At 37.9% G+C, this 228,097-nt stretch overlaps 15 protein-coding genes and 4 long non-coding RNA genes across 36 annotated transcripts; 10 read left to right on the top strand and 9 right to left on the bottom strand.

Annotated features, from left to right (window-relative positions):
• Positions 1-284: 284 nt before the first annotated feature.
• Positions 285-5,695, top strand: LOC122416549 (uncharacterized). The gene is made up of 2 exons (XR_006262128.1): positions 285-645; positions 4,742-5,695. It is a non-coding gene; the product is annotated as an uncharacterized lncRNA (long non-coding RNA).
• A 3,129-nt stretch (positions 5,696-8,824) lies between these two features.
• LOC122416458 (uncharacterized) lies at positions 8,825-17,068 on the bottom strand. Of its 6 annotated transcripts, none has more exons than XM_043429474.1 (8): positions 16,694-17,068; positions 14,978-15,543; positions 13,577-14,598; positions 12,592-13,459; positions 11,714-12,063; positions 10,373-10,745; positions 10,223-10,308; positions 8,825-9,788 (listed from the first exon to the last, which is right to left on the bottom strand). In XM_043429474.1, the coding sequence occupies exons 2-8, from the start codon at positions 15,434-15,436 to the stop codon at positions 8,867-8,869; spliced, it is 4,080 nt and encodes a 1,359-aa protein (XP_043285409.1). In that variant the 5' UTR covers positions 15,437-15,543; positions 16,694-17,068; the 3' UTR covers positions 8,825-8,866. The 6 variants fall into 6 exon arrangements, with proteins under 6 accessions (XP_043285409.1, XP_043285402.1, XP_043285385.1 ...); XM_043429467.1 differs by having other exon boundaries at positions 16,675-17,068; XM_043429450.1 differs by having other exon boundaries at positions 16,402-17,068.
• Positions 17,069-19,176: 2,108 nt separating this feature from the next.
• On the bottom strand, positions 19,177-27,735 carry aux (cyclin-G-associated kinase). The gene is made up of 7 exons (XM_043429493.1): positions 27,474-27,735; positions 26,164-26,225; positions 25,094-25,682; positions 23,889-24,721; positions 22,291-23,335; positions 21,017-21,849; positions 19,177-20,638 (listed from the first exon to the last, which is right to left on the bottom strand). Exons 1-7 carry the CDS (start codon positions 27,595-27,597, stop codon positions 20,531-20,533), a joined length of 3,594 nt encoding a protein of 1,197 aa, XP_043285428.1. The 5' UTR covers positions 27,598-27,735; the 3' UTR covers positions 19,177-20,530.
• Positions 27,736-27,851: 116 nt separating this feature from the next.
• On the top strand, positions 27,852-32,522 carry Atg7 (Autophagy-related 7). Of its 4 annotated transcripts, none has more exons than XM_043429515.1 (8): positions 27,852-27,988; positions 28,838-29,059; positions 29,394-29,844; positions 29,958-30,274; positions 30,488-30,788; positions 30,923-31,386; positions 31,538-31,835; positions 31,914-32,522. In XM_043429515.1, exons 2-8 carry the CDS (start codon positions 28,860-28,862, stop codon positions 31,980-31,982), a joined length of 2,100 nt encoding a protein of 699 aa, XP_043285450.1. In that variant the 5' UTR covers positions 27,852-27,988; positions 28,838-28,859; the 3' UTR covers positions 31,983-32,522. The 4 variants fall into 4 exon arrangements, with proteins under 4 accessions (XP_043285450.1, XP_043285441.1, XP_043285457.1 ...); XM_043429506.1 differs by lacking the exon at positions 27,852-27,988 and adding an exon at positions 28,105-28,330; XM_043429522.1 differs by lacking the exon at positions 27,852-27,988 and adding an exon at positions 28,324-28,453.
• A 1,841-nt stretch (positions 32,523-34,363) lies between these two features.
• LOC122416537 (transcription cofactor vestigial-like protein 4) lies at positions 34,364-55,716 on the top strand. Of its 2 annotated transcripts, XM_043429597.1 has the most exons (5): positions 34,364-34,603; positions 37,528-37,782; positions 53,141-53,302; positions 54,336-54,542; positions 55,028-55,716. In XM_043429597.1, exons 2-5 carry the CDS (start codon positions 37,725-37,727, stop codon positions 55,105-55,107), a joined length of 507 nt encoding a protein of 168 aa, XP_043285532.1. In that variant the 5' UTR covers positions 34,364-34,603; positions 37,528-37,724; the 3' UTR covers positions 55,108-55,716. The 2 variants fall into 2 exon arrangements, with proteins under 2 accessions (XP_043285532.1, XP_043285523.1); XM_043429588.1 differs by lacking the exons at positions 34,364-34,603; positions 37,528-37,782 and adding an exon at positions 50,728-50,864.
• Positions 40,612-41,735, top strand: LOC122416555 (uncharacterized). Of its 2 annotated transcripts, none has more exons than XR_006262130.1 (2): positions 40,612-41,105; positions 41,369-41,735. It is a non-coding gene; the product is annotated as an uncharacterized lncRNA (long non-coding RNA). The 2 variants fall into 2 exon arrangements; XR_006262129.1 differs by having other exon boundaries at positions 40,612-41,044.
• LOC122416563 (uncharacterized) lies at positions 52,664-55,073 on the bottom strand. Its single transcript, XR_006262131.1, has 2 exons — positions 54,966-55,073; positions 52,664-54,575 (listed from the first exon to the last, which is right to left on the bottom strand). It is a non-coding gene; the product is annotated as an uncharacterized lncRNA (long non-coding RNA).
• An 8,390-nt stretch (positions 55,717-64,106) lies between the features above and the next one.
• LOC122405598 (sorting nexin-13-like) lies at positions 64,107-73,958 on the bottom strand. Its single transcript, XM_043410497.1, has 11 exons — positions 73,129-73,958; positions 71,561-71,673; positions 71,157-71,256; positions 71,000-71,086; positions 70,691-70,815; positions 69,749-70,313; positions 68,645-69,565; positions 67,630-68,346; positions 67,197-67,385; positions 66,840-67,054; positions 64,107-66,723 (listed from the first exon to the last, which is right to left on the bottom strand). Exons 2-11 carry the CDS (start codon positions 71,671-71,673, stop codon positions 66,393-66,395), a joined length of 3,363 nt encoding a protein of 1,120 aa, XP_043266432.1. The 5' UTR covers positions 73,129-73,958; the 3' UTR covers positions 64,107-66,392.
• Positions 73,959-74,412: 454 nt separating this feature from the next.
• LOC122405602 (ras-related protein Rab-30-like) lies at positions 74,413-80,259 on the top strand. The gene is made up of 5 exons (XM_043410503.1): positions 74,413-75,171; positions 75,856-75,939; positions 76,138-76,321; positions 76,546-76,697; positions 76,931-80,259. Exons 1-5 carry the CDS (start codon positions 75,085-75,087, stop codon positions 77,039-77,041), a joined length of 618 nt encoding a protein of 205 aa, XP_043266438.1. The 5' UTR covers positions 74,413-75,084; the 3' UTR covers positions 77,042-80,259.
• Positions 80,260-80,439: 180 nt separating this feature from the next.
• LOC122405599 (dehydrogenase/reductase SDR family member on chromosome X) lies at positions 80,440-84,791 on the bottom strand. Of its 3 annotated transcripts, XM_043410500.1 has the most exons (7): positions 83,032-83,293; positions 82,819-82,888; positions 82,137-82,244; positions 81,843-82,016; positions 81,372-81,579; positions 80,955-81,153; positions 80,440-80,796 (listed from the first exon to the last, which is right to left on the bottom strand). In XM_043410500.1, exons 2-7 carry the CDS (start codon positions 82,859-82,861, stop codon positions 80,602-80,604), a joined length of 927 nt encoding a protein of 308 aa, XP_043266435.1. In that variant the 5' UTR covers positions 82,862-82,888; positions 83,032-83,293; the 3' UTR covers positions 80,440-80,601. The 3 variants fall into 3 exon arrangements, with proteins under 3 accessions (XP_043266435.1, XP_043266433.1, XP_043266434.1); XM_043410498.1 differs by lacking the exons at positions 82,819-82,888; positions 83,032-83,293 and adding an exon at positions 83,901-84,791; XM_043410499.1 differs by lacking the exon at positions 82,819-82,888.
• A 334-nt stretch (positions 84,792-85,125) lies between these two features.
• Kr-h2 (Krueppel homolog 2) lies at positions 85,126-89,900 on the top strand. Of its 2 annotated transcripts, none has more exons than XM_043410501.1 (6): positions 85,126-85,323; positions 85,981-86,157; positions 86,342-86,523; positions 86,877-86,944; positions 87,064-87,197; positions 87,795-89,900. In XM_043410501.1, the coding sequence occupies exons 2-6, from the start codon at positions 85,991-85,993 to the stop codon at positions 88,018-88,020; spliced, it is 777 nt and encodes a 258-aa protein (XP_043266436.1). In that variant the 5' UTR covers positions 85,126-85,323; positions 85,981-85,990; the 3' UTR covers positions 88,021-89,900. The 2 variants fall into 2 exon arrangements, with proteins under 2 accessions (XP_043266436.1, XP_043266437.1); XM_043410502.1 differs by lacking the exon at positions 85,126-85,323 and adding an exon at positions 85,782-85,881.
• Positions 89,901-90,478: 578 nt separating this feature from the next.
• Positions 90,479-94,475, top strand: LOC122419468 (cathepsin O-like). Its single transcript, XM_043434045.1, has 6 exons — positions 90,479-90,761; positions 91,737-92,114; positions 92,391-92,539; positions 92,721-92,765; positions 93,498-93,766; positions 94,054-94,475. Exons 1-6 carry the CDS (start codon positions 90,576-90,578, stop codon positions 94,095-94,097), a joined length of 1,071 nt encoding a protein of 356 aa, XP_043289980.1. The 5' UTR covers positions 90,479-90,575; the 3' UTR covers positions 94,098-94,475.
• vermilion (Tryptophan 2,3-dioxygenase vermilion) lies at positions 94,401-127,096 on the bottom strand. 3 transcript variants are annotated; one of them, XM_043434044.1, is made up of 8 exons: positions 126,718-127,096; positions 103,577-103,766; positions 101,395-101,561; positions 101,044-101,249; positions 95,819-96,178; positions 95,423-95,672; positions 94,869-94,962; positions 94,401-94,747 (listed from the first exon to the last, which is right to left on the bottom strand). In XM_043434044.1, the coding sequence occupies exons 2-8, from the start codon at positions 103,600-103,602 to the stop codon at positions 94,564-94,566; spliced, it is 1,287 nt and encodes a 428-aa protein (XP_043289979.1). In that variant the 5' UTR covers positions 103,603-103,766; positions 126,718-127,096; the 3' UTR covers positions 94,401-94,563. The 3 variants fall into 3 exon arrangements, 2 of the variants coding, with proteins under 2 accessions (XP_043289979.1, XP_043289978.1); XM_043434043.1 differs by lacking the exon at positions 126,718-127,096 and adding an exon at positions 104,210-104,334; XR_006262899.1 differs by lacking the exon at positions 126,718-127,096 and having other exon boundaries at positions 94,700-94,747; positions 95,425-95,672.
• Positions 122,438-169,463, top strand: ldd (lipid droplet defective). Of its 2 annotated transcripts, XM_043434041.1 has the most exons (33): positions 122,438-122,758; positions 129,757-129,847; positions 130,632-130,855; positions 131,673-131,815; positions 131,947-132,077; positions 132,556-132,941; positions 133,648-133,965; positions 134,839-135,094; positions 135,181-135,378; positions 135,613-135,827; positions 136,037-136,247; positions 136,427-136,821; positions 137,751-143,066; positions 143,148-143,459; positions 143,615-143,753; positions 143,958-144,165; positions 145,650-145,790; positions 146,167-146,356; positions 146,549-146,746; positions 146,899-147,411; positions 149,687-149,865; positions 150,194-150,461; positions 150,666-150,765; positions 151,023-151,165; positions 151,425-151,625; positions 153,571-153,751; positions 155,097-155,209; positions 155,589-155,999; positions 158,332-158,746; positions 159,242-159,390; positions 159,509-159,691; positions 163,152-163,395; positions 168,868-169,463. In XM_043434041.1, the coding sequence occupies exons 2-33, from the start codon at positions 129,785-129,787 to the stop codon at positions 168,991-168,993; spliced, it is 12,270 nt and encodes a 4,089-aa protein (XP_043289976.1). In that variant the 5' UTR covers positions 122,438-122,758; positions 129,757-129,784; the 3' UTR covers positions 168,994-169,463. The 2 variants fall into 2 exon arrangements, with proteins under 2 accessions (XP_043289976.1, XP_043289977.1); XM_043434042.1 differs by lacking the exon at positions 145,650-145,790.
• On the top strand, positions 169,176-177,349 carry LOC122418896 (neprilysin-2-like). Its single transcript, XM_043432995.1, has 11 exons — positions 169,176-169,180; positions 171,140-171,300; positions 171,810-171,986; positions 172,765-172,809; positions 173,776-174,021; positions 174,094-174,305; positions 174,396-174,572; positions 174,744-175,190; positions 176,145-176,436; positions 176,531-176,781; positions 176,938-177,349. The coding sequence occupies exons 1-11, from the start codon at positions 169,176-169,178 to the stop codon at positions 177,274-177,276; spliced, it is 2,352 nt and encodes a 783-aa protein (XP_043288930.1). The 3' UTR covers positions 177,277-177,349.
• Positions 177,350-181,170: 3,821 nt separating this feature from the next.
• Positions 181,171-188,977, top strand: LOC122408129 (neprilysin-2-like). The gene is made up of 8 exons (XM_043414749.1): positions 181,171-181,293; positions 181,804-182,049; positions 183,217-183,428; positions 183,519-183,689; positions 183,908-184,372; positions 185,290-185,581; positions 185,671-185,921; positions 188,523-188,977. Exons 1-8 carry the CDS (start codon positions 181,185-181,187, stop codon positions 188,859-188,861), a joined length of 2,085 nt encoding a protein of 694 aa, XP_043270684.1. The 5' UTR covers positions 181,171-181,184; the 3' UTR covers positions 188,862-188,977.
• A 956-nt stretch (positions 188,978-189,933) lies between these two features.
• On the bottom strand, positions 189,934-194,239 carry LOC122407439 (uncharacterized). Its single transcript, XM_043413646.1, has 2 exons — positions 193,911-194,239; positions 189,934-192,322 (listed from the first exon to the last, which is right to left on the bottom strand). Exons 1-2 carry the CDS (start codon positions 194,025-194,027, stop codon positions 191,504-191,506), a joined length of 936 nt encoding a protein of 311 aa, XP_043269581.1. The 5' UTR covers positions 194,028-194,239; the 3' UTR covers positions 189,934-191,503.
• Positions 194,240-216,738: 22,499 nt separating this feature from the next.
• Positions 216,739-219,132, bottom strand: LOC122415776 (uncharacterized). Its single transcript, XM_043428218.1, has 4 exons — positions 218,064-219,132; positions 217,714-217,866; positions 217,195-217,344; positions 216,739-217,044 (listed from the first exon to the last, which is right to left on the bottom strand). Exons 1-4 carry the CDS (start codon positions 218,130-218,132, stop codon positions 216,871-216,873), a joined length of 546 nt encoding a protein of 181 aa, XP_043284153.1. The 5' UTR covers positions 218,133-219,132; the 3' UTR covers positions 216,739-216,870.
• A 1,072-nt stretch (positions 219,133-220,204) lies between these two features.
• LOC122415358 (uncharacterized) lies at positions 220,205-225,914 on the bottom strand. 2 transcript variants are annotated; one of them, XR_006261908.1, is made up of 4 exons: positions 223,803-225,914; positions 221,798-223,708; positions 220,552-220,825; positions 220,205-220,468 (listed from the first exon to the last, which is right to left on the bottom strand). It is a non-coding gene; the product is annotated as an uncharacterized lncRNA (long non-coding RNA). The 2 variants fall into 2 exon arrangements; XR_006261907.1 differs by having other exon boundaries at positions 221,798-225,914.
• Positions 225,915-228,097: the final 2,183 nt, after the last annotated feature.

The raw sequence follows: 228,097 nt of genomic DNA on the forward strand, positions 1-228,097 counted from the left end.
TAATCATTTGAAGTAGAAAGAAACCTTGTTTTTCCAGAATCTCTTGAATTCAACTGAATGTGCAAATTTTTTAGTAACATGCTCCGCAACAAAATGTGTTTTGGAAAAGAATAAGAAATTGGAAATTCATCATTCTATGCGAAATTAGATATTCGACTTTGCCCCACTCTCCTGTCCATATGGAAATTCAATACGAGGCATTGAAAGAGTCTGCGCTGTCCTACACCCCTTTTGCAGAGCTCAATTATCCTGCACTTTTGAAATATCACGCGACATCATTCTGAGGTTTCAGGTCAAACGTGCTACGAACAGAAATGATAGTTTCCAATTAAGGGAAAATTAATAATTAGTAAACGCGAGTCTATTTTACAATAACGCCAATAAATAAATAATTTTGTCTTTTCAACAGTCCGTTTGTTTATTCATCAAAATATACTGTAGAAATGTCAAAACTTTTGGTATTATCTTCTTCAAAAAAATATCAAAAGTTTTGCATCTCATTACCGATGAGGATTGGACCGCACGCAGTTCTCGTCTGTTGCTACGCGCGGCGAAGGGATTAGCTGCAAATGTTTAAACTGAAATGTGTCGAGGTCGTTGGAGGTGGTTTCGAGAAGGTTGGAATTCGATAAAAATGAACGAATGGTATTTGAGACAATATATTTATTTCTTAATAGTGTGAAGTTTGTTTGTTTGTTTTATTTATTTATTTCTTTTTCTTTTTTTTGGTTTTATTTTCATTCAACAATAACAGTGTAATCAGTAGGCGTAACAAGAGAGACGAGGGTAGGTTACGAGAAACCTATCATACTTAATTAACGTACGCCAACAAGTTTACTATGGCAACGGGATCCCAGAGTAGCTTCATTTGTTTCTCCTTCTCACATCGTTTTGTCTTTTATTTTTGAGTCTTCTTCGTTTTTTCGTTTTTTTTTTCTAATTCCTTAAATACGTCGCGTCGACTTGAATCATCTCTCTTCGTCCCCCCCACCCACTTTTCGGCTCTTAATAATAATAACAACAATAATGATAATAATAATGCAAATAATTAGAAAAAACACAATGATAATCGACAGTGATTCGAATCACGAGCTTTGCCCGATCCGTGTGTAATGTCGTGTGTTTCGCATTTTCTTAACTAGCTGTGAAAATTCTCGATGGTGGGTACAAAGATTGAAAATCATTTCCAATTTTTTTTTTTTCTTGATGGAGATCTCATTTTACTTGTACACGAAGAAATATTCGTTCCTCATGCCGATTGGAATCCTCGTATGGGAATGAGCGCGAAATATGATTTAAAAAAATGTTCTGTTCCTTAAAATTAAAACTTCGCTCGACCACGGAGAACCGCGCGTTTTATTATTAACATTTTGTCTCTTTCTCCTTTGCCTTCTCGTTACATACAGTCGTGATATGAAATAATCATTGATGCGATAACGAACTTCTCGTAATGAAAACCGCGGAAGATAGTCCAAACGAAAATTTACGACAACTACAATATTCTCGAATTCTCATGGCAGTGCTTCGTAGTGAGTAGAATTAATCCTTATTGCCATTAGTGTACGAGTGTTGTTTGTTAGTTTATTTTTTTAGTTTCGAGTGTTTCGCGCTACGTTAGAGTTTTATCGCGAAAAGAAAGAAAAACGATGGTCGTAATGACGCGATTGTGGAAAATTATAATTTGATCAATGATAATAATTACAAGCACTAAACCTTACACGAGTTACGAGAACAATAGAACAATAAAGTCTTGTTTGTCAAATCTTAGCATTATGTAGTTTTCTTTATCTTTTTTCGTATAATTACACGTTACAGGTAAAGATCGGAGCGCCGATTTTCGACGCTGCGCCTATACGAGAATACACCGAGAAAGATTGATGCATTTTTATTCGTTTTTGGAGTTTCGATAGAATTTTTATCGCTTTGATCGAGGCTCGATTGAAGGGTAGTCGATATTGCAATTTTCTCGAATTCTGGACCGTTAGAATTTGCTGTAATGGCGTCAAAAGTCAAATTGTACCGATGCGATGATTTTTTTCTTTGTTGCATTTAGAGGCACTCGAATAAATCGCTTTTTCTTGGTGTATCGGAAAGAAAATCGCGAGATCAGTCGAATCAGTTCTGCGTGTAGAAATATAAGTGCTGAAAGGTTTCGTGGGTTCTCTTAGCACGAGTATCGTTCCGGCAAGCGTGCACACGTTTTTTCTTTTTTCTGGCACTGCAGACGAGAGTTTTGGGACGTTCGGTTTTAATAGGCCATGATTATATAGAGTTATCGATAAAGAGTCCTGAGGTTGAAACTTTACACATGAGTGATGACGTCTCTTCGGACGATCGATGAAGAAATGACGATAATGCGCAGCATTTTTCTTCTTTAAGCTACTCTACTTTTCTCCCTATCGTTGAAGAATAAATTTTGACGAAAATTCCAATTTACTCGTCGCCCGAAACGCTCTTAGTTTCTCCGTGCGAAAAAATGTGCAAAAAATCGGATCATCGATTCGGAATCGGAGTTTTCTGTAGCTCATCGTAACTCACGTTTCGCTGAACCGATTTAGGTGCAACAGAAAGCAATCGGAAGATGGAGATCGAAAGAAAAGTCCGTAAATAAAATTAAGCTTCTCGGTCCAGCCATTTTTTCGTGATAACGATTTGAAATGGCGACGTCATGAAACCGGCAGATTCGCGTATCGTAGCGTGCGACAGGCCTCGCACTGGCTGTTTCTTTTCTTTTAATTAATACTTGGCGTCGAGGCGCTGCCGCGTGCCTCGATCGAGAGCGTTTCGGGTCGCGCAGTTCATTTGGAATAATCGAAATATTTATTCTCCTTACAATTAGCTTGAATATTGATTTTGAATTTCGCTGGAAATGCTTCGATATAAATGCATCGAAAAAGACTGGCGAATCTCGAGTACACTCGCCCTCGTTTTAATCGAATGGGCGAGGTATTAGTGCGACTGAGAAACCTCGAATTCCCAATGAAACGAGAAAAAGACCTGAATATTGAGCTCGATAAAACTGAAGGATTTTCCGTGCAACGCTCTCACTAAACACGGATTCAAAATCACCATTCGTTGGTACCAACACAACGAAATGAGAGTCGTACGAATGGTTCATCACTATAATTAATATTATTTCTCTCCCTCTCTCGCTTTTACTCTTTCTCGCGTCTCGTTGGCTCTAAACAGGCTCTTGTTGGCGCACAAAACAAGTGGGCAATCGATCTCTGATTCAGCAAACGTGGTTTTAGTGGCACACTCACGAGACTGTGGAGGATTTTGGGAAGAAGGTGCAATTCTTTTACTCCGCTCATCGATTTTTTCGCTTTTGTGTCATTTAGCTATGTACAATATTTTTCTTTAACTTGTGTATTACGGGGCTAACGCTATGGGGGTTTTTCGGACAGGGAGGATATTCCGCATCGTCGATTTTCATTTCCCTTCACTCATTCGAACTCTCCCTACTGTTGTTCTTCTCGTTTCTTTCATCCGGTCACGTTTTTGTTGACGAAAAGTGCGCACTTTTGTCGACCTGGGGGACGAGGATCGAATTAACGACACGGGTGACGTTTCTCGTTCACTTTCTTAACTAACGTACGTCCCAAGCTCCTGCTCAACTTTGATCGAATCACAGATGGATCTCTCCCGTCCGAGGATATTTGCGTACAAGTACAGGGCGCCCAATTGTGAAGGAATTCCATTTTCACTGCATTTTCACTCAACGTCAAATCTAATTGTCCAAGCAATTTATCCAAATTATATTTTTCCATTATTTTCGCTAAATCTAAATAATCGAGTATTCGGATTTGCGAAGAAAATCGAGCACAGCTACTCCATCCCGTCGTTATAATCACAAAAATTACTGGAGTACGCGAGGAGACACATTTTTATGCACAATCCAATAATTACTGCTCGAAATATTATATTTTTGAGACCTCGCAATGTGGACACCCTGTAGAAAAATACGCGCAAACGCTCACGTACATATGCATCGGTATGCATATGAACATTCGCACACGAAGATCCCTAAAAAGTTATTTTGTATTCCGGTAAGTCTATCTTTGATTTTCTTAGGCTCGGGCGACGCTAGACTGGCCCCCTATAAAATTTGTAGTTTTGATCACTCATCCATCCTAATTTTAATCGCAAATATCCGATTTATCTAAGTTTCTCTCGTCTATTAGGAGATTTTCATAATTTTCGTGTTTATTATTATTATTTATTTATTTTTTCAATTTTTTTGTTTTTAATTTTTTTATTTCAATTTCGTAATATATATATATATATATATACCATAATTTTTGTTACTTTAGACGTTTGGTACGCGATAAACTATTGTACAGAGCTTTTTATCAGATTCCCCCACTTTCTGTTCTCCCTTTCGTAACTTCTTTTCCTCTCTCCCTCTCTGTAATAAGCAGAATCATCAAACAGAGAGAGAAAATATATATACACATATTTAGAATTTTCGTATGCACTGATTCAGCCGGAATTAGGGCTTGAAATGTTCGGACTCGATGAGCCACGAAATTCCGAAGAGAAAAGTCTTCGGTCGCTTTTTTCGTGGGTCCCTCGTCGTTTGGGAGATGACGTCGATGACGAAACGGCGATCGGCCACTTCGTTCGAGAGCGCGCTTCATTCCCATTGATCGACGAAGACCGAGGACTTTTCTTTCCGGAATTCGGGTCTCTGTCGACCTCTGTAACTAGTTTTTCTTATTTCTAAAAATTCTGTTCATAGCAACGAATATGTAATGGAAGGAAATCCAAGTCTTCGCATCTCTCGAAGGGGACGGGGCAAGGGAGAGGGAGGCAGCCCTTGAAGACACACCTAAGAGTAAATTGGAGTCAGTTACGGGGAATAATTGCACGAAATCGTCGTAAGCTTTCGTGCTTTTTTACATAATTGAAAGTTGGCTAATTCACTAGTTATAATATATCAATTAAATCCTACAAAGACTCATAGAAATGTGAAGGAGAGTATCGTTCAGATATTCAATCTAAATACACTTTTTCCAAGGACCCTCCAAATTCCTCTTCTTCCTTTCTCATCAACAACGAATATAAAACACATTGTAAAATATTCAAACCAACAAATTATGCAATCGATAGAAATAGAGTTTTTTCATAAATTATAGCAATAACTATCACTTCATCAACAACCATATAATAATAATAATAATAATAATCATCGTCTAAATTTCTAATACTGTTATTGGCAATAATACTTTTCTTCGTAATAATGATAATAATCATGATGCACTCCACCTCATATATATTCCAATCACGATGGTATTCTCGTCATCAATCAAAAATGGTGTTATTCTATTCGCAAGTTCAATTTTTTCCATCAAATTTCTTCCTCGAATGGGCGGATACGACTACTGCTAAGGCCTCGCTTATATGAATTATCCAAAATTAATGATAGAATTTAGTCCCATACATTCAATCACTAACAGCCTAAGTAAGGTATATGAGCAAATGAATAAATAAGTGAATAAGCAAATATTCATTTATCTATTCATTTATCTGTATCTATGTATGTGTGTGTTTGTGTGTGCGTGTATATACATATGTATATAGTCGTTAGAATTCGAAAGAAGCTGTTTCCTCGCGATTTTCTTCGCGATTAGAAATGGAAATAATAAGAATTTTTACAATTTTTTTCAGTATCGAATAAAATAGTGGAAAATAATTTGAGTATTTTTCTTTTCGAGATATACTTAAATTCCAAATACTCTCGGAACATATTACTCGTATATTTCATGTGCATTTGCTGCTCGATGCGAACTCACTCAGTCGAAATCAGCTCGAGATAAAGTTTTTTGAATATCCAATAACTGTTATTACATTTTTTCCTCTCTCTCTCGATCTCCCTCGTGTGAGAATATCAGTCCCAATTCTTCAAGGGTTCACTGTGATATTGAAAAAAATGTGCGCGTGCCCTGACTCATCGAGTTTTTCTGATTCATGCATTTTATAATGGGAATCTTTTGAGTTTTGACTCAAGCGAAATTTGGAATATTTTTCTGTCCTCGATCAATGAAATCACTCGGAAGGACGACATTCTCGAGCATCGCGAGTTCCTAATTTTACAGATTTAAAAATTTTTTTATTCTTTATTCTTTTTTTCCCCCAATAGGCGCAGGAAATTTAAGGTTAAGGTGTATCTTTAGTAGTGGTCATTCTACGCCGAAAGCCCACGGTTCGAGCCTCTCCTTCTGGGTCACCACTTTTCAACTTTATATAATTTTCGTACTTTTTCAATTTTTATTCTCTTTTTCTCGTTTTTCACGTCTCTTCGTACAGTGGCAGTGTGTGGTCCGAATAAACAGAAGAAAAAACAGAGTCTTTTCGGGACGAAACTTTCGTAAAATTCGTTTCAGAAATATCCGTACTTTTTGAGAAGAGCGAAAGGATTACGATTTTCGGCGAATTCTATGATTCAAGATGTTTTTTCGTTTTCATTTTGGCACATGGGTTTCGAAAAATCGATGAGATTTTAGAGACGGAAGTGTAGACAGACTTTCGGTAATTGGCACGTAAAACATCACAGTGTTACTCACAAATTATTTCGAAAGTAAAATCAATGATTTTCCTTTGTTTAGTTTTGTTTTTTCTAAGTGAAATCCTAGCAAAGAATTACTTTCGATCGAAATTCAGTCGACGACGATACAAGAGAAATCTGACAATCTCTTTCCAGCTCCTGTGACGACGAAAGCATTCGTTTTTCATAATCATTTTAATGGTAAATTATTTATTAACGTTAATACCACTCAGTTTATTGTATTTTTTGCGACTGAGCAATTCTATGGTTTTTTGAACACTCGAAAGTATTTGGATTCTGTTCTTTATTCTTCGAAATTCGTCCGTAAATTCTTCATTTTCAATGAATTTTTGTAAAAAAGTTCGAAATTTCACTTGGTAAATTGTCGTAATTGCGAGTTGGTACAATACTTTTGAAAAACGATCGAACATTTGATTCTTTTTCATGGTGGTCGCGAATTACAGTGTTCCAAATAACCATCAATGTATCAATTATTGCGAAAACTTTCGATACGTTGTTACGTAATTTTGAGACCTTATCATTCCTAAAAATGAATTGCTTTTTGGAGGCTCTCCACAAAAGTGACTTTTTCAGACTTCATGATATCGCGAAGGGTTCCAAGTTCTCATCGAAAGTAATTCTTTGCTCGGATCAAATTGAACGATAAATGATAACTCGAACAAATGGAGCAGTTCGTAGAAACGAAGTTTGGATGCTGGTTGTCCGATCTGAGATCAATTTTTCGTTGAACATCCGCTTGGCGAGTTGTGGTAATTCTTATGTCTCAATTCGTCATTTTTCCTCAATCACAATCGAAAGAGAGACTCGACCGGGCCAACAGTTTAATGTAGAGTTTAAAATGCCAACAAGAAAATATCTTAATATTTTGCATACGTTCTACATCACTCAGTTAAGATTCTGTTGTTCTCTACTAAAAAGTGTATAGCACTTTACTTTTTTTTTGGTTTTCCTCATTTTTTTTTTTTCATTTTTCCTTTTTAATCATGTATCCTAATGTTATTAATGTATATAACAATATATATCAACGAACTGAGATTGCCGTCTGACGGTTTTTTTGTCTTTGTATTTCTGTTTACGTGGGTTTGTATGAGCTGTGTATGCGTGTGTGTTTAAAATCTTCATTCATCGGCTTCAGAGTCCAAGCTTTCGTACATTTTTTCCTCGTATTATGATTTTTTTCATAATTATCAGATTTTATTATTTGGCTGTTGCAATTAGCGAACGTTAGTCATTTCGTTGTCCTGAAATACTTCGATTCCGCCAAATATTCATATAATCACAAATTGAAATATATTCGGCAACGAGACGGTGAGGTTATCTAATTTTTTCACAAGCAAAATCTGCGGTTTGGGATCGAAAAAATACGGAAGATTTAAATACTCGAAAAAGCTCGTAATTCATTTTGAAAACGATTGGAAGTAGCGGAAATTACTGCAATTGCAATGTACGGAAATTCGATTCGATTAATTTTACGAAATCACACGATCTTTTTGGGCACTATTTTTTGGACGAAGAGGCTTTTTTTTGGGGAAATTAGAGGTAAGAAGGGAACGTTTATCCAAAATGTTAGTTAATGTCGCGTTTCGATGATGAGCCGATCGCATTATTCGCAAATCATCATTTCCGCGCAAAAACTATTTCCGGAGGGCACTTATCTTAGTAAAAACTTGATCGATTTCGTATTTTTCTTCCAAATCTTATTTCCGCACTATTGCAATTCTATAAATAATGAAGGATTGTTTGAAAATCGAAAATAGCAAAATAATCTACAGAATAGAAAATGAGTTTACCAATTCTTTAGTCCCAATCCGTTTCGTCAAAGATTCTGTTGTTTTTCAAACCAGAAAAAAATGTGCTAAGCTTTTCGCGATTTTTATAAAAGCATTGAAAGAGCCGAATTTTGTTGGGAACTACTCTGAAGCCAATAAATCTGAATTGTACGTTGAAGTCAGAAAGATTTTGGAGAAGTTTTCTGAGAAAATTCCACTGAAGAATTCTACAGTATTGTTGAGGAAAAAAATATTTCGTCTACTAACTCACCACTTGTAAATGTAAATGTATATAAGTGTAATGTTTAAAACTGCGTCAGATTTATCTACAAATTGACCTAAAATCTGATATTGCTTTAAAACAATGAGATGCCGTTGAGCGGCAGAGGCGACAATGGGTAATCGTAAATATCGCAGTGCCTCGGTGAGGCAAATACCGAAAATCGGCAAATATTTCTTCGGCCACATATCCGGTGAAAGAACCGTCTGAATTTCGTGACGTTTAAGGTGAATCATTTTGACGTTTGAATCAAGGTGGATGGAGATCCCGATGATGAGCTCTCGCGGTGAGAATAGCTTTGAGTTCGGACTCGAGTTGTTTTTTGGTTCTCTCGCTGACGGATCGTCCGCCGACGGAGGGTTGTGCGGTTAATCTCGGTGTGGTGGAAGAAGAATCGCTGGATTTTGAAGTGTCTCTGTTTTCGTGGCTGCGAGCGCGTCTGACTGGTTTTTTTGTCGGTACGACGAAGATTTCATCTTGACGCAATTCCGGAGGGGGTTCCGGAAGGTCGAGATGAGTTTCTGGGCCGGCGAGGGTGTAAGTTGAAAAACTACCGATCGCTTCGGAAGAGCGGCTGAGATCGATGGTGCCGGAGCCCCATTCACGGGACAATTTTCTCCCGATTACCGAAGTAAGTTCGGCGCTTGGAGACAAAAGCGGACTTTTCGTCGCTGCTGTGTGACTGGTCGAATGAGGCGGTGGTCGCAAAGTCGCGAAAACCGGAAATGACTGTCCCCTTTTGGCAGGACTCCGGGAATACCGCGGGGTCGGCGCCCCGCCGCTCACCGAGTCCGATTTCACCGGCGCCAGAGGTCGGAGCGTCGCGCTCCCGCCGAAATGTGAACCCAAACGCGGCGGCGGCGAACCTCCGTCCCCGTGACTCAATCTACGACCGACCGTTTCCAACGGACTCCGCGCACGCAAATTCGTACTGCTCAACGTAAACTCACGCGGTTTTGGCGCGTCCAAACTCATCGGCGCCAGACCCAAACGCGAACTTGACAAATTCGTCGAACTTCGACACTTCTCCGAACCCTTCGGACTTCGCGGCATCAACGGACTCTTACTCCTGCTACGCTCTCGACCCTTTGGCGGCTTGTTGTCCCGCTTTGCCACTCGCGATGTTTCCACCTCTTTTGCTGGCGCCTCCACTTTTTCTTCTTGCTGTACTCTGTTGAATTTTAATAATCTTTTACTTTTTACGAAATATTCATTATTTCTTCTCAACTTTTGTCTTGACTTTATTTCCAAACGTCATTCGAGGCGAGCATCCGTTAATTATAGACATTTTTACGTCGATTAAGGCGGTCGAACGAATTTCTCGATCTCTCACAATACTTTCGATTTTTTGAAATTTTTCTTTGCCTCCTCCAATCTACTTAGGAATGTTCCCCAAAACTTTATGTCCAAGATTTTTTTTTAAGCAACGGGCAAAACGGACTGTTTGATAGTATTAAAAATGGCTGATCGTCGGGAGTTTTCAATTCAATAACAAAGTTTCGAAATTCAAGTCCAAAACAATTTTTCTGACGGGTCCTGTGGTTCATACTCGACATTTCATTTCCTCACGGAAAGCCTTAGCGTGAAAATCTATGAAATCGATACCTTCTAATTTCCTGAATCATTTCGAAGAACTGTGCTTTGCTCTTGCGACGTCGACGCTGTTCGTGCTCCTTCTGAAACATGGGGACCTTGTAGAGGATTAAATGAAACCGATGTTTGCGGACATTGGTTAATGAAAGCTGAGCAACCAACCCTTTTGACGCTTTTTTGAAAGAGGGAAGTTATTTGTCCTTGTCTAACCGTGTGGACCAATTCTCTCGCGGCGTGATGGGGCGAAACGAGTTCCACGCAATTGATGAACCGGTACAGTTTTTGCGAGAAAAACATAACGTTCCGGCTCCGCCATATCGAGGTTTTTGGCCGGTGACGTAGGCGAGGCAGAGTGTACTTGTAGAAGAGCAGTTCACCGACGAGAATCAAAGTTCCAACGATCAATCCCGTTCCCAAGAGACAAAAAACCCCGGCGACAGAAGCGACGCCCAGAGGTCGAGGTTGGCCGCTCGTGTGCATTCCTAGACCTGGATTTAGCCGGTCTTGGGCTCTCATGCAAGGCAACCCACCGTACCTGACAAAATTAGCAAAAATAATTATTTATTTGCGAACAAACTAGCGTTGCCAGAAATCTTACATCGTTCCTCCCTGTTGTGGGTTATCAAAATTTCATACGATTTCGAAAGTAAATTTTCAATAAAAAAAAATTATGCATTGATACCAGCTTTTTGAATTTCGGATGGATAAAAAGTTTCGTTGACCATTAGCCCTTACTAGTCACACCTCAAGTTTCTGGCGTAATAGTCACACGGGATCCAAAGTACCCCACTCACTTTGGGGGACGATAAATAATTGAAAAACTGTAAAAAAAAAATAAAAAAAAAATACTGCAATGTATTTTGAACCTTTAAGAAACGACCATAACGATTTCATTCTATTCGTGTTATTTTCAATATTAAAAAAAATGTCAAAGAAAAGAATGCAGAAAAAATGACTTTTTTCGCAAAAATTTATGTAGAAATCGTGATTTTTAATTCAAAAAAAAAATCAACTCGTTCTATAAACCTGAGAAATCACGCTTTCAGGTAGTATTAGTTAAATTTGTCACGCTGGGGTGGATTGGACCCCAGATATTCGCACGGTCTGACTTGATCGACTACCAAAACTGAACTAACGAGCCCTTTCAAATAATAACGATGAGGCTCTCTTCCCAAAGGTTCGAACTATCGACCAAGGGCACCACAAGTCCCATTTTCTCGAAATTTCTATTTGGTATCGTCGGTCGAAAAGCGGCTGGGGTCCAATATACCCCGTGTGACTATTAAGGGTTAAAATTTAATTTCTACTCGATTTTTTCCCCCTGGAAATAAAAGTCAAATCGTCAATGAAAATTATTCCTACTCAAAATACGATGTAGTGATGAATAAACGTTCAATCCATCTATCATTGTATTTCGTGAAAGGTAGTGATTTTATTCTGCAAAAAGGTATAATGCACCGCAAGGAATAGAGAATAAAAATGGAATTTTTGAATAATTGTTACCATTTTTCCTTGAGAATGTCGAGCATTCCGTTGCTCGTATAATTCGCAATGACCTTGGAAATGGTTTCCTTAAGGGGGTGACCTTTCGTAAGCGCAACAGCGTAAGTGTCCTCTTTAATCGTGTCTCCGATCGTCCGCAAGCGACATCCATTGTCCGTCGCCCGATAGTAATCGAGTATGGGCGTGTCGGCTATGAGAATATCGAGGCTCCCGTTCCGGAGACGTTCAACGCCTTCGGCTACGTCGGACAACGAGAAACGAGCCATGTGCGACCACAGCACGTGATCTGCCGATTGGACGTAATATTCAGCCGCTGATGCCCGCGGCGTACCGACTCTTTGTTGCAAAAGCTTTTGGGATGAAAAAAAAATGAAATCAATCAATACAAAGTTAGCCTCAACTGCTTTTTGCCAATTACTTTTTGTAATTACTAGTTTTATAGATAAAAATGAAGAGAAGATAGCTTCAATGATTTTCTGTGCGACGGACCAGAAAAAGGAAGCAATAGTTTGATATTTTTGTGCCTTCCTCGTCAAAATTTGATCCCTCTAATGACAAACGACCAACTTGCTCGAAGTTTTCCCAAGAAAATTAAACGAGACTTCAAATTCAATGAATTTCTATACTAAAAAAATGCACGAGTTTTTTATTTCGTAGTTTTTCTCCCGAGAATCCAGCCCCATGATTTCGAGTCTACCGTTGGCTAAGCTCGCCATAAAACAAAGGATTAGTTCGAAAAATAGCTCCAATTGTCATCCATCCGACAGGTCAACAGAATCGTCGTTTTTTTTCAATTTCCCTCGAAATTCTTTATTCAAATTTTCCAAAACTCGACGATGCTTCATCGTGATTTTGATATCGGAAAACTGGCTACTCACACTTCGATCCCGATAATCGCTGACCGCCGAGTTGAAGATGAGTCCGGCAATAAGAGCGGCGATGTTTGCGGTATAGGAAGCGACGAAAATAACGCAAAACCCGCCCCAGATATTAATGAGAAATTTGTTAGGCCATGATTTAGGTGCTTTGAAAGCAACTAAATGTCCGCATAGTAATCCCCACATAACCCAAAGAGCAGAGGCGATGGAGAAGTTTTTGCTGCGCTGACGACCCCAAGGATTCAGGCCGAAGGGACTGAACCATTCGTAAACAGCGACGGCCATCGCGGTGACGTTGAGAAAGGTGAAAACAGCGATCCAGAGCTCGGTGCTAAAGGGCATTAAAAATGCCAGCAGCGGAATTTCTGATTTGGGTTTCGGGGCCGTCAGGAAACTGACACCGCTGAAGAAATATGGTGTTGTGAAGTCGATCACTTCCGCTCTTCTCGACAATACACTCATCGGTGCGAACGCCAATTGTGCGTTTCCGTGTAACAATTCACCGACTACTCCGTTCCACGTGCCATTCTGCCCATTCCTCTTTCCAAAGAGTCCGTCACGTGAGACGTACAGATCGAACCTGAAGCCCAGCTCGTGGGACACCAGGCTCAAAAGATCCATCGTCAAACCGTAACAACATTTAGTTTCTTCACCCTGCCGACACGTCAAACCCCGGAGACAAAGACCTTCCTGTAGATTCGTCATCATCGAAAATGGAGGCGCCAATGCTGTCACTATTCGATATAGTGGCATCCCCACTTTTTCACCACCTTGTTCCAAGTATGCCGGCACTATTCCACCGCCCGGCCACGTTATCGTATCCAAACGAACCTCTTTTCCACCCCGTATAGTTCCTACTTTCGTCCATCTGTGAAAGATCATTTGAAGCTATTATTTATTCATTTAATGTGGAGAGTAGAACATTTTTAATTTAAAAAAAAATCAATCAGAGAAATCAATTTTGTGCGGAAAGAAAGACTAATACCTTAATTGTGTTTTGTTGCCGGGGAATTGAACAGCCTGCAAATTAAGCAACTGAAATTCGGCCTTGTCCCTGGACAATTGCCTCATTGAATCACGTAACTTGTTTGTCAGAGTTCTAGAAACGTTGTTTTTAATTTCGTTAAACGGTAATTTGGCATTGGCTTCGGGGAAGCAATTTGGCACGAATTGTTCCTTCAGTTGTGGCTCACGTAATCCGTTGAGGGGGGTTTTTAATTCGTGAAAAGTGTTGTCAAGTGCCTGAGAGGTGGCTCGCAACATTCTTGTCAAAATAGTGTCACCTCCGGAAATCTTGAGACTGGAAGGTCTCAAGGCCAGCATTCCAACGGGCATAAAAGTTTTGGAGTTCATACTTTTGTCGGTCATTCGGATTTCTTCATCGTCGTCGAAGGTGTATCTGTCCTCGCGTTTTTTCACGTTCTTTTTTTCATGCTGCCATCGATATTCCTGAAGATGATTTACGTCGTTGGCCAGATTTGAAAGCGAATGAAGATGCGCCCTATTTTCTACAACAAGACTCGCGCTGTGCTCGAGAATCTTCTCCAGTGGTGAATTTTGTTTCTCATTTCTTGCCACAGGCGCCAAAGAATTGTACAACAAATGCGACGTTATAAGCCCTGGCTCGTTTGGCCTGAGCTCTGCTTTCAGATCCAACCACAGCCACAAAAATCTTCCAGCCATCATGTCGAACTTGGAAGCCGCTGCAAGAATTCTTCGAGCGTTATTCAAATCACAGGCCATCACTAGAACACCGCCGCTTCCACCCTCCTCCGAGATTCTCCTCATCCTCAGTCTCAGACTTTTATCATTCGCAGGTAAGTGAATTATTTTCCTCGGTGTGAGGACATAACGATTACGCTGTAGGAGATGGTGCATCGGCAACAGGGTTGTGTCAATGAGGAGAGTGAACGCATGCCAGTTTGCTTTGTGCATCAGAGCTGCTGCTGCTGCCCCTGCTTCTTCTGAACTGGAACCCAATCGAGTTTCGAATCGTCCACTTTTTCCCTGCGTGCCAAAAAATACCCACTCACTTTACAGTTTATTCACTAGACTTTGACTGTCACAGCGGTTCGCTTAGCTTCATGACAACTTTGCAAATCAACTAAAATCCAATCAGCAAAATATGAGCAACTCTGCATTCCGTAACCACTTAAAAAAAAAAACACAAATCATATGCCACAATTTAGTGAATTAAAAATTATTATTCACGGCGCAGCAAAAGAAAAAAATTAAATAATTTTTTCATTTATATTGTGGAGAGAAGAAATCTAACCTGCCTTGAAACACAAAAATAAATTGCATCCTGATCAAATCATTAAAGAACGAAATTGACTCAGCTGATTGGAAAAAAGTTACAAAAAGAGAAGTAGAATATTTTGTTAACCTGTCGCAGAAAATCTCTGTGCGTCATTGGCAACCACAAAGAAGGTAGATTCAGGGAAGCTGCGGCAGTAATTAAAAATCTTGCAGCAGAGCCCCCTCCGATGACCAGACTCAAAACAGTTTTTCCGTGTTCTATGTCCGAACAGAATTTCGTTATCAGCGATAGAGGATAAGAGAGCGAATCGGTCATCGGTGTCATTCTTGCTTCGACATAAGAGACTTCGATTTCGCTCTGCGAAGCTTCCATTCTCACTTCTTCCCAAGCCCGCTGTACATCCATTCTCGACGGTGTCTGAGGCTGCGATAAACACACTACCAAACGCCATGGCGAATGTGCCGTTCGTTGTCTACTTTTTGTTGCTCTTGCAGCTTTATCAGCTTCTGCTTCGCAGCTTGCTTGCAGATTAAACAAAATTGCCAACCAAAGAATAACTGATCTACAAGACGAGCTGACTCGCATCTTCTCTCTCTCTCGCTCTCTCTCTACGCTCTCCCTCAAACTCTCTTCCCTCAACTCCTTAAAACATTTATCTTTGCTCTGTTAACTCATCTCTGCACGAGTCCAATCTGAAAAGAAATATTTTTCCATTTTATTCTGCCATTTTAGACATTTTTTTATTACTCGAAACCTTATGAAACTGATAATTATGGCACTTCCAAGGTATTGTAATCTAAACTTTCTTCACAAAAGTATCATATAGCTTCAATTTTTTCAAAATAATCCCAAGTTCTGCAAGCACTAAAACTTTTATTAAAATCACTATCTCCCCATTTAAATGCAAATCAATTTTCAAACTTTCTTATGACTCACAGTGGGAGATCTAGAAAACATGTTAAAGAGGTAAACTTCCCATCAAATTAGCTTCGACACTTCCTGTCAGCTACATATCTTCTTGTAGCTTCCATTTCAATTGATGTGATATTTGAAATATCAAAATTATTATCATTATCATTTCACGCAGTACTGACAAGTTCAAGGGAATAATGATCAAATTAGAAAACTTGCAAAAATTTATTCGTACTTTGTGATCTTTTTACTGTTTGTTCGAATCCAAAATCGAAGGTGTTAGAATTTTGGTATCATTTTGACGGAAAGTCGACGAGATAAGAATTATCAAATCTTGAAACTGAGTCTCCACTGTATTTGAATAATACGCGCACTCGCACGGTGACTGTCATCGGCTTTTTTTTCAAAATTGCAACTTACAATTAGCTGTCTCAAAAATCGTAGGAAGAAGTAAAAAAAACACAAGTTTCGTAAAACATGAATACGTTCACTGGGAGTGTTAATACGTAAACACAGAAAATCGGAATGGCAACCATCAAAAAAAAGAGGGAAATGATGGTGTGTGCGGCGGTAAGGTGTGTTTATCCGGTGAGATTTATCGGTCAACTGCTCTTCGTGACGCACGAAGTTTCACTGACCTCACACAGAGAATGATGTAAATACTCGAAGATTTCATCCCCGCGAGAGAATGACCATAACTGAGAGAACGCGGTGAAAAAAATATCGGAAGAAAAAGAGATCGTAGCACGGTTGAACGGTTTGATTATTGTTGTTTTTTCGAAGTGTCGTAGAAAAACTTGAATATATCGCTTCGTTTTTTGTTCACATTTGAGCACAGACCGTGAAGGTGTTGGGATCCGGAGGTTGTTTAAAAAGAGTGCGGATATTGGCTCTTGACCGAAGCATAATACCTATCGATTGGGCTCTAACCGGTCTCGCTCAATTGTTGTAAAACAATGTCAATTGGTCAGTGTTGAGATGCGGCGGTGATTGGAAGACGCGAGGGGACGAGACTACGAGAAGAAAAAAATTCGTCACTCGCCCACCTCCGGACGATCTGCCCCGTGGGTGACAGCCATTTTCGGGCAGCCCCTCCCTTTAAATTTCATCCCCTTCCTCTTTCCCTTCCGCGCCGTTCTCCTCCTCTTCTTCTGCTTCTCCTTCCCTCCTCGCTCCTTTCCCTTGCCCGTCCTGCCTTCACATCGCGCGAAACATACACGTCTCGAAGAGTCGAAGCGACCAACAAAAAATCACACACAGCTACGCAAGCTCGACATCGCGATACGTGCGAGAGACACAAGACGTTTCTATAACCTCGATTCGCGCGTGTGCATCATTCCTCCCTCCTTCTTTTCTACCCTCTCCTATAGCGCGCGCTCAACGGCTCAACGGCTCAACGTCTCATTCCTCCGCTATCTTCGAACACACTCGAACCGCGCTGGAATTTTCATCCCTCTCCTCAACCTCCCCTCTCATGCTATCTTCTCCACCCCTTGACTCGAGTTCCAACAAGACTACTTCGGATTGCGGTGGAAATCCTCTACTTTATGCGAACAATGTAACGTCAATTGGACCACGATCAGCCACGTCGATGAGAACACGGAAAAATAAAAGAGACGTCTTGCTCTCTCCCTCTGACTTCTCAGCCTCAATCGCGTACACCTTTCTTGTACTTGAAATTCTTCCTTCCAAGGCGGGGCACTGTTTCACGTAACCTAACATTTTCATCAATTTTTTTCCTCGTCAAATGAACAATACAATTTTCATTTCTTTAATTCCATTTGCATTTTCATCCTGGTATTTTCTTCGCTCTTATCAAATTGCAATTGTTGACAAAAAAAAAAGTTCGTTTTTTCAAATTTGCAAAAGTTGAAACGGCACCGTTGCACGCAAATCCTCTAACGGCCGTTTTTTCCGACGTGATTCAAGTGCAATTTTTTAAATTTTGTTTCGACATAGAATGAACCGAATTTAAACTTGGATTAATGTTCTATAATCAGTTCATTTATTATTTAGCGTCGATTTAATTTTGACCATTTTTCCAAGATTCTTACTCTCTTTGTACGGAGACTTGGACCGTTGAAAAACAAAGTCCCTGGATGAATGTTTTCACCACGAGCAAATTTGTTTTGACTCGTACTCGATATTTCAATCAAAAAATACACTTTTAGTCCAAAAATTGATAATTTCAATTGCATTTTTAATTTCGACTAAATTTATCAGTCCAAATTATAAATCACTTTTACCCTTTTATTTTGATCTCCGGCTCGCTAGAAAATATGCAGAAAATATAAAATTTTTCTCGGACATTTTTGACAGTACACAGCTCATAAATGCTTGCAAACAGTAATTTCTTAAGGATCGAGGATAACACGTTTTTTTGCACTTGAATCCGAAAAAAGTATTGAACGAAAAAATTTCGTGAAACTGTGTTCCGCAACGGAAGATGTAAATACGAATTTTCGTGCGGTTACGAAAGAGATGTTCGTGCAGATTTAAGAGTGGTTGAGGTTTTTTTTTACATAACTCGTCAGTTGTCCTAATCCGGGTGTGCTATAGAGTCGATAAGGCTTCTATAGAGGATTGATTTTTCTCTTAAACTTTTCGTTTCTAAAAATAAGAGAAGACCTTTCTCGAATGAAGACATAAAAATAGGAGGAATCGTTCGAAGGGATTTTCTCTCGACCCTCGCGCTGGCTGCCGTGTTCCCCCCCTGCGGAGTGTTGTGTGAGTGCGCGTGTGTGTGCGTCCTTTCGTCCTCCGAGCCGATAACATATCTTTTGATGATCGTTTTTCATCGGATACGAAACGGAACTACGCAGCAAAATGAAAAAGAAGGAAGGAATAAAAAAAACTGTGCAATAAAAAGAGGCAATAAGAAAGCAAGAGTTTTTTGTGGGTTTTTTTTCTATCCTTTATTGCCTAGACGATCGATTAATCGGACGCAAATTGAAATTATGCTGGCAAATGAGAAAAAGGCTGGCTCGAGTGGGAGAAAATATTGTTGCTTTTGCATATTTCGTCTCATCGAAAAAGTCATAAAATCTTGACTTCCGAGAGCAAAAGAAACAGCAATCAAAAATATCCCTGTTTTTGTATTTTTTCATTATTACGTCGTCAGACGCGAAAGAACAAAAAAGGAGAAAATTTCCCCCCATGAAATTCTGCAAGTTTCGAATCGTTCGACGGGGAAGGAGAATCCGAAAGGACAAAAAATCGCGTTCCATTTCCCACCCTCGCGTCTGTAAGCTGGTCAATCTCCGTTAAGTCCTCCCAAGAGCCAAATCTCGCAAATTGCGTTTGCCGAAAATAAATCCCTCACACATAAGACGAGGGATTCGCGCGAGAAGAGGCGACAGAAGAGGAGTCACGGAAAAACGAAAGGAAAAATTAATCATACGAGAAAAAAGTGATTTCTTTTCTTCCGCCCGAAAAATATTATTTTCATATATTTGGGATTTGTTTTTAATTTACACTGCGTTATATACATATAATAATCGTACATTAGATCTCCGAGATTTCTTTCCTTTCTTTCGATACGCAACTTTTTTGTTCCTCGATTTCATCGTGTTTTTTTCTTCAATCGAAATTAAGGATTTTAGCGTACATCTGCATCGAAAAGTTTGGAAAAGTTCGTACTTCCAATATTTTTCATATGTTTTTTATGCTGTTCTATTGAAATCCATTACGAAAAATTCGCTCATTTGTTTTCTAGGCTCCCCTTCGTTCTGTAGAACGTGTACGAATGAAAATTGTAAAAAATAGAAAAGTTCTGAACAAAAAACTGGAAAGGCGTCCCCTTGTTCGATGAACGAATTCCAGAGTGGACTAGATTTCCAAAAATTTCACTCCAACTGCATTTTTTTTCCAAACTCGATATTCCTGTCTGTCACGCAAATTCCATTAGCCAGAGAAAACTGTAGGCGTTTATTCAAAAAAGTGACGAATATATCGAAGTTTCTTTAATCATTTTTCTACGAAGTTTTTAAACTCATGACGAACAATTCGAATGCTTTCTAATGGAGCTTCACGAACTTCCGGCATCACCGATTCTAATTTTGACTATTTATTTATTTATTTTTTAGTATCCACTTATCGAGTGAAAAATCGAAGATTTTTGTTCCAATTTGCCGATCGAAGAATCGCGTTATCACCGACATCTAAGTTTTTGAATAATCTTTCGTTCGAGTTCGAGGTGATGAATTTTTGGAAAAAATTATCGCAACGGCTACTAATTCAACGAATGAAAACCATCAAGATTTCCACCATAATCACCCTACCAATGTTCGACAATTTTTCTAACACGAAGAAAATTTGGATTAACAACAACAACAACAACGGAAATGTAATTTTTCCAGACTTTGCGACGATACGGTGTACGCAAAATCACAGTTGTAATGTAATCTCATCCGCCCACGCTGGCCTCGTCATAATGCATTTCTAATCCTCTCGTTTGATAGCAATTGCAGCTGCATTTTCTCGACTATAGCTAATAGTAACGTTTTTCTTTTCGCATCATATTTTTGTCTCGTTCGGAATGCTTTGAAGAGAAAGAAGGCGAGAGAGAGAGAGAGAGAAATAGAGAGAGAATGAAAGTGTTCGCTTTTTCATCTCACAGGTAATAGAACATGGTTTTTAGCACATTCTACCAGCCACGATCGATTCAGCAACGATAGGTCGTGCAAGTAACTTTCGAACAGTAGATTCCTCATTTTTGTCCTCTTCCTTTCCTTTATCCGTAACTCAAATTTCTTCTTAGCTACAGTTTTAACTAAATAAATTTTGCTGCGAAGCGTCACTCTCGAACGCGCTCCAGGCGTTGTTCAGTTCCATAAATATCAGCTTTGCTATGTTCTCATTCGCCGTGCCCGCTTGCTGAAAACAAACATGGTTTATTATTCATTTATTTTCAAATATGGCTGTTTAGTACTTTGAAGAGAAAACCGCGATGGAAAAATCGTTTTTCTGACTGTCTTGAGTTTTTTCTACGTTTTTCTGTTGTCGATGTAAAAAAAATACCGAATTTCCAATGATCTCCCGTAGGATTTAATACTTTTAAATATTCAATAATCTCATTAAAAGAAAACTAAAACGCTCCGAATTTTTGAGCTGGATGAAAAATTATTGCTGAAATTCGTATGAAAAGAAAGGTTGGAAAGCCTAAAAGAATCCTCAAGGTTCGGACAAATCGTTGGTCAATTTCGGATTACGGATCCTGAAGAAAGGCAAAAAACTTGGGAAAAAAAACGGCACCTTGTCAGGGTGGACAGCGAGACAAGCTTTCCTGTATGCTTTTTTGACATCAGCGGGGGTAACGAGTTGATGCATTTCGTATCGTTGCCATCGATCGGCTTCCGGCCAGAGAACGGTATGAAGCGTGCAGAGTAGAGCTCGAAGATTTCCTTTTTTGCCTTCGGTCCATTCTCTGACTTTGAGGAGATCAGGATCCATGGTTTTAGCCGCTTCGACTTTTCTCATTTGATTGATAGTTTTGGGGCTATCTTTTTCAGATTTTCGTGAACTGAAAAAGTTGTAGCCTTGGCTACCGAGGAGATCTTCGAAGGCGTCACCAGGTTTGCTGGCAGATTTGTTATTGAGATCAGGATTTCCGGTCGAGGAGGCTCCGAGGCCACCGGTCGTGTCGCTCGAAGTGTTGGACTTGTGGATTCGTGGGCTGGAATGAATGGGAGTCCCGGAGGGCGCCGGACTCGCCGATTGGGGTGTATTCGAATCACGTGGCGTTCCGTTCCAACTCGAATTTAAACCAGCGCCGAGAGAGCTCGCCAAATTAGCAAACGGATCTTTTTGCTGCTGCTGCTGTTGCTGCGCCGCGAAATTCGGGACGCTTGAATTTCGCGGAAAATTTTCTTCACCTCCTCCGGCACTCGCGGCTTTAGACCAATTTCCCATGAGGTCGTTCGTCCCACTCGGCGCCCCGCTCAATGGATCGAACAGCAAATTCCCTCGTGGCTTTTCTCCCCCGCCAAACAACAAATCGCTCATGTTCGAATTACTGTTTCTCGCTTCTTGACCTCTGACCTCACCGTTACCGAATATTAAATCGTTCCCGCTCGCGTTCGTTGCACCTGTGGGCAAAAGTGAGAAATTCATCATTGTTGACGCCCCTCGAAAAGGTTCATTAAATAACTAAATAATCCTCCTGAGGGATCAGAGTTGTTCTAATACTAAAATCAAATAAAATGAATGAAATTGAAACTTTTGGAGTCACAGCAATGAAAATTCGTATTCAATCGTAAATGGAACAGCTATAAAATTTGTTTTCGCGATAAAATAGTCGAAAATATAAAATTGATAATTCAACGTCGAATCGTCGTAGTATTTTCAAGAGAAAAATCGTGAACGAACCGAATCAAGTCGCATGACGGATAAAATCAAAGTTATATGAGAAACAACAGTTCGTTGCGAATCCCTTGAGCTTAAATTGTTCGTCACAATGAATAGAAATTGGAAATTTAATTGAAAACAGAATCCCACATCGACAGAAATGTCGAAGCACTAAGAATTACCTGAGGAATTTTGTTTGGACGTTTCCTGATTGAAGTTAGCAAATCCTCCGAACAGATCATTGTCACTGGTGGCGGATGACGAGAAAATGTCGAGACCAGGAGTGAGGGAAGGCGAGGGTTTATGAGTCGATTGATTCGTATCGTGAGGTCCGGAGGTGCCGAGATTGAGTAGATCCGCTTCCGCGAATTCATTTTTCTCCACAAGTGTTTCCTCCGGTGGATTATCTTGTATTTCCTCTTCGTCCTTAAATTCAGTAGTCGGAATTTGTGGCTCGGGAGCCTGAGCAGAAGGGGGAGGTGGAGGAGGTTTATTCTCTGTGGGGCTAGTTCGAGGGACGGTACGAAAATTGTCGAGAGTTTCTTCCATTTCAAGGGTAGAAGCGAATAGGGGATCGGGGAGAAGAGTGTGATTCGCTTCGACCTCCCAAGGCGCTGGAATCCTCGAGATCTTTGGATTTTCCTCGGCGATCATGACGTTGAGAATCACTCGGAAATTGCCTCCAATCTCCGGCGTGTCGTCGAGGTCGTTCTTGTCGAAGGACAATGTGCTTTCCGACAAAGGCACGTAGCCGGTGTGGAAATGAAGAGACGCTATTTTTATTCCTATCACTCGACCCAATTGCTGTCTCGCGTGGGAAACGACGATCGTAACGTCGCCCCGAACCGTCGCATCTCCGAGCACCAAACAAGCTTTCCCTTCCATCATATCAAACAGTCTCATTTCCTCGTAGTCCGGACGCTTCGTCGAAAATACTAACGCCCCGTTACTGTAAATGTCCACGTACGGGCGACACCCGTCCTTCGCCCTCGTGAACAATGGCACCGGCTGCAGCACCAGCGAGCGCAACACCAGGGGCTTCGTGTGCGGATGCACACCCGAATTAATCACGCTCATGTAATTTATACACCGCAACTCCGACGGCTGCAACTGCGCTGGCTGACAACGACGCGTCGCAAACAACGCCATCGCCTCTTCCGGAGTCGTCAGTGCTCCCGAGTACAACAACAACGCGCACGCCACCGTTCCACTCGAATGACAACCGTCCTGCAAATCAATTTTTGGCACAATGTCAAATATTTCATCTTATACACGACTAAAAGTGCTTGTGCAATATTTTCATCCTCATCGTCCTGTATCCGTTATGCAGTATACGAATATCAATGATTAAATCCTCATTAACGTCACATAAATTGTTGTTCATTTGCACAAGAAGTTCGTGAAGATTTGAATTAATTTCTTGCTCATTTGGTCAAAGAATCAATGTAGTTTGCCAGCTATAAATACCAATAAACTTGAAGGACGCATGTCAAATAAATGTTTTTTTAAATTTTCCTAAATTTCCATGGAATTGAAACTTTTTTGGTGTTTTGATTTTGGATCGAAGTTGAGTTGAGTTTGAGACTGAAAATTTTCCTTCATTGCGAATCTACTGACAATCTTCATCGAAATCGAAATCTACTTCAGTGATTATCTTCGAAAATTGATTTCACAATATCAAATCATTTCAGTACAATTTTTGCTGTAGTTTTAAAGAAAAGCTTACTCAAAAGTGTATCTGTCGGCACAGAAAGCGTATTAAAAAATCGAATGAACTAACCGTGCAATAAAGTACAACGATGTGATTGAAATCGGCGTCCAAGTACCGGTAGATATCCTGGCAAATTTGATAAAGAGCGGAAAGGAGTGGAGCGTTAGAATCGGGAGATGCGTAAGCGAAGGTGCAGTCGATGTGTTTGCCAGGAAGCCTCGAGACGTTTGGTCGACCACGTGACAAGTTGTAAAGCTGAATTTTGGCCGGGGGTGGATGTCTGGTTTGCAGATAAGCTCGAACATCTTCGACGTGGTTGGAGCGATAGGCCGATTCGATGCCGTCCGCGGGATAGGGCATCACCAGGATTCGCGAAGTTAAATAGCTCGCGTCGAGTTCGGTCCTCGCCATGCTCTGTTGAACGGTGTGCATAACTTTGCTCGAGGTGTCTTTGATGTTACGAAAAATGCTCCCGGCCCCTCCTTTTAAAGAGCTGAAAAGTCCGGAGCTGTGGGCAGTTCCGGTTTTTCCTGGGGCGATCGTTGCTGGCACGCTCTGAATCGGCGCTGGTCGAGGCGGCGCCACGTTCACAGGTGGCGAAGGTCGCGGCGGTGGAACTGCCGTTGCTGGAGCGGAATTCGTCGAGGAATTTGCGCTCGGTATCGGCGGCGCTGGCCTCGGTGGTGGATTCACTTTTGCCGCGATCTCAATCTTCGCCGGCTCACGAGGATCGAAATTGTTCGATTCTGCGATCGCTGCTAAACGTTCCAATAATGCCGATGTCGTCAATCGCTTCACCGGGGATGCCTCCAAACAACCTTTTATCAAATCGTGGATACACGAGAGCCGCGGGTTCGCCAGGAGCGGCGGGTATCGCGCGTTCGTTATCGCCAATTTGTTCCCTGTCAGTCAGTTGAATATTTCAAATGAATGAATGAAATGAAATTAATCATTTTCTACATTTCTTCCAACTTTGATCACATAATATTTTCTACATTTACTGCAATTTATCTTTATTTTTCGAGCGTTTCTATAAAGTTTTTCATCAATTAAAGAAAGATCAATTGTTAACTCTCTCGATCAATAATTCGGAATTGATTTACATGATCAATCTTGCTTTTACAACTTTTAAAACTGTCTGCAGCAACAGGAACATTTCTTTCCACTCAAATAAATTTAAATCGAGGAATAGTTTGAATAAAATTTGCTCCGATGTGCTCTGAAAATTTTGATAAACTTCAGTTGAATGGAGAATCATCAGGAAAATTATTTACCCTCTGGAAAAGGATGTCGAAGACTAACAAGAGCATAAAAAATGCATCCGAGAGCCCAACAATCGACCGGTGGTCCGATGGGCTCGTTGTTCCAAGTGTCCATCATTTCGGGAGATCTGTACATTGGCGTTGTGTAACGTGACATTTGGTCCTCGAGGGTAGAACGTTTTTGAGCGTTCCACGAAGGATCAGGTAAAATCTGTTGTGTCGAGGCGCTCCCAAAATCACATAATTTGATAAGGCCGTCGGCGCCAATCAAAAAATTCTCCAATTTTATGTCCCAGTGAATTATCGGCTGAGGCTGTTGGCTGTGCATGTGATGCACCGCTTTCGTAACTTGATAAGCAACGCGACATATTTGGGCGAGACTCAGCGAAGCCACGCTGCTCGTTCCTCTCAACAAATCTGCCAACGTTCCTCCGGGACACAATTCCGTAACTAACAAATATTCGCATCCTTTACGATCCTCCTTCTCTATCCTCTGAGCACAAAGATATTGGATGACGTTCGGATGACCGGAGAGCTTTTTCAAAGTCTCAATCTCTTGAATTATACATCTGTTGGATTCTTCGTCCACTGCGATCAGTCTCTGAAAAAATATTCAAAACTCAATATTCACAGCTGGCTCAGCTTCATTTTTTAATTTAATTATCGTCGACTTTCAAACTGACCTCTCAAGCTAATTTCATTTTTTAACATTTGAGAAAAATAATCGTACTCAAGAGAAATACGTGAATCATTTATCTCAATTTTCTGCATCGTACACTCTGATTCAGTAGTTTTTTTCGTACCTCGAAACTAAGTCTCAATTATGCCATTTTTTTTCTCATTTACATCCATTCCCTTTTTTCCCAAGAATGACTGTTCAAAATTTCTCTGACAAAACCTTTGACTTCCTTTTACGAAACCCAGATGCCGAAAGTCTAGCTTTTCGAACCAGTGAATTCAGAGTTCAATATCTTTATGCGCGACGATTGAATCTTATCATCTTTCGAGAAAATACTGTTAACAGAAAACAACTATTGGCATGCAAAAAAATATGTTTTATTCATTTTTCTAAAGTGCGTTACCTTTAAGGCATATTCTTTCCCAGTCGCAATGTCCTCGACGGCAAAAACCAGAGCCCATCCACCTGTTTTTTAGAGAAATTTTAAGAAAAGCATGAATGGTGTATTTTTCTAAACAAAACAAAAAACAGTTTCTACTGAAAAACAGCAGAAGTATATACTCTTAAAATCATGATTGAAATAGAAATTCTCTCTAATCTCATAAGCTCAGCAAAAATTCTTGAAAAAATACAAAAAAATTCAAAACCAATGAGCTTTTCTTGAAGAGCAATTTTTTTCTATTCCAGCATGATTGACATATTTTTCAGCCCATTATTTAATTTGATAAAAAATTCAAATTTGAGTAGCCAAAAATAAAGAAGAATCCGAGCATCTTCAAGACTTTGTGAACCTTCCATAAATAACAATAAACTTTCATGAAATAATGGATAAATAAAGAAAAACCAAAATGATAACAATGAAAAATTGTATATTCAACAATCATAAGCCTTTAATGTGGGTACTTTATAATAATTTTGTTTTAAATTTCACATACATTTTTTATCTAGATCTTTCATTGATATTTGGAAAAATAAATTCTGTAAAAAAAATGATACAATAAAAAAAATCCTCATGATTCTATGAACATTATTATTTTGAAACCAGCTCACCAAAGTTTCTTTATCAAGATTATAAAAAAGGAGCATTCAAGACGGTTATCTTCCAATCTTCATGCACAAAAGCACAAGGAGAGCGTGTCAGAGATTGTACTTTTGAAATAATTTTAATTATACATAGCATGTTCCATATGTGTATTTACAGCTATACATATAGATTTAAAATGGTGGCAGAGTTTCAAATCTCCAGGTTTATCTTTGTGCATGGCAAGATAAAAGGATAAAGTTACTCGCTCAAGTTGAACAAAAAAGATATCAAAGACCGTTTGAAAAATTCTATTCAAATCGATCAATTGTCAGAAAAAAAAACGGTATTTTCAAATTTCGTAAGAACTATGAACCGATAAAACTCGGTAGAAAAAGTCCCAAGTGAAAAAAAATAAATAAATAAAACGTATGAACGGAGGAATGTTAAGTAGAGAATGTTAGATAAAAATATAGCGGCGTTCGTTCTAACACATGTGACGAAGAAATACTTGGGCAAAGTGACAGAACTCGGCTACGAGCTTCACGTGGACAGGGGAGAAAAAATTTTGACAGTTGTAAAAATTGAGAAGGCTATGAAATAATGACAAAAAAATTATGATGAAATTGATAAAATTGAAAAACAATCGCACAAACGCGGGAAGGAAAAGTGGGTGGCTTTTTGACACTCACCCTCAGCAATGAGTCTTGTCACACGAAGCTTCACGTTGTTGATTTCCAACACTTGTCCCACGTACTCGTTCGAATTGACATTCCCATTAAAATAACCGAGAGCGGATCTCAAATAATCAGACATGATTTATTTATTTATTCTTTTTTTCAAACGACTCTGCGTCGTCTGAATTTTCGACAACACGCGTCAAAAAACGAGGCAGCCTTTATGTTTTTTTTTTCCTCTACGAAAGATCAAACTGAGCCACCCGATGCCGATCATCCATATTGGATCTGTGACGTACACGCGAAGTTCTTCAGAGGGGATGCAGCAGTAGCGTAACATCCGCCGGTGGCGCCACTCCCACACACTCCTGTTTATTGAATTTTTCACTCACACCCACGTAAATATGTCTGAGGAATAAAAATAAATCAAAGGGAACAAGTGTCAGTCTCCTTTTTATTATTTTTTAGCCAAAAATTCATTTTTTCCTAATTTGTATTTTCTCCTGAAATATTTGGTCCTGAAAAAGCAGGTAAATTTCTTTTCTTTTTTGTTTCATTGTTTTTCAATTTTTAATTCTTCGCTGACTGCTTCGTTTTGACATATATATATAGTTGTCAGATAAATATTTTTACTGTTATGAACAATCTTCTATTCTATGAATTTTATACTAAGAGCCTATCGAGCCTATTCATATTTTCGTTATAATATATCGGTTGCGATTATTTTGAAATTGTACACATTACCCGCTCCTTTAGAGCCAAAAATAACTGAACGCGTAGGCGAATAATGGGCGTTTTCAATGAATTTGAAAAAAAAAATGCGAGCTGTCAACGACATAATACATATAATCTCAGTCATTTATGTATGAACGGTATGAACCGCGTGATGTGATCATGCTCCTTTGGCCTGTTTTATAATTCTATGAACTTCGGAATGCGATGAAGTGTCAAAAGTGATCGTTGTTTTTAGTTTTGGACTTTGTATTTATAATTAAGTGGGTACATTCGTTTTTTTAGAATTTTTTTCAGGTTATCTTTGTTATTGCGAGAGTTTAAGGTTATGTTTACATAAAATATTCAGGATTCATATGTATGTTTACTTATGAATGAAGGTTTGAAGCTAGGGATTCCTGTAATGTATCGGTTATATTTGTGATCGCCGAATTTTATTATGGTGTAGATTCTAATAAATCTAAAAAATAAGCGGAAATGTATTCTACGTCAATATTTTTCGTTCAGATACGCAAAAAAGAATTCCAGGCTACACCTATCGCTAATCATTAGGCTGACTTTTTTTATGAATATTCATACATGACATATTTTTATATACGTACTATTGACCGAATTTAAATTGGTTTTACATTATTTTCGAATCAAAGGTTATCGAACAAATTCGCAAAAATGACGTCCGAAATGGTAAAATTTACAAAACTGAGAACAGCTGTCGATCCAAGTTTTTGGGCAAAACTTGCAGAGCTGAAGCTTGACAAGTACAAACTGGAAGATAAAGTTCGCATTTATCTTTGGGGTAGTTATAATGTCTCAAATACTCAAGAGCCGAGAACGAATCCTATGGTTTTGGACTGTACATCTTTCAATGAGTAAGCTTATGAAAAATTATTTTATTATTAAATTTAATGAATAATCTTCAGCCGCCATCGATCATAAAATTACTAAGATGTTTTCGTATCTGATAATATGTTCGATTATTTAAATTATTATTTAGTTGAAAATACCAGTACATTAAAAATATTTTTAAATACCAAAGTATTCAATCTATTTTGCTTGAAATTAACATCTCAACAGAAGCAGAACATTGGATAAAATATTACCAAACTTTTCTACTCGAAAGTAGGCCTGAACTTCTATTCAATCACAACACATTCACGAATGAAGCATTTTGCAAAATTCAACAACATCTTGTCACTGTTGCAGATCAATAGAAACAACCTCTCACGACTCATCAATCTCATGTACCGGTTACTTAATCAATACAAATACTTATGAGTCCTTCAGGCAGACAAATCCTGAAGAATTTATAGACTCGATGGGCCAAAACGTTGTGTGTTCGATATCAGATGGCAGAGCACTACGTGAGCCATGGAGATTGACTTTTTTCACCATTTTGTCTTACGCTGATTTGAAAAAGTACAGATTCCATTATTGGGCTGCTTATCCAACACCTTTCAGTCTGCCGGAGCTGAATCATGTCGAAAAGTCACGATTCGCTGCAACCGAATTCAGTGCAAAACAGATGGAACAATTCAAAGAATCTTTCGATTTACTGAACGGTAGATCAAAAAGTTTCTTTACCGTTGTTGTCAACGACCAAAGTTTGAAAATTGTTGATATAAAAACAGGAGTTGAACACGTAAACTCACCAAACGTAAGGAAACTCCCAACACATTAAACCATTAAAATCCCTGTATCATTCCAATTCTCATTTTTTTTTCTTCGGTTCTATATCTTTCACCGTATTGCTTTGAATTTTTTTTTCAGGAAAAGGAAACTGTCTATTTCGCTTTTTGGGATCCGTGTAGGAATTCCGAGCCCGGATGGCCTCTAAGAAATTTGCTCTGTCTACTCTTTTTGCATGCGACTAAATACGCCTTTGAAAAAACCATTAAAATTATTTCCGTACGTGGAAGTAATCTAGAGAGAGCGATCGTTTTTACTATTAAAACCAATGAATCCGGGGATAGAGATATCGCATTGAAATCTATAGTTACCGGGCGTTTCGTTGGGTGGGAAACCAATTCGAATGGAAAGATGGGTCCAAACATAGCAGATTTGTCGGACACCATGGATCCGTTGAAGTCAGTATTTTTCTTCGTATGCTCTCATTTTCATTGCTTTTAAATTTTATTTCATAAAATCAATGTTTTTTTGTGGTTTTTCATGAAAACGAAGTTCTTCGTTGGTTTGCTGCAGCAAATGTTTGGAAATTGATTGACAAAAATTTGCAATGAGTGAAAAAAAGAGTATTTTTATAACGAATAATCGATCGATTTTTTTGATAAATTTCGTAGGTTGGCCGAACGCGCAGTTTACTTCAATCTAAAATTAATGAAATGGCGTTTGGTGCCGGAATTGAATTTAGAAAAAATTAGTAGTCTTCGCTGTTTGTTACTCGGGGCTGGAACCTTGGGTTGTTCAGCGGCACGTGCTTTGATCGGATGGGGTATAAAGTCATTGACTTTGGTCGACAATGGTACGGTTTCTCACAGCAATACAGTAAGACAAAGTTTGTACGAGCACGAAGACGCTGTCAAACGTCGTCCGAAAGCTGAAGCTGCTGCTCAAGCTCTTCGGCGAATTTGTCCAACTTTGGTAAGACACGTTTTTCTTACATAAACCAATTCGAAGCTATGGAAAATCACCTTTTTTCAAGAGTACGTGAAAAATATCGTTCTGAAGGAAGAAGATAAATTCTAATATTCGAACTTGTGTCTTTTTTTCAACAGAACGTGCAGAGTTCAGTTTTTCAAATACCGATGCCGGGTCACGTGGTCGGAGAATGTATGATGAAATCGACGATAAGGGCGATCGAGGCTCTGGAGGAATTAATAAAAAAGCACGACGTTGTATTTTTGTTGCTCGATTCGAGGGAAGCGAGGTGGCTGCCAACTTTGATGTGCGCGAGTTACAACAAAATAGCGATAAACGCGGCTCTCGGTTTCGATTCCTATACCGTTCAGAGACACGGAACACGCGACAGCAGCGCAGCCGCGTCGCCCGATCTCGCCCTTCGCAATCCTTCCGGTCGCGATCTCGGATGTTATTTCTGCAACGACGTAACTCAACCTGGAAATTCGCAAATCGATCGAACCCTCGATCAGCAGTGTACCGTCAGTCGTCCCGGGCTGTCGCAAATCGCTGCCGGTCTTGCCGTCGAATTATTGATTTCACTAACCCAACATTCCGAAGGGTGAGCAAACTAATTTTCCTGTTTTATCGTCCGTTTTTTTTCTTCTAGTTTTCCAGTTAATTTCGTCTGAAAATCTTGGTTTTTCAGCATCTGGCACGTCGTCGAGATTTTTTTATCAATCAGCCGAATACTCGTCTCATTATGTTTTTAGGATCGAGGCGCCGGCGTTTATGGACGACAATCGAGAGCGCTATCATGCGAGCGAGAAGGAAAATTGTATTGGCCTTTTGGGTGGCGTTCCACACACGATTCGAGGTTCTCTGTGGAGTCACGAAATGCGTCTAACTATAACTCACAGGTTTCCATCGTGTACAGCCTGTTCAGTGCCTTTGATCGGTGAATATCGGAAAAGAGGATTTTCTTTTATTCTCGACGCTTGCAACGAGCCGAATTATCTCGAGAAGCTTGCCGGGCTCGAGGATTTGTTAAAAAGGCCTGATCTCGACGAAGTGAGCTTTTTTAAATGAGCTTTAATTCCTTTAAGGACGGCGCTTACGATTTTTCACGCTTTCCTCGTTATTTTTCAGCTCTGTTACGCACTAAGCAGCAGTTCTTCGGACGAAGAGACCGAAGCTCCCGGGGCTCCGAAGTCCTGAGAGCTCGGTATCCCCGACCTGGCCTCTTCTGTCCTCGCTCTAAATGTGCAAACACGCGAATTATTGTTCGCTCTCACCAATTCAAGAATTGCATCGCGTTCACAACACTTGGCTATTGCTATAAAGAGGAAAGATTTTTTTTAAATTGACGTAATTTTATAAATAGGAATCTGAGAAGTCGTAATGCCACGAGAAAATTAATGACGCGAGAAATCACAGTACAAAATGTTGAAAAACTAAGGATTTTAAATATGTTGCGATAAAGTGTATTGCACTTTCCACGAGAAATGTCAGACGTGTGTAAAGAAAAATGTCCGTTTCCTCGGCTCGTGGAAATTTAGTCTAACGAACTTTGAAATTTACTTCTCTGACAATCCACAGCCGGGAAAATTGATGAACTTTGGTTTTCGTATTCAAGCATCATTCGAGAAATTTTAGCTTTTTATTAAGAAAACAATTTGATCGACGATACCATCGATTGGCACAGCATCGCTGGCTTTTCCCGTGCTCAAAATGAGGCTAGCCAAAAATTCGATTAAACAAAATCAAGCGAATGGTGATATTTTTTAAGCAGATCAGCGACGTCTAGTATGTAAGAGTCTTTCTATAATCGAACGAATGTATTTCCGTCTGAATTATTAAAAATATTTAAAAAAAACATGAAAAATATCGCATGAAAAAATTTCAGTTTTTTCCCAAATATACAAAATCGAGAAAAAAAAAATGGTCGTTGGAAAAAAAGTGAGGAAAATTAATAAAATCACTGGTTTTCGACAGCGGTTTACGATTAATGGAGAAAACAAAAAGCCGAGACACCGGAGAAGCTAATAAAAATATATGCTCGCGATCGTGACAGCGTCGAAAAACACTCGGGGCTTGGCCTTGCGCGATCAAATTCCGACCTGCTGACCCCACTCACGATAATCGGTGTAATCGGTCCCGAGTCAGCGTCGGACTTACAACGCTCTTTTTTTCCGTTTTCTTCCTTTTTTTTCCTCGCATGGAGCCACCTATATATGTGCATGGGTACACAAATATACAAACATCGAGTCGCGAAAGCTGGCGTGCGTGGCCTCGTGCAAGCAACACGTGCGTGCATCGTATACGAATATCTTATATGCCATAAAGTGTCTACTAATATAGTCGAGAATTCTATTTTACGATAGCTTTGCCCCCCTCGCCTCTATGTCGCAAGGAAAGTGATAGTAACAACGAATAATCACATTAACAATAAACATTTTCACAAATAACAATGGGAATTTGATTGTCGCTAGTTTCATTGTTTGTGAAAAATGTAAAATTGACGGAAATGACACTTTCAATATATTTACAAATCGACAGAATCCCAACGTCATAAAATTTTTCTCATCAAAAGGTTTGAATAACCGAATTTTAGGGAGTGTGTTTTTGAAATATTTGCTGACCAGTGAAAACACGTAAAAAAGTTCGCACATAACCAAAGATATAAATAATTAAAATGAAAGTGCATGCACGGGTGAAAAAATACACGTCGATGGCCATGAAAAAATAGGCTTTATGAAAATATGAATATATATATACATTCTCGCAAATCAACGAGTAACTAAAAATACCGGCATGCATATTCAAATACGAGAGTTTGTAAAAATCAACATGGTTTTACTCAGCGATCGTATCGTATTTTTGTACATGTGTATATATAAATACGCGTAAGGATATCAAAATATACACATGTATAGTCAGGTTCAAAACAAACGATACAAAAGTAGCCTTGTCGCAACGGAATCCCTACCTATAGGAAAATGTGCTTCTTCTCACATACGTTGAAATAGCAGCCAAAAAGCAGTTCGGGAGGCTACGAGTCTCGTGCAAATATGACTGATTAGATGGCGTGGTCGGTTTAGCTAAATGCTGTGATGCAGTCGAAATAAAAAGTAATGAACTTGTTTATTATTTGTCCGGTCCGTGTAACTCCTCGACGTTCATATTATATTGCTCACGAGACAAAATAGATATTTCGTACACTATATACCGATATTCGTATTTCAAAATGTATACCGAGATAAGTTTAGATGTACGGAAAAGTAAAAATACGAAAGAATATTCATGGAGTATGTTTTTTCACTTACGAATATGGCAAAATGGATCAAGGTATATCTATATGCCGATACTCGCGAGTAAAAAGATGTATATTTATATGTACAAGCGGTCCGGCTTATAGAGGCGGTTGGGAGTTTTGCCTGCAGAGCGCGCCTAGCTGGCCGAATACCGCGCATTCCACTGTACAGCGTACAGCAATGATGTTAAAATTGTGATGGTGGGGGGTGTGGAGAACCGTCGCGCGCTCGCGCGTGTTTGTGCGCGCCTCTACCTCTCTCTCATGTCAGAGACGACGTGCCCCGTGCGACTCTCTGGCTTCGTGTGTCCGCCCGCATACCATTAGATTTTCGTCCTTTTTAATGGAAACAACACCGCCACCAGAGAGAAAGATAAATACAGAAATAAAAAGAGACACTAGTGCGACGAGAAATAATTCGCGGTTTACGAGATAATACGCTCAAACATATATTTGTAAATAAATGACGTGACAGTGTTTTGGATTTTCGTTGTAAAAACTAAAACAACAGGAAAACAAACTCGCGGTAAGTTTTTCGTTTTCTTTGTGTTAATCACACGTTTTTTTCGCTAAATTGACAACGATTTACACTCGTAAAACTCGACGATGTCGCGTACTTATTCTCTTAACGCTACGCCGCATTCCTATATCGATTTTTACGCGAAGACCTTGTCACTGAACGTGTGTCCTCCTCGAAAAAAGAAAAATCCTCAAATCCTCGTCTCCCTCAAATCTGACATATTCCCCGTGAATTATATTTTCAAAATATTTTCCCCTCGCTGCGTCTTCGTTTTCTGCAAATATAAATCGATTTATTTTCGAATGATTTCACATAAAGGAGCCACTTTTTCGAACTTCTCAACGATCCTCGATTCGTTCACGTGTTTGTTTGTTTGTTTTTTCCAATCGACGTGTTCCGAAAGATTTCAAATGCTTCTACGGAATTTCTGTGCTCACTCGCTCCCTCACAAATTCCTCAACACTCTCTCCCTCCCGCTCGCGCTCGCTTTTGTATCTTTTTTGTACACACGATAATACGAAAGTGTAACGCCATCTCGACACTTCCGTTTTGCCCTCTCTTTATTCACTCTCTTTCGTCTTCGATAAAGAAAATGAAAAAATAACAAATTGAAGAAAAAGTCTCCGTGCATTGCATCGGAAGATGTACGTCATCGAATTTGTGACATTTCCGGTCGATCGTCCCGGCCGAGGGGGTGGACAGAGAAAGCACGTGCATTTCCTCCCTCCTCCCTCGCCGCCTCTCTCTTCCTCCTCCCTCCTCCCCCCCACGTATAGTATTTGGAGGTTTTAAGTGCGACGTCGACGTTTTACAACCTCTCGCACGAGCGCGCTCGCGAGAAACTCTCCACTACTGCGCCAAGAAATTCCTCAACATTTCGTTTCGAACGATATTACACGTGTATTTGTGCATTTTTTGAATATCTTTTTTTCTGCACTATTTCTTCACTCCTTCGACTCTTCCGTACTAATTTTATCAATCGAGTAGCGAACCGTATTTCTTCATTGTTTATAATTTCCTTCGAATTCTCACGTTGAAAAAAGTTGTGATCGCCGATGCCTCGTACGTGAACTACGCTGGAATTTCAGAAGCAAAATTCTTTCGCGCGTAGATTCGGATCAATTTTCGGGTTACTTCAATTTTTCACGTCGTTTTTTCTATGCTTCGAAATTGTTTCGACGAATTCGATCGCACCCCGCGATAATTTTTTCCTGGGTTTAATGAAATTTTGGAATTTCGATTCTCGGTCGTAATTTATTTCTCATTTTTAAAAAAAATTATTTCGACTTTATTCGTCCCTGTCTTTTTTCTCTCCTTCGATTTTTAACCATTTTTTAGTACTTTCACATTTTTTGCTCGCCATATCAATGCTTAGACAAACTGCGTTACGAATCAAGTTTATTTCTCTCCACCGCGCGCATATGCACGAAGAATTCGAGGAATATATACGGTCGAACTTGGCGTTTCTTTCTCGTTCGCTGGATCCTCGCTCTTATCGCGCTCAAACACAGTTCGACAAACTCGATGGTCCTTGTTTTTTTCCCCTCGTTCGCGCCGCGGACCGTTTTCCCTATCTGCACACTCGCATCATCCTTCCGAGCTTGTATTTTTCTTTCCCCCCTTTTTTTACGGCCCCAAAGATCGCAACGATCTTTGCATGCATAGTTATTTCATTGTGTCGGAGGTGAGAATTCGTTCCAGAATTCTCGAACGCGCTTGACGCGTGACAGAACACGCAGAAAATTTGGCTCTTCCGCGCCGGATATCCGCCGCCGTTAACGCCTCGAGGGCGACACCGCGACACCGTTGTGTGTTCATTTTTTTCTTTTTCAATTTTTTATTCTTCTTTTTCTTAATTTTATCTCGGTTCTCTTAATTCGATTTTGATCGTTAATCCGTAGGACACCGTCAATAATATTTGCGGTGATCCTTAAATTAACGTTTATTCAAAATTCACCGAAACGCCGACTTTCGATCAGTCGATTTGTGTTAAACTCGAAATATTCGTCGTAAATTAACTGTCAATTTCAAACGACATTGTCGAAACGCTCGGATCTCCAGTGTTCCTACAAGTTCCCACTTCCGACGCCAGGTGTCGGAAATCTCATTTTCAAAATGCATTCCGAGCGCCTTAGAAACAAGTCTGTACACCAGTTCTCTCGGACGTCGAGGACACCGATAAAAAGCATAAAGAAAAACAAAGAAGCGTCTTTCATACGATCGGGACATGCTGACCTCGTGAACAGTGGGATTTGCGCCTTGTCATTTCTTCGTTTAAAACGTGGCCAGCCGCGAATCATCGAGAGAAAAAAAAGTGCGTTCGAGTCGTAGGTGCGCGTGTATTGTTGAGCCGAGAGGGGCGAGGACACGGAGAGAGATCATAGTACAAATTTCGGAACGTAGACGAGCAAAAAAGCGGGTGCGTCCGTCTCTCTCTCGTTCCCTTTCGTGCGAGAAGATATTCCAAGTGGCAGGATCGAGTTGTTTATATTGTTGTGATGAAATTGCGACGTCGAGATCGTGGCGAAGGAAGCGAGAGCGAGAGAGCGAGTGGGGGGTGGGCGAAAGGGAGAAACGAAACATCCAAGTTGGTGCAAACAGTGGAAGAGTGGGGGCGTTAGCGTTCGTGGGTTTCTCGAGGCGTCCGCAGGATGGCGCGAAGAAGGGGCAGGGGGGGGGGGGGGGTGGAAAGAAGGCTGGCAGTGCTCTGGTGAGGGGTCCGCATTCCACAGACAATGTCACGTTTTTTAATCCCCGTTTTACTTTATTTGCGCTACGTCCGAGAAGAGAGTCCAACATCTCTCTCGGATGCTCTTTTTTTCGAGGTTTTTGTACTCTCAATATTTGCCGTGCTCCCCGTTTCCGAGCAATTCGGACACTTCGCTGCTCATATTGATCGCTGCTTCTCACGCGTTTTGTTCGCTCCACAGAGAATCTCGGAGAACCCGCTCCGAACTTGGAACCATCGAAACAATATTTTTCCTTTTGACAACAATATCGGGGCAGCAACGAGATTACGAGTTTTGGAAAATTTCACTCCTCGCGACATTTACCGACGGTCGGTAAAACTCGGAAAGCTTCACTTACGCCCTCCAACCAGCGAGGAAGGACCTCGGAGCCGACGAGGATGTCAGCGGTCGAAAGCGCTTTGGAAGTTCTCTCTAGAGCTGCCACCATGGTTCAAGGTCAGTTCAACGTTCATGTTTGTTATTTACCGCGGAATTTTCACTCTGCCCGTTCCATCGATACTTCGAACTTCGAACAAAACCAAAAACAACGAGAACCCCGGAACGATGCTCGAGAATTTAATAAATTACGTTCAAACCCCAAAAAAAAATAAGGAAATCGCTTTCAAAAGTGTTTTCCTCTCAATATTCCGCTCGTGTTCATAAGTCCGAAAGCCCCGTCGCAGGATTGAGTTCATCAAAGCCGTGGCATCGTTCCGGTCGCGATGTGCGAAGCGAGGTGGTTTCCGATGCAATTATTATTCCGGTAAACGTCGGTATCGAAGTTTCTCGAGACGAGAGAAAATGTTCTCGCTCTGCTCCAGTTTCACCGAAGCGTAGGTATTTAGTGTGCATTATCTCGAGTCCGGAGCGCGAACGTTCACGGAAATCAGCGTGGCCGATCGCCTCCGAGACTTTGTTCGCTGCTCGTAACGCGCACATGTAAAAAAACTGAAAAAAAAAAAAAAAAGGGAACAGAGGTCGAGCTGCGCTGTGCCCCTCCACTTCGTTCAACGCGATTTAGTGACTCGAATTTCGTCCGCGGCACGTGTCCTCGCGTACTCTGTGGAAAGGGAATCGAGAGCATTACGATTCGAGCATGCTGGAATTTCAAGTTGTGCTGAGAAATTTTTTCTCTCGCCTCTCTCGCTTCTTCCTTTTTCTATTTCTTTTTCTCCCTCTTCGTCGCGGGGTCAAAACCTCCTCAAGAATTCCGACGGTTCCTTCTATTGTGTCTTTTCACTTTGTACGTTCACGCATTAATAATATAACTATATATGTACTTTTATACACACGAAGATCGCAGTGAGAACACATTCTTCCTCCCCCCCCCCCCCCCGCCCCCCGCCGGCCCTCGCGCCTCGCATTTTCTTCGAGCCTCAAATATTTGCTGTCGAGCAGCAACGCGAGCAATAAAAAAGCCATTTTTTCGTCTCCTCAGAGATTGATCAACACGAATTCTCGGTCGGGATTTTCTCGATGTTTTCAACTTTTGCTATCCAAAAATATTTTCAGCTGAATTGAGGCGTTTTCGGGCATGTATGAAAACACTCGTCGACATCGAAGCGATCGGTGATGCTCGCGACGATTAGATAAACCAAAACATTGCCGAGCGAGAGGGAAGGGGAAGGGGGAGGGGGGGGGTGGAACAAAACGGTTTGGAATGTGTGTTTATCGCTCCTCCTCAAGCTCCTTTGCCTCGATTCCCTGACACGCACTACGCCTCGATAAATCAACCGAAGTTTATTTCTATTTAATCGAAAAAAAATGTGTCGATTGAAAAACTCGCTAGAATTTCCACGTCTCAATAAATATTGTGGGAATATAAAAAATGAAGGACGCATGCTTTTGAAAGATTGTTCGAGTCTACCTCGGGATCCGAGGTTGAAAATATCGTTCGTAAATAAAAGGAATTTTGAAAGTTCTCGCGTGTCTCGCCTTATTTTACCAGCGGGGCGACGTCACTTCGTACGCATCATAAACACGCACGAGCATAAATTGAGTATTGAAAATTGACGAAATAGTTATGCCCCCGAAGGAATCTTGTCGTTTGGACGTGTTTTCAAAGCTCGTTAACAATTTTCACCTCGTCGTTAAACGATTGCGAGAGGCTTTATATACTCGCACGACTCGTGCGCGCGCACATATAAACTGAAAGAGGATTTACGATCGCGTTGACGTATTTACGGTCATACGTGTTATTCACACGATTTATGGCGTGTCGCGCTTCTCCATAATTAGCGCCATTTTCATTTTTGGCACAACGGTGAAAATCCTCATTCTGCGACCCGCGGAAAAACTCTTGGAAGTTCATCAATTTTTTTGTCAGTTCTCTTCGTAGAGAAATCACGCTGAAATGTCATTTTTTGTCGTATTTTAGGTTATGTTTTTGCACATTCTTGTTCGAACGTTAAAAGCGATTCTGATTTTCAACGTCACTTTCGAAGTGATCGTAGTAATTGTGGATTATTATTTCATTAAATTTAAAAATACTGTCGGGAATAAGCTAACGCGAAGGAATGAGGGCCAAAAGCAGCAAAAGGCTCGTTCGATCCCAATTCCCACGTTGGTCAAACAGAAATAGAGAGCTTCGAACACGTTAGACATTCCGCAGGTTTGTACTCGTGCCCAATTCGAAGAGAGCATCGCGCTTATAAACCTATATTTTCGTACAAGTATCGAAGGATGCTTCGCGAGATTTTCTTGTGTGCTCGGCCGACAATATTTGGTCGAATTCCTCTCCGCTCGAGTCCGATAATCTCCGAAAATTCGAACATTTTGGATTTCAAGAAACGCGAAGTGACTGCGGAAAATCGTGGTCGCCTTTCTTCATTACAGATCGATATTTTTTCAAACAGAATTTCAATTCTTCAGGATAAATGACGAAAAGAGTTTTCAATTATTTTGCAAAGCGTTTTGAAAAGTTCGAATTTTAAGGGTTATGAGTTCCTCGGTGAAAAAAAAAGCAATTTGATTTTCTTCCACTGATAATGAAATTTAAAACTCTATTCCGTGCTGAAATAAACGGTCTCGTGCTTCAATTGGTTTATTTCGTTTGCGATAAGAAGGATTTGGGAACATAATTATTTATTATCGATTTATACGAATATATTGCGAAAGTCTCGGCGAATGTCTTTATCTCTCTGTTCTGAATACCTGACGCGTTTCGCCTCGCTGTCGCGCGATGGCGCCAGCTGTCAGAGGCAAAAGATTTCTTCCTTTTCCGTCGCCAGTCAAGCGCAATCGGAAATTAATTATTGGGCCCAGTTTATTTCTGAGCGTACTTGGGAATGTATTTCTTTTTCCATCACTTCTCGCACATTGAATATTTTTTAAAATGGACAAAAACTTGGACCGATTCGATAGTGCGGCTCAGGCAGTTATCGAAACATTCGAATTCGAAACATTTTATCCAAGTCTTCGCCAAGCTGTCGAGAGGTCCGAGGACGTGAAATTCCATCGGGAGAGGTTATGTCGCGAATGGAAATAAAGTGACAGCGGGTGGAACGACCACCGATCAGTGAAACTTATTCCACATAAAATGGAAGATTCCGTGCACACGTTAAGATCACGAGAATCTAACGGAAATCGAAAATTCCAACTTTGAGAGTTTAAATATGGAAATATGCTTGAAATATACAGCTTGCATCTGTTCCCCGAATTGTTACAGGATCTACTTTGTCGAGCGAACAATTAACGAAATTTTTTTTAAGGAGTTTCGGTACAAAAGTCAAAATATTAAAAAATTGATCAAATTTGGTGATAATGTTCTTCAACATCAAGTGCGAAAACACAAATTTTTTCAACATTTTCTTCTACTTAGTTATCGAGTAATTACGCATTAAAGCAGATTTCTTATGCCCGGAATGTATATCTATATATATGGAAACGCTATGCTTATACACGTAAACTTTAGTGATCAATTACTCGATAACTGTGTAGAGGAAAAATCTTAAAAAAATTGTATTGTCAAATTCGGCACTAAAGAATATGTTCACCAAATTTTATAAAATTCTAAACTTTTTGAAATTTTTTATGTTTTTAGCATGGTTTAGCATGGCAACATTGTATCGCCTGTACCGAAACTCCTTAAAGGTTATACACAGCCTCTTGTGACAGGCACACTCCCTGTGCTTTTTATAAACCAATGATGTCTCGAGGAAGCCTTGTTACCGGTGAAAATCACTTGGGAATGGAAAAAGAAAAACACTTATTTGAGGCTAACGAGTAATAACGACAAACGGTGGAAGCTTGACAACCCTGTGCCAGCTGGTTTAAAACATGGACACGCACATAAATAGAAAATGGCTGTTGTTACATTTTGCTTGACAATTTTACCACGAAAGTATTCAAACCGCTATCATTGTATAAAAAATTGATCAATCTCAACAATAAAAAAATAATTTTAATAATTGCGAGAATAAATTTTAATCGTTTCTTTGATCATCAGATGAGCAAGAAAGTTCAGTTGCTTTTTTCAATCACAAGTAACGAATGATCTTAACATTTTGTGTAATGCAATTATTTGCCTGTTATCAGAACTAAAATAAATGACGTTTACACATGAATTTTTCAACTTCCGTACACATTTAACGTCCACATAATTCAGTCGGTAAAAACACGTGGTACTTGGATAGTCTCATTTTCAAGGATGTCATTTTTCAGAGCGTTATTCATATATCCGACTGCGCAGCATGCTCGAGCTTTTTTACTCGTACAACTCTGGCATCTCGTGTCGGATTTTTCTCTGCTCATTGACAACGTTACACACATGTATATTCGAGTGTAACTAAACAGCTGTTGTGACGTTGTATTTACATGACTCGCCTCTTCGAGCTCGGAATATTTGAATGACTTCCTCGTGGTAGTTCGAGTCACGGGAACTAGCGTTGTCTCTTTCGCTCGTGCACTCTGCATTATGCATTTATACTGACATCGTACATGGGGCTTTCCCTTCAGGATCGCCCAAAGTTTTTCAGCACGAAAAATCGAGGCGCTGAAAATCGCGAATTTTCTTGATAATTCCGTTTATTTTTCACATTTTTTCTCCATCAATTTCTGCCAGAGTCAACGACGATTTTAGATTGTTACAAAAATTGATCAAAATATAATTGTCCCGTAGAAGGGGTTGCAAAAATACACACTGTCAAAAATAAGATAATATTTTTTATATATATATTAAAAAAAAAAAAAAAACAATAGAAGCTCTTGTTTTAGGAACGAGAAAAAAAATATATAAGAGTCAGTTCGCTTCGAGATGTCATTCATTGCACACGCAACGTTTTTAAGATGATGGATCAGTCGGTAATCACAACCGTGAGTGCGAGAGAGATAGCTGCAAATTTCGAAATCAAAATTCTTTGACACAGTTTGACCGATTAAAAAAAGGCTCTGTCAGTCGATTTTTGCCATCGTGCTACGTACGATGACATTTTTATTATTTTAATCGGACGAACGATGTCAAAGAGTTTCAATTTCATAAATTCGAGGTGTGATTACCGACTGATCCATCATCTTAAGGTAAGAAAAAGTTGGAAGGTTCTTATTAAGAGTATGGATCAGTCGACTAACCTCACTTGGAATTTTTGAAATTGAAATTCTCCGACACGGTTTGACCGATTAAAAAAAGGCTCTGTCAGCCTACGCAGAACGATGGCAAAAATCGACTGACAGAGCCTTTTTTTAATCGGTCAAACTGTGTCAAAGAATTTTGATTTCGAAATTTGCAGCTATCTCTCTCGCACTCACGGTTGCGATATGCCGACTGATCCATCCTCTTAAGGAGGAACATGAGCTCGAGAGAAATGGCGATAGCCGAATAAAATTCTTAGAATACAATTTCGGATATATTTTCTAGAGTCTCTCTCCAATTTTTAATCCATTTCTTGCAGCCATTTTTTATTAAGTAATTTTCAAACTTTGAGTATTTAAAATCTACGCACAGGATATGACTCCACAGGCCCCATCTTTCTGTACTCAAAAACAAATAAAAAATGTTGATAGGATAGAACAAAAGTACTATTCCGTAGTTTGAACTCCAAAGAACATGTGTGCAAAATTGGAGGTCCTTTAATTCTCGCATTCTTTTATGTTTCACATAAATTTCACCCAAAAACGATGCATTTTGGGGGGTTCCCGGACAAACAAAGCAATCGGGGTTTACATAACCCAGATAACTTGGATAAAAACATTTTCAACTGAAATTTTATTCAAAGACGGCAGTGATCGGTCTGACCAGCCGGTCCGAGGTGCGACCCTCGATAAAAGCGACTTGAAAAGTCGAAAGGATTCGAGAACCCCATCTCCTCCTCATAATCACTAAAGGAGTCGATAAAAATTCCCTCCTAATCTACGTCGAATATCCAACACATTATTATTCACACTTGTACTTTTAAATTTGTTCGTTTCTTCTTACATTTCAACTGGTTTAAATAAATTGGGGTTTTTATGCATTTTAGAGGCCATTTCCCAAAACCTTGTCATTATTATTTCATTCAATTTAACCAGTTAACTGGTAAGGACGCATAATATGCGTTTTTTGCAAATTTGGTAGATGAATTTCGATGAAACTTGGTATCCGAAGGTTTTCTGGGCCGCTGAATCCGAATCTAAAGTCTAATTTTGAAAATTCGGAATGGTGGATCCAAGAAGGCGGACTGACATGTAAATGATTATTTAATTTTGATGATATATTTTCAACAAAATTCCCCCGCTATTAGCTGGTGACTGTAAGTCACGACCCCAGAGTGTGCCACGTGGAGGCTGCGATAGGATTTTGCACTCCCTTTTTTCAATGTTTTTTTTTTGTTTTTCTTTTGAATATTGATTTTCTTTTTTGCAATTTGAATCACTTTTTTGCATTTTGATTTTCTTCTTTGCATTTTGATGCGTTCTTTTTTGCGTTTTGATTTTATTTTCTGCATTTTGATTTACTTTTTGGCATTTCGATTTGACTGAAGCGTTGAGCATTGAAAATCAGAAATATCAAGAACAGTTATGACGGTTTTCGTTGCGTACTCGATCGTACCAGCTTTGGCACGGGCATGGATTCACTCGCTTACCAGTTAAGGTGATCCATCACTTGCGTGGTGCTTGCGTGAGTGCGAGAGAGATAGCTGCAAAATGGTTACACGCTTTACTCGGACATCCTTGATTTTTTGAGAAAAATAAAAGTTACACCTTGTTCTCGACCAAAAATTATATTTGATTGGAATTTCCGTACTTCGTGATGCAATAAAAAACTGAAAAAATTCAACAACATTTGTAAAGCTATTAAAAAAAATTATCAATAATAATATTGCCCAAAAGTTAATAACAAATTGTTTAAACAATTAATTATTCAATAATTTTGCGGTGATCTATTGTTTTATTTACGAATCAAATGTGTGCATTTTTCCGAATGCTCATGAATTTTTTCAGAATTTTCGTGGATTTTTGAAATTTCTTGAAAAAATTTTGAAAAAAATTTTTAAAAATTTGAATTTAGGATATGTTTTAGAAGACGTATTTACCATCAGTTTTGAAAAGTCTCAAGGTTATCGGATCAAAAATATACACATAGAGCCACTTAAAAAATTTAAAAAAGGGAATTTCAAAAATCCACGAAAATTTTGAAAAAAATCATGAGCATTCAGAAAAACGCGCACATTCGATTCGTAAGAAAAAAAACAACGGTTTACTGTAAAATTGTTAAAAAATTAGTTATTTAAACAATTTATTAATAACTTTTGGGCAATACTATTATTGATAATTGTAGTGCATAACTTTCCAAATGTTGCTGAATTTTTTCAGATTTTTATTGCATCACGAAGTACGGAAATTCCGATCAGGTACAATTTATCGGCTGGGCTATCCCATCCAGTAATACCTTAAGTGGTGTTAAGGTAACTCCTGTACTGCATGCTAGTCAAATGAGTGCTAAATTTTCAAAACGCTTTTAGACCAAGTTTATCGTATCGATTAAATTTACTGTTGATATGCATTCAAGCATATTTTATTAACGTGAAAAAATATTAAAAATGATAGTTTTGCAAAACTGTCAACCGATAAATGCAAATTTCCATGATAACCCAGGTATTTTTCAAAGAATTATCTCTATTTATTAACCGATTTTATTGCACCAAGTCTCATTTTGTACCATAGCTGATCCTCTACGAATTCACCACGTAGATTTTTCTTTAAATTCATTCCTTCAGAAAATTATAAATGAAAAGTTTCTTCGCTTAATGAACAATTAGCTGCAACATTGAAAAGATTAAGTTAAAAAAAAAGTACATGGCGAATTCGTGGAAAATCAGTTGAGGAATAAAATGAGACTTGTTGCAATAAAATGAGTCGGAAAACGCAGATAATTCTTTGAAAAATACCAGTGAAAATGCGTCATCGTCCAAGTTTGCATTTATCAGTTGATCGTTTGGTAAAACTATATCGTTTTTCATATTTTTACATGTTAATAAGATATGCTGTAATACAAATCCACTAACAATGCGTTTAACCGGTATGTTAAATTTGGTTTAAAAGCGTATTGAAAATTTAGCACTCATTTGACTAGCACGCAGTACAGCAGTTGTCTTAATTTACAAAAGCTGTCTTCGCGAAGCAAACAATAATAATGAAAAAATACAGACAGGACTTTTCAGAACTTCAGAATCTATCGATCCCTTCGATCACACGACGCTCAAGTTTGCAGCGTTGGAGTCCAACGAAATAATTTGAAAAAAGCCTTCAACGATTTCCGTAATTCTCCAATTTCGTTTCCCCGCGAATAAACAATTTGCAGTTTTTCAACCTGCCCCAATGCTTCGCGAGACGAATAATCGTTCAATCACAAATGTTTTTTCCTCCATTTCGTTGGACTCCGACCTCCCAAACTTCAGCGTCGTTTCGATAATCTCGCACGACTTTTCGGACACCCTGTAAATCGAAGTTTTTTTGCCGATTGAAGAGCCTCCGAGTCAGGTCATGCACACAGGGACGCGTCTTCGTATTTTCCGCCTCGCCATTCTAGAGCGCAGTCTGTCGATTTTATCAGAAAATCCACAAACTCCCAAGAGTCTTGCCCGTCCCGAGCCCACTTCCGGTCGCATAATCGATCGATCGATTTCTCACGAAGCGTGCCTCTGAGCGAAAAACTCCCGAGGACTTTTCTCTCCAGAATTTCGAGAGCTCCTCGAGTCCGTCGACACCTCGAGTGACTTTTCGGACACCCCGTAGAGATCGGTTTCCTCGAGAGCCTTAGAATTCCTATTTGTATGGCTGCAAACGTACACGTGTATAGAAACGGTGAATATCATGGGGTGAGTAGGTGTTGGCAATGACTATCGAGAAAGGAATGAATTCAATGTCCCCCACGAACACATTCAGGGTCATTTACACTAAGGCACAGCTGGCTTTAACGTGAAAATCTGCCTGTCAAGTTCTCACTGTTCGTTTGTATGGTCACACGTGTTTTTTTCCTTCTTCTGTTCGTTCGTTTAATTCTCCCTTTCTCGGGCTCGTTCCCTTTTCTTCGTTTTCTTCGACAAATATTTATCTGCACACTCCGTGTGATCACACGTGATTGCAATTATACAAACGATCCCGATTTTTATTTAGCCAGAGCCGCGTGCTCTTTCTGTCGGCGTCGGTAACTCGCCGTTTGAGCCAAGCCCGCCGCTCCGAACGGGTTTGACGAAGCCTCGTAGTCGCTTTTTTCGCCCTTTATGAACAAGGATCTCCTCGAATTTTTTAGTTTGCGAAATCGTTGAACGAAGCTATTCCGAGGAGTTTCTCGCTCTTTTAAAACATTTAGAATTTCATTTCAGCCCCCCCATTTTATTCTCGCAACTCGATCGGTTATTGTCCACTTTTCGAAGTAATTCCTCTCGATTATTTATTGTTTCATTTCTATTTATTCTTACACCGATTCTCTTCCTCGAAGCGAAGTGTACTCGTCGCGACTTGCTTCAATGTTTGTTCTCCCGGTACGCCCCGGAGACAATAGTTTTCTCGGTAGCCAACGCTTCGAATTATTTTCATCAATACATCTATTTTAACATACAGTTTTGTCGGCTCCCTTCCTCCATCTCGTCCCATACTTTCATCAACATTTTTCTCCGTATTCACGTTCATTTATCATTCCAACTAATTTCCGTTTCATTGGCCAATCCATTATGAAGAATTGCCTTTCTGACACCTCACTTTTCGTCGGGTCACTTTTTTCCTCACGAAAAACCCAGATTTCTTGTGCTCTAAGACACTTTTTACAGCGTGTGAGAAAAAATATGAAAATTCATGTTTACTTGGTTAAAAGTGAACGAGAAAGGTCAATATTTATTCATTCAAATGCAATGTAAATTTGATAACTCAATTTTTTGAATCGTCCTTTTTTCGTCTCTTTAAACAATCTAGATTTTGATCGTGCGCTTTCGCCTTATTTTTATATTTTACAAGTTATTGTCACGTTTGTGTACTTTTGACGTTTATTTTATTAAAATTTAAGCACAAGACACGAATGATGTGAATTAGTGAAAATTCAAAACGATAAATGAGGAATAGTTTTTAAGGCACTTTTCGGTATAGTAAAATCATAAATCGACATATTCGCGTATATAAGAGTGCGGCAGGGCTCGCGCTTATTTTTCTTTTACACTCTCGTTTTTTTTTTAATACTTGGCGTCGAGCCGCTACCGCGTCTCTTGATGAGAACGAAAATTCCCCAGGTTCATTGCGATCTCAGGACCCGTTGAAAAGAGTTTTCAAAAAGTTGTGATTTATATTCCCACTTCCGCAAAGCACGCGGAAAAAGCACGTTTATCCAGTTTTCCAGACGAATTTAAGGAGAACGAATGGACGTTCAATTGGGCCGAATCACCGCAGCAGAACGCGAATCGAGCGCAACTCTTTCTTCGTCATTATACAATTCGTCTAAACAATGAATTGCCAGTGATCAAATCGTTGAAAAAATCGAGGTGGAGCGAGAATAAAAACAGTTTAAATGCACCGGAGTCATTAATTCTCTTGTGAAAATCAATGGCTTAATGACTTCCAGGTAATAATGTTACCGCCTTATTTCAACGTTCCGAGTATGTATATAGAAGAATGAGGGGAAACTGCATCAATCATAGATATTGCACACGCGAGTCCATCTGCCGATTCCATCGCTTTTCCTCTCCTCAAGTCCCCCCTTGCCGCACTTCGCCCTCTTATTTCTCTGCATTTTTGCTCCTCCTGATTTTTTCAACGAGATCACTGATCTCCGCTGTGGAATAAATGCTGGTGAATCGCAAGAGTTCTCGTCCAATTTTCTTCCGAGGGAACGATCTGCCGGAAATTCCTCGAAGATCGAGCACAGATTTAAGGAAGTTGAGGCTGTACAGTCATTTTTTTTACCCAAAAGTGATGACCTGTACCTTTCAAAAGTTAGGCCAGTTTACAGTTTGGCAATGTTGCATACACTTTAAAGAAAAGTTGGGGATAAAAAGACGAAAAACTGGTGAAAGCTCAGTCGAAAAAACGAACAGTGACGATCCTAGCCTCAAAAAACTGCAGGGAAAACAGATTATTATTAATATAATCTCAGCAAATCTAATAAATCTGAAAAAAATTGACATTATTCGGCAAGCCTTGCTCATGTTGCCCAAAAAATTTCATATTTTTAGCATCATTTTTAACGGAGATATCACCGAATGTGTCTTGACTTCCATAAGATTACATGTTATTTGGCCCAAATTGTTATTGATTTTTCTCAGCAGCGACGCTCCTAAACTGTCTGAAAATTTAACTGATTTTTTTTTACACTTCACTTTATAAGATGCAATCGGTTTAAAAGCGGTGACATCATTTTCATTCTAATGCCTCAACTTCCTTAATGGTTCAAGCTAGATGAACAAAATGTTGATTTTTTTAAAATTAAATATTTCATGTTGACAAATTTTTGTAAACGGTAAATTGAAAATATTGATTTATCTACAATTAAATATCGAGAGTTACAAAATTTGCCTCAACTTCCTTAACGCCTTTTCTAGCAACGCAACAACGCTGAATTAATAGCGATTATTATTTTTCAACGATTCAGTCCATTTTGAGGAGCAAAAGAGAGTGGAAAGAAGGCGTCAGAGTCCCTGTTCAAACATGACGATCTAAGGAAGCGAGGAAATCATTTTGTTCGTCGAATAAAAACTTCGTGGACGAACAATTCCTTTCCAGTTCCAAAAAACACTCGCAAAATCGAATTTCTCCAACTCGATAGTGAGCCATTTTTTCGTGTTAAATAAATCGAACCATTCGTTGGAATATTTCGAGCAAAATGTAGTTCGAGGTTGATTTTTCAAGCGTTGCGTCACCGCCGTTGTTGCCCCGCGAAACGACCCGAGTACTGACCACGCAGGGAAAGCCTCGAACCGCCAAAAAACTGGATGCTCCATCCAACTGTTTCGCGCGATGAAAAATAGTGTGGGAGTTGGATGACTTTGCTCCAAGCAAAGTCAGTTCACCCCGGTGGATGCTGGGCTCGGTCCACAGGCGAGATGATTGCCATGGAACGAGTACACGCTCCTACTCACAGGTTGATACATACTTGGGAAGGTTTTACATGGATCTGTACGCGAAGAGCAGCGCGAAGGGCCCCGTTCGAGTCGAATCGAATGTTCGTACGTGTCTACGGCATCGAGAATCTGGCCGATTGCTCTCCCGCCGCGGAAGAGGGGCGAGGAGAAGGAGAGGAAGAGCGGAAGAGGAGAAAAAGAGAGAGAGAGAGAGCCGGCGGAGTGAGCTTCGCGAGATGTATGAATGAACGTTTAAGACAGTCGTAAGAAGTCTCGCATTGACGAAACCACACGCGCTTTATTCCTCCTCCTCCCCCCTCTTCGGTGCTGTTGCTCAGTGTTTTGTGTCCGTGGAATGGAAAAAAGATAAATACGTAGCTTCTCTCTGGTCGACGGGTTTTGCTGACCAGTCTTCTTTTTTCCTCGGGCTTTTCATTCCGCTTTTGTTGTGATTCCATAACCGAATCTTTTCTCAGAGAGGATCGACCCTCGAGTTATTTCTCTTGGTGTCCCACGGCGAAATTGCACGCGAAAATACCCGGCTTCGCTCGCTCTTCACACGTGTTCGTAGAGAGCCCCCTCCCCGTGGACGTGTCCGCATATAAAGCACTCCCAAATCGTTTTGTGGCTTTCTTTCAACTCGGAAAGTCACGAGAACCGCTTCCAAGTTAATGCACTCGCGTCCCGATCGATTTTTCGGGCTTTCCTACTCTCCCGAGCTCGGCTCGCCTCTCGGACCGGAAATAACTAGTTCGAGTTTCACTCCCACCGGTATCGAGAGCCTCGCGGACGGCGCGACTCGCAGGAGCCTCCGGACCTCGGCTTTCCGATTTTCTGACACTCTCCACCCACACGGACGCTGCGCTCCTTCGAACTCTCTCGAACCATCGGTCCTCGACGCTCGTTGATGACGGGCGGGAACCTCACACATGGAAGTCTCTTCCAGAAGACGATGCCTCTGGCAACCCTGGCTCACTATCGGCTTCGCAAACATTCGCTCCATCTCCAAGTCGAGAGGTACGTCCAAAATACTCAAATCTCGACTCCCGAGCCAGCGGCTCCGTGCTCGGTCGCTTCTGCCGCCGCATTCGCCTGGTTTTTTTCACCGTTTTCGAAAAGATGGAATATTTCTTGACAGGAGGAGACTTATCGACGAAATTTTCAAGTGACTTTCCCTTCGCCACAATTTAGTGACACCTTCGTGAAAAAGAGGCTCGACAGCTCCGCCATGGAGCCATAAAAACGAGTTTTCCTTCCTCGCTTTCCACCGAAAATACAAAAGTCTCAGCCTCCAAAAAAAAGCGCGATAAACTGCCAATTTTTTCAACGACCCTCGACTCTCCTCGCGCCCCCTTGACCAGGACGAAAAGTAAGAACGTGCTGGCTTTTACCGGGGAGTCAAAAAGTTAATTGAGACCGAGGGAATCTCGCACACGCGAGCATCCACATTATTTCTGTATTCACGATTTTCTATATAAAGCGAGGAGAGCACGTTGCCTCTCCTTCGTCCCCCCTCCCTCTCCTTCCGCGCTTCTCCTTTCATTCATCTTTCCAGCTTCCAGCGAGATATCGTCCCTTTCGAAAACCTGTTCCAAGCCACGTTGGTCCCTCGTTCCCTCCTTCTCTTTCCTCCTCGTTTTACCGAACGCAACACCGTGCATCCTCTCACGGCTATTAGGCACTTCCTGTGTGCCCCGTCCTGGGAACCGAGCTCGCCTCATCCTTGATACACCCCGCCGAGTCGCCTCACTCTGCTCGCACGCAAACTCGGGGTTGATTTTTCCTCGGATCCTTCCAAATCACTTTGATTCATTCATCGCTTTTTTACCGACTCTATAAAAAAATGTAACAAAATGTGAAGAACTCGAAAGAAAAAAAAGGCAGAGAAGAAACGAGAGTTCAATTGAGGCGATAAAATGAGTTATTCGCGCTTCACTCCTCGAAGATTGGGAGATTTGAAATTTCGTGGAATAACAAAAATTCGATGGGAAATTTATATTTTTCACTCAGACTCGAAGAATTTGTTCTCAAATTTGATTTTTTACTTCGGAACTATGGATTTTAATGAATTTCAATAAATATTGCGCTCGAAATGGATTGCGGGTTCAGGAAACAGCTTCGTCCCAATTTTTTCGTCTCCGATTTTCAACTGCAGCTTCCTCAAAAATCGTACAACTTTTCCGTCGCACAATGTTTTTTGAGTTTTCATTTTTCCTCAGTTTTTTCATTCCCATTTTCTCGAGGTTCTATTTTACCACTAAATTTAACTAGAATGATATAATTGAATTTGTCGGAAAATGTCTGCGAGTGTCTCGACCAGAAGTCGATGAATTCGCTTTTTCGACTTCATCCAAACTCGATGTTTCAGCCCCAATACCGTGATGGATGAATAATTCAAAAAAATAAATGATTCAGGATCGATCAAAACATTATGATAAAATTTTAGCGAATCCGTGTCCCGGTAAATTTGGATTGAACCATAAAATTCAGTTTTGACTGGACACACCCAGCACGATTCGTTTGGCAAAATCCTGTTTCCTTAATTTTTGACGTGGCGTTGTCGTTTTATCTCGTAAGCATCGATCGTTTGATTTTCGATGAGAACGATCGATGATTCAATTAAGATGGTTATCGAATGGCACTGGATAAGCGGAGCACTGGAAATTTAGCCGGCTTGAGTATACCGAAAAGTTTCGTATCCGCGTTATGAAACTTTGAGTCTCTCTTTTCCACAATTTTGAAAACTGCCAAATTTATCAAAACTCGTGTAAAAGGCGACGAAAAATTTCATCGAATTCGCCGATTGGTCGTAGAAAAAAACTTACAAAAATCTTTACTAAAGTCTCTTACTGAAATCGTTTACAAAAATTCATGAATATTGAATCGTCAAAACTCCGAGGAGCCACGACCGTCGAAGCGAAAACGAAAAAAGGATAAAATAAACAGAAAATTAGTTTTTCTTAACCTCCAGATTTTTTGCAGACAACAGAACGCAGCATGCTTAATCGTAACTCATAAACGAGCTGTTTAATAAAAGCACATAAAGGAAGTGGGCAGAGATGACCGCGGAAGCGAGCGCGGGCCCTTTCTCTTTTTCTTTTCACGCGTCCTCTTCCGCGTTGTCCGCACTCCGCGCTCAATTTATATTGATTGTAGGAAAATAAATATCGAGAAACAATAATAAATATGAAAACGAATATACAAAGCCCGAGATTAAACAGGCGGAAGTTATCGATATTATTGTACACCGAGGATGAATACGTGGCTACACATATGCTCGTTTTCCTTTGCAGAAGAACGACCAAAGTCAACGAGTCTTCATAGAAAACCAAGCAGCGCGTGGCGCAGGGAGCGTAGGAGGGACCCGATTCAGAGCGAGGCACTGGATATGTCAGCGGCGAGGGTGCATCATCACAACAGGCCAAGTGTTATCGTGCCAGCCGCACCTCAACCCGGTATGTCCTACAAAATCCTCCTAATAACAATCACAGTAACGATTAAAATATTAATTATCAAAACGAATGTGAAGGGAATCATTGAAATATTGACGATGCTAAAAGCCTTGAAGTTGCAATAGTTTTCTTCGATTCTCTTTTTTATATGACTTTTGGATGGGAAGAAATTCGGAAGTTTGTTATTTCGTTCGGGAGTATTGCTCAGGGAATCATTTTTAGGGAAACGTATGAATTTTAGTGTGAAAAAGCTAATATTTCGAGAGTATTTTATGAGTTTAATCGCAGCTGTGCTTTTTGGAGGGAATCATTGAAATATTGACGATGCTAAAAGCCTTGAAGTTGCAATAGTTTTCTTCGATTCTCTTTTTTATATGACTTTTGGATGGGAAGAAATTTGGAAGTTTGTTATTTCGTTCGGGAGTCTTGCTCAGGGAAACATTTTTAGGGAAACGTATGAATTTTAGTGTGAAAAAGCTAATATTTCGAGAGTATTTTATGAGTTTAATCGCAGCTGTGCTTTTTGGAGGAAAAAATAAAAAATCTTGACAAAGGACTGAGGTTGGCCAAGTAAAATGGTTGAAAATTCAAAATTAGTGTCTAAATTTCCTCTCGCTGAAAATCCATCAGCAAACGATTAATGGGACAGTTGAAGAAGCAAAATGGGTCGAAAAATACTGAAAATAGTAATGAGGAAACTGAAAATTTCCACAAAACGATTAAAAATCTATCAGGAAACTATGGACGAAACAGTTTAAAAGTCTGATCAGTTAATTATACTGAAAGTGATAAGAAAGCTGGAAGTTCCCACTGAACGATTGGAAAGCAATCAGTCAGCTGTGAATGAAATAGTTTGAAATTCGAAATTGTTTACTCATCGATAAAAAAAATGTTTTCCAAATATTGTTTCGAGCCTCTGAGAATGGAATAGAAGAATATTATTCCAAAGTCATTTTGGATTCAGCGAAAAAATGAATATTAAAAGGGGTGGAATAAAACGGGATGAAAGAGTTTGAATGAATTGTTTGTTGTGCAGGCACGACGATCGAGGATACAGCAGTGACGCCCACGCCATCGGCTACGCCTTCGGCGGCGATAGGCGGCCAGAGAACTGGTATTCGAAGCCCAGGAGTCGTCAGTGACCCTGCAATAGACGAACACTTCAAAAGGTCCCTCGGCCTTAAAGACTACGCAGCTGTTTTCAACGCATCCTCGACCACCGACAAGGAAACTGGCCTCAGTGGTGAGCCTATTTTCATCACCGATTCGTCCGAATCTGCAAAACAAAACAATTGTTTAACGTAACGAATAATTTGGTGTCGAGAAAATATTCCAAATGGAAAAATAAACTTTTCAAAATTAAGTTGAAATCATTGGTCCGACTGCAATTTTTATTTCTATCGGCCATTCGTAGATGAATGAGAAAATCTTTTGATGCAAAAAATGGATATAATTATTTGGGGAACTTGACTTCATTGTTATTTTCCATCCCTCCATATGTTAAAATTGAAATCATTTGAAAAAAAGTATGAAAATTGAAATGCTTTCCTTTGCATCGAAAAATCGTATGGAATATTTAAACTCACTTGCTTTTCTACGTTGATTTTACAGAAGAGTAATTATTTTGCATGTTCGAGTGATCGATTGAATTTTTTGAGAGGATCACCTCGATATGACGTAGTAACGAAAATGAATTGATTGATTGGCACATGAATTTGTTCGTTGCAGTGGACGATCATTTCGCGAAAGCTCTGGGCGAGACGTGGACGAGGCTGCAGGCGACGGGACGTAGCAAGGAATCGACATAACCCGCGTCGACCTCGGAGCATCGTGACAACCGTAAATTCGCTCCGAGTTCTTACAACACGAGGAGCAAAAAAAATCACAAATTCGATGCTTCGCTCATGAGACTAGAAAAAGAGACATAAGGTCCTGTTAATTTTTGATTTGCCTGTTTTTTTCGTCAATCACACTCGCTAATTAATTCATCGAAGTGAATAATTCTGTTTCTTTAACGTGTCTGGAGGGTTTTAAAGTTTAAAAATGCTACCAAATGGTTCGGAGATCGTGTAAATAGTCGTAAGTCCAAGAAGATATCCCATCGATAAGATTTCTTCGTCTCTCTTCTTCCTCTAGTTTACTTTTCCTTTCGTTTGTCGCTCGTTGAATTTCATCCTTTCGAATAATTCGAACGTGGTGGATAACAGACTCGATTATTTATTACATTATATACGTAAAACGACTAATTCCTCGCAAATGAATGAAATATCAATAAATACGTCGAATCAATTTATCATTATATTTAAATAATAATTCAAGCTTCGTGATAAACAACTCTGCGCAACGTTACGCAACTCTATCCAATAAGCATATGTTATAAATATATATTAGATATTAAACGAACTATTATTCACGAAGTATGCTTTTCGTTCATTCATCCAACCAGTCATTTTACTCGAATATCGACATTCCTTTCGTTAACGATGTATAGTACAAAAGTCTAAATCATTAGAAACTGATCAAATTTGGTGATAATGTTCTTCAACATCAAGTGCGAAAACACAATCTTTTTCAAAATTATCTTCTGCTTAGTTATCGAGTAATTACGCATTAAAGCAGATTTCTTATGCTCGGAATATAAATGCTCGGACCTATAAATATGGAAATGCTGTGCTTATACACGTGAACTTTAGTGATCAATTACTCGATAAACGTACAGAAGAAAAATCTTAAAAAATTTGTATTGTCAAATTTGGCACTAAAGAATATGTTCACCAAATTTTATAAAATTCTGATCATTTTGAAATTTTTTATGTATTTAGCATGGTTTAGCGTAGCTACATTGTAAGCCTGTACAAAATATCCTTAAGGAGTTTCGGTACAGGCGATACAATGTTGCCATGCTAATCCATGCTAAAAAAATTAAAAAATTCAAAAAGTTCAGAATTTTATAAAATTTGGTGAACATATTCTTTAGTGCCAAATTTGACGACACAAATTTTTAAAGATTTTTCTTCTACACAGTTATCGAGTAATTGATCACTAAAGTTTACGTGTATAAGCATAGCGTTTCCATATATATAGGTATACATTCCGGGCATGAGAAATCTGCTTTAATGCGTAATTCCTCGATAACTAAGTAGAAGAAAATTTTGAAAAAATTTGAGTTTTCGCACTTGATGTTAAAGAACATTATCACCAAATTTGATCAATTTCTTAATATTTTGACTTCTGTACCGAAACTCCTTAATCCTCGATAGTCGCGCTATGAGACTTCCTCTCACACTTTTTTTCAAGGTTTAGGGACCCTTGAAAAATGGATGAATAATCTACATTCTTTTCTACTCGTCAAACAATTAATATACTTTAGAATAGCGCTCCGAAAATGGGAAAAAAAATTCTGGTAAAATATTGCTTTCTTGCGTACGACTGCGGCCGCTGCCCGGTAGTGTTTGCAGTTTTCGGTCCGGTTGGAGCCAATCGAAGGGTCGAAAGAGAAAAATAGTGAATAAATTCCCAATTTGTACTCAACCTGTGTTGTCGCTCCTTCTGTCGTTGGTATCTCCTCGTTGTTTTTCAACTCACTACTGCGAGCTCTTTCCAGGTGATTCGATGAAGGAGCAGTACTGATTTCAAATGGTGCTAGGAAGTGGATTCATGAACCCCAGCACTCACAGAAGTCAGTACCTCTGCCTTCTGAACTGCTCGCTACACTTTTTGGGGCTTGCCACGAATCCGGGGACTTTTCACCCTCTATTTCCATACTTTTATACTTTTATTTATATTTCGAATTGAAGTTTTCGTTTCTTCGCGAATTCGCGATTTTTGTGCCTGCAGGAAATTTTTCGGGCTTCGAGCCCTGAACGAAAATAATTCGAAAAAGGTCGTAAACGGTTTTCAGTATTTTTGTTCCTCTTTCCACGATTTCGCTCTTTTGCCAAAATTTTTTTTCAACAAGCGTTTGAATGACGTTCGTGGTTTGCTTCCTGTCCAATTTTTGGAATGAAAATTCAATTGATTTGGCCAAAGTCCATGCGATTCGTTTTTCTCTTTCCGGACAAGCCAATTTTGTGATTTAAAGACGAAAATTCAGTGGATTTTATAAAAAAAACTGCTTCATGCTCGGTTCGTTAAAACTCCCGATCGCTACTGCGTCAACCAATAATTCTTTGCAGTCTCGATCGATGGTCTCGCTTCCACTCGCTTTGTGCAGGAAAAATATGAGTGTACTTCTACGAATAGTCACGCAACTTCGAGATATCGCCACGAGCATATTTTTCTGACCGCAACTTCGACGGAAAGGAAGGAAAGAACAGCTTCGGGAGAACTCTGCTAAGTAGAAGTTTGCGGTTGACTATTGAGAAGTGAGCTCGTTCGAAGCACCGCAACATCGAAGAACACTCGCGAGAAAACATACACGAGTTTTAATATCATCGAATTATCATGTTTTTAGCGCAGCCAATATTTCCGAAGGATAAAAAATTCATTTTTTCAACTGCGATCGAAAATATCGAGTTTTTCCTGCGTCCCGATTGATTATTTTTATTTCAGTCTTCGTCAGTGTCAGAAAAGCAAAATTGAGTCTGCAGTTTGCTCGATTAGTAAAAAGTTACGCTTACTTTTCCAAAAGTACGATTTTCAACGAAAATCTAAAAATCGAGAGGAACAGAAAAAAAGTATTTTCCTCGACGCTGAGAATTCTCACCCTCGTCGCGGGGCGTATCCACGGCGAAAAACCGTTGATTTTCGGCACACGGTCAAAGCAACAGTCTCCGTGTGACGTCGAAGGTCGAACCGGAGCTTTCTCGTCCGAGGAATGGCGGGGCCGGAAGAAAAAAAGTTTCGTCACAACGGAAGGATTCACGAGAGGAAAGAAAAACCGGAGGAAGCCAGCGAGTAAATGGTATAAAATGAAATCACAAGAAAATACGAATAAATTCACTCGTTCAGAGCTCAAAAAAACCGAAACACACGAGAGCAGCATGAGGTAAAAACGGTTGTTGAGAATCCCGAAAACACACGATTGCTCCCGGACTTTTCGGAGGTTATGAAACCCGAATGTCACATTGAAGAATCCCAAAACTAATAGCCGAGCGGACGAGCGCGAAAAACGAAGAAAAAAAGAAGTTTGGATCGAAAAAAACCGGGGCAGACTGTTTGGAATCGAAGACGAACAAGGGACGCGAAATTTTTGCGGATAAACGTAGGTGGGCCCCCCGGACGTGTGGACGATGTGGAGAGAGACTGTCCCCAGGAGCGCTCGGGTGGCTTCCTATATGCTGGCAGCCTGTTCACTTGCCGTAAAGCAAAATGGTAACTTAATATTAGACTTGAATATAAGTACGGGGTAATCCCACACCACGCAGTCCAAAGTAAGTCTACACCCTACCCTGCCCCCAGCAGCCCCCTTCTCGCCCCCACCCCACTTTTCAAACCTTTTTAACGCTCTTGTTATATTTTTTTTGCACGCGTACACTCTCGTCCCCGCTCTCTTTTTATCTTGTAAATAACGAACGTGAGGGACTCATCGAAGTTCGTGATGCGTAAATAATGCAGGGATACTAGATCTCCTCTCCTAGGTGCAAATTGCGACGAGTTTTTCTTCTTTTTTTTCGACATAACCTTATTTTTTCTACTTCTCTCGCTCCGTCTCCCAGTTGTTTTCCTTTTGTTCTCTCATCTTTGTTTCTCCTTCCGTTTCAATACTTAACACTGCGCTTTTGTCGTCGTTTTCGTAAAATTATACTTCCGTTGAGACGATCAACAGAGAGAAAAAAGGAATGGGAGGATCGGAAAAATTTGGAGGTTAGAAAAACTGTCAAACCGCGTTACAGATTTGATATTCAATTCAGACATCAATTTTATCATCCTGATTTCCGTGGATGTTAGGTTTCAGTGTTTCTTTTGTCAATTGAATGGATTAGAAGAGTCGATCGGAAAAACAGATCGCCCGAATGATGAAATTATTATTCAAAATGAATAAACGAATATGCAACGAAGAAATGAGCTCGACTCAACATTGTTTATTTGTTTCAAGTCCCAGGCGTATCTTATTTCGGTACCAGAGCGAGCTGCTGACCGCAGCCGGAGGCTTCGTTTTCTCGTTTTATCGTCCTCGAGGACAACGTCGACGACGACGATGACAACAAAACTAGCAGCGTTACGCTGCTCGCTCTGTTGCACTTTGCTTTTCGCACAACCCTATGTAAATTAATATTATTCTCTATTATGAAAAAAAAAATTGAAAAAAAGAATAGAAACTCGTGGATATGTTGCAATAGCCGACAAGCGGCGCGATGTTTCTCGTCGAAATCACGCTGCATCGAATTTGCGTCGCGTCGCGACGCTGCTTACCCTGCATCGAAATCCCCGAACTAAAATCACCCCCTTTTCGCCTCTTCTCTCTCTCTCTCTCTCTCTCTGCCAACTGTTGGCTCCGTACGAAAATATAGGTTAAGTTTTAATTTTGCATTTGCAATCTGTTTACCGGTCTTTCGAACTTTTCGATCATCTTCATTATTATTTCCTATCTTTCAATAAACATTAACTGTCGCTTCAATTATCGAATGAAAATTCGTCGAACGACGCGATTTCATTTTCGAAAGAATGTCGCCATTTTTGTGTCGTTTCAAATTTTTTTTACCACCTTCGTTTTTAGGTTTCTTTGCAAATAAAAATTTGTAATATTTTCTTCCACTTTTCAAACAAGCTACTTTTTTAATAAAAAAATAATTAGAAATAAAAAAAAGTTTAGTCTGAAACATGTAAAAGTGAAAAAGCCAAGGATATCGTTGACAATCCAAATTATTTGTTTTTTCTATTTTTCCCGTCTTTTTGGCTTTAGGCAACTGGTTTCAAGCCGAAATAAGAACCCCTCGAAAGCAATAGAATTTGAAATATTTCGTAATGACATTTTCGGGCAATAGAATTTGAAATATTTCGTAATGACATTTTCGGGAAGTGAATTTAGTTAAAATTTTTGCTTTCATTTGAATTACGTAAGCGTAAACGGGAATACGCATATGTGTGGATTATGTAACAACACGAATTTAGGTATATAATAGAGAGCGAAAAACTCCCCGTTTACAATGGGAACGAGGACGCGCGTGGATCGTTCCCCATCCTCGAGCCCCTTTTTTCGGAGCCACAGAGTCAGTGAGCGAGCGAAAGAGGACGAGGACGCGAAGAGAGGGAGAAAAAGAATGGGGCACCATCTGCCACGAAGAACGGAAGCGCCCTGGCGATTTCATCGATTAGAATTTTTCCCCATTAACAAAAGTCATCGTGTACACACAATTTTGTTCGTTCCCTCTTCGAATAATAACCCTTCGACAACACAGCATGGCCTTTTGTGCATTCAATTAAAAAAATAGAAAGAGAAAAAGGAGATTATTATAAAAATAATAACAGCCTCTCTCCGTGCGTTGTATTATTAAAACATTTCAAGCGTCGCATGCTAATCGATATTCTTCAGTCACGACGCTCTTCTTTCATATTACCATTATTAAATAGTTCGTGTTTTCTATCCGAGATTTTTTTCTCGAAGATTCCGAAATGCGGTTGCTTTATACTTACACATTTGAAATATTAAAAAAACGTGTTTTTACGAAAGAAAAGCCCACCGCGATTCTGATTGGAATTTATCTACTTCAGCCTTTCGTGAAATGTCAATCGATTTCTGACAGCCACTAATTTTATTTCCGATTCTGTTGAGATCGAGGCGTCCGATGATCTTTCCTACCGATTGACAAGTTTCTGCTTTTCCTCCTTAATGAGCTTTCGTTTCGAAAACTGTTTTTTCCTGATCCCGAATTTTGTCGCACTTTTTCAGTATATTTGTCCTCCTAATTTCATAAGTTTCTCATATCCGCGGTGAACTTTAAGGCCCGGAAGCCGAGAGTTACGCGAAATTTCATTGCAAGTGTAACAATACCCTGCGGATATTCGGTGACTTGCGGAAGCGTTGGAGGCGTCTTTCCGCTTGGCAAAAATCGCCGGAAACTCATCTTTCTGAAGGGTTTATGTTTTGCGTAGGAAAACCGCGAGGCGGCGCGCGGGTATTTAGCTAAAAAATGTTCTGCGCAGGGAGAAAGAGAAGAGACAGGAGCGCGCCACGGCGGACGGCGTATGCGGACGCCGGTTCGAGCCACACGCGCGCGTGTTTCTACGATAAACAAAATTTCTTGACACCCGGTGCGATTGCGTATTTAACCTAAAACACTGAAAAACCCGAATTCCGTTTTTTTAAGTGGAAAAAAAGCGAATGAAATCCCGAGCCCGTTGTTTCTTTTCCACTGAAAGTTCTGCGCGAAAATTTTACCTTCAAGATCGTCAACTCGCGTATTGTTTACTTCGTCGTACGTTTAGCGATATGTCCGCGTTTACGCGGATGCCCGACGTTTCACGACTGTTTGCCTCTCGGGACACGACTGATCGAGTGACCGAGGGGGTAGCATCGCGAGTTTATACCCCTCCTGTTTTCTCTCTGCTGTGCTGCTGCTGCTGCTGCTCCTGCCGGCTTGTATAGAATTACGCGTGTGCTCTCTTTTCTCTTCCTCCCTCTCTGTCTCTCTCTCTCTCTCTCTCTCGCTCCCTTTTGCTTCGTTTCTCTTGTAAGTTTAGCACACACGCTTCATCGTTCCCCTTTTTCGTTTGACGAGAGTGCGAGTGAGAAGCCTTAGTCACATGGATACATATATATGTGAATATACTTGAGATCGAAAAGGGGAATATACAACGAAGGGTAAGGGGGTCCATCCTGAACGAGGGGAGAAGTCGACCATGTCCCCTCGACCCCTCCGATTTTCTTTCTCTCTCTCTCCCCTCTGTTCTGTATACACACAAGCTCGCGTGAATCATGCATATCGATTTTTCTCTTTCGTTAGTGCCGGCCATTTGCTTCTCTCACCGTGTACCCCGTTTTCCTCCCCTTCGCCCTCAACCCCGGCTGCAAAATATACTATCGTCATCCTCTCTTTCTCTCTCTCTCTCTCTCCCGCTTTGTACTTCGTTCCTACTTTTTCAAATCCTCTTTGTCACCGTCTCGACACCGAACACGCGTGGAATAAATTGCGCGAAACGCATCAGAGGACTGCCAGGGGGCACTTTTCCCAAACTTTGTTTCCCGATTCTCTCAATCGATTTTCGTTGACTATACATATAAGTAATAAACTTGGTCGAACTTAATATGTGTTTACCTTTGTTTGTTTACTACCCTCGTGCGTATGTAAGGAAAATATTAAGGAGGTGCGAAGCCAAATTGAGCAAGGGCGAAGGTAACGCTTCTTTTTGTCGTACCTCGTTTTTGAATATTCATTCTATCGCGATAACAAGCAAATTATTTATGTCCTTGAGGCTCGATTCGGGTTTTTGTGGTCAGCGATAATTCAACAGTGAATTGCGATGACAATTTAACAGTTTTAGATACTTCGGAGCAGCAAGCATCGTGTCAAAAAATCTAAATATTCTGCATCTCTCGCAAGGCTGCATGATTTGAAATTGGAAGTAAGGATTTTTCCGTTTATTTGATATTTTTGAAAATTTGTGATCGATCATTGATTTCTATATCCTAGTCAACCGAATAAATAGCTCGGATCACATTAATCTTACATCGTCAAGCGATGCACGCGCAAAAACTCGGTGTGTGCCCAATTCTCGTTTTTTTTGGCTCAATGGCACTTCTCTCGTTCTTGTGATGGTCGAGCGCTCTGCCGCACCAACCTCCTCCCCTTTTCTCATCGCCTCCTACCCCTCTTTAGACTCACTTCCTGGCCACCCCCTTCGCGCTAGTCACGTGGTGACGCTTTAGAGGTACCCCCGCGAGCAAAAAAAATCGGTACTGAATGATCTCGTGCACGCACAGGACCGTCATCTCTTGTGTCCTGAGATTCTACGCGAGCAGTATATAGGGTGTCCTTAAAGTTGTGCTTCAAATGAATAAAATATATGGCTCGTGGAGCTTTTGTGCATAAGACTGCATTTTTTCTCGTCGTGGCGCTGTAGGCTGTAGGAGCGCGTTCTGAGAAAAAAAAATCGAGAGGATGATGAGAACTCTTTCGAATGGCAGAAATGCTGAATGCGAGCTCAGTCTCGTTGCTTCACGTTTAAGGTGCCAAGACTGATTTAAAAATATTTCATGAAGGATATGCGTCGGAGCGAAGAATGATCAAAAACTTTTTTTTCCAAATTTCTCAATTTATCTGACTCCGCAAAAGTTTAGTGCGACTTTTCGGACACCTCATATAAACACGTTCAACTTATATATGTATTATATCGTGTGATGCTGTAAGGCCTGTAAGGGAGTGGACTGAGGGGATATATATGTGTACATGTATGAAATACGTTGTGCCCTCTCTATCTCCGGTGTTTTAACCCCATGAAATATTGCCCGCTCTTTCTCCTCTTTTTATGTAATTTTTTTTTTTTTTTATATTTCGTCAACCCCTCTCGTCGTCGAGCTACTTGTCTGGGACGTCTCGGAGAGCTCCATGCTCTTGGCACTAACCCCCTTCCCTCGATAATAAACTTCTTTTGTCCTTCGCGCCACTACGCCTAAGTATGCTTGTTGCCCACCGTCCGAATTGTCGCCGTTGCAACGTTTCCTTTTTTTATCCTGTAGCTCCACCCCTTTGTGTCCCTTCCTCCTCTTAACGATTCTTCAAACGATATTTTAATAACGTAATTTTTGTGGTGTGATTTTGGGTTTGCTTTATTATCGATGCATCTCAATTGGAGAGGTTAAGGCTGATAATGGAGAGGTACGTTCAAGGAAAATGGAATAAAAAAATAAAATAAAAAAACATCGAAATTTGATAAAGATTTTTTTTTTAATAAGTAAACATAATAATAGCAACTATGTCCTTTTAACACGATAGAAATAACTCTTTATACAGGCTCACGACATCAATATACAATTCAATTTTTTTTTATACACTATTTTTATTATCATTATATGTATATTTATGTTTATATGTATTTTCAAGTTTAATCAATTTAGAGAAACAGCTGAATATTGTAAATGTTATTTTATCATTGCTATCGCCAACTCTGAATAAATAAATAAAAAGATCCCAATTATAGTACAAGACAGTGGCTCGATCTCTTATTAACACACGCACAGTTACGCGAAAGTTGTCCTTAAACATTCACATACTTGTCCCGGACTCTACTGAGCTTTCGACACACTTCCAAGTGTGTGTGTGCATTTTAACTACTTTAGAATATTTGCAGTTTATTATGTTCAATCGATTCTAAGCCATATCCCGCACCTACTTTATCTCGTAACAAGTATTTAAGTGGATGCTGCATCATCTGCGTTATATAGTTGCTTAGAGAATGTATATCAATATACATGGTGCTCGAAAAGTGATTTTAGATCATTCGCAGGAACAATAATTCAGGCAATCTCAGAGAGAAACGTTTCAAGTCATTTTTTTCATCGGACAAACCAATTTATCATCTTTTGAGAGCGATTCAATATGCCATAAACGGTGCGTCAAAGCAAAAATTGACTGAGAACTTTTCTCTTGGGAATTAGGATAGCTACCAAGCCTGAGCAAATGCAACTTTATGGACACCCCATATATTCGTGCACGTGTGTTCCCACTAAAGAATACAAATATTTGCGATAGATCGGTGTCCGAGGGGTCTCAAAATGCGAATGGAATGATTGTATTATTCGATCAATGCGCAGATCGTTTTCGTTTGTTTTTTTTCATCGGTTTTTTCTCTCTTTATGGGTAATCACAAGAAAGTTCCTTACTTCTTTCTACAATAATACCGATGAGGCCCGCGAGAGGGCGTGGTTAGACAATGTTATTTCATATAATATAATTTTTGGCCTCTATTTCACTTTTCACCAGCTTTTTCATTTGTTCCATATTATTCTCCACTTTTAGTCGGTTCGACGATTGTACATGATTTTTTGTTCCTTTTAGAATTCTCGTGCTCGACGAGAGTCCGCGAAAACTCACGTGGTTTTAGTTTTTGTTCCCTGTCATTTTTTTTTCTTATGTATATAATTATGGGCTCAATGAATTCGAAGACATTTCACTGTTTCTCGATTCACTCTCCCAACACTCATTGTCCTACCTCGATTTTGCTTCTGCTCATGCGAGAAATTCAGCGAACAATTTTTTCGATTATCTTATCTTCTAGGCGAGATTGATTTTCCTATGTCATAATAAGTAAATAAGTCACAATTTTTCGTGGTAAACACCGAGATTTTTGAACGTGGTGTTTTTCTACACTCGTGAACCCCCGTGAGAAAATATCAATGACTATTTGGCCGATTTCATTTGACAGCTAATGTCATACATAAATGAAAAAATCTTGCCCTCGAACAAATATGGTCTTCGATGGCGCTTAAACACGAATAAATAATAATAAAAATATTCGTTTTATACAATGCGCGCGTTTTACTATTTCGACTAATCGTCACCACGGACAAAATTCGGCGAAGAAGCCTGTGATGATTCCTTTCCCTTCCTTCAAGACTCAAACACTTTTTCACGATCGTAGAATATTTCAAGACACTTCATCTTCGAAATTCTTTTATATTGGTTGTTTTGAGAACTCTAATCAACGACAGAACCGAAGACTCTCTCAAAAAAGTATTTGGTTTATGCTGCGAATAAGATCAATTTCGAAAATATTGAACATTTTGAGCAGATACCCTCTGAAAAAATATTCTAAGAGCGGTTCTTGAACTGTAAATTTCAAACTGACGTGGAAAAAGTGTGTCGCCTTTCGGAGTTCGCCTCATCCATATATTTATATACTTATGTATTCATAATAATTATTACAATCGAGAGAAATTCGTTAGTTATTCCTAGCATGACAGAAAGATTATGCCAAAATTTGTAATTTTTATGGCAATGCAACGAAAAAGTAGTTTTTCGTATGAGAAAAAAAAACGCCAAGCTACGAAAACTGTTGAGAATTTTGACGTTTCCTTCTTCTTCATGATTCAACGATTGAGAAATCAATAGCGAGCGAATTCACCGAAATAACTGAGAAACTCTATGAAAGCAGTAAAAAAAAGTCTCGCCCTTCGCAGCAACAATTTAATCTCATAAACGAGTGACGTCGTACATCAAAAATTGGTCTTTGACTTGTTTTTTATTCTGGGCGAGACCGAGTACAGTTTTCGTAAGATCGTAACTAAATCTGTCTGTGGAAAGAGATTTTCTATGATTCCTTCCAGCAGTACGTATAACAGTCTTCTATTCAGTACGGGTCGTTGGAAGAGCTCGAATACTCTCAACAGACCCCGCCTCGTCGTTTCACTACCTATGATATGTTTCAGCTCGTCCGACAAACACGAGAGAAGAGCGACTTTCGCAGCGACACGAGTTCGATCCTTCGTCTCCTGATCTCGTGGCGGTTTCGCCTCTGCTTTCACACCGTTTGGCCATTGACTTTGCCTGGGGGAAACAAAAACATTGTTATTATTATTAATTAGAGAAATAGTTCGTATCCATACTGTTCCTGTTTCCAATGGAAAAAACGAGAATAAAGGAATAGAGAGAAAAATGCTCACTTGAAAAGACGCAAATACGTTGCGACGTTGGTCGGACTGGTCAAAAGTGAGACGTATTCAACGATTCGACGATTGACGATGTCACCGAACATCGTGCGAATAATTTGTCTCAGAAGTGTCACTATTCTCCGTCTCAGCCATTGGTTTCTCACTTTGAGGTCGAACACCTCGTCCATCAGCAAAAGTATTATCCTCAGTGGGATATTGTCGTCCGTCTGAAAGACAGCGAAATCCGTAAAGTGCGCTCCGGACAATTCAAACAACAACGTATAACTTCGTAGAGTCCAAAATTACTCGATAACCCCGATGATTCAATTGCTGCTAAGGAATCGTCGTCCAAACCTCGTTACGACTCACCTCTGTGTCCAAACTTGCGCCAACCTTCACGCTCTCATAGAACATTGCATTTTTTCTCGGATTTCCAAAAAATTTACTTATGTTGTCCATCACACCGTCGACCGTGCTCAACATATTGTCCGGCATAGTTTTAACTGCCTGAGTCACGCTCTTCATCGACGTTTTCAACGGATTCACAAGCGTGTCGATCTGAAATATTAAACAAAATTGATTATTAAATTCTTCCAACTGTCACGTGTTATTCATTTTAAATATTCGAATAAAAAGTTCTTTTTGACAGATTTGTTGCCAAATCATGGAACCTCGACCAGCGAATAGTCCAAGATTTATGAAAAAGCCACGCTTTAACATTCCAGATAAATTTTCAACTTTCAAAATAATTTCATGATCGTGGTTGAAAGTCGATCCTAGTAAATGTAAAGTGACGATTCACCGTTCTTGAAATTTGGCCGCCGGTGACGCCTTTGTCGTAATCGCCTTGTTCGAGAAAAGTGAGCAACATGTTTTGTAGGCCCATATGACCGTCGACGATCGCAGGTTTCGTCAGTTGTTGTAGCCAGGCGTTGAGCATTATCATTCTTTTTTCAAGAACGGCGCGCTCCATATTGTGAAAAGCTTTTTTCGCCGGGAAAGGTATTTTTGCGAGATCGTAATATTTTTCTTTGATTTTCTGATGTAAATCATGAAAATCGGAATATCTTCGATAAATATGCCATTTTTCGTGGTAACCGGAGTCGTAACTTTTTTTAACAGCAACGGCATAAATTCCATAAGTTTTTCCGCGGTCGTTTACCACCCCGGTTTCAATGATCTCGGCTGTTATCTCAAATCTGCCTTGTTGCAATTTTCTTATTGCATTTTGGTCGCAGGTCGCCTCTTCTAATTTCACGTACTGCTGCTGCTGCTGCTGCTGCTGCTGCTGCTGTTCGGGACTTGACTCCAGATAAAAATGAGCGTCTTTTCCTTCGCTTATCCGATCGGAATCGATGCTCGACGCACTCCTCATACGCTTTATATTCTTCCGGGGCATACTCAGAAAATCAGTCTCGTCGTAAGTCGACTCTTTGTCATTCATGCTCGTTAGACTCGCCGACGAATTTGCTTTCAATCTCAGCCCCTCTTTCACTGAATTCCTCCTTTGTTCTTGGTTCTAGAATCACGTAACATGAATTTTATCTTTATCGGAATAATAAAGGCAATCATTAGTATAAAATTATAAAATTTCTTCCTTAATATCGATAAAAACGATCGTAAAGGGCAGGAAAAATGTAATAAAATGATTTTTTGATCCATAAAATTTATAATATCCATTATAAATTTGCTAGAAAATCAAATTCTCTCGGCTAATGACGCAATTAAATGCATTTTTTCGTGATAACGTTTTCCATGCTTGGAATATGGTAAATTTTTCAACTTATTATCCGTCTTAGTGTCTTAAAAAAACTCACTTGTGGAGATTCGTCGTTACTTTGGTAACTAGTTGCTTTTTTGTCAATAGTAAATTCGATAGATTCCTCGAGTGTATCGAGTTCGTTATTCATGCTGGAGACGCTGATGCCATCGAGAGATTTTCCGTCGTCTTCGGAAGGAGGATCTTTGAGTAAATCCAATTCAGCCAACAGTTTGACGTAAGAGAAAGATCGTTTGAAAGAGGGCAGAAATCGGTCTTCGGTTTGTAGTTTTTCATAGCAGCAAGCTTGCAGTTCGTCGAACCAAGTTTCCCGGACGACTTCACATTTTATTCTGGTGAGTAAATTTTTCACGAGAGAATCGTCGAGAGACAACTTCATGGCCGCTTTTTCGCTCAAATATTGTTGATAAATTTTCAAAGCAGCGTCTTTAAGATTTTCCAGATTAGCGTTGCGACGCTTCGTTCCTGAATGTTGACTCTGATTTCCCAATTTCTGCAATTCGATGTCAGATATCTGCTGCTCTGCCGATACTTTCCAACCGTAAATGTTCAAGTAGAAAAATAAATAAGCCTCGGCGTTTATGCAAGTCATGTAATCTATAAAGTAACTCAGTGCAATGTTGTTCTTCAACAATTCGTCCAATGGCAAATTAACCAACTTGCAACCAGGCATCATAAACCTGTTCCAATCAGGCTGGGTCTCTATTCCATCTACTTCCGCTTTCAACAATCCTTTCTGCATTGCCAATATTCTTTGCTCAAGATTCTCTTTTACGTACAACAAACTCTTCAATTGTTGTTTCACCACCAAATCGTCCTCGCCTCCCGAATCCTTCGAACGTAAATGAGCTATTTCTCGACAAACGATGTTCTTCGTTGCCGTTAATTCGTCCAAGCTGTCCGTTATTCGTATCACCGTCAAAAAAACCTCGCTCGGTAAGCCCGCCTCTTTTGTACACTGGAAAAGAAGGAAAAATAAATTTGAAACGGAGTTTAATGTTGTCCAGTTTCTTGAATTTTACACTAGGAGGAATACCAAAATCGCGAGAGCTTTTTTCTTACGATTTGGCACGAAACTAACAATGACAAAATCGAAGAAGAACGATAAAAAACGTTTGAAGAAATGAAAGAACAAACCCACCAGCCAAATACAGGCTTGATTAATATAATCAGGATCGGAGAAAAGATTGAGTAGAGGTGTGATGATTACGTTGACCAAAAGTTCTCGAAGAATGAAGCGTACAGTGAGGCAATCGAAGTCTCCTTTGGGGAGCAGTAAATACAGAAGGATTTCAGCAATTTCTCCAAGAAAATTAAGTTCTTGTTCTTCGTTGGTGCAAACGAGATCTCGACATATCAAATTATTTTCCATTTGAACTTCGAGATCGAAGAATATTTTCTCGAGACTCGATTCCTCGTCTTTTTCACGATCTCCGTTGTATTCGACCGGCTCCGGGATATTCGGAACATAAAATTTCGACTGCGAATACCAAGAAATGTCGGTTTCACTTTTGTTCCTACGATGCGTCGGCGTCCTCTTTGGCGTTCCTCCCGATGTACTTGAACTACTGCTACTTCCTTTGTGCATTTTGTTGCTTTGCAATTGTTTCATCTTTGCTCGAGCCTGACGATACAGTCTCATGTGGGAAGCCGCATCGTCCACGAGGCGAGTTGTCAGATAAGGAATCCAATCCACATCCTTTACTCTACCGCAAAAAAAAAAAAAAATTCATTTCCTTCAGTCATTTTATCATTTTACTGGGGGCTCAACGACATTATTTAAAACAAACCAAAATTAGAGGAAAAATTTCATAAAGGAAAATATCGAAATAAAAATCGAAAATTTGGTACTTCGCATTTGGACGAAAATCCACGATCATTGGAATGCTGTGAGACTATTAATTTTCAAGAACAGCATTGGAAAAACGATTGTGAGTAGATGTTTAAATAACGAGATTCTTCAATGAATATTCGGACTATTTTTGTTTTTCCTATGTGCACCGCTGGTTGATTGATTATTTGTAAAATTTGTCTTTTTTGCTCCGTAATTTTTGTTCAATTTTACTCTTCCATCGAACACTACCTGTTCGCTATATTGATAGCAATCTTTTGAGCAGTGTCTCTGACGGATTTGGTGAACTCTTCGTCATCCGTTAGCACGTTGTACCAAGGCTCGACGTAATCACGTAGTACAAAGTCCAATATTTCCTAAAAACAGACAATCAAAAGCAATTATACTCGATTCAATCAGATATTTGAAGCGTTGAACAGAAAACAGAAAAGTTTCAGAAGATCGATTTTCAGAGATTTTTTCATTCTAAGATACGGTAAGTTTGGCTGTAAGTTGATTTTTTATCTCTATACTTGTTCGTAGGATTTTTGGACCACTCACTTGTAGAGATTCGTCAATAATGTGGCTACCTGTGACTCTTCTATCCAGAGTAAAGGTCATCTTTTTCTTCGATAACTCTTCCATATACTGAAAAAAAAGAGATGTAAATGATGCAGTGACGGAAGAAAGTGGTAAAGATAAAAGTCAAATTTCTTACCAGTCGCAGTTTTTCAGTCTTCTTGTGTAAGTTTTGTTTGCCAGAATCAATTTCATTTTGGAGATTCGGCGCATACTTTCTATATATACAAGTTATAATTCTGAAATGAAAACAAACACTAATAATTTCCAATAAATTGAAGTAACGACAAAGTATTTTCAAAAAACTGTATGGATTAGTTATTAATGCAATCAGTTGTGGAAATATTCCATGCTTTTGCGAATCTTCCTCACTCCTTGGAATAAATGATATAATGTATCTGACTCGAACCCTTGAAAAACTTCATTTCATCATTATTACAAGTGCTTATCATGTTTCCATGAAGCGGAATAATTTTTCAGTCCCAAGGCTCTTGTTCCTTCAAATCAAAGTTCATTTATTAATTAATTTTATCATATTCTTACCCTAAAATTAATACGAGCAGACAAACAAAGATTTTTAAAAGAGTTCCCAGGCCAAAGAGGGCAACGAGTAGAATGACACAGGCCCCGATACCTCCATACAGTGGAACACTCATCTGCAAAAAGTCAAATCACTTAATCAATGAAATAAAAAACTTTAAATTTTGAATTCGATTATTTATTTTATTTGCATTCTTAAATTATTTTGCAGGTGAAGCAGTTCAATAAACATAATCTTCTACAGTACTCAAAGATTCCATTGTTCACCGCTTGTGTTTAAATATAGAAAGTTGAGTAACAAGAGAAATCAATAGTAGCTATACATCTTTTGTTTATTCATTGTATAGATGTGCAGAGAGTTATTGAGAAGTGCCAAGTCAGAACTCACAAGTTATCTCATTTCATGAGCTGTCAGTGTTTTTTTGCTCTACACAGGCTTTCAAAAGTCCTCCAAACGTTACCAATGATTTTTTGCATCTTTTCATACTTTTATTCTTTTGTTTCTACAGCTTTTTCATTTTCTTTCATGATTAAAATGTTAGACGTCCCATGATATCAAAACTACTTTGTAATGGAATAGGTATCTCAATAGCAATCAGTTCTTTAGGAATTGCGTAAAAAAGACAGCAATATATTATAGTCAATTGATAATCATTGAATAAATGATGCAAGTTTGACAGTTTCAACAATTTTAAAAAGAAATACAAAAAATAGTGAAAATATTTTTGTTTCATGTGAAAATATGAATTTTCCCATGAGTTTTTTCCCCACGATATCTTTTTTCAGCAATTTATGCCACACTTTAATTAGGGGCTGTCGACTTTTTTGCTAATCATTTTGTCTGTTACGCAATTCATGTATAATTAATTTGTTAAATGGTTCTCAATGATACCCTTACCAAAAGAAATCTGAGATTTTCTCTTATCTCATATGTATGTACAAATATTTGGATTTGAAGCCTGTGCTAATTTCAACTGTGCTCTATTTGATAATATCGCTCAATGATTTGATAACAAACGATTGTCAACGGTAAAAAGTTGCTGAATAACTGAAATTCAATTGGCTGTAATTTTTAAAATCATTTCAAATGAAATTAGAAAAATTGTTGTAGATTCAACAGCTGTTAGGTTGATATTTTGTAAAATTGTGAAATAATTTCGATATTAATTATTTTTATACTTTAGGAAATCATAAAGAACAAATGACCCAATTTCAATATGAAAATCATTTTTGATCAAATCTTGTTTGAATGTTATTTTTTCATGCTTCGAATATTCGTTTCATTTTCAATAAATAATAATAGATTTTCGAGGTCGAAATTGAGGGTTCTTCGTTTTCGCTTGCGAATAAAGTTGCCGCGACAACTATACTGTCAGATTTTGACAGGTGAAAAAAAATTACGTTTACGATCACTTTTCATCTTTTCCCCGTGTAGTTTGACAGTTTGATGGGAAACGTATGTCAGGAACCAAAACTCAATACAATGTCGTGAGCTAGTTGATTCGGATGGATACGCCAGTTTTTTTAGAATGCATTGAAGAAAAAAAAAGTCACGTGTGTAATTAGCGTACCTTTGGATTCTCGTGCAAGCCTTGCCGCGCATATTGCAAAACTTCGGTCTAATCCTTTCTTCGTTTTATTATGATTTTTCTTCTTTATTTTAAAAAACAATTATCTAAGCACTATTTTTTATTAAATTTCATTGCGTTTTAGTCAGCTAATAGAGATTTTATTTACAATATTGTTATTATTGATAAAAGTGAGATGTAAAAGAGCGGACAAGTTCGCCGACATTTCCCCGGATTCTGCGTGCAAGAAGTGTTGAAAAATCTGAAACACTCGAAACTCCTCGCGAATTTTGACATGCGTCCGATTACAACAGCGAGGACGGACGTCCAATTTTTGACGGAGCATCAGTAAAGTCTTGTGGTAAAAAAACCACGGATCTCGCACCTATTTCCACTTTTTTTTTATTAAAATTTTTTTTTGTCGTCGACGTGTCACGCACATCGGCTGAGGGGACCGAAAACACTTGTTACGTTCATGCTCATCATTTTTTTTTGTTTATTGGCACACGACATGATAAGTCATTGTTTTCAGAAGCGATTTGAAACTCTATGTTTATTCTTTTTATTATCACTTTTATTAACCACGAGAACACGCGAAGATAAACACAGGAAATGTGTTTTCTAATAGCGACTGCGCCAATGAAACTGCTAATTAAAACGCGCCTTCGCCATTTGGAAAATCATTCACACTTGAATTTTTTTTAATACTTTTTTTTTCTTTCTATTTCCAGTGTACATTTCCATTTCCACGGGTGATTTAATACACGAGCGAAATATCTTTGATATCTCGTACTGACGTTATGTGTGGTGGACCGTGGAAAAAATATGCGATGAAAACGTCAGTGATGAAGCTTACGAGTATTAACCACAGACGGCGCTGACCCGTATTTACAGTAGACGCTCCATTAATTTTACCCTTGTTAGGGCAACGTCTCCCCTCTTTGATTTTGATTTAATTACTTGTGAGAGAGAAAAGAGGTGAAGAAAAACATAAATGTATTTGTTTTTTGACGCCTAGAACATCCATGAACAAGCGTGTATATGTTTAAAGACTAACTAAGCAATTTGCTTTTTTTATGGGAAAATTCTATAATTTTTTGATCATTTTGGAGTGATTATCACGTCACCATGCACGTTTACAGATAATACGGGTAAATACGGGTAACGTACCGACGATCCGTAAAACAAATTTCGTCAGTTATTATCCATCACCGGTATCGCCTATCGTCTTTCACACAAAAAACAAACTGTTGCCTTGTGTGTATGTGTATTTTTTACTTTACGAGATCCCGTGCGCTGTCTGCGTCGTTCTCATCGGCGAATCGATGCTCCTTTCGTCATACCGTTCAATTTTACACTCCAGCGTGTTTTTTAAAACAATTATAAACATACACATATATATGTATAAAAATAAATAGTATAACACAGTTATATACGAGTGTGCGCGAAAGGCAATGGTTCTTAAAATTCCTAATTCGCGAAGATTGTGTCATCGACGAAATCGGTGAATTCGTACTTCAGTTTTTCCTTCGCATCGAAAAGAAAAACACACGTTATCAAACGTCATTGTGACAGGCACAGAGCAGGATGAGCGTTTCAACGAATTTATAAATTTTTTTCGTTTTTATTGTTGAGTGTTAATGTCTGAAATAGGGGTAAAGTGAAAATTGTGTGCAAAATTGACGATTTTCTTTTGTATTTCAAAATCGTAATAATACGATTTCGAAAGGTGCACGAAAGTTTCGTAATTCGTCTCCTTTTTTCTCTCTCTGATAATCGCCGTCAAGGTGAGCGATCGAGAAAGTCCCTCGTGCCTCGTATACGTGTGTGTTCTTGTGTTATTCGACTGTTACAAATGAAATGGAGCACTGAAATACGACGTACATAATTCTTTTGTTAAGTTAATATTTTTGTTGTTCGTTTGCATTATCATTGTTAATGCTCCTGTGAACTGATGCGATGGAGGATTACAAATTTCTCTTCAAAGTCGTCGTCGTCGGCAATGCCGGGGTCGGCAAAACTTGCCTCGTTCGAAGATTCACTCAGGTACGCGTTTATAACTAATACTCTTGACGATATTTTCTGTTGATTAATTACTTCTCCTCGCTCCCCTCCCTTTCGTTTTTGGTAAACTCAAAAAGTGATAATTCGTAACATTTTATTTATTTTTATTCCATTATGAAAATATATATAATAATTATTCATTTCAATTTCACTTTAATAAGGAAATTTTGACAACCGATCAAATATAGCTGATTGTTTTTCATCTTTTCTGCATACTAAATTATTAAATTTAAATGTAAAAAAAATTGAATAAATATATACAATAATGATTTAGATGTTCATGAATATAGGTATTCTGTTTTTGTGTGTAATTTATTCAATCTCTATTTTCTTAACTCATGCAAAATGCTGTTTTGTGTGCAACTCAATGTAGGCACTGTGTGTACCTGTGTGGTACAAATTTTTTATGACACTCTTGGTAAAAATGACATTAATATAGTTACAACTATGTTCTGCACCTTGCAAATATTCGAACCATTATGAGACATTGTAAAATTTGTATCATTAACAATTGTATGTAATGTCAAATATCAAAATTTTATTTTTTTTCAAATGGAAAGTCCAAAAAAATGTAAGATGGTTATTATAAAATTTGCAATTCAATCTACCATCATTTTCATTTCCACTATTAGCATAAAATAATTGCATTTTGGTGGGAAATTTCAGGGCCTTTATCCACCCGGACAAGGAGCGACTATAGGTGTTGATTTCATGATTAAGACTGTTGAAATTGAGAATGAAAAAATAAAGGTAAGTCAATCTGTGCTCACAGCTCAACCGAAACAACAAGAAAATATGCAAATATTTAATGAAATTGAAGAAAATAAAAAATGTGTCATAAGATAAAAGTGGAACAAAATATTGAAGACGCACAGAATGGTTATAAGTAATTCATGGATGAAAAATTAATTTTTATAAACATAGTGGAAATTATCATTTTGCTTTTAGCTTCAAATTTGGGACACAGCCGGCCAAGAACGGTTCCGGTCCATAACCCAAAGTTACTACAGGTCAGCTCATGCCTTGATATTAGTTTACGACATATCTTCTCAGCCGACCTTCGATTGCCTCCCAGACTGGTTAAGAGAGATAGAGGAATACGCTAGCAACAATGTACTCAGGATATTAGTCGGTGAGTTTCTATGTCAGATGTACGAATAACACAAAAATTTAACAATACGAATACACAGTAATTAAAACAGTGAAAGCAATGAAACCACATTTCTGGAAATGGAACCGAAACTATTCTCAATGGCCGTCGATGAAATAATCATCACAATTTTTCTAGTTTCTAATTTTTATCTTTCGACTAGTTTGTTGCTCAGACGAAGTTGCTAATTTTATATTTTTGTTCAGGCAATAAAATCGATCGTGAAGATCGTGAAATTCCAACTCACGTAGGTTCGAACTTTGCTCAACAACATGGGATGTACTTTTTGGAAACGTCTGCTAAAGAGGCGGAAAATGTCGAGAGGCTGTTTATGGAAATAGCAGCGGAGCTTATGGAGGTCAGCAAAGTCGAAAAAATCTTATTTTCATTTCAATTTATTTCTTTGGTCATGAGGAAATGGAATAGGATTTCAATTCTCTGCGCACTTTCACTGAACTTTTGAGGAGAAGATGCTCAATCAATTTGAATGAAATGAATTCACTTCTTTTCTGCTGTGTGTTTTATTCCTTCGCAACGAAGAGAAAACATCCTCGTTGAGTGAGTAAAAATTTGTTTTTTTTCCGAGTTTAGCAAGCACGAAGCCAAGAATTGCCAAGGTACGAAACGAACGCAACAACGATAAATGGAAAAACGACTTCAATCGGCGATAGTAGCAATTGCGGTTGCAGTCGATTGTCCTAATTTTATCGTATAATAATCAGGAGGAGGATTCACCAATTGAAACAACAAAACCACAAAAATTCGTCGTCACATTCGGAGGAGATATGAAAAAAAGATAATTTTTACGAGATCTTTCAGTCACAAAATCTTCGAGAGTATACGGCGTTAACGTTATATAATTTTAATTACTATTATTATTATTATTATTATTTAGGTTCTTCCTAATTAATCGTAGATTATTTGCACACCTCACTCGACACATGTGATTCATCTGTTATTTATCGTAGTATTTAAAACACAAAGTTACCTTGGAGAGAACGAAAGAAAAACAAATCGCGAAATTTCTACGAAGTATGGTTTTTTCTTTTTTGGAAATAACACGAGAGAAAAAAATCGCAGTTTCAATTTCGCCACATTCGTTCGAATCGTTCGAAAGACAAACGTTTCTCGTTACTTTGAAAAAAGTGTCTGTTTAAACTACTTCTCCATTCTGTTCTCGATCTTCGAAATTTTACTTCTACAAATAACCAGAATGAAGCAAATGATCTTGTCTCTCCACTAGCCAAAGCAGAATTCGTTCTCTCATAGTTTATGAGCAAAAACTCAAAAAACGAATTTGTAACATTTTTTGAAATTCATTGATTGTAGAAACAGTGAAAAGTACTAGAATTGAAAAACTACCACGTAAGAATAGAAAAGTCAGATGAAAGCGTTCGGAATTTTCATAGTTTTTTACCAATCGACAATTTTTTTTTAACCATGCCAAACCAAATTCCGTTGAATGTAGTCTGGTTGAGTAAACGAATAGAAGCATTCCAGAAGCTCGTTGTAATTGAATCAATGAAGATGGAAAGCAGAATGGAGAAAAACAATGTTTCAAGGTAACGAGAAAACTTCATTTCGAATATAGTTCGTTTATAAACGTCAATCATTTGACGGTATGTAAAAAAATGGACCAGCAACAATTGTTGTCATTCTTTGTTTTCCTCTGGCTTTAGCTACTAGTTCGATCGTTATCGCATTTTTGCGCATCACATTCTCAATTAATTAGAAAAAATTGAAGAAAAAACCAGAAGAGTTATTTTTCTTCATAGCATTTATTAAAATACGATAACTGCATTGAAAAAAACGAAATCTCAAGAAATTTCGTTCATAAACGACTGAGCAAGCTGAGAAAACAATCGGGTGCAATCTTATTGAACACCTGATCACACCGAAATAACGTGTCTGAAAGCCAGACATTATAAAATTCACAAAGCTTTCGCATAAAAGCGGCTAGAAAATAAAAAATGACGAACCAATTTCAGTTCAATTGGAACGACCCCAAAAAGGCTATCGCGTATCGGATTATTCTGTCATAATAAAACGTCAACGTCAGGAACGAATGATTTTTCAAATAATTCATGAAATTTTTAACGCTTCGTATGTGCGCGTTAGAAATAAAATTGTTTTATATTCAAACGGCGATTGCATCGACTCATTATTAAAATAATAGTTATAACAACTATTGAATATATATTATTATAAAAACTATTATTATTATTAATATTATCATTATTATGATTAATATTATTGCTGCGTAGATAATTATTTAACATTGGTGTATCGTTCAACGTTGTATTATATTGAGATAATTTATTCCGTTCACGTTTTGTATTTTAAAATCGGAACGGTTGATTGGGACTGAGACATTTGAAAATGTTGAGTCCTTTTTAGTACGCCACACTCTAGTCTTCGAGTGCATTTCGATGAAATGTATAAAACGTTATTGATTATTCCGAAAAAAAACGAAGCCAATCAAAATGAACGGGCTTATTTTCGAATCCACGCGTTCGAAATTTTACTTGTTCATTGCCTCGTAGCCTTAAATCGCGTTAACTTTTGGATAATTTTTATTCTTCTTTTTTACCGTGCAGACGTGTGTTGCGCATTTGGTTTGCAACGTTACAATGCATTTGTTGTTTGTAATCAAAATTCGTAAAAAAACGTCTCCGTGCTTCAATCGAATTTTCAAATTTTTTCGATTTTTCGACTGTTAATTTTATTCGATTTCAATTAAGGTTGTTGCGTACCTAGGTTTGATATTTTTATGCATAAAAATTGAATTTTTTTACCCAACTCTTTGACCGATTCGGGATGTTTAATTCAAAATTTAGTGATACCGTTGATACTCTAATAAAGTAGGCACGAAATTAACGATGCTGTGCGCGATTTAGCGAAAAAAATGTTTGCAATGGATTTTGTGATGCGATGTCTTCGGAGTTTCACGCCTTCTGTAAATGCTTCGTCGTTGTTCGATACTCGGTGCTGGCACCTCGTGCATAGCAGTCAATTTTTTACCACGGCTATTACTCGTTTCGTAATCAAAGAAAATAATAAAGCAACAAAATAATGAAGCACGAAGAAGTTGAACTTTCAAAGAAACACGAAGGAAACCGCTACTAAAAGTGCGAAATCTCGGAAACATATCAATTCGTCGTGTTACCTGGGTCTAATCAATTTTTTTAACATCACATTTACTACAACGAAACCAAAAACGGACACGTTGAATTATTTACCAAATTTTGGCGTTGGTCAAGACTAAATTTTTTATTTTTCTTCAAAAAAATTCAAAATTGTGTTATTTCGAGCATGACATTTTTTCAAATACATTTTCGCAAACGGAAATGCCAAAGTTGACAATAGAATGATGCGAATAAATCAACATTTTTCCATTGAATTTACTCAATTTGCAGACGTAAACGAAAAAACAAAAATCATTGAAAATACTACTAGAGAAATTGACAAGAATACGAGAAACGAAGAAAGCTGTAGAGTTCGGAAAATAATTTAATGTGTCCGTTTCTCAATAGAAACATTTCCGCTACGACAATGGTTGCCGATACGAAAAAGAGAAAACTAATACCGAAGGGAACGAGGAACAAAATTGCTTTGACAAATGAGCGTTAATTACACATGATAAGCTGATCGTCGTGCTAAGTGAAGTTTTTTGAATTAGCATACAATGGGCCACGCGCTACGCGACAAGGACGCACGATGCTCATTACAATTTTACATTGTATATTCATTGTAAGAATGAAAGAAAAAAGAAGTAAAAAAAAATATCAACAAAAAAAGCACAAGATCAGATAGTATTTGGACATTTGTTATTCCTTCGTCACAAGTGTCTAATGACATTACGTTCAATGTTCAAAGATATCACTTTACGTTGAAATACATTCAAAATTCATGTTTTTTCAGTCTGCACTTTTTATCAGTGTTAGTAAGAATTTTTCGCTCATAAGATAAACTGCAATTGCATTTTTATAATTTCAATTTTTTGTTCTGTTTGCCTCATCAACATCACGGGAATTAGCATTTGAAATTTTCGTGACGTTTGGTAATTTGCTGAAAATTTGAAAAACGTTTATTACATTTGATTGTTGAAAAGACAATTTTCTGTATAATTTCGCCTCCCATTTTTCCATACAAACATATTTAATTTTCCGTCATGAATACAAGTCTTTGTAAATTTACAAAATTTGTTCGATTGTCTTTACACTCGTAGAAGTTTGACCTAAAGTTGGAGCTCATTTTCAAGTTCATAAATTCTGAAAAAAGTCTTTGAGCTTGACTTGCTGGAGACTCAACTCGAAGAGACGATTACACGCATTTTCGTCTTTTGCCAAACGATTAATCGAACTGCTTCGACAGTTGCTCAGGTAAATTCCACCCTCGTGCTCGATTCTCGGACTCACTGCTGCGTAAACTGTCGTCGTCGCCCCTTTTTCTGGACTCTGGAAATGTGTGTTCCCGAAATAATTAGAATTTAGGCGATATTATTCCGTTCGCAATTTCGTTGGACTTGCATGCCAAAATCTTGAATCTTTGTGAATATTTATCAATCAATGCGAATATAAAATGAATGAAATTGCGCAAAAAAAAGAGCCACTACCTTGAAAAATAATCGTGTGAATATTTTAACTTTGCTGAATATCGTATTTTCGAATAAATCGGTATTAACGATTCCTGGGTGCACGGCGAAAGTTTGTATCGGAAGATTCCTTTCTTGGAGATGTCTTTGAAGAGTCGTCGTGAACATGACCGAAGCCAATTTGCTCTGGGCATAAGCTGCAGACGTGATAAACCTTTTTCTGGAAAAAAATCAACGAGAAGAAGAATAAGTTGAGAGGAAAAATCAAAAATAAATCAACGAATGATTGAATTTATGAAAAAATTATAAATTCCATTTAGTTATTATAAAAATAATAAAAATTAAAAATAAAGAAAAATTTTTTTAAAAATTGAAATTAAAAACTAAAGACAAAAAAGTAAAAAATGGACGAATATCTTAATCGATTCTTCTGTTTACTTGTAATTAATGTCTTCGAAGTTGATCGTCCCGAGGAGATGAGCACACGAAGAGACGTTTATTATTCGAGCTCGGGTTTCCTCATTTCCGGCGTTTCTTAGAAGCGGCACAAGCAAAGCGGTGAGTAAAAAGTGTGACAAGTAGTTGACGCCCCATTGTTGCTCGAAGCCGTCTTTCGTTTCGACATACGGTGGGAACATTACTCCAGCTGCAACACAGCGAGAAACGAGTCGAGTGAGAACTTTGGAAAATAATATTTTCTAATAAAAAAAATATTTTCGTGAGTGGGAGTGGTCGGGAATGTTTGTTTTCGAAAGCCAGGCTTGTGGGTACTCAAACTCCAGGGCTTGGCGAGCAGAACGCGGAGCTGACTTTCGATTTCGATTTCGACCAATTTCAAAATGGCATTTTCAAAATTTATCGAAATTTAGTCTCGTAAATTTTTAAGTCTTTCAATTTTTCATTTCTTACCGTTATTTATGAGGATGTCAATTTTTTTGTACTCATTTTTCATCATCTCAGAAAACTTTCTCACTGACTCGAGGCTCGAATTGTCCAATTCGTAGACTTTTGCTTTCCCGTCCATCACTCCGGATTCTCGGATGTTTTTAACGACTTTTTCTCCCGCCGCTGTATTCCTGCAGGCTGAAAATGAAATATTTTCTAATCAGCTCGAAATTTGTCTACGAGAATTCTGGATTTTGAGGAAAATTCGTTAAAAAATCGAAATAAGAAAGTTTCCATGTCATTTCTCGCCACCGTTACCGAGAACAATATCCATGTCGCATTTCATCAGCATTCTGACCACCTCAACCCCGATCCCTCTGGAACCACCTGTTATAACGGCCACGCATCCCGTTTTCTTCGGCAAATCTATCAACAGAGAAAAAACATATTTTTGGTCATCAAAAAATTTCATCTGAACGTCATTGGTTTATTTTTAATTAATTCTTTTATAAGATTTTTTAAATAAAATATATATATTTTTTTTTTCAATTGAAAATAAAAAACAAATGAAAAATGCACAAAGGAACGCGAAGGAGTGAAATAAGCAGGAAAGATTGTTCTTCCACGCTTGCATTCCACGTAACCAGGAAATTTAATTTTTACGAATTCCAAATAAAGATTTACATAAAATGAAGTTCCGAGACCATCGGAGTTGGGTAACTATTTGAGGATTTTGAATCAGCGATTCGATATTACGAATTCATTTATTAGTTGCTAAAATTCTGTGTGAAATTAATTATTTTTCAAAAATACCGAATTATCGATTTTTTAAACAGTCACTTTCCAATTTGTTGAATTCACAGTCAACGTTAGAGCCGGAAAATACAATTAGTTGGCTCAAAGAACTTTCCGAAGTCGATGATCATTTTTACAATGTCATAAATAATGCAAAAAAAATCGGAAAAGTTTATCGAATTAAAAAACGAAATAGTAATCGTACAACGAAGTAACCCGTCGTTGACGAGGGAGCGCATTTTTCGCATCTGGGCCGACGAGCAATTTCTAGAAAACTGAATGCAGGTAAAATGAAAAAAAAAGTATCGTCCTTTACACTCACGGACTAGGAAAATTTTTAGAAATGTTAATAATTTTAACTTCAACGCTTTTCGAGATGATTTTTTATTTCTTCAAAATTTTTTTCCCCATGCCATACCAGTTCTGTTGCTATTAGCGTATTTCATGTCACGTGCTATTTCTCGAATCACTAATTTCTGGTACCTCATACTACCGCGAGAAAAACAAAATTTCCAAATTTTTGGCACCATAAGGAGAATGACAATAATCACGAGAAGCAAAACGTGAAAAAAGTCGTAACTCGTCATCGTAAATATACCGCGAATTCCACTTTTCACGACACAATTATAAGAAGCTTCGGAGTATATCTCGGAACAATTCTTGGAATGTGACTGAACGTTCGGCGTTTCGAGGAATTAAATACACGCCATCGAGTGAACGTTGCACCCATAAGTTTTGTTATTTAAGTATAACAACGCGATAAAACTCTGATTTTTCATATATATAATTCTTCAATGTTGATGAAATCTTCACACTTTCGTATTTTGTAAATTCGCTCATTAATGAAACAAAGAAAGTTGCAAGCCATCACGAACCTCTTGTATATGAATAACAGCGGCCGTAAGGTTTAGATATCGAGAGATAAAAAACAAACAGGCTTTCAACGCGACGATCGAATCGTTCATTCTGTCAACGAGTTTCGTACTTCATCGATCATTTTTTTACAATCTATTTCGTCATTTTCGAAAAAAATGAGCGTGATAATAAATTTCCAGTGTTATGATTACTTACAAATGATTGTAAAATTTCTTTGTATTCGGTTGTTGAGAAGATCGTTCGATCTCGGAAAATGTTCGATTTGTGTGAACCGATATTTGAAAGTTGGGAAGCGCACTGTACTATTCGTATTGTTTTCTCAATTTGGCCCGGGAGCATGAATAATTTGAATCGTTTAGATAAAATGTGTAATGAGATTTCTCAGAATATCGTTAGCTTTTTTAAACTCACCAGTTTTGTTGTACCTCGCGTCGCGCAAGTCACAAAGCACTTCTCTGACACCCAAAAGTTGATACCTCAATTCGAGTACTATCCTAGTGGTGACGAGGGAAAAAAATTTGCGTCCTTTTGGCCAAGCGCAAAAACTACCGATCAACGCGATCGTAGAGCCGAAAAGTATCATCATAGATTTGTACTTTTTTTGTACAACCTGATTCCGTTCGAAAGGTTGCATCCGGTAGGATTTCGAAGTACACGCGAGAAACGAACCAACAAGGAAAGCGAGGGAGGGAGAGATAAATGATTCTTAGACTTTGAAGTGATTGCAAAACGATCTTTCGTCACGAATGTATGTATTTTTTGTAATAACAAGGTTTTCTGCGAATGAATCTACCGCTTCACGATTAACAATTGCCACATAAAAAAAACGAAACAGAATAAAAGTCGTAAATTAACTTGTAAATAAATATATACGAGAAAAAACCGCGACACGAAATTCCGTACGTCGTCCACTAGGTCTGACTATTAAATTAATATTTTCCCTCGGTTGTGATCGATCCGAGTTTTCACTCGTACTAAACTCTGAAAGTATACGCGTAGAAAGTAACTTGGGAATGACTGTAGTGCTGTCATAGTGACAGGAGTCGCGTCTCGTGGTTGTACTCGAATTGGAAAATCAGTAGACTCTGACAAAAAGAATGTATGCCACGTGAGTAGCTGAGGGAGTTTGTCAGAATTATGGATCAGGAGTGAAAGAAAAAACCAAGAATCCTTTTCCTTTTACATATTAGGAAGTAGGTTACGGGGTCAAAGTTGCGCGAACTCGCGAACGAAAAAAATACGAAACACGAGGAATGACGATTAATAGAAAGTAAACACCGGCTCAAAGTGGTTAAATTTCACCTGTGTCGTGTTAAAAAAAAAGCAAGAATTGACTTGCACTGGCAACTCGCGTCGAATTTTCGCACTGTATATTGGAGCGCATGGTTTTACCGACTGTTGATAAACTTGGAACAATGCGAATGAAAATTTTTTAATCTTTTGCACTACGAAAATGGAAACTTAACTTCTTGCAACTGTATTTCTGTATTGTAAATCAGTGCCCGCACACACGGGTTTACCAAGCGTAGATAACTCAAAAGTATATGTTGGGGATAAGTGATGAAGTTCGGTCACTGAATGACTGAATTCATATCTTTTCCACACAGACACGGGAGCGCGGCTGTCCATCTCCCGGAGAAATTACAAGCGCCTCCGCTAAATTACACGTATATAATAAGAGTATACGTATATATTTATATACAACACGAAACTTGAATACGTGTATTGTATTCGTTTTTTTTTCTTGGGCTCGGCCACACACCACACACGAGTTTCACTATTAACTCAGCAAATATCGAGTGTGGTTAGAATCGGTCCAAATTAAAGACTTGGCGTAAGTTAATTGTTTTTTTTCGTTTTTATTAGTGAATATTTACGTTCGTGTGTGTTGGTATTTGTGTGTTTTATTTATTTTCTCAGAGTATTTTGTACGGTTAAGCGTCGCTTACAAATAAGTAGGGCTAAGAACGATTTCTCTGTAACTGTAAATTGGAAATCGCCTTCTCAATCGTTCTTAATTGCTTCTGATATTGTTTGTCTTTTATTTTTTCATTTATTTGTGAACGAAACCTTGAAGATCACCCTCTATTTTGCTTTGTTTATTTTTGTTGAACTTAAATGATGTTTTCATGTGTTTTAATGACTTTTTGATTATATCTATTAAATTTTGTGTTGTGATTTAACTGCAAAAATCAGTGTCCTGGCTTGTATTTCCTTTCTTTTTTTCAATTATTCACTTACCTCATTTGAAATTTATTAGACGTCACTGTATTTTTTTCATCAAGCCATTATACTTTGGACTTTGCTTTACAAATTCATCTCCACCACTTTTTTTTCCACAAAATCAAAATGTCATGCCGTCTCCTCATGTCTTTGAATTGATAAAAATTTGGTAAAAATTTATTCTGTTACATTTTTGTTTCAATATTACTTGTCGGATGTGATTTGAAAATGATCTTTTCCATAATCAAGGATCTTGGATTTTTTCTAGTTGAAAAAGAATGGCGGACGGTCCAAGAACAGGATCTGGCGAATCTTCGCCCCAAGTGGAAAGAGGATGGGGTGCTCTGAAACAGCATGTTATTGACAATAAAGTACAAGTAGGATTATGGGTCACTAGAATCTTCAGTATTTTGTTTACGATAGGATATATTATTCCATTATTTGGGTAAGTAAATTCAAACACAAATCATATAATAGAATAATAAGCAAAATATAATCGGGATTGGAAAAAAAAAAACATTTCAGAGAATAAAAAACAGCAAAAATAGACTGATAATGAGAATTTCACGTAGTGTGAATCGTATCTTTTCAAGGGAGATTTAAGACTAATGAATTCTTCCATTTTACAGAAATCGTTACAATGCCTATTATAAAGTGCTCATGAGCAGTGCAGCGACGAGTGCTTTGAGGCTCCATCAGAGAGTACCGAGAGTCCAATTCAATATGCAATTTGTGGAACAGTTACTTCTAGAGGATTCGTGTCACTATTTGCTATACTCTCTTATATTCCTTTACGTGTCGCCGGTGTTGTGTATCCTTTTTGATTAGAAAATCAGTTATTCTACAAGTTCTCATTACTTTTTGTCGAATTCTGCATTTTTCTAAACTCCAATGCACCATGCTTCCAGCAAATTCGGAATTTTCTCAACAACTTTTCCACTAACCAGTTTCACAAAATTGGAATTAGATTGGAAATGCATACGATTTTCTAAATTTGTCCAAATCATAATCTTTGCAAATGAAAACTTTTTCAATCGCTCTTTCAGTATGATCGACAAATGTTCTAGTGACCTGCAGTATTTGTGGTAAAAAAATTTGGCAAAAAATGGAAAAAATGTTTCTCCTTGAAAAATGGCTATGAAATTCTTAACTAATATTGTACAGTGGTTTTGGCGCCTGTAGTCCTCTTTGCAATTATGCATTCTGCAAGTTATTCTCTTACATTGTTGGACGTAAGTACTCCTGTGGAAAAAAAACGAATGAAAGTTGAAAAAAAATCGTGCGAAGGTTTTTGAGACATCATGCAAATTAATTATAGATAACAATAATAACTGGTTTCTCTCCGCAAAAGTGTCTAGGTCAAAACAGCTGGTGGGGAGCCAGACTTTCGATATCTCTCGTCGAATTCCAGTCACGGAATATTTTGCGTTTCTGCGCGTTATGCGAAATCATGGTGCTGCCTCTTACCATTATTCTCGTATTTTCGTAAGTAGTTTTTTTTCTATTTTATTATTTCTTGTTTATTAATGGTCCAATGAATAAGTAAATGAAATTCTTATATTTTGTTTACTGTAATTCATCATTAAAACTATCGATGATGATTCACTGCAAATTTATCGATGCCCTCCGAATAAAATTTTGGTGATTCATAGATTTTTGCACAAACAAAAATGAAAGATAAATTTATTGGGAAATTAAACTTTTATATGATTTATTTATTTACTTCATCATATCATCAATTCTTCGTTACATTTTTTGTACAATAATAATAATTATTTGCCAACAATTATGAAAGAATCTTCAATTCAATTTATTTTCAAAATTTATTTTCTTTATGAATCGTCAAAAGAGTTTTGGCTTCCCATGTCACCTCTGCTTCTGGGCTATTTAAGTTGGGGCTCCTGGCTCGCAGATCACGTTCCTTATTTTATCACTCTTTTATTTATACCTTTTCAATACAAAGAGATTCATTATTTTTGCACGGTAGGCTAGAAATAAAAATGTAAAAATGTTCTTTTCTCATGAATCTTCGTCTCATTTTTAGCATCTGATGATAACGATTGTGTGTTTATCTCTTTTCAGAGGACAAGCTGGCTTATTCACACCATTCATTTACTATCAATTCTTGAAGATGCGTTTGTCATCAAGAAGAAATCCGTTCACTCGTAATCTTTTTTACGAGATGAGAAGTGCGTTGACGGCGGTATCGGCGAAGCCTGCGATGCCTGGCATCCTAAGATGGCTGACAAATCTCTTGTTGACTGTGACTCAGCAGATGGTGCCGCAATACGTTCAACAGCAGCAGTAATATCGTCGAAAATAGAAGGAACGAAGAGTAAAAAAATACGCCAATCCGTCGTATCCGTCGCGAGGAATAGCGACAAGTTTTCCTTTTTTCTCCTTTTTTTACAAGTTTGAAACGAGTTTTCGCGGACTCGACTGATTTTCATCACCTGAAACCTATGCTCGAAATTAACAAGGAAAACAAAATGCGAGTCGATCAATTGTTGACAAATTGATAGAAATTAATCGTCAATCAATTTTCTTCAATTAATTGATAAATTTTGCGGCAAAGGATCAGAAAATGGAAAATTCTGCAATCATTCCTGATCCCTGAATCAATGAAGAACGAAAATAAAAATTGAACGGCGGAAAAAAACGAGCGATCAATTTTTTAAATATTCATATACAATTTTCACCAAATATCTCGCGTCTGATCTATCAAACTTCTACACTCTTTAGCTATCGTAGATTTCTTACGAATTTGTAGCAGGCAGTACCAACAAGTTCGTCCCGCTAATGAAAAATTTTCAAAATTTTTCAAAATAACTCGATTCCACATGTTTTTCGAGCCAAAAATTCTATTCGAACGGACAGAGATGGAACCGACCAACCTGACATAGTACCGACGTCAAAAATTTGAAATTTTTTTGGCTAAAAACTTGCTTTAATAAGTGAGTACACAATTTCATATCACCGAACTTTATCGCGTTCATTTTCTGAAGATGCAGCAATATCCTCCGCATTTTTTTCGTCTGATTTTTCCAATGGCAAAGTTTCAACGTAATTGTCAGATGAATATTTTGAAAAAGCAACCGACTAATTGGAGAGATTTGCAGAACCGATGATGCGATAATTATTTGAACGATTTGGATTTTCAATATTTGAGAATGATCTTTGGATATAATTCACGGCAATGTTACACAAAATCTGACGAACTTCGTTGGAATCGTCCGGATAGAATTTTCAGCTAGAAAATTACGTGCGAAACGCCCATAAAAAATAAATGAAGAAAGAAGGAAAAAGAGGGAGAAAGTACGAAAAAGACAGTACGCGAATTGAAGAAAAGAATGTAAACACGATCGATTTGAAATCGCAAACGTATTTTTTAGGTAATGGTGCCGGTTTGAGGTGCAATTTTTTCTGGTTGTTGTGCCTACTTCGAATTAATGGTACTCGTATAAATATTAGTCATTTAAATTTCATCGCCATGAATCATTTGTAACTTGTAATTCTGTTTTTATTTCCTGTTCCGCGTTTGTTAATATTATTATTAATTTGAAATTCATGGTCATAGGCACAGTCCTCATCTTTTAAGTGTGAAATTTTCGTTTATACAAGAAATTTTATGTCTTGCAATTTCGCTTATGTACAATTTACGATATCTTTTTCATTGTTTCGCAGTTTTCAAACAGTTGAACATTCGATCGATCCATATTGAAAACAGTATTCGAAATGAATGTTAAAAATGAAATATTGTCAGTTTACAGTTGGTTTTTAGTTGGAATCAGTCGATCTGGACTGAAAATTCATTAATTTTGTTTAAAACAATACCTGAACGAAAAGTATTTTCTGCACAGCGACTATCTGGTGCTGCGATTGAGAAATTCGTTAATTATGCATTAAAAGCAGCATTGCATGGTTGAAAAAATGTCGAGCTGATCTTTTGGCGAGAATGTTTTTTTTCCATTTTTTTTAATCGAACAAATTCCAAAATTCTCGAAAAAGTTCAACAAAAAAACGCCAACTTCGTTATTATTCCATCTCTTGTACGTTAATTATTAAAATTGAATGTATTACTTTATTTATGACTTTACACAATTTAGTAACTGATTTATCGTAGCAAATGGTTTTGCGTCATGGTCCGTGGATGTTTCAGTAATAAAAAAACGAGATGAAAACAACAAAGTGCGTTCCGATTATTCATATTTATTCCTAAAGCGCGCCATGATTCGAATCAGTATGAAACACTAGCGTCTCGCGGCTGAAAATGGAACTCGAACCGGAACTGATGGATATACACGACGAATTAATAAACCATAAAAAGTTTGAATTTTTTTCAAATTGAAATTTTCACACCGTGAAATGACAGTGGGAAAAAATAGAATAAAAAACTGATGGATCGGTGACAAAACTTGATGAAGATGTCAAAATTTGAGAATTTTCGATCGATGATTGATTTTTGATCTTTTGTGCCACCACTTCCGCTAATTTGAAAATTGTCTCCTTTTTACAAATTCGATATTACAGTCGAATGTCATCGGAGACGAAAAACTGATCTCCGATCATTGGAATTAACGAGAAACGATTTCCTTTTATCGACTGATCGTCGATTAAAGGAAATTTATAAATTGATTACTTCGGTTGGAGATCCAAGACTCTGTGCAAGGATCATGGGTAATTATTGGCGCGCATATCTCGAGCGAAACACCTGATAGAGCGAGAATTCAGTGAATTCACAACTGAGTCGTGTAGTGTTGTTTCATTAGCGTAGTACGAGTGTGCGACACTCGTGAGAGGCTTTGGCTGAGTAGAGTCCCCCGGGCGACTGTCGCATCGTCGATAACATGCAGTCTTCCCACAATGGAGTGGAGGACCGTGATCGTTACGGTGTTGGGAATAAGTCTGTGTTTTTTGGTTATACCTATCAGAGTCGGGCCGTCTACGAACGTCGAAGATGTCAAGTTATTCGAGTCTTATATCGTGCGTTATAACAAATCCTACAGACACAAACCGAGCGAGTATGACAAGAGATTCGAGAGATTTCAGGTGAGTCAGTGATTAGAACGCACTCGTGTGTTATCAAACAAATGGAACGACCGGTTTTCCACTGCTTCGATCGGACGATAATTCGATTGTTTTGTCGCTTTGTTGACTCGAATTCCAAAATGGAACAAAAAGTTAGCATTGAATGCAAACCAATCGGTTTCTTTGTTCACTGGCATAGAAATTATTGCAATTAGAAAAAAATTATGAATTTTTGTTAATTGATCAATAAATCGAAAAAATCTATCGAAAATCAAGATGGCCGTAAAATAATAGTTTAAATAGTAAATACGAAAGGGAAAGGCTGATCGAATCGTGGAAGTCTGGGTTTGAATTTTTCATTTTTATTCCCACATTCCATTCATCCACTGGAATTATCTCTTTATTTATTTTTCCGTCATTCACATACCTATCAATAGTTCCATCGTTACATTGTCTTTCTCTTACCCATAATTTCGCTAACTTGCATAACGATTAATTTACATTCAATTTGAATACTAGCCGATTATTTAAAAATTACTCGATGCCAATTGACACCAATGACTCATTCGGTACAATCAGAGCAGTAATTATTTTTCAGAAAATGAACAATTCGTAACAAAATATAAGCAAATGCATTGAAAGGAAGATTCATAACCAACATAGAATTTCGCGTGAGCCGAAATTCAACGATTTTCTTCCTGATTACATTAGTTTCTGATCGACCAATAAAAATGATCGATTCCTTAGGAAAAAGTGAAAAAAAGTACTTTGAAAATTCGTAGAGAACGCAACCTCACGAAAACTGAAAAAATCAAAACCTCGGCAGCTAAATATTGAAAATACTTTACAACTGCACAAAAAAATACAAAACTCCAAACTGTCTCGAATGAGCATTGACTGCGTCGTAAATTGGTATAATTCAATTACTTCATTCAATTATGCAAATGAACGAACTCGCCCTTCATCCTCGCGCTTCGGGCCATTTTTTTACCTCAGAGGTCCCTGAGGTACATAGAAAAGATGAACGAACTGCGGGATAGCGAAGACAGTGCGCTTTACGGACAAACGGAATTTTCCGATATGTCCGAAGACGAGTTCCTCACGGAAGCTCTGCGCCCGGACCTCTCGGTTCGTGGACAGCGACACTTGCGCTCTTCTTATCACAAAGAGCATCGCTGTAACGATGTAAACAAAAACCTCGTCAAGAGGGCGACGCCGATTCCCCTGAAATTCGACTGGAGAATCAGGGGGGCCGTGACACCCGTTCGCAGTCAAGGCACTTGCGGTGCTTGCTGGGCCTTCAGTACCGTTGAATGTATCGAATCAATGATCGCCATTAAAAATGGAACTCTCCGCTCCTACAGCGTTCAAGAGGTATTGGAAAAAATTTAATTTCAGCCTCAAAAGTCTACGATTCCACGAAAGTGCAATCGCAAAAAAACCTTGAAAAAAAGTAAAAGTACCAAAAAAAATTGCCAACGTTTAAAAAGTTGAAAATTTTTATTTTTCCTGAAAAAAGTTCCCTCTTTTTTAAGCACTCGAAACAAGTGAAAAGATTTTTTACTTGAACGTTCACAACTTCAAAAATTACCCGCATTCTTTTTTTTTTCAATGACCTTGAATATTTTTTTGATTTATTAATCTCTGCAGATGATCGATTGCGCAGGTAACAGCAATTTCGGTTGCGAGGGTGGTGACATTTGCAGTCTTTTGAATTGGCTTCTACTCAACAAAGTTCCCATTTTACCGGAAAAAATTTATCCTGTTACCGGGAAATCCGACGCCTGCAAGCTAGACAAGTGAGCCAACAAATTTATCCTTCATTTTCATAAAATTATTCGAATTTTATTCCGAAATTATTCATTATGAAAAACGTTTGCGAATTTTTAAGAACACGAGAACAATGACAAAATAAGCATTATAAAATCATCAACACAATTATTAGACATTTTTAAAAATAATATCTTTTTCTATTTCCAGGTCCAAAATCTCGACTGTCCGAGTCACCGATTTCACTTGCGACAGGTAAATTTTCCAGGCCACCATTTTTCCTGGTGCACGATTCACACGCCTGGACCAGTGAAAGTAGAAAATCTGCAGTTTTTTAAAAAACATTTTGAAAAAACGTTTTTATCATGATTTCAAATTTCATCTATTTTCAATTTCCGAAGTGGCAACTATCGACGAATCGTGAGCGATTTCCATCGATGGAGTATCTAGAAATTTTTTGAAATTTTGAATTTTCGTTATTTCTCTACTTTTTTGAACCGAGTTTATTTATTCAAAATGATTTTCATGAATGCGAATATAATTAATGGACGCGTATGCATAGAATCGTTGGATAAGCATACGTAATCATATTTATCCGTGCAGCAGCAGCAGCACAGTCAAGGAATTTGATCAGAATCGCATATCGTCTTTCCCCTCGCATGAAAGATACGTTACGTAAACAGTTGCCTTGTAGAATCTTTTACTTCGTGAGTTTTGGCCTCGAGACTCCTTTTCACTCGTAATACATTAGAACAATTTATATTATTCGTCTTTTTTCGAACGATAAATTGTGAACGGAGGATCCAGTAAATGGAAACAAGACGAAAAATGATTAGAAAACTGATGAATGTTCGTTGAGAGTTTTTTATTTACGGTTTTCGAATATTCAATGCAGCCTCTTGTATTTTTGCGATAAATAAAATACGATCGAAAACAAATTGAATGGTAGGAAATGAAAAATATAAAAAATCAGTGAAATCATTTCAGTTACGTCGGAGCTGAGGACGATCTTTTATCTTCGCTGGTGAATCATGGACCTGTGGCAGCAGCGGTGAACGCCCTTGCTTGGCAGAATTATCTCGGTGGGATAATAAAGTTCCACTGTGACGGAGCTTTTACGAGCTTAAACCACGCTGTACAAATCGTCGGTTACGACAAAACGGGCCCGACCCCATATTACATCGTGAGAAACTCCTGGGGCACGTTGTTCGGCAACAAAGGCTACTTGTACATTGCTATCGGGAGTAACATGTGTGGTGAGTTTTGAAAAACAATCGATCCGGTGGTGAAGGATTCGCTGACGAAAAATTCGGATAAGGAAACATTCTGTAAGAATTTTTTCATCAAAGAATCGAGAACTATTTCGACCAGAACACTTGATCGAATTTTTTATTTTCACTTGAAAGTTTAATTTTCTTTGGAGTTTTTTTTTGTTTCAAAACGAAATTGAAATTGAAACATTTTCCATTTCGAAATTCTTCATTGTAAACTACGTGTCTTAAAATGATTCCACTGACGACTGAGGCTTTGCTGAAACTTTCAGGTATAGCGAATCAAGTATCGTCGGTCGACGTCACCTGGAAATAAGAGCTTGAGGGACGAAGATGGAAAAATGGGAGAAATAAAGAAAGTATGAATTTCCAAAAAGTTGGAAGCAGTTTGAGCACGTTTCGAGTGCCCTCAAGATCAAAGTCTTTTCTAAGAGGATTTTTTCTATGACAAAATATAACTGAATCGAACAAAAGGAAGAACAAATACATATTTATATAATATATTTATATTTGTAATAACAGAAATTACGATATTAATTCATAAATGTATATATTTTTACATGTGCCACGTGCGAAAGTCACAGTTAGGAGGCCGAAAAGGGCAAACGAAACAAAAAGCTTTTCCAGAAAAAAAAAGTGTAAGTGTATATATTTTTAATAATAAGAAAAAATAAAATACAAGAATTTTATCGAACGATTCGTTCTCATGAAATTCCGAATTATAAAGAGTTTCGTGCATTTTTGGTGGAAAAAAAAACAACTGGAAATTGGGCTTCCGAACCCTATAGGGATCCCTCGACTGAACTCCCAGAATTGGTCAACTCCATAGCCTCGTCCTCCGGTGCCCAGCACCCCCAGAACCGGGATAATTTCATTTTCATTTGCTTTGTCAATGGAGGGATGAGCGGACGAGGGATGAGAAACGTTGAAAGATTGAAAAGATCGAGAAAAACTTTGTAACGATCGCTGAAATGGAAAAAAACACTTTCAAAGAACAGAATTTCAAAATTGTTATAAAATTTTGGATAAATCAATAACTTTATAAGATTCGTTGGTAATAACGTGAGATAAAAATGCTGCGTTTTACCTGAGAGTCGATTTGAGGTACTGATAACCGGAAGAACCCCCGGTACCGAGTCGCTGCGAGCCAATCATTCTCTGTACCATTATAACGTGATTATCTGAAGCACACAATGTTCGGCTTCAAAATTAGCAGCTCGTGATGAATTATTGAAAAAAGTGATCGGATGAGGATAAAAAAGATGAGAAATTAGTTTTTAATCGTTTTTTTTAAAGGGAAATTCAAAATCTAAGCAAGAAAACTAGCGCTTGAATTCTAAGCTAATAAAACCTTGTTACAGTAAGAATAACAATAATTTTAGGAGCTTGAGAAGTCGCTGATGAAAAAAGAGCCACAGTAAAATAGATTTTGGATTTTAAAAATCGTTCAAAATACGAACTTTAAAGAAAATGACGAGTGGAATTTGAAAAACTGAAATATGGAATAAAATCATATGGAGCTGAAATAGATTTGTGAAATTTAATGTTGGGCAATCGAGTTTAAAAGCTCAGAGATGAAAAAGATGAATGAAGGTGAAATAGGGGCGAAGCCAAAGATCGTAAAGGTCGAATGTTTCTTACACCTCCATTTAGTGATGAGGGAGTCAATGTCCATAAGGGCCGTGAGGATTTGATGAGGTTGACTGAACCTTGGCTCGTCGCGATAAAGCGTTATCATAACTGCTCCTTGAAACGCTGAATGAGTGAATCTCCTTTCGCCCCTTGCGACGAGGGCTTTGTGGTGGGACTCGTTGAAAATAGTGTCGAAAACTGCTCGACGAGATTCCACATTCGCCAGCATGTAATTTCGCACCTCTACCTTCGTCGTTTTCTGTAATGTTTTATTCACTTTTCTTGTTAAGTTTTTCTTCCTTTTATTTTACATTTTTTTCAACTTTTCAGCAAACGTATCGAAATTGAGATAAAAATTGTAAAAATATTGAAATATGAAGGAACTTTGGCCTAAGGAAATCTTACCCTGGCAGCTTCTTCCTGTTCGGCGAGCATGGCATCGACGGATCTCCGGTATTTATCCCAAAAGTCGAAACAGCTTTCCTCCAGGCCAGGAGTCCTGGAGAGCCACGCTTGTACCAGCGAACTCAGACTCGGTTCCTCCTCCGATCGCCTTATCGCTTCCATCGCTTTTGGATCGCGACCAAAAACCTTCGTGTAACATTGATTGTACCGAACGCGGTGTTCCTGCTTGACTCCGAGCTTGTTCTCCAGGAGACGAAACTGTAAAGACTGGAATCCCGAGGCTGGACAGAGATAGTCCCTGAATGCCATGAAATCCAGCGGTGTCATCGTCTCCAGAATGTCGACTTGGTCGACCAGTAGCTGCGGAGGCGAAAAAACATTTTTAATTCCATTTGTAGTTAGTCGATCGAAAGCGAAGTTTATTTTTCTGGGAAAACTAAAAATTCATTCCATTTTTTTTTCAATTTCTTTTTCTGGGAATAAAAATAATCGGCGCGAATATTCTCCTTGAGACGTGGGATTAAACATTCAACGTCGGCTTACGAGCAGCTTCAAAACTCCGTCTCTAAACAATTCAAATAAATTTATTCAACGCGCTTAACTCCCAGCAAATCAATAATTGAGGGTGTAAAAAAATGGGGGAGACGACAACCCCAAACCTTTGTATTTCTATGGATGCCCTATTGGCTTCAGTCAACTGGCAGAAAAAAAACACCTGCCAAAGTATGCGAATACATTAGTTGTTACGAAAAAAAACGACGTGTCCTCTGAGTGGAATCTCTGAATTGATTGTCTTTTCATTAAGCACAAAGATTGGTGTACGACTAGCGATTAGAAATTCGACAATAATTTATTCGCTCGATGACACTTGATAAACTCTCAAAGTTTATCGAATTTATGTGTTCGGAATTATTAACTTTTTATTTCATTTACAGAGAATTTTTTTCCATTCGTAAAGTGAGGGATTAATGTCCAAAAAAACAAAGCACAAAGAATTGAAGCTGAATGAAAAACATGCACGAATCATTACGAATAATAAAAAACTGAATTAAAAGACAGAAAAAAAACAATTTTTCATTAAAAAAGAAAAAAAAATGTTCCAGCAAGATGGATTGTTGAAAATCGTCATTTTCATTGGGAAGCTTTTTTGTTTTAAGGCCACCAATCGATGAGAATATTAAGGGGGAAACCACATTAGGAGATTCAGAAAATCAGATTATTTTTTATTGCATAAATCGTTAGCTCGACTACCCAAAAATACGTTATCAAAATTTCAAAGCGAAATTCGCAGTCGTTTAGATTTTATGAGTGCACATCGGGTACAGGCTCGAGCGGAGATAGGGCGAAGCAATGCTTGAGGTAGTCTTGCGCAAAACGAAGTCTGTGAGGAAGAAAAAGGATTACTGCATGGTGCTGGATCCGCAGATTAATCGTTGAGAATTGTTAATTATTGTTAACTTCCTTGAGTTTCTATTTTCCGAGAATTTATTTTTCAAACGCGTTTATCTCGAAATGACTTTTTTCAAAATTGCGTGCAGCCTAAATCAAAAAGTATGATTCTTTATAAAATTACGAATTGTATGAACCAACTTGTGAGACGATTATCATGATTTTAAGGGCAATTTTCTTTGCATAATTAGAGAAGAAATCGTGAAAATCGAAGTAAATTGTTCCAACGCCTGAAAAATTATTTATTTTCATGATATTTCCACCTGAGATCAAAATCTTTGTGATTTCAAATGAAAATCGGAATGGCTACACTGCACGCAATTGTGGAGATCTGTACTCTCAACCTTCAGCAAACATTACAGCGTAACTTTGTCATATTTGGTCGGAATTATTCAAAAAAATTCCCAAAAACTGTTGGCAACATGAATGAAATGATGTCAAAATTTGATTAAATTCTAATTAATTCTTCCCAGTGAAAGAAAATCTCGAAAAATCAGTGTCAAACAGTCTCCTAATGTGGTTTTCTTCCTTAACATATAAAAAATTAATATTTTTCATTAAAAAATGAAAAAAAAAAAAACAAAAAAACAAAATGAGCCGTGAATCTAGAATAAAATATTGAATTTGAGATGACAATGAATATTTCGATTTTTTCATTGAAATGAATAACTGAAAGCTCGTAGGTCGTGAAAAAGTGGCATAAAATACGGAGCTTTTACAATGAATTTTTGATGGCGATCGTAATATTGGTAAAGTTGTAATACTGCGCGTGGGAATAAAATAATATAATGAATGGTGTATTTTTGAAGGAAGTTGATACTTGGATGAGAGAGGAAGGTTGAGAGAGCTCTAGAAAGAGAGGTGATCTCGTTCGTCGACCGCACCTGTGGATTCTTTGGAACGATGCATTGCGGTATAACAAGGGCGTCAATTGGAGTTCACCCAACTTTTACGGACACATAAGACGAGAGGTACTTTGTACGTTGCGTATGTCACTGTGGCTTGTGCGTTCGCCAAATCGTATCGCATATCGTATCGTGATATTAATTTACACACATCGTCTCCTTCAATTTTCACATATCCGTTGCTGCTGTTTTACATGTTGTAATGTTATTTGTTATCCTGCTCGTTCCCACAATGCCTGTTTCCCATTGATTTCCAAAACTTGGCAGCCCACGTACGAAAACCGACTGGAGTCTCAATAATGAAAAAAAATCATTTTAATTCCAAAATCGTATAAAATTTAGAAATTTATAATCGTTCGATGTTCCTCGAAATAAAAAAATAAAAAATTTCAAAACATTGAGAAAATTTTGATTCTGTTTTTTTTTGTACAATTGTTACTAGTTGTACTAGTTGTACAATTGTCGTACTAGTAATAAAGATACAGCACTCGTAACCTCGCATTTCCTTATTTCAGCATTTTGTTTCTTTTTGGCTTGGACCATTCTTGTCTTTCTCCTGTCTTTTCTTGCCTTCTGTCTTTTTGTTAATACCTTTTTCTTGATCCATTTCCCATTGTGTTTTCCCTTTGCACTGATAGATCCTCGTTCAATTAATGAACAAGTTAAAAAATAAGTTGACAAAATTTTTTTTACTATTTTGAATTAATAACTCTGACATTAATTTGAAGTGATAATATCTTTAATTAGGTAGTAAAAATCGAACCAATTTAGACACCCATAAAGTACGATTCTACGGGCATGATGTACCTTAAATATAAATCATGAAGGACTTGGGGAAAATGAATCACAAGAAGATATGGGAAAACAACAGAAAATGTGATTTCTCTCAGCATTTTATAATTTAATAGACGTGTATTCAATAGAAAATAAAATTCTCTTCTACAAAGCAATAATCAAACCAACATGGACGTATGCTATGGGGAACTTCCAGCAAATCTACATAGAAATATTACAGGGATTCCAATCGAAAACTCTAAGAATTAATCGCAAATACGTCGTGTACCATGTGAACAATAAAACTCTACAGGATGACCTGAAAACAACACATGTCAAATCCACACAGCAGGAGATGCACACAAAGACTCGAAAAACATTCAAATTGCACTGGCTCACAAACTTCTCGATCGAACCAATGAAACAAGAAGACTGAAACGTATAAACCCTTTCGACCTGATTTATTAAGCAAACCAAATGCAATCATCGCTAAATGGAATACCAGTGAGTCATCCATCCCAAACCATAAAATAAAATCGACAAATTTAATTGCACACCACAATTATTGAATGTTCTACACGAAACAGATTCTAATTTATATTAAAAAAAAAACGTGTATCAAAATTTTTGGAAGATTTGAAAAATTCTGGAAAAACTTGAAAAGAATTTAAGAATTTTGGAAATTTTAAAAACTTTTTGTAATTTGATTTACATTACGTAAAAAAAAGACACTTTCTGATTTGATCTGTTCACGGAGTTTCAATTCATTGCCATTTGATTGAAAAATATCATTTTTTGAATTAAAATGTAAAAGAAATGTGATCTCGCTCGTCGAGTTTCATTTCTGTGGTTCGTTGTTTGGATAGTTTTCATGATTTCTATTTCCATTTGAATTTTATTAATTTGATTTCCAGTGATTTTTTTAAGGCTCTAACTATATTTGATTTGCTGTTAGGAAACCATGGTAATTCCTTTGTCATTGAATTTTTGGATTTTCACATTTAAGCTATTGTTTATTTTTGTTCGTCTCTCTGTTTGCTTCCTCCGGTTTGGTTGGGGCGTTATTGGAGAAACCGGAGTCGTAACAAATCGAATTACGACCCCGACGGTAATGCAACACTCCCGTAGGTTTAACAGGGAGAGTCGCAACCCTTTGGCCGAGCGTAAGCTTTGTACACCCCTAAACAAATTCTGTGCAATGGATTTCTGTCTCGATCTGTCTTTTGAGCTCTTTTTTTTTTATTTTCCCTTTCTCTTTTCGCTGCTTCCCCTTTGGCACATTCTGCTCCCTCGACTTTTTATTTTTGTTTCTTTGCCTTTTCTCCCCAGCTTTTTCGGCTCCCAAATTATTTCGACGGTTCGATTTTTTCGCGAGTTTGATCTTTGCTTTTTCTTCCTTCTTTTTTCTTCGCTAATTGGCTTGTTGTAATCGTAGGGTTCGTTCAACCCTTCAGCACTCCATCACTGTCATTGTCATTCGCATTCGAACGTCTCGTCGAAATCTATCAAGCTGCTTCGATTCTCGTTTCTTGGGCGAGGGGGACCGATTTTTTACCTCGTCTTTCTCGTCACGGATCATTTTTATTCTAATCTTAATCATCGGCTCGAAGTGGAATTCAGATTAGAAAGATAAACATTTATTTCTCAAATTTATTGTTTATGTCGTGAAAAAAATTGTTAACTTTCAAATTAAAAAATCATTTTTTTCCTATCATCAATTATAAATAAAACTGATCATCGCTCAGTGACGAAGCAGGTGGCTCAACGCCAAAAAAATAGCGCGAGTTGCCATGTGCATTTCTTATCTGAACGATTGATAACCCTTATCGGGAGAAAAAACATTGCAAAGTTGTTATCTCGAGAGGATCGAAGTGGTCAATGTTGACGCCTTCGATTTTTGTGACCCATGAGTTAAACGGATTTAAAATTTTGCGGTCATCCGACTCGACGTGAGTTATCATCGATGAATCCATTTCTTCATTTCTCGTGTGCGTCACTTTATTATTGATACGACTGAGAAAAATGTTTGTAATTTTTTCGCATCCACAGCTTGCCACTCGTTCATAAAATGACAGTTTTTAAGTCGTATTCACTTACTTTCAGTATGAGAACAATGCGGTTTAGCCTCTTGAGGATTTCCAGAGTTCTCGTCTCGTCGAGACGCGGATGGGCCCCAGTTCCCTTCGAGCTCGACGAGCTCCCATCGCAAGAATCCGATCTGCTGTAATCCTCCACTTCCGTGTCGAACAAACGTCTCACAGAGTCGAGCTCGTAAATGATTTGCTTGAACCACAGCTCGTACGCTTTTGACAAGTTTTCATTAATATTCAATCATTTTTCTGCACCTTCGAATTTCTCAAAGATCAAATAATTCACCAAAAGAAAAATGAATATGAGCAAATTTTATTGAGCCACTTGCACAAAGAATTTCTTGACATTTGTACAAACCTTGATGAGTCACGATGAAAAGATGCTCGTCGTGAACTTCTTTATCATATTCCGCACTGACCAGCGTTTGTGCTGATAGAATTTTGTCGAGTTTCAGATATTCGCCGTACAAGAGTCCACGGCCTGGACCTTCGGTCAGCTGATCACCCGCCTGCGCAAGTTCCTCTCTAAAAATGAATAAAAGAAGCTGTCAACTATTTTTTGCAACGTCCAAAACAGGCAGCTTTTCGCACACGAAATGCCGTTTCATTTTCTCATTTGCTCCTGCAAATGGTGGGGGAAACACTAGCCAGCTGGTCAGCTGGCAGGGTTTGTTTGGTGGGGCAGGCGAGCTTCGAGTCTTAACGAAGCACGTTAAGCACTGGCCTACTGTAGCCCCGGAACAGGGAATTTCGTGTGACAAGACACCGAGAATAAAAGTTTGTTGGAGCAACAAAATTATGGTTGGATGAAAAACTCGCGGGAATTTTAATAAAATTCGTTAGTGCAACAAAAATTGGGACTCGAATGAGTTCTGATCACTGCGACACAAAAAACGTCGTTGCATCGACAAAAGTTTTGTTGAATCAACGAATTAAATTGCGCTGTCAACGAGTCGTTGATCCAACAAAAGTTAGTTAAATTGAGTGTATTTGTAAAATCAGTTCGCTCGGGTCGAGAGAGGTAGCGAGAGATTATCGTTTTTGAACTCCATCGACGCCTTCAACCTCGGTCATACGTAGATTAGACGCTTCTCCAAGCTCGTTAAATTCTTACAAAAAAAAGATCTTTTCATTGACTCATTTTTTTTTCTTTACTCATTGCCCCCTGCGTCATCTGCTTCCAACGGACCGAGACTTCCGAAATAGTGAAGGGAGAAAACTGACAGAAAGTGTGATGAAATTTCCATTCAAGGAGACACAAATTTCGTTAAATTTCATCAGATTTAGTCAAAGTCGATCAAATCTCGAGCTGAACAGTTTTCCTTCTCACAATTCGTTAATTCGTTAAGGAGGGTGGATCGCGACGATACAATGTTGCCATGCTAAACCATGTTAAAAATATTAAGAATTTCAAAATGATAAGAATTTAATAAAATTTGGTAAATGTATTCTTTAAAAATACATAAGACAATATGAATATTTTTAGATTTTTCTACCACATAGCTCTCGAGTGATTGAACATTAAAGCTCACGTGTACAAGCATAGAGTTTACACATATACAGTTATACATCTCGCGCATAAGAACTTCGATTTAATGCTCAATTATTCGATAACCACGTGGTAAAAAAAAAATTGAAAAAAATTGTATTTGTATACTCGATTCCAAAGAATGTTATCACCAAATTTTATCAAATTTTGATTATTTTCATTTCGTGATCCACCCTCCTTAAGGCGTTTCTTTCACGAACTCGAATATTCTACGAATAACTGGTTTTAAATAACAGTAAACTAAAAGTGCATGCGTATAGATTGGCCAAGTTTCAGGTCGGGTTATCGAACATTTAATAAAGAATTAAAACTTCAAGAGCCATCACTAAATTTCTATCAATAATTTATATACTAAATAATTGTAAATTCCTGACAAAAACTTTTTCTGTACAATCGCGACTTCTCAGAGGTTAGCAATAAGTACAAATTAATATCGAGTGCTCGAATTAGCGCTACCAAAAAATACGCTCATGCGAAAAGAATACCTTAATTGGAATCAACTTTACTGAATAATAGGCCAGAGTTGCCAAGATCCCTGAAACGAACCCTTTTAATTCCTCGTTCTTACAACGATCGTAGACTGATCCAGGCTATCACGTATTTAGGGCATGCAAGATTTGTTTTTATCTCCTTAAAAATTTAGAATACTGCCAATTCGTTTCACAATCGAGTTACAGACGCTGATTACATTATTTTTGTTCAGCTGTTTTCGAGTTCAAGTTGATAAGAAAGCATGGCAATGATCGGCTCTTTTTTTTGTACGAATTTGTAAAAAATACCGATTACCATTCAATATTCGTTGTGCGAAATCTCTTAGACGCGTTTTTCCGAAATTTCCGGCGAAAAAAATTTCTCCAAGAAGGTAAAAAAATTGTGGATTACAGTCGAGAAAGAAAAATTTTTGAATGCGAAAATATTGTCGAAAATATAATAAACTGGCTTGAATGTATTCGAATGCATTTAGGGTAATGATTATAAATAATTTACTTACGTTCCATTTCCCACGGGACAAGCCATTCCGTATTTTTGACTCTGCTCACAAATTAGCCCGAGCAACGAATCGGATTTAATTTTTCACAAGTATCGTGTGAAAAAATACACAAATTTTCGGGTGTGAAATTCAAATATGTTTTTTTCTTAGTCACGAGGTTTGTGTACTGAAAACACGCTCACATTTCCACCTGAAATTCGATCATTTTTTCAATCAATATAGTCGTTGGAGAGAAGAATAAACATTTTAACAGGTTTAGCTCAATCAACGCAACGATTGGCGATTTGAGTGGAGAGTGTCGAGTTCAACAGAGAAGTCTTAAAAGAGGAAATAAAAATGACGCCGAAAGCTGCGATTATCTCGTCGATGTAAACACGATTTTTAAAAGTACAGTAAAAACGATAAAAAATACTATTTTCTAGTGCCATTCGCATCGAAGTCGAACTTCACAGCGTCGAAACGATTAACTCATTCGAACTTGCTCGAAAATTAATAAACGATCGAATTATTCGAACTGTTCGAACTCGATGATTGTGTATAGTTTCTTGGCAGAAATCAAACTCCCGAAAATATTGATCACGAAAAAAAAATAAGGAAAATTATTCAAAAATTAATCAAACGAAACTTTTTTACCCGGAGCAGAATTGTTTTTTTTTTGAGGATATAAAGATGGGACAAAATATGGTGTGGACTGGTGAAAGGCGCGCTATTAACTGACGTATTATTCCCGGCTACATCCGCCCCTCTCGTGCTCAGAGTCTCCGAGATACTTGAATTACCCAATGGCGGCCAAGTTCTCAAGTATGAGAGCCATTAAAAAAACGTTAACAGCCTCGTGTCCGTCGAATAGTTTAAGTCGACGATAATCTCACTATCAACAGTCATTACTGCCCTTGATATATATCTTATAACTGAAAAATCATTCAACGAAAATAAGCAATTTCGTGCTTACATTCGATAGAAACGCCAAGGACGCCCAATTGGCTTTTGTTTATCGTGAAGTAATATTTCTAAGTTGGAAAACAATTATTGGACTTTGTTTCTTACATGAGAACGATTTTTCTGGGTCTCTATTCATTCGAGTTTCTCTTTTTCATTTCCATCAAATTATAATTATATTTTATTCTTATAGTTATTTTAGATTATAGGTAATTATGTCGAATCCAGGCTGCAGCTCGAAACTGCACCAAATTTTTTTTGAGCATTCGTTATCAATAAACAATAGTGTAACATGTAATTTTAATGAGGAGGAAGACCTCTGACGTCATAAAAAACATATTCATAACGATATTCAAAACGTATATATCAAAACACGATAATACACAAAATTCTGCACGATGTACGAGTGGAATGATAGAGCATGTTGGAATAGTCGAAATGTAGAAACGTAAACATTGGAAAAAAAATGCTGTCTTGTCCAATGTAGACACTGGAAGCAGGCAAGTAAATTTGTTATGACAGTATCTACGAGACGATGAATTGTGACGAGTGTATCGTTTCACTTACCGATGCTATAATACGATTTCAAATTTGAAATGAAAGTATTATATTTTTACAAAATCATGGTGTAAAAAAAAGCGAAGTAAATTGTACAACTTGTTATATAAATTGAAGTTATACAGATTTAAGTAAAAGTAGATACTGTTATAACAAATTTACTTGCTTGCTTCCAGTGTTTACATTGGACAAGACAGCATTTTTTTTCCAATGTTTACGTTTCTACATTTCGACTATTCCAACATGCTCTATCATTCCACTCGTACATCGTGCAGAATTTTGTGTATTATCGTATTTTGATGTATACGTTTTGAATATTGTTATGAATATGTTTTTTATGTCGTTAGTGGTCTTTCTCCTCATTAAAATTACATGTTACACTATTGTTTATTGATAACGAATGCTCAAAAAAAATTTGGTGCAGTTTTGAGCTGCAGCCCGGATTCGATATATTTACCTTAAAATATTTACTTGATTAATCAATTCAATTAATAATAATGATAATAATAATAGTAAAATATTTATTTTATATTATTTTATATTATAGTTAAATTATAACAATACAAATGATTTTTAAAGATTATCATTTTTCGACAATTTCAATTCAACGATCAATGTCGAATATATTCCGAATTTTTTTGAGTCTTCGTTGCAATCAGTTGGTGAATTATTATCAATAATTTATCGAAATACCAAAAATGTAACGTTTCTCTTTGAGTTTATTTGAAACATTTAAAAATTTTTTATTTTAATTTTATTGCAATGTTCATAAAATTTCAAACTTTTATTCAATTCCAAACATTCACAAGATTTCGAACGTATTTTTCATTTCAACTCCTCCTTTCGTTTACTTTAATTTTATATTTTGGTTGTTAATGTCGATGGTTATCAGGGTCTTGCTCGTTCCGCTACCGGAACTAGAGCTGATCTCTGTCCATTTGACTATCAGTATATTTTTTGATTTAAGATTCGAGAGACTACGAATGCGAACTTAAGGGGGTCCTCTAGTTTCTCGGCTGTTTTTTTACGGCTTTTTCAATAATGTTTTACAAGCAAACCATCGAAATAATCAATCTCATTGTTTTTGCATAATCTTCATTAACACTTAAATAAGCTATACAAATTTTTTGAAATCTCAGAATTAGTGGAAAATCCGTTACTGGCGTGTTCGGGACGCAATTTTAAGAAAAACTGCAAACGCGCTTTTTTGTCGGTGCAATAGTTTTTAAATGAGAAGCAATAGAATTTTAACAGTTTAAAATTCTATTGCTCAGCGAATCAGAGGGTTGCTTGCCGCCATGATGTGCGACGCCTCAGTAGCGTAGAGTTCGAATGCGAACGTTTTAAGGGGACCCGGTGGTCTAGAAATTTCAAAAAATCATTTTTTTTTCGATATTTCGAAAGTACAGTATCTTAAGAATATACTGTGAAATTTTCATGCGGAAATTCACAATATTATTGCTTCCACAGGCCATTAACCAGGTAGAGAGCGGTCCGCGCGCTCCTTATCTCAAACTTTAATCTCATTTATCTCGAAACGACTTTTTTCGGCACGGCGGGGGTGAAAACAAAAAAACTATTCAACCGAATCACTTGAAATTTGGATATGTTGTTCACAACATGAACGGCTATCGTTGGAACTAGAATCATAATTTTATTTAAATAATTTCCTATCTAAAGACGCGGCAGCGTCTTGACGCCAAGTATTTAAAAGAAATTTAGTAGGCAGAGCGAGTCAAGACGGCCGTGTATCTTTACTCGAGATTGGTCGATTTCCCCTGACTCGTGAAGCTGAAGTGGCCGCCATTTTTTGGAAATTAGTCGGATGAAAAAAATAACAGTGAGACATGATAATGTGATGTATGGCGCTTGGTATGATGAAAAAATTAGTTTGGTATAACATTGGGAAAAGGGTTGAAATGCAGTTGTGAAAATTAGAGGGTGCAATTTCAGGATCGAAAATTTTCTTCAACAATATATATATTTTGAATAAACTTTCCGTTCCCTTTCCATGGGTGAAAATTTGCTTATCGGGATAAATTCTTGGAATTGGAGCTCGAATCCTCCTGAGTAGTAATCTTGGAGCTTAGATAAACAAACTCATTTATACGATAGGCATATAGAATGCCAACACGGGCAACGGGGGTGGAGGGGGCGGAGCCCCCCGAATAAAGGCGAATAAAATTTTAATTTGACTATCCCAAATAATCCGTCTACTACATTGTCACCCCGCGAAAAAATGCGAAAAACTGCGAATACATAAAAACGCGTATACAGAACGACTCCACAGGTTCCGAAGGTTTATAACACGAGAAATCGGTCTCATCTTAAACTCCGCATCACCGCGTGCCATGACCCAGCAGAACCACGAAAAATCACGAATACAGAACGGGTAGGGTTCAATATATCAACAAATCAAATTGTAGAACGGTCGATATTTCGATATTTTATTAGTTGTATTATTATATAAGTTGTAATATCAGTTTGGAGATAAAAAATGGAAATTAATTCAAAATTCTTATTTCCGATCGACTATTCAGCAGACTACGTGTTTAACCGAAACCGAGAGAGAGAGAGCGAGAACGAGAGAGAGACTTCTTGCTCATCGGAATTAATATACATTTGATGAGGTAGTGGATATTTTATTTTGTTAATACGACGCAAATTATGATCGCTAAACACGATTGTAGACACGATGAGGGCAACGCATTCTCCCGCGGAGGAGGGGTAGCAGAAAGTAAAAATGGAGGTATAGTGAAAAAAATTTGTGATCGTGAAATTATGGTTCCTAATTTTTAATCGGTTGACTGGTGAGCTTTTTTCCAGTTTTTGTGCCAAAACTGGTACGAGCCAATATGTTACCGAAAATCACGATATTTTATTTCCGAGGGTTTTCGAGGTTGCTGATTCCATTTTCATGTGATAAAGCATAAAATTTTCGCAGTGAAAAATTAACAAATTTCACCCTGAACCCTTGTTTTTCACATTTTTGGGACTAGCGAATTTTGTTTGATTTCGATGAAAGAGTCCAGTGTGATAAAAAACTAAAAATTTTCATGTCATATAGCATGAAAATTCATTGAAAAAACGAAAAATTTCATCCTCAACCTTCGATTTTCCCCATTTCCAAGGGTAGTGAGGTAAAAATTAAGTACAAAAATCGACTCAGCGACCCAAAAAACCATTGTATACCAATTTTTGTCCAAATCGGTTGAAAATTGATAAAGTTATTTCAATATGTACACATATGATACAAAACCAGAATGGGCCCGACTTTTTTTTGTACATATATGATCCAATACCAGTCAACCGGTTAAAACTGCTAAACCAAATCCTATCATCTCATAATGTAGTTGGACTTCCGTTTTTTTTTCACCGGATCAATCTTCTACCAACGGTGACCACTTCAACTTTACAAGTTAGGGGAAATTAACTAATCTCGAGTACAGATACGCTGTTTGTATTATCTAGCCTAGACAAGCCTATCAAGAGACGCGGTAGCGGCTTGACGCCAAGTATTAAAAGGAAAAACTGCAGCGCAAAAGAAAAGCTAGCGCGAACCCTCCGACTATTCTTATATACGCGAATATGCCGGTTTTATGACGTCACAGAATTTTCAAACGGCTCTCACAAACAAACCATTTCATGAAAAAACTTGAAAATTGGTGACGATTTTTTTTTAATTTTTCCCTTTCCATTGGTCTTTGTTGCAAGTAAATGCGTCCAGTTGATCCTGAGATATGTAACGTTAGTGATTTAAAATCCATCGTTTCGGGAACTTTAATATCTTAGAGACAGACGGGCGTAAGTTCAGCATGTTTACAATTTAAATGAACGTATCTGAAATAACCGAGGACATAAGTAAGGTTCTGTCTGATGGTTATTTATCAGTACTATTAAGAATGTTTCTGAAGCCATGTCAATATCAACTTTATATATAATATGAGTGTTCATAACTTTCTTTTTAATTCTTCCACCAATTTTATAATATATGATTTTTTCAATATGGTTTTTATTTCGCTCTAGATTCCACTGAAGCATAATTTATTTGATCGATTATGATCAAATTCATCATTCCATCATGACTTTCCCCATTGACCATCCTCATTAACCTATTGAGTCATGAACTTGATTGAATTAATGACAATGGTCTAGTATTATACAACTTGATGTTTGTTAAATATGTTTATGTTTGTATTGCCCAATTCAAAAAGAAATGATATCCCCATAAAAATTATTATTTGGATTACAAATTTAGAAAAAAAACTCAAGCTTTTGAACAAAAACTTGACGTGCATGGTTTTTCAAACTAATAAGTGTTCAAAATAATTTCTATAAATAAACTCTTCATAGGCCTGTGCTAGCAGCGATTTTATTAAGCTTTCTATTTTATTTAAATGAACGTTAAATTCAGAAAAATGAAAGTTAAATTCAAAATATAGTATAGTAAAAACGAAAGTAACCAAATATTATATGATAAAAAAAAACTCCCTTCAAATATAAGCAGAAGTTTGAATATCCAAAAAAAACTAATAAACTTGTTTTAATCGGCGAATTAAAGTTTCTTTCAATTTGCCTCCGATACAGGGTAATGGAAAGCATCCTTACCGAACTTATTTGGATTGGAAGGAGCAAGAGCAATAAGAAGAATGTAAAATAGCCAAATTCGAGAAATCAGTGTACATGGTTTACTTGGGTGTATACTTCGGTCTATTTTGAACAATGAGAGGATTGGGAGAAGCTAGAAAAACAAGAACGTAAAATAGCAAAAATTTGAATACTGGTGCGCACGCCAAATTTTTGTTCAAAAGCTTGAGTTTTTTTTTCTAAATTTGTAATCCAAATAATAAAAAACAAATATCACTAGTACTTGGCTTGATTAAATTGATATGATTTTATATTTTTCCAAAGAAACAGAATAAATAATTAGAGGGAAAAATATAATAAATATTATTAAAAACAAGGTTGCACTTTTTAATACTTGGCGTCATTTTTTTACTATTAAAAAGTTTTTTATGGGGATTGTTTACACTAAAAAACTAGTGAAAAAGACCCGATTTTACGAACTTTTTTTTTTCAAGATCGCGCCATTTTGTCAATTTTTAATTTTTTCGATTTGTTCTAGTTCCAACCATAACTGTATTCTTTCTGATTAAGAATCTTCTTGAATTTTGTATTTGAGATGAGTAGAAGTGTCGAAATCACCTACGCCGTCCGGGTCCGGTTTTTCGAGAGGGTTATCTTCAGCGGCATTTTTATAATAATAAATATTGCTTTTAAAATAAAAATTTTTTTTTTTGTATGCTCAATAAACATAGTAATAAGCTCGAAAAGTTGAAACATCGTTTTTAAATTTTTAATGGCAAAAAAGTCGTGAAAATAGATGAAATTTTCGTGCTCTAGACCACTGGGTTCCCTAAGGTTGTTGCTTAAAATTTTTGAGATGAATAGATATTGATGAAAATTTTCCCATTTGTTGATACATATTTCCTGAATACACCGTTTCAAGGAAAACTGAGGTTACCGAACTAATTTCGGAGAGATTAAACGTTGAAGTTGAGCAAAAATGTAATTTCATTACATCTGTCGAATGGGACAGAGTCGTTGCCTTCACACTTTTTTGCTTATATCACTCGTATTAATGAAGAAATTCATTTGAAAAACGACAGTTCAGATGAGGACGATATATAGAATGATTTTATTGAAAAGAATAGATAGTTTACCGACTAAAATAACAAAAAATCGCCGAAAATATGTGACTGCATCACGATCATATCGGGTTAACTGAGACTGCCGTGTAGAAATGCGGCAACATTGCAACTACGACACTAACGGGAGCAATTCTGTGACAGATTCATGATTCACACTTTTACAATGCGACGGCCCTCGACATCAATTGATTCGAAACTTTTGACATTCTCGTCACAAATCACTTTTCGTTTTTTTCCAGCTTTAATGAGCATAGTGCGATGCTTATAAACGCGAGAACTGACAAATCGACCATTCCATCGATGAGTTTGAGGTTTTTTTGAATTTGTTCTCCATCATTTTCGTTTACCGCAGTCGTTGACATGATAACCTCCAAAAACGCCGAACGAAAAAAAATGACACGAAAACACTGAGGCATATAGGTCTCACTGCATCCAATCCAACAGCTGAATATGAAGAAATCACACAACGTTGCCAAACTTTATTGGTATTTCAACGCAATTTTCAATCATCGAGAATAAATTTTCTATCAACTTTGGGTGATTAAAATGAACGTATTTCTGAATTATAATCAATATTATCATTCACAGAGTTGAAAATTTTCGCATTGTTCATCTGAATTAAAAGTAATCATTTATTATCTATAAGTTGGCATTGCTGACGTCACTCAATGCATAAGCATAGGAGTTCCGTCCCTTACCCCCACCCTCTCAAAAGATTTAGCAACAACCTTTACGTGCGCGCGAAGGACTGTTTCGTTTCGAATGACAGTTAGCTGTCAGCACTGTCCTCGGCACTGTCAGCAGTAGGCTCAGTCAATGACATTCTCAGTCGATGATCGAATCCATACAGTCGAATACGAAAACTGCTCAGCTTCAACCAACGATTTCAAAATGAGTCAAGAGTCGTGCAGGAGCTCAGCGAGTGAAATCTCAGGTTGGATGATGAGCTCGTAACCCTGCCAAGTACGATAACTCAACGAGAAACTATTCATTTCGGTCAACGACAGAGAGAGGTCATTGATGACGACTGGACTCGTGAAATTTGCAGGGATCAAATGTACACGTCGGATAAGCTGCAGAATTGGTATGTTATACGAAATGATTTGGGCACAGCAGTCGGAATCTAACAAATTACTCCTTATTACTCCAAATACTCCAAATTGCTCCTTATCCTCAACGTATTGAAAGTATTGATAAAAATAGCTTTATTGTTTTATGAATTTTAGACATTTATCTAATTGATTCGGTCAATTGATGTAATTGAGTGTGCGTCAAATGGCTTTTTCAATGTCCCCTCCGACCGAGGACCACGCGAATTCGTTCACGTCGAAGATTAAGAGAGTTCCGAGTCAGATGAATCCTCGGATTGTTATCTGCGTCATACCCAATAATCGTGCTGATTGATGTAATTTTTAAATCGAATAAAAAAAATATTAATCAATAACTTTGTTTTCTTATTAAATATTTTGATTCAATTCTATTCTCCATTTCCATCGTCGAGAACGAAGACAAGGACTAATACGAAAACGAGGATGAAGATGAGAACGAGTACGACGACGAGAACGAGTACGAAGACGAGAATGACGACGGGGACGAGAACGAACGACGAGGCCGGGGACGAAAACGAACGACAAATAAGACGACGAGAACGGGGACGAAAACGAACGACGGATTTGACGACGAGGATGGGGACGAAAATGAACAACGAGGACAAGTACACAGCCGACAACGAGTACGAAGATGAGAACGAGTAGGACGACGAGGTACTCGTTCTCGTCGTCTTCCCACAATTTTTGTAGAATATCTATAGAATCTCTGAAGAATTTTTATAGAATTTGCATAGAATCTCTGTAGAGTCTTTACATTAATCTCCACAAAAAATACATTTCGGAATAAAAATTGAATTTTTATATAATTTCTATCGAATATGCATAGAATTGTTTTTCGCTCGTGCAAAAAAAACTATCGAAGCAATCATGATAATCCTAGTTCAATCGCTGGTTTATAACATATTAAAGATGCTGTATAAATTTGAACAAGATCGGTGCGGTAGTTTCTGAAATATCGTGGTCACCGTTTCGAAAAATGGTGTTTCGAGAAAAACGCGTTTGAAAGTTCGCGCATGTGATTTATACTAAAAATTTAAACTCACCGTCAATCTGCTATGCCTGGACCATAAAATAGGCCTTTGGCACACATTTTCTACACATGTTGTAGATGTGATTTATGAAAAAAAAAAAAAATCGATTTTTTCGACCCGAGAAACTAGAGGACCCCCTTAAGTTCTTAACCTATGGCTGTATGTGATTCAAAAACGTATAATTCTAGAAATACGAATAAAAAAAACGATGAAGCAATTCTCGAGATAGTTTGATAATCAAGAGTCACTTTCAATACTTTTTTTCATTCATTTCGAGTTAGCTAAACGCGTTATCGCAGTTTGGGTATTTTTGTTTCAAACTTATTTATCGTATTCGGATAAAAAGTAATTGGAATTTTTTCCAATCTTGCTCCCATCGGTTTCCTGCAAAGCGGCGAAATTTTAAACTCCCAGAGACATCTCATGGCGGATTGGGAAAAAACACTTTCTTCCTCACCGCCGTAGGTTATGCAGGCTATCGTAAATTCGTTGTTTATTAATAATGAATAAAGTAGAAATACGAATAAAATTATGCGAACAACCCCAGTCAAGGTAAGTGTGTCAGACCATGACTAACTTAAATGTCGATCTCCAATTTTTTTTCATCGCTCGTTATCAATAAAGTATGTGTTTACTAAAGAAGTTTAATGTGTGATTTTATAGAAGACGGAGGTCCCTAATCTCATAAAAAACATAAAAAATTCGAAGCAAAAACGCCTATCACGATTAAAAATACGTATTAAAAGACGCTATAGAACACACACATACGAAACTCGAACATTTTAAAAAAATCCCAACTAAAAACAAACGAGAATCTTTTTCCTTTTTAAAATTTTTAATTTATTTCACTATTTAATTGAGAAATTTTTATACCGGACATTTGAATCTGATGTTTTTGAAAAGTTTTTTTTTTTTTTTTTTTTTTAATTTTGAATTTATTTCGTTATTTGATTGAGAAATTTTTATTCAGGGCACTTGAATCTGATGTTTTTAAAAATTTTCTTCAATGACTGAATTGAATGAAAATTAATTTAGTAGAGCCTCGACTAGAGCCGCTGGTCCGTTTGTTTGCTCGTTCGTGTCTATGGAGAAGTACTTAAAATCGTAATATCAATTTGTTCAAATTTTGCTTTTGATTTTTTGGCAAAGAAGATTGTTGAATTGAATTTTTTTCGTTGACGATTCGTTCCGAATGAGGTTATAATTATCAATTTGGATGAGATTTTTTTTTTTCGGGTATGCGAATGTTATTGCGATAAAAATGAAGATTGTCAGGTTCAACATGACGTCGATTCATTGAGCAGGGAATTGCGTATGTTTAATTGCCGGATACTTCGTTTCCCGGAAGAAGTGATAGTATGGTTCTCTCTGAGAGATTATTCCGAAGAACGATGCCAGAAACGCATATCGTTTCAATTAGGATATTAATAGGATTTTAATCAAATAGGGGAACGTGGGGCAAAGTGGACAGCATAAGCAATTAAGCTAGATGTGTCGGTTTACATACGTGCTGTATTGATTTTTTTTTTATTTTTCATTCAATCAAAAAATTGATTTTTCACACTTATTTTGCATATCCTTTAAAAAAAAAATTACGGGGTTTTCACCTCGAAAAAAAACTGCTTTACCGACGATTTCGACTAATTTTCTCGAATTTACGATGAAATTGAATAAAATTTGAATTCTACGAAAAAAAATGGGGCAAAGTGGACTTTTCTTTTTGAAAAAAAAATTTTTGTGTTCACTTTGCCCCATTTTTTTTTTCGTAGAATTCAGATTTTATTCAATTTCATCGTAAATTCGAGAAAATTAGTCGAAATCGTCAGTAGAGCAGTTTTTTAATATTGTCCACTTTGCCCCATTTGAAAATTTATTTTGAATATCGTGAAAAGTTAGAAAGTCGTCTCAGCCCACATTATTGTTGTAATATTCCAACACGCGAGGGCGTATACGGAAACAAAGCTTATTCCGAAAACTGTTAAGGGTTACATTCGAATTTTGGCCATCGTGTCAGGTCGAATTGCCTGACGAAAAGGAAAAAGCTGCAAAGGTCACTAAATTTTATTTATCAGATGTTTCTCGTATTTTTTGCGAGATACTCTATTCGAAATCGATTGAAAACTGGATCCATTGCACGTCACGTCATAAATACAAAGTAAATGAGTGTCACGTCAAAATAACTCGAAGACAAAATATAACCAGACAAAAATAACATTCGTCAAAATAACATGAAGACAAAATAATGTACGATAAAAATAACACAAATAAAAAAAAAAACTATAACGCTCAAAAAAACAAGTTCAGAGCGCACTCACATCGAAAGATGTTCCGGACACACACTCGCGATGTGTGTGCGAAATCGTCAGGTGGGTTTGGAACACTTTCGATGTGTGCAAGGTTATCATTAGGTCATTTTGTCCTATATTATTTTGTCATATGTTGTATTCTGTCTTTGTGGTATTTCGTCGTGTTATTCAGTCTTCGTATTATTTTGACATGTAACATAAAAATAGGCTCTCATCTCATGCACAGTTATCGATGATGATGGTGTTGGTTATCAATGCGATTAGTATAAAATTCATATGAATTTGTTGTTCAATGACACGTCAATACTAAGAAAAGTGTTAAAGAAAACATATGCTGAGTTTGAAAAAAAATTTTGAAATAGTATATTACACCACAAGGGCAGAAAGTTTGATATTCCTGCACTGCGCGTCACAATGCCCGAGGCGAAGCCGAGGGCATTTGACGCGCAGTTCAGGGCTATCAAACTTCTGCCCGTGTGGTGTATACTATTTTTCTTCATAGCCGGTCGAAAGTACGTTTCTTCCGAAATACGCAACTATCGATAGAAGATGTTTTGATGCCTGCCCCCGACATTTGCTGCACGAGCGAAGCGAGTGCTGCTGGTCGGGGGGGCAGGCATCAAAAAAACAAGATATTAGCAAAGATAATTAATATGAATATTTGCATTCCTATGAACCTGAAAATAGATCATTATTCCGAACGACTATATTCATTTTATCAGCCTGGTCACTTTATTTTTGGCTTTCACATTGATTTTATCTGGAAGGATAAATGTATGTTATTCGTTCGGATTTGTACTGTTTTGATAATAGTGCTTGGAAATAATATGGCATTTCCATAACATATTTCCGAATGAATAACATAACCTTATTCGTACGGTTTGCAGATGACTAGACACAACCTTTCAAAAAACACGTAAGCAATACGCAGAAATGTTATCTTTCGACTGAGGTGTGCAGAGAAAAATTTTTGCGCCCGCTGTCACAGCGAGCATGTTTTTTTTTACCAATGCAGGAATGTTGAACTTCGGCCCTGAAATCGGGGCTGAAAGTGCGTACTTTCGACCGAGATATGAAGAAAAATTATTTTATCATCAATTTTTAGAGAGTACACTTTGCCCCAAAATTTACAATTTTAGAAAAATCCTCTTTGCCCCCAGTGGCCATTTTGGCCCATGTTCCTCTATAGTTACGTCCGTAACGTGGCGATTTTTTTTTGATTGAAGAATAAACCATCGTGGGTTATAAATTCTAATGGAATTGGAATGACGGAATTTTGAAATTTTCTAAGGTAGTTCATACACGAAATCATTTCTTGAGAATGTCTTGAAATTTACATACAGAGTTTCAATGGGTAGTCGACGGACACGCATGCCAAATTTTAAAGGGTTCGTCTTATTGGTTATATAGATAAACGTCTTTGAATATGAAGAAAAATACACAGGGTTATAGGGATCATGCGTAAAAAGTCGTTTATCTGTCCATGCAACGAATGAACGCTTCTTACGAAGTTTATGTAAAAGTATGCGGAGAAAACGGATTCGTTTTGTATAGTGAGGAATATATTATTTTTCAAGAATTTTCAAAGTATTTAGCCACCGATTACAAACAGCATTGTATTTTTTGGATTCTGCAATTTTTCTCCTTTGAATTCTAAACAACTTCATGTGGATAGCAAAAAGTGATGCACGTAAGAACTATATTTCGTTTTGTTTTCGAGTGTTATTCATCACGTCAGACTAGTACTTACTGATAAGTGGAAATGCATTTTAAATCACTAATTTTGACTATCGAGATAGTAAATTCTATAATAAATATACGAGTATACACCGAATACGTGTGACATTTTCCCATACACACAGTTTTTTTTTTCAAGGTTGCCCGAGCAAACTTAACAATATAAACATTTGAAATGATTGATTTTTTTTAGTATGCTTATGGAGAAAAAGACTCTTGAGCTTTTTAAATTAAAGGTATGGGTATTGGTCTTTTTACTCTGGTGGATAAAATAATTCTTGTTACTACTCTTCGAATTAATAGAGATACTGTATATTACCGGTACTTTCCTTTAGATTTTTCAGCCTCGTTTTCTCCGTGTACGCAATAACAATGAAGTATATAATGGAGGTTTAGGAAAAAATTTGAGACGATTGTTTTACTAGTAATGAAGATACATTACGTTAAAGATTGAACGAAATTGGTAAAATGAGCACTCGTAACTTCACATTTGCTTATTTCAGCATTTTGTTTCTTCTTGGCTTGGGTCATTCTTGTCTTGGGCCTTCTGTCTTTTTTATTAACACTTTTTTTTAAATCCATTTCCCTTTGTGTTTTCTCTTTGCACTCTCTAAGGCGATTTTTTACATGAAAACTTTAGTATTTTCGCCAGGGACGAATGAAATTTCGGTTTCAGTCCCCTACAGATCCTCGTTCAGTTAATGGCTTGTCATTTCATTCGCCAAATAATAAGTTGACAAAATTTTTTTTACTATTTTGAATTAATTACTCTGACATTAATTTGGAAGTAAAGATCGAGCCAATTTAGATACCCATAAAATACGATCTTACGGGCGTGATCTACCTTAATAAATCCTGAAAAAATAGAGGCGTTTTGTTATTTTTATTAGACCTCATTAGATTATTTATTATTCAGAAACGTTTATTACACGAAATTACATCGAATAATTTATCACAGAAGTTCCAATTTTACAAATAATCCTGAAATTTAAAATAATTCATTATTAATACCGTAAAAATTCAATCTTATTTTCTCAAACAGTTTTACGTTATCCAAAGCTACTAAAACCGAGACTTATAAATTGTTTTTTTGCAAAATAATTTGGAAGTGAACAAAACAGTTGAACAAAAAAAATTTTTTTGAAAAAATTCAATAAAAATGTTTTATAATCATCAATTGATTGGCGTTTTCAATCAGTTAATCGAATTAAACAAAATTAATTAATCGTTTCCAAGCAGTTTATGTACGCTGGAAAATATTAAATAGAAAAAATCATCACGCCACGAGTTTCGTAAGAATTTGTAGAGAAAAAAAAATAAGACGTCAGTGGAATTCGTAAAAGGTTCATTGCCGCGAATGGAAGGAATAATCTGGTATCGGAGCCAAGCGGAAACAACGACGCTCTTTGACTCTTTTTCCTCAATAATTATCGTTGATTATGGGCCAAAGATTGAGGTTTGTCTCGTGCCTTGATCGACGTGCCTTACTGCGTATGTACTCGAACGAATGCAGCAATACAATTTCCGATATCGAGGTCTCGTACAAGTTCATGGCATTGTTCCCATAATTATCGGTTTTGACACAACTCTTCGTTCAGACTCTATGATTTTTCCTCATTTTTAATCTGTTTTTTTTTCGTTTTTTTTTTATCGAGACTTTTTGCTAATTCACGTCGACTGTTCTGAATTGTTTTCATCCGTTTTCTGGTTTTCTCAACTTTGAAAAATCGCTTCCAAGTTTCTCTCGAATTTATTTTTACTGCAGAGCCACTCAAATTTGTGGCATTTTTCTCAAAATTTCTTCATTTCATTTTCGATTTTAAAATTTTGACATAAATAACATCGAAATTGGTTTCGATGTTAACTATCTTTTCAAGAAGATTTGAAAAGTTGAAAACGTTTCGTTGCCGCTTCAAATGTACGCGTGCTTTTTGAATTTTTCAGGTTCAACCTTCGAATTTCTCCCTTGAAATTCTTCTGTCACTGAAACATGAAGAACACAAGAAACCTTTTTCGATTATTGTTTCTTCTTTTTTTACGCATGTATCCGAAGCAGACCCGGGCCCTTTCTGCAATGCGTCTATCAGAATTAGACACAGGGCACCCGGAGCGAAACAGCAGGAATTTATGTTCGCGCTGAATGGAATATATTTTATATCACGAAATTGTTGATGGTTCTTCCACGAATTTCGTCTCGTTCGCACGTTTTTTTCCTCGCGCATATTAAATGTATTGCTATTTTAAAAAAACGTTTCGCAGAAATTCCTCGTTCGTTTATTCATTTTTTCGCTGCTCTTTTCCACTTTTTTTCATGCACTTTGAAGTTTTTCCTTTTTCAATTTCGGTTATCCTCAACTTTCACTCAAGCAACATAAATCAATTGACCCCCCAGATAAGATGAAGGAAATATTTAGCGCTGAAATACAATGCTTTGCTAAAAAAATGATCACGAACAAAATGCCAAAGTTTTTGAGCTCCGTGGCGAGGTGGGGGAGTGGCGAATGATCAAGTTCCATTGTTCGTTTAATCTCTTCTCCTCGCGGGGTGTCCGTGTCTAATACGATAAGTCTTGATAAAGTTCCATGACGCGTGCAGTTTGTCTCGAGAAGGGTTCACCTTCTGTGTCACAATTTTGTATTCTTACGTTTATACGGGGTGCCAAAGTTACGAAGTTCGATCAGCATGAAAGATTGAGAGAATATGAAATATTTTGGAAAGTGAGAAATCCACAATATTTGCTCAAGAGACCTCGCGCGTACAAAAATTTATCGAATTTTATCGAACTAATGATTCGTCAATTTGAAAATGATAGGAGGAACGTATAGATTTTTGAAGTTTTTTTTCGAAATCTATCTAATCTAATTTGTTACCCAGACACGTTGGCATGCAAAAATTTCGAAGAAAATCAATGGATTTCGTAAAATTGGCTCACCCTTTCGAACTGAAATAAAAACAGAAAGGTAGATTGAAAAAAGGGGGGAAGATCGACGTTCCGAAGGTTCGTTGCAAACGAAAAACCGTCAGAAAGGTTTTTTTGTCGATTAAAATAAATTAAAAAATCTCCAATTCACTTTTCATCTCTAATGAAAATCCAAATTGATAATGAAATAAATGTAAATTGCTGAGAAAACAAATGAAAAACTTTGCGATCTGGAAAATATTAATTTGAAACACGAAATTTTGGATGAAATTTATTCGATTTGAATTGAGCGAGGATCTCGACACTATCAGAGCGGACAGAAATAAAAAATTGAGGCCGGCTCACCTGCCTCACACTCCGGACACCCTGTGAATATTTGGAAACTTAAAAAATCGAAATAACTCATAGATTGAGACAAAATCTCGAGATCTACATTCCGGACACCTGGTAAACGGAGGTACCGAAGGTGCGTGAGTGCGACTCGGACTCGATTCTAAGCTTGCTGGACGGGTTCCCGACTTTTTGGCGCGTCATTTCTTTTGTTTTTTTCACTTTCCACTCGACTCATCTTTTTCTCTCGTTTAAATCGTTTCTTTCTGTTCTTCTCTTTCGTGCTCTTCTATCCTGTGCAGCCTCGGAGAGCGTATTTTTAGATCCGGTCTGCTGCGTTTCGCGGTAATGGAAAGAAGGATCGCCAATGCTCTTCAGGCCTCGAGGGAACGAGTTGCATCGCACGGGGAAGATCAGCTCTGTCCAGCTGCGAGCAACATCATCACTGGGATCTCATAATCGCATTTTTGTGAATTCGATTATGAAGTTTTGCTTATTCTCAAAAAGGCTATATTTCATAAAATTCGAAAAATTCTTTCCGGACATTTGGACGCAAAATTCGGCTGAAAATCGTGACGAAAGTTTCAAAAATATTTATTATTTTAGTCAAATTTTCTTCTTTTTCAAACATCTTTTTTTGGGGCACAATGAAAATTGTGTTGATTTGAAAATCCGACGATTTTGCTTGGCTCAAAAACTTCGGAGGAAGAAGCTTGTTAAAAAAGACATTTTGCCTCGTTTTTTGCAAATTAAAGAAAAAAATCGTCTCGTATTTTTGTTCCTGAGTGAAAAAAAAACGTTAATTCGTAATTTCAACTGGATGAGGTTCGAATAAACTGATTTGATCGTTACGTGTGAGCTGGACGATCGAGAACATGATTTTGGCACGTTCCGCAGACCACCGAGGAAAAAACACACGATAATAATTTCATGCGGATTCGGAGAGACGATTGTAGCTGCGAATGAGACCGGGGGCCTCGAAATACAATGGTCAGAGGCTCGTTTTAAAGTGAAATCACCGTTCAATACGTTTTAATGAGTCAACCAAAGGTTCGGTGTAGTAAGTCAATGTTTTCCTCGAAACGCAACGATTGAGTTTAAAAAATTTGTAGGAATCTGTGAATTTTCAGTAGTCTAAGATTCATGAATAAATAAGAGACAAAGAAATAAATTTATAATATTGAAAATCGTCCCTAAAAGGTTTTTTAGTTTCACAAATGATCCAATCTCGGAGTTGTATAAAAATTCTCATATTTGTAGAAAGTTTGCGTGAAAATAAATCAATTGAATTATTCAGGAATCGATTAGTAAATTCAGTGCCAAAATTAAGGGGTCTACGCTAATTAGAATTTTCAAAAAATCGATTTTTTTACTGCTTTTTTCGAAAGTATACATATTTAAAAGTATCATAGTAAAATTTTATAAATTTCTGAGCAGTCCAAGTGTACTTTTGAGCGACGTTTACTCGGCTGTCTGAGCGCGCTAATACGCACCGCCCAGTGCGCTACCGCGTACCTGCCTTTGTTTAAACATGTTTTTCTCAAAATCACGTTTTTGCACGGCTGATCGAATCCCCAAAAATATTAAACCGATCCTTACCAAAATTTTACCACGTGTTCTTTACTAATTTGAAATTTTGAGTGGAAGTATTTGTTTTTTGCAAAAAACGATGAAAAAACGTGCTTTTTCGTAGTTTTTGTAAAAATGGCCGCCATTTTGTCATTTTTGAAAAAAATAAAAAATCGTATGATGTGTGCTATAGCCTATTGACTCTAAAACCATTTTTATTTTTTTTCTCCCATTTCACCCATTTTTATTTCGGACCCGTCTTCTCCCCCATTTTTCTGCACGAAAACTGAGTAGAATAAAAATAAAGAAAACTTTTTTGTCTATTTTACGGGTGTATTTTTAAGGCCTAACACTTTTTATATTCATATTTATAATTTATACCGGTCAAAAAAAATCGTGAAAATAGTCTTTTTTTTGGGCGTCTAATTAGGGTGGACCCCTTAACAGATTATTATATGAATCGACATTCGAATGTTTTGGTCGCACGAAAAATTGAGGAAAATTACTGAATCAGAATAAAAGGGACGAAACAGTTAGATTTCATTCTTTCTACGTTGGAGGAACGGGAGAAACAAATACATATTTACAAGTCTCGAGTGTCGAGAGAGTGAGGAAGGTCCACGTGGTGTTTCAGTTGCGTTGCGACTACAGTCTCACACGGTCGGTTGTCCAAGTGTGTTGAGAACCGTGTACGATCGATCGAGAGTGAAAGAGAAAGATCGAAAGGTCTGAAAGCGAGTTTTGACAGTGTGTGATTTTGTGGTTGGTGAGCAAAAAGAAACAATCCAAATGTACATTTGCACTCGTGTGTAAATCCTTAATGAGCAAAGCGATTAATTAGAAAGTGGATGAAACTAAATTTCGAATAACGAACATTTGCACGAACAAAGGGTTAAACAAGAGCGAGGCCTGTTCACTGGAATAATTGTTTGGTGACGATTATAATTTTTCTCACATGAGTGCCGAATAAAAGTGAGTTTTTATAAATCGATATCGATCTGCCTTCGAATGATCCAAAAAATACGACAAAAACTCACGTTTCATTATCAACAATTCGAAATCGATATTGATCTGCCTTCGAATGATCCAAAAAATACGACGAAAGCTCACTTTTCATTATCAACAATTCGAAATTTGTTTTCGAACGATTGAAATCCCTGCTGTTCCTGCCCTTTATTTTCTTTTCTTTTCAACGAATGAAATTTTCGTTATGACTTCTCCAATGGGATTCCTTTCCTTCGAGTTCAATCACAACTCGCTAATTTCTCTCCCCTCAATGATGGATCGATAATCCTCAAACTGGAGCCAATTGTTTTGTCAACAGTCTCGTCACTTCCAACTTCTACGTACCGAGAAATATTACGACCGATCATCAGATGTTTATTGCGCACTGTATCCATTACGCGTTACAATCGATGCTGCAATCGACCCCTTGCACATTTTATTTAATGCACTTTTCACGTTTTCGTCGATAATTTGCTTGATATTACGACCGTCACACACAAGATTATACCAATGCCTTTTTCACGACGATTGAGAATTTTCATCACGGTTTTCCTCCTCCGAACACAATAATCGAGGTTCGATCAGCGAGGCCAAAGAAATTTAGAAAATTGCGATTAAGGTAACTCCTGTACTGCATGCTAGTTAAATGAGCGCTAAATTTTCAAAACGCTTTTAGACCAAGTTTAACGTACCGATTAAATGTATTGTTAGTGCATTTGTATTTGAGCATATTTTATTAAGATGTAAAAATATTAAAAACGCTAGTTTTACAAAACCGTCAACTGATAAATGCAAATTTCCACGCTGACACATTTTCACTGGTATTTTTCAAAGAATTATTTGCGTTTTTCCATCGATTTTATTGCAACAAGTCTCATTTTGTTCGTCAACTGGTCCTCTACGAATTCACCATGTAGTTGTTTTTTTAACTTGATCGTTTCACTGTTGCAGCTAATTGTTCATTGAGTGAAAAAACTTTTTCATTCATAATTTCTGAAGGAATGAGTTTAAAGGAAAATCTACGTGGTGAATTCGCAGAGGATCAGTTGAGGAACAAAATGAGACTTGGTGCAATAAAATCGGTTAAAAAATACAGATGATTCTTTGAAAAATAGCTGTGAAAATGTGTCATCATGGAAATTTGCATCTGTCAGTTGAAAGTTTTGCAAAACTATCATTTTAAATATTTTTTCACGTTAATTAAATATGCTTGAATACATATCTACTAACAATAAGTTTAATCGGTACGTTGAACTTGGTCTAAAAGAGCTTTGAAAATTTAGCACTCATTTGACTAGCATGCAGTACCTTAAATGTTACCTTAAACGATGTGCTCAAATATTCAAATTCGAAGATTCACGAATCTGTCATTATACTAAATATTAATGACAAATAATAAATAACAACAAATTAATAAAAATAAATAAATAAAAAATAATAAAAAAATTTTAATAAATCATTTAAATTGATTTATGTTCGAATTCTAGTAAAAATATGTGGTCCTCGATCGATTTTCGCGTATCAGAACCATTTTTTCGGCGAGTTAACGATTTTTTTCTGTCGTCAAGTTTCGTCTGAGGAGCAAAAAAAATGAGGTCGATATTTGCAGGAAGTTGCGAGTGATTGGGACCAGCGTAAGAGTCGTCGGAGCAGATGAGATACCTGGAAAAATGATTAAGTGGGGAAACAGGTTTTGTCGTAAACAAGAAAAACAACGTTCGAACGTGGCATAGACGATCGATCATATCGACCGGGGGAGGACAATGCAGACGCTTTTACTAGATCCAACCAACACCACGAACGCCATTGCTCTTGAACCCTGAACTCAGTTTTTCCCCCACCAAGCCTATGGAAAGCTTAATTATATGCGTTTCACGATCCGCTCGACGATAAATGAGCATCGTCGTTATTCCTCCTACTCAACAGATTCATTTTTATTCGATCAATCAACCGGAATTTCTCTTTCTACGTTGTCGAAAAAACTCGACGAATTCTTTGGAGGAACGTTTCGTTTTGGGCTACATTTTCTCATGATTTTTCGCTGTTCTATACAAATTTGAGATATTTTTCATATTCGTTATTCGCCCAGAGCGATGTGGATTATAAACGATCCTCAAGTTCATAAAAAATCGTGTGAATTTTTCTTTAGATTTATATAAATTGAAAAAAACGATGTTTGCAACTGACAAAGAAATTTGAATAGAAAATTCGATAATCGACGGTGGTGCACTATCCGAAAAGTTTGCTAAATCCTAATTCAGGTATTTAAAAAAACTATTCAAACTTTCCACGCACGATCACAGAAAAATCACGAAAAGAGACGCTCCCTTTCGGTCGTTCTGTATACGAATGGAAAGGAGCAAAAAAAAAGAACAAAATTGAGCTCAATTTCGGATTTGGACGTTAAATTCGTCGGAATTGGCCACCGATCGTCAATCGACTGTCTGCAATTGCGATAACACGTTCGCACCAACGATTATGAGGCTTTGATATACAATAGAGAGTTAAAGCTTTTCGTAACGATTACGTGATACGATTACATAGAAATTAAATTGATGTCACGCATTTTTCGATCGACGAGTATTCGCGTGATACGATTACATAGAAAATTAAATTGATGTCACGCATTTTTCGATCGACGAGTATTCGCGACAGACGCACACGTCGATCAAAATACACACAAGTGTGGGGCGTTCCAGGCTGAATCGACGACTTTTGGACCCGGTCCCTTTCAATTGGGGGGAAACTTTTTTACTTTTTTCTGCTGTACCAGAGAAATTTTTAACAATTTTTTTTTCCCACCTAAAAATATAGTTGTGAATTTTTTTTTAAATGGGGATATTTTGTTCAGTGGGACACAACGTTTTCGAAAATTGACTTATTGGGACGTTTTTTTAAATACTGTTTTAATATTGGCTTGCAGTCCTTAAAATCTTTTGTATTTTTCTACACTACATTTGGAAAGAGAAAATGGAATAGAACTTATGATTTGGATAATTTTTGGTCAAATTATTCAAAAAATTCAGAAGCAGGTTAATCGGAATAAAATTCATTTGGGTTTTTCCCTTTTACACTCTACGCTTTTTTCTTTCATGTACTTATAGATTCTGTAGTTAAAATTATTAAATAAAGTGTGTTTTTTGGGTATCAAAAAAATAATCGAAAATAATGAAAAAATATTTAGTCTTTAATTTATTCTGATATTATGGAAAAAATAGAAATTTTTCCAACGACTATCGATTTTCATATTTATAATTATCATTGTTTTTCAACTTTTAAGGTTCTCGGTACCTCCTCGAAGATTTTCAAAGTGGTGTCATTAAAGATGAGCCGAATTGAAAAAAAAATTTTGTTTTGTAATGGAAAAAAAGAATACAAAGCGACGAGATCCCACTTTGAAAATTTCGGAGAATTTGTAGAAAATGTCAAAATTTCTTACGCAGAAAAGAAAAAACAATTAAAAATCGCAATCATCCCAAAACTTTCGTTTTTTATCTAAATTTCAAAAAAAAAAACGTTGAAGATCGACTTGCATGACTTTCCAATATTTTTTTTTGAAAAGTACATTCGAAGACAAAACTTTGAACAAAAACCTCCCAATAAGTCGATTTTCGAAAGCGTCACGTCACCTTCAACAAAAATAATTCCATTTTTTTTTAAATTCACAACTACTTTTTGGTAGGGAAAAAAAGTGTGAAAAAATTCTTCAAAATTTCTTTGGTACAGTAGAAAAAGACAAAAAGTTTCCGTCAAATCAAAAGGCCTCGAATGCCCCATATATAGCCTCTATTTTCAATGAAAATCCACTCGATCTATTTCGAAATACATTGAATTCACATGAAGTAAATATGTACAGTAAAAACGTCGTGGACTAAAATCCGATTTGCACTAGTCCGAGGTGAAAGTATTCTTCACACGGCGGTCACCTTCGTCGTTTTTATTCCAGAGCTCTCCTCGCTTGTTATCACAAACTTTTCTTTTTTCATTCACCAAGAATTTCGTTCATTCTTCCTCGCACCAAGCTCGTTCTCGTTACAAACGTTCCCCGAACCTTTTAGACACTAATTAGAGCTGGTGAAATCAGGTGCAAATTTCTTTCTTCTGTTTAGACGATCTCGGTGGCTCGAAAGAAACAGCAGTTCAGCCCAAATTCACGGTTTTTTAATCGCGTTTGATCGATTCTAATGGTTTGGATTGAACTACATTTTGGGGCTCGAAAATCAACGATTTTTCCATTTTTTTCTACTCGGAATCTTCGAAAGAGGGAAATTCGTGAAAATTTCATTGAAGAATCACGTCAGAGTTTTACTGGCTCTGTCAAAGTTTTATTTGGATTTGACGCCTCGCCTTCTTCTCGTAATCTACGAACTCGGCTCTATAGACCTCTTCAAGTGCTGAAGTTAATGCGACTGTTCTCAGGTTCGATAAGGCACGTTCAAGTTCGTGCGTTCTCGCGCTGAAATTTCGGTCGAACGTGAGACTCGTACTTCCGCTGACATGAATTACTGAATATATACTTTTCCGTATACGCTCGGAAAACTTATTTGCTGCTCATTTTTTATTTATTACGATTATGTCGAGATTATTGTGAAACGTCGCCATCGATTTTTCATAAGACGCAAATTTCAAGAATTTTGTATATATTTTATCACTAATTTTACATCAATTTTTCATTGCTTTTCAATTTTTCATTCATTTTTCGAAAAAAAATATTCAATTCAAGGCATAAAAGTGGAAGAGAAAATGTTTTTTCCGGATAAAATTCATTTTAAAACGTAATATTAAATAAATATGAAAATTTGACAAGTGAAAAATCGTACGAATAGTTTCACCGTTTTAATTTTTCAAACTAATCAAGTTGTAAACAAAATTTGTTTCATTCTGTCGGTTAATAAATAGCTCAATATCGAATTACGTCTCGCTGTGGTTTCGGTAATTTAAACCAAACTTGTTATTTAATATCTCAAAACGATTCAGGCGAAAAATGATTTTTTTATCTCCTTAAGAGGCCTATTCGTGAATAAATATAGCGATCAACATGAAGGACTCGATTCATGACTGTCCCATCACCCTCTCGAGATTGCTCTCGTAGATCTCGAGCTGAGAGCTGAGAACTCTCCGGTTCACTTCACTCTCATAAACATCTTCATACCCATCGCAGCCAGTCTGTGCTCGGGCTCGGAATCGATGGGAATCGAAACAAACATGACATTTAGCATTTTCAACGGTCTCCTGAAAAAAAAAACCATCAACACTCGTAAAACGATTCTTTATTCGTTCGTATAATTTTGTCCTTCGGAGAGAATGTTTAATTAAGGAGTTATCGAGACAAAGTGGAGAAGCCGGGACTCGCAATTGCTCCAAATATCCATTCGAAATGCGAAGAAATTCCAAATTTTTGGAAGCTTCGTGGAATAAATTTCGTCCATTCGTTTGGCTTTCGATAAAATCAAAATCTGACACGCAGCAATCACCTGTTTTTCGTCAACTTTTTTCAATATTAATTTTTTTTTTAAAGAGGAATTTGTGCTATATAAATAAAGTCTTGATCAATTGGTTGATCTTGATTGAATTGGTGATACCCGAAGAGAATCGTTAGATCAAAAAATCTTTAAATGCTTCGTCGTTTTTGACGAGGAAAAGTGGAAATATGAAAAACGTTGGTACGAGTGAAAAAGGGTCAGGGTTTTGGAACGTAAAAATGACACGAATTTATGCCAGCTCAAAGTGCTCGAGGCTCGAAAATTGTAGTGTACTTGCTGCTGAAGCAGTAGAGATGTAACAACTATTCATACTCAAAAGCACAGGAATGAGAAGACAAGAGAAACACGATAGTTCAAACCTTCACTCTCTACGTCGAAGGAATTCCTTGGACGAGTATTCTCCTCGGTTCTCTGGCTCTCTCTCTCTCTCTCTCGTCCGCTCCTTTTCTCTCTCTCTTGAACTCTCTCTTTCCTCCTTGAGTTATTCCTCTTTCCCTTTTCCACTGTTTCTTTGTTTTTTTTCCATCTCCCAAGTCTTCTCTCGAGCTCGATCATGCATCGTCTCATCTCATTCTGCATACTCTCAACGTTCCATGTGAATTTTTATCAATTCATTTTTTTCGATGAAATAAATTTTCAAATTTCTTCAAATTAAACATTCCATTTTTTTATTAATACTTGGCGCGATTATAAAAAATCAGTGCATTGATGTTTTTATTAAAAAAAAATGGGTAGACAAAAAATTTGTTATTTCGATGTATTCTTTCGTTGATTTGAAAGAAAATATTTTTTGGGTCTTTAGAAACACGACGAAAACATAAAACAAACCTTTAAATTTTGCTTAAAGGTCTTATTTATTTAAAGGGCAAATTATTTAATTATTTAACTAATTGCTAATTATTATTTAATTAATTATTTTAACATTTTTTTATTTACTTATTTAATAATTTTCATTTTTATTCCACTTTTTTTATTACTCGTTATTTAATTAATTAAAAAAAATGAAATAATAAATATATCAACAAAGTTGCTGCAGAGAATGGAAGGATTATCGTAACAGAGTGAAACGGAGAGTGGTTCAATTAGCAATCCTTGGGGGCCCACGAACTGTTTCCGGGTTCTCAATTTTGCGATCCCCAAGAGGAAAGATTTATTGAGGGGGAAAAAAATCTCGAAAATGTCGAGCCGCTGCATAAATTTATTCCAGACGAGTTGAATGGTTTTTTCATCAATTCATACGTCAAATGCACGAGAATTTTTCGGAATTCGAAAATAAAAATTCTACTGGCGTTCCAATTTGGAACGACGATTTTGAAGGTCGAAAAAATATCGTCGATTACACAACGAAAACGAAACGATTTCATTCACCAAACTTGACTTTCCTAATGACTTTTTTTCATCGACGCGCCAAAAGTTTTTTTGAACTCGTTGCGAATTGTGACACGAACTTCCGGTTTCCTTATCGATCGTTCCATATTTCAGGTGGTGAGAAACCTCTGTCTAGAGGAAGATGAGAGGCGGCCAACTCGGGCTCCTCCTCTGGAAAAATTATGTAGTCCGAAAACGCCGTCCGGTGAGTCAATCGAGAAGCGAGTTTTCTTGGTTATTGAAAATTTGTATTTTTCTACAATTAACTTGAATTTTTCTTTCATTTAACTTAATTATCCGTCCAGGTAATTCCTCCTTCAAGTGACCTTCGATAATCGCGTTGAGCAACCGAGCAAAGAATAAACACAGTTATTCCGATATCCTATAAAGAGAGAAAACCGCATTGACATTTTTATTGATGGCGTGTTATCGTGTTGAGGGACATCTGGTGAAGATTGTAATTGCTCGCGTTGTTAGTCGCTGAGACGATGCATCATTTTTTTCATAGCTTCAGAATCTCGTCTTGATCCTTGAAATCGTAATAATAATTTTTTCAATCTTAGCGCCTCGTTTCAGTAGCTTGAAATTCGCCAAATTATACTGTTTTTGTGGACTCTGATTTATCGTCGTGACGTTTCATCGAAAATAAATTCGGTTTAGAATCATTGAAAAAAAAATTTTCTTTTTCTACCGGAAATGAGTAGCTTTTTTTCAAGAAGTTTCACTCGTTTTGAGCTCCCAAAATTGACGTAAACATATTTTGAATAAAATATTATTTTCCGATCGAAAAGGAGTAACTGGATAAACAAATTTTTATGAATTTTTTAGATTTTCGGTGGAAGAAAATTCAAAATTGAATGGACACAAAATTGTAATTTCATTATTTCTAATGTTTTTTTATTTTATCGTCGATTTTCACAGTTTGTTGTCCCATTTTTATAATCGTTTTTCATATTTTAAATTGTGCGAAATTTCATGATTTTTCTCAGGCCATACTTGGCTTGGTGTTCCTTTGGCCGATCGCGGTATTTCTGCTGCTGTACACCGTCCGAGATAATGTCGATCCGGAGTACAATCCAACCTGCCAATTTCCTTCGAGGCTCATGCCTCACGATGGACTCCTGCCTTTCGTACAGAGCTATATATGCAGCCTCGGAAACGCTTGCGAGTCCCTCGACGAGTACGAAGAATTGCCGACTTACAAAAACTCCACGTGAGTCTCACCTTTGAGTTTATTATCTGGGAATGGGAGTGAACACGCAACTGAGATCCTCACCTGTCACGGTCGCGAAACTTTTATCACGTTCCTTTTATTTTCAGTTTTGAAATAAAGAACTGTATTTTCGTTTTTTTTACATTAAACCTGATTTTTGTAATCTTTTTTGTCCAATCTGGATGAATTGAAGATTTCGAAGTCAAAATATTTCGATTACTGAGTCAATCAATCGATAAACTAAACATTTTATGGAGCCAACTGTTCAAGTTTTGTTCTGTTGCAAATGAGAGAAATTTTGGAAAAATATTATTGCGTCGTTCATTGAAATTCGATCGTATAAAATAAAATTCATGAAAAACGAAAAAAGACTATTAAAAATGAAAATAATCAAAGATTTGAAAAATCATTGATAATAAAAATCAATCGAAAATTGAAAAACAAACTAACAGTTATTTGGGTTTGTTTGGGCTCGAAAAGTAAGAATAGCCTCCAGTATGTCCATTTTCATAAATTTATATCGAAACTTCAGCCCTTTAAATAATTGTTTAAGGGATTTTAAGGGGTCAAGATCTTTATTTGGGTTTTTTGGGCTCGTTTAGGCTTATTTGGGATTGAAAAGTGAGTTCACACACTGTTGTGTAAGTTGTATCATTTCATTCGAATCCACAAAATGCATTCAACTAATAAGTACGAGTTTTCAATGACGAAGTGTTCGCGAGCCAAGTAATCAGCTTTTCAAGAAGAATTTAATTCCTCTGCAGATTACAATTTCCATTAATTTCGTTTCAATTTTTTTTGTCACGTTGAAACACAGTCTTGGGCCGCTTATGAAAGAGCTTCAACCGGTGTTGGGAAACGAGACGATAATCACGGCTGTAAAAACGTTACCGAAAAGTATTCAGCTACTGAAATCCATGGCTCAAATTCTCACGAAACCGGAGATCAAAAAGTTGTTCGGTAATGATTTTTTCTTTCCACATTCATCTGGTTCAAAGCCTCCGAGAAGTTGATGAGTAGTCACTCGAAGAATTGCATTTCCATCATGAATTATCACTCGTGTTTTTTTTTCATTGCATAAAAATTGATAGAGAGAGGAATTCGCCTTGGAGATTTGTTCAACAATCACGAAATCATAAAAAACGTTCTGAGGCTTCATTTACCAAAAGCAGAGGACAATTTGATTGACGGTTTGATGAACGCGTCGATAAAGCTGTATTATGTGAGTCGATGTTCCAAAATTCTCACCCAAACATATAAACCATTTGAAATTAATATTAAAATAAATTATTTGTGCAACAATATAACTATTTTGATTAAAAAAACAAAAAAAGAATTCGTTCTCATACTTATATCAATTTTTATTTATTTATATGGGTTTATAAATATAATTATCTGGAAAAAAATTAAATTTTCAAATAATAATAAGAATTATAAAAATTTTATTAAATATATTTAATTAATTAATATATTGTAAATAATGGAAATAGTTAATAAAAAAAATTAACATTAAAATATGAGAAGAGAAAAATATATAAATTTAAATAAATAAATATTTACATAAATTTATATTAACATTAAATATATTTATATTATTGATTTATAAATAAGTTATTGGTAATTGTTTTGAAATAATCATTTTTATTTATTGTCATATCATCATTGTTATTGAGTACTAAAATTGAAATTGTCTTTTGTAGTTAATAGAGACATTCGGTTCGTCGAATCTGGATGGAGTGATATGTTCACCGGAGAGTTTGAAGAAGTATCTGCTCCTCGAGAACGACGAGGATCTTTTGGAAATATCAAAAATTTTGTGCAACATAGACTCAAAAAAAATACCCGACATTCTTGAGCATCTGACGAGGCATCTCGACTTTTCTGGGCTCTTGGAAATGGTCGGTCGGGCAACGGCGAAATTTCATGATTATGACTTCATCGATGATCTCGTTAGAGCTCTCAATACCGTTCTGGATTTAAAAACCGTCAAGAAATACGTTCCCACGGAATTGAAACTCCAAGAATGGCTGCCGAAGATCGTTGCGCTCTTCAGAAACGTCAGCCTCGATAGAATCGATCTGACCTTGTGAGTTTTCCTCCTGAGACAAGTCTAGAGATTCTTGTAAAAAAAAAAAAAATAATAATTTCATCGTCTTTGTTTGAAAAAAAAAATCGATAAAGTTATCAATTCATTCGAGCATTTTTCATTTTATTCTACTTTTTCCCATTATACAAATATTGAAAAAAAAAAATTTGGATTCGATCCAATTTCACCCAGAATTGCCCATAGAAACGGACGTATTTTCTTGCGTCATGGAATAATTTCTCATTGACGACTAGAATTGCTGCTAACGGTCTCTCAAAGCGATCTTAGCGAACGCGTAGAATTTTCGCACGTCTCCTCGTAGACAATGCAGATTTATCTTGATTTTCAGAACAATAATTCCAGAACACTCAAGTTGTTAATGTAGCTTAAAATAATATTTTTTTTATTATTATTGAAAACTTATAAATCAACTCTACTCCTGGAAAGTGTTGATCAGATATCAATGCATAATTTGAGGTACTTTCGAATAAAAAACTGGTTGATTTAATATAAAAATGTCAAATATAAAAAAATAGTGGTTAAAAAACATGCAGTCGTGACTCGGTCGTGACGTTGTATTTACGATGAAAAAAATGGGTTCATTGGTTATTAATCGTTCGAACAAGCAGCCAAAAAATGCTAATTGTTTTCATTTCGAAGTTCAAGTCGTAAAACTCAACGAAATGTTACAATTTTTTTTGTCTAGGATCAATAAAACGATAGATGAGCTCGAGCCGATTTTTTCAACGAACCAGGACTGGCCACTGGTTCGTCATGGCCTTGTGAAATTCAATTCCTTGCTGGAGATGATCGACGATGTTGTGCTGAAAAAAAAGTCGCATGAATCGAGTCCTCGCATCGTGGATTTGAGTGAAAAAGTTGGCCACGACATGAGCAATATTTCAACTCGGTTGCAAGGATACGATGACGTCACGCGAATTTTAGATTCGACTTATGCCGTTTTGCATGACGCTGTCAAACTTACGAACAGGATCATCGATCGTAACGAGGATCAGCTGAAAATGTGTGATTCAACATTATTTTTTGTGCAAGATTTTTGACTTTGCTTCTATCATCGTTATTTTTGTGTTCTTAAATTTTATGAAATTATTAAAAGTAAACTTTCTAAAAATTATTAAGGCCTTTATACACTTGCAGCAGGCGAAAAAACGTCATTTGCGATTTTTTTTCGACAAGAAAATTGGAGACGATATTCATTAGTACATATGTTCATGTACTTGTACAATTTTTTTCATCAAAAAATTTCTCAAAATGGCGCAATTCCAGCTGCATTCCAGTAGGACCTTTTTTTGAGCATCAGTGGACATGATAACTGAATAACTATTAATTCGATCCATACAAAATTTATACCACTTATTTATTATAGTAATAGCTTGGGCTTGGACGAAGGATCTGTACAAATTTTGATTTAATAAAAGGCGACAGTTTTAACAACAAGTTCATTTTTTAGGTGCTAAATTTTCGGTTTTTTGTTACCATTTTTCTTTCCAAGGAAATACGAAATCCTTCGTCCAGTCCCTCACTATTTTTATAATAAATAAATGGTATAAATTTGGTATGGATCGGATTAATAGTTTTTCAGTAATCGTGTCCCCCGCAAAGGTATTTTTCAAAAAATACGATTCTGAGATAATCGCGTTTAAAGATTCAAGTATTGACAACCACGCGCACCGGGCGGTCGGTTCAAATACCCACAGCTACGAATCTAATGCTCCGATCTTTATGAAATTGGGTGAGAATATTCTTCAGACGTTGAAGAATATCTGATAAAAAAATGTTCGATTTTTCCGCCCACCACAAGTGTATAATAAGGCCTTAAAAGCAAATGAGGTTCAAAATGTGCAAACCATTCTTCAATTTCAATCAATTTTTTCAGAGCCACTGAGGTTTTGGATGGCCTGAGAGACTTTTTTCCCCAGAACATCATGAACGTGCTCACCTACGTTGTCTCGATGAGCGAAAATGTCATTCGCATTATTCATCACGTGGCCATCATCCACGAGGAAATAGCTGAAAGACTCTACAACGTCTCTCTCAACAATAGAGCGACAGTTAACAATATTTTGACGACCGTTAATCCTGAGGCTTTTCGAACCATCGTACAATCGATTTCTCGACTAGATTTCACTGAAGTAAGATTTGACAAGCAAGTTCAAAAGGCAACGAAAACCAAAATGAATAAACAATAATAATTTCGAAACGATTTTTCTCTTTTCAGCGATTGGTGGATGGTTTGCGAACAAAGAAACCACAAGAGTTGTTCTGTCAGGAGGCCATTCTCGATGAAATGTTTCAACGATTCAAAGATTTTGGAGGCAATTCGTCAATCATCAAACAAGCGTTTTGCAGCGATTCCGGAAAATCATTTGTTGCTGACGTCTATGGAACCTTCGAATTTGATAATTTCAGACAAAACGTGAGAAGATTCTGACAAAAACTATGGTTTTTAGTTCGATAAAACTAAAATCGGAGATTCATCCTTTTCAGTGAAACTCCACAAATTCGATCATCGGTCCACTTTTCGTTGGTTGACAGTTTTTCATTTTAAAACGTTGCACAGACAAGAACACTAGAAAATCAACGATATTTCATTCTCGTTGGAACCGATCAATTTATCTGCAAACTGAATTTAATGACTTCTCACCGACAGGTGGACGATACACTATCGACATTCATCAGCATGGCACTGGGTCAGCCGGTCAGGATCAACAAATCAAACTTGACGTCTCTTGTTACGAGTGTCAAAAATTTCGTCATTTATCTGGAAAAAGTTTCCCCGAAATGGCCGGACTGGAGTGTTTTTGGAACGTTCGAAGAGTGGAACGAAGTTTTCTTGGATACACGAATTCAGAGCAGAATTGACGTGTGAGACGAAAAATCTTATGCAATTTTTTCACAGGCATTTTAAACTCGAAAAAAAAGAGAAAACTTGAAAAATCGTTGATTCTTTGTAATTATGTACAGAACAATTTTTCATAAATTTACAGTTGAATCGTTGATCCAAGATTTGATGATTGAAAATTCAATTCATCGACGATGTCAAACTCGATCGCATTTTTTGTGTCTTCTTCCAGACTCGGAATTCATCTCAGTATGGCTAGAGCTGCGGGTATGAGAAGTATTTCTTACATTACTATCAAACCGGATCTGCAACACATGGATATGATAGCAGACATGATACTCCTCGACCTTCGCGAACATCCTACGAGTTGGATTGGAAAAGTTCGCGAACACGAGTCTGAGCTCATCGAATCGTTCTACATGACAGTAGCTGATCGAAAGAAGGTTTCGATTATTTTTAATTACTTTCGCCGAGGAGGAATTCTTTCAAGAATGATTTTACCAGATGAATTGATTTTTCAATTTTTTTTCCTACTCTAATTACCGTTAGGGAGATGAAAAATGCTCGTTTAGGGTTTCATTGGTTGATGGGTTTTTTGAATGGGGATTTTATTTTTTTTCAGACACTGAAAATTCTAGAATATTCCAATTTCACTGCTTCCTACTGCACTAATGATAATCCCCCTGATCTCCTCAACTTTCCGGAACGATCGAACGCAACCTTGCTGAAAGATCTCATCTGTCGCCTGGCCAAATCAGTGCAGACAGATTTGCAATTTAACGTAACGGAATTCGAGGCTAATGAAACCGGGGCGGGCATCCACCACGCTATGAGAGATAGAGGGGCTTTCAATTGGACCAGTTTCAACAAAAAAACTTTGGAGATTTACGAATACATTGAAACACTTTTGCCCCAAATTGACGAACATTATGACGAGGAACGTTTGGTCGAATTGAAAAAGAAATTCGTTCGATCGTGGACCAAAGACCTTAGCATACGCGACGCTTGGGAAATCAGGTAAATAACTCTTCCTCGTCCATTGAATATCTTAAGGTAGATCATGCCTGAACGATCGTATTTTATAGGTGTCTAAATTGGACCGATTTTCACTTCCTAATTAAAGATATTATCACTCTAAATTTAATTAAAAATGGTAAATACATTTTTTCAACTTATCTTTTGGCGAATGAAATCCCGAGCCATTAATTAATCGGGGATCCGTCGCTGACTGAACCCAAGATTTCATTCGTTTCTGCCTAAAAACATACAGGGAAATGGATAAAGAAAAAAAGTGTTAATGAAAAGACAGAAGGCTATGACAGGAATGGGCCAAGTCAAGAAGAAAAAAAATGCCGAAATGGGCAAATGTGAGGTTTCACGAGTGCTCATTACCGATTTCGTTCAATCATAAACGTAATATATTTTTATTACTAGTGAGACAATCGTCTCGAATTTTGTCCCAGACCTTCATTATATACTTCATTGTTATTGTGTGCTTTTTCATGAACTTTGTAAGAAGCGTTCATTCGTTATATGGAAAGAAGAACGATTTTTTACGCATAGCCCCTGAAGCCCTGTGAATTTTTTTTCATACTTAAACACGTTTATCTGAATAACTAAAAGACGAATCCTTTGAAATTTGATACGCGTGTCAGTCGACTATCCATTTAAACTCTGTGTAAATTTCAAGACTTTCTTAAGAAAATCGTTTCGTGCATGAGCTACCTTAAAGAAAAAAGAAATCTCATTAGAAACATTCATCAAAATCCCGACTACGCAGACCAGTTTTTAATCCAGAATTAGATTATTTTTGCTTACTCTGCTTTTGGTATCGATTGTATGTGTAAAAAAAGTTGAATTCAACAGTGCATTATGATTTCCTCTTAAAAAAATGAGCTTGAAAGGTTTCATAGAAATTACAACCGATATCTCGATCTTTTTAACAGCGTAGGATTCATATGCAAGATTTTGGACATAGCGGAAAGTCCGATATTCGACGTGAGGGAGAGAACGAGTTGGGAGGTGTTGTATCCATTGGGCAGAGCAGCATCGTTAGTAGCAGGAACGATTGAACGTGTGGTGGATCAGATCCGGGCGGGCAATCATTCGACGAAGTTATCAGAAGTTTTACACGATTTGCCCCAGACGGAAATATTGCTGGACGTTTTGTTAAGAAATCTGGCACCCTTGACTTCTGATTTGATCGACTTCATGACTTCGAAGTCCCCGATGAGTTACGTGGCCTTGCTCAAGGATTATCCATCGCAGGAAGTCAATTGGCCGTGCATTGAGAAACAGAGTGTCGGCGCCGTTCTGAATCTCCGTGCGGGGAGTCAGGCCGTGATCCGGGAGATCGAAAGGGTCACCTGCAACCCCGGTGCATTCGTCAGAGAGTGGAGGAACCACGAACTTTTCAGCACGGTCCGAAGTGCTTTTGATAAAAATAACAAAAACCTCACTCCCATACCAGTTTTCAACTGGACACGCGGTTACGAAAGATTCCGGATGCTGGTCGATAAGATCGAGAAGTTGATCAATGATTCCAAGAACGTTACCGTCACCGATGACCAAGGTGCGCTTTTATACAGCGGAGATTTGTTGCCAGGTATTAAAAAAATGATGGAAAATGGTGCTTCCAAAGTAGAGGATCGATCGGCCATTTTTTTCGATTTTATCGACACGGAAATCGAAGCGAATGTGGAAGTGCTGAAGAGCGATCGGAGCGCAGCGGATGCCTGGAGCTCTTTAGGCAGAAAACGTAACATCGACGACTTCCTGGTGATCGGTAAATTCTTCACCAGGATGGTTCACGACACCGCGAAGATTTTTCTCGACACTGTTGGACCGGATGCGACGAGTGTGAGCCTCTTCGGATTGTTGGGTTTCACGGACAAGAGTGTCGTCCGCGTGGTTTACGAGAAAGGGCCCTTCATCTTGGCCACGATTCTCAACGGCATGTCTGATCCGAGCTTGGACAGTCGAATCTACAACGAGACGAGGAATCAGCAGCGACCGATCGCTTGTTCAGATATTTTTTCCTGGTTCCAGGACTACAGGTACGGTCTTTCCGGCGAGGATTATCTGAAGCTGAAGAACACGACTTGCGATGGTGACCCGGAGAATTTCAACGCTTTTACCGATCTTTACCTGAGGCTGACGACCGTTTGGCGTCAGCCGGTTTCCCAGTATCGAACTTACTTCGCTACTCTCGTCTCGGAAGTTTGGCAACTTGCCGATCGTTTCAACCACGTTGCGATTACCGACGGAGTCATCGATTTGCCATCACTCGAGCGTTACTTCGATCGGGGCTTGATCCTCTTGAAAGATGCTCTTACCGGTCAGACTACGAAAGTCATTTCCAACCACTATGCAAACACGACTCTGTGGACGTACAGACTGGCGATCGAAGGCATCGCCGAAGTCCTCGACCACGCGGTCGATGCCTTGAATGACCTTGACCCTGGAGCCAGTGTGGTGCACACTTGGGACTTGGTCCCAAGCGGCGATGTCAAACAATTGCTCAAAATCCTGGAATCACATCCTGTCGAAACAATCGCACTCGCGTCTAGCTTGACCACTTACAATACCACAACAGATTCCATCCCCAGTTTCAAAGAACTCCGACATTTTATGTGCGTCGATCGTTTCCGCTCGAGTTACTGGAGACGAGAAAACAGGAGCCATTTTCTCGACACTCTCTGCACTTTTGATGCCAATCAGTTGCTCAGGCGAGCTACCAGCGACCAGTTTTACGAACCAGTGATCAACGCCTCACCGATTTTCCGCCAGGTGGAGCCACTCTCGAAAACTCTAACGAAGTTCATCAACGCTCTCGAAAATCGTCGAACTTCCTCCGGTAAACGAATCCAGCTAGTTTCCAACGTTCTCAACTCCACCACGTGGCTTTCACTGGCCGAAGACATTCGTGATGCTGAGAAATCATGGGCTCATAAATTAGCTACAACTTACAGTAGAAAAGATGGCAGTTTTCAGGTCGGTCGAGCCATTTCATCGGATGCTCTTCTGACCCTGATGCAAGCTCAAGAAATCGCTGCTTTCCTCTTCGACATTTTTGCAGGTGGAGACGTTTGGTCAAAGATGAAAATCAATCACGAGACTCCGAGATCAAAAGCGGTTTACTCGCTGATAGAAGACACTCCCAATTTGGTGGTTACGTTCATCGACACTTTTGCTAACTCTGAGAGACTTAATGATTTTTTCAAGAGGTTCCTTCAAGGAAGTGTCAATGGATGTGACATCGACAAATATCTCATTCCACCTGGTTACATTAGACGGAAAGGTTATCTCTCGAGCATCGGCAATTTCTGTCAGAAATTCATCTACGATAATGCGAGTGTGAGCTACGATGACCTTCTACCAATCACATTTTGGATCAGAAGTTTGCATTCGTCCAATTCGAAAATGTATGGGGAGAATTCTGACATGCCAAATGAGACCGAAATCTTCCAACTCATGCTCAAGCTCCAGAAGAATGTGTTACGTCTTCTGCACAATGGGACCCAACCCGCCAGAGTGCCATCCTGGTGGACATCGTTCGAGGCTGGAACTTGGACTGATTTTACGAATCAATATCAGAACAAAAATCCTAAGCCGATGATCCACTCGATCATCGATCGAATTGCCATTGTATTCAAGGACATAATCAAGAATACTTTCCATGATCAACCATGCACCTGGTGCAACAGCTTCATCGTGCAGATCTTGAATTCCCAGCTTTCTCGTCATGAGATCTATTCGAATTTGTTGTGCGATATAAGTCGATTGGAATACTCAAAGATTCGGCAGATCGTTGATGGAGATTTGTACTGGAACAAGACGATCAACATGGTTAAGGGTTATCAGTACTTCAGCAAAAGAAATGACCCTGAGCCGTTCGTGTCCTCTGTCAAAGACGCTGTTCAATACGTTGCTGACATAATCGTTGATTACAAGATGCCAAGAAATGCCAAGAATCTTACAGACTGTTTCTTCAAAGCGGTGGGAGCCTCCGAGTCATCCGGCACTGGTTTTTACATCAAGGCTCTCATTGGGATCGTTGATTCGTTGCAGCAAAACATCCACGTTTTCGACACGGCGACGAGTCACGAGAAGCTGTCGAATCTCACGCGAGTGGCTGAAAAGTTTGTCCCGATATGGCGGCCGGTTCGGGAGGTAGTGAAGTTAACCCAAGTCGAGAAAATCGACAGAAGCCTTCCCAACTCGTCGATTAACGTGAATTTGTTGCTCACTCAGATTTCTGGACCGGCGTGCCCCGCTAACAAAATCTGCCTCGATAAAGAACTCCTCCGAGATTTTTTGAGTTCTAAAAGGTCGAATAAATTGCTGCAGTATGATCCAAAAACTGCGAAGTATCCTTCGATTCCCACCGTCACGGATCTCCTCGCTGAGAGCCTCGACCTTGAAGCGATCGACAACAAAATTGGAAAGTGGCGTCGAAGCGCGTCATGGAATTTCGACTGGTTACGAGAAACTCTCAAACACCTCGCTGCCTTCCTTGAGGAAGGGGGAAATTTGGTGAACGTGGCAAGTAAAGTTGACTTCAATGACGTTTCCTCCGCACTTGGTGTTCCTGACATAGCCGACGGTGTCATCAACCTGTTGAAGGATAAAACGATCGACAAACTGTTCGAAGCGCTGAAAGAAATCGTCGATGACGTTACGCCGTTCATCGAAGAGGAAGATGCGAGAGAAGACCTTCGTAAGATCGTGGAAACGTTCGAGAGCATGGAAATCTTCAAGAATCTTGGCCTCCTCGATCTCAATTACGTAGTTTCCGAGATGTTCGTCGATTGGAATGACCTCCGAAGATTTCTCGTTGAAGATATTGGCATCCCTGATGCAGTCGCGAACACAATCAGCAAAGGGAAAATCGACATGCTTTCAGTGTTCATGAAAGAGCGTCGCGCTATCAGCCTCAAGGACACCGTGTGTTCTTCAGAGCGTTTGCAGGATATGCTGAGTTTCGATTCTGCGGAAACAAGTGCTGAGCAAGTTAGCAGCGCTCTCTGCGACCTCAATGACTCCGCGACTCAGAACGTTACCATAGAACTCATTAAAAATCTCAACTTCGAATACATCTTCAGCAACCTCATGAGTGCCAACGTAAAGAACATCCTGAAGAACGCGAACCTCACGGAAATCGAGGGGCAGGAAGTCTTCGATAGCATCGGGGTCGCGGCTGAGCTGGTTCCATTTTTCAAGGACAAGCTCTCATCAGGATTTTCAGCAGATGGATTTTCTCAGGGAAACGAAGAGACGATTTCCACAGGAAGGTTCCTCCAGGATGCGAGTAAGATGTTGTGTGGCCAGGCACTGTTGAGTGACAGTGGAGAATTCTACAAGGTCATCAGCAGCATCGAGGACAACAAAAAGTCGTACGACCCAAGAGAGCTGGCCTCGTTGCCAACGGAGTTCTGCAAGGACACCTACAAGAACTTTTTAGCGACAAGCGGAGGGAAGATCATTTGGTCCTATGTGAAACCTCTGCTCAGAGGTCGAATTCTGTACGCTCCTAAGACGAGCGTCGTCAACAGAATAATGTCTTTCGCCAACGAGACTTTCAGCCAGATTGATACGTTCGGTGTCCTGATGGATGGCCTTGAGAAGACTCTGCGGTCGTTGGCCAGCCTTTCGGAAATGGGACAAAGCTTGAAGGACCTGAAGGACGTCATGGCATCAAAGGTCATGAGAATTGCCATCAAGTCTATGAGTAACGGTCGCATGGAGGCAGATTTCGGCAACTTTGATCTCGGCGACATCGCATGGAAGCTTTCCAAGTCTACTCGACTAACGGACATGATCGGGATGTTGAATGACTTTTTAAAATGTGTTCTCGTCAATAGAATCCAGGGCTTCGCCACCGAAGAAGCCCTTGAAATCGAAGCTAGGAATCTCATCGACACCAAAGAGTTTCTGGCTGGTGTCGTTTTCGTCGAGACACCTTACGATGAATCAAGGTCAAAGAGGTCGTCGGGCGACGATCCGGAAGACGAACTGCACGACGACGTCGTGTACAAAATTCGTATGGATGTCGATTATGTCCCATCCACTAAAAGACTCAAAACCCAGTTTTGGCTTCCTGGTCCCGAAGCCAGCTTCATCGAAGATCTCCGCTACCTTCGAGGCTTCGTACAACTTCAAGACTCCATCGATCGCGCTGTCATCCGAGAGAAATCTGGAAGAGTACAAAACTGGAAAACTGTCACACAGCAGATGCCTTACCCCTGCTGGAAACGCACTCCGTAAGATCCTGCGAAACTTTTTTTTCCCACGCTTCAATATGGCACATGCAGGTCATCAAGGTCACTTTATTTTTTCCGCAGATTCATTACGACTCTCTACGAGTCTCAGGGTGTCATAGTCTGCTTTTTCTTCGCGCTGATGATGTGCGTTGGCTCCGCTGTTCGTTACATCGTCTGGGAACGCGAATCCCATAATTCCATGGTGATGAGTGTCATGGGCCTTAAACCTTGGCGCAACACTCTCGCCTGGTTCGCTACGACTTACATGGAGTTGACGATTGTCATGATTTTCATTTGCATCATTCTTGTCGCCGGGAAAATCTTGCCCCATACCGACCCTCTTCTTCTTTTGCTTCTGCTCCTCGATTATGTTTTCTCCATCGTCAGCTTTTGGTGAGTTGATTTTTGCTGTAGCTGACTTGAGAAAAGTGAGTGACCTCTCTTGCCAACGAGGATCTTATCGCATATTTTTTCAAACGAATTTCCAACACTATTCTCAATCAGGAAAAACAATCAGCGTATCTACATTGTCATTTGTTTTTTTACAGTTATATGATCTCAACGATATTCAGTTCGGCCAGTTTGGCCGCTGTAACAACAGTCGTAATGTTTCTTCTCACTTACATGCCTTACGTCATAGTCATTGCGATGGAGGCGAGCATGAGTTTGGGCTGGAAATTTTTTATCGTAAGTCTGCGAAATTAAGATATTTCTTAACATTAAAACACATTGCGCAAAAATCGTGTGTTTTACAATGGAAACTTTCAATTATTTCGTTCCATCAATTGAAAAGTTTTGAGAATATACAAGATTCGCGAATGCTTTAAATTTCTAAGAAAATATTCAGTTCAAAGTATCCTGCGTGAATATTTCACATTTTTTCTGATACAGAGTTTGAGCATGTCGACAAGCTTTTCGTACGGTTGTTTGTACATCGTGAGACGCGAAGTTCAAGGCACAGGAATGACCTGGGACTTGCTGTGGGAAGAGTCGACTCCTGGGGATTCGATGTCCCTTGGTTTTGTGCTCCTCATGATTGCTCTGGATGGTATTATTTACGCTTTCATCGGTTATTTTGTTGCCCGCTACACGAACTCAGGTACGATGGACAAGAAACATTGTTTCACTTATTCTCCAATTCTGATTGTCAATTGATAACTAACGTTTTTCTTCTATCATGTTTCTCAATGCTCTCAAGCGTGGTGAAGGTTTTTCTCGTGTTTATTTCAAAAACATTGGTGATGGTGATTGCAATGAAAATTAGACTTCATGTTCGTTGAAATAACAACTTAATTTTCAGGATTTTATATAAATTCAGAATAACGATGATGATAAGATAGATGAAAAAAAATGATATTGCAACGACCTTAATTATCGATGAAAGTCGCCTGAGAATTTTAAATACATTTTTATTATTTTGAATTGTGCGTCAGTATCTGCGCCTAGATTTTGCAGATTGATTAATCGCGCGATTTTGAAGAGAAAAGTTCTCAGCCATTTTCCTTAAGGCCTTGTATACACTTGTGATGGGCGGAAAAATCCAACATTTTTTAATCAAATATTCTTCAAGTACAATGTCTGAAAAATATTCTCACCAAATTTCATAAAGATCGGAGCATTAGATTCGTAGCTATTGGTATTTCGACCGACCGCCCCGCGATTATCTCAGACTCGTCTTTTTTGAAAAATACCTTTGCGGTGGACACGATTACTAAAAAACTATTAATCCGATCCATATCAAATTTATACCATTTGTTTATTATAAAAATAGCTTGGGCCTGGACGAAGGATTTCGTATTTCGTTGGAAAAAAAATTTTAAGAAAAAAACCGAAAATTTAGCAACACAAATGAGTTTTTTGTTAAAACTGTCGGCATTTTTTTTTAAATCAAAATTTTTGCAGATCCTTCGTCCAGGCCCAAGCTATTATTATAATAAATAAGTGGTATAAATTTCCTGTGGATCGAATTAATTGTTTTTTAGTTATCATGTCCACTGTAACTGATGCTCAACAAAAGGTCCTACTGGAATGCAGCTGGAGTTGTGCCATTTTGAGAAATTTTTTGATGAAAACAATTGTACAAGTACATGAACATATGTACTAATGAATATCGTTCACAATGTTTCAATAAACATTTATTTTCTTGTCGAAAAAAAAATCAAGAAAACGACGTTTTTTCGTCCGCTGCAAGTGTGTATAATGCCTTCATCATAATGTACCATTGACGAGATATTAAATATTTACTAAAGGCGTGTCTAACTCACCGGTGATGTGGGACTTGGTGGGGGATACGGCGCCGCCGGCGACGGGCTCCAGTCGCGGTACGTCTTCCCCCACCCCTAGCGCGGGCCTCTTATGACGGACACGTCTCATTGGCTAACACTGTTCGATGAATATCTCGCCAATGCTAGATCAGACAGGAAAACGACCAAGAACGAATTTTTTTTAGAATTTCATGATCTTACGATTCTGTAAACTACAAGCACGGATTTTTAGTAATTTCTCTAGATTTAGCGTTAAATCGAAGATGAAGAGTTTTCGAGCGTTTGTATGAGGTCAAAGGAAAGAAAGACATTTTTGCAGGCCGAGATTTTCGGGGTCTGAGATCACGTAGCTTGTGGTGGGCCGAGACCCGTTCTCTCTACGGACGGCCCAGCTACCTAGCCTTCGTCAACAGCCTCTATTACACTAATGACGTACTGCACCCTTCGGCCACTTACCAAGGTATCATGAGGTCTTGCATGATTTTCCATGTCTCTTTTTTTCTCTGTGTCTTGAGATCATTTAAATCATTCGCTTTTGTCTGTCATCTCGCAGGAATGTGTCATGATAAATCACAAAGAACATAGCACAAAATAATTCAGGAATCGTTGATGCGAACCTTTATCTATGCGTTTGTAACGTCAATTTATTCATTCCTTTAAACATCATACTCGCAAAATTCTTTCTCACAAAATTCATTGAAAATCATCCGCAATTCATTTAATCGTGTTTTCTTAATTAAATTATTTCGAAACCTGAATCTCACGATGAATACATGAAAAATGAATCGATTTGGCCGATTTTTTAACACGATTTCCCACAACCAATCCGAGGACAGACGAAGACAGTGATCCCGGCAGCATGATCGTCAGTGAAAAACAGGTCGGTGTCAGATTCGAAGCTGTTCGCAAGGTTTTTCAAACCGAAAAAGGCGATTTTGTCGCTGTCGATGACTTCACTCTCAAACTCTGCGAAGGCGAAGTTACCAGTTTGCTGGGCAGGAACGGCGCCGGCAAAACAACGATAATGTAGGCAATCGCCATTTTTTTGCTACCCGAAATGACTAATTTGAACTTGCATTTTTCCACGAGTTTCATGAAATATCATTTTCTATCGCCATCAGCAAAGATCAGACCTCCATGGCTACTTAATTCCCCTTGAATAACCAAGCTTTTTTCCTCTCTTTCACATTTTGACTGAATAATATTCAAAAATAACAGTAAAATGCTCACTGGGATGATGGCGCCAACGAGCGGAGAAATTTATTTGAACGGTGACGAGGATACGAAACCGGACATTGGAGTTTGTCCCCAGGAGAATGTTCTCATCGACACTTTGACCCCTCGGGAGCACATGACCTTCTACGCGAGGCTCAAGAGACCGAGTGACGAGGAGGCCATGCTCAAAGACGTCAATTCGTAAGTTTCGTTATATAATTATGGCAAGAGAAATAACGGGATCTGTGGGAGAAAAGATTTTTGCAGTTTTTCTCCCAAAAAAGTTGGAAAAAACTGAAAGTTCCAATTTCTATAGAAATGATAAAGTTCATTGAGAAAAACGAATGCTTCAGGATGCTCGTATCTTTAGAGCTCGGAAGACAAGAGCACGAGCCAGTGCATCGTTTGTCCGGAGGAACGAAGCGTCGTCTCTGCGTCGCATTGGCCTTTCTTGGGTCGCCAAAACTCGTGATTTTAGACGAGCCCGGTGCCGGCGTTGATCCAGCAGCACGACGAAGAATTTGGCGTCTCATTGATCAGCACCGTGTGAACCGAACTGTTTTATTGTCGACTCATCACCTCGACGAGGCGGACATGTTGAGTGACACCGTCGTCGTCATGCACCGTGGAAAAATCTTGTGCACAGGCTCTCCCTTGAGTCTCAAAGTTACTTATGGCCACGGCTATTGGCTGCACGTCGAATTCCCAATTGGACATTATCCGGAATCATCGATCGATCCGAAAAGTTTGGAAAAGATACGATCCATGGTCGAAAATTCTGTACCGAATTCAACCATCGATGAAAAATCCTCGACCGATCTCGTTATCACTATGCCATTCAATGGGAAACACGGAGAAGCCAATGAGTGAGATTACTATTTTGTTTTTTCGACTAATCATTTCATTTTCGTTATCATTTATTCAGTGATTTCATTTTTCTTGCTACTAACGAATTTTTAGTGCATTTTCACTATATTTTTCAACTTTTTAAATGCTTTTTTTCGTACACCGAGAGAAAATTCCGTTTTCAAAACTCGATGAAAATTGTACAAGCGCGAATGAAATTCTACTGTGTACTGTACATTTCTAAACACTCTGGCGGGTCATCAATGCTTGTGTTCGAGCTTGTCAAATTTGACTATGTTCAACTGTAAATTTCGATTGTGAAAACTAACCATAGTGTTAGATACCTGGTTCAGTAAAAATACAGAATTAAATAGAATAATGATACGATAGAATAAGATTAGAATAAAGTGGTTAAGAAATTCATTATAATTGTAGGTCAATTAAATGTTTACACAAGCAAATAAACGCTCTGAAAAGGCTTGTGTAAAGCAATTTTCATATGAGTTCGTTGACTTATTTGGTTGACTCAATTTTGGTCACTCAAGTAGTCGGCTCATAAATGAAACAAAGTTTCGGTATAGATTTATGAGCGAAAATTACCCAGACTACTTGAATAACGCGGAATTGCACTATGAAAAGATGTGAAAGCACAAAGAATCAATAAGTCCATTAGCGAACAAAATTCTCAGACTGTTCTTTGATGAAAATATTGGGTTGGCTAAAATATTGAATATTAAGAAAAATGTCTGACGAGCGAAATCAAGTCTCCTCAAGGCTCGACAGACAATTCTCAAGCCAGAATATGTTCACGTCAGTAGCTGTATTAATGTGTGATTTAGTAAACAAGGTTACCTGTGTTATTCAGGAGGAGGTTGATGAGTTATGTGAATCAGTCCGAATGATTATTTTCTGATTTTGGTATTATTAAATCAATGGTAATGCCGACACTTGAACAGGAACCAATCGTTAATTTATTTCTTTACTGAACAGGAGACAACGAATATAGAAAAGTTTTCTTCTCATTCTCAGAGAGTCACGAACGAAGCGAGAAAAAAAAACACACCCGCAATCAACAGAAAAAAAAGAACATCACCCCCAAAAAACCACATTTATTTTATAAATAATCCCTGACTACATTCATCTTATTTGAACACATAGAAAAACGGTATTAATAATTCTACTTTACAGTTCGTTATCGAGTCAACATAAATTTTACAATGTTTCCTCGGTGAAGTATGCAGGAAATAAAAATAGCACGATTTAAGGTATAACTGGATGGATAGCTCGTTCAAAAATTATATCTGATTGGAATTTCCGTACTTCGTGACGCAATAAAAATCTGAAAAAATTCAACAACATTTGGAAAGCTATGAACAACAATTATCAATAATAGTATTGCCCAAAAGTTAATAACAAATTGTTTAAATAATTAATTATTCAATCATTTTGCGGTGACCTATTGTTTTTTTTTACGAATCAAATGTGTGTATTTTTCCGAATGCTCATGAATTTTTTCAGAATTTTCGTGGATTTTTGAAATTTCTTGAAAAAATTTTGAAAAAAATTTAAAAAAAATTGAATTTTGGATATGTTTTAGAAGACATATTTACCATCAGTTTTGAAAAGTCTCAAGGTTACTGGATCAAAAATGTACAAATAGAGCCGCTTAAAAAATTTAAAAAAGGGAATTTCAAAAATCCACGAAAATTCTGAAAAAAATCATGAGCATTCAGAAAAATGCGCACATTCGATTCGTAAAAAAAACAAGGGTTTACTGTAAAATTGTTAAAAAATTATTTATTTAAACAATTTATTAATAACTTTTGAGCAATATTATTATTGATAATTGTAGTTCATAACTTTCCAATGTTGCTGAATTTTTTCAGATTTTTATTGCATCACGAAGTACAGAAATTCCGATCAGGTACAATTTATCGACTGGGCCAGTAATACCTTAAACCTTTGGGAGAGCAAAGTACGCAATTTAAAAGTTTTTATTCAGAATTTACTTGGAAATTATAATGTTTTTGGTAAAAACCTTCAAAATGGGCGATGTAGAAATTTAACACTGTGGCGACAGTAATTCTTACTATTTTTTCTTTTCGTGTAATGTTCTCATTTTCTTAAAACGATCGTCCACCGAAAATCTTTCAGGGTTTTTTTAATTCAACGTTTGAATCATTCAAACAAAAACAATCAAACACTTTTTGACTGCTTCCCGAAAGCAAATTGAAAAAATAAACAACGGTGAAATTGGCTTAAAGTTAATAATTTAGCCGATACATCATTTCGCAGTATCGCCGCTGTTGTTAAACTTCTCGAAGACAATAAAAAGACCCTCGGCTTTGCTCACATTTCCCTGGAGTGCGACTCGCTCGAGAGAGTTTTCCTCGATCTTTGCTCACGAGCTGACACCGGCTATTCCGCACCCATGAGACTCAGCATGGACAGTGTCGCCAGTGTTGGCTCCATAGGTAAGAATCTTCATAGCTGTCGGATGTGTTTGCTTTATTTTGAAATTTTTGGGGATTCTCCACTATTTTTCCTTCGATATTTCACAGTTTTTTTTTTTTTTTTTTTTTTTTTACTTTGAAATTCCATTTTTCAAGCCAGAATTCGTGTTCTGTTTTCGCATTCTAATTTTCTGTTTTTCGATAGTAATTTTTAATTTTTATGGGAATTTATTGTTTTAAATAAATTTACTTTTTAGAAGATTATCTTTAATTTTTATCAATGAAATTCATCATCCCTTACTGCTCACGTATCGTTACAGGACTAATTTTGATATTTTCATATATTCAGGATTAACGGTACCAACGGATGACGTGGATTTGATGATTGGTGAGTCAGCACCGAATCCGAAGCCTCTGAGACAGGCGAGAGCTTTGTTGAAAAAAAGATTATGGCATTTCGCGAGAGATTGGAGATCACCTCTGGCCACTCTGATCCTTCCAACGATATTCGTCGCAGTAGCCATGGGTTTCTCGCTCATAAGACCACCCTCAGGAGACGAGCCTCCTCTCGATCTCAATCCAAAACTTTATGACACTCATCCAACCTACTTTTACAGGTAATAAAAATCAACACGAGAAATAAAATAATGCGAAATAATAATGACCTTGGAGAATCCATTTTTTTTATTACTTTGTTCCAAAACATTTTTTAGTCTCAATTTAAAAACAATTCTTGATACTATTATTCATCGTTTATGCAGAAACTTGAGCTCTGATTTCGGTTAACAAAGAGAAAAAAAAACAACATTTTTGTGTCTTAGTATTGACAATGGAAGCGATCCTTTCCTACAACACGTATCTCTCCAGCTGCACAATCGTTTCGGTGGAGATTACGCTGGTGCTTGGCAGACTCATCCGAATGTGAGTGAGCAAAAAAAAAATTTCAACGAAATACGAAAAAGCAGGTCAATCAATTGTCAAAACGCTGATTAATTGTGCCCAACTATAAAGTTGCTTTAGCAACATTTTTTATTTGTGATTAAAAAAGTAAAGTAATTGTTTTTATTGTATCGTACTCGACTGCAGCATCAGCTCGAAAATTAATGATTGGAAAAAAGCACTGGAAAGAGTGCCGTCAGGATCGTGTTACAAGTTTTATTTTCTTTTGAATTCTTTAGGATACGGGAATTTGCGAGTGTACAGAAGGTCAACAAGTTTGTCACGGAGTGTCAAAGGGCGTCGAGGGTCTGTACCAAACTCTGCCAGGGCGACCAACCCTCGATTGGATCGTCTCGACCTTCCAGGAGTACATAGAAAAAAGGTGCGACAAACTCTCTCGTTCGTTGATACACTTGTTGGAAATTTATTTACCAAAATAATAATAAATGGAAAAATTAAAATTAAAAAAAAAAAAAAATAGTCACGCGAGTACAATTTTTCTTAAAATTTATTCGCTCGACTTTTCAGATTAAACTTTTTCAAATTAAAAATATAATTTATGCAAAATTATTCCCTGAAATTTCTTGTAATTCTTTCGGCCCCTTAACTCCATTTTTCCTATGGAAATTTCCCGTTTTCAGATACGGTGGCTGGTCGTTATCTCACGCTGGTGAAGATCCATTATTCGTAGTCTGGTACAACAACAAGGGACATCACGCCTTGCCCGCTTATCTCAACGCCCTTAACGAGGCTATATTACAAGCATCCGGTTCATCTGGTCATTTAACCACCCTCAATCATCCCCTTAAGCTATCAAGTGATCAACTCAATCGCACGACTTTGTGAGTATTCCAAGCATTTCACAATAATCAATCATCTTTTATTAAAACGATGAAAAAAGCTAGTAAATTAAATTGTTAAAATAGTTGATAAATTTGTAAAAAAAAAAAAAAATATGAGGCATCGGATGAAAGTTTGATTGAAATAATTATTCATTCGATTGACAAATTTTCGTCATTTTTTCCAATTTCCCTACATAAATTTGGAAAAGCTTCTCGAATTTTTTCAAGCTCATGATTAATTTAATTGATTTTTCGAAAAAGATTCGAAAGTTAACGAAGTCGAATGAAACGTCCAAACGACCGTCATATCCTTCAAGTGCAGTGAAATTTCAAGTGACTTTCTTATTTCATTGAATGAAATAAAAATAAAGTCTGGAGAGCGATGATTCTCGGTGGAGTACCGTTCAAGATGGCGCCACACGAAGGAACGACTTTTCTCTTAGTTCTAATGAATCCCGTGGGTGTCATCGCGAGTGGTCGGTTGGAAAGAAATCGAGAAAAAAAAAACAGGAAGAAGACGAAATGCAAAAAATAGAAAAAAAACACAAACGACTGAAAAATATACGTAGCGGAAAGAAAGATCGTCGACTGCACGTTTGTGCAGCAGCCTACGAGTCTCTTGTTCCATTTATTCTCCCCAGAATTCTCTCATCTAAAGCCGCGACTTTTTTTTCCGTGGGACTCTTTTCATTGGTCTCTTACTCTCTTCCTTGTATCACGATTCGTTAAACTTCTGTTTGCCTCGAGACTTTTCTCTCTCGAACTAGTTCAGCGATATTTTCAAGTCCCGATATATTTATATGTATTTATATATGACTATTTATATATATATATATTGGTATAGTAGCGAAACTCTCGTAATTGCTTTTCGAAGTTGTTTCACGAGAGGAAAGTCTCTGCATCCCCCAGACGAGCAACGAAAGAAGAGAATAATAAATTGACTCCATATATATACGGATGTGAAACTGAATAACAGTCCCACACATCGGCTGGCCCAAAAATCTAATTCAATATCAAGGAAATCGACGAATCGTAAAATTCTCAAGAAAAAAGTCCTCAACAATTTTTTTCTGTGATGCTCCGTTGACGAGCTGTTCATCGATCATTCGCAACGAATCCGGTGCGCCGTGAGAATGGCGCGGGGAGTGGGGGAAGGGCGTTGCTTCCACTGAGCCATTGGGGACCGACAGGCCTCGGTGCGCTGCGCGCTGGACCCGCCCATGTCTCTCGCCCTGCGATGCGGATTGGGTGTCGACTAATGAATTAATATTTCGTCACTGGTCCATCACAGTGAAAAACTGCCAAGGACTTTTCTCTTCAGAATCGATTTTGCTATTTGATCGTAATTTTTTTGGGATGATTTTCACGACAGCCTGTATACCGTTGTATATAGAATATGAACGTCGCTTTTTGTCCTTTATTTTACGGTGTTCATCGCAGCTCCGGGACACGGTTCCACTGTTTGATTTAATTACGAAAATTGATTGTGTCTATGGATGTCTGTGTGTTGGAAAAGGGCAGCAGAAAATACTACAACCTCGGAATATCGGGAATTAATTAAAGGAGGTTTAGGTTTCTTTGGGAAAAAAATATTCTTGACAACAAACATCTCGGAATTCCGGATCTTCGAGCTCTTTTCGAGCCTTTACTGCTACCCTTTCTTTTTAAGTGAACAGAGAAAAAATCTCACTAAAATTCAGTTTTCATAAACAGGTGCAGTTTGGATAGAAATCACTCAACAGCTTTGTCGTAATTGGGCATTTTTTTTTACTCTTTCGCGTTACTATAATTTATTTAGTTACTGCATTCAAATCTCATTTCAACTTTTCATTCATTTGTACAGCAATAATTTTGTTTCCATGTTCGTGAGATTGAAAACTCCGATAATACTATTCGAATGGCCAATAACATTTCCCGGAAATCTTTGTCTCTTGGATTGTCACAGAGTACAGCATGTCGCTGACGTGGGTGTAGCCCTCGTTCTTTTGATAGCGTTCAGTCTAGTAGCCGCACAGGGAGCCAAGGAATTGGTGAGGGAGAGATTGTCAGAGGAGAAAAGGATTCTCTATCTCGCGGGAGTACATCCGGTAACGTACTGGACTACAGCTTTAATCTGGGATTTCTTGGTAAGCTGATGCTCCCGAGTTTGTTAAAAATATATTACAAAATTTGACGAAACTCTGTACCGAAAATGTTATTTGATTTGTAACATTTTTTAAATTTCATATTCATTTTTTTATGTTTTGCTGTCCTTTTCATCCCAGGTTTTTTTTTTATGAATTTAATTATTGTTGAAGCCAAATGGGTGGGTCGAATCTTCTGAAATTTGTGATTCACTAAAATCAAAAGTAAATATTTGAATGTAAACGGAAATTGTCATTGGAATAGTTTCGAATTGCGCTAAATGCAATCATTCAATATGGACAGTTACATTTTAAGGGTATTCGTCTGATGAGCCTCTGTTGGAACTTTGCCCATAGAGTGAACTTCGAGAAAAGCTTTTTTTTCAATCTCTCAATTACGAGAAACTCGTGAATCGTTAATGCCTTTCCTCTTTACATGCTGCTGTCTCAGTTTTGATTTGCTCGAACCGGTAACTTCCGGTTGTGGTAAAAGGTCGTCGAAACTGGTGAAAACCGTTTTTAACCGAGATCCACTCGAGAGAGGAGGCTAATTCGAGTGTGCCAAATTGGATCTTAACTCTCTGTCTTTTTCCCTCTCTCTCTTTCTCGCTCTCTTGAACAAGGAACAAAACGTTTTTCTCGTCATTGGCTTTTGAATTGACCTTGACGATTATCTTCTGGCATGATCTGGGTCTGTTAATCGATCATCATCGAGTTTAAACACGTTCTACATTGACTACTTTGACCATTCATTTCTTGATTACTTTGATATTGACCTGAGGGAAGACGCTTCGGATTTTGGACTCTTGGAATGAGCTTTTTTGAGTGTTTTTTTTTCTAATTTCGTGACCATTAATTTCGTTATTCTTATTTTTTTCTGCTGTTTTTTTTGAAGGATTTTGTATTTTTTTTTAGATTTCTGATTTTTTGATTCACTCTCAATCTTAGCATTGCGGAAGTTTTTGAATCCAAGTTCTTCATTTTTATTTTCCTCACTTTTTCGTGATTTCAGATTCTTTCCCTTCGCTTTTTACTTCCCGATTTTCATTTTTTCCTCGTGTCTCATTTTCTTCTTTTACGTTTTCGTGGTTTTCTTCAGACTTTTTCCTTTGGTTCTGGTCTTCGTCTTAACTTTTTTCTATCGTATTCTCCTTGTTGAAAAAAGATCGATGGCAAGACGCCAGAAGTGACAATCCGGGCGTACCAAAGATCAAGCTGTGTGCAAGTCTTGCAGGACAAAGTTCAATGTAGGAAAACGAAAGATTGAGGTTTCCGGAAAGATGTCACAAAACTGATAATCCTCTAGCTTATTTAAAATTCATATGCATTTTTTTTCATCTCTCTTCAGGTCTTCTTGGGATCCATACTCCTCGCTGTGATCGTCTTTAAAATATTTGGACTCTCGTCTTACGTCGCACGGGATAATCTCGCTGGAGTTTGTCTCATTCTCTTTTTGTTCGCGTGAGTCAACCTTTCATTTTTTTCCTCAATGAAATTATTTTTATTTTCAAATATTTAGCAATCAAATTTCATCTCACCAATTTTTTTGCAAATTTTTTATCTTCGTGTTCCAATTTGCACGATTTTCATGGCAAAAACCACGAAAATAGTGAACTATTTGGATGAAAATATTTTTCGAATTCCATCAATCTGACGATTCATATTTCTTAAATTTTAAACAACTTTGAAATTGAGATCATTCGATTCACGATTTGGACTGCGAATGACAGTTAATCGGAACTATTTTCAAAAATTCTTCCAATTTTTCTGTGATCCACTGCAAAGTTCGTCACTCAAATTTGTCACCTCCTATTATTTGTTTTTTTTTTCCTTTTTTTAGTTGGGCAGCGATTCCATTTACTCATCTAGTTGAGAAAGCTTTCGACGATTCGTCGTTATCGAATATGGTACTTTTTTGTTTAAACACATTCGTGGGTGTGGCGAGTCTCGCGACGATCCTCGTCATTGACATTCTCGGCAAAAGTCAAACGGCCAGAGACACAAGAAATTTTTTGCATCACACACTCCTCCTGTTCCCTCAATACGCACTTGGGGATGCTCTCGTTGAAATAACGAAAAATGACATAACCGCTGAACTGCTAGGCAAATTTCAAATGGACACGTACAAGTCACCACTCGGCTGGGAACTCCTGGGACTTCATTACACGATCCTCTTCATCGTTGGGATCCTCTTGTACGCTGCTAATTTGGTCGTGGAGTGCGGCTATCTTCCAGACTGGCCGAGAGGGAGGTATAAAAACATTTTTTTTCCGGATTAAAATTTGATTTTTTTTAAATTTTACGCTCCACTTGTCAGGAGGTTGGAAAGAAAAGAGTACAGTAGAAAAAAATCGTTCTCCATAACAGCCCTTAAGGTAGTTCATACACGAAATGATTTTCTTAAGAAAGTCTTGAAATTTACAGAGAGTTTCAATGGGTGGTCGACTGACACGCATATCAAATTTCAAAGGGTTCGTCTTATTAGTTATTTAGATAAACGTGTTTAAGTATGAAGAAAAATATACGAAAGAACGAAATATACACATAACGAAAGAACGCTTCTTGCGAAGTTTATGAAAAAGTACACAATAGCAATGAAGTATATAACGAAGATCTTGGAAAAAATTTGAGACGATGGCCTTACTACTAATAAATATATGTTACCTTAAAGATTGAATGAAATTGGTCAAATAAGCACTCGTATAACCTCACATTTGCTTATTTCGGGATTTTGTTTCTTCTTGGCTTGGCCCATTTCTTATAAAAGGAATTGGCCAAGCCAAGAAGAAAATATTAATAAAAATTCAGAAGGCTGTAGCCGTCTATTTAAATTTTTTTTAATTAATATTTATTTCTTGATCCATTTTCCGTTGTGTTTACCCTTTACGGTCAAAGCGATTTTTTACGTAAGAAACTACAGTATTTTAGCCGGGGACGAATAAAGTTTTGTGTTCAGTCAGTGATGGATTCCCGTTCAATTAATGGTTTGGAATTTCATTCGCCTAAAAAATAAGTTGAAAAAATTTATTCACAATTTCGAATCCTGCTTTGACCCAAACAAACCCAAACAGTCGGTCATAAAGATAACCGTTTTAACCCAAACAGTCAGTAATAAAAAATGCGCGCTTTAACCCAAACACGACATCGAAAACGATTCAAAACCCGCGCGCTTCGTGTGGATACTTCGTACAAGTCCCGAGCGATGGAGATTCGAGTAGTGGAGATCCCGAGTAGTGGGGATCTCGAGTGGAGGGGATCTTGGGTATATAAGACGGTGAGCGATGCTTGGATGTTAGAGAATTCTGGGAGCTCTACGATGGTGAGTATTTCCCTGAATCTATCTCTCACATACATTTTTGTAACCCTTTATCTTTTTGCATATGTACAACATTTGCAAATGCGGTACGGAAGACACGCAGTCGACCCCCGCTTCCAGCGCAGGGTCTGGGACCTCCCGGTACCGCCCTTCGAGAAGCCGGTAGCCGTGGTGGAGGCGGTGGCTGGAGTAAAGATAAAGGGTTACAACCTTTATCTTTACAATCTTTATCTTTAGATAAAGGTTTATCAAAAAGATGAAGGGTTACAAAAAGGTATATGAGAGATAGATTCAGGGAAATACTCACCATCGTAGAGCTCCCAGAGTTCTCTAACATCCAAGCGTCGCTCACCGCCTTATATACCCAAGATCCCCTCCACTCGAGATCCCCACTACTCGAGATCTCCACCACTCGGGACTTGTACGAAGTATCCACACGAAGCGCGGGGGCTTTGAATCGTTTTCTGTGTGTGTTTGGGCCAAAGCGGGGAATATACTTTACCGACGGACGGTAAGGTAGATTGTTACGTGGGTGAGGAACCAGCGTAGCTCTATTACTGGTTGAAAAAACCCATATTTGATCAACAATCTCATTTCCATATGACGGAATTATCGTGATTTTTTTTCTCCTGAAAAATCACTGTTTGAAAAAAAAAAACATGAGTTTTTTTTTGGATCCTTAATTAGAGGTTGACATTTTTTTATAATTATTTGGAAACCCCGCTTTGGAAACTATCCTGGTTTGTGGCAAAGGAATTTAGCGCTCGGAACAAATCTATATGCTACCATAATTCTTAATTAAGGATTGAAAAAAACTCCTTTGAATGTTTTCATGCAAGGAAAAATCTTTGAGAAATTTACGCCAATTTTTATCCTTTTTTTGTACTACCAACGAAGGAATAGTAGAGAATTCATTTTTAAAGCAACATCAACGAAGTTTCATAAGAAAAGATGGAAAATATTTAAAAAAGTGAATCCAAAAAGAATTTCAGGCAATTTCTCATTTTTTTTTTTTTTCTAACGAAAAAACGATAAGCAACACTAAAGAAATAAATAACGCAAAAAAAAAATAGAAAATGAATTTTTCAGTCAGAATTTTTCCTCTCCGAAAAAGATATTGAAAAACATCTTCAATAGAGTTTTTTTCGATTCCGAAGCTTTTTTTTCGTCAAAACAAGAATTGCAAAGAGATTCAATTTTCGATCAAGTTTCTTGATGGGATTGTCGATTCTTGAGAGAATTTATGCGAAAATAATTGGTTCGCCAGGCCCTCATACGAGAACGTAGAAGAGGATGAGGACGTTGTGAGGGAGCGGATAAGAGCGGAGAACGGAGGCAACAACGACGTGATTAAGACTGTTCGTTTGCGAAAGGAATACCGAAGCGTTTACGGTACGAACGTGGCGGTGCAAAATTTGAGCTTTGGCGTCGCGCCGGGTACTTGTTTCGGGCTTTTGGGCGTCAACGGGGCTGGAAAAAGTTCGACCTTCCGTATGCTCACCACGGAAACTCGTCCGACCTCTGGCGAGATTATACTTCATGGACGGTCCGTTGGCAAGAGACCGTTGTGCGACGGTCAGATCGGTTATTGCCCTCAGAGCGATGCACTCGATGCTTTTCTCTCGCCCCATCAGTGTCTCACTGTTCATGGCGAAATATGCGGCCTCGACGATGTTCCGAGGGTCAGTATTTGCAAAAAAACTTGCAAAACATAAAACAATTATTTTTCCAGCTGTTTTTACCAGCTTCACTTTGAACCCACTTTTCTCTCGAGTCCACTCCCTGTTCTTGCGACGTACAGTCAGCTCAGAAAAACCTCAGAGATTTACGAGCGGGTATCCGACTGGGCGGACGGTCACCCATCCATGTACTGCTCTTGCTTCGGGCTCCTTTACTCCGGAGATTTCTGAGGTCATTGGTTTAAAAAATTTAGTGATTTTTCATAAAAACCCAAAATAGAAGTAATGACAATGGTAGGAATGGAAGGAAACAAAGTATGAAGGAATTTTTATTATTTCTTGAATTATTCATTCATTTTGAAATCCTTCGTATCATATCATTTTCAATGATTCATTCTTTTTTCTTATTTTTTGGTGCTACAAGGTTGACGTGTGATGAATTATAAAAAACAATTTATCTACTCCTCGTTCACATAATTGTTTTTGTTTATTTTTCAGTCTGTAGAAACGATGCTTAAACGCTTCGATCTCATAAAATATGCTCATCAGAGGGTGAGCAGCTTGAGTGGGGGAAACAAGCGAAAATTATGCGCTGCTATTAGCGTCATGTCCCCAGTTTCCGTTGTTCTCATGGACGAGCCAACGAGGTATTTCTTTTTCCCACAATTTTCGATCTTTCGTAAATTTATTTATTCGTTAACTTGGAATAATTGAGAAAATGGATAATAAAAAAGTTGAATTTCTTTATTTTTAATGCTACCACAGCGGGATGGATCCGGCATCGAAAGAACTGGTGGCAAATGCCGTTCGGTTAGTGACCAGAAGTCGAGGCTGCGTCATCATGACTTCGCACAGCGTCACCGAGTGCGAAAACCTTTGCAATCGCGTCGGAATTCTCGCGAGAGCTGGACTACGTTGCATCGGTTCGGTTCAGCACCTCAAACACAAGTATGTCATCATTTATTGTTTTTGTAATCGAATGAGCGGAAAAAAATAATTTTTTCATTTGTTTCCAGTTTATTTTCATTATTGAAAGAGATATTACGAAGCAAAGTTGAAGGTTTGACTATCAAAGAAGAAAAAAGTTTTGTTTATTGTGATCCAATGAGTTGAGTCGAGCTCACATTGTGCTCAATTTTTAAAAATTATTTTCAAATTTTCTTCATACAGTCAGAATACGACAATAGTGTTTAGCAAAGTTTCTACCAATTTCAAAACGAAAATGCAATCAAAATGTAACCTGTGATAGAGGGAAAAAAAGAAAAAAGAACGCAAACCGGAATCATGATATCGTGAAGTTTTTGATTCCATATTTATCCAAAGCCCAGTTATCTGAGAGTGGATGTACCTCGAGACTTTGTGCATCTTCCACGAGGCAATTAAAATTCACGAGATGGAATTAAGGAGGGTGGATCGCGACGACACAATGTTGCCATGCTAAACCATACGTTAAAAATTTCAAAATGATAAGAATTTAATAAAATTTGGTAAATGTATTCTTCAAAAGGATATAAAAAAATATAAATTTTTCAAGTTTTTCTACCACATAGCTCTCGAGTAATTGAACACTAAAGTTCACGTGTATAAGCATAGAGTTTCTACATATATACAGTTATACATATCGTGCATAAGAACTTCGATTCAACGCTCAATTATTCGATGACCATGTGGTAAAAAATTAAAAAAAAATAGTATTCGTATGCTTGATGCCAAAGAATGTTATCACCAAATTTTATCAATTTCTGATAATATTGATTTCCTGATCCACCCTCTTTAATCCGTGCTACGTTCACGCGCACTTTTTTGATCTCATAATTACTACGTTCGTCGTAACTATTAATCGACCATTAATATTCCAGTGGAAAAATAACTTTGCTTCCCTGTACGTTGAGTGTCGTCGAGAAAACCGTAATATAAAAAATGGTGTTCCAGGGCAGCAATTTATCGTCGATGTTTCCTACGTTTTTAAATCCGTTTTGAAAACCGAAATATCACCCTCAAGTAGGCTATTTTTCTGGCCTCTTAAACTCTTCTGTCCCATCTCAAGCGTTTCATGCTTCGATTAAAAAAAAAAGGCATTTTTCTGGATTTTTGTTCTGAGACAACGCGAATCCTGATACGAGTGATTCATGGAGCAAAAAGTATCCCGCTGTTTCTTTTTTCTTTTTTTCTTTTTTTTTAGAGAAAATCGTATTATCGTTTTTTTAGGGGTTGTCGGATAAAATTCTCAGTAAAGAATCCTTTTACACACTTTTCGGAAGAGGCTCGAGATCCGCTCGGTATTCCCTGTTCAAAATTCATTCCCATCGTAGTTTAACCACTTTTGGCGATGAAATGGTTTCGCTCAACTTTTCAGGCTCCCGGAAATAAATTCCTCGTGGGATATAAAACCTCTCGATCGCTGATAGAGCTGCTCGTACGTGTTCGGAAGATCAACCGAACATCGTAAAAACAAAATCCACCGTCGGGCCAAATGGAATGAAAGAAGATATAAGAACAGTAGTACGGAATTATTTTGGTCAGGCGGTATCGATAGCTTACGATAAAATATCGTAAATAACACATTTCGAATAACAATTTGGGAAAAAGCTTTGAAACATGCCTTAAGAAAAGTTTTGAATACCGTTTCTCAAGTGACAGCAATATCAGAGTCGTGGAAAATGATTATTTACATCATCATCGAAACTTTATTTCATGCAATTCACTCCAAAGCTCATTGGTGTCCGGCCTGAACAACCTCGCTCAAAATAACCAGGTAAAATAACCATGAAAAAATAACCGATGAACAATATAATCTATGGACAGAATAACTACGACAATAATAATCATCATTTGAAATGACCTTTAAGTTTGTAATCAATGGAACATGGAGAATAATTGGAATATTCATTTGAAACGTTGTTTGCGGATAAATATGGAAACCCTGTGCGGGATTTTCATTACTAGATTCGAAATGCTTCATTATAAATTTATTGTTTATTGTTTTTAACGTGTTTAACATCTCGAGATGTCTGCAATTTTTCTTCCCTCGCATCGGTACGTTCGTATCTGTGTGTGTGTGTGTGTTTTTGTTTGTTTAGGTTTGTGGGTGTGTCTGTTTTTGTTTGTTTTGGGATGTTAGGTTATTTTGAGCGAGGTTACTTAAGATGGGAACCAAGCTCATCATTCAATGAAAATATCGGCCATTGCATTACTTGCATCCGGTAAAAATGAGAAAATTCCATTTACTTTATGAGTCAATACCTCTGCGATGAAACTTGAAATTTGATAAATTATCGTCATTCGTCCATGAAGCAGCGGAGAACATTTACCCAGTTGATTGTTCGACCAAGTCGTAAAAAGTTTTTCCCGAGACAGGCGAAAGATACGGAGGAGATTATACGTAAAATACCGAGGGAAGATACGTGCGAATTTGCTTTCGTTATTTGCAACGATGGGGCAAAAGAAAAGGGTGGAAAGGAAAGGGAAAGGGAAAGGGATGGAAAAGAGGAAAGCTCGGAGGCCAATGAAGAGAAAGGTGGCGAGAATAAGCCAAAACAGAGAGACCACTTATACACCTGCTATTTAGTATAATTGTGATACATTACACGTTCCTACCCCACGAAATATAACACCCTCCACATTTCTCGCTTTCTCATCTTCCCCATTGCAAAACAGGCGTGCCTGCGCCGCCGAGACACACGAGCAGCTGAAATAACATACGACACCATTAATACTTGAGTTCCTCTCACGTGCTTTATATCTATGATCATAAAAGAGCGAGATATGCTTTTTACAAAGGGTGTCGGAAAAGTCACCCTTCGAAATCTCAGGGCTTATAAGTTGATGAAAATCCGGAGAGAAAATTCTCTCTCTTTGTCAGACGTACCACGATGGGATGTGAATCGATTAAGGCATTTCTCTCACGAATTAAAACGATTTACTGAACTGATTTCTATTCGAATTCGAGTGAAAGTGCTTGAGAATGAACTGGAAAAATTTAAAGCCACTTTCCAAACACTTACCAGATCGTTACAAGTTCAAAAATGTTGTTCAAACTACGTGGGAAACCCAGAAAGACTTCGTGATCACGATCCTTTTTATATGTTCAATAGTTTATGGATTCAATGTCCTATTGAAATTGTCCGAGGCACGAATGATATTGTAAAGAATCTGAGAAGATTACAAAAGTTCGGGGTAACCCAGGGTTCGATAAGTTCATGCTTCACCGCGCCATTTTGGACACTCGGTACATCGGCGTATGAGGTGCAGCCGAACTTTCAAAGCAAAATAGACTGAGAATTAGAAAAGCGAGATAATTTTGTGGCTAGGGCGGTAGAAAATGAATTCGCCCAAGTGGGAATTTCGGCTCAGGGAAACTGCAGGAAGCGTCTTATCAACGAATCTTTTTCCGGTTGTTTGATTCCAGATTTGGAGAAGGATATGTGGCGTTCCTGCGATTTGGGCTGCCGATATCTCCGAAGGATCTCAAAGAAGCGATCGCCAGGCATCTTCCAACGGGCCTGATCTCATCGAGACAAGCAATGGCGGCACGACTCCTGATACCGCGGTCAAATGAGGTGACCTTGAGCTCAACCTTCTTACGGGTTAAGCAGTTAGCTGAGGAGCTCAAAGCGACGGATTATACTTTGACACAGAGCTCCTTGGATCAGGTGAGTTGAGACTTTTCGTATTATTCACTTTGCCACGGACTATCCGGTTCCGAAACGTTCTTCAGTGACAAGATCGTCTCCTAAAGAGCAGCGTCGTCAGTCTCGAAAAGCTACAAAACTGCGAAAAGAGGTAGAAAGCTCCGAACTTCGATCAGCCCTGCAAGAAATGTTTTCCAGACGGCTCTAAATCAGGGTGGGGAGAAAATGTTAGAATTACTAAAATTTCGAACAGCTAAAATCTCGAGTTTATAAACTTCGAATGATCATATGGAGACAGATGAAGTCGACTAGAGCTTTGAATGTCGAAAATATATAAAGTAGAAGCTTCAAGGTTCGAAGCACGTTTACATCGAAAATAGAATGTAACATAGAATGACGACTAAAATAACGTTTTTTTTTAAATTCGACTATCATTCTTTCGATTAATAAATTACTACAATCAGCAATAGTGGGAATATTCACAATTTCGAAAATATAATAAAGAAAGACTAAATATTACTGAGATTGAAGTACTGAAATGAAAATAAAGAAACGTGTCTCACTCACTCACTTACTCAGACTGGTGATCTCCGATGTCAAACATCGCCATTTTGACTTTCGCCTTTTCATCCCTATTCTGCGTATCTAAGTTTTAGAGGCTCGTAAAATTCACTTTAGATTTTTTGCTATTCTATATTTTGGTCTGTGTATAAAATAACTACTCTCCATTCAAAAATATGAGTTTTCGACATTCGTATGCGCTCTTTAAATTGCATTCGAAATGAAAACTATCGAAATGTATATTTTCTAGTAAATACGAATTCAAAGAAGAAATATTCGATTGAGCACGTAATGACTCACAAGAATTTCGAATACCTGATTTTTCTCCAATCTGATACTACAACTTTGAAAATTTCGAAATATCGACCGTTCTACAATTTGGTTATTTGACACGTTGAACCCTACCCCTAAATCGTTCGAGAAATGAGCCAGCTCCATCTTCGATTCGCCTCGTAGCACGAAATGCTCGGAGCTTTCTTTACTCCTCTCGAAACAAGATAAATAATGGCATCTTTTGCCATATTTTGCAAGTCCTCGACCAAGGCCGCATCACTGCGTGTATTTTCAGAGGCCTTAAAACATCTGATCGTGGAGTCCATACGTCACGTTTCGAAAGGCTTATTCATCTGATGATTGAGGTATAGAAGCTTAACGGCGTTGAAGGTTGGTGTGTACGTGTCCATGTGTGATAGAGGGTACCTAGAATGGAGCTTTCCCTCTTCGGCTGGTTGCTCCTATCCCATGGGCAAGGGCTGCTCGGATATATAACTGCCATTTCTAAGGTCGTGTCTCGTGCAGATGATGTACTACAGCGGCACATAGCGAGGATATTGGGGACTTTAGGGGTGGGAGCAGAGTGCATTGGGTTTGTGCTCGAATCTGGAGGAGAAAAGCTTTGGGTTTCCGTTGTCTTGTTCTTTCCTTTCGGTGAGCATTTTCCAAGCGGTCGCAAGAGCTCAAGCTCTTCGGAGCAGTTAGAGCGTTGAATCTTGAAGAGAAAAGTCCTCAGCGGTTTCTCTCTCCGATGCACCGTTCAAGAGTTATTTGCGTAGATAGAAAGGCACCAATCAGCCGTGCGCAAGAGGGCGTGGCCTTTTCCCCCACTCCGTGTCTTCTTCCCGACGCATGGGATTGGTCGGCCACTGTTTCAATCGATATCTCACGAATGGTGAGTCCTAGAAAAAAATGATAAAGGACTTTTCTTTTGAGAATTGCACGACCCAAACACCCAGCGAGTCGTAAGTATGAATTTTTAGACCCTTTGTATAATATCCTCTGAGATATTAACGGATGCGTCTCCATCCTCGCTGAGACCACGGAGATCTCACACAGCTCGGTTTACACCGGAGTGGGATGAAATACACACTGGAGGATCAACGTCCTGGCCAACAGAAACCACGTCATCGACATCCTCCCCTTCCCCCTGGCTCGTCCCGCCCGACTAAATCCATGAGTGCGCAAACAGCTGCACCACGGTGAAACTGACCCCAAGACGAAACTTCACCTCCGGAGCTCCGAGATTCCGTGGTCAATTTTACCGTGCACATCCCTCCATATCAACGTCCTTCTGAGCACACTCGAGCCTTCAAGGTGTCCGATGGACTCGTGACGCTCTCGGTTGCTACATAACTACATAGCCTCCGGTTTATCGCACGTATTAGTTGCTCTCGTATGCACTTCTCTCTAACTCCCTTAAATGCCATCCCTTTCATCCCCTCAGCACTCTCCTTTGATCCTTCCCTTGAATCTTGTGTTTACTCTTCGTCAAGTAGCGCCACCTGCTCTCCGAAAAGCTCTTCCCTGCACCAATGCTCAGCCATTTCTCACTCTCGAGCTTAAATGGTCCATTTTTTTTTCTCTTAATTATTGCACAGGCGGATGGAGAAGGGGGAATTTATCACCGAAATGAAACTGATAAACGAGATGCTGGAATTGCTCTTCGTTTTCTTTCACAGTATCTTCGATCTTTTATTATTGTCTCGGGTTAGATCGTTCATAATTACCCGGAATTCATGGCTGCCCTAAAAATTAATCTCTAATCTAATTAAAGTAATAAATTATGTTCTCGTGGGTGCGGCCCCTCCCATTTTAGCAATACTCTCTCCCGATCTCATCATCTTCGAGAATATTGTTCATTATTTTTTCTAAAAACGACCTTCGATCGTTTACTGACTCGTATTCGTCGTACGTCGATTTTGCGATTCCGGCTAAATGGAACCGATCATGCGGGTCATTTGTCACCACCACCCTGGGGGAAAGGGAAAAATACTTTTTTCGCTCGGTTATTTGTCTTGAAGAGTGACCTGATATGTAATCACGGAAGGATAACGATTCCTCACCTATTTTTCGCCCTCAGATAAACAATGATAAACCTTTCCCTAAAAATGTTCGCTTTACTCCAACTTCCCTTCACTCTGCCTTACATTTTTTCTTCCATTCACCGACCGAAAATAATACGTTTATAAAAACAAATAATACCTTTTACTTTCCAATTGAAGTCTGAATAATGTTTATTATATTCAATAATTAAAATCTCAGGAATATTTTTCTTAACGATAATAAATAATGTCGAATGCATATAAAACATCGATCGAACCTCTTCAATTGGTCCAGCCAGAGAATAAAGAGAAAAACGTGCCCACGCGAAGATCGATCGATCGTCGAGTGTGCTCAGGGAGAGAAAAAGGAAGGGGGAGAAGTAATATTGCTCACGTCCTTCTCCCGACGGGTTATATGCTGAGCGATTCCACTATATACGTGTATATACTCGCGTGTACCTACATATAAAACAACGGGGAAGCTGGGGCGAGACAGAAGAGGCGCACGAACTCTTATCGCAATTACCTCGTCGCTCTCGGCACTTTACTTCGTCTTTACTCTTGGCTCCCTCACCCTCTCGATTACCCCGCTGACGTTCCTTTTTTTCGTGACTGCACACACCCACGCAGCTTAACCGGACCAAATCGATCTGATGCTAGTCAGGCCAGACGGAGTGAGAGCTCATACACGTGACGCAAATTTCCTCTTTTTCCATTTTTCTTCCCTGCTCAATTCACTTTCTTTTCTTTTTCGTTGCACATGCGCTTGACATTCGAGTTTTCGAGTCTTTGTTTTTTTTTTTGGGTGCTGCTTCTCTCTTTTTTTCTCCATCTTTCTTTTTATTTTTCTTTCAATCTTCCTCTCTTTCTGATATTTTTTTCGTCGCTTTTCGTGCGTTTCAACTTTTTCTTATTTTTGTCAGCACTCTCTTGTAACGTAACTCGTCAGAGTTTTTATCGCTTTCACATTTTTCTAAATTTATTATTTATTTATATCTCTCACGTGTTTTCCCTTTTACGATCCTTCGCTCAGTATTTTTTTCACCTGTTTCGTCGTTTTTTATCGCATTCCCCCACTCGGCTCTCTGTTTCCCGGTGACTTTCAGCCTCTCTCATCCCCATTCGCAAAAACATACATAAAATTTTTCTCCTCTATACGCGCTGGCCGGTCGTTAAGAAACTTCTGAGATTTTTATGGCTCCTCTTTATCTCAACATTCCTCGCACTTTCGCCCTCTACTGCTCCGCGAGGGTGCTAAAGAAGGGGAAGAAAAACCACATACAACGAGGCCCGTCTCACGTGCACGAGCTTCCCACGTCTCGTTGCTGGCCAAGAACAAGAAAATTTGTGTATCAAGTTTTTTTTCTTCATTTTGCTCCCCCCCTCCCGCCCTCTCCCTCCTCGTGCTCGCCGTCTTTTTTTTCTGTTTCCTAATTTATTACTCGCACCATATAATTGCTCGATGTTTATCAAAAGTGCTGCGAACCGAGTTCTTCTCAACTTTACCCAATTTTTCTCCCAAGTTATTTGTGCGCCGTGGAAGAAACTCGGCTCCCACGTGCTTCACGATTTATTGAACACTTTGCTCCCACCCTTTTTCAATTTACATTTTTTTGACTTTTAAGTTCGTGAGTTATTTAACATTGTTTCAAGAATAAAGTCGAAACTTCCCTCGCCTTTTTTATCCGAGCTCGTTAACGATCGTTTCATTACAGCGATCAACACGATTTCTTGCTTTTTCTTAGTGGCTTGGCCTCAATAATGATTCTGCCTAAAAAAGTTCTCGGGATTGGGAATCCTGTTTCCGTGATTCGCGAATATTAGGCCTCGTTACGTGGACTCTTATAACGACAGTGAAAATCGATCACGTCTTGCTACGACTCGGCAGACGATCATGAGAAAGTGGCATTGCCAGTGGGGCGTTTTCGTAAACGCAAATTCTGATTTTAACGATGTACAATATTGTTACTTCATTTTTACTGCTACTTGGGGGAAGCGAATGGGTACTTGAAGTCTTGAAAAATGACAGAAATTCGATAATTCAGTCACGAAAACATGAAACAGTAGGATTTCAGAAATATTTTCATCTCAGAAATGTAAACAAATAGTTTGTTTATTATTTTTTTTTATTTGTTTGTTGCTGTTTTTTAAATTCACCAATAAAAAGATCTGTCAATGGATTTTTGGATGTTCGAGCATAGTAAAGAGAAAATTGTCGAAGACAATGTGACATTTTTTAAATATAAATCAGATGAAAATGATGGAAAGATCATGAATGGAAAATCAGACGATTCAAAAAGTCTAAGTTTTTCTATAGATGAGCATTATTAAAAGACAACCAACAATTATTCAATTTTATTTATTTTTTGTTGAATTAATTAAATTGAATTATTTAATTATTCAATATTCTAAATGAATAATTAATTTAATAAATTATTGAAGATTAATTAAATGAAACTAAAACAAATTAATAATTAAAAATGTACTAAATTTATTAAATAATACATTGCATTATTTAAAAGGCGTAAAACGACGTTCGGACTATTATTATGGGTGTGAGAAGTCGAATAGAAATCAAGAAAAATGACTGAAACATATTTATTTTTCCAAACAGGTGCTCGTCAATTTTTCGGAAGAAATGGAAGACGAAACGCTCGATTCCCGATACGGACAGAGAAGTCGAGTCATTCCGAATGTCTACACGAACGTCCAGGACGCGATACACATGGAAACGTTTTGATAAAATTGGTCAAAGCATTTATCACCGCTTCTGAGAAAAGTGGCGACAAAAGAATGTCTCCAAAATAATTGATCGCGGTGAAACGCACAACTCCGGTCTCTCTGGCCTGCGGGTAATCGCCCATTGAAAATGAAATGAAGCTATTTAATGAAAAGGCGATTAATACGAATGTGTAAATGACAATGACGTGAGTACGTACGAACGCTTCTTGAATTTTAAACGATAGGAACCACTGAAACTTCCTCGCAACTGTGACGTCATTCTATTAATACAAGAAATTTCATTTGTGTGTCAAATTTTGTAAGATTTACTTTAATTTTAGACTCTTAAGAATAATCTGCGTGTCAATCGGTGTTTTATTAGATAACTGTGCAATTTTAATTCTTTGTAAATTACTGGAACATTTTACGAACTCTGCGAGGAAATAATTTTTATTCCAAACGCATGATAATAAAAGTTCGTCAACAAAATATCCCCTCGTTCCTCATTTCTGCTGTTGCTTCCATTGAGCTGCTATTATTGATAGATTAAAAGTAACGTCGATTTCATGGTTCATTCATTCGTATCGTTGCAACCTCTCCCAAATTGAAATTTCACGATGCAACGCAATTCTCGAGCAGAAAAAAAGAAACGCAGCTACAGTTTTCTTCTCCTATTAAAAACGAAGGCGAGGAAATGTATTTCTACAGTAAAGAAAGATCCAATGTGAAATAAACAGAAAGAAAATTCCTTCCACATTCACATTCGTCATTTCTGGGCACGTGAGTTATTCGCACGAACACAAAAATATGGATTTCCCAACGCAAAGCATGAACATACATCATCGTTTCGTGAAAATTTATGATTATTAACTGCCCCAGGAAACAGTTTGAAATCGTTTGAGTTCCATGTTATTGTGATACTTGGCCTTATGGCAGCGGGCGAAAAAATGTGATTTTCTTGATTTTTTCCCGACAAGAAAATAAATGTTTATTGAAAGACTGTGAACGATGTTCATTGGTACATATTTTCATGTACCTGTACAATTTTTTTCATCAAAAAATTTCTTAAAATGGCGCTACTCCCTGGCACCTTTTTTCAGCATCAACTGCGGTGGACATGATAACTAAAAAAACATTAATACGATCCATATCGAACTTATACCACTCATTTATAATAACAGTTTGGACCTGGACGAAGGATTTAAAAAAATTTTGATTAAAAAAAAGGCGACAGTATTAACAAAAAATTCATTTTTTGAGGTGCTAAATTTGCGGTTTTTGTTACGATTTTTTTTCCAACAAAATACGAAATCCTTCGTCCAGGCCTTCGTTATTATTATAATAAATAAGTGGTATGAATTTGGTGTGGATCGGATTAATAGGTTTTTTAGTAATCGTCTCCACCGCAAAGGTATTTTTAAAAAAAGATGATTCTGAGATAATCACGTTTGGAGATTCAAGTAATTTTATGAAACCTTTATGAAATTTCGTGAGAACATTCTTCAGACATTATTGTACTTGAATATCTAATAAACAAATGTTTGATTTTTCCGCCCATCACAAGTGTATATAAGCCCTTAAATACACGTTTTTACAATGTTAACTAGTGCATATGAAACAGAGAAATCATGTTGATCTGACAGGTCGTGATCGCGAAACGTGAGATCAATCGACGTGATCATTCGTGGTATTTTTTGAAAATCGTGTTCAAAACCCCGAAGAAGATATGAAGATTTTTGGCGTGAGTTTGAGCTTCGAGAAAATTAGCAAGATTTTTCCAACCAATGGAATGTGCCAACCGACTAATTTTATAGGTAAAAAAAAATTCGACACGATATTTCGAAAATCGAATATTAATAGACTCGATCGATTTTCCATATCAGATTAATAGATTTCCAGGCGTGACAGGCACGAAGCTTCTTTCGGAGTTTTGTCGTAAAAGGGAATCGATCACACTCGCAAATTGCAGCAACGTTATAAATTTTCGAGCTCAAAACGACTGTCGTCGAGATCGTTTGTCTTCGAAAAAAAATGTAGAATGTACTTTTTCGAAAGCCGATGTCCCCACTTCTTTCAATAAATTCATGTACGCACTGCGATTTTCGACGGTTTAAGTACCGTGCTAGAAGTCTACTCACTTGCTTTTTCGGGCATTTTCGATAAAGGCAGAGCATCGTCGTTCATGACTTACTTGAACTATTTAGCCGTCGCTCGACCATTCTCATAGATCGGTGCTGCTCGAAAATATCAAAAAGTTCCAAAAGTCTGGACACGGAACAAACGCGAAGAATTGATCGAATTGTGGTAGCACGGAAATCAGCATGCAGTAAGTTTTTCTGCCATCTCAATTTGTCGCCAGATATTTGAATATTTTCCAACTCGCATTTTGAACTTGCAAAGTGTTTTTTATTTTCTGGTAAAAGTAGCGAATCAAATTTTATCGCACAGCATGATCCAGATTGTCGAAATAACTGTTTCGAAAATTCAGATCGTGTACGATTAAAATGATTTGTGTTGTGTTAAAATACCTTAAATGTTTCTATGAGCACTTTTCCTTGGATGTGTCGAAGGCCCATCTTACAGTGCCAAGTCCAGTAGCAACGATGTCAATGAAGAATCTTTGTAAATTTTCATTAAAGAAATTTCATTCGACTTGTGAAAAGCAAGAAATCTAGAATTCCTGACTGTCAATAGTTTTTGCATTTCAATAGATTCCAAAGAAAATTTGCTCGAATGAGTTGAAAAAAATTTTTAAATTTGATCGTGGGTATTGCGCCAGTTCTTAAATTTTCGTCCAAAACCATCTACAGACTTGAAAATAATTGATGTTTTGAGCCCTCCTTAATTACCAATTCAGGAAGCCCCTGAGCTCGAGAAAGAGGAAATGCTGGAAACCATCAGCTCTGGCCTCTTGGTTGACTCTTGTGGAGGTATCCACACTCCTCCTGTGCAGTATTTCATCCCCCATAGCAGGGAGATCGACGCGAGATATTCCCAGTTCGAACGTTTCGGGTGTGTATGACTCCAAAATTTTGTTCCATCCAAAACCATTGATCGAACATATGAAATGTTGGGTACAATCGAGAGTGTTTGTGACGAGATGTAGACTTTTTCTAAAACCGTGGGAACATCCCTTGCCCAAAACTTTAGTGAAAAATTATTGATTCAATGCAAAAAAAAATGAAATTAAGGAGTTTCGGTACAGAAGTCTAAATATTAAGAAATTGATCAAATTTGGTGATAATGTTCTTCAACATCAAGTGTGAAAACACAAATTTTTTCAAAATTTTCTTCTACCTAGTTATCGAGTAATTACGCATTAAAGCAGATTTCTTATGCCCGGAATGTATACTTATATATATGGAAACGCTATGCTTATACACGTGAACTTTAGTGATCCAATTACTCGATAACTGTGTAGAAGAAAAATCTTAAAAAATTTGTATAGTCAAATTTGGCACTAAAGAATATGTTCACCAAATTTTATAAAATTCTAAACTTTTTGAAATTTTTTATGTTTTTAGCATGGTTTAGCATGGCAACATTGTATCGCCTGTACCGAAACTCCTTAAATCATCGATGGAGTGCTTGAGACACAGTGTCATTTTTTTTTGTTGAAATGTCATTGTATTGTCTGCTCTCGTAAAAAAAACTAAAAATCTTTACTATGCTTATAGTGCCAGTATCGAATGTTTTATGTAGTGCAAGAACGGATGGTTTCCATGTTGTGTAGAGGGAATGGAATTAGAGAGAAATATAAATGGTAAAGCACGAATTTTTCTTATTTCAGATAATTCGGATAGTTTGTGCTCAACTGAAGATTGTCTCCGTAGCGGTATGTCATATAAATTGTAGATTAAAAAGGGAAATTAATGTCCATTCATTTCGTATGAGAGTTAGGATAAAAAAGGAATGTTTAGATAATGAAATAGTTCTGAATCATTATTAAGTTTCATGGTTACCAATTGCGGTTTAAGGGGTCTACCTTAATTAGAATTTTCAGAAAATCGATTTTTTTTATCGCGTTTTTCGACAGTGCACATATTTAAAAGTATCATACTAAAATTTTATAAAGATCTGAGCAGTCCAAGGGTGCTTTTGAGCGACGTTTACTCGGCTGTCTGAGCGCGCTAATACGCATCGCCCAGTGCAAAGCGTTATTCTCAAAATCACATTTTCCGACGGCTCGTTGATAAAATCTCCGAAACTATTCAACCGATCCTTACCAAAATTTTACCACGTGTTCTTAATGACTATAGCTGCGGCTCATATCGTACGAAATTTGAAACTTTGAGTGCAACTATTTTTTTTTTTTTTTCAGAAAACGATGAAAAAAACGTGCTTTTTCGTATTTTTTGGAAAAATGGCTGCCATTTTTTCACTTTTAAAAAAATCAAAAATCGCATGACACGCGCTATAGCCATTTGCCTATTTTTATTTTTTATTTATATAATAACTATTTTTATTTTTTTTTCTCCGATCGTCCATTCCAGAGATTTTATCAACGGCGCACACCCTTTTTTTGTTGGACCTATCTTCTCTTCCATTTTTCTGTACGAAAAATGAGTAAAATAAAAACAAATTTTTTTTTGTGTATTTGAGGGGTGTATTTTTAAGGCTCTACACTTTTCTTATCCATAATTATAATTTATACCGGTCAAAAAAATTCGTGAAAATAGTATTTTGTTGGCCGTCTAATTAGGGTGGGCTCCTTAACGAAAATAACAATTATCGTAACTTTTGAGGGAAACCCTCGTTATAGGGATTTTCGAGAATCGTTGATGAAAATTCCAATTTTCAGCTTCCACGATCCTAGAAAATTTAGACCCGAGTGTCGAACCCTGCGACGATTTTTATCGATATGCGTGTGGTGGCTTCATCAACAAGACGATTTTACCTGAAAACCAGGAGAAGCTGAACAGTTTGTTAATTGGAGGACTGAAAGTGCGGGAACAGGTGAAATCAATGATCGAGGAAGACATCGAACCCGATGCACCAAGGCACTTCAAACTCATGAAGGATCTGTACAACATTTGCATGAATGAAAGTGAGTATTCACAAAATCCAATTATCCAGTTGCTCAGAGCTGACTTCAGGTACATGAAAAATATCTTTGTAGCCGCATTCAAGGCCGCAGGCTTCAAGCCTCTTCTCCAGCAACTGGAAAAATTCGGTGGATGGCCAGTCCTCCTTGGCGATGCCTGGAACGAGAATGAGTTCAATTGGGTGGAAACGATTTACAAACTTCGCAATTCTGGAAATCCTTTCTTCCAACTCATTGCTTCAGGAGTTGTACTCGATGTTAAGAATAACTCAAGATACGTCATTGCTGTAAGTGTCTGTTGCACGGGGACAAATGCACATGGTTCCAAACGACTCAAATGATGTCCCATCGTACTACACGTTTCTTGATATTTCTAGATAGACCAAGCGACCCTGGGAATTCCTCGAGACTTCCTATTGAATGGCACGGATGATCCCGAAGTGCAAAGGCATTACGAAAAAATGGTTAAGACAGCCGTGCAGCTCGGTGCTCAGAGGGCTCGTGCTGAGAAAGAAATGATGGAAGCGTTGGTTTTTGAAATGAAGTTAGCAAACGTATGGACTCTTTGTTGTCTGACCTTTTTACTTGCACTTCGATCATTTGATCAATTGTAGTTTCTCTGAAATAGGCTTGTCATACTATGAAATCAGAGTTTCTAGAAGTTCGAGCCTGTGTGTTTGAAAGATAAAGCAAAATCGCAGCAATCTCATTATTTAATCGCACAGATCACAGATCCAGAAGAGGTTCGTCGGAACATAACTCTGATCTACAATCCAATGTCGATCAGAGCGTTGTCAGAAGCATATCCAAGCGTAAGGTGGATCGAGTTTTTCAACAGAATGGTACCATCGCCAACTACTGTAGAAGAAGACGAAATCATTATCGTTAAGAGCCCGAAGTTCTTCACCGAATTGGAAAAACTATTGGCCGAAACGCCGAAACGGACTGTAGCGAACTATCTTCTGTGGGCACCGGTTTGGGGTTCCTTAGATTATTTGGGACTTCCTCCGAACACGCCAAATCCCGAGGTCTGCGCACGAGATGTCATCACAAAATTTCAAATTCTCACCTCTGCTATGTACGTGAGACGGTACTTTAGCAAGGAAGCCAAGCGAAATGCGATCGAAATGGTCGAGGACCTCATGAGGCAGGCCATCGATATGTTGGAAAAGGTACAATCTTAATCCTAACAATCCTAATAATAATATAATAATAATAGTAATAATAATAGTAATAATAATAATAACTAGAATTATAAATGCGGAAGTGTGTTTGTCCCTTCTTCACGCCCTAACTAAGCAAACAATGTACTTGATTTTTGGGATAGATTTAGTCGAAAGGACGAGGAGTAACATAGGCTACTTTTGGTAATGGAAAAAAATCAAATTCCTAACAGAGATTTGCCCAGGAATATTCGTATTTTTACGCGAAAAATTGTTCTTCATTCACGTTCTAACAAAACAACGAATCGACTTGATTTTTGGCATAGAGTTAGTCGACAGGACGGAGAGTGACATATAGGCTACTTTCAGTCCTGGTCGGTGTCTTATTCCTTCTCGCAAAGTTTTTCAAATTACCTTCTGAAGAGACTGACACGGTTTTATAACCTTAGTTGATGAGTTCCATACACTGAAAAAAAGGATTGGTAAATTCAACTCACCAAATGCGATCAACGAAAATGGGTTAAAATTCGTCAAATTTAGTTAAACTTGAACACGTAATAGTTGATCTAATAAAACCGATTCGGTTAATGTAACTTAATGTAAAATATGAATAACTTCATATTTTTTCAATCCAATCACATTTCGATTGTTACAATCATTTTATAAAATAATGTCAACTCTCATGCATATTGCAAAATGGCTTTAAGGAAGTTTTCTGCACACATCGGTGTATTTCAGAAACCTCCGAAAGCAGGTGGTTTGAATACAAGTTTTTATTTGGATTTTTCAACATTCTTACGTCCTTTTGTGTGATTCATAATTCATTTTTCTATTTCTGTAAAGAAACTCAAGAGTTGAAGTAAATTCTGTACGGAAATATGCACAGAGTCATTTTACTGGGACCTCGTAATATTTTTGTCTCGAAACGAATGAAAGGGTGGAAATAACTTTCGAATTGATTAGAATGACTGGATGGATAACACGACAAAAGCGAGAGCCCTGGAAAAAGCCAGGACGATGACCAGCTACGTGGGCTACCCTGACGAATTGTTGGACGACCACGAGCTTGAAAAGTATTACGAAAAATTGGATATTTCTGGAGACAGTTACCTCGATAGTATCTTGAAAATAGTTCATTTCGATGAGGACCTCTCATGGAGTAAATTGCATCAACCTGTGAACAGATCGGAATGGACGGGTCATGCCGATTCCGCTACCGTTGATGCATATGCTATGTACGACCAGAATAGCTTTGGTAAGAATAGCAATTTGTGGGTTTTTTATTGATAGATTTTTAGAGAATCGGAATCGATGAATTATTCGTTTGAAAAATTTTCTATTCTGCACAGTAATTCCTGCCGGTATACTACAAGGCTTTTTTTTCAACATCAACCGGCCAAATTACATGAACTATGGTGCCATTGGATATGCCATTGGCCATGAAATAACGCACAACTTTGACGACGTTGGCAGATATTTCGACAAAAATGGCAAGTTTGCTGATTGGTGGGTGCCTTCAACCGAAGTACGTTATCAACAACGCGCGCAATGTCTGCTCGATCAGTACGGAAATTACACCGTTCCGGAGATTGGCGTAAAAGTTCGTATTTTTGAGTTACACTTGAAAAATTTTTCGACTTGCTAAATAATTGTTAATTTATCCGAATTGACTTGGATAAAGGTTTCAAAGTTTGTCGAATGCTCTCAAAGACTGAATCAAATTGATGCCATTGTTTCCCATTGTTTTTCGGAGCAGTTAAACGCCCAGAGAACGCAGGGTGAAAATATTGGCGACAATGGGGGTATAAAAATTGCATATATGGCCTACAAAAGTTGGGTCGCCAGGAATAAACCGGAGGCTCGGTTGCCCCAAATTGATCGAACTCCGGAGCAAATGTTTTGGCTAAGCGCCGCCAGCGTCTGGTGCGCCAAATCGACGCTCGACTCTCTCCGGAATGAAGTAGCCACCGATCCACACAGTCCAGAAAGATTCCGGGTGCTTGGAGCGTTTTCGAACATGCCTGAATTCGCTGCTGATTACCATTGTCCGGTGGGGTCAAATATGAATCCTGAGAAAAAATGTTCGGTTTGGTGATCCAATTGTCAGACCTCGATCCCGTTGATTGTAAAAAATATTTATTAATAGAAAACTTGAAAAGCTTTCCATATTTTCGTGTTATTTTAAGTTAGTTTATGCACGAAACGATTTTCTTAGAAAGCCTTGAAATTTACACAGAGTTTAAATGGATAGTCGACTGACAATCATATCAAATTTTAAAGGGTTCATTTTATTGGTTATTGAGATAAACGTATTTAAATATGAAGAAAAATACACAGGGTTATAGGGAATATGCGTGAAAAATCGTTTATCCTTCCATATAACGAATGAACGCTTCTTACGAAATTTATGAAAAAGTACACAATAACAATGAAGTATATAACGAAGGTTTGGGAAAAAATTGTCTTACTAGTGATAAAGATATATTACCTTAAAGATTGAACGAAATTGGTCAAAAAAGCACTTGTAACCTTGCATTTGCTTATTTCGGCATTTTGTTTCTTCATGGCTCGGCCCATTCCTCTCATAGCCTTCTGTCTTTTTATTAACCCTAGAACGCATGACTGGGGTGTGAGCACACCCCACGCGAACTTCAAACTACGCTCCCGTCCTAACAAGCGACATTATCGACTGATTATCGACGGATTTTTTTATATATAAATTCAATTGAAATTAGTTTTATCGTACATCATTCTTTTCGTTATAAAAAAACGAAGAAAATGGTGTAGGATAAAGTCAGTTTAGCATCGTAGGACCGGATTTATAAGCAGAAAAAGAGTGGGGTGCGTTCAAACCCCGGTCATGAGGTTGAGGGTATGAAAAAAAGGCACATGAGGTGTATTTTTTTCTTGATCGATTTTTCGTTGTGTTCTTTTGCGCTCTCTAATGCAATTTTTTATATAAAAAACTATAGTATTTTCGCTAGGGACGAATGAAGTTTTGGGTTCAGCCAGTGATGGATCCCCGATTAATTAATGGCTTTTAATTTCTTTCGCCATGAGGTAAGTTGAAAAAATGTATTTACGATTTCGAATTAATAACTCTGACATTAATTTAAAGTGATATCTTTCATTAGGAAGTAAAAGTCGGTTCAATTTAGACACCCATAAAATACGATTCTTCGGGCATGATCACCTTTAAGGATATTTGGTACAGGCGATATAATGTTGCCATGCTAAACCATTCTAAAAACAAAAAATTTCAAAATGATCAGAATTTTATAAAATTTTCTGAACATATTCTTTAGTGCCAAATTTGACAATACAAATTTTTTAAGATTTTTCTTCTGTGCAGTTATCGAGTAATTGATCACTAAAGTTCATGTGTATAAGCATAGCGTTTTCATGTTATAGATATACATTCCGAGCATGAGAAATCTGCTTTAATGCGTAATTACTCGATAACTCAGCAGAAGAAAATTTTGAAAAAAATTGTGTTTTCGCACTTGATGTTGAAGAACATTATCACCAAATTTGATCAATTTCTAATTACTTAGACTTTTGTACTAAATATCCTTAACGTAAACTGCGAAAAAAAATCTTTTCTCACAATCGTTTTTCTTTGACTGAACCTGAAACTAGAACTTAGAACTTTGACAAGATCTGACGTTTCCTGTGCAAATCCTCATTCATGAAAACTCTCCTGAATTCACAATATTTTGAAGTCAGACGAAACCATAAAAGAACAAGAATATTCGAAGCTGTTTAATTTGAAAGAAATTTAAAGAAGCGTTTTTTCGCGAAAACCGTGTGAGTCTTCCAATCGTTATAGTTCTAGTGTCACGAAGGGGATCACAAAAATAGGTGCGATAGTGTAGCAACGTCAGCATAAATCATTCATACGAATCGTCGTTCGATGGAAATTTACGGTTATTCACTACTTCGGAAGACCGAAACCACGTATGAAAACCTTCAAGTTTCAAGCTTATGAAACTTCACTACTTCTAAGTGTTGAATTTCCAAATTTCACATGCTGCATAACTGTTTTTGATGGGGAGAAAATTTACTCGGAAAAATTCCCAATGAAGTGGTTTTCGGATCAGTCCCCGGTTTCATGTTTCGGAAATGTTCACCGGAGTCAATGTTTTGGCTAAGCGCCGCCACAGTCCAGAAAGATTTCGGATCCTCAGAGTTCGTTCTCAAATATGCTGGAATTCGCTGCTGATTACGATTGTCCAATGGGTTAAAAAATGAATCCCAAAGCGATATATTCGAGTCGATGAATTCCCAAAAATATCGACTTCTGCGACTCTGCAAACTCTGTTAGCTGTTTGGATCGATAGAACACTTGGAAACATTCCATCGTCATCGGTGTTTTCATTAAATGACAACGTATTTTACGGATTTTTTTTTTCCTTTGCAAAAATCTTTTCTTTGACCGATTTAAAAACGACTTCGAATCGTAATAGTTTCCTAGTAGATTATCGAAGGAATTGGAAATAAATCTATGGAGACTACGTACGAACACAGAAACACGATCTAATGAAAACACGAACATAAATCGTTGCCACGAATCGTTGTTTGATGAGAATTTATGGCTATCTAAAGAACCGAAAACACGTTCAAAGTTGTCGGTTTTGCTTCCAAAAAAATGACCGATTGTCCACGTGAATATTAAACTTTAATTGAACGATGTCAATGAAGCAAAAAGCAAAACCAAAAACGCTCGACAATGTTGAGCTGGGGTAAACAGGAATCTTATACCAAACTATGCTGTCATATAAATAGTTTTTTTCCATCATAAAAGGTAATCTATCATGCTCACAAAGTTCAGCAATCATATAAATTTTCGATAACAAAAGTATCGTTGCCTCAAAAAATGTTGGTCTTCCACCACTCTCACTCTTTCTGTGTATTTTTGACATTTCAAATTCCTTCTTCAATTCGTCTTGAACCTCGATTCCTAGGTAGGGCAGCAGGCCCATATCAGTTTCGATTTCCAGCGGTTCTATGAAGTTGCTCATTCGTTCCGGTGCTGTGACACGGGAGAGCAAACCACGAGCGACCATATTTTATTTTGAATAACCATTACTTGATCGACTATTCACGTTGATCAGCCTCGCCAGAGAGCCATAAAAGTTAAAATACAATCGAAATTGGAATCGAAGAATTTGGAAGAGACTTTTGTGGATGCAGCCACAGACAATCGACAAAGCAGCTGGTCGCACGGAAGATCATCATGCAGTGAGTTTCTCAGTTATCATAAAGTGTAGAAAAACCCTCACCATTTTCTTCATGTCACAAATCAAACTTTACCATTTGCTCAGACTCGTTTGCTCAGACTTTCGCTTAGAAAGTTCTCATCTGATTGAGGGCATTCGTAACAGAGGTGCTGACATGTGATCGATGTTTTCGGAGGCTCAATCCTTCATTGAACATTTTAGGAGAAAGGTGCATTCCTGGAATCCAAAATGCTGGAAACCAATGGTTTTGGCTCGTTGGCTGACGATGGTGGAGATCGCCATGCTCTTTTTGTGCAATGCTCCGGAATTTATAGAAGGTAGGCCCGAAACGGATGGTAGCAGTGAATCCACATTCACTGCGGGTCATTGTTGTGCAAAAAATCGGAAAATTGAAAAGTTACGATAAACTTCTTAATGATTATTTTCAAATTCGCATATATGTGCACATGGTTAACGCTGCATTAGGCTTTGCCGATTTTCTGCAGGATGATAACATTTTTTTTGATTCCAGATTTTTTAAGAAAATTCTGCTGTACTTTGTTGCAAAGTCAGAAAATCTATTGAATTGGAGACAATTCAATTTTACTGCATTGATGAAGAACCTGTTAAATTGATATTTGAACGAAGGTATTCAGCTTATTAGCATATTTGAGTGTCTTTAGGTGGGTTTAACAAATTCCACGTATTTTAATATTTCAGACAGGCATCTTGTTAAAATACTTTTTCATTTTCTCCGATTTCATCGAAAATCCAACGTAAATTCATGCCATGGATGGTTCTAAAGAGAAAAAATGCATTCATATTCAATGCAATTTTGGAAATTTCAGGGAGCCACAAAAATCTGTGCGTACTGCCCGGATACATACATACCGGTACGTAGAAAACTTTGAATACCTGTAAGGAAAATTTGTAGTTTAACCCTAGAACGCATGACTGGGGTGTGAGCACACCCCACGCGAACTTCAAACTACGCTGCCGTCCTAACAAGCGACATTATCGACTGATTATCGACGGATTTTTTTATATATAAATTCAATTGAAATTAGTTTTATCGTACATCATTCTTTTCGTTATAAAAAAACGAAGAAAATGGTGTAGGATAAAGTCAGTTTAGCATCGTAGGACCGGATTTATAAGCAGAAAAAGAGTGGGGTGCGTTCAAACCCCGGTCATGAGGTTGAGAGTATGAAAAAAGGCACATGAGGTGTAGGGTTAATAATACGAGGATCGTGATTAGAAGCAATGCCGAATTGTACTTTGTTGTTCGTGACTTCCTAAAAAAGAGGATTATGAGCTGTTGACGATTTTTATTGTATTTGTCATCGACACAAAAGTGACAATCGTCAGGTAAACGATAATTGTTCGAGCAATTTAATTTTTAGCATCTTTGATACTGAAGAACATGGACCCCAAGGTCGACCCTTGCGATAACTTTTATCGATACGCGTGTGGTGGCTTCGTTAACCGGACGATTGTATCTGATGAGGAACCGAAAGTGAACTACCAGACGATATTGGAAAAGAAAATTCGTGACTGGGTGAAATACAGACTCCAGACCGAAGTTGGATCCGACGAGCCAAGACATTTTAAGCTAGCGAAAAATTTATACAACATTTGCATGAATGAAAGTGAGTATATCATAACGTTACGAAAAAATATCTGATAGAAGTAATGATCTAACCAATTTCATGAAGTCTTGTTAAGGTCTTATATCCATTTGCAGCGGGCGAAAAAATGTGATTTTCTTGATTGTTTTTCGACAAGAAAATAAATGTTTATTGAAAAACTGTGAAGGATGTTCATTGGCACATATGTTCATGTACCTGTACAATTTTTTTCATCAAAAAATTTCTTAAAATGGCGCTACTCCCTGGCACCGTTTTTCAGCATCAACTGCGGTGGACATGATAACTAAAAAATTATTTATACGATTCATACCGAATTTATACCACTTATTTATAATAATAACAGTTTGGACCTGGACGAAGGATTTAAAAAAATTTTGATTAAAAAAAAGGCGACAGTTTTAACAAAAAATTCATTTTTTGAGGTGCTAAATTTGCGGTTTTTGTTAAAATTTCTTTTTCCAACAAAATACAAAATCCTACGTCCAGGCCCTAGCTATTATTATAATAAATAAATGGTATAAATTTGGTCCGGATCGGATTAATAGTTTTTTAGTAATCGTGTCCACCACAAAGGTATTTTTCGAAAAAGACTATTCTGAGATAATCGCGTTTAGAGATTCAAGTATTAGATTACCGCGCGCACCGGGCGGTCGGTTGAAATATATCCGTAGCTACGAATCTAAAGCTCCTATCTTTATGAATTTTGGTGAGAATATTCTACAGACATTGTACCTGAAGAATATCTAATAAAAAATGTTCGATTTTTCCGCCCATCTCAAGGGCAAGCCCGTAAAATTGATTTCTTTCTTTTGCGACGCAAACAGCGAGTCTTTTCAACGAATCGATACGTGTTTGGACAACCGGATGACTGGCAGTTGAAAATTGAAACTTACCTTCAATTTGTTGAAATAAGTATCAGTGCTGCGTAGAATATCCGTATAATTGTGCTCAAATTTTCATTATCAATTCCAAGATGAAGATGATTTAATTCTCGAAACAAAGAAACAATGAAAAAAGTTTGAAATATTTTGGAAAGAATGCAATGGCATAAGCGTGAGTCAGGATAAAGAAATAAAAACGAATTAAATCTCGTAAAAATTGTGACGAATGATTGTAATGCTCCTCTGCATCTGATCTTTAAAACCGTACCCTCAAATGTGCTGGCAGCTGCAATAGCGGCCGCAGGACTCGAGCCTCTTCGCGCCCAATTAAACAAACTCGGTGGATGGCCAGTTGTGCTCGGTGACGCATGGAACGAAAGCGAATTCAATTGGACAGACACGATTTATAAGTTTCGCGATGCTGGCTATCCCCACAACAATCTCATCCATGTAGGGTTCATCATAGATCCAAAGAACAATTCAAAATTGATCATCAACGTACGTTTCACATGTCCAAAAAATTGATATTTATCGATATAAAATAAATATCTTCAAATCCACTTCAAACGCAATTCTCTCGTTTTATAGATTGACCAAGGGACATCAGGATATTATCACGACTTCGTATTGCTGGGCTTGAAAGACGGTTTCGACAGATACAATTATATGGTGAACATGGCTGTGAAGCTTGGTGCTGATAGGACTCGTGCTGAGAAAGAAGTTTCCAATTTTGTGTCCTTCGAAATTTGGCTGGAAAACGTACGGATTTTGTATTTCCAAGTCATTCGTTTTCTCCAAATTTATGGCTCAAAGTTCCAATGTTCAATGATCCAGAACCGTTTGGTCTCAGTTTCTAATTTGGCTTATTGCGATCTTTCGGATCCGATAAAATTTAACGAGCCTATTTCAAGGTCAAAGTCAAACGGTTACCTGCGAGCAGCAAAAAAAATCTTTGAATTCCTCTTGCAATAAAACAGATCAGGCTGACAGTTGCGGAACGTAGGAACAAAACTCGACTCGACAATCTGATGAAACTGAAAAAGCTGACGGAAACCTACCCGAGCATACCGTGGCGCGAATATTTCAGAAGGTTGTTACCAGCCTCGATTACAGTTGGGGACGATGAGATCATCAATGTGAGCGCGCCCAGCTACTTCACCAAATTGGAAAATTTATTGGGCGAAACTGACAAAAGGATGCTGGCGAACTATCTCATGTGGAGAATCATCACCTATTCTAAAAGATATCTGGATGCTGGCTCGACCTTAACCGATCCTGAGTCTAGAGCGAGATCAGACCTTTGCTACGATATTGTCTTCGAACAGTTTCCACTCGTCGTCGCTGCTACGTTCGTTAGAAAATATATCTCTAAAGAAGCCAAGGAAAGAGCCATTGACATTGTGAAGGACGTAAAGAGACAGTTCGAGGTCGTTCTGAAGGACGTAAGTGTCGTTTGTTCATAGAAGTTTGAGGTATGCATCAGGACCACGTTAAGGGGGAACCATATGTCAAAAAAGAGGGATTTTTATGCAAATCGGTAGACACGTTCGAAAGTGTGTAAACTATTTTCTCGCGAAATTTTAACGGGTTCGATCATACCGCTTCTGAGAATATTGAATGAGTTTTTTACATTGGATCTTATGGAAAAGCGTGAAAAAACGGAAAAAACATTGAAAAATTGAAAAACTACGGTTAAAAAAGCAACTTTTTGATGAAACGAACACTGGTGTATGAACCAACTGTCAAGATAGCTCTCGCAAAGTTTGATGTGATTCCACCGTACCGTTTATCTTCAATGTGCGCAAGAAAATGAATAAACGAAATTTCTCCCTCTCCTTTGGCGGACACAGCTTCAAACGCGGCAATGTCGCATCGAGCAACGCACTCTCGTATAGCTGTATATGAACAGTGCGACTTGCAGCTTGCCCTCGAGCTGGAGCAGAGCAGCTAACAGTCAAAAACTGAAACCATAACCTTGCATCGCTGCTGTTTAAAGCAAATGTTGGATATTTTGAAATATAAAACAAGAAGCTTTTTTTCCCCAAAGTTAGGAACGATGGTTGAAATAGTTATTTTTTCATCTAAAAGTACACAATTATCTTTTTTTCATGTAAATTGAAAAGCACAAACTAAATTCACGTGCGGTTGGTAAAACGAGAGGTTTTCCATGTTAAAGCATAGGAATACCGCTCTCACCGCCTGCCTCGCAAAAGAGTTCTACCTTAAATCCACCTGAATGATCAAATTATTACCCCAAAACATTTTCATTTCACGAAACAAGCGAGAAGATGACTTTTTTTTACGATCAACGAGTTTAATCTCTTGAACGAATTTCTTTTTCAATCACGTCATTGGACAGATTGCCTGGATGGATGAGAGAGCACGAAGAAGAGCGTTGAAGAAAGTTGAAGACACGGCCTTGTACGTTGGCTATCCTGACGAGCTACTGGACGACGAAAAGCTCGGAAAGTACTACGAAAAGCTCAAGTTCCCCGGTGACGATTATCTCGAGAGTGTATTGAGTGTACGGAAATTCAGTATTGACTCAATCTTGGGCAAACTGCGCGAGCCTGTCAATGGAACTCGATGGACACATCCTGAAAGATCTCTGTGGGTAGATCCTCTTTATCTGCCTGAGGAAAATAGCCTTCGTAAGTATATCGAGCGATAAATGGAAATCCCGGAAAAGAAGAATCGATGGTCAAGCCCCTCGTGACTCCTTTTTTTATACTGTGCACAGTTATTCCGGCTGGTATTCTGCAAGGCGTTTTCTTTGAGAAGAATCAACCAAATTATATGAACTACGGTGCCATTGGATTTGTTGCTGGTTCTGGAATGTCTCAGGCCTTTGATACCACGGGCAAGCAATTCAACGAACGTAAAAACAGTGCTGACTGGTGGTCACCTGAAACTGAAGAACGTTATCGTCAAAGTGTACAATGTCTTACTGAGCAGTATGGAAACTACACTCTTTCAGATGTTGGCATAAACGTGAGTTTTTTCTTTATTCCAATTGGAGGATTGCATCGATGAGTTTATGAGTTATAGATTCATGATAATGTTTAAATCGTTGGGGAAATTCCTTTAAGGTAGATCATGTCCGTAGGATCGTATTTTATGGGTGTCTTAATTGGGTCGATTTTTACTTCATAATTAAAGATATTATCACTTTAAATTAATATCAGAGTTATTGATTCGAAATTGTAAATACATTTCTTCAACTTATCTTTTGGTGAATGAAAATACGCTGTGTGAGCACTATACTTTCCGTTGTATGGTGTGAGCACTGTGTATTTTAGGGAACAGTCGAGTTTACAATGTTTTCTAGGCTTCCAAAAAACCTGAAAAAATTCTGGTCACATATTGGAGTATCTACTGCATGGCCCAGCAGATACTGTGACGGGGTTTTTCGTCACTGGTGGCTGAAATGGTTAGAAATAAAAGGGGGATAAAAATTAAATAAATAATAAGCCAAAATTTAATAGACGAAAGTGATAAAAAAAAAAAAAAATGGGCTTTATTTCACCAAATGTTCGGTTTGGGCGCCAGTTAGTTTTTATAACAAAAAGTAACAAAAATAAATTAGATCAATCTATTTGGATCTTTAATGGTAACAACAGGGGACTCAATTAATCCATGGAATGCGGGGAAAATATACAGAACAGGGCTAGCTCGGGAAAAGAAAAAGAAAACGGGGGAAAATGGCTCAACGCTTTTGAGACTCAATATCTTCGGGTCGACGAGCACCTGTCGCTCAGGCGTCTCACATATATCCGTGAGGTTGCAAAAGAAAAAAAAAACAATTATAATAATGATTCGACAAAGTACGATGCGCGAATCGACGACAAAACCGGTGGGCGAGGGGCGAAGGGTGGGTGGCCGGCGGGGGGGGGGGGGGGTAAATCACTCTAAAAAGTGGCTTAAAATTAGCAGGACAGCACTAACTCGCATTTAACGCAAAAAGAACAATTTGGAACAAGGGGAGAATCGATCAGGAGCCAGAAGGGCTCGGGGAAAATTCGACCATGAAAAAGGTGGCCGGCGAAATTAAGACACGAGCCCCGACGAAAAATGGCGAAACGACCACGTGTTTTTCGTCGCGGCGTTTGGAGAGTGAAAACGACTTACTTGGCGTTGATATTATGCGTCGTACGATTTCTCGCGCTCAAAATTACTTCGATGGTCTCCATAATCAAGCCGGTGGTCGCTGAAATACAATAACTGGGGAAAGAACCTTGCGCGCGCCGAGGATCATTCAATCGGACTTCTTTATCTCGCGCAGAAGTAGCGACTCGGCGACGAGGGAGGGTGAGGAGGGAAAAGGGCTAACGACGAGCGCTATCGATTGGCGATTAATGGCTTGACGGGGCGGCGCTGTTATCAACCGACTCGATCGATGGCGCCGCCTGGACGAAGTTCGGCCTTGCGCGCGAATTTTCGGTTGACTAATTCGCGATAACAGCGGGGCTGATGCTTACCGGCCGGAGTTAACTCTTCTATAGCTCGGAACCTCGACGCCAGGGAACTCGTGCGATCATTTTCTTGAGTTGGAGACAATTCCTTCTCCAGAAGACGTTCGATGATGTTGATCGGTCCCATGACTCGGTTCGGATAGCCTTTATGCGATGCTTTAGCCTCGTGGGGATTAGGGAAGGGACTTCTTATAAGTGGGAGGGAATTACTTGGGACGGGACTCGACGGGGGTTCTCGTTCAGGGGCAAAGGGGAATTGTAGTCCGGTGAATTTAACGTGTAGATGAATGCGAGCGGGTGCCAAAACGGCCGAAGAACTTATGACTAGTAACAATGGCGATACAGAAAAATGAATAATTGAAATAACAGAAGAAAATGGTATAGTTCGTAAATAGTTAAAAATATGAGAAAAATATAGCGATTTTTGGACGCTTCAAAAGTGAGTGAGCGGTGTTGTGGATTCTACCATGACGCAGGGCGTTCTCTGCCACAACGTCACAATACCAAACCCTAAAATTTAAAACCGTTTTTTTAAATTTAAAGTTTTTGTTTCGCATTAGAGAATCGCATTAGAGAACGCAAAGGGAAAAGATAACGGGAAATGAATCAAGAAAAAGATATTAATAAAAAGACAGGAATGGCCCGAGCCAAGAAGAAAAAAGTCGAGTTAAGCAAATACGAGGTTATGCGAGTACTCATTACCAATTTCATTCAATCTTTAAGATAATATATCGTCATTATTTGTCAGACAATCGTCTCGAATTTTTCCCCAGGCTTTCATTATATACTCCATTGTTATTGTGTATTTTTTCATAAATTTCGTACGAAGCGTTCATTCGTTATATGGAAAGATAAAAAACAAGTTTTTACGTATAGTTCCTATTACCCTGTGCATTTTTCTACATATTCAAACACGTTTATATCAATAACGAATAAAACGAACCCTAATCTGATAGGAGTGTCAGTTGACTACCAATTGAAACTCTATGTGAATTTCCAGAATTTCTTAAGAAAATCGTTTCGTTCATGAACTACCGTAAAAATGTCGTTACAAGATATTACCGAAATTTTTTCATTTCAGTCAACCTACAATCATCTAATCTCTTGTTTTGTCTCGCAGCTGGACGGTGTCAGCACGCTGAATGAAAACATTGCGAACAACGGAGGTATCAGAATCGCGTATTTAGCGTACAAAAGTTGGATCGCCAGAAACAAAGCGGAAGCTCGGTTGCCCGGAATCGATCGGACTCCGGAGCAGATGTTCTGGCTAAGTGCTGCGAACGCCTGGTGCGCAAAGCATACAGAACATGGTCTCATTTCGGCAACGATCGGGAACATACACGGTCCAGAAGAATTTCGGATCATCGGAGCGTTCTCAAATATGCCTGAGTTCGCCGATGATTACCAATGTCCAGTGGGCTCAAAAATGAATCCTGAAAAAAAATGTTCGGTTTGGTGAACATTCCGCGAGATCTTCTGACCCTCGAATTCAACAATTGTGTAAAATATTTTTGATTAATAAAACACATTAAGGAAGTTGAGGCATTAGAATGAAAATGATGTCATCGCTTTTAAACCGAGTGCATCTTATAAAGTGAAGTGTAAAAAAAAATCAGTTAAATTTTCAGACAGTTTAGGAGCGTCGTTGCTGAGAAAAATCAATAACAATTTGAGCCGAATAACATGTAATCTTATGGAAGTCAAGACACATTCAGTGATATCTCCGTTAAAAATGATGCTAAAAATATGAAATTTTTTGGGCAACATGAACGAGGCTTGCTGAATAATGTCAATTTTTTTCAGATTTATTAGGAGATTTGCTGAGATTATATTAATAATAATCTGTTTCCCGTGCAGTTTTTTGAGGCTAGGATCGTCACCGTTCGTGTTTTCGACTGAGCTTTCACCACTTTTTCGTCTTTGTTTCCCCAACTTGTCTTTAAAGTATATGCAACATTGCCAAACTGTAAACTGGCCTAACTTTTGAAAGGTACAGGTCATAACTTTTGGATAAAAAAAATGACTGTACAGCCTCAACTTCCTTAAGAAATGCTATCGCTTTCGATATTTTTCTTTTCGTTTCAACGTACCCGAGAAGAAAAAGGTTTTGTTAAAACTGTTTCCATTCGGTTGGTTCCTTTGCCATTCGAAATGACTCACGACGTAACCTTCTCCGAAAGAATCTCTCTTTACGAAACTCTTCTCAAACACTATATCCTTATATTTTTTATGCAAGAGAAATCTCGTATAAAAATGTTTAATATAATAGTAAGTTTCGACATATGAAAATAAGAAATTATATTCTGGTATAAAATACAGTTCGAATATCTCAAAAAGTTCAAGAACAAGAAAACCATCATTCCATAGACAGTTTGAGAGTAAAGTCAAAATTTGTGTTGGTCAAAAATATCACGAAACAATAAGTGTTTCTCATTGTAATAGACGCTGAGAGTCCGAAGTTGGTGGATGAATGTACTCGAAAACACTGCTGAAAAAAATGTTCAATTTTATCAAAAAGAATATAATCAAAATAACAATGAGAGATTTTTATTAGCACACATTGCGCAAGAAAATTGAGGAGATTAACAATTCGAGTTGCACGATACAGTGATGCGATAGGTTAATACTTATTCTCAACGTTGTCGATCGAAAATCGGTTTAAGAAGTGCTCCGGTGAAAATTTTCGATCGCTTTTTCTTACAAAATATAAAGCGTCGGGTTACAGGGACCTCGATTAAAGAGAAATGCCATCGAAATTTTCAAGTTATTCTCGAATTTCTTTTCAGGGGAAAATTTAATTAGGATTTTTGTAACTTTAAGTCGGTTATACGATGGGTCTTCAGTGTGTGATCATGTACGACTAACTAAACATATAAAGTTTCAATAACCGAGGTCGAAGTGTACATTTTACAGTGTTTTTTTTCAGTGAAAATTTAGTAGAATTAAAAAATTTTTGAATGTTTGATTCGCTGCATTCTTTTTCATTCAGAATGAGTTTTTTGGATATCGATAGTTTTAAAAGACGCTCAATGGGGCATTACGTTGGAAATTTGTGCAAACTGTACCAAACGACCATTCAGTAAAATCAAAGCTCTAATTCTTTTTGGAATTTTTGTTGCATTTACGGGCACAAAAACACAAGAATCGCTCCAACCCAATAGTTTGAGAAAATAGTTTCAAAAAGTACACTACACAGTTGAAAATGCGAAAACTCAACGAGTTTTAAGCAATTCTAGAACAATGGAGCGCACCTTCGACTTTCCTTTGACACCGATTGCTCTCCGGCTCTTCGTAGGGAAAGTTTGCAAATGGTTTTTCTTCCATTTTGAAATTGAAAAGGGACGCGCCCAAATATTTTTCCTCAACCTACGTTTTCTCCCGACGTATAATTCAATGAGAAAACTTACGAAAGCGCATGTTGATCCAACCCCAAAAATAAAAAACGCAAAATCCAAGTCGGGGAGGAATAAAATCCTGAAGCCTTCGTGACTACCTGCATTTTCATTCGACTCTAAAGTACGATGATGTTCTGCATAAGATCTTTCATAATTATATTGACAAAGACCGGACTCTAGACAATGGGAAAGGTGCCGATTGAATCTTTCTTCCAAGGGCCAGTCTTTCTTGAGTAAAAGAGTTTTATAAACCTCGAGAACTGGATGCTTAGACATGTGCAGTTTCGCTCTTGCAGTATCGTGGATCAGCCATTCTCGAGTCGCTACACAAGCAATCGATGAATCTTGCAATACATAATCCGTACACTTTTTTGAATAGAAATCAATCCCCACGAAGCGTCCTTCGAAAGCTGGGTCGTTAAAAAAAATGCTATCATTAGCCCATACGTAAATAGTGTAATCGGAGTTCCTGAGATCGGCTCCATTATTGACATTTGGGAGACGAACATGCTTCGTTAACAGAGCAGCAAGTTGTCCTTGATAAAGAGCTTGAATAACTACGACGAAGCAAAACAAACAGCCTAGATAGATTCTTGGGCCAAAGTTATTTGGCAATTTGGTCAAACAAGAGTTGCAAATCATGCGAATAGTATTTAGTATTGCAATCATAAACGGTTGACGCAGGGCAAATGTGAAAAAAATGACATTAACTATGATGACGATGCACACGCCAATTCTCGAGGGTCCATCGATTGCAGACATAATTTTTTGCCATTGGGAAGGATAGGGCGTGTATAGATTCATTCGTCGGATGTAACACAAATTTGAGCGTTATATTCATGTACCGGGACATTATTTGCAGGAATATATCGGTATGTTCGTACGGAGAGATTCGACCGTTTTTCGTCGAATTCAAAAAAACATCCGATTCCGACACTGTCATGCGAGCTTCATATTTACCAGCTTCTTTAGTCGGGTCGAAATCGATGTTTTCACATTTATTCAGACGTTCGTGATATTTTTGAACGAGTAGAGCCCACGGATGCTCGTTTACGCCTTTATACGTTCGCTCTAATTTCCATGGGCTCGGCGCATAGTCGGTGTAAGGATTGAATGTATAAATCAACGATTCGTCGGCACCCTGGTTGCAAATGAACTTCGCACCGAGGATATCCATTCTCCACGCTGTCCACAGAAATCCGAACGTTCCCGAGCACCCAGTTTCTTTGGCGGATGAGTCCAATATATAAAACTGAGCCATGTGATTCCACCAGCGTGAATTTCTGAGATCAACGAGAATCCGCTCAAGTTCTAGCGGCGACGGCGCCGTAATAACGAAAACGTGCAGTTTGTGACGAGACCATTTCGAAACCGCATCCGTTTCAACTGGTCTTTCATCGTTGTCAATCAGAACTGTGGCAATCGGTTCGCCTGTCGAAAGAGTGGCGAAGAAAGAATCGGGTACGTCTCCGACTATCCCAACCTCTTTCACCTTTTCGACGTAGCATGATTTCATTATATTTGCCTGAAAATAAGGTACGAAAATGTAGCCATAGTATAATCTAAGTACGCCAGATTAACTGTGTTCTGATGTTACTCAAAAAGTCTGATGAATTTTAAATGGGTCGGGCATTAACAAGGTGAAAGTTTGCTTCGTGATTGCTAACAATAGTAGTCCTTATCAGAGGAAAAGATAAAAGTGTAGATTTTTACCTTAGTTAATGATTCAAATGGTTAAACATTAAAATGCATGCTATGGCTGAATATTGGAAAATAAAAATTCAGTAAAAACTTTAGTTCCAATATTGAGGGGTGAGTGCGGTTCAAAAATAGTTTGCATTCAGAAATTCAAAATCATAAAGAAAAATTAAAATAACGGTTGTTGTCCATCGCCCTGTGGAATGTGTTTCTCCCTTAAATTCAGAAATTTCAGTTGATTCGAGCATATGAGATTTATCCCATAAACTTGAATAACTGATTCGCTTACTCAAGGACTCGGGTCACCCTAGAGTTTTTTAAAAATCCTTTTTTTTATTCCAAATCGTTCCTTAAGACCTTAAAAATGATGTCTCAAAGTATTATGACCCGGCGATACCTTTCGACACTCGTTTTTTGAATTTCAGTCACATATAATATTTGTACTATATAATTATTTCAACCTGCCCTGTTTCCCTAATTACCTGCTTTCTAGCGCTCACAATGTGAACCGCGCGCGCGCGCGTGTGTGTCGACAAACAGCGCATGAAGGTTGCAAAGAGATCGCAATCGGACGGGGTAAAAGATGCGAGAATCGCTGCAAAGTCGGGAAGAAAAAAATCGGGCCAATTTTGTGTTGCAGAAATCGCAGATTAGAGGCATAGCAAAATTCAATTCTCAAAACTTTAAACGCGTTCATCTCGAAACTGCATTTTTTCAGTTGGCCAAACTCATAATTCGAGGTAAATTTGACGATTTTTTAGGAAAATTTGGTATGGCCAAATGGCGCACTTTAGAAGTGTCGTTGGGAACAAATCAATATATCGGTAAAATCCTACGTACTTCCATAGAAGTTAAAGAAATTCATTAATTTTATGTGCTTCGAAGTTTACGGGAACTGTACTCCGGCCGTGGATCCAAAAAAAAGGGAAACATCTTCGCAAAAACGCTGCACTCCCACCATTTGGAAATGGATAGATTTATAAAAATTTACTTACCTATAATTAAACTGACAAGAATACACATAATAAAACCACGCTTTTGTAATTTCGGTTAGAAGCGATCTCCAAAAAATCTGTTTTTTTTACGGTCTCCAGAGTGGCCTAAGGCCTTAATGACGAAAAAAATGAAACGAAAAAAACTGAATAAACTTCTAACAACTTATTATTCGAGAATTTTGAGTATCAATCATTATAGTATTTGGCATTTTCGAGATCGAGAATCAGCTCATCGGTCACGATGATCGTTAAACGGAAATCTCAATCTTTCATTCATCGATCCAAATAGTTATCACAAAAAAAATATTAATAAACATAAAAAAAAAAACACTGACTATTGATCAAGGATCGCGCCTACGCTGAAGCTCTCTTCCTCTCCACACATCACCCGAATTTCTTAAGCAACTGAATTCAACTTACCGTTACTGCGGCGAGATCTGGAGATTGTTGCACCACCGGCATCAACTTTCCCCAACCCGGAATGACTCCAAGTGCATCCAGTAATAATAAAACAATCGCACCATTAAATTGCTTCATTCTTCCAGCAACTAACGACGACGATACTTCCACTTGATTGTTGGAAACAAAATCGTGAATGATTTAGAACGATTCTCCCTTATAAAGACTTGACTTTTATGACAATTGAAGGAACCGTTCTCGATGACGGGCAGGAGCGCACAATAAAAACTACTTTTTTCAAGAAATCCCGCCGCGGTGTGTTTGAAACTGCAATCCTTTAATTCATTGCTAATAGAGTTGCGTGTCACTCTGGGTAATATTGTTACACGTAGAATCCATTTGGTAAAAGTCGATCAATGTTTTAAGAATTTTGCAAATAAATATTACGACGCCAATCGACTTTGTCCCCCGCATGAAACGACTCATTTGCCATGCTCAGTAATTAATAGATATCACGGAATAGCATTTTACGTATTTTACTTGTAGCTGATACGATCGGTAAAAAAGTCTTTCCATCGTATTTATCGGTGAGGTTTAATGCACAGAAAAAACAGGCAACAGTGTCGTTGATAATACAAGCATAAAATAATCCATGAACCACTTTACATCGATTGAATACCCAACATGTGAGTCGGCCTTTTAATATCTTCTAACCCTGTTGAATAAAGTTTCATGGAGATATCGATGGATAGTAGAGAAACTTTCTGGAAGTTCCTAATTCATATGAAATTGAACATGTAATATAGATTATTTGACGTGTAAAACATTGTGCAATTAGTTTCGTTACGATCGGTTGAGTGCTTCTATATGAAACACTCTACCAGATACAAAACATGCCCAACTTTAGGGGTTGATTTCACCCCTTAAAATAATTTTGAGACAATCAAAAAAATACGTGTCTCTTATTTTTTGACAAGCCACGCATTCTATAAAAAGAACACTGAAATCGGAAGGGGACAGTGCTCGAAATAAAATTTGACATTTGAAGGGTGTTTTACCCCCTTGATTTTTTTTATCCGAGGAAAACCCAAAAGCACATCGATTTTATTTTTTTTTTGCTGTGCAAAATGGCGTTTGTTTTATTGGAATCTGATCGTAAGTTTTTTTTATACGACAAAAATCTGGATATTCCGGGGTGGTTCACCCCTTTGCAGTAAGGGTGCATAAGACTTTGGACATGTAATATAGGTTATTTGACATGTAGAACATTTTGCAATTGGTTTCGTTTCGATCGGTTAAGAGCTTCTATATGAAACACTCTGACACATGCAAAACATGTCCAACTTTGGGGGTCGATTTCACCCCTTAAAAATAACTTTCAGCCGATAAAAAAAAATACGTGTCTCTTATTTTTGGATGGACTATAACATATAAAAAAATTATCAAAATCTGAGGAGGACACCATAGTACGTTTCCTTGTAAGTAGTTAAATCAGACACGATTACCGTCGATGTAATCAAACTTAATAAGTGAAATTATTTCACCGTGAAATATCCATTTACTATTGAATCAATGATAAACTAATTGATCTTAAGGTAGATCGTGCCCGTACGAACGTATTTTATGGGTGTCTAAATTTAGTCGATTTTTACTTCCTAATTAAAGATATGAGCACTTCAAATTAATGTTAGAGTTGTTAAATCGAAATTGTAAAAAAATTATTTTAACTTATCTTTTGGCGAAAGAAATCACAAGCCATTGTTTGCCATCGGTGACTGAACCCCAAATTTCATTCGTCCCTGGTTAAAAACATAAAGGGAAATGGATCAAGAAAAAAGTATTAATAAAAAGACAGAAAGCTGTGACAGGAATGGCTCAAGCCAAGAAGAAACAAAATACCGAAATAAGCAGATGTAAGGTTACAAGTGCTTATTTTTACCAGTTTCGTTCAATCTTTAAGGTAATATATCTTTATTACTAGTAATACAATCGTCTCAAATTTTTACCCAGATCTTCGTTATATACTTCATTGTTATTGTTTATTTTATCATAAATTTCGTAAAAAACGTTAATTCGTAATATGGAAAGATAAACGATTTTTTACGTATAGGCCCGATAACCCTGTGTATTTTTCTTCATATTTGAACACGTTTATCTCAGTAACCAATAAGGCGGACCCTTTGAAATTTGACATGCGTGTCAGTCCACTACCCATTTAAACTCTGTGTAAATTTCAAGACTTTCTTAAGAAAATCGTTTCGTGCATGAACTACCTTAAAACCCACGATTGAATAGGTCGATTGATGTCGTGATTTTATTTCGTCAAGTTTCATTGATAAAGCAATCCATCGAGCATCCAAACAAAAGCCACATCAAAACTATTTTTCACTTATTTCTAGTTTCTTGTGTTTTAGTAAATCATCAATTATAAACCTGAAATATTGACAATAGAGAGTAAACGTCGATTACATAATAAATCGAACATAACATTTTGAACACAACTGCTTCATTTGATGCTTCATTTTTTTGATCGTGATTGCAAAGCTTGCAAAAATCTTCGTATACCGAAGCTATAAAGAAAGGAAATTCGGAGCTCCACGTTTGAAAGAATCTCTAATAAAGTTATTTCAATATCTCAAATCTGGATAAATGGAAAAATCACTGAGCTCAATGGAGATAGCAAAAGTACTAAAAAAATAAGTTTTTTCCCCCAAAGATTCAAGAGAATAGAAGCAGAAGAATGGTCGAGTTGAACGAGAGGAGTATAAATTTCTATAGTTCGACCACGTGGCCGAACGTAATGCGATGTGATTTGTTCGTGTGCGCCAGACGTGTCTCGTGACGTAAAGAGGATGGTTCGTAAAATAGAAAATTCGATATAGATCTACTGGTGATGAGGAGAAATCGAGGCTGGTAGGAGAAGTCAAAGAAAACGTGGGGGGAGGGCAGAGGATCCGAAATGCTCGGAAGATTCGAGGATGTGAGACGCAGCGAAAAAGTTGGCGAGACGAGCGGACGTCCGCGAGAACACCGGCCTGTAATAATAATTCTATACGGACGAGCAACTCTTCTCGTAGAGATATAAATAACTTTCGGAATCGCCGTGTCACTCGCGGAGCCCAAATCTCGCACTACCAAACTTTTCTAGACGGCGTGTCATAGCCAAAAACTTTGGGTCAAAAAGGGAAAAAGGTAAACGATAAAACTCGAAAGTCTAACTATTTTCTCGACGTTTTCCTCCTGTCTGTGTCCCTCCAGTTGCGCTTAGGTTTGTCGGAAATTCCTTGCCACGTTTAAGGCGAACTCGATCATTTTTTTCTCATTTTTCATCTCATTTTTACTCGATACACTTTTTTAATCCATTAGGTGGAGCTACATTTCTTTATTAATCGTGGAATCGAATTTCAATCCAAATTTATCGATGCAATTTCGAGCAGACATTGTGACAGAGCACAGAAAAATTATGCAATGGCGCGGTCGCTATCAGAACTGATTAGAAAAGAGCATTTCTCGAAAGCTCGTTCAATTTGAAGTGAAAATTTGATCAAACAGGCCCCGGGCCACAACCTGATGAGCAATGCTTCCAGCATGCCTCGGTTTTCTCTTTTTTGTTTTCATCCCTCCTTCTGAATTGAATTTTCGAAAAAAAAAACGAAAACGAACTTTTGGGTTTCCATTTAAATATTCCCGTTAAGGAATAACAGTTTTTCAAATTTCATGATTAATTGGAAAATGTTACCGAAATACTTCAATTAATAATCCTACACATTGTGTATTTTTCAGTGAAAAAAATTTTCCAAAATCTTGAAAAATCGGTATTTATTAAGTTGATTAGTTGTTGAAACATCACCGTACCTTAACCAATATTTGGTAAATAAAAAACCAAGTTCATGAAGAAAGAAAATAATGGATACGTTAATTTCATTGATAAATTTGTAGTATATAAATTCCAGAAATGACGAAGTGATAAGAAATTAAATATACCTTTGATTTGTTTGAATAGATAGAACCTGAACCATGAAGAATATCAATATGATTGATTAATAGTTGATAAATTCACAAATTTATTAAAATCGGTTTTAATTCTAAGATCCGGAACTAAAGATTGTTAGACCATGACGAAAGTTCATAAGGTGGAAATAACCAGACAAGAATTGCTTTGATGATAACACTTACTTTTGATTCCGTGGATTTAATCAATTGAGCGACCCAATTTAATAACTATTTCAAGATTTTACTCCAATATCGATGATAAGTAGCAGCACCATCACTTCATGTATCATCTTAACCATAATCTGGTTTCATTTATTAATGAAATGCATCTTATACGTATTTTTTTTTCGTGTATGGGTTTATTTCGTGGGTTTTGGTAACACATTGATAAAAGAATCAATTTCGTGGCCAAGCAAAACAAAAATACAACAACAAATACAATATTTTTTATATTATCCTCGCCTACTGAACATATTTCATGTGCTTTCTTTACGATATTTTTAACACATTTCGAGAGTTGAAAAAAATATCGAAAGTATCATTGAACAATTTTTCCACGTATGAATAAAAAAATGAAAAAATTTAGTAAAAATGAAAACTGGAAAGAATTACTTTGTGTATATGGGCGGACGAAGAGAGGATGTTTGAGTTGCAAAAATTCGTTTTATATTTAGCCGAAGAACTTGGCGTTGATAATGGCGGTGGTGCGCGCAGGTCAGGCCTTCGGCATTCGACTTAATGACGTTCCTAACAGCCGCTCATGTAAAACATATTTTTTGGCAAGCAGAGGAGGATCGTGGCTCATCTAAACGCCTCGAATTATCAATCCAGTCGAGCGATCCGGAGGTTCAAGATAATCGAAGAAATCATTGCTAAACGACCTTCGCAATTCCATCATTGAAAATATAAATCAAGTGTTTTCAACGATTTGGAATAATTGCTATTTTTTAATCTGCTTTCATAGCATTTTTTCCACAAGAATGAACCGTACAAAACAATGGAAGGGCAGAAATATTTTTTCCCTTCATTCACGTTCCTCGTTGAACGCACAGTTTTATTGTCTCGTCACAATCGTCGTTCTTCTTCTCACTCGCGTTTTTATTTTTTGCTCTTGCGTTCTGCTCCGCTTGTTATTGTCATTTCTGCATAAACCTAAATCCTCATTTTTCCATGCCGTATTCAATTTTGAAACGTAAATCCTCTTTGTTTGATATTGTATTTTTCATATTTTTCGAAATAAAAAAGATGAAAGGGACGATTCGTTTTTCAGTGTATTTAAAAAATGTCTTTTTATTCATTTCTTTGCTCGTTCTCGGAGATAAATGGAAAAGGGAGAAGAGCAAAGGGACAAAGAACTTGTATACGCTGCCTGGAAACAAAACGATCTCAACCCCTTGAAAACTACCCCCCTCATCGTATCACTATAGAAACACGATACTTTATCCGCATGGCGTTAGGTGGCGCTGCTCTCAGCTAAGATAGACTTTTATTATTGAGGTGCACAGTGGTGTGGTCGACCCTGCCCAGTCTTCTTACCACTCGCCACTTCCGGGCGTCCGCTCTTGCGAGTTCAATTTTCTACCTCGAAGACTTATCCATCTTCTCGTAACGCTAAACTTTTCCTCTATCCATTTCATTCTCCGCTCTTTATTTCATCGTTTTTTGGCCTTTTCCACTCACTCTTGTACTCGCGCACCTTTCATCCAGCCCTTTTATTTTTCCGTGATATATACGCCAAGTATTCTCGGCGAAATTGGACATTCTTTGACTTTGACCAGTTTAGATTTATCAGAAGTCTTCTCTAGTTTATTTCAGGGCCCAAGATTCGCGATCGCATCATTTCCTTCCCTTTGTCAAGTCGATCAACAGTCCTTTCGCGAGGGCGAGATTAAGTTAATCTGCTCCTTAAAACCGCTTTTTCCCCTGTTCGGAAATCGGAGATGCTGCATTTATTTTCGACCATTTCCCCACTAACTAGGCAGCATAAATCACTCTGCATCAACCGCCGAGTCGCTGTAGAATGCTCGCTGTTTGTCCATCCGGGGTGATCAGGCTTCGTGGATTATGGAGCGATGCTCCTCTGTAACGAGCAGTCCTCAGAGCTTCTTGGCGAGAGAACCTTTCACAGTGGCAAAGCCAAGGGTACACACGGACTGAGAGAAACTTAGCGATTTAGGGCAGCTCAGGAGAAATGGAGATGGAGATATAAATTTACCTACGGATTTACACAGTGTCCGAAAAAACTGTGCAATTAAATTCATGGCTGGAGAGGAACCGAAATTTCTAGGAGACAAGTCCTCGGCCATTTTTTGCTAGGATGCTTCGCAGTTGAGAAACGCCGCCGCGACCTCGATTTTGGAAACCCCGATTTATGCCCCACTCAACGCTCGCGACTGGCGACTCGGTAGGGACTTTTCCGCCAAAAGTTCGACCTCGTTGGCTGGTGCGCTGAACACTATTTACGGAACCGTAAACATTGGATTGGAGAATAGTTCGAGCCTCCTCGTTTCAAAACTCAAAAATTTATCGACCCTTTGGAAAGCTTCCCCCACTCCTGTGTGTCGCCAGTCGATCATTGGTTGCGCTCTAATTAAAACCTCACGTCTGAGAACTTTCCGCTTCAAAATCACGTGTACCATCGAGCCATTCATATCGTAAAATAATTTTCAATACAATTTTATTTTTCTATTAAGCATTTCGGAATCTTTCTTTTTCTTTAAGGTCTTCTTGGGTTTCCGGACACGCTGTATAAAAAAGCCAACCTATCGTCGCGTATGTGTGCGCTTGCCACAAGATCGTGTTTACCGGCGCACCTAAATCGCTCTAGATCCCGAGACGTCGAGGATGGCTTAGCCAACATCCTCGATGAGGATACACCCTTATGTATACAATCTTTCCTTCTCTTTCTGTTCTTTGTCCTTTCATCTTGTTCTCTCTCTCTCTCTCTCTCTCTCTCTTGCTCTTTACTCTCTTGCTCTTTGTGGTTGAATCATTTCGTCTCAGTACCTACGGTTTGTCTTATATAGTTTGCAGCATAAAGTACATGCAGCATAATAAAGGAATATTGTCGGGAGAAACTGGCGAAATCTAATTTTCTGATTACATTCAGGAAGCCACGCTCTGATTTTTCTAGGTTAGTACATTTTTCTAGTACTTTCTGCTATCGACTGAGGCATCCTCAGCATTTCATTCGGGAAACATCTTTTCGTTCTTGCGAATTTATATTTTTCATATTTTATTTATTTACGAAACTTTGGAGGAGTGTTTTGACAAAATTCATCGGAATCTATTGAAGCTATTCCAAAAGTGATGGAGTTTTATTTCCCTGGGAGACCGATGGCAGGATTATTGTTAAAGGTTTCGATGAGATTTGACTAAATTTACAATCAACCGGATTGAGAAGTAGATATAAACGGTGTGTGTGTGTGTGTTTTTTCGTCATTTATTCCATAGAACGTCGACTGATCCGAGAGGAAAAGTGTGGAGAATCGGTTTTTTAACATTTTTTCCCCCGGACGACTTCTTTATAAATCCAAACGAGACTTAAGGGATGCAGCATCCCCTTGAGCTTGAGTATACTCGAGCGGAGCGATGAAAAATTGCGGACAAATATCGCGAGAAACGGTGAGAGTTTTGTTTCACTTTTTACTCCTTTTAGAATCTCTTTCACTTCGGAATACAAGGACGAAGCCACAGGAGGTGAAGAACGCGAAGAAAAATAGGGTGGAAAAAAGGAACAGGCGACGAGGAAAAAAATAGCGAGAGGGATGCAAATTTTATTCGTAAATCTCGCGCTCGAGCTTTTCGTGTGTGTGTGTACAGGGTGGTAATGTAGAGCGAAGGTACGCTTGGATAGTCGCCCAGAAGATGCGACAGACAAAGAGGAAGCGAGAGAGGAAAATAAAGAGAAAAGTCCCAAGGAGAGATAAGTTGAAAGACAAAGAGTACGGGGAAGGCAGAGTCCCTCTGAAGGGCATGAAAAAATGCACTTTTTTCGTCTCTTTTAATTCCGAAGCTTCGACGAAAACCGAACATTTGATTACCCCAATCGTGCTTTTTTCTCGGTTTTCAGTACATTTTTCATCCCCTGGAGCCTCGAAAAACGTTGAAAAGCTTTCTCTTCAGCCCGCATGAAAAATCTGACGAACAGGTGCGTCGTGGCATCACTCGCATTCCCTAAATACCCACGTGAGCAGGAAGACTCGAGCAGGGCGAGAAAAGTTGGGAGGAGAAACAAAAATAGTGCCACGAAAAACCCAACAACGAAAATGGTGAGATGTGTCACGGGGTGGGAAACTTCGAGGGTGCGAAAAGACACAATGCCCTGCGCGATTCAGTGCGCGAGGAGGGAACGGATGGAATTTGTTGTTCAGCAAGCGGAAAAAAAGAGAAACAACGAAAGAGGAGAAAAAATATGTGGGAGACAAAGAATAGGCCGCAGCGAAGGAAGCATCTCCGAGAGGATGAACGAGGGCTTGGAAACAAAATGTGGCCGGATAGCCCACTAAAATGGCCTGGTTAAGGTGTTGAATTCTCAAAGGTTAAATGCAAAAGTTTGCAGGCTCTTGGCCGTAAAAGAGGAAGAAGCGCTGCTGTTCGAAGGGGGAGCGCAGAAAGGGATGAAAAAAGTGTTTCGAAGAAAAAAGCAAGGCTCGCTCAAGAGCGTTGTGAATGGTCAGGGGTAAGGGAAGAGTTTATTAAATGCACTCTTTACTGCGAGAGAAACCTTCTCAGGCCTCGACTACGTGGTTTACGATCCTATCTCACTCCCTGCGCCGGCTTGACTTACTGCTCGTACAACAAATATCTATACGAATATTTTTTTGTCATAAAATATTGGATACACAGGGGAACCTTCGTGAAAAACGTCCTCTCTTTAACTCAAGGTCGAGAACCTTCATTTATTTACGCCCTGGAAACGAGAGAAAGTTCACTGCGAATGCTTCGTGATTTTTTTCTGGATTCAAAAAAATGGTGCCCTTAATTCTGCGATGCTTACGCGGAACTAGCCCCGTTAGAAACAGCACGACCCTTCCGTCGAAAATAAACCGAGTTGCGACTTTGGACCGCTGCCAGTGGTTTGAAAAGAACATTCGAGATTATTATTCTGAAAATAATTGGAGGAAATAATGACTCGATCTCCGAAAGGGTTCGACCGAGTTTTATGGAGCTTACGATTTCACTGTTTTTAAGGTATACACCGTATTTAAGGTGTAAAATTGAAAATTCATCGGGAATGACGTTATTTTGACGTTTAGAAAGTATCAGGATTTTTTGAAAATTTATGAATCGTTCGCTGCCATTTTTTCTTCTATTTTACATAGAATGTCCCATGGAAAGATTTCTCACGGGGTTACCAGCGCTCTCTTCCCTCATCATTCTCGCAACTTTCGCCCCACTTTTTTGGTCGCGTTTTAATGAGATTTTTATTTTTATTTTTTTATCCCCATTTTGTCGCGTTTCCTGACACTCCCGGTCCTCACGGTCTCTCGGAGGGGCAACAGCTTATGGAAAAGTGCAGTAACGTCGAACATGCTGAAAAATCTCGTAGACGATTATCGCTCGCCAGGACCTCGGTCTTTTCCCTCGGGAGATTCTTTCCCGAGACTCTGTGTTGCTCCTCGTAACTCTTTTTCTCACCGCTCTTACATCGAGTGCACTTTTTGGCCTCTACTTTTTCTTTTTCGTCCCCTAACCCACTAAGGAACACACTCGTCGAGGGGGATCAACTTTTGTATTAAAAGTGTCTCGAGTTGGTCGCCACTCATAAATTTTCAACGTCCACAGGGTGATAACCGTTCAACCCTTTCCCCTAAAATGCCTAAGCATTGAAAATTGTTCTTCCTCTTCATCGTAAGCATTGGGAACGAAAGGGAATCGATGGCAAGAATAAAGAGCTAAATGGGGAAGGAAAAAGGAGGAAAGGAGACAGAGAAAACTGGAGGAATCGATTATCGGCGGACGCATCATTTGAACAGTCTAAAGTGAAAAGTTCGGCATACTCCGATTATTCGGATAACATTTTTTTCTTCTTTTATTCTACTTTCAAACTGGTGATTCCCCTCTCTATATGCGCTTCGTGATAATCCATTTCTTTTTAATTGGTTATTCCGATAGTCGAGGAATAAAGTAAATGATTAATCCGTTATCGATTTCAACTAAAGTTCGAATCTCATTTTAGTTCGGATGTGAAGTCAAGTCTCATCAACTCCCTCGTCCAATCCAATTTGATCCATTTTTCGTTAAATTCTAGATCCTTCCATTTCAGGGCTTGGGATCAAATTCGAAACACTCAAACTTCAAGTTTCAAGGCGATTCCAATACCGAACTTCGAATGACTTGACTGGCTAATGCACCCGAGTGCTCAGGGAATCGAGAGCTTTCGAGTCGCAGGTTAATTGAAGGTGGAATCTTCAATTCAACTGATCGACTGCTCGTTGATTCGAAATTCAGGCTCATGCGATGCAAGGTCGGGTGCTAGGTCATCCTCGAGTCAAGACTCAAGTCCGGAGAGTTCAAGGATTGAAATTTGCATGAATTGAAGTGAGAGCCTCGAATCGATTCTTCCAAATTCAACTGAATGACGATTCAAGGTCGAATGGAAGGTCATGACTGGTATCGATCCTACCCACTTTCGTGATAATCCACGGTCAGGTTCCAGGTCCAGAATCGACTAAAGTTTCGCTCTTTTGTTACGAATTTCGCAGACTTTCGTTTTTCGCTTTGTACTTGAGATTCGTGTCGCTGATGAAATTATTGCAGATCTTGGATAATAAGCAGAATTTCAGGTGTCTCAACGGGTGTGCATGCGACTATGAAATTGTCGAGAAAGCGGAAGTTCGTCTCTGCACAGTTGGTAACGAGCCTTGCAAATGTAGAACGTCATCTTGAGCCGAAACGTCGGATTAATCGAATTCAATTAACGAACAATTCCGTCACGAGGCTGACGCAGTCATCGAGAGCGAAACGCTAAATGTAATCGAATCAAGACTCCCGAGACAATATCTCGTTCCAAGGCGACTGAATTGCTCGTTATTTTCACGTATGGAAGTTAAGCAAGATATTCACATACGTTCTAATAACTTTGCAAAGTTCCCAACTTTTGCTTATAAAAGTCCTTAACTAACGTTCTTTGATTCAAAGTTTTGGGAAATTCACATCGTTTCATGTCTCAGGCTCCTTTCATCTCTATGAACAAATAAAACGTGTAAATTAGCGAATGAATTGTGAGTTCGCTGATTCAAATTTTTATTCACATTGAAAATGAGGCTTCGATTACCCAAAATTATTTTATGGTACACCATGCCCGAAGGATCGTATTTTGTGGGTGGCCAAATTGGATCGATTTTTACACCCTAATTAAAGATATAATCACTTTAAATTAATGTCAGAGATATTGATTCGAAATTGTGAATCAATTTTTCCAATTTATCTTCCGGCGAATGAAATCACAAGCCATTATTTGCCATCAGTGACTGAACCCAAAATTTCATTCGTCCCTGGCTAAAAACATAAAGAGAAATGGATCAAGAAAAAAGTGTTAATAAAAAGGCAGAAGGCTGTGACAGGAATGCGTGCCAAGCCAAGAAGAAACGAAATGCCAAAATAAGCAAACGCGAGATTACGAGTGCTCATTTTACCAATTTCGTTCAATCTTTAAGGTAATATATCTTTATTACTAGTAAGACAATCGTCTCGAATTTTTCTCAGACCTTCATTTTATACTTCATTGTTAGTGTGTACTTTTTTATAAACTTCGTAAGAAACGTTCATTCGTTATATGGAAAAATAAACGATTTTTTACGCATAGTCCTGATAACTCTGTGTATTTTTCTTCATATTTAAACACATTTATCTCAATAACTAATAAGACGAACCTCTTAAAATTTGATATGCGTGTGAGCCGACTACTCATTAAGGCCTTAGGCCACTCTAGAGGCCGAAAAAAATAGACTTTTTGGGAATTTTTTTTCAGAAATACTACAAATTAAATCGAGATAACAGAAACGTGATTTTATTATTCATATCAGTGACTGCTTACAATAATTTTTTTGAAACGATTTAGTGCAAAATGGTGGCTGTGCAGCGTTTTTGCGATGGCTCAACTTTTCAAGTTGGCCGGACTCATAACTCAGGCAATTTTCAACCGATTAACTTGAAACTTTCAAAATATCTTGAAAAATACATTGTCTATGGAAGTACGTAGGATTTTTTTTTTATATTGCGTAGTTCATTCGTTATTAACAATTATCTGACAATTCTTCAGTTCTCAAGTTTCTCAAGATCTTCACTTTCCACTTTAGAAGGGCGCCATTTGGCCAAAAATCAATATATCGCAAAAACTTCGTGTTTCGTGCATGAACTACCTTAACAGGTATTTTATTTCATTGAAATAACAGTGCATAAAAGTTCGCATCCATTGGAGACGATTTCTTAGGGGGAAAAAGACGTGCAGGCTTTCCTCGAAAACGATCAACAAACTTTTGAGATATTGTTCGTTAAATAATCAAAAGAATTTGACACTCTTGTGTCTCATAATTTTCAAAAGCATGCAGAAAACTTTGAGCCCACAGCCTCAGAAGTCTTGTGAACAAATTTTTCATAGTTATTTGTAATCGTCACGAATTAATAACTTCCTGAGTAGGACAAGTTTTACAAATATTTCTCGATCCAGAAAAATAATCCAACTTTTTTTCACGACGATATGTTTCGCCTCAAAAAAGTTAATCTCCGTAATCGAAGTTTGATCACAACCGTTCTTACTCCATCGAACTAATTTGTTTTTTTTTCTCACCAAGAAAAGTGACTACGAGTTTCGTCCTGGTTTCCACCCTCGTAATCTTCGTGTTCGTTGACGTAAGAATGAACTAAATGTTGGCAATTGTCGAGAAGTGTGACGAGCATGATCCGTGAGAAGGATAATTGTAATTTCGTTTAATTTTAGTGCCATTTGGCTGAAGGGTAGAAAAAGAGGGGAGGGCGAAAATTGTGTACGAAGACTACTCTCATCTCCATAATATGTACATGAAGAATGGCTTCCGCGCGAGTTCAAATGTACAAGGAGGCGAGACGGATGAGGAGAAAATTAGGCAGCTCTGGGGGGCAGAGGAAATTGCGAAGAAAGACAAAGCATTTAAATCCGAGTTCTTGTAGGGGTGAAAACGAAGGTAAGGGCTGAGAGATCAAGTTTCTTGACGGCGGGGAGCTCCAAAGGTGAGCTTGAGCGCACGTATAATGAGAAGTCAGCCAGAAACATGTGAGGAACTCGGGACGACGCTTTCATCCCCATTTCATCCCCTAAAAATATTCCTGTCGTTCAAGACTTTCTACGAAACCACTTATCTACAGGATGATCTCCAAGGAGGGACTCCTCGTTTGATGGAAAATGTTATTCCACCCTTAAACTCATCCCCATTTATTCCACTAGTTTCGCTCCACCGCGAATTTTCCTCTGATCAATTAGCTAATGGAATTTCTCGTAGACGCGTGTATTTCAACTGACTCTCCCGTATAGAGGGAGTTCAATTTAAAAATTTTTTTAAAAAACCGTGCACAACGTAAAGTTTCAATTACCTTTTTTTTCACACGCGTCGTTCACACTGGAAGGGTAATGAATTCGATGATGCGAAAAGTGTTTTTGGGGTTGAAGGAAAATTCAGATTTTCGGTCACTCCTTTTGGTGCGCGGTCGAGGACAAAAATCTTTTTTGTTGAAGAACGTTTTTTTGCAGGACTCGATGAAATTTAGATTTGAATTTTTCTCTTCGGTTTTATAAAACCGCAAGGAATCGTGGTTGTAAAGTTACGAAAATATCAACTCGAACGAAACGGAATGCTCCTCATTTTCTTTTCGATTTGCACTAATGGTGTAAAAATATTGGAATAAATGGGTTGTGTGCTTTGACGAAAAAATAAAAAAGCCTGAAAACCGTTAGTGCGGCTTGAATTCGAACACCCGGTATCTGAAAAAAATGTGAAACGAAGCTGCGACGAAAAGAGCCATGTTCGAGAAGGTAGTGAAATTGGTTCGGGCGTGATAAAAGTGGGGACGAAAACCCTCTAGAAAATTGAGGAGACGAACGCTCTTGGGTGTGTTTTGGGCTAAGAGCCAATATGCTTGAGCAAAAAATGGTGCCCATTTGATACAGAATGTTAGACCAAATGGTAAAAGTGCATCGGATCTTATGACGAGGCTCTTTATCAGTTTAAAGGATCGTGTACAGGGCAAGAGGGAAATAAATGAGAGCTGCGTTCCCCGGTGGAAAGTTTTCGAAAGTCTCCCTCCGACGTGAGAATCCTCCGCGAAGTAAAGCCCGAGAGAAGCATTGCTCGGTGGCAAGTTTACGAAACTCTCTATGGAATGTCTCAAGGCAATAAAATTCGTGGATCTTTTATCCTCAGGCATTTCGGCTTTGTATAAAAACTCGACTATTTCAAGACTCGATGAGTCTTGGACCAGCCGGTGACGAGTTTCACCGTCAAATTTTAAGGAGGAGCCAAATTTGGGTGAAATATTCTCACGGGAGTTTTGCTTCCTTTCAGAAGTAAAAGAAAACAAATTTTTTATTTCTTCCTCCGTTTTACGAGTCTAAATTATGACACAACGAGTTATTATTGCGAGGAATTCAATAAAAAATATCCCCAACGGAAAACAAAGTTAAGCTTCATTCGAGATTCAAGTCCATGGGGATTCGTCATTCCCGAGTTGAAGAACCTCTGCTTTTGTTTGCTAGGAGAATAAGCACACGTGGTGCTTGTTTCGTACGACCTCAAACATCTTCAACGGAGTAGACAGAGCTCTCGAGCTAACCAAAACGACGAAACTTGAGAAGAACAAGACTTGTCAGGCACAGATGGGACTCTAGTTATGCGATACGAAAATGCACATTACTTCAATCCTCACTCTCGGGAGGGTATGATCTTCGCGCGATTAGTTCAACTCCCGTGGAGGATGAGGCACAAATAAACTCTCACTGAATCCCTCATTCATGGTTCATAAATACTGCAACAACATTTTTAACCCTCGACTCAAGTCACGCTGGATCCTCGGCGCGCGCAATTAAGGAAGTTGAGGCTGTACAGTCATTTTTTTTACCCAAAAGTGATAACCTGTACTTTTCAAAAGTTAGGCCAGTTTACAGTTTGGCAATGTTGCATACACTTTAAAGAAAAGTTGGGGAAAAAAGACGAAAAACTGGTGAAAGCTCGGTCGAAAACACGAACAGTGACGATCCTAGCCTCAAAAAACTCCACGGAAAACAGATTATTATTAATATAATCTCAGCAAATCTCCTAATAAATCTGAAAAAAATTGACATTATTCGGCAAGCCTTGCTCATGTTGCCCAAAAAATTTCATATTTTTAGCATCATTTTTAACGGAGATATCACCGAATGTGTCTTGACTTCCATAAGATTACATGTTATTTGGCCCAAATTGTTATTGATTTTTCTCAACAACGACGCTCCTAAACTGTCTGAAAATTTAACTGATTTTTTTTTACACTTCACTTTATAAGATGCAATCGGTTTAAAAGCGGTGACATCATTTTCATTCTAATGCCTCAACTTCCTTAAAGAAAAACTTGGAAAACAGTATCTTCAAAAAGTTTTCATAGCTCGTTGCAGGTCCTCATTTATTTGAAGCCAAATGCCTTTTTTCTATCGCACAAGAACATAAAAATGCTCGTTTTTTCAAGTCTCGATAAAGAGAAAAGAGAAAGGTTCTGTGTGTGTGTGTGTGTTTAAAACAAAAAAAAATAATATACAAAGTCTTTATTCCACGTGGTTATTTTCATTTATCCGATTTCCAAACGAGCAGCAGAATTCAAAACACCTGCAACATCAGAAAAACAATCTGATATTGGATCGTTTCCCTTCCTGTTTTCAACGTTGTCACACGGTAGCTCGGACTTCACTCAATGAAGACGACGATTTTTTTAAACACTCCTTGATTCTTCTCGGACCTGATGAGAAAAGAATATTTCATCCATTTCATCAATAAAAGTGTGTTCCTACTCTGCTCAGACAAGAGTGCTCATTCGCATCGCCACACCGTCGACTTTTGTCATCGGAAGAAAGCCAGTTGCACGTGCACTGAAAAAAATACCTCCTGACTCCTTTTTGCATGAGAAAATCTTCTGCATTGTTGATTACAGATGGAACGTTGAACACAAATAACGTTGACGAGGTTGAGTCCATTGACGAATTACAGCATCCCTCGGCTCCGTGTTGAATTTTGTTGTTCGAAAGGCAATTTTGTTTCAGAGGCCTCTGGCTATGGTTTTTCTTGAGTCAAGAGTGTTCGTCTGAGAACGGAAGATTGGACGGATATTCGAGATCGTAGTGGTCAGAGCTCATGGACTTTTTTTTTCCAAATTCCATTCGTCTTTCGATATTTTGTCGTAATTGTATTAGACTTAAGATAAAAATAAAATAATGATTCGGCTTGTGAATACGAGTGTGAATTAAGGTGTGGCTCGTGCATAAGCGGGCTTGAATCTAAAGTGGTGTCGGTGAGAAACCACGAGAGAAATAGATACTAAACCTACAGAACGTCAGTTTCCACTTTAGGTTTGAGGGAACTCTGTTCTGTGGTCCGTTCACTAATCCCCTATTCTCATAGGCACGAGCTAACCCATCTGAACTTCCACGTGTTTCCATCTCAGGGAGGAGTGATAAAATATTTTTCTATCCAAAGTTCGTGTCTTGAAGAAAGCCAACAAGTAATCTCTGAGTTTCGATCAACGTGCTTGTCTGAGAGTTAACTTAAATTGTTGAAATCATTTTTTAGCCTGGGAAACACAAAGTTTTTCAGGCGAATCTTTTATTTCCATGTACTAAGAGTCCCTTAAGGAGTTTCGGTACAGAATTCTAAATATTAAGAAATTGATTAAATTTGGTGACAATGGTCTTCAACATCAAGTGCGAAAACACAATTTTTTTCAAAATTTTCTTCTACTTAGTTATCGAGTAGTTACGCATTAAGGAGGGTGGCTAGCAACGATACAATGTTGCCATGCTAAACCATGCTAAGAACATAAAAAATTTCAAAAAGTTCAGAATTTTATAAAATTTGGTCAACATATTATTTAGTGCCAAATTTGACGATACACATTTTTAAAGATTTTTCTTCTGTACAGTTATCGAGTAATTGATCACTAAACTTCACGTGTATAAGCATAGCGTTTCCATATACATAGGTATACATTTCGGGCATAAGAAATCTGCTTTAATGCGTAATTACTCGATAACTAAGCAGAAGAAAATTTTGAAAAAAAATTGTGTCTTCGGACTTGATGTTGAAGAACATCATCACCAAGTTTGATTAATTTCTTATCATTTTGACGAATGTAGCCACCCTCCTTAAAACAGATTTCTTATGCCCGGAATGTATACCTATACTTTTAATATGGAAACGCTATGCTTATACACGTGAACTTTAGTGATCAATTACTCGATAACTGTGTAGAAGAAAAATCTTAAAAAATTTGTATTGTCAAAATTTGGCACTAAAGAATATGTTGACCAAATTTTATAAAATTCTGAACTTTTTGAATTTTTTTATGTTTTTAGCATGGTTTAGCATGGCAACATTGTATCGCCTGTACCGAAACTCCTTAAAATGGGAAAAAAATCGACGATCGGCCAGTCATCGAAATACTGAAAAAAGATCGTCGATCGAACTTGTTGAGTCTGTTTTCCGATTTTTCCAAGAGATTTTATGAATAGAGACAAAATTGCTTCCTTTCTTTTTTCCCTCATTTATTTTTCAACACTATTTCCTCAATATGGTTACTTCTTATTTGCATTCGTACACATGTGTTTCGAGATATGTCTGTCGACGTACAAATTCGTGTGCTGTAAAGTGTTGAAACATTCCAGATTGTTCAGAGTTTCCAATATGGAATTGTAATCCTCGTAGGTGCATTGCATATTCCGGTATCAAAACTTCCTCCAGAATTCGTGAATCCGCAAATTGTACACGGAGCAGAATTGTAATAACATTTACGTCGTGAATGAACCGGGGGTGTTGATGTTCCCAGGAATCCCAGTCCAATATGGCGCTCTTGACATATTTGTATCGGGTTAACGTGACTAAGTGGAGTTTCGAGTTTGGCAATTAGTTGCCGAATTCGCACTTTGGATAGACCTCGAAAAACGATGGAATTTCGAGCGTGATTTGAATGCAATTGTTGCAGCTTAACAAAAGTTATTTTCCTGGTGAAAAACACTTCGTACAGCAGCAAACGTCCACTTTTCTTTAAAAAGATGATTTTATCGTTGTTCTCTATGATTCCCATGGGATCTCGGCTCCGCAGTATCTTCATCGCGATGCCCCCAGACACGTGGCTTTTCTCCAGACTCCAATTTGTCCGAGTGCAACGTCAAATAATCAGCAGAGTCGTCGCCACAAAAGTTTGTAGCGAAGTTACATATTTTTCTTCTGGGACTCACTGATCTTGGCCGTCATTTTTCTCAGGCTTGAGAAAAATTCATTAAGTTTTATAAAATATTCTGGTCACCTGGTAGAATGCGAGGTGATTCTTCGCATTGTGTCAAGATCGTGAAAAAAGTTATAATTTGTAGAATTTTTCTTTTCATACTGAATTTTGACTGGAGCTATTTTTGAAAAATTATAAAAATACAATTTTTCACAGCCATTTGTTTTAGAATTGTTCATTTATGTTAAGGTAAATTTGAGAGGAAAAATTTTCCAAATTGACGTTGCATGGGAGCCCAATCGGTGGAGAAATTTATCTCGAAAACGTGGATTAAGGTAAAAAGTGGTGGCTCGACTGAATACTTAAGTTATGGCTACAGATCTCGTTCGACCATGGAGCAATTTAGCTCAACAAAAAGAGAAAAAGGCCTGCAGCAACGTTCGAACAGAAAAAAAGTGAAGTCGCTCGTAACTCTAGGAAATTGATCGAAACGAATGAGCCTTGACTCGTAAGTGATACAAGTGAGGATATAAAAATGCATTATGGCGTCTATACGTGCTCGCGAGAGGAAGGGAAAATTAAACGGATTATTCGCTAAATAAGAATCATATTTCCATTGGTTCTCGGGATGAGAACTCTTCAATGCAGACTCGGAGACGGCTCGAAGACTGTCTGAGAATTTCTTGAGCAACCTGGAGATAATATTTTTTTTTTTAGTTCATTTTACAAAACCAAAAGGCTCGTTCTACGTGGATTTTCAAAATGTGTATTCAAAATATGATTATCAACTACTGAATCAGTAGCTGGCTTTTTGACTGTGAAAAAATAAAATTTATAAGCAATAATTCTTCATCAAATGAATTATCAAATTTCTGCTGGTAAACTAAATTGGGGTTTCGATTCAGAACGAGACAATTTTTCTCAAAAGACACCCAAAGTGTTTTTTCCTTATAAAAGTCTTTGTAAGAAGCCAAAATTGTACCCCTTCGTTCCCAAGAGAAATAAATAAACACAAAGTCTTCGAAATCTCTAAAAAAGGAAGCCAATAATATTACCGTTTCTGGTCCATAATGGCGGGCTTCGCGATTCAAAGCTAAATGGGTCGATGCTGGAAAATCTAATAAACGTTGAAGCCAAATTTTCCGCAACATTATTGAGGTTCGAGGAAATGGGGTTGATAAAATATTCCGGAGGTAGAATATGAGGCAGGAACGCGAGTGGTTTGTGAAAATTATCCATCCATGGTTTTGCTGCAATGATGGAGCGATGAAGGCTTTTAATCGCGACGTAGCACATGTGGAATCTAAGCAAAAGGGCTTTCGGCGCGAGAAATTCTCGTATTTTGGAAAGAGAGTCGAGGCTTTTTTATCGTCGGGAGTTTGCAGCCAAAAATATCGCTGTTAATTTAAAAATCGATCGATTTCTTGCATCCAGAATATTGAATTATAATTTTATCATCATCAAACAGGCTCCCAAATATTTTCACATGAATTTTCAAGCTCATATAATTATCAATTGCCTTTTGTTTGTTTAAGCTACGAATTCAAACCGGAGAGATTTAACTCAGTGCTCGAGTGCCTCTCATTTTCGAGTCGATGCCTCGGATAAGTACTTGATCCCAGAATCCCCTCTCTTACCGCCCTTCGAACAGCTTCCCCCATTCGAGTAATTTAATTTGCACGTTTCTCTTTATCCAAACCTCCGCCTCCATTTTCTCCTGCCCACGCGGTTTTCAATCCCTTCGTAGTTGCTCCGTTCTCAGCCTCCCTTTTCATCTCGCCCTCGTACTTTCTCCCTCTCGCTCTTTCTATCACACTCATTCGGGGAACATTTCCCCATACCAAAATAAGCCCAAATATCTATTTGCGTAATGTGAGCTCCGTATTGAATTTACTAGAAACAAATTTTTGATTTTTCTCAACGCTTCTTGAAACTTTTCGTTTTTGATATTGAGAATTGAAAATTTTCATTTCCAGGCGAATCTCATTCTTCGTTTGAGGAGGGATCCTGCTTTCGAAAGCCAAAAAAATCGATTGTTTTTGGGAATGTTTTTGGACAGACGAAAATAACTGACCATAGCGAACTTTGGATATTTGAAAAGTACAATTTTTTCAAGTGAGAAATACTAATTTGTATATAGTTTATTCGCCAAGTCTGATTGTTAAACTTTCTCAGCTGCGTACAATGTGAAGATCGTAATTATCGTCTGCAATAAAAACCCCAATTTTTATTCCATTCTCACATATTTTCCTTCCATATGAACCTATGAAAACTCGAAAAAATTGCGAAATTCTATATTTTTAGCAAGTTTGAAAAAAAACGCTTCTAAAAAAGAAACGTGTTGCAAATATAGAATTTCGCAATTTTTTCGGCTTTTTATAGATTCATATGGGAGAAAAATGCGTGAAAATGGAAAAAGAATTTGCAACTGAGAAATTTCGACAGTCAGACTTTGCGCATAAATCATATACAAACCACTATTTCTCACACGAAAAAAATGTCTTCGTACTCTTGAAATATTCTTGAAACTGTATCGAAAAGTTCGCTATGGTGAGTTATTTTCATTTATCCCAAAAATATTCCCGAAAGCAATCAATTTTTTTGACTCTCGAAAGCAGGACGCCTCCTTAATCATTAAAAATCAATTGTAGAATTACGCTTTTTTACTCATCGATGATATTCGAATTTTTTAAATTGCGAAAAAAAATCTCAATACTAATGAGTCTGAACATCACGTTGTTTTCTTTTTATTAGTAATTCTAGTTGCAGAAGCTGAAGAAAATAGTGGAAATTGCGAATGAATAATGGATCGTGAAAACTAACGTGTTGTTGGACGAAACTGGCCGTGTGCATTTGTAGTTTGTATCAATAAGTACGGTTCAAAGTAAATTATGGCTGCACACGAATCACGTTACCCGGTTATTTCGATTTCGAGTCAGAATAACCAAGTTTGTTGGTGCACGCACACGATCCATCATGATAAATTCTCGTATTTCTCCAGATGAGATTTCATCCTCGTACGTTATCCTCCCAATCGTTAAAGGATGTATTCGCGCGAGCGGATACTCGAATGAGAAATTGAAAAAATAAAATCGCACATTCATTTATTCTCGAATACATATCTATATAGATATTTATATAGAAACATCGATACGTTTATTTATCGGTAATTTTATCACTGATCGAGATACATGATCGAGCGTAAAATACTCGAACGAGTGTATGTGGAATTGCAATTTTCTCGTTCTTCCCAATCCTAAGAATGTTTTACTCTCATGCTCTCCGACGCAATATTCATTTTATCAGGATTATAGGACTCAGCGAATTGGGGGAATTGAACAATCCGTCAAATATTAAGCATCAGTTATCGATGATCACACCGCCAGAAAATTTCTGATGACCTCAACGATCGGTTGCTCTACGAACGATCAGACTGAGACAAACGTTTCGTTGATTGGGTTTTTTTGGGTTAAAGAGAAAAAATTATTTTTATTTTTTTTTAAGTTCCTTTTTGATTAAAAGGAAGGAATTTTTTTCTCAGTCAAAAGCAGACTTTCTTGTCATTTTGCATGAATTTCTTTATGTTGTCGAAGAAGGTCAAAATTTTGGAAAAATAAGGAAACGACCATGAATTCTTGTCTGCAATATTTGTGGGGGTACGATGATTTACTGAGTTTCTTTTTAGCTGTTTATAAAATCAGAATTTGGAATAAAACATTTGCAAATTATAAAGTAAATGATCGAAATGATAATTCTTCATATTCAGACGAATGAAAAATGAATTGACACTGAAATTTTTATTTCTGGAGATATAACTATGAAAAATTTCCTTTTCCTCTTCGTGACGATTAATCTTCGTTGATTAAATCTCTGTTCCATCAGACCAGATTGAAACATATATATTTTTCCTCTGGGCGAGTGCCACATTTTCCTCGCCTAAGCACGACAATTTCACGAGGTCTAGAACAAGTGGGCATCAAATATTTATAGCGTCGACGTCTCTCGTTGTCATCGCCATCGTCATGATTCAAGCATTGTGTGTTAATCCAACGATCACAATGATAAAAGTCCATGAAATTAAATGAGGCACGATGGATCAGGCTACAGCTTTTTTATCGCAAAGTAGCGTCTTCGTTTTCGAGAAATATTCACGTCGCATTCGAAACTCCCAATTTCGTTACGTATCCAGACTTTTTAAACCACTTTCAGCCACACAAAAAAATGCAAAATTTGAATTCCATTTCCTATAAGATCGAAATATCGAACTATTTTTTACCAGAAATTTCATTCCACTTATTTATGAATAAAAAACAACTGCAGAAGCACTAAAAAACGATTTTCTTGCTCTACGTATGTCCACAATGAATCCCTGAACTCAATTGGATTCAATGAAAAGTAATTTGAAACTCCAAAATTCGTGATTATTCAATTTACTGATGTCTTTAAAGTGTTACACATTCCCTGAAAAATGTTGAGTGCAGTTGCATCCTCGATACTAAATTTTCCACCGTCGGTCAGCGTCCATTATTTGATCTTCGATATATTTTTAACGTCCGAATGGCATTGGCAGCTCGTGTGATAATTCGACCTCGTAGTCGATCTGAATGTAAGGTTCTTTGCCTTCTTCTCCAAGCTGTATGTAGCCTGTGACTCGGCCATCCGGAACTCCTGGTGGAATCACATGCACCGGAGGATCCCACTGTGATATTCCCCAGTCACCCTGTTGAGTTGACGAAATAATTGAGAGTTACGGTCACTCGATAATTTCGTTTTATTCATGAATTATTTTTGAAATTCTTAAAAATAAAAGTTTCAGCTGTGACAGACGATTCCACGTTCGAAACACCTTCTGGTGGTTGACGCGACTCACCGCAATGAAAGGACACTCCTTTGGGAATTTGCCTTTGGGGATGCCAGCATTCCCAAAAGTCTTCCCAACCAATTCCTCTTCTAAACCCTCGCATAAAGTTCCGGTGTACTCGACAGGTTCTTGACCCTCCATTTTTGCATATAATTTCGCCTGTAAGAAGATGGCATTAGAAAAAAATCGAACTCTTATATTTGTCGAGAATCATAGACGAATCCAGCTCGACCCTGAACTCATATGAAGAAGTCAAAGTAGCGAATTCACGATTTCTCGTCGGTTTCACTTTTCAATTGAGCTTTTACTGTGCGATTCAAAAAGTACTTGAACAAATTCCCTCAAAAATGTATACATTCGAGGCCACTTCAAGGCCAACGTTGTGAGATTCACCATACAAATCCATTTTTTGGATAGAGCATCCGAAAAAAAGTTATTGAAAATAAAAAAAAATATTGTGAACGCTTAGAAAAATAGTATTCAGCGAGTGAGTGAAATTTTGAAAAAGCTTTAAAAGCGAGCGCATACTTGCATATTGTCGGGCACATCCTTTTTCGTTGGTAGCTTGGCACTGATCAAAGAGGACCGTTTTCCCTTGGCGAATTCAACGGACCACGGATCGAAGTAATCGTTCGGATTGGTCGTGACTTTGGCACTGTGAACGGTGAAGATCGTTGTTGGCTACGGGATCAGCGAATTCTGTTTTATTCTCAAACCTTCGAGAGCTTCTTATTCATAATTAAAATGGACATTTGCTGCTTGACATCCGCGGAACGTATCGATAGTTGATTTACTTTTACGAAATAACGAAAAAAAGCTTGTTCTGCAGGGAAAAAAATCGAGGAGCCAAAGCAATGAACGATTCGAAAAATGCTTACATCACCAGCCACGAGCGCTGCTAACGCAACGGTAAAAAGTATCACACCCCAAAAGGTAGGAACGGACATGATGCTCGTGGCGTTCAATCAATAACTCAACGATGACAATTTTCATCGAGCTTTTTATACATTTTTAGTCAGCCACTTGTTCGCGATTGAGCACAGCGTGGCGTAAATATCGTGAAACGAAAAAGGAAATAGAACATGTAATAACATTGTTCATCGCGATCGTTGAGTCCGATAGTAATCGGAATTTTGACAAAAGTTTGCGTGAGCTATTGTGCAAGATCATTTTATCGTTGATTACAGGATCTAACGTGGGAACCGAGGAATCACTTGCGAGGTTATAAAACAAAGTAACAACTTTGTCATTCTCGCCAGTTTATGAAGTGTGAAACAAAACTTTAGCGTCATAAAAAAAGCACTGGAAAAACAGAGTTTTCCGGAGAAGCAGGAAATCCAGATCGTCATTTTGATTAATGAATTTTTCCACATTATTTCCGACATGAAGACTGTAAAATTTGATCGTGTCAGGAAACAATTTCGGAGGGAGCACTTTTTGTAGAACACCAAAATTTTGGTAGATTTTTCATCATATTTTGTGGCAGGCGACAAACCCTCATTTTTTTAAGCTCAAATACATTTTTCAAATAATTCCACAGTTTCCAGATATATTTTTTCGCTCTTTTGGAAAGATTTTTTTTCATGATTTCTAGTAAGTCTCAGATCCTTCGATTAGGTACGAGTATCCTGAAAACCTGTGCCAAAAGTGAACCTGACCTCGAGCTTTCTTTTCCTGAAATCATGAAAACCGACCAGGACTTTGACTTTCCATGATGGTTTTCTACTGAAAACGTGTGAACACGAAAAATAGTCGTAGAAGACAAAATTGGATAGAAAAGTAATGAAACAATAAAAATGAATATCGAGTAATGTTGAATTCAAAATTTCACTCGTTAGAACACGAACCCATCGATTTAAAGTAGTTCAGCCGTTCGATAAAGTACGGTGAAGGTCCACTTTTTTGCCGTAAATGATAGTTTAAGGTCCCCTGATAACGATAAGCCCAGTTCCGGGGCCTCTTACGGGGCAAAATTTTGAATTATTTCATTTACAATTTTGAGTTTTCAACGCGGTACCCTATGGGAGAACTCACAATAATATTAATTGTGAAAAAATTGTACGGTTTTCGAGTTTCGAAAAAATCGCGAAGAAAATTTATCTCAGATTCCGTTTCTTAAAAAAAAAAAAAAAAAAAACATTACCTTAACGGGTTTTTGAGAAAGAAAAGATGAAAAAACTTGAGTTTTTAACGCGTCGAAAGCGGATGTCAGTCAGTTGGACTGCTGATGACAGCTGATTGAACCTCGGGCTGATTCGGGAATTGCGGGAATTTCATCAAATTTATTTTTAAGACTGACTTCCATCATTTTATTCGTCTAGTAGCTTCGCTTTCTTTTAGGAAGTTGAGGTATTACAAAGAAAATGATGTCATCGCTTTTAAACCGATTGCATCTCATAAAGTGGAATGTAAAAAAAAATTAGTTAAATTTTCAGACAGTTTAGGAGCGTCGTTACTGAGAAAAATCGATAACAATTTGGGCCAAATAACATGTAACCTTATGGAGGTCAAGACACATTCAATGATATCTCTGTTAAAAATGATGCTAAAAATATGAAATTTATTAATTATATTATATTAATAATAATCTATTATATTAATAATAATCTATTATATTAATAATAATCTATTATATTAATAATAATCTATTTCCCGTGTAGTTTTTTGAGTCTAGGATCGTCACCGTCCGTGTTTTCGACCGAGCTTTCACCAATTTTTCGTCTTTTTTCCCAACTCTTCTTTAAAGTGTGTGCAACATTACCAAACTGTAAACTGGCCTAACTTTTGAAAGGTAGAGGTCATAACTTTTGGGTAAAAAAATAACTGTACGACCTCAACTTTCTTAAATGTATTGACGATTCCTTTTTCTCGGTGGCATTACACCGATATAAACTTTCTTTCGCACAATAAAAATGTTCCCTAGATTATGTGTATTTAAAGTGTCACCAGATCCGACTCAATCATTAACTAGTCAAGTTGAAGTATAAATTTAATCTTTTATGATATTTTTGAAGCATTTTATTACATTCTTATCATAAAAATATTATCAATGTAAGTGTTTATTAATATTATTAATAATTTAGACTTGAAATAAATCAACATAAAGTAGTTGCAAACTTGACTAGTCATAAAACGAGTGAACTACTTTAACGACGATTTTTACAACGCCAATAATTCATCGTATAATCCGGAAATGAGTTCAAAGCCACTCGCTCATTGATCCATTCGGATGATTCCTGGAGACACGTCAATTGTTTTGTGCACGTAGCAGGTCGGGCTGTTCCTGCAACGATAGATAGGCGAATCGATTTTGGAATTCTCTGAATATTATACCCTATATATGTACAGCATTGTATATATATATACTCCGTTGTGAATATTATACATAGTCGGGGACAGTGTTCTCCGGTTTATACAGTACGTATTCGGATTACCAAGAGCAATGCTCAATTACAATTACTCAAACTGTACGCGGCACCGATGCTCTGTGCGTTGCCAACGATGCGATCCACCCTCACACTGTCATTGTAACCAAATTTACAGGCTGTTCTCAATCGAACAAGGCAAAAACGTTACGATTTAGTTCGATTTGAAGTTGTCGGTGAGAATTCAACGAATCTGTCTTCTTGGATTTTGGGTGCTATGGAATGATGATGAGTTTATTTAATTATAATTAATAATTATTAAAATTATTAAAATATTTTTAAAAAAATTTTTAAATATAGTTAAATTATAAATCTATGATTGAATTAAAATTAAAAAAAAATATTGAATATATAAATTTGGTTAATTTATTGAATAGTTTGAAAAATGATTTGTTAATAAAATTCTGAAGTCAACTTTTCAAGAATATTGTATTAATAATATTTAAATTTAAAAAAATGCTATAATGATAATTTTAATTATTTTCTTAACCCATGGACACTACACTCCCTTTGAGCAGGTCACACACTCACGACACTGGTGCAAATTTGCACTTGGACTTTTCAAAACTTTTTATTTTAGCCATGAATCTGTGCAATTGATCTTACGAGAATTTTTAGGGGTAACAATCCCTTAGTAATCGATTACAATCATTTAAAAAATTGAAAAATAAAGTTTTATTATAGAAAAGTGGCCAAATTGAAGAATGGAATTTTGAAAAGCTGTTTTTTTATTTTTTTTTTATTTTTGTAGGTGCAAATTTGCACCGGTGTGGTGTCACGAGTTAACAATGGCACTTCACTAACTCTTTTATATCGCTAATGCTTATATTAAATTTTTCATTTCATGTTGTAATTAATTAATCATTGATCAGTATTCGTTTCATAATTTTCGATTGAAAGTACGATTTGTGAAACCAACACTAGGAATTGTGAATCTGCAGCCAGAAAATTTTTTTATTCTCGTAATGCTTGTCAGTGGAATTTTTAGCTCCTTCCCACCGATCACCATTATTTATAACGTCACGAATAAGAAAATGGCAATAAAAACTGAGTTTATGCTGATTTTTTTGGAAAAGTTTCTAAATTAAAGAATGACCTGATTTTAGAGTATGCCAAGTGATGGAATAATCCAGTTTTTTCAATACTTTTAAATCAACTTAATGAGAAAGAGGATTTTGAATTTTTACCGGATCTGGAAAACCCCGCGATCGGAATGTCCCATATTCCCGTACACTTTCCGATTCCATTCACTTAAATTCGCTGTCGGATTGCAAAGCACGATGTTATATGGTGCTCCGTTGTATTTCCGGAAGATATTGAACGATCGTAATCAGTCACAACAGGGTGTCAACGCAGAGAGCTGCAGTATTGCATCAAAGTGAAGCGAATGAGCTTCCGTCTAAGGTCTGCTAATGACCAGAGCTTGATTGCTCGAGACTCGGTGGAATGCCCTCCTCATTTTGATAGTCCAATTACGACCGAAGTGTATTAATTAATTTACAATTGAAATTTAATTGAACAATAAAATCAGGAAAACGAAGTCGAGGGAAGAAACCCATCGAAAATCCATGCATCGTGAGGCTCTGGAAAATATTTTTCGGTTAAACTGCAAAAGAATTTGATCGAATATCGAGGAAAATATATGCTAAAAATAATGAATCGAAGAATTTTTCATCGGCGGGACGAAAGCGTTGCTGGGAATGTGAATTCGATGAAATTCCACATTATCGATGATCGATTAATCGGTATTGGTGAGCCATAGAGCGAGCGAAAAGTCACTGAAGTTCGATAGTGTTGAACAGCGCTTACGCAACGCGACAAAACCGCAAGTGAGAAGGCAAAAGGAGGGAGAAAAGTGGTAACGAGTGTCGTGCGTAAATTTTACGTAATCGCGTGTTAACGTTGCTTTTGTAGGCTCGAGGATAAAGAGACGCTCACTAGAGGGAGATGGAGAGAAAAAAGAGAAAAATAATGGCACAGACACACAGGAAAAGAGGGAGAGAGAAAACGCGATCTCTTTAAACGAATGCGCTACCGAATGCGAGAACGAATAATTCGTTCATAAACACGCGAGTTATTTTCGCCTGCGACGCATACAGTGTGTCTGGCAGTTCAAACCTGTCGATTTTTGGGCGAATGTGTTGGGAAAATCTGAAAATATAAGTCATTAGCCATTTCCATTTACAACACACAGTTTTATGGGGGTCCTGCTTAAGGGAGTCAAAAAAATCGATTGTTTTCGGGAATTTTTTTGGATAAACGGGAATACCTCACCATAGCAAACTTTTCGATACAGTTTCAAGGATATTTCACGAGGTTTTTTTCAAACTCGTTAAAAATATAGAACTTCGCAATTTTTTCGGGTTTTCATAGGTTCATATGGAAGGAAAATATATGAAAATGGGAAAAGAACTTGGAATTTTCGTTCCAGACAATAATTCCGATCTCCACATTCTATGCAGCTGAGAAACTTTAACAGACTTTGCGCATAAACGATATACAAATTAGTATTTCTCACATGAAAAAGCGTTTTTGTGCTTTTGAAATATCAAAAGTTCGCTATCGTGAGTTATTTCCGTCTATCCAAAAACATTCTCGGAAACAATCGATTTTTTTAACTTTCTAAAGCAGGACCCCCCTTAACGAAATACCGATTAAACAATAATTGTCAATTCGTCGGATTGGACACTGCAGAAAATTTTGTTCATCGAGCAAAATCCATTTAGAAAGACGAAAACAATGGATTCGATTATATTTTTTCCAAACGATAAATAATTTCTCAAAAAAAAAAAAAAAAAACAGTTGAATTCATCGTTTTTTGATACAACGAAAAAGCATTTTGGTGAATGAGCAACTTTTTTTTCTCAACATCTCAAGCAGAAGGATAAACTTTCAAAAAATGGACGATCAGCCTCGAATTAAGTTTACCGTGACTTTTGGGACACACTGTATTTGAAGTATCCGTAGAAATACTGAGCATGCAGTTGAAGCGTTTCTTGGATTGCTCGATCAATTCTACGACGCGAATTCTCCGTGTTATCGACCGGTCTGTACGTGGAAAATGAGACAGTCCGTGTGACATTGACCGAACCGAGTCTCTGAAGTGTCAACCGATTGGAAGCCTTTATGACGCTTTTTGGAGAATTCATTAACCCGTAAACGAGGCCTATTGTCGATGAGGAAGTCTCGTACCTTAATATTTCGTCTGCACACCAGTCAAGCGGTTGAAAACGCCTGCGACGCTTCCACAATCTCGGAAATTCCGTTGGTCGCGAAGATCATTCGGCGTCATGCTTCTAAACACGAATGTGTGCGGCTCTGTTTTCAGGGAATCTCGAAATTTTCGGCCCATTCTTCCGCAGAGCAGAACAAACGAGCGATTCACGAAAAATAGCCACTTTTTTATTTCCATTTCGACCAATATTACTTTGCGATAACCCACGCTTAATTTTTTCTGTAAAAGTCTCCTTCCCCCACTTTGGAGACACCCTGTACATACTCAAGCAGTACAGAGTAGATTTCATGTGTTGTTTTAATGACAAGTGTTTCAAGAGCGTCGCTTATTCATCATCCTCAATTGCCATACGACAAGAGTCTCGACGAAATAATAACTGTATATGTTCAACGGTTATAAATTATGTATTTGTATACAGAACTTGGCCAAGTTGTTGGAAAAATTATTTTTTCAGAAAAGGCTTTAATCATTCAGTTTCGAAGGAAGATCTTTTCGTGTTATTTTTCACGACAATCTCAGCAGTTGCGATCAACTCTGAAATTTTTTGGTTCACAATTTATTTATATTTCATTATCGAACAATGTTTCTTTGAGCTTGGATAAATAGTCTTGTTCCAGATACAGGAACGTCACTCTTCGTCATCGTAATTTTAATATTTTGTGTGGATTTGTATTTAGTCTCGAGTATCAAGAGGGCTTGAGTTGAAAAAAAATGATGTATCAAATAACACGAGGAATTAAATAGTGGTTAGTGGTAAGATTCAGTTTCAAGAGGAATTTCCTCATCAGTGCAGAATTATATTTTAATCTGTCTGTTTACATACGTACCGGAGATCACATTCCTGTGGATCGTCGTTCTAATATGTTAGGCTTATGGGAGTTGGGGAGAGAAAAGTTTTTGTGTGTAATTACAGGCGATTCAGTTGCTTGGACTAATGAAAATAGTCGAGGATTTGTTCGTGCTGGTTGTTTACGCTTTCGCTGGAATTTATTTCCATGCGAAGATCAAAATTGTTATTCGAATAGATGGAATTATTGAAAAATTTTTGAATCGCTATTCCATCTGCAAATTTCGGGTTGTTCCGGTGGAAAATGGTTCGTTATTGATGCAAGTATGAATGCAGTTCGCCGAAATTGTCATGCGAATCGTCGACCCGTTTGTTATGTGCGAATACATTAATTTACTAAATAAACAATTCTCTCGATTTTCGTTTTGCTAAATTCAGTTCTGTGTACACCTGGATAATTTTCAGGAATAATTAGCAACCTCTCGAGCTTCAGTTACATGTTACTCGTTATTAAATTCTAATTCGATGCATTCGCGTATCGTAGGAAACAGAAGTGTACTTGCACCCAGGTATAGGGTGTCCTTAAAATCGTAATGAGTTGTCACTCTTCGGATGCGGAATAGAATTCTGAGCCGAAAAGTCTTTGGGAGTTTTTTTGTCCGACCAATACTTCTGGAAATATTCAACTTCGAAATGGAACCAATCAGAAGCATCGCCCCGCCCACCGACGCCAACTTCTGCGCGTCTCCGATTGGTCGAGCTTTCAATCGCTGATAACTCATCAGGGAGTTCTCGGATCAATAAACTTTTAAATACTTTTCGACACAGAATTTCGTACTCTCTGGCAACAAACTATCTTCGCGGATCTTTAAGGACAACTTATATTTACAAAGTGATGTAATGCTGCGTCGAATATCACGGTTCTCTATAAATATTACATCGAGTTAGTATAACAGGGTTTCGCTGCTTTCTGGTAAATACGATTAAACGGTTCGGTTACAGGATTTGTGTGCCAGCATCACACGCGCATTATTGTTTGGCTCGGGGGAAAACCACAACGCGAGCTCTGCGCTGTACCTAAATCACGTTATGTTTAAAAGACCTTTTCGCTGAATGTTGCATTCGCATGCAAATAATAATCAAAGTGGAAAGATGGAAAGAAAATTCACAACACGCGAGCTTTAATTCTTCGCACGGTTTTCGTATGAAATAAAATTAATATAAATCAACTAAAAGTCATCAAATTAAGGTAGATCATGCCCGAAGGATCGTATTTTATGGGTGTCTAAATTGGCTCGATTTTTACTTCCTAATTAAAGATATTATCGCTCTAAATTAATGTCAGAGTCATTTATTCGATATTGTAAATAAACTTTTCAACTTATCTTTTGACGAATTAAATTACAAGCCATTAATTGAGAGAGGATCCATCACTGACTCAACCCAAAATTTCATTCGTCCCTGGCTAAAAACACAAAGAGAAATGGATCGGGAAAAAAGTGTTAATTAAAAGGCAGAAGGCTATGACAGGAATGTGCCAAGTCAAGAAGAAACAAAATGTCGAAATAAGCAAATGTGGGGTTACGAGTGCTCGTTTTACCAATTTCGTTTAATCTTCAAAGCATATATCTTTATAACTAGCAAGACAATTATCTTGAATTTTTTCCCAGACCTTCATTATATACTTCATTGCTGTTGTGTATTTTTTCATAAAAGTGTATTTTTCTTCGTATTTGAACAAATTTATCTCAATAACCAATAAGACGAACCCTTTAAAATTTGACATGTGCGTCAATCGACTAGGAACTATGTGTAAATTTCAAGACTTGCTTAGGAAAATCGTTTCGTGCATGAACTACCTTAATCCCCATGATAGAAACGTTCAGGAAACTCCGTTTCGATTTATTAAAATAATGAAGATTTTTATTTAAATCTTTCGGAATGGAGAATCAAAGTTGTTGAAATAAAAATTCTTCACGAAATTGGAGCGACGTCAATGATTTGAGGAATTCAGAGGTTTCAGGGACATAAAATGATAAATATAACGCCCCATATGTGCTCGAATTCCTCGCAATACGAACGAATCCGTCGACTTTATGACTCAGTGTAATTTCCGGCAAACACTTCGAATGTGGCTCACAGGCACGAATAGTGTGTTCTATGCTTCGATTGCATTATAATATGTAACATTTTGGCACAGCGAACACACTGTAAGAGTTGAATAATTCTTCAAGAAGCGGAGCATCCTTGACTTGAACGAAATTCAAATATCTTTCTAATGTTAAATCCTCATAAAATCATTGAGTCAACGAAACTTTTGCAAATCGTAATCAATTATTGATTTCGCTTTAAGGAGGGGCCCTGCTTTAGAAGGTCGATAAAATCGATTGTTTTCGAGAGTGTTTTTAGGACAGATGGAAATAACCCAGCACAGCTAACTTTTCGGTATAGTTTCAAGGATACTTCAAGAGTACAAAAACACTATCTCAATGTAAAAAATACTAATTCGTACATGGTTCATGCGCAAAGTCTGATTGTCGAAGTTTCTCAGCTGCGTACAATGTGGAGATCGTAATTATTGTCTGCAACCTTAATTCCAATTTTTTTTTCATTTTCATATATTTTTCTTCCATACGAACCCATAAAAACGTGAGAAAATTGCGAAATTCTATATCTCTAGGGACGTTAAAAAACAAAACGTTTCGAAAAAATAAAAATATTACTTAAACGTGCTGTAAACCCCCCTCAAACTGAACTTGAAATCCGACTCTTTCCATAATTTCAAGCTTCGATTTTAGGACCGATGCGAATTATTTTTTTAAATGAAATTTATAATCACGTAGATTTTAAATGGAACGACTCATGCGTCGATTCGTCAGACACGGAATTACCCATACCTGAGTTTCACAGGAACAAATGTATGCACACGTTTTCCTATACATTCGTTTGATACTCGAATCTTTCATGCCCTCTCACTCGCTCGTACATACCGTCTTAAATGGACACACCGTTTGGCTGTGTCAGTGCGACTCACATACTCAAGTTTTTTCCCTTGAATTGGTTTCCCTTGTATTGGTAGCCAGTCGCGACTCCCCCACTAGCGTAAATCGCGAAACGATCGTGTATTCGTGCTGCAAGTTGTAACAGAACTTGGTACCAGCGAGAACCAACCGAACAGCCCTGGTCTCTTCTACATTTATTAACTGTGGATGCATAGAAAATTCTGCAGCTAATAATCGTTCTGATGGAACAGTGGCAAAATTATTTTTATGTCGACTTTCATTTTTCATGTTCGTTTGTGCTGAGCTAAGCAATTTTCCTGATATGAAATATTCGACTGAAATTCAGAAATGCAGAAAGTTGTTGGCTCACTGTAAACCAACGATCACGATGGAATTGCGAATAGAAAAAATGCTCTGACTCTTTGCTTGCTTTCTAATCGAAAGTCGCCTGGAAATGAATTTT

This window comes from Venturia canescens, chromosome 1 (assembly GCF_019457755.1).
Source record: "Venturia canescens isolate UGA chromosome 1, ASM1945775v1, whole genome shotgun sequence".
In the NCBI taxonomy this organism is placed as follows: domain Eukaryota; kingdom Metazoa; phylum Arthropoda; class Insecta; order Hymenoptera; family Ichneumonidae; genus Venturia; species Venturia canescens.

Bases quoted from the DNA above. Each gene is read 5' to 3' on its own strand.
- LOC122416458 (XM_043429474.1), bottom strand. From the start codon at position 15,436: ATGCGAGTCAGCTCGTCTTGTAGATCAGTTATTCTTTGGTTGGCAATT. The intron at 10,746-11,713 runs GTAACAATTATT...TAATTTTGTCAG, and splicing joins GACATTCTCAAGGAAAAATG to GTACGGTGGGTTGCCTTGCA. The intron at 10,309-10,372 runs GTTGGTTGCTCA...ATCCTCTACAAG, and splicing joins TTCAAAAAAGCGTCAAAAGG to GTCCCCATGTTTCAGAAGGA.
- aux (XM_043429493.1), bottom strand. From the start codon at position 27,597: ATGTCTGATTATTTGAGATCCGCTCTCGGTTATTTTAATGGGAATGTC. The intron at 24,722-25,093 runs GTAAATAATTTT...ACTGACTGACAG, and splicing joins TCGACATCCTTTTCCAGAGG to GGAACAAATTGGCGATAACG. The intron at 20,639-21,016 runs GTGCCGTTTTTT...GTTTGTTTTCAG, and splicing joins TCGCTGTCCACCCTGACAAG to CAAGCGGGCACGGCGAATGA.
- Atg7 (XM_043429506.1), top strand. The intron at 30,275-30,487 runs GTCAGTATTTTT...TAAATTTCGTAG, and splicing joins GACACCATGGATCCGTTGAA to GTTGGCCGAACGCGCAGTTT. The intron at 31,387-31,537 runs GTGAGCAAACTA...TTATGTTTTTAG, and splicing joins CTAACCCAACATTCCGAAGG to GATCGAGGCGCCGGCGTTTA.
- LOC122416537 (XM_043429588.1), top strand. From the start codon at position 50,777: ATGGAAGTCTCTTCCAGAAGACGATGCCTCTGGCAACCCTGGCTCACT. The intron at 53,303-54,335 runs GTATGTCCTACA...TTTGTTGTGCAG, and splicing joins GCCAGCCGCACCTCAACCCG to GCACGACGATCGAGGATACA. The intron at 54,543-55,027 runs GTGAGCCTATTT...TGTTCGTTGCAG, and splicing joins CAAGGAAACTGGCCTCAGTG to TGGACGATCATTTCGCGAAA.
- LOC122405598 (XM_043410497.1), bottom strand. From the start codon at position 71,673: ATGAGTGTTCCACTGTATGGAGGTATCGGGGCCTGTGTCATTCTACTC. The intron at 70,816-70,999 runs GTGAGTGGTCCA...GTCTGTTTTTAG, and splicing joins TTATTGACGAATCTCTACAA to GAAATATTGGACTTTGTACT. The intron at 68,347-68,644 runs GTGAGTTTTTTT...ACGTGATTCTAG, and splicing joins GTAACGACGAATCTCCACAA to AACCAAGAACAAAGGAGGAA.
- LOC122405602 (XM_043410503.1), top strand. From the start codon at position 75,085: ATGGAGGATTACAAATTTCTCTTCAAAGTCGTCGTCGTCGGCAATGCC. The intron at 76,322-76,545 runs GTGAGTTTCTAT...ATTTTTGTTCAG, and splicing joins TGTACTCAGGATATTAGTCG to GCAATAAAATCGATCGTGAA. The intron at 76,698-76,930 runs GTCAGCAAAGTC...TTCCGAGTTTAG, and splicing joins TAGCAGCGGAGCTTATGGAG to CAAGCACGAAGCCAAGAATT.
- LOC122405599 (XM_043410498.1), bottom strand. From the start codon at position 84,123: ATGCAACCTTTCGAACGGAATCAGGTTGTACAAAAAAAGTACAAATCT. The intron at 82,245-83,900 runs GTGAGTTTAAAA...CTCTGTTGATAG, and splicing joins CGCGAGGTACAACAAAACTG to ATTTGCCGAAGAAAACGGGA. The intron at 81,154-81,371 runs GTAAACAGAAGA...ATTTTTTTCCAG, and splicing joins TTCGAAGACATTAATTACAA to AAAAAGGTTTATCACGTCTG.
- Kr-h2 (XM_043410501.1), top strand. From the start codon at position 85,991: ATGGCGGACGGTCCAAGAACAGGATCTGGCGAATCTTCGCCCCAAGTG. The intron at 86,945-87,063 runs GTAAGTACTCCT...TCTCCGCAAAAG, and splicing joins ATTCTCTTACATTGTTGGAC to TGTCTAGGTCAAAACAGCTG. The intron at 87,198-87,794 runs GTAAGTAGTTTT...ATCTCTTTTCAG, and splicing joins ACCATTATTCTCGTATTTTC to AGGACAAGCTGGCTTATTCA.
- LOC122419468 (XM_043434045.1), top strand. From the start codon at position 90,576: ATGGAGTGGAGGACCGTGATCGTTACGGTGTTGGGAATAAGTCTGTGT. The intron at 92,115-92,390 runs GTATTGGAAAAA...TAATCTCTGCAG, and splicing joins GCTCCTACAGCGTTCAAGAG to ATGATCGATTGCGCAGGTAA. The intron at 92,766-93,497 runs GTAAATTTTCCA...AAATCATTTCAG, and splicing joins ACCGATTTCACTTGCGACAG to TTACGTCGGAGCTGAGGACG.
- vermilion (XM_043434044.1), bottom strand. From the start codon at position 103,602: ATGGCTTGTCCCGTGGGAAATGGAAC. The intron at 101,562-103,576 runs GTAAGTAAATTA...ATTCATTTTTAG, and splicing joins TGTCCCGTGGGAAATGGAAC to AGAGGAACTTGCGCAGGCGG. The intron at 94,748-94,868 runs GTAAAACGCAGC...TTTCCATTTCAG, and splicing joins TACCTCAAATCGACTCTCAG to CGATCGTTACAAAGTTTTTC.
- ldd (XM_043434041.1), top strand. From the start codon at position 129,785: ATGAGAGGCGGCCAACTCGGGCTCCTCCTCTGGAAAAATTATGTAGTC. The intron at 131,816-131,946 runs GTAATGATTTTT...AAAAATTGATAG, and splicing joins GGAGATCAAAAAGTTGTTCG to AGAGAGGAATTCGCCTTGGA. The intron at 146,357-146,548 runs GTAGGCAATCGC...CAAAAATAACAG, and splicing joins GCCGGCAAAACAACGATAAT to TAAAATGCTCACTGGGATGA.
- LOC122418896 (XM_043432995.1), top strand. The intron at 175,191-176,144 runs GTACAATCTTAA...CGAATTGATTAG, and splicing joins CCATCGATATGTTGGAAAAG to AATGACTGGATGGATAACAC. The intron at 176,782-176,937 runs GTTCGTATTTTT...TTTTCGGAGCAG, and splicing joins TTCCGGAGATTGGCGTAAAA to TTAAACGCCCAGAGAACGCA.
- LOC122408129 (XM_043414749.1), top strand. From the start codon at position 181,185: ATGCCATGGATGGTTCTAAAGAGAAAAAATGCATTCATATTCAATGCA. The intron at 183,429-183,518 runs GTACGTTTCACA...CTCGTTTTATAG, and splicing joins ATTCAAAATTGATCATCAAC to ATTGACCAAGGGACATCAGG. The intron at 184,373-185,289 runs GTAAGTGTCGTT...GTCATTGGACAG, and splicing joins TCGAGGTCGTTCTGAAGGAC to ATTGCCTGGATGGATGAGAG.
- LOC122407439 (XM_043413646.1), bottom strand. From the start codon at position 194,027: ATGAAGCAATTTAATGGTGCGATTGTTTTATTATTACTGGATGCACTT. The intron at 192,323-193,910 runs GTAAGTTGAATT...CCTTATTTTCAG, and splicing joins CAGATCTCGCCGCAGTAACG to GCAAATATAATGAAATCATG.
- LOC122415776 (XM_043428218.1), bottom strand. From the start codon at position 218,132: ATGTCCGTTCCTACCTTTTGGGGTGTGATACTTTTTACCGTTGCGTTA. The intron at 217,345-217,713 runs GTATGCGCTCGC...ATCTTCTTACAG, and splicing joins ATGTGCCCGACAATATGCAA to GCGAAATTATATGCAAAAAT. The intron at 217,045-217,194 runs GTGAGTCGCGTC...TCAACTCAACAG, and splicing joins AGGAGTGTCCTTTCATTGCG to GGTGACTGGGGAATATCACA.